General features: G+C 48.7%; 1 protein-coding gene across 1 annotated transcript; it reads left to right on the top strand.

Moving 5' to 3' along the window:
* The first annotated feature begins 27,526 nt into the window (after positions 1–27,526).
* On the top strand, positions 27,527–209,986 carry ATAT1 (alpha tubulin acetyltransferase 1). Its single transcript, XM_078641706.1, has 12 exons — positions 27,527–27,718; positions 53,071–53,131; positions 73,179–73,270; positions 83,696–83,756; positions 87,365–87,478; positions 108,570–108,671; positions 109,100–109,145; positions 116,080–116,154; positions 121,870–122,086; positions 137,303–137,418; positions 181,799–181,850; positions 209,173–209,986. The coding sequence occupies exons 1-12, from the start codon at positions 27,621–27,623 to the stop codon at positions 209,837–209,839; spliced, it is 1,701 nt and encodes a 566-aa protein (XP_078497832.1). The 5' UTR covers positions 27,527–27,620; the 3' UTR covers positions 209,840–209,986.
* The last annotated feature ends 4,905 nt before the right edge of the window (positions 209,987–214,891 follow it).

The following is a 214,891-nucleotide window of genomic DNA, read 5'->3' as shown; positions in this document are numbered from 1 at the left end:
AGAAAGATCCCAGCCACAACACTGCAAAGGACAAAAAACCCAACCTGTTTTCCGTTATTGTTTGTTTTATGTATGTGTAGCTTGTTGGGGCGTGCTATGATGGCTGAGTATGGTCGTTTTTGAGCATGGATGCTTATGAGGGGAGTTTCTTGCAACTGTACTATTTTGTTGTTTTTATAAAAATCAAAAAATATATCTCTACCTTTGATATAACAGTCCTGTCACAATACATGGAAAGAAATGTTAAAATGTATTTGTAGACTGTCTAAATATATGTGTTGTTTTGTAATCAACAAACATAAAACGTGAGATATTTTGAAAAAATATAATAAACTTCATTCCACAACATACCATGTATATGTGGTACTATTTTACATGTGGAACAGAACCAAAAACCCTTGATAGGCATTGCAGAAGCAATACAGGTCAAGTGGCTATCTTTTTCCGCTAGTATTTCTTTCCGCCATTGGCCAGACCTAAATGTATTAATTTAAGGGGGTACCTTCTTACATAAAATTAAGTAATTGGCCCAGAATTGCAGGATGTTGAGCGTCCCTGCTGAGACTCAACCCGGTTCCTCAGGATCGAGGTTGACCACTTTTGCCATTAGTCCTCGCCCTGGTTTGTAGTTGTGAATCCAATGATAGGAAACATTATGAGACTACTCCACTGCAATTCACTATTGCAGCCTAAAGTGATTTCCACATGCTCCGATGTTAACCTATGGGAAGAGCAAACCTCATAGGTAGTGAGAACAAACACGAGTATTCTTGACTACCTGGGCAGGATACACACATGTGCACCTGCCCTGCCTTTCATCTACCACTTGCTTCACCCCTTAATACGTACCTTTAAGCGTGGGAGGGGTACTAGGAGCAGTTTCCGGTATCGGAACAGGGGTTACAGCAGTAAGAGGCTGACCAGTGTACTTCTTTAAACTGGGTTTTATTTTTATGGTACGACGTGTTCTATACGTAAGTCTCTCCCTCGCAAACACTGAATTATCCGTGTTGTTGGTCTTCTTGGTCTTTCTAGTGTCCTGGGTTACTGGTCTCCCTCCTGGATCGTCTCTCACCGCCGTGAGGTCTCAGGACTCCGGTCATGGAAAGAGAAGAAGGAGAGAGGGACGCCGTTAGCTACTACTGTCCTTATCGCGTTTGCCCAAAAGGAACCCGGTGTTTGTGCAGGGACACCCGTACTAACTAACGTGCTCTGAGGAGGGAGGATACGTGTGAGGTACAGGGGTACGGGAAACAGGGTAGCAGGTACGGGTAGCGGAAAGAGGGGGGGGAAAAGTTGTGGTCAGACGCGCACAGACTTAAGAATCTTTTACGCTAGCAACAGGGGGACCCTTCCCCAACCAGCCCGCCAAACGCCGGCGTACCTGGCTAAGCCATACTCCTCCCTCGGGAGTATGGCACGGCGGAGCGTGAAAACGTTGGCCTCCTGGCTTTCCTCCACAGTCGGTCCCTTCGGTTTCTCTGTCCTCAGCTCGCGTCTCCGTTCTCCTCGCCTCGCCTGCGCCGGTCCTTCCTGTCCCGGTGTCGTCACACGCCGTGTAGAGGACTTCCCCCGTATTCATCCATCCGGGAGAGGAGACGTCATCAGGAGGCGGGGATTCCTCTTCGTTGCAATACGCCCACTTAAAGGAGCCCGAGGACGCTTCTTCGCTCTCCTCCTCCTGAAGCTCCCATGCATCCCTCGTTCTTCCAGTCTGTAGAGTAGAAGGGGAAATACCATCAGGTGTCCACCAGTCCTCCCGGCCACCCTTCCCGACCTTGTTACAGTACCCTTGGGGTGCTTGGGTGGTAGTGAATGGTCCCCTTATGATGGCTAGTGATATAGAAAGGCCAGCCTGAGTAGAAGCCCATTTACGCACACACCGTCCTGCAATGGCAGGCTGAACACATGTTTAGAAACATCATAGGTGCAAATGCGCACATTGGTCTGCAATGGCAGGCTGGACATATATGTTTTGAAGCACCATATAAGCACACCTTCCTGACAGGGGTGGAAAGGGTACGCACACTTTCCCACCCCATTTACAGTGGGAAAGTGCCAGAGCCCTGGGCCACTACGAGAGAACCAGAAAAACCCAAGAGGAAAACCCTTCAAGTTCAGAGAAGCCCTGCCTGGAGAGAACCAGTTCTAAGAGTCACCTGCTGAGTGTTCAGTTTCTTCCTCCCAAAACGCGGTATGATTTCCCTTTGACTTCAATGGGGACAACCTGCAAATATATATATTTAACTGTATTCTCGTGTGACCCTCTGCCACGGAGAGCTTTTTGTCAGTCGTGTTCTGGCAGGTTTCTCGGGATTTTTAGGTCTCGCCTGTCAATGCGCATGCAGAGCGAGACTATAGGGGCTTAAACAGAGCTTACCTAGACTGGCGATTTGATGAAGTGCATGTGCACTTTTAACTCAATGCGCAAGCGCAATTAGTTAAAATGCGCGTGCACAGCATCAAATCGTCAGCTTGGTGCCGCCAGCAGCTCTTCCCGCTCCGCCCCCTGCTGCATCAAAGGCTTTGCGCTCTGCCTCAGCCCAGCCAATCTCCTCCCCTAATTACCCCCTGCTGCATCAAAGGCTTTTTCACGGCCGGCCGGCCGTGCTTTCAGTTTCAGGGCCGGCCGGCCGGCCGTGTCTTCTTTTCTTTTTTCATTAATTGAATGCGCTCACAGCTGCAAAGGTCTGCGCCCTCCATCACTGGTAATCTCCCCATCTCTTGCCCACAACGAATGGATAACCAACATGTATAAAACCTCCTCATGAGTGCTGCAAAGCCCACGGCCCCCCTCCCCTCCGACAAACTTTAAGAAATCCAGGAATGCTGCTGATTTCATCTGTCGTTAAGAGCCCACAGCGTCTCAGAACCAGCTTGCTTTTTTTTAGTCATGCCATAAGTATGCGCTATATCCACATCCACATCCACATCCACCTCCACATCCACATCCACCACCACTTCCACCACCACATCCACCGCATCCACCACCACCGCCTCCACCACACCCACCACCACTACATCCACCACCCCATCCACCACCACCAACGCATCCACCACCACCACCGCATCCACCACCACCACATCCACCGCATCCACCACCACATCCACCACCACATCCACCATCACCACCACATCCACCACCACATCCACCACCACATCCACCATCACCTCCACATCCACCATGACAACCACCACCACATCCACCATATGCACCACCACCGCATCCACCACATGCACCACCACCGCATCCACCACCGCATCCACCACCGCATCCACCACCGCATCCACCACCGCATCCACCACCACATCCACCACCACATCCACCACCACCACATCCACCACCACCACATCCACCACCACCACATCCACCACCACATCCACCACCACATCCAACACATCCACCACCACTTCCACCACCACCTCATCCACTGTATCCACCACCACCGCATCCACCACCACATCCACAACCACCGCCACATCCACCACCACATCCACCATCACCACATCCACCACATGCACCACCACCGCATCCACCACCACATCCACCACACACCACCACATCCACCACCACATCCAACGCATCCACCACCACCACATCCAACGCATTCACCACCACCACATCCACCACATCCACCACCACATCCACATCCACATCCACCACCACATCCACCACCACATCCAACACCACCACATCCACCACATGCACCACCACTGAATCCACCACCACATCCACCACCACATCCACCACCACATCCACCACCACATCCACCACCACATCCATCACATCCACCGCCACATCCACCGCCACATCCACCGCCACATCCACCACACCCACCACCACCACATCCACCACACCCACCACCACTACATCCACCACCCCATCCACCACCACCCCATCCACCACCACCCCATCCACCACCACCACCGCATCCACCACCACCGCATCCACCACTACCACATCCACCGCATCCACCACCATCACATCCACCGCATCCACCATCATATCCACCACCATCACCACCACATCCACCATCACCTCCATATCCATCATGACATCCTCCGCATCCACCACCGCATCCACCACCGCATCCACCACCACATCCACCACCACATCCTCCACCACCACATCCACCACCACCACATCCACCACCACCACATCCACCACCACATCCACCGCCACATCCACCGCCACATCCACCACACCCACCACCACCACATCCACCACACCCACCACCACTACATCCACCACCCCATCCACCACCACCACCACCACCCCATCCACCACCACCACTGCATCCACCACCACCGCATCCACCACCACCACATCCACCGCATCCACCACCATCACATCCACCGCATCCACCAGCACATCCACCACCATCACCACCACATCCACCACCACATCCACCATCACCTCCACATCCACCGCCACCGCCACCGCATCCACCACCGCATCCACCACCGCATCCACCACCGCATCCACCACCACCACATCCACCACCACCACATCCACCACATCCACCACCACATCCACCACCACATCCAACACATCCACCACCACTTCCGCCACCACCACATCCACTGTATCCACCACCACCGCATCCACCACCGCATCCACCACATCCACCACATCCACCACATCCACCACCACATCCACCACCACATCCACCACCATATCCACCACCACATCCACCACCACATCCACCACCACATCCATCACATCCACCACCACTTCCACCGCCGCATCCACCACCACCACATCCACCGCATCCACCACATCCACCGCATCCACGACCACATCCACCATGACATCCACCATGACATCCACCGCCACATCCACCACCACATCCACCACATCCACCACCACCACCACATGCATTGTTATTTGTAATATCAATACATCTAAGTCACGTAAATACAACACACATTGCATTACAAATGCTATAGGTGTCACATTTGCGAAAGTTAAAACTATTGACATTGTAACTGACAAAGCTATTAATTTTGCTATTTTCAAAACCAACACATAAATAAAGTGTCATTTACAATACCAATCGCTCAAACTTTCCTAATGCGAGACCTATTGCATTTCCAATGCTTGTTTCTTTTTTTCCTATTTCAACCCAAAAGTCTCCTTTGCGTTCGATGTAAAACTAAGCACTTGGGTCAGACATCTCCCCTTAGCAGGAAGAGAGACTTTCTAGGCTGCAGGCCTTTCTCTGCAGGAAATTGCCTGTTTTAAGGATGTTATGATTTTATTTGACCCAAACAGAGAAACACAGTTCCATTTTAATTGAAAAAAGAAAGCTGGGCCCCACCATGGCCAAGGTTAAGGCCTTCTCGGGCTCTCGGATTTCCATAGTTTCAGTAACTGTTTGCTTTGCTGTTAACCAGGGAATGTATACAGTGTAAACCGCAAACGTTACCGGGGAGGGGCAGTGACTCGGCATTTTGCTTTCTACCTGGCATTGCGACAGGGCTTGGAACCCTTTATAGCTATCAGTGTACAGCCGGAGGCGGCCACTTAGTACCAAGGTGCATTCAATTCAAACTATTACCTGGGTTTTAGCATTTGTTTGCGAATGCTTTTAGAAGTCACGTTGTAGGAAAGGTTGTATCCTAGTACGTTGCATCCTGGCAGCTCCTTGGCATGAATAGCGTAGATTAAATGTGAATCTTCACGCATTAAATAAAGCGTTTGATAGAGTTAAGCCTGTTTTTAGGCCCTCTCAGTTCTGGGAATTGAAGCGCGCAATGTGAAGTCGCCTGTGCAGATCTGGTCATCTAGGAGGGGCACAATTTAAAATGCCACATGCAGCATCGGTGAATGGTCACTGAATTGCAAAAACAAGCATTAAAAATGCAATAGGCCTTTGATTAAGTTAAAGCCATTTGCTTTGCTAATGGTATTGTATAGCAAAGCAAATGGCTTTAACTTAATGAAAGGCGAGACCTATTGCATTTTTAATGCTTGTTTGACTCTGAGCTGGCAGTCTGTGAGAGTTCCACAGGGCTTAGCACAGATGGACGTCTGACCATGGCGGAAGGACAACCAGACCCACTTATTTATTTCTTTATAAAGTTTTATAAAGCGCAAACATGACCCACGGGGGTATCAGAGCGCTTCACAGTACATTGTTATCACATATTATGCATACATTCGGAAATCACATATAATACAAAAGAGGTAGACATTGGTGTTTGGATATAATCGGTGGCAAATAGTCATCAGAGAGTTGGAGTGTTAAAGATTTAGGATGTTAATTTGTTCATTAGAAACATTTTCGCTTCATTTTTGAAGGCGGTAAAGGAGGAGATTCTGCGTACGTCTGGGGGAAGGTTGTTCCAAATCTTCCCAACCGCTCTAGCTTTTGTGCTAAATACCTGGGAGTGTTTCTATGTTGGGCTTTATGTGTCATGCAGGCGATCTTTAGTTGTATTCTTGACTCGTAGGGTAGGTAGCCTGTTCAGAGCCTTCAGGGCCGGGGTGATGTGGTTATTTCTTTTTATTCCAGAGACCAGCCTGGCCGCAGCGTTAAGTGATGCCCTGAGCGGTGCTAGCTTGCATTTTGGAAGACCGCAGAGAGTGGTGCTTACATTGTCCAGTCTTGGTAGTACTAGAGCTTGAACCACCATTTTTAGATCCGTCTGTGGGAGGAAGGGTTTAAGTTTCCTTAGGATACTCAACTGATAATACTTGCGTAATGCAGGGCTTGGAAGCAAAGACTGCTGAATTGTGGATCGGAGTGTGACCCACCCCTTCCAATCCTTGTGTGTTTTGCTCAACAAAGGGTCAGTGGCGGCTGATTCCTGGTTAGCTCATCAAGGCCATAAAAACATAGATCTTCTTGAAAAGCCGGCCATTTGACCAGTAGTAAGTAGTCTGACACTGGTCTTGGTGTAAATTTGGTACTGGAGCTGTAAAGTAATTAAATAAGTAACTGACTGGACGGGTAGCTGATAAGGCCCAGGTAGACTCACACAGGTAGACACAAGCCAGAGGCACCCCACAGGAACGCTGTGAAGTTTTGAAGCTGTGAACTGGACCTGCCTCCATAAGGTGACTGACTTTCATCCAGCCCTTTTGGTTTGCCTGAAGGCTAGAGACAGCCTGGAGCCGGGGGTTGCGCTGTATCACTGGAGCCACCAGTGGCCACTTGTGAGTACTGCGCAGTAACTTTTATTGACTGTCCTTGCAGAATGGAGGAGCCTAGAGGAATAGTTTGATTTGTCATGCTTGTAGGTATGTGATGGTTAGTAGTTTTGGGAGAACGACCTTTACAACGCGGTCGTTACACCGATGTGTTTACATCGGGATCATTACAACGCAAGGGGGAGGGGACCCATGTGCTTGGTACCACTGAACTGCCAGGGGGAGGGGACCCAGGGGCTTGGTACCACTGAACTGCCAGGGGGAGGGGACCCAGGGGCTTGGTACCACTGAACTGCCAGGGGAGGGGACCCAGGGGCTTGGTACCACTGAACTGCCAGGGGGAGGGGACCCAGGGGCTTGCTACTGCTGAGCTGCCAGGGGGAGGGGACCCAGGGGCTTGGTACCACTGAACTGCCAGGGGGAGGGGACCCAGGGGCTTGGTATCCGCTGAGCTGCCAGGGGAAAGGACCCAAGGGCTTGCTACTGCTGAGCTGCCAGGGGGAGGCAACCCAGGGGCTTGGTATCCGCTGAGCTGCCAGGGGGAGGGGACCCAGGGGCTTGGTATCAGTAACAGTAGAAGAGGCACAAACAGCTGACATGGGGCAAAATAAGCTGCGAGGCAGGGTACCATTCTCCCCAATTATCCGTTCCGAGGAGACAGAGTAATGCTTAACCGTGAATGAACTACACCTTGAAACGGATGTAGAAAATGCAGGACCTTCTCTGAAAAAAAGCATGTTGTTCCTTCTTTAAAATAAATCACAAACTACTGCTGCAGACAAGATACAATGCAGTACTCTATGGTATGCGGAGAGGAGTGTCAGAATCATCTATGTCACTGTGTTATCCTGCTCTCTTTAGACTGCAACTGTCTCCAGCACATCACAGCCCTGTCCACAGTCTAAGTGACGGTCTGCAGTGAGAGTGTCCCCAGAGACTGCAGCTGCAGTTTACAGGCCAAGCAGCAGAAGTTATTTTCCCAGTTCTGACTGTATTGTTAAGTCAAAGAGAACCTGGGGTTTAATGTTCCTCCTGGGAGAGAGATTTGCCCAGTGCAAGTTGACTCACCAGTAGAGTAAAGGGTTAACGTGCCTGCTGCAAAGAACATGCATCATGCATATCACAGAACCTAAGTTGCTAAAAGGGATTAGTTTGGTTAGAAATGGGGGAGAGCATTTAGCCTTACGCTAGAGCGGTTGATTTGAAAGCTGGTGGGGAACCGGTTCAAGTCTCGGCAACAACGCTCAACATCCTGTGATGCTGGGCAAATCACTGAATCTCCCCGTGCCTAACAAAAATGAATGTGTCCATCTGTAACGAAACTGGTGCTCAAGTGAAGCTCTCTCATACCCGATATCTCCGGTCTAGTTTGTGCTATATAAAACACACACAAAAAAGTATTCTTATTACCAAAGTCAACACCAACTACTATGGTACGTTTTCAATCCTCAATTTGTGCTCCTCCAGATCAAACACTTAAAATATACTGCACAGTTACACAATTGTTTTACTGTACGGTCAGCTCACAAAGATTGTTGCAAGGATTCTGTTCCTACACAGAATTGTGCACAGAGAGATTAGTGAATTGTGATGTGCCAGAAACTCACCTCAGTACCTAGAGAACCCCAACCAGCTAGCCTCAGTGTCACATTAGCTCTTCGTCCTATAGCAAAGCAACCAATGATTAGACAACCCAGAACATGCGACTTAGGACCATCTCAGGAATGGTGGGAAGTGAGAACACTCTTTCGTTATACTCTCATACCAGTCCACAACAGGAGTAAAGAAGAGACACGTAAGGTTAAAATATTTATTTTAACGAAGTGGTCTTATGTGCAGTATTTTAGACAACATAAGCAGATATATGATTAAAAATAATATGGTCAGCATGGTTACAATTCCATAACACACAAAAGGAGAAAGCATATTATAATGCTGGTGTAAATAGGTCCAATAACGCCTAGTTAAAACACCCTCCCTATATAGGAACTATGGGCTAGATGTAGGTAACTCTAATTTACCGACTCATAAATACCGAATTTTACCGATTCGGTACTTATGAATCGGTAAATTAGAAGGAGGGAGATGTAGATCATTTTTAATTTTTAATTACCGAATCTGTAACATTCGGTATTTACCGAATCGGTAAATACCGATTCGGTATTGCCCATTGATTCCTATGGGCCTTGAAGCCTGCAAGGGTGCTGGGGGTGTCACTTTGACACCCTCTAGCACCCCAAGTACAGGCTTGTGTGACATGTGGCACACATACATGCCCTAAGGGCATGTCTGTGTGTCACATTGCACAGGTGTGCATGCACAGATGTGCATGCACACCTGAATTCGGTATTTTACCACACAATAGGATTGGGTGGTAAAATACCGACTCTTAAGGGGCTCTGGCACTCTTAGGAGTGTCAGCTACATATGGATTTACCGAATCGGTAAATATACCGATTCGGTATTTTACCGATTCTGTAAATTTACCGATTCGGTACATTTACAGAATCGGTAAAATATAGGCCCCCTACATCAGAAAACCCTAATACCAGTCGGTAACGGCCGAATTCGGCCGTTTCCGACCAGTATTAGGGCTCCTACATCTGGCCCTATGTATTATAAACTACAGAAGGTCTCTTGGGCTTATCTTGGGGGACCTGTCCGCTCAGTAAGTGTAAATTACATCTGGATCAGCCAAGGCTCTCTGCATCCCTGGAATCTTCCAAGTGTGTGAAATCATGGCGAGTGTGTGTATAATAAAAGCGCCAGAATCTTTGCAGGCTCACAGCTGCCAAATTGTTGTGTCTAGAAAACGGTACTCGAACATACCGAAAAACAGCAGTCATGTTTTGATAACCTTGACGTGTTCAGCACTAACTGTGAAGACTATTGACACGATGTAAGTCTAGGGAAGTTGAAAACAAAAATCTTTGCTCATGTGTAGACCTTTGTGAAGGCTAACTTACAACAAGCATTTGCAATGCAATAGGTCTTGCATTAGGAAAGTTTGAGTTATTGGTATTGTAAATGACCAATTTTTAGGTCGAGCAGAGTAGTCTGCTCGAGACCTATTGCTGCCCGTATTTGGGAATGTAGACACGAGAGGGGCACGAGCGCAGATTTCACCTCGTGGGCGCGCACGGCGCCGCGCCCCTCTCGTGCCTCATATTCCCATGCGCAAACACACTCACACAGCCACACTCACGCATTCGCACATACACAGCCACACGCATACACAGGCACACACACACTGCATACACACACGCACCCCCCCTTAAACAGACCCATGCGCACACAGACAGACACACGCACAGACACACTCAAACACACACAGACACACGCGCGTACACCCCTGCCCCCTCCCCTCCCCCTCCACTTACCGGGCTCTTTCTGCGTGTCCCTCGGCAGCCAGCATTCATCGTGCAGGGTTCCAGGACATTCTCCCGGCAGTTCCTCACTGTTTGTTTGCAGGCCCCGCCCACATCCCAACGAAGGCTGCCTGACTTCCGCTAGTTTTTATTCTGCTTTGCAATGGCGACAGCTTGTATAGTTTGTAGTTAGCTCGGAAATCTAGTACAGTCTTCATTCTCAGACACAGGAGGTGCCCCTGCAGTTCTGGCACATGATCAATCAATTAATCAGAGCATTTATATAGCGCACTACTCACCCGGAGGGTCTCAAGGCGCTTGGGGAGGGGGGGGTCTGCTACTGCTCGAACAGCCAGGTCTTGAGCTGCTTCCTGAATGCGAGGTGGTCTTGGGTCAGGCGGAGATGGGTCGGGAGGGAGTTCCAAGTCTTGGCGGCCAGGTAGGAGAAGGACCTTCCTCCTGTGGTGGCTCTTCGGATGCGGGGGACGGCGGCGAGGGCGTGGCTGGTCGATTGAAGCTGGCGTGTGGGAGTGTAGAAGTTGAGGCGGCTGTTGAGGTATCTTGGGCCTTGGTTGTGCAGGGCTTTGTGTGCGTGGGTGAGGAGCCGGAAGGTGATTCTTTTGTTGACCGGGAGCCAGTGCAGGTCTCTCAGGTGTCCGGAGATGTGGCTGTGTCGGGGGATGTCGAGGATGAGTCTTGCTGAGGCATTCTGGATCCGCTGGAGTCTCTTCTGGAGTTTCGCGGTGGTTCCGGCGTAGAGGGTGTTGCCGTAGTCCAGTCGGCTGGTGACGAGGGCCTGGGTGACCGTCTTCCTGGTCTCGGTGGGGATCCACCGGAAGATCTTACGTAGCATGCGCAGGATGTTGAAGCACGACGAGGAGACGGCGTTGACTTGTCTGGTCATGGAGAGGGAGGAGTCCAGGATGAAGCCCAGGTTGCGTGCGTGGTCCGTTGGTTTGGGTGCGCTTCCGTCTTGTCTGAGTTCAGTTTCAGGCGGCTGTTCATCATCCACTCGGCTACGGCTGTCATCCCTTCGTGCAGGTTGGTTCTGGTGGTGGCGGGGTCGTTGGTGAGGGAGAGGATCAGCTGGGTGTCGTCGGCGTAGGAGATGATGTTGAGGTTGTGTTGGCGTGCAATGGCCGCAAGGGGGCTCATGTAGACATTGAAGAGGGTGGGGCTGAGCGAGGAGCCTTGAGGAACGCCGCAGATGACTTCGGTGGCTTCTGATTTGAACGGGGGGAGGCGGACTCTCTGTGTTCTTCCGGCGAGGAAGGAGATGATCCATTCCAGTGCCTTCTCTTGGATTCCGACGTTGCTGAGGAGCTGCACTAGGGTGCGGTGGCATACAGTGTCGAATGCCGCGGAGAAGTCCAGGAGGATGAGGGCCGCAGTTTCCCCGTTGTCGAGCAGGGCTTGGATGTGATTGGTGGCTGCGATGAGGGCGGTCTCGGTGCTGTGGTTGGCCCGGAAGCCGGACTGTGAGAGGTCGAGGGATCCGTTCGTCTCGAGGAAGGCGGCCAGCTGCTTGTTGACGGTCTTCTCGATGACTTTGGCCGGGAACGGGAGGAGCGAGATGGGGCTGTAGTTTTTGAGTTTGGTGGGGTCTGCTGATGGTTTCTTCATTAGAGCGCTGAGTTCGGCGTGCTTCCAGCTCTCCGGGAAGGTAGCGGTGTCAAAGGAGGCGTTGATGATGTCCCGTAGGTGGGGTGCGATGACGGCGTCGGCCTTGTTGAAGACGTGGTGAGGGCAGGGGTCGGTTGGAGATCCGGAGTGGATGGAGTTCATCGTGCGTCGGGTTTCTTCGGTGTTGATCGGGGTCCAGGCACGGAGGGTGGCGGTGGGGGGTGGCGGTGCGGTCGTGGGGTGCGTTGGCTGAGTGATGAAGCTGTTGTGTATGTCTGCGATCTTGTTGTGGAAGTAGGAGGCGAGGGAGTTGCAGAGGTCTTGAGATGGGGTGATGTCGTTGTTTCCGGCTTTGGGGTTGGAGAGCTCTTTGACGATGTTGAAGAGTTCCTTGCTGTTGTGTGCGTTGTTGTCCAGTCGTTCCTTGAATGCGATTTTCTTGGTGGTGTGGATCAGTTGGTGGTGTTTTCGGGTGGCGAGCTTGAGGGTGGTCATGTTGTCTGGTGTTGGGTCTCTGCGCCAGGCTCTCTCGAGGGTTCAGCAGTTCTTCTTGGAGCTCTTGAGTTCGTCGGTGAACCATGGTGCTTTCTTACTGCCGGGTCTGCTAGGCGGGGTCCTCAGAGGGGCGAGGTCGTCTGCGCAGTTGCTGATCCACTTCGTGAGGTTGTTGGCGGCCTGGCTGGGGTTCGCTGAGCTGGCGGAGGGGTCCCGGCTCAGGGATGCGGCGAGCTGGTCGGCTGTGATCTTGTTCCAGCTTCTGCGTGCAACCTGTTGCTGGTGGTGGTGGATCGTGTTCTTTCTGAAGCTGAAGTGGACGCAGCTGTGGTCCGTCCAGTGGAGACCGGTGGCGTTGCTGAAGGCGATGTCCTTGCTGGATGAGAAGACGGGGTCGAGTGTGTGTCCGGCGTAGTGGGTGGGGGTGGTCACCAGCTGCTTGAGACCGAGGTTGGCGAGGTTGTCCAGCAGGGTGGTGGTGTTGCGGTCGTTGTAGTTCTCCAGGTGGAAGTTGAGGTCCCCGAGGAGGATGTAGTCAGCGGAGGGGAGGGCGTGCAGGCTGATGAAGTCGGCGATGTCTTCGCTGAATTGTGTGCGTGGTCCCGGGGGTCTGTAGATGAGGGTGCCTCTGAGGGTGGTCTTGGGGTCGGTGTGGATCTGGAAGTGCAGGTGTTCGGCGGATGTGAGGGTGCCGTCGGTGTTGGCCGTGATGCGGATGGTGTTCCTGTGGATGATGGCGATGCCTCCTCCGGTCTGATTGCCGCGGTCCGTCCGGGTGATCTTGTATCCGTCCGGGATGGCGATGGCGATGTCGGGTGCTGAGGAGGCGTTCATCCAGGTTTCCGTGAGGAAGGCGACGTCTGGGGATGTGGTGTCGAGCAGGTTCCAGAGCTCTACGGCGTGTCTGTGGACGGAACGGGTGTTGAGCAGGATGCACTTCAGGTGGTTGCTGCTGGGGGTCGACACGGTGGGTGCGGGTGCAGTGCAGGTCCGGATGCAGGTGAACTTGCAGGAGTGGCAGCTGAAGGGTCCGTGGTTGCGTCTTGGGGTGGCTCGGTAGCAACCAGGGATTCGGCCGGTGTTGAGTGCGTTGATTTCGGTGGCGTTGTAGGTCCGGCGGGTGGGCTGGTGTCTGCGGGGTCCAGGGGTCCGGGCACTGGGCGCGGGCCAGGCGCGGTCGGGCGCAGACGGGCTTGCCTTTGGCGCGCTTAGGGCACGCCCGCTGCGCGTCAACGCTGCGCGTTTGCCACTCTGCCATATGTGGAGAGTGTGGGGGCGGAGCGAGGGAGGAGCAGCTGGGAGGCGGGAGCGGGGCGGCGAATGGGAAGGGCGGGCGAGGGAAGGGGGTGGGGCCGCAGGGGGGCAGCGGCGGGGAGCGGGGAGGTGGCGGGAAATGCGGCAGGGGCTGAGCACCACGAGGGGCAACAGGGGACAAAGGCAACGAACTAAGTATAACTAAATACCACAGGGAGGGAATACAATCACAGAAATACAGAGCAGAAACAGCACACTAAAGCGGAACGAGAAAACAGGAAAAAATTACAATACAATACAGGGCAATACAATACAAGGCAGCGCAAGCAGCGGCGGTCGGGGGCCAGGAGCACAGCTGCAGGCAGCGATGGGACTCGGGGGCAGCCTGGGCTCACACACGGAGGAGTGAGCGCGGTGCGTGGGGTGACCGGCCCAGAGGGTCAGAGGTCACTGCTCACCACTGCGCTCCCTCTGTCCTATATGGTCCAGTGGGAGGCAGGAGCAGCTGGGAGGCGGGAGCAGGGCGGCGAATGGGAAGGGCAGGCGAGGGAAGGGGGCGGGGCCGCAGGGGGGCAGCGGCGGGGAGCGGGGAGGTGGCGGGAAACGCGGCAGGGGCTGAGCACCATGAGGGGCAACAGGGGACAAAGGCAACGAACTAAGTATAACTAAATACCACAGGGAGGGAATACAATCACAGAAATACAGAGCAGAAACATCACACTAAAGCGGAACGAGAAAACAGGAAAAAATTACAATACAATACAGGGCAATACAATACAAGGCAGCGCAAGCAGCGGCGGTCGGGGGCCAGGAGCACAGCTGCAGGCAGCGATGGCACTCGGGAGCAGCCTGGGCTCACACACGGAGGAGTGAGCGCGGTGCGTGGGGTGACCGCCCATGATGGAGTTACAACGTAATGCTTTAAAAACACAAGTGGACTTTTTTTTTTATATAGTACATTACAGCAGCTCGGATCTTCAACTTGGTCAGGCACGTTGTAAAACTCTTTCAGTGGAAAAAAAATCCATGTTTGTTGTCAGCACAGCATGTGCTTCCTATAGCCTGTTTACACACAATGTGTTGACTGTCCGCCTGGGAACAGGAAACTATAAGAAGTGTCCCGAAATAACTCACAAGACGGCTATTTATCAGCACTTAAGGTGCTCATTCTTTTCTGTTTAAAGCACTGCCATGACTTGTCATCCCCCGAAGGCATCAGTCGGAGGCCTTCCACCCACGCACAGAGAAACATAATGTGTGAGCATTTCACTGGCCAAGAGGCTTCAGTGGCAAAATCAAACAGGAACATCTCCAAAGAGGGTAAACCCAGATTTACTAGACAAGAGAACACACACTCGAAAGAGGATTTAAAAATCATTTATACGTTTCTTTTTTATAAATGACAAAATATAGCAAGCATTTGCAATGCAATAAGTCTCACATTTGCGAAAGTTATTGGCGTTGTAAATGACGATGCCTTTTATTCATGTATTTTTAAAATCAGCAATCGGTGCATAACATGCACTTTGAATATATAGTCCTTGCTTACGAGAAGCAAGGCTGGCAGTAAAAGAGACTGCCAGCCTTGCTTCTCATAAGCAAAGACTATAAGTACAAAGTGCTTGTTTAAGCACAGCTTTAAGGTTTTTAAACGCATAAATAAAAGGCATTGCCATTTACAATGCCAATAGCTCAAACTCTCACAATTGCGAGACCTATTGCATTGCAAATGCTTGTTTATTTATGTGTTGGTTTTGAAAATAGCGAAATTAATAGCTTTGTCATTTACAATGCCAATAGTTATAACTTTGGCAAATGTGATACCTATAGCATTTGTAATGCAATATATGTTCTATTTACGAGACTTACATGTATTGATATTACAAATAACAATGGCTTTTAATTATTTTTTAATAATTAATACTTAAATAAGTTATTGTAATTTATAATGACAATAGCTAAAACTTTTGTAAATAACTTTTGTGAAGATTATGTTCAGTGTATTTATTGTGATGAAAATTCAAGAACAGAAGTGAAATATTAACATATTTTTGTGGCATTTGTAATAAAGCTTGAAACATTGAGAGAACATATTTGAATCAGTTGTTGTTGAATGGTTGCACAGATTGATGCTGTCGTGGCACTGAGTGATGGCGAACGAGTGATGCGGTGGCGTTCAGTGATGCTGTGGTAGCGCATAGTGATGTGTGGTGCTCCTGAGTGATGCTGTGGTGGTGGTGGTGAGTGATGCTGTATGCTATGCTATATTTTGTTTTGCTATCCTATGTTTTGTTTTGTTATGCTATGCTATGTTTTGCTATCCTATGCTTTGATTTGTAATGCTATGCTGAGTTTTGTTATGCGATGCTATGTTTTGTTATGCTATGCCCTGTTTTGTTGTGTTGTTTTTTATTATGCTATGCTTTGTTCTGCTGTGCTATGTTTTGTTATGCTATGCTATGTTTTGTTGTGTTTGGTATGCTATGGTTTGTTTTGCTATGCTATGATATGTTTTGTTTTGCTATACTATTTTTTGTTGTGTTTTGTTAAGCTATGCTATGTTTTGTTGTGTTTTGCTATGTTTTGTAATGCTATGTGTTGTTGTGTTTTGTTATGCTATGCTTTGTTTTGCTATGTTATGTTTTGTTTTGCTACGCTATTTTTTGTTGTGTTTTGTTAAGCTATGCTATGTTCTGTTGTGTTTTGCTATGTTTTGTAATGCTATGTGTTGTTGTGTTTTGTTATGCTATGTTTTGTTATGTTATGCTATGCTGTGTTTTGTTATGCTATGCTATGTTTTGTTATGCTATGTTTTGCTATGCTATGCTTTGTTATGCTATGCTGTTTTGCTATCCTGCTTTGATTTGTTATGCTATGATATGCTGTGTTTTGTTATGCTATGCTATGTTTTGTTATGGTATGCTATGTTTTGCATAGCTATGCTTTGTTATGCTATGCTATGTTTTGTTACGCTATGTATTTTTATGTAATGCTATGTTTTGTTATGCTATGCTACGCTTTGTTGTGTTTTGTTATGCTATGCTACGTTTTGTTATGCTGTGCTATGCTTTGTTATGATGTTCTGTTTTGTTGTGTTTTGTTATGCTATGCTTTGTTGTATTGTTATGCTATGTTTTATTATGCTATGCTATGCTGTGTTTTTTGTGTTTTGTTATGCTATGCTATGTTTTGTTGTGTTTTGCTATGCTATGTTTTGTTATGCTATGCTATATTTTGTGATGCTATGTTTTGTTGTTTTGTTATGCTATGCTATGTTCTGTTATGCCATGTTTTATTTTGTTATGCTATGCTATGTTCTGTTGTGTTTTGTTATGCTATGTTTTGTTATGCTATGCTGTGTTTTTTGTGTTTTGTTATGCTATGCTTTGCTTTGTTGTGTTTTGCTATGTTTTGTTATGCTATGCTATGTTTTCTTATGCTATGTTTTGTTGTGTTTTGTTATGCTATGCTATGTTTTGCTATGCTGTGCTATGTTTTGTTTTGTTATGCTATGCTATGTTTTGTTATGTTTTGTGTTTTGTAATGCTATGCTATGTATTATGTTATGCTATGTTTTGTTATGCTGTGCTTTGTCATGCTAGGCTATGTTTTGTTTTGCTATGTTTCGTTGTGTTTTGTTATGCTATGTTTTGTTATGCTATGCTGTGTTTTGTTGTGTTTTGTTATGATATGCCATGCTATGCTTTGTTTTGTTATGCTAGGTTTTGTTTTGTTATATTTGGTATGTGGTTCCTCATGACTGATAAAATTGTTTACCTGTGGACTTTATAATGTTTTTTGTAATATCTGTGAATATGTGTATGCGGCGTCATTCCTGTAGGAGTTGATCCCTCCGTCTCATTCATAAGGTAAGTGGAATCCTTACTTCTGCGTCTCTTGTGGGGGTTTTTAAATCTTGCTTCAGAGGAAGGCAAAGGTATCGTCTGCTGCTTTGGTTTAGCCACCATTAACCAATGGTCCATCTCGGTTTGGCTTTGCATTGCAAGTCCAGCAAATGGGCGCTGTCTTTGGCTAGTTTGAGTGGGTAATTGACGTGCTTTATCACGTTATTGACCTGGAGCTGTAAGCATTATTCACTGTCAGAGTGACTCATTGTCACAGTGAGCCTTTGTCATAATGATTCACTGACACGCTAACAGCTGTGTGGTTGGAACTGAGACACAAAGTCCGTCCCGTCGGAAGAAGCCACCTTCTAATTACCCAAGTCATAGTAAGTGATCGACTGAGTGATAGACAATTCTGTGGCGCCACATAGCGCCAGTTAGGCTTCAGGGCACATTGGAGTCTATGAGCGGTGCACAGAAAAAATAGCTACCACACGGCCACCACACTCTCAGAAAGGCCAGTGTACAATGAAAGAACTCCCTTTGGAGTTAACTTACCATTGCTTAAAGTGTGTCTGTGATAGCAGGGCTGAGGGTGAGGCTTTTTTATCATCATCAGACGTTGGCCCCTGAGCAAGAGAGAGAAAGGTAAAAAAGAGAAGAAAGACGAGAGAGAGGGAGAAAGCAGGGATGCCAAGGGGCCTGTAAGAGTGAGATGTAGAGGTAGGAGATGCCGGGCTGTGGAAGAAAGAGGCCCGCGGTAGAATCAAGAGTAGGCCGCAATGGTACCAGGCAACCCCAACATGCAGCAGCACCAGCGGCTGGCACCTTTGAAACACTTTGGGCCTCTGCACTCATTTAGTTTGCAATTAATATTTAATTCAACAAAGTAAACAGTAATTAAGAAGGGGACCAGGTATTTCACTTTTGCTGTGGTAAACAACCTTTACAAAGCAACTTTTACCACGCAGTGCCTTTACAACGCAACTTTTACAATGCAAACCATTACAACGCATTGCGCTGGGGGGCGTTCTAGGATAGGGAATGTGTTTAATGTACTATCCAACACCTTCCCTACTATCCACGGGGACTGGAGTTGGAATAGTAAATTAAACAATTCACTATCCAGCGCCTAAAAGCACTATGCGTTGTAATGTTATGCGTTGTAAAAACCGCGTTGTAAAAGCATGCGATGTAAAAGCATGCGTTGTAATGTCATACATCCTTTTGCTGTACTTCTGATCTAGCTGTACTACGAAGAGGGACTGAAGGCGAACTAGGTGCTTCAGGGCAGTAGAAGGCCAGTAGATGCTAGCTGGATAAAACTAAGGAATGCAAAGGAATGCTACTTCAGTCACTGGTAGGTTTAAGATGCCAGGTTCAGTTCGGCACATCCATAGGTCTTAGCAGGGTTGCTGTCTTATGGTACCGAGCAAGTAGCATTGAATTGCAGGTGTGGAGCAGCACTCCAGCAGCAAAACATGGTTTTGCCTGGAGCACTGAACATCTTTTCACTTTCTTTTCTTTTGGGAGAGTTGGAGTGGGCTGTTGAGAATCAGGGGCAGGCAACAGGGATGGGAGCAAGGCGAAATTGCAGCAAGGAAGTATTTTATACTGATAACAGGCACGCCGCTGAAGTGAAGAATTTTCACATTACAAGATTAGAACCCCCAACTAAAGATTGACGTGAGAAATGCTGATTCATTCTGTAGCATCACCCTGATGAATCTGTAGGACATATATTAGTAGCTTAAAAGAAGTGTTAACATGAGAGCCTATGGAAAACATGCAGCCTTTTCTTCTCTCTCTCACATGTGCATACGTCGCACACTCTGCCCTCTTCACCCCACACCTCCTTCTTCATTAACTTTGCAGTTTTACTTGTGTACTAGATCTGCAAATCGCACTTCCTGTCCTCCTTAAACGTCACTTCTATTTCAGGGTTCGAATGCAACTCACAAAATAGAGGACGTGAGAAAATATATTCCCCAAAAAGTTAATGAAACAACTTTCAAAAATGTTGTTAACGGTGGGATGTGAATTTGATTGTAATATTGCAAGAGATTTTTTTTTGTTTTTGTTTTTTTTGTTTTTTTGTTCAAAAACCTTTATTGGAGTAAGCATAGAAAAGTACAAGAATGGGCCTACAACCTCACGGGCTGGCCGCTAATAGTAAGGCACAATGCATGAAGTAAAAATGTACACCCGTGGTCGGCAAAGCTCGAGCACAAAGCATTACTCAACAGATATCACAGAGCAATTTAAATTTTTAGTTTACAAAAAGAAAAACAAACACTAAAAGGCGAATACACGATAAGTCAGGTCAGCCCAAAGAACAGAGGGGATGGTCCACGATCAGGAGAACACACCCAGAACCCTGGGGCTCCAACCAAGTCGGGAGGGGGAGGGGAGCAGCGGGGAGAACCGGAAATATAAGAAACAGTATGGAAGGGTTCCGGGAACGCTCGCCTAGGGAGATAGGATAATCTCAGCAGTGCTTACAGGGGGAGGGGTGCAAATACCCCCACGATAATCATTCCACTGGCCCCAAATCTTTGTCCACGCCCTGGGCCTGCCCCTGGCCACATACACCGTCTTCTCACGAAACATGGACCAGTCCATGTTGTCCTCCCACTTCGAGACCTCAGGGGGCCTGGAAGCTCCCCAGAGTTGCGCAACATCCCGCTTCGCAATCATGTAACCCAGGGTAGCCCATCTGGTCTGGGCCACCGAGTAGTCAGTGGGCTCCCACACATTCAACAGACATCGTCGAGGCTCCGGCCGCAGGGCCACACCAGTCACATCAGTCATCACCTCAAGCACAGCAGTCCAGTAAGCCGCTACAGCCGGACACTCCCAAAGGATATGTAAAAAGGTCGCACTCGAACCACAACCACGCTTGCAGAGCCCATCCGAAGAAAAGCCCATCGTCACCAGCCGCGGACCCGTAACATATACTCGATGAAGGATCTTGAGTTGAACCAAACGGAGACGGGCAGGAATGGCCACCTCCTTGGGAGAAGAGAGTGCCGACTGCCAATCCTCGTCGTCCAGTTCCAACCCATCGCCGACCCAAGCCTCCCGAAGTCGGACTAATAAATCCGCCCGATTATTGATCAATTTTTTATAAATCAGAGAAATAGTGCTATCAGGAAGATGCCCATCAAGGACACGATCCTCGAGGGGGGAAGACTCAGGCGGGGCCTCATCAGGAACCAAAACTGAGGCGAGGGCGTGCCAGACCTGCAGATAGCGAAAAAATTCCCTCCCACTCAAACCATATTCCGCCTGGAGGGCCTGGAACGACTTCACACAACCGTTCGAGCACACATCACCCACCTTACAAATCCCAATCACATCCCAGCGGTCGAAACCCTTGGTAGACCAGAGACCGCCCAAACGTTCCGAAGCATAAAGCGGCGTCGCCAGCGTCAGTCGATCCTCCCATCCCAAACTCACATTCGCGGCTCGCCATACAGTTACTGCAATCTTGGACGGGCCCACGAGATGGCGCCCGGCCGATCGAGAATAAAGCGCTCTATTAAAGTCCCCGCCCGGAAGCTGGAGTCTATCCATCTCGAATGCAGGATTACGATCCGGGGAAAACATCATATGATTAATTGCAGACAACTGAGAAGCCCAGTAATATCGCTTGATATCGGGGAGCGCCATGCCCCCGTCATACCAAGGGATGGTAAGCTTTGCGAGTGCAATACGCGGACGCCCATCCCAAATCAATTGCCGTTGAAGACTCTCAATCTCTCGGAAATAGGACGCAGGGATAGCATCATAGGAGTTTTGGAGCGCGTAAAGGAAACGCGGCAAGGACATCATTTTAAACAGGGCCGCCCTGCCCAGAGGAGACAAAGGAAGCTTACGCCAACGGGCCACATCCAAGCGCAATCTAAGCAATGGTGGGAGGAGATTACGCTCAAAGCGGAGCGACGGATCCAACGTAATAAAAATCCCTAAATACTTGAAACCCGACTGGACCACCTGAATAGGAAGTCTGCTCGGCAAGGGGGGCAAAACACCCAAAAGAACATACACACAGGACTTGGTCCAATTAATAACAAGGCCCGAGTTGGCACCAAAGGAAGCAAGAACGTCAAAGAGAACAGACAGAGATTTACGGGGGGAGGTGAGATATAAAAGAATATCGTCCGCGTAAAGAGAAACGCGGTCCTCAAAGTCCGGAGACCAGCGAATCCCCTTGAGGGAAGGTTCCCACCGAAGCCAAGCAGCCAATGGTTCCAAGGCAAGAGCGAACAGTAACGGAGACAAGGGGCATCCCTGACGGGTACCCCTACCGAGGGCGAAAGGAGCCGAGACCCTACCATTTACAACTACCTGCGCCAGAGGTTCCGCGTATAGTAACTGGACCCAACCAATAAACTCAGGGCCAAAACCAAATTTTTCAAGAGCCGCCCAAAGATAGGGCCACTCCACCGTGTCGAAGGCCATGGATGCATCCAATGATGCCAAAATGGCCGGCTCCGTCAGACGCCCCGCCCTCGCAACCGCGCCGTGAAGACGACGTAGGTTCAGAGCCGTGTTGCGGTGTGGGATAAAGCCAGATTGATCCGGATGGACCAAGCCACTAATGACCGTCAAGAGACGGGATGCCAGGAGTTTCGCCAATACCTTGGGTTCAACATTTAGGAGGGATATTGGCCTATAGGAGGAACAAAGATCACGCGGTTTACCATCCTTGGGGATGACAACTATCGTGGCCAGTCGCTGATCATACGGGAGAATACCCCGTTCCCGGGACTCCAGAAACATGGCGCGAAGATACGGAGCCACCCTGTCGGGACGCAACTTGTACAATTCGATTGGCAACCCGTTCGGGCCCAATGCTTTGCCCGAACGGAGGGAGCGGATGGCAGTAGCTATCTCATCAACTGTAAAGGGGGAGTCCAACGCCACACGGTCCAAATCGGAAACACTGGGCAGGGCGATATCACGCAACAGAAGGCGGGAGTCCGCCACATCCCTCATAGACACAGGGGTATACACCACACGGAAGTACTCGGCAAATCGGTCAACTATTCCAGGCGGGTCCGTCACACTCACACCACACGCAGACTGAATCACAGGCACCACACGATTAGTATTGCAAGAGATTAAACAGCTTTTGGATTCCGAAATCCACAAAAAGAAAATAAAGAAGAAGCATGGGTGCGTTGCCCAAAGTAATGACAACATTTTGTTACACAGACTCTGAATGCCCCGTATAAATAGCAGGAAATGTAGAGGCAAATACGTTTGTGGTAAGGCAGAAGGATGGTCACTTTTGTAAATGTGTGTCAGCTTCACCAGGACAATACTAGGATAGCAGTAACGGTGAGAGTACAGCTCAATGGGCGAGAAGGGAGGGTGATTGCCAGCAGGAAGGGAAGGGGTGACAAACGGTGAGCTTTTGGCGGCTGCTTCGATGTTCTCAGTGGCCACGCGGCTCACTGAGAACCTCAAAGCGGCCGCGAAATTGCTCCCAAAGCCTGCAGGCGGACAGATAGTGAAAGAAGTAAACACTAAAACTGAGGCAAAAATGTCTGGGAAGGATAATAAGACCTAAGAAGCACTTGAATGCGGGCGGCACATGAGAGCAGGAGGAGCCCCAGGACTGAGATGAGAATCGTCTGGAATAACTTTCCCTTAAGCCTCTGGTCCCTGGAATTCACATAGGGTGGGATACCATGGAACACAACAAAGAACCTGTCCGTGAGTGCGTGTGGGGCGTGCATGGGGCATAACCATAAAACAAGTGGGGATGTGGCGTGCCCGTGTAACCCCAGTGGAGGGTAGCGCATTCCGAGTATGTCAAGAGACACAGGGTGAGAGCTAGTAAAGGTGCGTTCGATTGCAAAAAACGTTATCAGCTATTGGAGATCTGAGCTAGAAATTCCGGCCTTAGCGAGATGCTATAGAATGTGCTACATTAATTACACATAGGATCGGGTACCACTGGGCTCACGGTATGAGAGTACAAGGTGGGTGCTCATGGGTCTTGGCCATGGCAGCAGCGAGAATGCGGTGAGCCCGTGTTATCAAAAAAAGGGGGGGCACGTTCTTAGTATAGCAAGAGCCCTGGGAGGACAACGCCTAAGATAAATGTTCGATTATTAACAAAATAGCTGCCTAAAGTTAAGATAGGCGGCATTAGCGAGATAGAAAGTTAGACGGTGGTAAATACTTGGATCGGAATTCCTCTGGCGTGATCCTTTACGGGTAGAGGGTGAACGGCAAGTGGATATCTTTAGCGTTAAATACAGGTCGGTGTGCAAAAGAACCCAAAATCACGGGAGATCTGCCTGGAGTGAGTAATGGAAAGTGAGGTGGGTGAAAGTAAGTACAGACCAAGACGGACAAAAGTCTAGCGGCTTACGAGAGCGTGTAGACGAGGGCAGAGTGGTGGATCAATCTATGACACCTTATCTGGGGTTAAGGCTGCTTACCATTGTGGCATTCGCCAAACGTAAACAATGATCGAGTACAGCGGGCAGACAAAGTATACCAGTGTGTCCGTGAGGGGCTATTTAGATGTAGAAAAAGATAGGATCGAGTACGTCGATATAGCTAAAGGGAAAGCGTGATCCTGTCTGAAATGTGGATTGTTCCTGTGTGGTCCAGGTTGTGGTAAGAGCCCGACACAGCCCGTACGCAGAACAATATTACAGCACTGGTTGTGTAGTGAGTGGTAAAAATGAAAGCCTCTATAAAGGGCCCAAAATGCATACATTGTGGTGATCTGTAATGCAATGCCACAAAACAAGAACTGCATGCGACAGGCATCAAACGTAAACAATCTCGGGAGTGCATTCCTTCCAAGTCTGATGCGGGGGAGCGGCAGCCTTTGAAGTCCGATGCTGAGGCACAGACAAATGGTGGTGTGTGATGTGTGATGTGGCTGGCGATGATGCGCACGCGCCTGGCTCTGGAGGATGCAATAAAACAACTGGGGGCGAGTCAACGATGGGATCTGCAAGGGAGCCTGGCAGGTTTAAAAAAAGCTGTAAACAATACTGTTAGGAAAGAATCCCTCCTACAAGACAAAGCCTCACTAACGGAGCGAGCACATGGCTGGCTGACAGTACAAACCTACAATAAACTCACACCACAGGCATACCTTCTGACCAGCTTCACCAAAAAAACAAAAGAATCATTCCTAAAATTACGATTAGGAGTATTACCCTCAGCGGACCATATGGCCCCTTGGCTGCGGCCCCCAACACCAGCAAACTGTTGCCTGTGTGGAACTCATGAGGAAAACAGCGTACATCTCATTACCATCTGTAAAGAGCTGCAGCAAGACCACGGGAACCTACTGAGACCCCTATTAATAAAAAAAGGAACCAGGACGTGCAGACAAGCAACTCTGGCTTGCTTTAGAGGCGACGAAGTTCAAATGGCTTGCCGACTGGTAAAATACCTCGGAGCTGTAGAAAGCAGAATCAACACAAAGAAAGAACAAACGGACATGGACAGCACACCCTCAATACTGTGAGTGCCAAAACATCAAGACTGCTCGGAGACTTAAATTGAATTAAAACACTGACATACTATAACTAAAAGTTATGAACTTTCAGGGTAAAGGCCAGCCAGTCTTCCAAAAAGGAATAGGCACTGCAATACCTAACTTTGTTTAGGAATATTTTTAATACTTTCCTTTTTTACTGCTGATGGTTTTTGTAATGGTTTTTATTAACTGTACAATAAAGTATTACTTACTGCCTGGCTCACATGAACTGTACGCTATCCGCACCTAGGTAGACTTTTCGGACCGCTTATTATAATCTCGCCTAGCCATCCCTGCGGGATAGAAAAGGCGAGACCTAAAAACAGCTAACGCAGTGTCGTGCGCAAAGCAGCAAAACGTAAAATGGCGTTTAATTTCTAACAAGGCATGCTAACTTAACATGCATGCAAAGCAGGCCTCAAACCACACTACAGGATACTAGATGAGTGCCCTTCCATATAGATTTCCCTTGTCTTCATTGCTTAATTTTGCTCGCGAGAAAGTGTCACCCATAGTTGTTGAATGTCACTCATAATTACACAAAAATTACAAAAATGCCACACATAGCAATCTGGAACCTTGGCAGCTATGCGATTCAGGCTGGAGACTACCGATTTCAAGGCTGGTCTCCCGCCTCTTGATTCTTGCATGCAAAAACACAACTCCTCTGTGGCTTCAGACTGCAGGGACTGGTCTTGTGTGACTCGGATTGTGCACCGCCAGCACCCTGCTGCGCCAGGCCAGGGCACAACATTTTTGCCACACTCTTTCTGCCCGTCATAGAGATAGCTCTGTGCTCCTAACAGGTAAGGGAAACATTTATATTTTCATTTCTGATATGCAGAAATGCAAATATACCTTTGCATGTTACAAACACAAGAACCAACGGCGGACTCCACGTGCCGCACAAACCTCAGAAGTGAACCAAAAGTTTCAAAAAGTTCCAATTTAGGTGGATGGTGTGCCACATCTACTCCTGCATCTGCCGTTGAAAGATGCAATCCATGACTCGGAAAACAAACTTTGAAACTGGGTGGAGTGGTGCACTACCGTAGGTGAATAATGTTCATTTATGAAGCACAATCAATTTTCTCACGCTGAGAATATCCGAGATCTGACACGTTGTTTCGAGCCTACTGTGGCCCTTATCATGGAGGCTACAACAACCACTGTTTAACCGGATGGATTACGAGATTAGACGACTGTTCTGTCTTTAATACTGAGATACACCGTGCGTTTAATTCCTTGCCCTGACGAAGTTCACGTCTAGAACGAAACGCGTTGGCTGAGGTTTTATGTTCATATGAAATTTTGATGAGCTTCAATAAAAACTATTTCCTAAAGGAAGAAAATTGATAGTGCTTCATAATTGAACTGACATTATTCACGTACGGTAGTGCACCACTCCACCCAGTTTCATACCTTTCTGCCAGTCCCATGCATGCCAATAGACCCCGTGCAGGCCGCAACTGACGGTAAAGGGACAAATACATTCGTCCGATTCTTTTTTTTTTAAAGTCCCACGTTCCTTTTGCGCATGTTGGCAGGTGTGGTGGTATTTGTTCTGTAAATGCCTCCTGCTGTTGGCAGGTGTGGTGGTATTTGTTCTGTAAATGCCCCCTGCTGTTGGCAGGTGTGGTGGTATTTGTTCTGTAAATGCCCCCTGCTGTTGGCAGGTGTGGTGGTATTTGTTCTGTAAATGCCCCCTGCTGTTGGCAGGTGTGGTGGTATTTGTTCTGTAAATGCCCCCTGCTGTTGGCAGGTGTGGTGGTATTTGTTCTGTAAATGCCTCCTGCTGTTGGCAGGTGTGGTGGTATTTGTTCTGTAAATGCCTCCTGCTGTTGGCAGGTGTGGTGGTATTTGTTCTGTAAATGCCCCCTGCTGTTGGCAGGTGTGGTGGTATTTGTTCTGTAAATGCCCCCTGCTGTTGGCAGGTGTGGTGGTATTTGTTCTGTAAATGCCCCCTGCTGTTGGCAGGTGTGGTGGTATTTGTGCTGTAATTGCCCCCTGCTGCCTCTGCTTTGGTTGAGCCCCCCCTCATGCTCTGCCTCAGTGCAGCACAGAGGCTGGAGCTGCGGCCCTGCAGCGACACCTGCCGGCAGCCCTTCAGAAGGCGGCCTCGCTGGGCAGCACTGCGACTGGGGACAAGCGGGCCCCAACATAGAGAAAGGACACGGCGCGCGGGGTCCGCCATCTTGGAACGGGGCCAGCCGAGCGGGGCGCGTGTCCGTCTTCGGTCTCCATGCCCCGGACCGGAAGTGAGGCGCTCCTGGAGACCGGCTCTCAAACAATGGCAGAGTGACAGCAGCGGCCGCAGCACCGCAGCGCCCCCTCCCAGCCCCCGGAGCCCTGCACCCGGCATGGACTTCCCGTTCGACATCCACCGGCTGCTGCCGGAGCGCGTCACCCTCCTGGACCAGCACCTGCGGCCCAGATCCAGCAGGGGGGCCGCCGGCAGGTACATGGCCTTTTACGTCATCAGACGCCGTGACGTCACTTCCGGGCGCGTCATTTAGTCTTATGTGATTACACTCTGATGTGTCAACTCATCAATGGCATCCACACTGACGTCATAAAGTAATAGTGACATCATTACCCGCTGGTCCATCACTTAAAGTATCAGGGACATCCCCCTATGATGTCATAAACAGTGACGTCACCTCTGTGACATCATCACCCACTCTTCCATCACTGACTGTGGTTTCATCTCATGGGAGGCTTGAAGTACCAGGGACATCCCCCTATGATGTCATAAGCTAACAGTGACGTCACCTCTGTGCCATCACCTGCTGTTCCATCACTGACTGTGGTTTCATCTTATGGAAGGCTTGAAGTATCAGGGACACGCCCCTCTGTTTCATCATAAACGAATACTGATATCTCCTCAGAGACGACATCATTTTTTTTTTTTTTTTTTTTTAAGCTTTATTCGAGACAATTCTCATAAAAGCACATAGAATTTAAAACAATTGCACAATAATACATGATTACAGGTAAAAAAATTCATTAAACATAGAGTGCAGCTCATACAATGTTTACATACAAAAACCATTTGTGAAAATAATATTACATAAATCGTAATTAAAAGAAATACCTGATTACCTAATTCCCCCCAGAGACCGTCGTCTAATTGCCCAGGCCCAGCCCAGGTATTTGGCTACCCCTATGACTATCGAATCCTGAGTTGTTGTACATAAGATTCTTAAAGCCACAGCGCTGTCGCGTGTCCCCAGGTTTTTACATACCGGCGTGAGCCATTTTCTCCTCGGTTTTGAGTAAGCTTGACATACAAATAGGAAATGGCCTATGCTCTCCTCGGCATTTTCACATGCTGGACATAAGTTATTGGTCGGTCTGTACCAGCCAGCTGTCGTTTTCTTCAGGGGGATAGATCCAGATCTTAACTGAAAGACGAGTTTCCTATCCATTGGTACCGTGATGTTATCCCAGTAGTTTTCTAGGGCAGGAAAGATTTTTATCTCCAGGAAACGACCAGACATAGAGTCGGCCCTGGTGTCTTTCAGCAGCTTGCCACCCACCCAATCCCAATATTGTTCTTTGAGGGCTTCTTTGCTAGGGAAGATCTCTCCCACAGGGTTATTCCAAAGATTTGAAAACCCTAAGTTAACTAGCATGGACTTCAGATGTTTTAGCCATTTTATCTTGTGGAAGATATCTTCCTGAATTATCCATAGAAAACCCTCCGCATATTGTCTTATTTCTGGAGTCGTCCAGAGGCGTCTCCAGTAAAGGACTGGGCGCAATCGGGCTCTGTCGGCAATAGAACGCCTACCCAGCTCCAGAAACAGTGGGGTTAAGGGGGTGCTCTGTGGGAGTCCTGTGATCCCTCGCAAAAACTTATTCTCAGAAGTCTGTAGAGCCGCAAGACTATCCCAAGCCCATAACTCCGCGCCATATAATGTGGCACCCAAGACCTTCGCGTCATACACCATAAGTGCGGGTTTTATAGGCTTTGTCTTAGATTTACGGTGTTCACCCCTTAAAGCACCTGAGAGCTGCTGGTGTTTTAAGACCACTTTATCCACATGATGCGTCCAGCCAGTGCCCTCTGCGATCTGTACTCCCAGGTACGTAAATTCTGCGACAGTATCTAACCTGCTGTTATTTAAGGTTACCTTGGGGTAATTCCTACGACCTGGGGAGAAGGCCATTAATTTTGTTTTTCCCACGTTCACTTCTAGCCCATGGTCAGTGCAAAAAGCATCGAAAATGTTTAGTGCACGTTGTAGCCCCATAGGGGTCTTGGACAAGATAAGAGTGTCGTCAGCGAACATCAGGATCGGAACCCTGGTGTCCGCTAACGACGGGGCGTCTACACTAGCCTTCAACATTCTCTCAACAATCCCGTTAATAAATAACGAGAAAAGTAAAGGGGCCATGGAACAGCCTTGCCGGACGCCCCTTTCCACTGGGAAATCCGTGGTTGTCTCCCCGCTTCCACCCCACTGGACTCTTGCAAAGTTGGATTCGTGCAATCGCATGATTAGTGTAAGCAGATCTGCAGGAATCCCCATCTTTTGCAGAACCAACCATAACTTCAATCGGGGGACTAGGTCGAATGCCGCCCGCAGGTCGACAAACGCGACATACAGGCAGCCCCTTCCCAGTACAACAGTCTTCCACCGCAATATGGTGAAGCGGAAGACCTGGTCAATGGTACTGGTTGCTCGCCTGAATCCAGCTTGGTATGGAGAAAGGGCGTTGTTATCGTCAACCCAGTCCATAAGCTGGTTTGTTACCATTCTCCCAACTACCTTCTGCATGGTAGCTATTAAGCTTATAGGCCTATAATTAGCAGGCAGTGAACGGTCACCCTTCTTGTGTATGGGGATAATGGTTGCGCCTTTCCAGAGGTCTGGGACCACTTCCCCCTTCGCTAGGGCATTTGCTACAAGGAAGGTATACCTCGCCCATCTAGTCACATCGTATTTAAAAATATCAGGGGGAATCCCGTCTGGCCCTGGCGCCCTCCCACATTTCGCGGTACTAATGGCAATTTCCGCTTCTCTAAGGGAAAACAAATCATCGGTTGCATAAACTGGTATTATACTGTCCGCCACCACAGGATGGTTGACTTCAGCATACTGTGGTCTGAAATAATCAACCCAAGCATCTTCTGCTACATTGTTATCTGGCTTCGCAGGGCCAGCTCCTCTGCCCCACTTAATGATTTTCCAAAATGTCCTGGAGTCTTTGTTACCTGAAGACTCTTTTAATTCGGCCCAATGGTCTTCATCCCATTTCTTTTTAGCTCGATGAATGGCCATTTTGTACAGTTTCCTATTCTCTATTACTGCAGCACGGTCCCTATTCCTTATGGCTTGTCCCAGTTCAAGTCGTGCCAATCTACATTGACTATCAAACCACCTTCCCACATCTTTAGCTTTCTTCCCTTTCCTGTTTTTGATGAAGAAGCATGGTCTTAGGAGGGAGAATAACTTGTTGTGGATTTCGGTGATACCACTATCCCCTGGAACCACTGGAACCGCTGCTTCCATCGCGGAAATTGCACTATCAACCACATTATTGATATAGGTCATAGTAGCCTCATTTGCCAATACCTTTGGCCATTTTAACCTGCGTTCATCGTTACTCATGACCGGGATATCATCATTTGTTTCAAAAGAGTTTCCCACACCAGCGTTCCACCACCTATGAGTCACACAGAGGGGGTTGTGATCACTTTCAACCCGGGGCCTAATAGACATGTCAACAACCCCCTTCCACAGCTGGAGACTACACAATATGTAGTCAATTCTGCTCCTGCTGGTACCGTTATCAAAAGTGTAGCCGCCCGCCTTGTCCCCTGGTGTCCTCCCGTTAAGTGCTCTTAAACCGTGTTCCATACAAATTCCATTCAATAATAAAATCTCTTTTGTCCATCTCTTAACAGGTTTTAAACATAGAGAGGGTACTCCCCAGAGATTGTCCTCTTCATTCCCCAGGGGGTCATTTGTACAGTCCAAGGGTTCAAAAGTCCTGTTGAGGTCTCCTGCTATTATCATCATACTTTCTTGGGACTTGGCCTCTATGGCAGCAGATAACAGCTCTATGGTGGGTGAGTTAATTACATTGTTACCTCTCGCATAGACATTATACAAATCTATTGGTGGACCCTTGCCTGTGGAGATTCTTAATACTTGTAAATCACTACTTCCCAGGTCCAACATTTTGATGTTAATGTGCAAATCCTGTTTGACCCATACAGTGAGGCCTCCCTTTGGCCGCCCTCTTCCACCTTTTTGTGCTGGTATACAATAGTTTAAATAACCAAAACAAAAAAGGGGATCGCAAGCCCAGGTTTCTTGAAAACAGCAGATATCATACCCACTTATATAGTTCACCCAGGATTGGGAATCCAACTTACTGCCCAACCCCGCAACATTCCAGGATAAAAGCGTACCAATGCTAGCCACAGAACCATCAAGAGTGTTGGTGTTTGGAAATGCTTGAGGTGTCATTGGACTTTCAGTAGAATTAATCGGCCTTTCCCGATCATCTATGGGATCTACAATCGTGTTAACTGTCATTGACGGTGGTGCCATAACATTGATGTTTAAAATTCCCAGTCTAGAACCACCTTCTTCAGCCAAACTCCCCGTCTCAATATTATTAACCGTTAGGTTTGTAACTATAGTATCAACACAAACATCACAAACCCCTTTTGGCTCATTATTATTCCCACATTTCCTAACTGTACTGGTTTGTCAATATCCCCATCCAGGGTCCTGCCATCCTACATGAGAGTTGTAATTTATGTATGTGGTATGGTTACGACCAACTGGAGGAGGTGGTAAAGAATTGACTGGCCATAATACAGTGGGGGGGATTAGGGGTTCATTGAGCAAGCTAGTCGTTACGCTAGCTGGTCGGGGGTAAAAAAAGGTAAGGTCCACAATTCCAATACCTCCCTTGTTTGTTCCCCATCCCTGCCTAGTTATCCATCCCGCCACCCTTGGATCTTGGAAATTAACCACTATACAGTCCCCACCCAAGGTTTTCGGTGTGTATCCCATCCAGTCTATTCTCCTTACCCCTATGATTAACCCGTCGATGTCACCAGGCAGAGGACGATTTTCCTTTAACCAGTGCATGATCTTGTTTTTAAGCGTCTGGAAAGTTTCTCTCTGTCCTGAGGGTAATGGTGGTACATTTATAAGAACTGCTACGTAGGGGAAGGAATCTGGAGTGAGATTAATCGGGGGTATTCTGTGAGGTGGCTTTACCAAGGGCGGTGGGATTGATTTAGGAACTTGGGGGACGGGTTGGGAGGCAGGCTTCAACGCCTGTTGTTTGTTTTTTGATTGGGTCGGTACTAGAGTTTTATCTACCAGCGGGCATACATTAGCCCTGTTCCCTCCCACCTGAATGTTTGAGGCTATCTGTATGTTATTAGTTGCTTTTGCAATTATTAGTGCTTTGTCCACTTGGGGACAAGCTGTAGCCTCAGCACTCTTAGTGATTGGAGGATTTTGTATCTGGGGAATTGTGGACTCTATGGGCTTCATAGTGTTCGGCTGAGATAGAACAGAACCAACTTTCGCTCTGTCAGATCTATCTGCGGGTTTTACAGTTGTTTTGGCTGTAAGATTGCTTTGCTTGGGAGGTAAAGGAGAGTTATTTTGGGGCCTTCTTCCCTTATCCTGGGTAACAGGGTTACTAAGGACCTGAGACTTTGTACTTGCATCCACCCCAGTGTTCGCTTTAATCAGCGATTTTGTGGAATAGAAATTGTCTAATGTTGTCTGCTCGAAATGATTTAGCCTATCTGTAAGCTTGGCAATTCTATCCTCAATAGGGGTAAGCAATGATCTAAGTAATTTTTCCAACTCAGGGAGCACATTTACAAGTGATAACACATTTTCATTATTTGGTGCAGTGGAGTCAGTACAAGAGTTGTCTTCTGTGTCTTGGCTGTCCAAAGGGGCAAGATTGGTGTGTGAGACACTTTCTGTACTTTGAGTTTCTTCAGTGACGACCTCTCCAATGTTCACGGATTTGTGTAGCTTCCTGTGCTTTTGAGGGAGTTTGGCCACCATTTTACATTTTCTTACTGGGGCTGGTCTTTTCCTTTTAGACCCAAGCTTAGGTTGGGCCGATGTAACCTGAGCACCAGAATCAGGGAGCGATGTAGATTGGATATTACTCCCACAAGGATTATTCAATTCTGTCACAACGTCCTTGTTTGTTATTTGTGCTTGACCCTCAAAATGTTCGTTTGCAACAGGGAGGTTCACTGATGATAAAGGGGTTACCAGGGTGGGGTACGCCAGAGTTGGAAGCTTATCCATAGAATTCTTAAGTAATTCTATAGATAATCTGCGCTCTGCGCGCCTCTCTGCCAGGGATAGCTCTTTGTCAATTGACAATGAACGATTAAAAAAGAATTTGTCTAGGGGGCCAATTGCTGGTGGACCAGACTCAACCGGGGGAGTTATCAAGTGGCTAGTAGCAGAACTTGTCGATGTAGACATTGCCATAGTCATCACCAATCAAAACCAACGTGTCAATGTCACTTACTGGAGAAGATACTATGGGTCGTTGGTAAGGGGGGTGGCCCAGCCCGGCCTCCTGAGGCCCCGGACGGCCACAGACGGTCCCGCCCTTGTCCCGGGCTTCTCCCGGCGCCCTCCCGCGCGCTCCCGCGCAGCAGGTATGTCCACTCCTCTTTGTAGGTGAGCTTGAGTCACCAAGGGGGCGGGGCCGGCAGGGAGAGGAGCCCAGCTGGGAACGGGCGCGCGGGGACTCCTGGTCCGTGGAGTCCACCCGCTGTTCCCTCGCAGCCCTGCCGGTCACCAGGTGATGCCCCTTTCAATCAATCAACAGCCGCTGTAACCGCGAAGCGGGACCCGCGCAGCGGGACCGGCGAGCAGCAGCGGCTCAGCAGGCTGGATCACAGAATGTCCGAGGTAAGTGGCGTGGCTTCCAGAAAACAACAAATCCGCCGATGAAAGGGCAGGGAGCCTCTTAAGCTTGCAGTGATGGGGGCGGGGCCGGCAGGGAGAGGAGCCCAGCTGGGAACGGGCGCGCGGGGACTCCTGGTCCGTGGAGTCCACCCGCTGTTCCCTCGCAGCCCTGCTGGTCACCAGGTGATGCCCCTTTCAATCAATCAACAGCCGCTGTAACCGCGAAGCGGGACCCGCGCAGCGGGTCCGGCGAGCAGCAGCGGCTCAGCAGGCTGGATCACAGAATGTCCGAGGTAAGTGGCGTGGCTTCCAGAAAACAACAAATCCGCCGATGAAAGGGCAGGGAGCCTCTTAAGCTTGCAGTGATGGGGGCGGGGCCGGCAGGGAGAGGAGCCCAGCTGGGAACGGGCGCGCGGGGACTCCTGGTCCGTGGAGTCCACCCGCTGTTCCCTCGCAGCCCTGCCGGTCACCAGGTGATGCCCCTTTCAATCAATCAACAGCCGCTGTAACCGCGAAGCGGGACCCGCGCAGCGGGACCGGCGAGCAGCAGCGGCTCAGCAGGCTGGATCACAGAATGTCCGAGGTAAGTGGCGTGGCTTCCAGAAAACAACAAATCCGCCGATGAAAGGGCAGGGAGCCTCTTAAGCTTGCAGTGATGGGGGCGGGGCCGGCAGGGAGAGGAGCCCAGCTGGGAACGGGCGCGCGGGGACTCCTGGTCCGTGGAGTCCACCCGCTGTTCCCTCGCAGCCCTGCCGGTCACCAGGTGATGCCCCTTTCAATCAATCAACAGCCGCTGTAACCGCGAAGCGGGACCCGCGCAGCGGGACCGGCGAGCAGCAGCGGCTCAGCAGGCTGGATCACAGAATGTCCGAGGTAAGTGGCGTGGCTTCCAGAAAACAACAAATCCGCCGATGAAAGGGCAGGGAGCCTCTTAAGCTTGCAGTGATGGGGGCGGGGCCGGCAGGGAGAGGAGCCCAGCTGGGAATGGGCGCGCGGGGACTCCTGGTCCGTGGAGTCCACCCGCTGTTCCCTCGCAGCCCTGCCGGTCACCAGGTGATGCCCCTTTCAATCAATCAACAGCCGCTGTAACCGCGAAGCGGGACCCGCGCAGCGGGTCCGGCGAGCAGCAGCGGCTCAGCAGGCTGGATCACAGAATGTCCGAGGTAAGTGGCGTGGCTTCCAGAAAACAACAAATCCGCCGATGAAAGGGCAGGGAGCCTCTTAAGCTTGCAGTGATGGGGGCGGGGCCGGCAGGGAGAGGAGCCCAGCTGGGAACGGGCGCGCGGGGACTCCTGGTCCGTGGAGTCCACCCGCTGTTCCCTCGCAGCCCTGCCGGTCACCAGGTGATGCCCCTTTCAATCAATCAACAGCCGCTGTAACCGCGAAGCGGGACCCGCGCAGCGGGACCGGCGAGCAGCAGCGGCTCAGCAGGCTGGATCACAGAATGTCCGAGGTAAGTGGCGTGGCTTCCAGAAAACAACAAATCCGCCGATGAAAGGGCAGGGAGCCTCTTAAGCTTGCAGTGATGGGGGCGGGGCCGGCAGGGAGAGGAGCCCAGCTGGGAACGGGCGCGCGGGGACTCCTGGTCCGTGGAGTCCACCCGCTGTTCCCTCGCAGCCCTGCCGGTCACCAGGTGATGCCCCTTTCAATCAATCAACAGCCGCTGTAACCGCGAAGCGGGACCCGCGCAGCGGGTCCGGCGAGCAGCAGCGGCTCAGCAGGCTGGATCACAGAATGTCCGAGGTAAGTGGTGTGGCTTCCAGAAAACAACAAATCCCAACATCATTCTATTAGTGACATCCCCACTGTGGAGAAGTGTGACTCAATGGTTAGAAGAGGCAGACCCTGAAGCAGAGGTCAGACCCGGGACCAGGGTTCAATTCCCGACGCTGCAGGGTCTCGAGCTCAAATGTCCACGGACTCGATAATTCTCGCTTCGGTGCCTGACCTAATCATGGGTTCACACTCTGCAACTCTGGGCATTAAGCTTGCTTAATCTCCACAACGGCCCCCCCGCGGCGGGATGCCTGGCTTTCACCTTGGGGATGCCCTGTAGGGGCTATCTCACAGGGAAAAGCCAGGACGGGTTCCCAAGGCAAAGCGCTTAGAGACCCCTGGGTTATAAGCGCTATATAAATCCAAACATACATACATACTATGATTTCATAACCTGATAGTGGCATCACCTCTGTGACATAAACTAATAATGACATCATCAATGTGACATCATAAACTAATTGTGACATTGCCTCTCTGATAAAATAAACGAATACGGGCATCATTTCGGTGCCATCTTAAACATCATAAACTAATAATGCCATCACGTCTGTGACATAAACTAATAGTGACCTCTGTAACAGTTCCATCGTCTCGTGTGGCACAGTGACCCCTACCCATGTAGAATGTTTAGTGACGTCATAAACTATCAGTTAAATCACCTCCTGGATAGCCATAAACCAGAAGCAATATCACCTCCAGTGACATCAGAATTGATATCACCCCCCCCGACATAAAGAGACCCCCTCCACTTGTCAGATTAACATGATCTAGTAGCATCATGTGTCATCAGTGACCTGGCTGCTCGTGACGGAGTGACACGACTTGAAAGAAGTACGATGATATCCGACCAGTGATTTCATAAACTCCCACTGACACCGTTCTTTTATTACTTTTTAAAATATTGTTCACATTGGCCCCTGTGATATTAACAGGAAAACATCACCTTTTGTGACACCCGTTTGTACCTGTGACATCACTCAGGTGGCATCAGTGACAACCGTTACGTCACTAGGATGCCAGTTCATCTCGATTGATACCCTGCCTGTGACAGCTGACATGTGCCGGGACCACCAATGGCCCCTTTAAATGAGTCCTTTGATAATCTGCCTCCGTCTTTCAGATGTACCTTCGGTCATCCGAGGCAGGCCTACTGCCCACAATTCAAAACAACCTCGAAAGGCGGCAGAGCCCTCTCTGCATTGCTCCCTCAACTCTAGAATAGACTACCAGAGAGCCTACGTAAGGAATCCGCCATTCCCCCTTTCAGGAAAAGACTCAAGACTCCTCTGTTCATAGAGGATCTGGGCACAGCATAAGCCTCGACTAGGTGTATGTACATTTCACCATTGGCGGGATTTAGTTACTCTCTCGCAGCGCTAAGAGACCTGCCGGTGATTATGCGCTATATAAATCCCAGTTAACATAACATAACAGTTGCAATCATTGAAAAGTGACGGACAGCTCCCAAACATTTATGAGAAGCCAACTGAAGGGAAACTCAGTGACAGAGCGCGGAGGTGAGCGTTTACAGCTGGTCTCAGTAGATACACTGTGTCAAAGTGCGCGTTGACACTAGGCCGGTAGACTACAGTCCTTAGAATCCAAATCTACCTCAATTGGGGCAGTTTATTTAACCTCAATGCGAAGAGTCTCTGTAAGCCTCACTATGGCATAGAGACGACAGATACACTGGCAGTAGGTGCTCTCGGTTCTGTGAGTGCCCCCCTGTGAAACACCTGGGACGGGTACCACAACCCTTCAGAGATATTGTACTTTTTGGATGTCAGCATCCTCTGCTCACCACAGCTCTGGTCGGTGTTGCTAGGCAGTCGAGAGAGAGAGCACTCTGTTGGCCGAAAAGTTAGATTAAATGTTTTGGCTGGTGCTTCAGGTGATACGGGTCTGTCCCAGCAGAAGCAGAGTAAATAACTTCAGATATATACACAGACGTCTTCCTGGGGAATGAAACCCCAGTTTCAAGATCACAGTCTTTGTTAGGTCTCGCCGAGGCTGTCCTCCGAGACATGCTGTATCTGGTGTATGGGCATTCATCACCCCCATTGCTTGTGATTGGTTCCTTAATGTGCTTGTGAAAATCCTTGTTTTTCATTGGTAAAAAGCTTACATTTGTCCCTCCTTTTGCTCTTTTGGTCACGCCCTTGAGAGTGCCCCTGTTGCAAGTATTAGTTCATGGTGAGTTGTAAAGTTTACTGTTGCGCACTCTTTTTCTTTTGTCCTGGCTACAAATGTTAATTGCCTTCTCCTACCTCCAAGCCTGCCCCCTTTTCAGTCACCCCATCCGCTTTCCATTCACGGGTTTCCAGTATTGTGCTGCCTTTAGCGCCCCTCCCTATGACCACCTTCTAACTCCTGGGCAGCTTGAGAACGAAGACGACATCACAACGCACACTCCCTGCTGCTTTCCCGTGCAGCGCATCTGTGCCTCAGGCAAGCTGAACAAAAGGTAGCGACATCATGGTGCACACTCCTTGCTGCTTTATTATGTAGCGTGTCTGTTCCTCAGGCAAGTCGACATCGCTGAGTGTCTGCATTTGTTTCGGGTAAGCCTTCGCACTCCACTGCATTAGAAACTAAAACATATACGTAAAACACTTTTGTAGCAATTGTGGCACGCTGCGCTTTCACTTTAATCATTTAAAGCTAAAGAGCAACTTGCCGCCATTGCTACAAAGGTCAGTAAAAACAAACAAAAGCGGGCGGACAGCGCATTTCTTTTCCATGAATTTACTTTTATAGAACTGGCAGCACGCCGCGCTTTAGTTGTAAACATCTAAAGCTAACGGGCGACATGCCGCGATTGCTACAATAGTAAATAAACAGAAAAAGGCGGCTGCACAACTTTTTGTTTCTATTTATTGACTTTTGTAGCAATCGTGGCATGCCGCACTGCACTTTAGATTTAAACATCTAAAGCGCGGCTTGCCGCCATTACTTCAAAAGTCAATAAATAAAAAAGCAAAGGTAGGCGGACGCCACGTTTCTTTTCAACTTGCAAAGGCAATAGCTCTACATTTAACTAATGCAAGACCTATTGCATTGCAAATGCTTGTTTGTCCTTCTGTGGAAGGGAATTAAACACCTGCATCAATGCTGTCTTATCCTTTAACAAGTACTAGCTTATAAGGGCCACGATCTGCGATCAAGGCTGAAACCAGTTGTGGCAGCACTAGTCCCAACGCTGTGACCTGGCCTTAGAAGCTAAATGTCTTTTTAATGAATTGCAGCCCTGGAAGCACCTGCCCCTCCCAGGGGCAGGGGTGTTTCAGAGTCATCTGGTGATGAGAACAATATTCCTGGACTGTGGTTTATTCCTCCTTTCAGTATGAGCCTAGTACTAGTAGTAAAGTTAGACTTGTGGTCAAAGTTTAGACCTGAAGTATGAGTTTAGACCTAAAATCTTATTTTACTAGTTGAAAATTTAGACTTTTGATCTAAACCTAGGCTAAAAGTCTAACTTTACTTATAGTAAAGTTAGACTTTAGGTCTAAACATAGGCTTCAGGTCTTAACGTAGACTTTTGGTGAATCAGGCTCCATTTGTATACTCTTTCACGTACCACCCAGGATAAACAAATTCATGTAAAGATTTAGCTAACAGCGATTTTATTGTATAGATTGAGGAGCCGAGCCTGCCATAGGTTACTGCTGAATTTCTTCCTCCTTTTCTTTCCCTCCTTTGACTGTCTTCATCAAGGGGATATTCTACCCATGTGTCTCCCGACATGGCTTCCCTGACCTCTTATAGAAGAGAGACAGTTTAAGACTGCAGGGCTCACAAAGTCATCCATGGGCATGTCCAGCTTTCTTGCTCATGACACTTCATTCCCTGCACCTCTAGTTTATTTATTTTTTTATTTAAAGAGTTTTATATAGCGCTGGCTAGACCCGAAGGTATCAGAGCGCTTTACATGAGAATCAACAATGTAACAGAAAAAGATCAACAATTACATAATACATCAAAAAATAGGCAATACAATTAGGAGAGGAGAGAAAGGAGAGAGAAAAGTAGTGGACGGGGCAGGGGAGGTGAGAAAAGGAGGATGAGGGAAGAGACAACATGGAGAGACGAAAGGACGTCTGTCTAAAGACCGACTGGGTAGGTGACGACCAAGGAGGGAATCCACAGCCCATCTCCCCTATAGCTAAATCAGGTAGCTCCATTGGGCATCAGACAAAATAGTTCAGTATCAATTCATTGAGAGAGGAGAGAAGGAGAGACATAAATGGAGGGAGGATGCGGGAAGAGACGACAGGAGAGACAAAAAGAAGTCTGTCTAAAGACCGACTGGGTAGGTGACGTCCAAGGAGGGAATCCCCGGTCTGTCTCCCCTATAGCTAAACCAGGTAGCTCCATCGGGCATCAGACAAAATAGCTAGATCTCAATTGACGAGGGAAAATTCACAGATAACCAGGGTGGGGACTAAGGGCCAGGACAGGTGAGGGCAAAGGTCAGTAGCAGGAAAGTGGAGAAGAGTAGAGCGGAGAGGGGTGGGGGTAGGGGGAGGAAGGAGATAAGGTCAGGAGAGACGCAGGAGGGTTTGTTGCGGCCGCCATTTTAGGCAGGTGCAGGCAACATTTCAGGAGCGATCACTGTGTGGGGTGACTACATCGCAGCTTTGTTGTCTCTCGTGTCCCTGTAGGCTCTGAAAACTCACTGCATACCACTGTTTTTTGGGCTTGGCCTCTGTATTCGTGTTGGCCCCTTTACATGCTTTGTGCCACACTGCTGGTTCCATGTAATGCCATGCACCTTCTCTGTCGCTGGTTCACAACCCATTGGCTAAGTCTCTCAGCAGTGTGAGGGGGTGGGGGGGCCCAGCACGAATCCCTCGAACTAAGGTCCCTGTTGGACGGCTGTTGCGCTCCCTGCTCCCCTCAACAGCTCACAGTGCCCATCTTGATGTTTTCACGGTGATCGCCGGTCCTTCCCTTGTCCGCCGGCCTCCTTAAACTTCACCGATCAGGGACCCATCTCCTCGGCGGCACCTGCTCTGTATACACACCGCTTCACTGCCCACGCACCAACCCCAGTGTGGGGGATAGTTCAGTGTTGTTTGCGGTGCTGGCTGGCTCTTGAGATAGTTCTGTCCAACGTCAGTGCATCTCTTCCCCTCAGACACTCACTCCCATAAGAGATTGCCGGGATGAGTTTCGCTTGCCAGACTTGTAGCAGTGGGATAAGGCTAGGGCCAGCCGTTTTCTGATCGATTTATGGCAACCGCGATCGAGTTGCCTCTTCTTTTAATTGCTGAATTGAATGAAGGGATAAAAAGGCTGCACACAGTGTCATTGGTACAGTTCTAAAGTTCATCTTGGAATAGTCCAGTGCACACTCAAATTGTACCCCATTTTGTCTGAGCGCACCGAAATACATCTCAATCCAGGTTAAATGGTGACTGACAATGGAGGCAGTGTGTCTATAGGCAGGGCCAAGGGCTTTTTATCACTATCCTTGTGGGAAGACTGTCTAACGGTTCTCTCTTTGAACAGATTGATTCTTTTTGGGCACATGCACGAAGGATGCCTGCCATTTTACCATGTGTACATGTGAGCATGTATATGTATGTATGAATATGTATTTTACAGAACTCCATAAGTGACTGCTGTACAAGTCACTAATCATCTTTGTGCAGAACTGGAAAGGGCAATCTTTGATATTGTAGTCTGTAGGTACATCCTCTCCTGTACCCTCCCTACAACATGCGTATCTGATGTGTGGGGGAATTTACCAGCAGTGTTAACTTGTCTCAACTCGGGTTTCCCCTGCCATAGTCAAATCCCACACCCCCCTTGTTTCTAGCAGAAGAGAGAGATCTGACAGGCCTTTTCTACTTGTGGGACACCCCCGCGCCGCACGGCCACCAGCTGCTGCGTGTGCCCCCTGCCGCCCTCTGCCTCGCTGCTGCCTCGTTGCCGGCTCCCGCCGCTGCGAGTGGTTTTTCTATTGTTTTGACGGTTATTTGTGCTTGTCTGGGATAAACTTGTTTTTCCCTGCTTTTGCGTTCATTTGTGCCTGTTTTGTACTGCCTTGTATTTTCCTCCGTGTTGCCATCCTTCCTTGTTGTCCGCCTACCGCCTACCGCCTACCTCGACGCCCCCCGCCCTCCCTTCCCGCCACCGCCGCTTGGCCCCGCCCCTTTTTGCCTTCTGTAACCCTCCCCGCTCCCGCCTCCCAGCTGCTCCGCCCACCCGCGCACTTGGCCTTAAATGGCGACCGTGCGACGCAGGTGAGTGTGACCCACTTGTGGGACACCCCCGCGCCGCACGGCCACCAGCTGCTGCGTGTGCCCCCTGCCGCCCTCTGCCTCGCTGCTGCCTCGTTGCCGGCTCCCGCCGCTGCGAGTGGTTTTTCTATTGTTTTGACGGTTATTTGTGCTTGTCTGGGATAAACTTGTTTTTCCCTGCTTTTGCGTTCATTTGTGCCTGTTTTGTACTGCATTGTATTTTCCTCCGTGTTGCCATCCTTCCTTGTTGTCCGCCTACCGCCTACCGCCTACCTCGACGCCCCCCGCCCTCCCTTCCCGCCACCGCCGCTTGGCCCCGCCCCTTTTTGCCTTCTGTAACCCTCCCCGCTCCCGCCTCCCAGCTGCTCCGCCCACCCGCGCACTTCGCCTTAAATGGCGACCGTGCGAACGCGCAGCGGTCACGCGCAGCGGGCGCGCCGATTGTGCGCCGAAGGCGCGCCAAAGGTAAGCCCGTCTGCGCCCGTCCGCGACCGGATCGCGACCAGCGCCAGGACCCCTGGCCCCCGAAGACCCCGACCGCGACCGACCCGCCTGACATACTCCGCCGCTACCCTCATCGCACTCAACACCGGCCGACTTCCAGACTGCCACCAGGCCACTCCACGACGTACCCACGGACCTTTCAGCTGCCACGCCTGCAAGTTCACCTGCATCCGGACCTGCCTCGCACCGGCACCCGCCAAGTCAAACACCAGCAGCACCCACCTCAAGTGCATCCTGCTCAACACCCGCTCCGTCCACAGACACGCCATCGAACTCTGGAACCTCCTAGACGCCACAGCCCCTGACGTTGCCTTCCTCACGGAGACCTGGATGAACGCCTCGTCAGCTCCTGACATCGCCATCGCTATCCCAGAGGGCTACAAGATCGTCCGGAGGGACCGAAACGCCAACCAGATGGGAGGAGGCATCGCCATCATCCACAGGAGCACCATCCGTCTCACGACCAGCACCGACAACACTCCGACCAGCGCCGAACACCTGCATTTCCAGATCCACACCAACCCGAACACCACCCTCAGAGGCACCCTGATCTACCGACCCCCTGGACCACGCACGCAATTCAGCGAGGACATCGCCGACTTCGTCAGCCCGCATGCCCTCCCATCCGCCGACTACATCCTCCTGGGAGACCTCAACTTCCATCTGGAGAACAACAACGACCGCAACACCAGCACCCTGCTCGACAACCTCGCCAACCTGGGACTCAAGCAACTGGTGTCCACCCCCACCCACCTCGCCGGACACACACTCGACGCCGTCTTCTCATCCAGCAAAGACGTCACCTTCAGCCACACCACAGAGCTTCAATGGACGGACCACAGCTGCGTCCACTTCACCTTCAAGAGAACAACGACCCACCAACACCAGCAACAGGCCGCCCGCAGAAGCTGGAACAAGATCACGGCGGACCAGCTCGCCACCTCCCTGGGCCAGCACCCTCCTGCCAGCTCAGCGAACCCCAGCCAGGCCGCCGACAACCTCACGAAGTGGATCAGCAACTGCGCGGACGAACTCGCCCCACTGAGGACCCCGCCTAGCAGACCCGGCAGCAAGAAGGCCCCATGGTTCACCGACGAACTCAAGAGCTCCAAGAAGAACTGCCGAGCCCTCGAGAAGGTCTGGAGAAGGGAACCGACACCAGACAACAGGACCTCCTTCAAACTTGCCACCCGGAAACACCACCAGCTGATCCGCGCCGCCAAGAAAACAGCATTCAAGGACCGGTTGGACAACAACGCACACAACTGCAAGGAACTCTTCAACATCGTGAAAGAGCTTTCCAACCCCAGCGCAGGTAACAACGACATCACCCCATCGCAAGACCTCTGCAACTCCCTCGCTTCATACTTCCACAACAAGATCGCGGACATACACAACAGCTTCAACAACCAACCAACGCACACCAGGACCGAACAACCACCCCCCACCACCACCCTCCACGCCTGGACCCCGATCAGCACCGAAGACACCATCCGCACGATGAACTCCATCCACTCCGGATCACCGACCGACCCCTGCCCTCACCACGTCTTCAACAAGGCCGACGCTGTCATCGCACCCCACCTGCGAGACATCATCAACACATCCTTCGACACCACCATCTTCCCGGAGAGCTGGAAACACGCCGAACTCAGCGCTCTACTCAAGAAACCAACAGCGGACCCCACCGACCTCAAGAATTACCGACCCATCTCGCTCCTCCCGTTTCCAGCCAAGGTCATCGAGAAGACCGTCAACAAGCAGATGGCCGCCTTCCTCGAGACGAACGGATCCCTCGACCCCTCACAGTCCGGCTTCCGTGCCAATCACAGCACCGAGACCGCCCTCATCGCCGCCACCGATGACATCCGAGCCCTGATGGACAAGGGAGAAACAGCGGCCCTCATCCTCCTAGACCTCTCCGCGGCTTTCGACACGGTCTGCCACCGCACCCTAGTACAGCGTCTCAACAACGCCGGAATCCAGGGGAAGGCACTGGAATGGATCATCTCCTTCCTCGACGGAAGAACACAGAGAGTCCGCCTACCACCGTACAAGTCAGAGGCCTCCGAAGTCATCTGCGGCGTCCCCCAAGGATCATCTCTGAGCCCCACCCTCTTCAACGTCTACATGAGCCCCCTCGCGGCCATCGTACGCAAACACAACCTCAGCATAATCTCCTACGCCGACGATACCCAGCTGATCCTCTCCCTGACCAACGACCCCGCCGCCGCCAGAGCCAACCTGCACGAAGGGATGAAAGAGGTAGCCGAGTGGATGGCGACCAGCCGCCTGAAACTGAACTCGGACAAGACGGAGGTCCTCATCCTGGGCTCCTCGCCCTCCGCCTGGGACAACTCCTGGTGGCCCCCCGCCCTAGGCACCGCACCCAAACCGACAGACCACGCACGCAACCTGGGCTTCATCCTGGACGCCTCCCTCTCCATGACCAGGCAAGTCAACAACGTCTCCTCGGCGTGCTTCAACATCCTACGCATGCTACGGAAGATCTTCTGGTGGATCCCCACCGAGACCAGGAAGACCGTCACCCAGGCCCTCGTCACCAGCCGACTGGACTACGGCAACGCCCTCTACGCCGGTACCACCGCCAAGCTCCAGAAGAGACTCCAGCGGATCCAGAACGCCTCAGCCAGACTCATCCTCGACATCCCACGAACCAGCCACATCTCCGGACACCTGAGAGACCTTCACTGGCTCCCCGTCAACAAAAGAATCACCTTCCGCCTCCTCACCCACGCACACAAAGCCCTACACGACCAAGGCCCGAGCTACCTCAACAGCCGAGTCAACTTCTACGCTCCCAAACGCCACCTCCGATCAGCCAACCACGCCCTCGCCGCCGTCCCCCGCATCCGAAGAGCGACTACAGGAGGAAGGTCCTTCTCCTACCTGGCCGCCAAGACCTGGAACTCCCTCCCGACCGACCTGCGCCTGACCCAAGACCACCTCTCCTTCAGGAAGAAGCTGAAGACCTGGCTGTTCGAGCAGTAGTGGCACCCCCCCCCCCCCCCCCAGCGCCTTGAGACCCTACGGGTAGGTAGCGCGCTTTATAAGTGTCAATGATTGATTGATTGATTTCTACTGTCTGCCAAGTTAAGTAGACGCTGTAGAAAGAGACCCTTCACTGATCCGGCACTGCCCTCTCCAAGCACCAAGAGTCAATTAGCCGCTTCCATGCTCGTGACGGAACCGCTCCGTCACGAGCCTCGGTTGAGCTGTGCTCATGACAGAGCGGTTCCGTCATTACCCGCTCGGCGCGCCTGCGCGGCGCAAATTCCACGCCTGCGCTGGGCGTTCCATTGAGCGGGCGGGGCCGTGACGGAACCGCTCCGTCATGAGCACAGCTCAACCGAGGCTCGTGACGGGGCAGTTCCGTCACGAGCACGTGAGCGCCGCTCGGCCCCCCCTTCCCCCTAGCACTACGGCGGAATTGCCGCCGCAGCGAAGGGGTTAATAGCCATTGTGTTCTCACGGGTATAAAAACACAAGGCCTGTATGACATGTCAGTGAGGAGTGGACTACACCTGTACTTAGTTGAGCATTACAATTGCTGCCCTTCCGAGGACACGTCCCGCAACAGGAAGATTACACATGTCTGTGTATGAGTAAATGAAACACAGACATTAATCATTGATATGTGTGTCCTCTCTTTGTTTCTCTTTGTTTCTTTGTTTCTTTCTTTGTTTCTTTCTTTCTTTCTTTCTTTTCCTTTCTTTCTTTTCCTTTCTTTCTTTCTTTTCCTTTCTTTCTTCCTTTCATCCTTTTTCTCTCTTTCCTTTTTCTTTCTTTCTTTTTCTCTACTACTTTCTGTCCTTTGTTCTTTCTTTGTTCTTTCTTTCTTTCTTTCTTTCTTTCTTTCTTTCTTTCTTTCTTTCATTCTTTCTTTCATTCTTTCTATCTTTCTTTTTCTCTTTCTTTCTTTTTCTCTTTCTTTCTTTTTCACCGTATTTCTTTCTTGCCCTTTCTTTCTCAATTTTGATTGCATTCTCATGTATGCCTTCCCTTCACGTTGGTAAGTCCAAATGAAATTCAGTGTTACTTCTTTACTTTGTTTCTTTAACCTCACTGGTTTAACTGAAACGGAATACTTGGCCAATTTTGTATTTTCACACTAGAGCTCAAACACTAATGCATAGCCCAGAATACACATTTCTAAATACCCTTTAAAATTGCAGTCAGTAATGTCTGTCCTCTGTTCTTTGTGGTTAAATCAGTATTGCCAGCTTTTGCACTCAATAATGTCCCTTTGGTACAATTAGTAATGCCAGCCTCTACTCTCAACAATGAACCCTTCGGTACATTCACTAGTGCCGGCCCCTGCAGGGCTAGATAATTCCACTCGACCGCTTGCATAGTCGAGCTAAATTTAACAAGGTCGATCTGTTTTTAGGTCCTACTCGCCCTTTCTGGCAAGTAGGAAAACAAACCAACTTTTGTCCTCTGTCTGTGAAAACGGAGCAAATGTGACAAGATAACAAGATTTAAAGGCATTTTTATTGCTCACAAAGTCTCCGCAGTTAGGTCGAGGACATTTTTTGAAGTAATAGTCCTGCAGGACTAGTACAATTTTTGGGATTTTTCGAGCCCTGCCCTGCTCTCAGTTATACCCCTTCATTACATTCACTAGTGCCAGCACCTGCTCTCAGTAAAACCTCTTCGGTACAATCAGTAATGCCAGCCTGTGCTCTCAATAATACCCCTTGCGTACATTCAGTACTCTCAGTTATACCCCTTAGGTGCATTCACTAGTGCCAGCCCCTGCTCTCAATAATACCCCTTCATTACGTTCAGCAATGCCAGCCTCTAATCTCAATAATGCCCCTTCGGTCCATTCACTAGTGCCAGCCCCTGCTCTAAAAAATACTCCTTCATTACATTCATTAATGCCAGCCTCTGCTCTCAATAATACCCCTTCGGTACATTTACTAGTGCCAGCCCCTGCTCTCAGTTATAGCCCTTTCGTGCATTCACTATTGCCAGCCTGTGATCTCAGTAATGTCCCTTTGGTAAAATCATTAATGCCAGCCTCTGCTCTCCATAATACCCATTCGTACATTCAGTAATGCCAGCCTCTACTCAACAATTAACCCTTTGGTGCATTCACTAGTGCCAGCCTCTTCTCGCAATAATACACCTTCCTTACGTTCAGCAATGCCTGCCTCTACTCTCAATAATGCCCCTTTGGTACATTCACCAGTGCCAGTCTCTGCTCTCAATAATACCCCTTTGATACAATCACTAGTGCCCGCCTCTGCTCTCAGCAATACCCCTTCAGTACGTTTCATAGTTCCAGTCTCGGCTCTCAATAATACCCCTATTACAATCAGTAGTGTCGGCCTCTGCTCTCAATAATACCCCTTTGGTACAATCAGTAATGCCCGCCTCTGCTCTCAATAATACCCCTCAGTACAATCAGTAATTCCAGTCTTTTCTCTCAATAATACCCCTTCGGGACATTCAGTGGTACCAGTCTCTTTTCTCAATAATACCTCTTCATTACATTCAGAACGGTGCCAGCTTCTGCTCTCTATAATACCCTTTCAGTACATTGAGCAGGACCAGCGTCTTCCCTCAATAATACCCTGTTGGGACGTTCAGTAATGCCAGCATCTGCCACCAATAATACCCCTTTGGTACGTTCAGTAATACCAGACTCTGCTCTCAGTAATACCCTTTTAGTACATTCAGTAATACCAGCCTTTTCGCTCAGTAATATATCCCTTAGGCACATCAGTAATACCGGTATCTGCTTTCAATACTATACCTTCAGTACATTCTCTAGTGCCAGCCTCTGCTCTCAATAATACCCATTTATTACGTTCAGTAATAATGGCCTCTACACACACTAATATCTCTTCGGTATGTTCAGTAGTTCAGCCCCTGCTCTCAATAATTCCCCTTTGGTACATTCAGTAATACGTGTCACTGCTCAATGCCTCTTCAGTAAGTTCATTCATGCTGACCTCTGCTCTCAATGCCTCTTCAGTAAGTTCAGTAATGCTGACCTCTGCTCTCAATGCCTCTTCAGTAAGTTCATTCATGCTGACCTCTGCTCTCAATGCCTCTTCAGTAAGTTCAGTAATGCTGACCTCTGCTCTCAATGCCTCTTCAGTAAGTTCATTAATGCTGACCTCTGCTCTCAATGCCTCTTCAGTAAGTTCATTCATGCTGACCTCTGCTCTCAATGCCTCTTCAGTAATGCTGACCTCTGCTGTCAATGCCTCTTCAGTAAGTTCAGTAATGCTGACCTCTGCTCTCAATGTCTCTTCAGTAAGTTCAGTAATGCTGACCTCTGCTGTCAATGCCTCTTCAGTAAGTTCAGTAATGCTGACCCCTGCTCTCAATGCCTCTTCAGTTAGTTCATTAATGCTGACCTCTGCTCTCAATGTCTCTTCAGTAAGTTCAGTAATGCTGACCCCTGCTCTCAATGCCTCTTCAGTAAGTTCATTCATGCTGACCTCTGCTCTCAATGCCTCTTCAGTAAGTTCAGTAATGCTGAGCTCTGCTCTCAATGCCTCTTCAGTAAGTTCAGTAATGCTGAGCTCTGCTCTCAATGCCTCTTCAGTAAGTTCATTCGTGCTGACCTCTGCTCTCAATGCCTCTTCAGTAAGTTCATTCATGCTGACCTCTGCTCTCAATGCCTCTTCAGTAAGTTCAGTAATGCTGAGCTCTGCTCTCAATGCCTCTTCAGTAAGTTCATTCATGCTGACCTCTGCTCTCAATGTCTCTTCAGTAAGTTCAGTAATGCTGACCCCTGCTCTCAATGCCTCTTCAGTTAGTTCATTAATGCTGACCTCTGCTCTCAATGTCTCTTCAGTAAGTTCAGTAATGCTGACCCCTGCTCTCAATGCCTCTTCAGTAAGTTCATTCATGCTGACCTCTGCTCTCAATGCCCCTTCAGTAAGTTCAGTAATGCTGAGCTCTGCTCTCAATGCCTCTTCAGTAAGTTCAGTAATGCTGAGCTCTGCTCTCAATGCCTCTTCAGTAAGTTCATTCGTGCTGACCTCTGCTCTCAATGTCTCTTCAGTAAGTTCAGTAATGCTGAGCTCTGCTCTCAATGCCTCTTCAGTAAGTTCATTCGTGCTGACCTCTGCTCTCAATGTCTCTTCAGTAAGTTCAGTAATGCTGAGCTCTGCTCTCAGTGCCTCTTCAGTAAGTTCATTAATGCTGACCCCTGCTCTCAATGCCTCTTCAGTAAGTTCATTCATGCTGACCTCTGCTCTCAATGCCTCTTCAGTAAGTTCAGTAATGCTGAGCTCTGCTCTCAATGCCTCTTCAGTAAGTTCATTCATGCTGACTTCTGCTCTCAATGCCTCTTCAGTAAGTTCATTAATGCTGGCCTCTACTCTCAATGCCTCTTCAGTAAGTTCATTAATGCTGACCTCTGCTCTCAATGTCTCTTCAGTAAGTTCAGTAATGCTGACCTCTACTCTCAATGCCTCTTCTGTACGTTCATTCATGCTGACCTCTGCTCTCAATGCCTCTTCAGTAAGTTCATTCATGCTGACCTCTGCTCTCAATGCCTCTTCAGTAAGTTCATTCATGCTGACCTCTGCTCTCAATGCCTCTTCAGTAAGTTCAGTAATGCTGACCTCTGCTCTCAATGCCTCTTCAGTAAGTTCAGTAATGCTGACCTCTGCTCTCAATGCCTCTTCAGTAAGTTCATTCATGCTGACCTCTGCTCTCAATGCCTCTTCAGTAAGTTCATTCATGCTGACCTCTGCTCTCAATGCCTCTTCAGTAATGCTGACCTCTGCTGTCAATGCCTCTTCAGTAAGTTCAGTAATGCTGACCTCTGCTCTCAATGTCTCTTCAGTAAGTTCAGTAATGCTGACCCCTGCTCTCACTGCCTCTTCAGTTAGTTCATTAATGCTGACCTCTGCTCTCAATGTCTCTTCAGTAAGTTCATTCATGCTGACCTCTGACCTCTGCTCTCAATGCCTCTTCAGTAAGTTCAGTAATGCTGAGCTCTGCTCTCAATGCCTCTTCAGTAAGTTCAGTAATGCTGAGCTCTGCTCTCAATGTCTCTTCAGTAAGTTCATTCGTGCTGACCTCTGCTCTCAATGTCTCTTCAGTAAGTTCAGTAATGCTGAGCTCTGCTCTCAGTGCCTCTTCAGTAAGTTCATTAATGCTGACCCCTGCTCTCAATGCCTCTTCAGTAAGTTCATTCGTGCTGACCTCTGCTCTCAATGTCTCTTCAGTAAGTTCAGTAATGCTGAGCTCTGCTCTCAATGCCTCTTCAGTAAGTTCATTCGTGCTGACCTCTGCTCTCAATGTCTCTTCAGTAAGTTCAGTAATGCTGAGCTCTGCTCTCAGTGCCTCTTCAGTAAGTTCATTAATGCTGACCCCTGCTCTCAATGCCTCTTCAGTAAGGTCATTCATGCTGACCTCTGCTCTCAATGCCTCTTCAGTAAGTTCAGTAATGCTGAGCTCTGCTCTCAATGCCTCTTCAGTAAGTTCATTCATGCTGACTTCTGCTCTCAATGCCTCTTCAGTAAGTTCATTAATGCTGGCCTCTACTCTCAATGCCTCTTCAGTAAGTTCATTAATGCTGACCTCTGCTCTCAATGTCTCTTCAGTAAGTTCAGTAATGCTGAGCTCTGCTCTCAATGCCTCTTCAGTAAGTTCATTCATGCTGACTTCTGCTCTCAATGCCTCTTCAGTAAGTTCATTAATGCTGACCTCTGCTCTCAATGCCTCTTCAGTAAGTTCATTAATGCTGGCCTCTACTCTCAATGCCTCTTCAGTAAGTTCAGTAATGCTGAGCTCTGCTCTCAATGCCTCTTCAGTAAGTTCATTCATGCTGACTTCTGCTCTCAATGCCTCTTCAGTAAGTTCATTCATGCTGACCTCTGCTCTCAATGCCTCTTCAGTAAGTTCAGTAATGCTGACCTCTGCTCTCAATGCCTCTTCAGTAAGTTCATTCATGCTGACCTCTGCTCTCAATGCCTCTTCAGTAAGTTCAGTAATGCTGACCTCTGCTCTCAATGCCTCTTCAGTAAGTTCCTTCATGCTGACCTCTGCTCTCAATGCCTCTTCAGTAAGTTCAGTAATGCTGACCTCTGCTCTCAATGCCTCTTCAGTAAGTTCATTCATGCTGACTGCTGCTCTCAATGCCTCTTCAGTAAGTTCATTCATGCTGACCTCTGCTCTCAATGCCTCTTCTGTACGTTCATTCATGCTGACTTCTGCTCTCAATGCCTCTTCAGTAAGTTCATTAATGCTGACCTCTGCTCTCAATGCCTCTTCAGTAAGTTCATTCATGCTGACCTCTGCTCTCAATGCCTCTTCAGTAAGTTCATTAATGCTGACCTCTGCTCTCAATGCCTCTTCAGTAAGTTCAGTAATGCTGAGCTCTGCTCTCAATGCCTCTTCAGTAAGTTCATTAATGCTGACCTCTGCTCTCAATGCCTCTTCAGTAAGTTCATTCATGCTGACCTCTGCTCTCAATGCCTCTTCAGTAAGTTCAGTGATGCTGGCCTCTACTCTCAATGCCTCTTCAGTAAGTTCATTAATGCTGAGCTCTGCTCTCAATGCCTCTTCAGTAAGTTCATCAATGCTGAGCTCTGCTCTCAATGCTTCTTCAGTAAGTTCAGTAATGCTGACCTTCTCTCAATGCCTCTTCGGTAAGTTCATTAATGCTGAGCTCTGGTCTCAATGTCTCTTCAGTAAGTTCATTAATGCTGACCTCTGCTCTCAATGTCTCTTCAGTAAGTTCATTAATGCTGACCTCTGCTCTCAATGCCTCTTCAGTAAGTTCAGTGATGCTGGCCTCTACTCTCAATGCCTCTTCAGTAAGTTCATTAATGCTGAGCTCTGCTCTCAATGCCTCTTCAGTAAGTTCATCAATGCTGAGCTCTGCTCTCAATGCTTCTTCAGTAAGTTCATTAATGCTGAGCTCTGCTCTCAATGCCTCTTCAGTAAGTTCAGTAATGCTGACCTCTGCTCTCAATGCCTCTTCAGTAAGTTCATTCATGCTGACCTCTGCTCTCAATGCCTCTTCAGTGAGTTCAGTAATGCTGAGCTCTGGTCTCAATGTCTCTTCAGTAAGTTCATTAATGCTGACCTCTGCTCTCAATGCCTCTTCGGTAAGTTCATTAATGCTGAGCTCTGGTCTCAATGTCTCTTCAGTAAGTTCATTAATGCTGAGCTCTGGTCTCAATGCCTCTTCAGTAAGTTCATTCATGCTGACCTCTGCTCTCAGGTATGCCGGCCGGTGCTTTCAGTAATGTCCCACAACCTCACCTACTTGTACTCAAACTAACAGCTTGTCTCCTGTATGAAGAAGAGCTCGTTCCTTCGGGCACTGATGCCAAACATCTTTTGTCTTTCAGGGCAGATGCTCAGCAGCACATCATGACCATCATCGATGAGATGGGGAAGGCCTCCGCAAAGGTACGACAAACCTCAGCTTCTTTTCTTTTTGAGGAAGGGGGATGGTGTCAGCTCCCTCCTGAATCGTTGTTGGCCTCAGGTTCTTTACTTTTGTCTCCTCTTACCCTGACGCTGACTCCTAGTTTTAAATTGTTTTAAAGTGCACCAAGTGTTTTAAACGTGTGAAGGGGGCTATTCCTCTTGAATAGCTCTCGACCATTTTTCCTGCTAACTTTTTTGCCTGCTACATACTTAACCAAATCTTTTGCTAGGCATTGTAAGCACCTACCTGGGGACGAACTGAGGCCTGTTCTCGGTGACCTGTCCTACCCGCCCTGGTCCGACGCGGTGGCTAGTACCGTTGCGCAGAGGGCGTGGTAGGTAGAGTCAGGCACTTCCGCATTCCCAGGTTAGCGGTCTAGTTGCAGGGGAGATCGTGTATAAATCCCACATGCCCCAGCGACCGCGCAGCGGCGCGCCAAAGGCAAACCTGCCCGCGCCCGTCCGCGGCTGGACGGAGCACGGGGCCAGGACCCCTGGAGTAATTCAGGTAGGGCAGTCTTATACGCGGCAGGAGTTACTTGCACTCCGTACGGGAGCTATGGATGACTGTAAACATAGTTTGGACTTAGGTCGTGTGGACCTAATAAAGGGTTATAGGCGTTGCAGGTTCACTACTAATCCCCTCTCGAGGAGTGGGGATGTTGGACCGGAGCTTAGATGCGCCATGATTAATTGTAGATCTTTGAGGAAACACTGTTTGGAAATCCGTTACTATCTGGTCGATAGTCAGGTGGAAATACTTTCTCTCACCGAAACTTGGCTCGATAAGGAGTCGGTCCCGGAAATCTTAGAAGCACTGCCCCTTGGCTATGGTATCTGTAGGTTGGATAGACCCTCTGGGAGGGGAGGAGGGATCGCTTTGATCCATAAGCATAACTTACAGTGTACGTTAGAGCCGACGGGAATTACAGATAGCGAAGCAGGCGCCTTCTCTATAAAGGTCTCTAATCATTATCTAATCAAGGGTGTCTTCGTTTATAGACCTCCGGGAGGAGCCATGCAATTTGCTACTAGCCTTATTCAAAATGTAATGCAACCCGCCATGGGCTATGAGAAGTTCCTCTTGCTAGGGAATCTGAATTTGCATTTTGAGGATGCTTCCAATTTAGCTGCCCAAGAGCTTCGCCAAGAGCTGATAACCTTACAATTAGGGTTAAAATATGTGCTTCCTACACACCGGTTGGGTCATTTACCTGATCCAATTTTTTGTAACTGGGAAGCACTTGAAATTGAGTCTCCTGTACCGACCATTTCTTGATCCCTTTTCAAATTACTTGTATTGCGAAAAAAATGCCATTGAAAGCGGGAGCAAAAAGGAGTCAGAGGAAATGGGCAAAGTTCTCTTCTAAGAACGTCTGTGCTGCCCTGGCTCAGGGCGGGCCTCCGAGAGGGTTGGGCCTAGAGATAGATTTAGCCTGTGAGGCCTTGGATCAGCGCATTTTGAATGCTCTGGATAGTACGGCGCCTTGGTCTAGTACAGGGTCCGCAAGGCGTGCTAGATCTGCCCCTTGGTTCAATGCTGAGCTGAGGGAGGCAAAGACAGCCTGTAAGCGTCTTGAGAGACGCTGGAGAAGTAGATACTTGTTGATTCACGAGACAGTATATAAATCCAGTCTCAAAAACGATCAAGCCTTAATTAGGAAAAGACGCTCCTCCTACTAAGCAGACCGGATTGATAAGGCGGATTGCTCAGCTAAGGAGTTGTTTCGGGTTTATAAAGAGCTATCATCACTTTCATCTATAGAGGTACCTGAGGCTGGATCTGTTGAATCTTGCAATCAGATAGCAGAATTTTTTGCCACTAAGGTGAAGGATATTTACTCTACCTTCCCGGTGGAAGCCAGGGATCGGTCTTGCAGAGAGGAGGTGCCTAGGGGTGGGATAACAGAAGCAGAGTGCCTGAACGTGTTCAGGGTTCCAGATGGTGATATGCTAAGTAAGTTAGCCAGGAGTGTGAAATCTGGTTCACCTAAGGACCCAGCACCAGCTAAAATTTTGAGAGGAAACAGCGAGTCCTTAGAGCCTTGTATTAGATATCTGTTAGAGCTCTCTTTTAGCTCGGGGACTGTGCCGAAAATCTGGAAGGAAGCTGTGGTTCTTCCTTTGAAGAAAAAGCCCCAAATTAGCATAGAACAGTTGAATAATCTGCGCCCCATCTCACTCCTCCCATATTTTGCCAAAATCGCTGAAAAATGGGTCAATCAACAACTGACAGCCCAGATTGACACCCATAAGCTACCACACCCTTCGCAATCCGGCTTCCGTGCTTTCCACTCTACGGAGTCCGCTTTGCTTTTCTCCACAGAGACCCTTCGGGGGCATGTGGATGAGGGTCACACTGCGGCACTGATTCTTCTCGACCTCAGTGCCACGTTTGGCACTGTGGCTCATCACACTTTGCTGCAGTGTCTAAGGAGGGGTGGAGTGGCAGGGAAGGCATGGGACTGGCTGGAATCATGTCGCCACGATCGCAGCTTTCAAGTTGCACAAGGGCCTTATAGGTCTAAGGCTTTTACCTTGGACCAAGGGGTTCCGCAAGGTTCTAGCCTGAGCCCGACTCTTCTTAATCTTTATGTGGCGCCTCTGGCTACAATAACTGACCAATATGGGGTGGAAGTAGTGACCTACTCTGATAACACTCAGCTGGTTGTAGCCTTGGCACAACCAGCTGAGAACGCAGCCAGCAAGATCTTGCCACTTGGATGGCTAGTAATTGCCTCAGATTGAACGGCGACAAAACTGAGGTGCTGATTGTGGGAAAGCACCATCAGTCTGGACCTCAGCATGGTGGCCCCAGACGCTCGGGTGTTGATGCTGCCTTAAAGACCCGCCTCCAAAAAAAGCTTTGGAGACGCTACATTGGCTGCCAGTTAGGGAGCGTGTTCAGTTCAAAGCCCTGTGTGTCAGTCATCGGATTATGCAGGGGAAAGGATCTCTCTTTCTTCTTAACTTCTTAACAGCCTATGCCCCGACTCGTCAATTGAGATCTCAGGGGGCGGGCTTAGTGCAGATTCCTAAAATCCAAAGAGCTAGAATGAGAGGGAGGTCCTTCCAGTTCTTGGCTGCCCGTCTGTGGAATAACCTTCCCATCAGGCTCCGTATGGAAACCTCGGAGTTGGTCTTCCTCCAAGATCTAAAAAAGTACTTATTCCCTAGGGGAGAGGCATAATAGGGCCCGGGTTGGGGAGGTCGTAACAGTTTAGTTTGCTGAGGGCCAATTTGCTAGCAAGGGGACACACTGGCTAGTGTAACCAGACGCTGTATAAGCTCAGATATTATTATTATTATTATTAAAAGTTGTTTTTGCTGATTGCCGCTTGGTGCCCCTATGTGCCGGAAGGTGCTTGTGATTTTGGTGTTGAGTTCTTCCCGAGCTCAAAGTGGAGATAATGTGAGTTTGTGTTTAGCTGCTTTAATTCCCGCAGCTTCTCAAACGAAGGTTCTCCTGGACTGAATGTCTTCAAGGCCTGCATTGGAACTGTTTTCTCATTGTTTTGGTGTCCCTGCAGTACAAGACAAGTTCTTACTGGTTATGGCAGAAGTTACTTGTTACTGTTAGTGGTGGTGCTGTTCTCAGTAGTCACACTGCACCAGGGGCTGGAAGTCTTGGATATGCTGTGTGGTAAACCCAGCTTTGCCTTGGACTTTAGGAAGTTTCTCTTCTGTTAGTGTAGGCACTATGCTATACTGCTGTGTCTGAATGTTTACTCATCTCTCCTGCATACCTATAGATACTCTTGGCAGCCATGAACATTGCTGATAGACACGGCTGATAGTCGTCTCTGCCCGGGCCGCATTCGTGACCTCTTTGGAGTCTTCAGCGTCACAGTGCAGTAATAGGTTTCATTTGTCCCTCTCTGGCCCCTGTTAGGGCCCCCTTCCCCTGAAGAGGGCTTTGGTTCCATTAATATGAAGGCTTACTAGCCTGTTAGGGCCGCCTTAATAATTTAGCTCTCACTCATCCGAAGACCTTTATAGCCCCTCAAATACCCACCCTTTCATCTGAAGCCCTCTCTGACCCCATTAAGCCTCCCTTCATCTGAAGACCTCACTCTCATCTCATTAAAGCCTTTTACTTCCAAAGACCTTGTGGCCCTTCATTACGCCTGCCCCTGTTCCTCATTTAGCCCCCATTCATCTGAAGACCTCTTTCACCCCTCATTAAGCCCCCTTTAACTGAAGATGCTGGAGCCGAGTTTATTCTCCACAGCAGTTTGGTTCAGATTCACCTCCTGCTCTCAGCCTCGCCCAGCTCCAGCCTCTTTCTGGCTCTACCTGCTGGGAATCTCACAGTATCCCTTGCTCAAGAGCTCCTGCTTGTGACCGTGCACATCCTACCTTTGGACCACAGCTTTTTAATTCATTCCATTTAACATTATGCTTCCTTACTTATGCCTTCTACCCCACCTGGGGTGTAGGGCATCATCCAGTACTCTCCAGCCATCTTTGTCCCGGGCTTTTCGTTCAGCCTGACTCCAGGTGTAGCCCATCTCCTTGCATTCGGCCTCGAGGCCTCCGTGCCTGGTGTTTCTTTGCTTTCCTCTTTTACTTTTCCCAGGAGGGTTCCAGGTCAGGGTTGCCTGGTGGTGTTTGATGCAGGCTTGCAGAGGGTGTGACTTAACCAGTCCGGCGTCTTTTCAGGATTTCTTGAGGGGCAGAGAGTTGGGAAGTCTGCTGCCATAGCTCGTTGTTACTGATGGTGTTTGGCAGACGGATTTGGAGGATTTTCCTCAGGCAGTTGTTGATGGAGGTCTGAACTTTGTTGGTGGTGATCACTGTTGTCCTCCAAGTTTCTGCTCCATACGGAAGGACAAATTTTGCATATTTAGACTTATGCACCAACCATACCGGATGCTTGTTGGGGCCTCTGTAGGCAACCGCCTTCGGAAGATTCACTTCTCAGTTCCTTCTCTAAACTGCAGCAGAGTAGTATCACCTCGAACCGACAAAACGCATCACACACTCCTTCAATTATTGACAAGGAGGGAGTCATTGAGTTGTCTCTTCGGACCACTAAAGCCTACACTTCATAGACAATGTTTTGTTGTGTTACATAGGATTTCTAGCCACATGAGGGTCATCTCAAAAGTGTTGAGGGGGGCGTCAAAGATAAAAAATACAAACCAAAGAAAAAATAGCATGCAGAGGGGGCCGTGTGGACGCCGTCGGCTTGGCCTGAACGCTAGGCTGAGAGATGATGCTTTGTGGAGTCTCCGTAGTTGGGTACAGAGGTAGTGGGAGATCTGATGTGGGGACGCAGGAGACGGTTCGAAGAATAGGAGAGGATTGAATGCCGAAGGGAAGGGATGACAGAGGAACCGAGGCCCTGAAAGAGGGTAGAATGAGAGCTGGACACCATGGTACCCTTTCTCATGGACACTGGCAGGCCCGAGAGAACCCCTACGGTGCAGGACTATCTTCTCTCTGCCCCTGAACTCTTTATTTAGATCTCTCATGCAGCCTTACGTGTGGTCCCACAGCTGGTGAGTGAGGCAGAGGGCGGGGGGCTTGCAGTGCTTGGGTATCTGGAGAGACAGTGGCATCTGGCTTAATGCATACAAAAGTTTAAGCAAGCCAGTGAAAGAAGCATTGAATATTATACTGTAGTGTTCACTAAGTTACAGGTACCGGAGAATGGTGCACTCTTAGGGCCTGATTACGATGTGGTAGATGGTATGCTCTGCTGCAAACGTGACGGGTACTCCGTCCACCATTTTCCAAGTTCCAAATGTATAATGGAATTGTAATTTGGCGCACGGGATATCCGTCACTTTGTAACGGAGTAACCCTGCCCGCTGAGATCTAAATCAGGCCTAGGATACAATAGCATTTATATTTCAGAGGACGGGATATCCGTCACTGCTGTGATGGAGTAACCCTTCCGCCAAGATCTAAATCAGGTCCTAGGATACAATAGCATTTATACTTCAGAGGACGGGATATCCATCATCGTTGTGATGGAGTAACCTGTCCGCTGAGATCTAAATCAGGTCCTAGGGTACAATAGCATTTATATTTCAGAGGACGGGATATCTGTCACCATTGTGATGGAGTAACCCTTCCGCCAAGATCTAAATCAGGTCCTAGGGTACAATAGCATTTATATTTCAGAGGGCGGGATATCCATCATCGTTGTGATGGAGTAACCCGTCCGCTGAGATCTAAATCAGGTCCTAGGGTACAATAGCATTTATACTTCAGAGGACGGGATATCCGTCACCGTAGTGATGGAGTAACCCCGCCCGCTGAGATCTAAATCAGGCCCTAGGATACAATAGCATTTATATTTCAGAGGACGGGATATCAGTCGCCGTTGTGATGGAGTAACCCGTCCGCCAAGATCTAAATCAGGTCCTTGGATACAATAGCATTTATATTACAGTGGACGGGACATCGGTCACATTTGTGAAGTAGTAACCCTGCCTGCCAAGATCATGATCAGGCCCTTAGTGTTTTCATTGTTACACATAAGATACAGGTGAACACGTAGCTATTTAAGTTACAGAAAGTCACACTTGCTAGTAACAAATTAACAAAGCTTTGTTTCTGTCAGTATTATGGTTTACTCCTAGAAATTTGGTCCAAGTCACATGTCTTTGTGAATAATGCCCATTGTCTACATACGTACAGACTAGAAACAGGCGAACGTTCAGTTACGTTATTTACATAGATGGGAAGATTTTACTGCATTCCTGGATTGTATCTCAGTAGACACGGTTTATCTTAATAATGAGCTCATCAAGTAACATTCTAAATGTATAAATCTAATTGTTGAGTTGTTTCTCACAGTGGCCGATATTACATCCAAAACAGCAGTCTTCTTACCCACAAGTACTTGTTTCATTTTTAGGTCTCGCACTCGAGACCTATTGTTGTTGAGATGCCTCTCAAGGGAGACAGACCGGGGCACGTGCGACGATTGTGGTCTGTGGACGTGCTTACACATACAGCCCCTGCTTTCACTTGGCTCTCTCTCTCGCACACACACCCCCCTGACCCCCCCCGACCGGCCGCCCACACACACACACACACAAACGCACGCACGCGCAACAGCCACACTCACGCATGCACACACACACATGCTCCCACACACACACCCGCGCTCGCGCGGAGGGAGGGTCTAGTCTGCGTCTATGGGAGTCCGCTCCTGCACGGGCCCCCGCGGGGCCTCCCTCTCACCTGCGTCCGATAGCCGCTCCTCACTGCTGCTGTTGTGGACAATCATTTCTGGAGCGCCGGTGGCGGCTGCACGAGTTAGTAGCCCCCTCCATACGCCTCATGAGTCTCGCAGCATTCCCTTAATTACGTTGGCAGATCCAGGGACAGTGCATGCGCAAGCAGCCCTCGCGCCTCCACCCCGTCTCCTCCCCGGCCCGGATGTGGGCACGAGCCGCAGATCCAGGGACAGCGCATGCGCTAATTTATATTAGAAATGTGTGGTGATACGACGAAGATCGTATTTGTGCTTTTCAGGACTTTTATTCACTGGTGGTTGTTTGGGCGGGTTTGTCGCGATTGGATGTATGGTTATTCATGAAGCTATAGGGATTTCTGTCTTGAGATAGTACATTCTGTGGGAAATAGAGTTTGCAAGAGATTTCGCGCGTGTGGTGTTAAGTTTAAAAGACAAAACTGTGTATTTCTATTGAAGTGATGTTATTGCGTGCACGCCCTGTCTCCCTTAGGCCCCGCTCGCCCATCGCCTGTTTCTCGTCATGCGGGCGTTGTGTCCTTGCCTCATGCTCGAGACCCACTTCTCTCAGAGGCTTCCGTCGTGTCTCACCACCGCAGCTAGCGGCTTCCGTACAGCGTTTGTCCATTTGGGTGTTTTCAGTTAGCGCTAGCCTGCTGCTTTGATGGCTTTGGTATGCTTAGAGACATTGCACACCGACAAGAGCAACGCAAAGGCAGCTCACACGGTGTGTCGGCCGTGACCCCGAGCAGGCTGCAAGCCACTCTCAGCCCTGCCAAGTATCACACATTTGCGTGCGCTGGTCCGCATCGCCACACTTAGATGTCAGGTCACGCATTTGTAGCACCTCCTTGACACCACCGCGGGTCACGGTGCAGAGGAAGAGCCAAGCAGGACCGAAATTGCCGCCCTGGGCAAACACTTCTGATGAGCATGCAGTGGACCACCTGCTGCTCTGGCAGAGCTTCTTGAATAGTCTCAAGTGTGCTACGTCTATATGGTAGGTCAAGAGTGTCATGCCGAACCGGTGGCTCATTGCAGCCACCAATGAGCTTTCATTAGAGCACAGCTACTGCGGGCCGGCCTGGGGCATGGCAATCATGTGACATAGTGAGGTCACATGATTGCAACAAACAATGTACCCATAACTCTCCGAGTGTGTGACAGGGCAAGCAGCAGTTATGTTATTTTTTTGTTTGACGCTGCCCTCCACAATAATTATTTAGGTGCCTCTTCCATAATGCGCGCCGGCGTTCAACTGGACAGTGAGAATAGGTTGTTGAGTTATGGCAGAGGCAGCTGAAGTTATGTGCAAGCCACTGTGTGACCGCTCGCACCACCACAGGCTTGCCTCGGCCTCTCTGATCCTCACCCGACTCAACCAGTGTTGGCGGCAGCTGACTCAGTTGTGAGTCTGCTGCTGCCCAGTAGCAGAGATAGGTGCTGCTCGCCACTTTTGGTCCGCTGCCTGCTCTGTGCAGTGTGCGGAGTGGTGCAATCATGATCCCATGGTGGACAAGGGATCAACCAACTCAGGTCCGACCGAAGCCGTGCTGCCTGCACTGCAGCTGTGAGAGCATGTACCAGCCCGGGGGAAGGCGCCTGTTGCTGTCTTCGTTCATCACCTACCTCAAATCCAAGTAAGTGAATTTATAAACTGTGAACTCATAAAATTGTGCTCTTAAATAAAAGTGATGTCCCTATGCTCATTTTATTGGCCAGATTTATAGCGGCCGAGCAGTCAAGAAAGCGATTAGGTAAACCTTGTTATTTTACGTTTGTCAGAGCAAAACAAGAAATTAAAGAACACCTTCTGAACATTTCGGTAGTGAAATCTGCACCGTGGCTACAATCCGTTCGCCAGCGAGCGATGATATGTGCTTGCAAGTGAGGAGACCAAATCTGGAAAACAGATCCGCCTCTTTCTCTTTTTATCCCCCACTATTGCAGTCATTATTTAATCTCTGTACTCGAGATGAGCAGGTGCCAAGCACACTGCGCCGGTTTTTTCAATAGATAATCTGGCCGTATTACAATAACTGACCGCTAAAATTCATAGAAACATTCTTTTGTTTGCAGTGGCACGGCGCGCACTGTCAATGAGTGGTGCAGATCTTAGTCCTCGTTTTGTTTAACAGTATGATCAGCTTAGAAGAGAACTAAGGCGCTTCAGTTTCTGGTGCTTTCCGGCAGTTTAAACATCTTCTTAGAATGTCTTGATGCTCAAATGGGTGTAACAGCTGATATTTATATGTTTTCCTGGTTTTCATTGCTTGATTTTGGTTGCGAGAAAGTGTCACTCATAGTTGTTGAAATGTCACACACAGTTACACTGAATTTATAAAAATGTCACACATGGCAATCTGAAACCTTGGCAGCTATGCACTTTTCACTGGGGAAGGAAGGATTAGGTCCTCGCGCAACTTTTGCCCTAGTGTTGGAGTGCGACGCGGTTACCCACAGACCAACAGTTTAGCGCTTGATTTCGTTCTTTGAGGCACTTTGCTACTGTCTGCATTTGATCATTTTGAATTTCCTTTAACGTAATGTTTCAAAAAATTTCTCTTAAGTTTAATTACGCAACCCCCTGCAGATTACACACGCCAAGGGCTTAAATCACAAGTCAGTTACGTGAAATAATGGATTATGTATTTACTCTATTTTCTTTGGATTTTTTCAGTTTTTTCGCGCTGACATTTATGTTGTATTTATTCTAACCCCCCCACCTTGTAACATATTCTTGTTATTTTTATGTCTTTTCATTCCCTTTTACGATTTCTCTTCAGCCCCCTCATGCTCCATTTTTTTTTTTTTTTTTTTTTAAAACCTTTACTGGACAATGAAAGCTCACAAATACGGGCCTACAACCCCACGGGCTGGCCACCACATAATGTTAAAAGTTGCACACGAGAATAAGATCTGCACAGGATATGACATCAGGAGCACAAGTGAAGCAATAAAAGCCATCGAGCGTTCAGCAAGAACAGGATAATAAAGGTTAATTTTCTAATGCGGGGCGGGGAACAAAAGAATAACGGGCCGTATAGGAGACCACAAGGGAGGGACCGCGGCAAGCCGCCATTTTATGAACACAGCGTGATAAAATAAAGCCATACAATCAATTCTAGCAAAGGATATAAACAGAATCAGACCATAAAGAAGCGACAGTGGCATCAATCAACCGCGCACACTCATCACCGCCCCTACCCGAACGGAGAAGACGTGGTCAATAAAGCCCCATTACAAAAGACAATACAATACGCACCCCAACGGAAGGAAGGGAACCCCATAAAGGAGGAAGGGGAAGAGGGAGAAAGAGACGACAAAAGGGACTCCCGCCAGACCATGCACCCCCAGGGGACAAACAGGACAATAAAAACCGGCATGCGACGTACCAAAAATACGATACCAAAATAAGCAGCGAGCCACAATCAGACACACACTGGAAGGAAGACGCCACAGAAAACCCCCCGGCGGAGACATGAGGAGACAGAGTCCCGAAAAAGTGAAAACACAAGAGCCATAGAACAAAAAAGGGGGAAATAAGGGGGGAAAAAGACCCCCCGATACAGACAGACCCCCCCCCACCCACCCCTAAGCCCACCCTGCACCCCTGCAGAAGGCTACGGCCTACCCCCCCGCAGCGTGCCTGTCGCCCTAATTAGAACCCGAAATATAGTGGAGCAAAGAAAAGTCGGAATTAGAAGACAAAAAGGGAAAGAAAGGAAAAGGAGGAAGGGATTGGAGACACACATACACACGGGGGAGGGCCGGGAGACAGGAATAAACGCACCCATCCACCCGCCTGAGTTGAAGGTCCAAGTCCTCGGGAAGCCAAAGATTATCAGGCTACAGTCCAGGAGCACGAACCAGTCACACAGAACCATACCAGGACATAAAGATCATCCAAACAGTGCACTAACTACCGCATATAAAGGCCAGTGTTTATCAGCCCTGTCCCTTTTTATCCAAAGCGGAAACGGTCCGATCCAGCGAGGACCCTGCCACAAAGAACAGAAGGCAGACAGCAGGAGAATCCAACGGCAGTCCAAAAAAGTCACAAGAAGGGAAGCACGGAAGACCCAGGAAAGTCTCAGAATGAAGCAAACGATGCAGGCACAGTTCCAAGGATATATCCAAAGAAACCGATCCATCCGGGCCAGCACAGGAGACATCACCGGGCAGTGGCGACAGAAAGGGACCAGGGGAATCATGAAGGTCAGGCAAAGCAAAATCCAGCTCCCGGGCCAGGGGCAAAGGAGGCAGCACAGAAGGAGTAGGTGCCATCAGGTTCCGCACATCCGGAGTTGTAGCCGGGGCCGAGTCCGCCAGGAGAATTCCAGCCACACCCCGCGACATCAAAGCCTCATCTGGCCGTGGGGGCCCGGGAGGCCCGCAGTGAGGAACCATCTCCAAAGCTATGACAGGCGTGGCCACCAAGATTCGCCAGGAGATCAGGATGTCTGGGATCCCCTTAAGTGTAGGAAAACCTTCACAGTATCCGGCACCCGAGCCTTTGCGGCGGGCCCCCAGCGCTCGTCCAGGCCCGGCCAAAACAATTGGGGTCGGCCGCCATCTTGAGAGCCCGAATAGGCCGCGCGGCCAACAACCTCCGCCGGGGCGGCAGCCAGGCAAATGAAGTCCCGCCGACAGGCAGTAGAGCACCCCGGGCAGGAAGGGGGGCCACCAGAAGAAGGGGATTCGCCGGCCCCCCAATGTCGCCGGTCCCGTTCTCCGAGTCCGGGCGGCAAAAACAAAATGGCCGGACCGGGGAACAAAGGGGGAGCAAGCCGGAGATACGAGGAACCCCGACAATGAAAGGCAGCGCCACCAGCCAAGGCCGCCGCCACACGGGAGTCTCCCAAAAAAGGACCTCCGGCTCACACGAACAGCGGCCCTCCGATCACCTCCAGCGCGCCCCGAAGGGCAAGCCCGCAGGCTCCATCCGGCCCAGGAGCCGGGAAGAAGATCCAGGCCAGTCCGCCCTCGAGTCCCCGGAACGATCGGGGGCACTGCACCGGATCCACAGCAGCCAGGACAACCGGAACAAGAGGTAAGTGCCTGCAGGGCGTCGTAGTATTACCACACAGCAAGGAGGGCTTCCCGGGGCAGGATAAATGCAGGATAAATGTGAAAAACACAGGCGGGCGAACGGAGCCGAGCTAAAGCGCGGCCATCCCGGTCGCGAGCTAGGCTCCTCCCCCTCATGCTCCATTTTTATTTCTCTTTCCTTCTTTCTGCCGTGCTGTCCCCTCCCTTCTTCTCCCTCTAACACCTCATATTTCTCTATTTTCTCTCCTCCTCTCAACATTCTGCCTTCCACTCACTTCTGTTGTTCTCTGTCTCTCTTACTAACGTCCCTTTACACCCATTTACATGCTACCCTCTCTCCTTCGTTCGCCGTGTCATTGCATTTTCTTCTTTATCCCTTCGTCTCATTCTATCTATCGCCCTCACTCTATCTATCTATCGCCCTCACTCTATCTATCTATCGCACTCCCTCACTCTATCGCCCTCCCTCACTCTATCTATCGCCCTCCCTCTATCTATTTATCGCCCTCCATCTATCTATCGCCCGCCCTCTATCTATCGCCCGCCCTCTATCTATCTATCCCCCACCCTCTATCTATCGCCCGCCATCTATCTATCGCCAGCCCTCTATCTATCTATCACCCGCCCACTATCTATCTATCGTCCTCCCTCTATCAATCGCCCTCCCTCTATCGATCGCCCTACCTCTATCGATCGCCCTCCCTCTATCGATCGCCCTCCCTCTATCTATCGCCCTCCCTCTATCTATCGCCCTCCCTCTATCTATCGCCCTCCCTCTATCTATCTATCGCCCTCCCTCTATCTTTCTATCGCCCTCCCTCTATCTATCTTATCGCCCTCCCTCTATCGATCGCCCTCCCTCTAGCTATCGCCCTCCCTCTATCTATCGCCCTCCCTCTATCTATCGCCCTCCCTCCCTCTATCTATCGCCCTCCCTCTATCTATCGCCCTCCCTCCCTCTATCTATCGCCCTCCCTCTATCTATCTATCGCCCTCCCTCTATCTTTCTATCGCCCTCCCTCTATCTATCTTATCGCCCTCCCTCTATCGATCGCCCTCCCTCTATCGATCGCCCTCCTTCTATCTATCGCCCTCCCTCTATCGCCCTCCCTCTATCTATCGCCCTCCCTCTATCGATCGCCCTCACTCTATCTATCGCCCTCCCTCTATCTATCGCCCTCCCTCTATCTATCTTATCGCCCTCCCTCTATCGATCGCCCTCCCTCTATCTTATCGCCCTCCCTCTATCGATCGCCCTCCCTCTATCGATCGCCCTCCCTCTATCTATCGCCCTCACTCTATCTATCTATCGCCCTCCCTCTATCTATCTATCGCCCTCCCTCTATCTTTCTATCGCCCTCCCTCTATCTATCTTATCGCCCTCCCTCTATCGATCGCCCTCCCTCTATCGATCGCCCTCCCTCTATCTATCGCCCTCCCTCTATCGCCCTCCCTCTATCTATCGCCCTCCCTCTATCGATCGCCCTCACTCTATCTATCGCCCTCCCTCTATCTATCGCCCTCCCTCTATCTATCTTATCGCCCTCCCTCTATCGATCGCCCTCCCTCTATCGATTGCCCTCCCTCTATCTATCTATCGCCCTCCCTCTATCTATCTATCGCCCTCCCTCTATCTATCTATCTATCGCCCGCCCTCTATCTATCTATCACCTGCCATCTATCTATCTATGGCCCGCCCTCTATCTATATATCGCCCGCCCTCTATCTATGTATCGCCCGCCCTCTATCTATATATCGCCTGCCCTCTATCTATATATCGCCCTCCCTCTATCTATCTATCGCCCGCCCTCTATCTATCTATCACCTGCCATCTATCTATCTATGGCCTGCCCTCTATCTATATATCGCCCGCCCTCTATCTATGTATCGCCCGCCCTCTATCTATATATCGCCTGCCCTCTATCTATATATCGCCCGCCCTCTATCTATGTATCGCCCGCCCTCTATCTATATATCGCCTGCCCTCTATCTATATATCGCCCGCCCTCTATCTATCGCCCTCCCTCTATCTATCGCCCTCACTCTATCTATCGCCCTCACTCTATCTATCGCCCTCCCTCTATCTATCGCCCTCACTCTATATGTCGCCCTCACTCTATATATCGCCCTCACTCTATATATCGCCCTCACTCTATATATCGTCCTCACTCTATTTATCGCCCTCACTCTATCTATCGCCCTCACTCTATCTATTGCCCTCACTCTATCGCCCTCACTCTATCTATCGCCCTCACTCTATCTATCGCCATCGCCCTCCCTCCCTCTATCTATCTATCGCCCTCCCTCTGTCTATTTATCGCCCTCCCTCTATCTATTTATCACCCTCCCTCTATCCATTTATCGCCCTCCCTCTATCTATTTATCAATCAATCAATCAATCAGAACATTTGTATAGCGCACTACTCACCCGGAGGGTCTCAAGGCGCTGGGGGGGGGGGGGACCGCTACTGCTCGAACAGCCAGGTCTTGAGCTGCTTCCTGAAGGCGAGGTGGTCCTGGGTCAGGCGGAGGTGGGTCGGAAGGGAGTTCCATGTCTTGGCGGCCAGGTAGGAGAAGGCCCTTCCTCCTGTGGTGGCTCTTCGGATGCGGGGGACGGCGGCGAGGGCGTGGCTGGTCGATCGAAGCTGGCGCGTGGGAGCGTAGAAGTTGAGGCGGCTGTTGAGGTATCCTGGTCCTTGGTTGTGTAGGGCTTTGTGTGCGTGGGTGAGGAGCCGGAAGGTGATTCTCTTGTTGACCGGGAGCCAGTGCAGGTCTCTCAGGTGTCCGGAGATGTGGCTGCGGCGGGGGAAGTCCAGGATGAGTCGTGCTGAGGTGTTCTGGATCCGCTGAAGTCTCTTCTGGAGTTTGGCGGTGGTACCGGCGTAGAGGGAGTTGCCGTAGTCCAGACGGCTGGTGACGAGGGCCTGGGTGACCGTCTTCCTGGTCTCGGTGGGGATCCATCGGAAGATCTTGCGTAGCATTCGCAGGATGTTGAAGCACGAGGAGGAGACGGCGTTGACTTGTCTGGTCATGGAGAGGGAGGAGTCCAGGATGAAGCCCAGGTTGCGTGCGTGGTCAGTTGGTTTGGGTGCGCTGCCCAGGGCGGGGGGCCACCAGGAGTCGTCCCAGGCGGAGGGTGAGGATCCCAGGATGAGGACTTCCGTCTTGTCCGAGTTCAGTTTCAGGCGGCTGTTCGACATCCATTTGGCTACGTCTGTCATCCCTTCGTGCAGGTTGGCTCTGGCGGTGGCGGGGTCGTTGGTGAGGGAGAGGATCAGCTGGGTGTCGTCTGCGTAGGAGATGATGTTCAGGTTGTGCTGGCGTGCGATGGCTGCGAGGGGGCTCATGTAGACGTTGAAGAGAGTTGGGCTGAGCGAGGAGCCTTGAGGAACGCCGCAGATGACTTCGGTGGCCTCCGATCTGAACGGGGGGAGGCGGACTCTCTGAGTCCTTCCGGCGAGGAAGGAGGTGATCCACTCCAGTGCCTTCTCCTGGATTCCGACGTTGCTGAGGCGCTGTACTAGGGTGCGGTGGCAGACAGTGTCGAAGGCCGCGGAGAGGTCCAGGAGGATGAGGGCCGCTGTTTCTCCGTTGTCGAGCAGGGCTCGGATGTCATCTGTAGCTGCGATCAGGGCGGTCTCGGTGCTGTGGTTGGCCCGGAAGCCAGACTGCGAGAGGTCGAGGGAGCCGTTCGTCTCGAGGAAGGCGGCCAGTTGCTTGTTGACGGTCTTCTCGATGACTTTGGCCGGAAACGGGAGCAGCGAGATGGGGCGGTAGTTCTTGAGGTCGGTAGGGTCTGCTGATGGTTTCTTGAGTAGAGCGCTGAGTTCGGCGTGCTTCCAGCTCTCCGGGAAGGTGGCGATGTCGAAGGAGGTGTTGATGATGTCCCGCAGGTGGGGTGCGATGACAGCGTCGGCCTTGTTGAAGACGTGGTGAGGGCAGGGGTCGGTCGGAGATCCGGAGTGGATGGAGTTCATCGTGCGGATGGTGTCTTCGGTGCTGATCGGGGTCCAGGCGCGGAGGGTGGTGGTGGGGGGCGGTGGTTCGGTCGTGGCGTGCGTTGGTTGAGTGCTGAAGCTGTTGTGTATGTCCGCGATCTTGTTGTGGAAGTAGGAGGCGAGGGAGTTGCAGAGGTCTTGCGAAGGGGTGATGTCGTTGTTTCCGGCGTTGGGGTTGGAGAGCTCTTTCACGATGTTGAAGAGTTCCTTGCTGTTGTGTGCGTTGTTGTCCAGTCGTTCCTTGAATGCGGTTTTCTTGGTGGCGCGGATCAGCTGGTGGTGTTTTCGGGTGGCGAGCTTGAGGGCAGTCATGTTGTCCGGTGTTGGGTCTCTGCGCCAGGTTTTCTCGAGTGCTCTGCAGTTCTTCTTGGAGCTCTTGAGTTCGTCGTTAAACCATGGGGCTTTCTTGCTGCCGGGTCTGCTCGGCTGGGTCTTCAGAGGGGCGAGGTCGTCTGCGCAGTCGCTGATCCATTTCGTGAGGTTGGTGGCCGCTTGGCTGGGGTTCGTTGTGCTGGTGGGAGGGTTCTTGCTCAGGGAAGTAGTGAGCTGGTCTGCAGTGATCTTGTTCCAGCTTCTGCGGGGAGCCTGTTGCTGGTGATGGTGGAGCGTGGTCCTTCTGTAGCTGAAGTGGACGCAGCTGTGGTCCGTCCATTGGAGTCCCGTGGCGTGGCTGAAGGCGATGTCCTTGCTGGAAGAGAAGATCGGGTCGAGTGTGTGTCCGGCGTAGTGGGTGGGGGTGGTCACCAGTTGCTTGAGTCCGAGGTTGGCGAGGTTGTCCAGCAGGGTGGTGGTGTTGCGGTCGTTGTTGTTCTCCAGGTGGAAGTTGAGGTCTCCGAGGAGGATGTAGTCGGCTGAGGGGAGGGCGAGCGGGCTGACGAAGTCGGCGATGTCCTCGCTGAATTGTGTGCGTGGTCCCGGGGGTCTGTAGATGAGGATGCCTCTGAGGGTGGTCTTGGGGTTGACGTGGATCTGGAAGTGCAGGTGTTCGGCGGGTGCGAGGTTGTCGTCGGTGTCGGTCGTGATGCGGATGGTGTTCCTGTGGATGATGGCGATGCCTCCTCCTGTCTGGTTGACGCGGTCCCTCCGGATGATCTTGTAGCCGTCCGGGATGGCGATGGCGATGTCGGGCGCTGAGGAGGCGTTCATCCAAGTTTCCGTGAGGAAGGCGACGTCTGGGTCTGTGGTGTCGAGCAGGTTCCAAAGCTCGACGGCGTGTCTGTGGACGGAGCGGGTGTTGAGCAGGATGCACTTCAGGTGGGTGCTGCTGGAGTTCGGCTTGGTGGGTGCTGGTGTAGCGTGGGTCCGGTCGCAGGTGAACTTGCAGGAGTGGCAGCTGAAGGGTCCGTGGGTGCGTCTCGGTGTGGCTCGGTAGCATCCCGGGGTTCGGCCGGTGTTGAGAGCGTTGAGTTCAGTGGAGTCGTAGGTTCGTCTAGTCGGCTTCCGGCGGTGGGGGCCAGGGGTCCTGGCGCTGGGCGCGGTCCAGGCGCGGACGGGCGTAGACGGGCTTACCTTTGGCGCACCTTCGGCGCTCATTCGGTGCTCCCGCTGCGCGCGTCCGCTGCGCGGTCGCTCTGGGGGCGTCATAAGAAGGGGGACGTGAGGGCGGGTCAGCTGGGCGGCGGGAGCGGCTCGTCCAATGGGCCGGTGGTGGGCGGGGCCTGGGCGAGCAGCGGCGGGAACGGGCGAGCGGCCGGCTCTGCAGTGGCTGGGCCGCTCGTGGGACCAGGGGGGCGTCTGCTGCGGCGGGAAATGCGGCTAGGCAGGCTGGCAAGGCTGGCAAGGCAGGCTGGAGCAGGAGGCGGCAGGAGGAGCAAGGGGGTGACCCGGCCTGGTGAGAGGCGCAGCGGTCACCCTCCCTCTATCTCTCTATTGCCTTCCCTCTATCTATCTGTCGCCCTCCCTCTATCTATCTATCGCTCGCCCTCTATCTATCTATCGCCCGCCCTCTATCTATCTATCGCCCGCCCTCTATCTATCTATCGCCCTCACTCTATCTATCGCCCTCACTCTATCTATCGCCATCGCCCTCCCTCTATCGCCCTCCCTCTATCTATCGCCCTCCCTCTATCTATCGCCCTCACTCTATCTATCGCCCTCACTCTATCGCCCTCACTCTATCGCCCTCCTTCTATCTATCGCCCTCCCTCTATCTATCTATCCCCCTTCCTCTATCTCTCTCACTCACTCACGCACTCTATCTATCTATCCATCGCACTCACTCACTCTATCTATCTATCCATCGCATCGCACTCACTCTATTTATCTATCGCACCACCACAGATTCACTCAGGGGCACCACAACATCACTATGCGCTACCACAGGATCACTGAATGCCACAGCATCACACAGCGCCACCACAGCATCAATTTGCGTAACCATTCAACAACAACTGCTTCAAATGTGTTCTCTCAATGTTTCAAGCTTTATTACAGATGTCACAAAAAGATGTTAATATTTCACTTCTGTTCTTGGATTTTGCTCACAATAAAATACACTGAACATAATCTTCACAAAAGTAATTTACAAAAGTTTAAGCTAATGCCATTATAAATTACAATAACTTTTATTTAAGTATTCATTATTAAAAATAATAAAAGCCATTGTTATTTGTAATATCAATACATCTAAGTCACGTAAATACAAAACATGTTGCATTACAAATGCTATAGGTGTCACATTTGCAAAAGTTAAAAGTATTGGCATTGTAAATGACAAAGCTATTAATTTCGCTATTTTCAAAACCAACACATAAATAAAAAATTGGTCATTTACAAGACCAATAGTTATAACTTTCCTAATACGAGACCTATTGCATTGCAAATGCTTGTTCAAAATGAGTGCACATACAAAGTAATTGATATATATACAAACCGGCACCTTTTTCTGTGCATTCCTTTGAAGCAGAATGTGTTTTTGTTTTAAACAGAAGGGGCCTAATCAAGGTGCCTTGAGTAACAAATGCTAACGATATTGATCATGAGTCAAGTTTCCTCTTCCTTCGCATTCCAAACAGATGTCTACCCCCATCCGACTGGAGCTCATGAAAACATAACATTCTTTTGCATGGTCACCTTCAGGGCTCTAGAACTGCTAGTTCCTACACACCAGTTCTCATTCATTGTAAATATTAGCTGAACATAACTGTGAGGATCATACTTTATGGAAGCATGCCTGAATATAACTTTAACTTTCACATATTGCTTTGAAAATGTGCTAAACTTTATTCATCATTTTCAACTCTGTGCTCTAAACTCTTTGCTTCCTGCTGATCAGCTTTAAAAGGCCAGCTCCCTACCAATGGATTAGCCTGAGACTCAGTGGCCGCTTTTACTTTGCATTGAATACATTTGTAATCTGGGCCTTGATAGGTTGTTTGTCTTTTACCCTCCAACCTGAAGAGTAGGGTCTTTCAACCAAGAACAAATCTCAATACAGCCATCCACGAAATGTAGACGTTGATCTCTTGACAGACAGGGCTCCTTGTGGGACATATTCCTTAGACTCGAAAATGACTTCATCCAATTCAGGGGGGCCCTAAACAGCCACCTCTTCAACCTGATGTGGTGAGACTAGCCCCGCTACTTTAATACTAAATGAAGGAATCATCCACCTGTTACTTGATCCTTTATCCTGTTAGACACCTGCAACCAGCATTGGGGGCTGTACCCCTACGCCCCACACCCCAACCTTTAAAGAATGTGCCCTTTTCTGCGGCGTTTGGTTTTTACTCGTATTTTCTAACACTTTCCCTCTTGTTTGCAGGCTCAGCATTTGCCGGCTCCGATCACCAGCACAGCCAAGATGCAATCAAGCAAGCATCATCTCTACATCCTCAAGGACTGCACCCCTCAAAAGTAAGAACCCCACAATCAAGTGTCCTCCTTCATATTCTCGATCCTGCAATCCACTCCCTGGCCTATAAGAATTGCTTCTTCACCCTTTTCATTAATGGGGAAGTTCCTGGTTTTTCCTCTTGTAATTTTTGCATGAGTCCCCCCTTAATGTCACCTGGTTCCCCTTTGTAAAAAATGTTACCCCTTCCTTTAATGACCTGAAGGAAAGTTTTGTTCCTTCCCTCCATGCATCTTGCACGGCTAGTCGCCTTCCCTCTTGCTTTGCCTCCCTATCTCAGTGGACCTCCAGGCGACTGCAGTGCGTCCAGGATCCTTTCCTCCATCCTCTCAATGCCTGGGCTCCTTTCCTCACCGCCAGTGCCCTTGTCCTGGTTTCTTTCATTCATGCCTTGTGTACAAGTCCAGGCTGCTTCACCCCTTGCCCTAGTGCATGTACAGATTCTTTCTAGGTTCCTTCCTTTCTTGCCAGAAGGTTAGACTCAGGTTTTAGTTTACTCTAAAAATAGGTAAAACATAAACCATAAATATACCTTTGTGTATCTCCAGGTTGCCTTCCTGCATGTCTTGGCTCCTCCTTTTCCTCCACGGTCCATGTCTTGGCTCCTCCTTTTCCTCCACAGTCCATGTCTTGGCTCCTCCTTTTCCTCCACGGTCCATGTCATGGTTCCTCCTTTTCTTGCCACGGTCTATGTCTTGGCTCCTCCTTTTCCTCCATGGTCCATGGCTTGGCTCCTCCTTTTCCTCCGCGATCCATGGCTTGGCTCCTCCTTTTCCTCCACGGTCCATGTCTTGGCTCCTCCTTTTCCTCCACGGTCCATGTCTTGGCTCCTCCTTTTCCTCCACGGTCCATGTCTTGGCTCCTCCTTTTCCTCCATGGTCCATGCCTTGGCTCCACCTTTTCCTCAGCGGTCCATGTCTTGGCTCCTCCTTTTCCTCCACGGTCCATGTCTTGGCTCCTCCTTTTCCTCCACGGTCCATGTTTTGGCTCCTCCTTTTCCTCCACGGTCCATGTCTTGGCTCCTGCTTTTCCTGCCACGGTCCATGTCTTGGCTCCTCCTTTTCCTCCACGGTCCATGTCTTGGCTCCTCCTTTTCCTCAATGGTCCATGTCTTGGCTCCTGCTTTTCCTGCCACGGTCCATGTCTTGGCTCCTCCTTTTCCTCCACGGTCCATGTCTTGGCTCCTCCTTTTCCTCCACGGTCCATGTCATGGCTCCTCCTTTTCCTCCATGGTCCATGTCTTGGCTCCTCCTTTTCCTCCACGGTCCATATCTTGGCTCGTCCTTTTCCTCCACGGTCCATATTTTGGCTCCTCCTTTTCCTCCTCGGTCCATATTTTGGCTCCTCCTTTTCCTCCTCGGTCCATGTCTTGGCTCCTCCTTTTCCTCCACGGTCCATGTCTTGGCTCCTCCTTTTCCTCCACGGTCCATGTCTTGGCTCCTCTTTTTCCTGCCACCATCCATGCCTTGGCTCCACCTTTTCCTCCATGGTCCATGCCTTGGCTCCACCTTTTCCTCCATGGTCCAAGTCTTGGCTCCTCCTTTTCCTGCCACGGTCCATGACTTGGCTCCTCCTTTTCCTCCACGGTCCATGTCTTGGCTCCTCCTTTTCCTGCCACGGTCCATGTCTTGGCTCCTCCTCTTCCTCCACGGTCCATGTCTTGGCTCCTCCTTTACCTGCCATGGTCCATGTCTTGGCTCCTCCTTTTCCTGCCACAGTCCATGTCTTGGCTCCTCATTTTCCTGCAACGGTTTGTGTCTTGGCTCCTCCTTTTCCTCCACGGTCCATGTCTTGGCTCCTCCTTTTCCTGCCACAGTCCATGTCTTGGCTCCTCGTTTTCCTGCGACAGTTTGTGTCTTGGCTCCTCCTTTTCCTGCCAAGCTCCGTGTCTTGGCTCCTCGTTTTCCTGCGACGGTTTGTGTCTTGGCTCCTCCTTTTCCTGCCAAGCTCTGGGTCTTGGCCACTCCTTTTCCTGCCACAGTCTGTGTCTTGGCTCCTCCTTTTCCTGCCACAGTCTGTGTCTTGGCTCCTCCTTTTCCTGCCACGGTCCATGTCTTGGCTCCTCCTTTTCCTGCCACGGTCCATGTCTTGGCTCCTCCTTTTCCTCCACGGTCCTTGTCTTGGCTCCTCCTTTCCCTACCACAGTCCATGTCTTGGCTCCTCCTTTTCCTGCCAAGCTCTGTGTCTTGGCTCCTCCTTTTCCTGCCACAATGTGTGTCTTGGCTCCTCCTTTTCCTGCCACAGTCCATGTCTTGGCTCCTCGTTTTCCTGCGACGGTTTGTGTCTTGGCTCCTCCTTTTCCTGCCAAGCTCTGTGTCTTGGCTCCTCCTTTTCCTGCCACAGTCTGTGTCTTGCCTCCTCCTTTTCCTGCCACGGTCCATGTCTTGGCTCCTCCTTTTCCTCCACAATCCATGTCTAGGCTCCTCCTTTTCCTCCACAGTCCATGACTTGGCTCCTCCTTTTCCTGCCACAGTCCATGTCTTGGCTCCTTCTTTTCCTGCCACAGTCCATGTCATGGCTCTTCCTTTCCTGCCACAGTCCATGTCTTGGCTCCTCGTTTTCCTGCAACGGTTTGTGTCTTGGCTCCTCCTTTTCCTGCCAAGCTCCGTGTCTTGGCTCCTCGTTTTCCTGCGACGGTTTGTGTCTTGACTCCTCCTTTTCCTGCCAAGCTCTGTGTCTTGTTTCCTCCTTTTCCTGCCACAGTCTGTGTCTTGGTTCCTCGTTTTCCTACCATGGTCCATGTCTTGGATCCTCCTTTTCCTGCCAAGGTCCGTGTCTTGGCTCCTCCTTTTCCTGCCAAGCTCTGTGTCTTGGCTCCTCCTTTTCCCGCTGTCGTCCATGTCTTGGCTCCTCTTTTTCCTGCCACAGTCCATGTCTTGGCTCCTCCTTTTCCTGCCACGGTGCATGTCTTAGCTCCTCCTTTTCCTGTCACAGTCCATGTCTTGGTTCCTCGTTTTCCTGCGACTGTTTGTGTCTTGGCTCCTCCTTTTCCTGCCAAGCTCCGTGTCTTGGCTCCTCGTTTTCCTGCGACGGTTTGTGTCTTGGCTCCTCCTTTTCTTGCCAAGCTCTGTGTCTTGGCTCCTCCTTTTCCTGCCACAGTTTGTGTCTTAGCTCCTCCTTTTCCTGCCACAGTCCATGTCTTGGCTCCTCTTTTTCCTGCGACGGTTTGTGTCTTGGCTCCTCCTTTTCCTGCCAAGCTCCGTGTCTTGGCTCATCGTTTTTCAGCGACGGTTTGTTTCTTGGGTCCTCCATTTCCTGCCAAGCTCTGTGTCTTGGCTCCTCCTTTTCCTGCCACAGTTTGTGTCTTGGTTCCTCCTTTTCCTCCACGGTCCATGTCTTGGCTCCTCCTTTTCCTGCCACAGTCCATGTCTTGGCTCCTTGTTTTCCTGCGACGGTTTGTGTCTTGGCTTTTCCTGCCAAGCTCTGTGTCTTGGCTCCTCCTTTTCCTGCCACGGTTTGTGTCTTGGCTCCTCCTTTTCCTCCACGGTCCATGTCTTGGCTCCTCCTTTTCCTGCCACAGTCCATGTCTTGGCTCCTCGTTTTCCTGCGACTGTTTGTGTCTTGGCTCCTCCTTTTCCTGTCAAGCTCTGTGTCTTGGCTCCTCCTTTTCCTGCCACGGTTTGTGTCTTGGCTCCTCCTTTTCCTGCCACAGTCCATGTCTTGGCTCCTCTTTTTCCTGCGACGGTTTGTGTCTTGGCTCCTCCTTTTCCTGCCAAGCTCCGTGTCTTGGCTCCTCGTTTTTCAGCGACGGTTTGTTTCTTGGCTCCTCCATTTCCTGCCAAGCTCTGTGTCTTGGCCACTCCTTTTCCTGCCACAGTCTGTGTCTTGGCTCCTCCTTTTCCTGCCACGGTCCATGTCTTGGCTCCTCCTTTTCCTGCCACGGTCCATGTCTTGGCCACTCCTTTTCCTGCCACAGTCTGTGTCTTGGCTCCTCCTTTTCCTGCCACGGTCCATGTCTTGGCTCCTCCTTTTCCTGCCACGGTCCATGTCTTGGCTCCTCCTTTTCCTCCACGGTCCATGTCTTGGCTCCTGCTTTCCCTACCACAGTCCATGTCTTGGCTCCTCCTTTTCCTGCCAAGCTCTGTGTCTTGGCTCCTCCTTTTCCTGCCACAATGTGTGTCTTGGCTCCTCCTTTTCCTGCCACAGTCCATGTCTTGGCTCCTCGTTTTCCTGCGACGGTTTGTGTCTTGGCTCCTCCTTTTCCTGCCAAGCTCTGTGTCTTGGCTCCTCCTTTTCCTGCCACAGTCTGTGTCTTGCCTCCTCCTTTTCCTGCCACGGTCCATGTCTTGGCTCCTCCTTTTCCTCCACAATCCATGTCTAGGCTCCTCCTTTTCCTCCACAGTCCATGACTTGGCTCCTCCTTTTCCTGCCACAGTCCATGTCTTGGCTCCTTCTTTTCCTGCCACAGTCCATGTCATGGCTCTTCCTTTCCTGCCACAGTCCATGTCTTGGCTCCTCGTTTTCCTGCAACGGTTTGTGTCTTGGCTCCTCCTTTTCCTGCCAAGCTCCGTGTCTTGGCTCCTCGTTTTCCTGCGACGGTTTGTGTCTTGACTCCTCCTTTTCCTGCCAAGCTCTGTGTCTTGTTTCCTCCTTTTCCTGCCACAGTCTGTGTCTTGGTTCCTCGTTTTCCTACCATGGTCCATGTCTTGGATCCTCCTTTTCCTGCCAAGGTCCGTGTCTTGGCTCCTCCTTTTCCTGCCAAGCTCTGTGTCTTGGCTCCTCCTTTTCCCGCTGTCGTCCATGTCTTGGCTCCTCTTTTTCCTGCCACAGTCCATGTCTTGGCTCCTCCTTTTCCTGCCACGGTGCATGTCTTAGCTCCTCCTTTTCCTGTCACAGTCCATGTCTTGGTTCCTCGTTTTCCTGCGACTGTTTGTGTCTTGGCTCCTCCTTTTCCTGCCAAGCTCCGTGTCTTGGCTCCTCGTTTTCCTGCGACGGTTTGTGTCTTGGCTCCTCCTTTTCTTGCCAAGCTCTGTGTCTTGGCTCCTCCTTTTCCTGCCACAGTTTGTGTCTTAGCTCCTCCTTTTCCTGCCACAGTCCATGTCTTGGCTCCTCTTTTTCCTGCGACGGTTTGTGTCTTGGCTCCTCCTTTTCCTGCCGAGCTCCGTGTCTTGGCTCATCGTTTTTCAGCGACGGTTTGTTTCTTGGGTCCTCCATTTCCTGCCAAGCTCTGTGTCTTGGCTCCTCCTTTTCCTGCCACAGTTTGTGTCTTGGTTCCTCCTTTGACTCCACGGTCCATGTCTTGGCTCCTCCTTTTCCTGCCACAGTCCATGTCTTGGCTCCTTGTTTTCCTGCGACGGTTTGTGTCTTGGCTTTTCCTGCCAAGCTCTGTGTCTTGGCTCCTCCTTTTCCTGCCAAGCTCCATGTCTTGGCTCCTCGTTTTCCTGCGACTGTTTGTGTCTTGGCTCCTCCTTTTCCTGTCAAGCTCTGTGTCTTGGCTCCTCCTTTTCCTGCCACGGTTTGTGTCTTGGCTCCTCCTTTTCCTGCCACAGTCCATGTCTTGGCTCCTCTTTTTCCTGCGACGGTTTGTGTCTTGGCTCCTCCTTTTCCTGCCAAGCTCCGTGTCTTGGCTCCTCGTTTTTCAGCGACGGTTTGTTTCTTGGCTCCTCCATTTCCTGCCAAGCTCTGTGTCTTGGTTCCTCCTTTTCCTCCACGGTCCATGTCTTGGCTCCTCCTTTTCCTGCCACAGTCCATGTCTTGGCTCCTTGTTTTCCTGCGACGGTTTGTGTCTTGGCTTTTCCTGTCAAGCTGTGTGTCTTGGCTCCTCCTTTTCCTGCCACGGTTTGTGTCTTGGCTCCTCCTTTTCCTCCACGGTCCATGTCTTGGCTCCTCCTTTTCCTGCCACAGTCCATGTCTTGGCTCCTTGTTTTCCTGCGACAGTTTGTGTCTTGGCTCCTCCTTTTCCTCTACGGTCCATGTCTTGGCTCCTCCTTTTCCTCCACGGTCCATGTCTTGGCTCCTCCTTTTCTTTCCACGGTCCATGTCTTTGCTCCTCGTTTTCCTGCCACAGTCCAAGTCTTGGCTCCTCGTTTTCCTGCGACAGTTTGTGTCTTGGCTCCTCCTTTTCCTGCCAAGCTCCGTGTCTTGGCTCCTCGTTTTCCTGCGACGGTTTGTGTCTTGGCTCCTCCTTTTCCTGCCAAGCTCTGGGTCTTGGCTCCTCCTTTTCCTGCCACAGTCTGTGTCTTGGCTCCTCCTTTTTCCTGCCACAGTCTGTGTCTTGGCTCCTCATTTTCCTGCCACGGTCCATGTCTTGGCTCCTCCTTTTCCTCCATGGTCCATGTCTTGGCTCCTCCTTTTCCTACCACGGTCCATGTCTTGGCTCCTCCTTTTCCTGCCAAGCTCTGTGTCTTGGCTCCTCCTTTTCCTGCCACAATGTGTGTCTTGGCTCCTCCTTTTCCTGCCACAGTCCATGTCTTGGCTCCTCGTTTTCCTGCGACAGACGGTTTGTGTTTTGGCTCCTCCTTTTCCTGCCAAGCTCTGTGTCTTGGCTCCTCCTTTTCCTGCCACAGTCTGTGTCTTGCCTCCTCCTTTTCCTGCCACGGTCCATGTCTTGGCTCCTCCTTTTCCTCCACGGTCCATGTCTTGGCTCCTCCTTTTCCTACCACGGTCCATGTCTTGGCTCCTCCTTTTCCTCCACGATCCATGTCTTGGCTCCTCCTTTTCCTCCACAGTCCATGACTTGGCTCCTCCTTTTCCTGCCACAGTCCATGTCTTGGCTCCTTCTTTTCCTGCCACAGTCCATGTCATGGCTCTTCCTTTTCCTGCCACAGTCCATGTCTTGGCTCCTCGTTTTCCTGCGAGGGTTTGTGTCTTGGCTCCTCGTTTTCCTGCGACGGTTTGTGTCTTGGCTCCTCCTTTTCCTGCCAAGCTCTGTGTCTTGGCTCCTCCTTTTCCTGCCACAGTCTGTGTCTTGGTTCCTCGTTTTCCTACCATGGTCCATGTCTTGGATCCTCTTTTTCCTGCCACGGTCCGTGTCTTGGCTCCTCCTTTTCCTGCCAAGCTCTGTGTCTTGGCTCCTCCTTTTCCCGCTGTCGTCCATGTCTTGGCTCCTCTTTTTCCTGCCACAGTCCATGTCTTGGCTTCTCCTTTTCCTGCCACGGTGCATGTCTTGGCTCCTCCTTTTCCTGCCACAGTCCATGTCTTGGTTCCTCGTTTTCCTGCGACTGTTTGTGTCTTGGCTCCTCCTTTTCCTGCCAAGCTCCGTGTCTTGGCTCCTCGTTTTCCTGCGACGGTTTGTGTCTTGGCTCCTCCTTTTCTTGCCAAGCTCTGTGTCTTGGCTCCTCCTTCTCCTGCCACAGTTTGTGTCTTAGCTCCTCCTTTTCCTGCCACAGTCCATGTCTTGGCTCCTCTTTTTCCTGCGACGGTTTGTGTCTTGGCTCCTCCTTTTCCTGCCAAGCTCTGTGTCTTGGCTCCTCGTTTTTCAGTGACGGTTTGTTTCTTGGCTCCTCCATTTCCTGCCAAGCTCTGTGTCTTGGCTCCTCCTTTTCCTGCCACAGTTTGTGTCTTGGTTCCTCCTTTTCCTCCACGGTCCATGTCTTGGCGCCTCCTTTTCCTGCCACAGTCCATGTCTTGGCTCCTTGTTTTCCTGCGACGGTTTGTGTCTTGGCTTTTCCTGTCAAGCTCTGTGTCTTGGCTCCTCCTTTTCCTGCCACGGTTTGTGTCTTGGCTCCTCCTTTTCCTCCACGGTCCATGTCTTGGCTCCTCCTTTTCCTGCCACAGTCCATGTCTTGGCTCCTCGTTTTCCTGCGACTGTTTGTGTCTTGGCTCCTCCTTTTCCTGTCAAGCTCTGTGTCTTGGCTCCTCCTTTTCCTGCCACGGTTTGTGTCTTGGCTCCTCCTTTTCCTGCCACAGTCCATGTCTTGGCTCCTCTTTTTCCTGCGACGGTTTGTGTCTTGGCTCCTCCTTTTCCTGCCAAGCTCCGTGTCTTGGCTCCTCGTTTTTCAGCGACGGTTTGTTTCTTGGCTCCTCCATTTCCTGCCAAGCTCTGTGTCTTGGCTCCTCCTTTTCCTGCCACAGTTTGTGTCTTGGTTTCTCCTTTTCCTCCACGGTCCATGTCTTGGCTCCTCCTTTTCCTGCCACAGTCCATGTCTTAGCTCCTTGTTTTCCTGCGACGGTTTGTGTCTTGGCTTTTCCTGTCAAGCTCTGTGTCTTGGCTCCTCCTTTTCCTGCCACGGTTTGTGTCTTGGCTCCTCCTTTTCCTCCACCGTCCATGTCTTGGCTCCTCCTTTTCCTGCCACAGTCCATGTCTTGGCTCCTTGTTTTCCTGCGACGGTTTGTGTCTTGGCTCCTCCTTTTCCTCTACAGTCCATGTCTTGGCTCCTCCTTTTCCTCCACGGTCCATGTCTTGGCTCCTCCTTTTCTATCCACGGCTCATGTCTTTGCTCCTCGTTTTCCTGCCACAGTCCATGTCTTGGCTCCTCGTTTTCCTGCGACAGTTTGTGTCTTGGCTCCTCCTTTTCCTGCCAAGCTCCGTGTCTTGGCTCCTCGTTTTCCTGCGACGGTTTGTGTCTTGGCTCCTCCTTTTCCTGCCAAGCTCTGGGTCTTGGCTCCTCCTTTTCCTGCCACAGTCTGTGTCTTGGCTCCTCCTTTTCCTGCCACGGTCCATGTCTTGGCTCCTCCTTTTCCTGCCACGGTCCATGTCTTGGCTCCTCCTTTTCCTCCACGGTCCATGTCTTGGCTCCTCCTTTTCCTACCACGGTCATTGTCTTGGCTCCTCCTTTTCCTGCCAAGCTCTGTGTCTTGGCTCCTCCTTTTCCTGCCACAATGTGTGTCTTGGCTCCTCCTTTTCCTGCCACAGTCCATGTCTTGGCTCCTCGTTTTCCTGCGACGGCTTGTGTTTTGGCTCCTCCTTTTCCTGCCAAGCTCTGTGTCTTGGCTCCTCCTTTTCCTGCCACAGTCTGTGTCTTGCCTCCTCCTTTTCCTGCCACGGTCCATGTCTTGGCTCCTCCTTTTCCTCCAAGATCCATGTCTTGGCTCCTCCTTTTCCTCCACAGTCCATGACTTGGCTCCTCCTTTTCCTGCCACAGTCCATGTCTTGGCTCCTTCTTTTCCTGCCACAGTGTCATGGCTCTTCCTTTTCCTGCCACAGTCCATGTCTTGGCTCCTCGTTTTCCTGCGACGGTTTGTGTCTTGGCTCCTCCTTTTCCTGCCAAGCTCTGTGTCTTGGCTCCTACTTTTCCTGCCACAGTCTGTGTCTTGGTTCCTCGTTTTCCTACCATGGTCCATGTCTTGGATCCTCCTTTTCCTGCCACGGTCCGTGTCTTGGCTCCTCCTTTTCCTGCCAAGCTCTGTGTCTTGGCTCCTACTTTTCCCGCTGTCGTCCATGTCTTGGCTCCTCTTTTTCCTGCCACAGTCCATGTCTTGGCTCCTCCTTTTCCTGCCACGGTGCATGTCTTGGCTCCTCCTTTTCCTGCCACAGTCCATGTCTTGGTTCCTCATTTTCCTGCGACTGTTTGTGTCTTGGCTCCTCCTTTTCCTGTCAAGCTCTGTGTCTTGGCTCCTCCTTTTCCTGCCACGGTTTGTGTCTTGGCTCCTCCTTTTCCTGCCACAGTCCATGTCTTGGCTCCTCTTTTTCCTCCACGGTCCATGTCTTGGCTCCTCCTTTTCTTTCCACGGTCCATGTCTTTGCTCCTCGTTTTCCTGCGACGGTTTGTATCTAGGCTCCTCCTTTTCCTGACACAGTCCATGTCTTGGATCCTCCTTTTCCTGACACAGTCCATGTCTTGGCTCCTCTTTTTCCTGCGATGGTTTGTGTCTTGGATCCTCCTTTTCCTGCCAAGCTCCGTGTCTTGGCTCCTCCTTTTCCTGCCACGGTTTGTGTTTTGGCTCCTCCTTTTTTTCCACGGTCCATGTCTTGGCTCCTCCTTTTCCTGCCAAGCTCTGGGTCTTGGCTCCTCCTTTTCCTGCCACAGTCTGTGTCTTGGCTCCTCCTTTTCCTGCCACAGTCTGGGTCTTGGCTCCTCCTTTTCCTGCCACAGTCTGTGTCTTGGCTCCTCCTTTTCCTGCCACGGTCCATGTTTTGGCTCCTCCTTTTCCTGCCACGGCCCATGTCTTGGCTCCTCCTTTTCCTGCCACGCTCCATGTCTTGGCTCCTCCTTTTCCTGCCACGGTCCATGTCTTGGCTCCTTCCTTTCCTCTTTAGAAGATTTCATGTCTTGTCTATCTCCTTCTCTACATGGCTGTGCTTCTTCCTTTCTTGTCCCTCCTTTCCTTCTACAGATATCCGATGCCCTCCCTCCCTGCATGTTCACCCTCTTTCCTTTTAAATCTCAATCACATCCTTGGCTTCTTCCCTCCCTTGTCCAGTGAAAGGCTCATTCCCTGTGTATTCCCCGTGAAGCTTACGCTCTTTGCCATCTTCTATCCGTGTTAGCCCATGTTTTGCACCTCTGTTCCCTCAAACAGTAACCTCTGTTTTTCTTGTCTTCCAGTTGTGGGAAAAGTACTGTGATGGGCTTCCTTAAGGTTGGCTATAAGAAGCTCTTTGTGCTGGTAAGTTTGACGAAATTTAGATAATTCGAGTTAATCTGTCTCCTCTTGGCCTGGCAGGCAGCTGGCTATAGGAAGCGTCAGGACAGTTTCGATGGGTTGTCTGGCTGAAGCAGATGATACTAGACCTGAACAACTAAAGAAAGCTCTCGAAGATTTAAGTGTTCATGACTTTTGGACGTGTGGCTCGCCGACTGGGTTAGAACACCGCATTAGTGGGCATTTTGTGCTTGTTTATGGGTGGCTGAAAGCTTTTCAGTGTGAAAGCTGGTATCCTCAGCTCTGCGTGGGAGGATTCTAAGACAAATAGCTCAGGAGCTACTCACAGCTCTCCAGCTACCTATAAGTATCTCTCCTATTAAAGTAGAAGCTTTAGCTTGCTTTAATATATATATATTTGTACCAAAATTGAAAAGCCTGTCTATGAAATAAAAATGGATGCATTTTTAGAACTGGTATGCTGATGTTTCGAGAAGAATTTTTGAATTTCTCAAATGTATTTAAAGTTGATATTTCAGTGATAAATCATGTGATGTTTGGGAAACGTTTTTTTTTACTAATAACTAACTTATTACCTTGCTGCCTAGGACATTGCAACTACGGCTGTTACGTAGTACACGTGGACAAAGTCTTTTGTTACATTACTGCAGGCAGTTGCGCCTGGTGATTGGAGGTGGTCACCGCTGGTAATGCTGGCGAGGACAGCCAATAGTGTAATCTTGTCTGATGTGGACACTATTACAACTCAGGTGATATTAGCACCCCGGGGTGGTCTTCAGGCAACATAAGCAGCTCTTATTACAGAAAGGATAGGAGGCCCCTACCCCAGAGCTTCTGTTTCTAGTTAGGCGTTGAAGGCCAAGCGCCTGGACCCAAAGAAGAGTGTGGGGCTTCTTGGCACCTCCAGAAGGTTTATTGAACCACAGCTTGTTCAAGTTCTTCCTGAACACGAGATTACTTGGTTGTTTACTCAGAGCCTGTACTCATTAAACATTCATCGCACCTCTTAGCAGACGTCTCTAGCTACACCTAGTCAAATAAACTGGCATTATTGACTGCCCAGTGTCCGTAAAGAAACATCAGTTAAACACCAGGTGACACATGAATGAACTGATCCGTCATGATCATGAGATCAATTGCAAGCTTGAGGACAGTCAGGAAAACTATTTAAGTAATGTGAACCTGGCAATGCCAGCTCAGTGATTGAAAAGGAAAATGTCATAATGTGTCTTGGTTAGTTAACCTGGAACCTTTCTAGAGAACTTGAATTCACTTAGGAGCATAGTGAAAATTACAGCATTTAAAGAGAACACACTCGGTCCTGCGGATCTTTTGAAAAAAGAAATGTCCCTTCTTTAGCACAAAACAAAATATCCAACTCATTTCTGTTGTAGCCGGGTTAGGGCGGGTTGGATGAATACAGGGATGTCTCCCAATCATGGGCGCATCGATGGAGAAGGTTTGTTGACCTGTATTTTTCATCTTTTACATTTCTTTGTCCTGGCTGTGCATGTGCCGAGAGCCACCATAGATGGTGAGCTTCTCGGCCAATTTGGCAAGGGTGCTGGTTATCATTTCTTTGCTGCAGTGGATTTTAACATGGTGCTGGCAGACAAGGAGAGCCAGTGGAGTTCTGTCAGTGTGCAGGTGGCGTGGCCATATTTCTTCAGGCCCTGGGTGAGACGTGCTGTGTCTGTAGGATGCCCCTAGGGGGCAGTGGAGTTCTGTCAGTGTGCAGGTGGCGTGGCCATATTTCTTCATGCCCTGGGGGTGACGTGCTGTGTCTGTAGGGTGCCCCTAGGGGGCAGCAGTGTTCTGTCAGTGTGCAGGTGGCGTGGCCATATTTCTTCAGGCCCTGGGGGTGACGTGCTGTGTCTAGGGGGGCAGTGGTGTTCTGTCAGGGTGCAGGTGGCGTGGCCATATTTCTTCAGGCCCTGGGGGTGACGTGCTGTGTCTAGGGGGGCAGTGGTGTTCTGTCAGGGTGCAGGTGGCGTGGCCATATTTCTTCATGCCCTGCGGGAGACGTGCTGTGTCTAGGGGGGCAGTGGTGTTCTGTCAGGGTGCAGGTGGCGTGGCCATATTTCTTCAGGCCCTGGGGGAGACGTGCTGTGTCTAGGGGGGCAGTGGTGTTCTGTCAGGGTGCAGGTGGCGTGGCCATATTTCTTCAGGCCCTGGGGGAGACGTGCTGTGTCTAGAGGGGCAGTGGTGTTCTGTCAGGGTGCAGGTGGCGTGGCCATATTTCTTCAGGCCCTGGGTGAGACGTGCTGTGTCTGTAGGGTGCCCCTAGGATGGACCAGCGGAGTTCAGCCAGGGTGCAGGGGATGTGGCCATATTGTTTCAGTCCCTGGGTAAGACGTGCTGCGTCTGTAGGATGCTCCTAGGGGGGCCACTGGAGTTCAGGGTGCAGGGGATGTGACCATATTGTTTCATGCCCTTGGGGAGACGTGCCTTGTATTTAGGTTGCCCCTATAGCGGTCAGTTTGGCGTCCTCAAGGACATGGAGCCATGCATTGGCACCATCCAGATGGGAGACTAGGAGAGCTTGAACAGCAGTTCTGAAGTCTCTTTTTCAAAGTAGCCGGGTCACGTTCTTTAGTAGAGGGTGCCGGTACCGAGCTACCTTCGATTTCGTGGCTGTGTGTTCCTTGAGGTGCTGTTGGTCTCCAAGTCCATGTATTTGAGCCAGGTTTGAACTCGTCGTTGCTTGCTATCCTTGGCAAAGTGTTCTTCCACTCCCTTATGCCAACACGTTTTGTCGTTATGGGGTGTGAACCCACGACTTCCTCAGGGCTGAGGCTTTCTTACTTGCGGAACCCATTCACCAGACGTTGGTCCCGTGCTCACTACGCCACTGGAGTCAAGCTATCCTGGCTGATGACGGCTGATAGCCAGAAACCGGTCCCAGGATGCTTGATTCCGGTCCAGGGAAGACATGGCTTGGCAGTTCGGACTGGACTGTTCCCATGAGGCACAGGGTCAGACGGATTTGCATATGGCCATGTCTGAACTGGGGTGGTGGAGTGAGCTAAAGAATGATGATGGATTAAACCCAGATCTGTGAATGGGGGTGAGTGTTTGATTTGCTCATACGCTCCGTCCATCATCCCCTTTGGTATCACTTTGATCTTTTCATATAGTCCTTCCTGCTCAGCTGATCAAACCCTTCTGGCCCTCCCGGTCAATGGATATATCCTTACTGACCCTCCCACTCAGCTGCTCAAACCCAGCTGTCCTCTCACTCAGTTGATCGTCCTTGATGGCCCTTCAACTCTGCTGAATAATTCTTTCTCACCTTCTTGCTCATCAGATCAGTTCTTACTGGTTCTTTCACTCAGTGGATCGATTCATGCTGGTCTTTTCGTTCATTGGTTGAGTTTGTGTGCTCTGCCTCTGCTGATCAATCCGTCCTGTCTCTCTCTCTCAGTTGATTCTCCATACCAGCTTTTCGCTCATCTGATCACACCTTACTCTTCTGCTCAGGAGGTCTATGCTTCGGCCCTGTCACACTCAGCTGTGTCCCTCCCACTTTTCTTCTTTCAGTGTGGTTTCTGGATGTGTCGGATCATCCAGTTGCTTCCAGTGTGTTTTAAACGGTTGCCTTGTGGTTGCAGGACCGCCATGGAGCTCACAACGAGGAGGAGCCCCTCTGTGTGCTGGACTTCTACATCCACGAGTCGCTGCAGCGGCACGGCCACGGGAAGGAGCTCTTCGAGCATATGCTGCAGGTAAGGACCGCCGTCTTGTTTCTGAGGGGCCTCATTTAATTTCCTAACTTTGGAAAGTCAAAGCTTGAGTTTGGGATTGGAAGGTGGGGTCAGAAGAGGGTTTAGGTTCCTCACAGACCGTGTGCATTGTATAAATATAGGCTGAGAAAGGAGGTTGGCCCGATGTCACACATTGGACATCCCCAGTAGTTGTACATCTGCCTTAGTGTCCTTGGAGTTTCTTCTAATGAAATGTATGTTTATTTGGATTGATGGCACACTGACAATTGTCATAGCTGTGAGGTGATTTTTAGGTCTCGCACCTGCGACGCATCGTGAAGCGATGTCGCAGCGAGGCCTATTGTCGGCTTTTCTGCTTACAAGGAGCTAAGGGAGACAAGAGATGGGCTCGCTCAGCTTCAGGAATCGGATCAGGTCGCGCGCGTGAGCTCTGACCGTGGACAGCATGGCTGAATCCGATTACGACGAGCGCTTCCATTGTGAACAGTTCTTGTTAGTTTGTATCAGCCTTTAGGTTTCAGTTGTGTTCTTACTCGTGCGTGGCCAGCTGGCTTTGCAAGATTTACAGCGTGTGACTACAATGAAGTGGTGCCTCGCTGGCGCCAGCAACTGCCTTTGAGTTATACCGAAAACAAGCCTTGCAAAGAATGTTAGGAAATTTGCCTCCTTTGAAACAGCGCATACAGGTTACACTGTGAAAGCAACTGCCTTTCAGTTATACCGAAAACAAGCCCTGCAAAGAATGTTTGTTAATTTGCCTCCTTTAAAACAGCGTATACAGCTTACACTGTGAAATATACAGGGAACAGCATTTTAAGACTACATGTATTTTGTTAGTTTTTTTGGAAACAGCGTTGTTGAAATGTGCACAGCATTTGACGGCTAAAAAAAGCATATTTGTCAAGTCGCTGGGTGCTTTGGAGAGGAGCAAGCTGGCTCTATTGCAAAGTATCAGGGACACGTGCGCAACGTCTATTGCAATGAAAGAGCTATATGCCCCTCCTGTCGTGTGTGGCACCACACGCTAAAAGAGCTTCAGGGCATACACACATACTTACTCGATAACTTCGATAACTTCATAGGTGTTTAAAAGACGCTGTGCATGTTAAAGAGGCTTTGTTGGTAGCTAGAATGAAGTGGCGCCTCGCTGGCGCCAGCAAGTGCTTTTCTTCATAGGTGTTTAAAAGACGATGTGCATGTTAAAGAGGCTTTGTTGGTAGCTAGAATGAAGTGGCGCCTCGCTGGCGCCAGCAAGTGCTTTTCTTCATAGGTGTTTAAAAGACGATGTGCATGTTAAAGAGGCTTTGTTGGTAGCTAGAATGAAGTGGCGCCTCGCTGGCGCCAGCAAGTGCTTTTCAGTTATACTAAAAACAAGCCTTGCAAACAATGTTAGCTTATTTCACTCCTTCGAAACAGCTCACACCGTGAGATATACTGTGAACAGCATTGAACGGGTACAAAAAGCAACACCGTCCTGTTTTTAGCAGCTAGCGGCATTGCAAAGTATTAGGCACATTCGTGCAAAACACATTGAAATAATACAAAAGCTTTAGCTTGTCCTTGTCGTGTGTGCCAGCCTATGCGCCAAGAACTGTAGAGTACACTTGGAATAATTGCAAAGTATTAGGGGCATGCGCACAAAACACATTTAAATAATAAAACAGCTTTACGTTTTTCTGGTTGTGTGGGGCAGCCTAGGCTCAAGCAATTGTAGGGCACACACACAGCTTCATCCTAGCACTTTAATGCCGTTTAGAAAACAATGTGCATGTTAAAGAGGCTTGGGTACTATTTCTCCCCTAGTAACAGCCCCTGCAGCGCTACTCTATCTATTGCTTAGTGTGCAATGCATTATACATGCACAGAACATTCCTAAAAACTACTGTCACGTGAATATACACAATAAAAATAGCTAGTAATAACACGTATTGTTACACACTCCTGCATTGTACACGCCTTTTATAATTATTATGTCACATGCATTTTTTGCCTACATGCAGATAGGAAATTAAACGTACTGCGCCGTACAGCCTACAAAGTGCACTTTAAAAAATATGCATACAATGTAGCCCAAATGTACATAGAATATGCTCCGAGATAAATGCATACGCACAAATGCTTTAAACCGTGAGTGTGCGATGCATTATACATGCACAACACATTCTTAAAAACTCGTGTTACGTGAATATACACTATACCAATAGCAAGTAATAACACGTATTATTACACACCTGTACGCTTGTGCACTGTACACGCCTTTTCAAAAGGTTATGTCACATGCATTTTTGCCTACATGCACATAGAAAATTTCACGTACTGCGACGTACAGCCTACAAAGTGCACTTTAGAAAATATTCATACAATTTAAGCCAAATGTAAATAGTGCTCTGTAAATATTCTCTAATATAAATGCATACGCATAAATACCTTAAATAGTGCTTGGTTATAATACGCTACAGTAATAACATATATTGCGGCTACACCTACGCAGCGCGTTTCGGGACATTTTCTTACAGTCTGCATACGCATTCATAATACTACTCGCTGTTACTTTATATATACATATCAACTACATATTAACATTTTTTTAAAACACCTTTATAATACATTGTGACTTAAAAAATGATATAACAGCAGCTTAGCAATATTTACTTTTGTAGCCTTAAAGTACAACACTATACACACAGCTACCTTTGCATTAACACCGCCAACGTGTACAAACTCAATTTGCATTTCAATACATTGCAAATACAAAACACAAAAATAACGTTAGAAAGTTGCGTATGCTCAATAATAAGTATTAGCACGTCACATATGCAAATACCGTTTAAAAAAAGTCACCAACTCTCAGGCTAACTGTCACGATACTGTAAAACATTACTTTTTAACTTGCCTTGCTAATTTAAATGCCATTTTTTCGTTGTCGACATAAATGCAAAATATTACATTTCATACTGATAGTCACCGTTAGTACCACAATTCCTACAATAGCAATCCCCTTACACAATTAACTATCCTGTATCATCGCTTTTTGTACTACAATACATTAGATTTACAGCAAAACACATAACATATAACACATAGCATCACAACAACACACATTTACAATTACATAATACATACATATTCACGAATACATTATAAATACAATCACGTATGCAGGTTACAATAGCGAACACATTAAAAAATAAGTATAATATTGCAATAAATAGCACACAATAAATACAAACACAAACATTACATACACAATATAACATATATGCACGTAGCGAAAAAAACATTTACAAAACATTCATATTCGCTTACGAAAACAAACATTACGATATTTATATATAACAAAAACATCAACACATACATGCTACAACACTAATATTTAACAACAAAAAACTTACATCGCAAACAAAGCGAAACTCCCAGCAAACACGACACTCCTTTCACAAGCAATGCGGTTAACAATCTAAAATTTAGACGCCCGGCAATTGGTACGTTACGTTACGTAATACAACGGAGCAATATTATTGGCTGCGGCACACGTCAAGTGAAAAATACACGTAAACCAAAAAATAAACTAGACAGCAACACTCGATAACTTACCTAGCGTTACAGAACATTATAGCCGCCATTTTCTTTAACATTATAACAATCTGCATACACACAACATATACACATTAAAAGCTGCACACACATGTAAACAGAAACACACACGCACTCACTTAAAGCCACAGCTCTTTACAAACAGAAAGATACACACACATAACCTAACACACAATGCTACACGCAACACAGTCCTGCAACAGTACAGTTATTATTTAAAAATGTACAAGTAAAAAAATCTGTGTTTTCATTCCGTCACACACTCACTTAGTGGATACAAGTGTCTCTCTACCTTTTCACAGTGCCATATCTCTTTAGTGCATCACACTAGCTATGAAGATGTCTTGTGTGAAAAACGCTATAGATATGCACCACAAGCTTCTTACACCTAACTCATAATATCTATGCAGCCACTTAATGCATACACACATGCTTCTAAGTTCTCACACTGTATAACTAGCGCGCCATAACTATCATTAGTCTACATCTCTTACACTGCTCTCTCTAGCTCTTTGTCTAAAGCTTATCTTAACACCTTAACATATTAGTTTTTAGTATACTGTTTTCTATTGCTAACTATTGTACATGCTTAGCTTCATCTACTACACATTACTCATTAGCACATTGCGGCTTTTACATTGGATCCCACCTACACACACACACACACACACATGCACTTTCTCTCTTGCACTCTCTATCGCATTCTTTCTCTCTCTCTTTCATACTCTCTCTCTCTCACATAAGGCACTGTCACAAACGTTATTGTTTAACAACTTTACTTATTTTAAAAACTTTATCTACAAGCATCTATAAACATGTATAAACAACTAGCAATAGGTACCGTCAATAAATGTAACTACTTTCACATTGATTGTTTTACTATTATTCTATTATTCAGTATTATGCAGTACTATGTAATATACTTATCAAAATAACAGCTAGGGATAGTTTGTTTACATTGTTTACCCTAAGTAAATATTTGCAACACAATAAGTTCTTACGCCTCCTTTGCAAACTTGCTATGCACTGCTCAGTACTTCACTTGCTCTTTCTCACACACACTAACTCTCTTACACTCTTTCTTTGGCATTCTTTCTCTCTCTTGTACTCTCTCTCTGTCTCTTGCACTCACTCTCTCTCGCACTCACTCTCTCTCTCGCACTCACTCACTCTCTCTCTCGCACTCACTCTCTCTCTTATTCACTCTTTCTCGCGCTCTCTCTTTCTCGCACTCTCTCTTTCTCATACTCTATCTCTCTCACATAAGGCACTCTCTCTCTCACACTCTCTCTTTCACGCTTTAGCTCTCACACCCTCTCTATCACACTCTCTCTATCACACTCTCTCTCACATTCTCTCTCCATGTTATAACTCACACACTCTCTCTCTCACACTCACACTCTCTCTCACAATCTCTCTCTCACACTGTCTCTCTCATACTTTCTCTCTTGCACTGTCTCTATCTCGCACTCTTTCTCTTTCGCATTCTCACTCTTGCTAACACTCTCTCTCTTTTGCATCTACAAGAAACACTTTTAATATATATAAAGAGCACCTTCCCAACTGTAAACTAACTATTTGTAAAACTCATAATAAATAATACAAGCTACAAGATATTGTTATACATACATAATAAGTCAAATGTTTACATATATATAACTATTTCTTTAAAATACTACTTAAGTATTGCTGTTTTTTTAGAAAAAGAATTTTTTTAGCATATATAATGCCTTTAATACTGTTTGTTTTCACAAATAATTTTAAGTAACATAGTGTTTAACAATAATAATTAATGTTTGAACATCTTTACATGACATAACTGTGCAATTTATACTTAAATGTTTAGTTAAACTGTGTGCAATTTGAAATGTTATTTATTCTTTTTACTTAATAATTTATGCATATACAATAATCCAATTAACAATATGTGCAATTTGCAACTTAAATGTTTACTATGACTTAATAGTATCAGCATATAGAGGAAAAATGCACATTTTGAGAGAAATTACATCTTACACATTACACTTTGTCTAAACAAATAGACAATGTTTACATATTTATTTGCAAACTACAGAATAAGCACATTGTTGACTCTCAGAAGACATACTAACAAGAAATGTTTATAACTACAAAAGTAACTGTCAATGTTATTGCCAACATTGCTTACTATTCAGCAACAACTAACAGCTTGCAAATAATCGTCATACAGCTATATAGACTTTGCTAAAAATTTCATGCAACACATTGTTATATACAATGCCAATAACTCAAACTTTAATGCTGCGAGACCTGTTGCATTGCAAATGCTTGTTTATTGACAGCAAGCCAGTTACGTTTTCTATTTATTGGGGTAACATGCTCGTATTTTTTGGATGCATGATTAATCTAGTCACTGAACTCCAAACATTTTGAAGAAGTTGAGGCAGCCTGGCTAGTTCAGATAAAGTTAGTTTAGTTAATGACTAATACCACATGTACATGATACTCTCAATTGATACAAGGAAGGGTTTTATTGAGTAGTTTCATCTGCCAGAAGTAGGAAGTTGCAACTTTGAAGATCTGTGTTTCCAGTGACAGTTGAGATCACAATAGATGCCTTAGTTGTGATCTGCTTCGCTTGGGTGGGAGTGCGGGGGATGGGAGGCAGGCTGTATGTGGATGCGCACTTAGCTAGAGAATTCTTGGTTATCAGAAGTTCTGTATTATTGGTTTTTAAATTCATGAAATTGCAAGCATCCATTTTTTAATTGATGCAAGAACAGAGGATAGGAACTCATTGGGGTTCTGATAGGGCAGGGAATTCTTAGGCTTGACTGGTTTAAAAATCAAATGTGGTTCCTCAGCATAGATGTAGAATTCTGCCCCAATAGAATGCAGGGTGTGTGTAAATGGAAGCGTGCCTATACCCACCACTGAATACTAACGGTGAGAATACCGAACGCTGTGGAACGTCAAATTTTATAGGTTTGACCTCTTTATTTGTATGGGGAAGAAAAGTGATTTGGGTGCAGTCAGAAAGGAAAGGTTCTTTCCTTTTCGGAGCTATATTCTCTAGTCCGGTTTACCAAAAGTCTCGTGAGGACCAGTTCATGGTCGTTGGAGCCAAAGATGGCAGAAAGACCAGAGAGAATGAGTGCTCTGATAAAATTGATGACCCATCTGTGAAGATCGTCCAGCCAGAAAGAACGACTAATTCAGTGCTGTTTCCGTTTCTAAAACTGGCGTGAAGAAAAGGGAAAGGGAGAGAGCCCTGCAAAAACACCTTGTTTCGACACAATTCCTCCTAATCTCTCAAAACTAAGAGGGATTTGAGACAAAAAATATTAGGGCAGTCTTACTGTGAACTGTTGTTTCTTCAAGGGGGCTTGCTGTGGCAGTGTTGGACTCATCAGGCACCTTGACTGGCTTTCAAGAGAGGTTGCACAGAGAGGGAAGGCTGTCTGCCTGCACAAGACCAGCTGTTCCATGAGTTTAGCAGGGTAGATGTTGGAAGGTGCCCCTGTGGGTATGGTACCGTTAGAGTGTAGATTATGTAAGTGATAGATATTGTGCTAAAACATATTTCGCAAGCCATGGCAGTAGTGGGGCAGTGTGCGGAGTCATAACAACTGCCAAACTATAGTCCTTCTAGGTCTGTAGCCTGCCGCAGTTTTTGGAGCTCTCGTCACCCCATGAGAATGCTGCAAACTGCCCTGCATGTTTGCCTCCCTTGTGATCCGGATGAACAAAGAGTGACCCTTGTGTTGGTTTCAAGAACCCTTTCCAAGATGGCTTCAGTGCTTTCTTCTGTGGCTCCGACGTGCACACCAGGTGCAGCAATACCTCAATACCTACCTTTTTCTCGACATTCAGTCCTTAAAGGTCTAGTTTTGAGGAGCCTCTCTTAAGAATATTATGTCTTATATTTTAGTGGAGGGAACTGCAAGAGTTGAGGCACATATAAGACCATATTTAAACAAAATAAGGGGACCCAATGTGGTATACAAAGAGACCTTGGGTATCAATAATTTGTAAGAACAGTGGTCCCTGGTAAGGATCTAGAATAAACAAAAAATCAATATAGACTAGAGTCAGTACTATATTCCTGCTGTCCAGCCGGACAGTGAAGTTTAATGAATATCAAGTTAAGGATCTGGAGACAACAAATAAAGCGGGACACAGTCCGGGCTCCTACACATTACAGTAAACAGACAGTAATGAAAACAAACATTCAGGCAGGGCAAGAAGGGCTTGTTTGCAATGTGAACAATTAAACAAGCAAAATGAAAACACAACCATTACATTTGAATATCAAATTAAGTTGTGTACACGGTGTCAAGCAAGTGGACGTTTTGATCCCTTTCCGACGATATTTGGACCATCATCAGGACAAAATTAATGCATGCCGAAGAACATAAGGCCACAGGTGCTGTGGCGGAGTGGCCATAGACAGCCGGATATTCGGTGGGGGGTGACGACGGGGTACGGTGACCTCCGAGTGTTTAATTAATGTGTTCCGATGCTGGCAAATGGCGGAGTGTTTGGGGTGTGTTGGTGGAGTGTTTGGCGTGTGTTGGTGGAGTGTTTGGCGTGTGTTGGTGGAGTGTTTGGCGTGTGTTGGTGGAGTGTTTGGCGTGTGTTGGTGGAGTGTTTGGCGTGTGTTGGTGGAGTGTTTGGCGTGTGTTGGTGGAATGTTTGATGTGTGTTGGTGGAGTGTTTGGTGTGTGTTGGTGGAGTGTTTGGCGTGTGTTGGTGGAGTGTTTGGCGTGTGTTGGTGGAGTGTTTGGCGTGTGTTGGTGGAGTGTTTGGCGTGTGTTGGTGGAGTGTTTGGCGTGTGTTGGTGGAATGTTTGATGTGTGTTGGTGGAGTGTTTGGTGTGTGGTTGGAATAGATCGTCCGAGCTCTGCGTCCACGCGGGAGGAGGGCACCCACTCAGAGCTTTGCACCCACGGGAGTGAACACGGGATAGGGGTAGAGGCCACTCTAGAGCGCGTGATCTGTGCCTCTGGGGATGGACAAGATCTGATCCCAAATGTACAATATTCTGTTAGTGCCTGTCTGTGTAATCGTTTTGGAAACGAAAACAGGATTGGGCAAAAAACGTGGATGCAGACTGCGTCACCCGTGTGGTCTGTGTAGAATGAAGGGGGTATTTGGACCCGAGGGCTGGCACATTCCTTAGAGAACGTAAGTGTAAATAATGTATACATAACTAGGTAGAAATGCGACTTCCAGCACAAGCAGAGGGAATACAAATAAAGTGCATGTGAGTTATAATCTTAAACGAACCCTGGTAGATAGGGTGCGAACCTGTGACCCCTTTACTGTGCCAGGAGTCTGAAAGTACACAGCCCCTCCCAGCTGCGCCTTGGCACGGCCTGAACTGGCATGCAACAGGACCGTATGCCATTAAAGGCTGAGACTGGGCAAAACATAGGCCCGGGCACAGTAATAAAAGTGGCCACATTTGTAAATCGGCCAGTTTGGACTTGTAAAGACGCGCTGTATGAACTGTGGAAGACGGCATGCATCGAGCTTGCTGCAGGCAATATTTGGGGAGATATCAAGGAAATCAACAGTGCAGGCCGACCCCCCTGACCCATAAACAAGCCCACAAACTGCCACACACCTGTCAGACCAGCCCATCGGGCACTGCTTGAGTGCCATATAGGCCAGTCCAACCCTGTGCCACAATGCTTCGTATGTATGGACGTGCAGGGGGCAGATCTCAGTCTTGGTCGGTTCCAAAGGCCCCACTGACCTGCAGTGGGCTGGACTGACATAAACACACTTCAGTGCCACATTTAAGATGTGTCATGTTGTGTCCAGTTGACATGCAGTGGGCTGGCCATGGTGCCCTTACTTGCTACGGTTATTTTAATTATGTATGTTAGTCTATTTGGAAATGGCCCAAGAAAGACTACAAATCCCAGAATGCAATGCATTCTTAAATGAAAGCCAGTAGCCAAGGGAAGGGGGTGTTTCAGAGTTTCTGTTACCAAAATCTGTTTCGATAATGTCACATACGCAATGCAAGATAGCAAACTACTCCTATTTTTTAAAATAATGTTTTTTACAACACAGCCAATGATACGGATGAATGAACAGACATTCTCCCTGCGCCATCGATGCTACGATTAAAGTTTCCATTTGAGGTGCAGGGCCTTTATCATTCCGAAACCCAGCTCTGAAGTTTCCCATTCTCAGCCCCATTAACACCCATTTGAGAGCACAAACATTCCATTAAAAGAGAGGGGGCGGGGCCCCTGCCCGAAAGCTGGGGGGCTTCATTAGTTTTTGCAATTAAGGAATATTGCATAATGGCCGCGGTACTTGCCACCGGTGTGCAGGCTGGCCCCACCCTGGGGCCCTGGAGGTGTGGGATGCCCCAGCGCCCTTTGTTATTGATAATGTTCGGCGCAGCAGGTGATTGGCTAATTAATAACAATGGCCCTCGTTAGCAAGTCCATCGCTGCTGGGCCGGGTCACCCCTCAGAATTGGAGACGATTATTTGTCAGAATACCGAGACGCCGACTTGAAGATATCCGGATCGACCGAACAGGCAATTGCCACAAGGAGATATTATTATGGTTGTCTGCAAAGAATAGGAGGTGGGACCTTTCGACTACGTGGAACAAACCTTTGAATTATACAAGGTTGAAAGCCCTATTTTGAGATTAACAAGAAATTTAGATCCAAACCTGGGAACCAGTTGAAGTACCCAGACCTTTGGTCCCACTACAGTAGGATAACCTAATATAGAAAACCCTTAAATATATGGGAAGACATTGACAAAGGAATTCTTTTGAAATTCTACACACCTTGAAACATTGATTGCGCCCTGAAGAAGTTCTGGTTGACAGAACGAAACGCGTTGGCTGGTGTCTTGTCTAGAAGTGGATCATTAAAAGAACATTGAATCTTGTATATCACGACTCAGCGTCTTTATAAGAGGACATTTCAAAGACTTATTACTCTCCTATGATCGGTGGAGATTCATTCTTGTAGCGGTGCTTTTCCACTCAGGATAAAAATAGACTTTTTCCCAAGTTTGGGTAATGCTCTTGGGACAGGGAGCATGTGGAATGTGCACGCTGGTTTATTGAAAATTGAATAATTTGGTGATATTTGGATTGGTGCTTTGTTTTGTGTTTAAGTGGTCCACTGTCCAAATTGTGTTGTAACAAAAATCACCCCTCAGAGTGTCTGGCGGTGCAGGGCTCCCAGCCCGGATGTGTATTGGCTGTCTGGGTCGGATACACTGGCCCGCTGGAGGAGTTGGGGTGGGCGGACACCCCTATTCTGAACTGACCCCAAGACGTGGCTTTCTTAAGACATGGGTCTTGCAAGGACGGGAGCCGACAGGGTGCCCCCGATATCTGAACGCGTAAAACAAAATAGTGAAGTGCACAGAACCTTATATCTGGTTCCCTCGGGGTGTGCCTCGTCACCACAACACACGTGTCCTGAACCTGTTCTTACATTTTACACATCATTGTTTTCGGGTGTGCTTCCACAACCAATGAAGTGCACCTAACAGTGCCCACAATGCATTAATTTATTCAATTCAAGCTCGGAGTAGGGGCACCCCACGGGGTGGAGTTATTTGTTAACTCGAGGTGTGCAACTTGGCGGCTTAAAACCAAGGCTGGCGTGAAAGTCCATGTCTGCCCTGCAACCCGGAGCTGAGGTCAGAGTAAGTGTGGAGCAGGGTGGCAACTGCTGGGGTCTCTCCTGGACGCTGCGTCTCCAAATGGGCACACAAGCTGAGGACAGGACATCATGGGACCACACGTGGGGTATGCCCTCTACATGCATGTATTCGACTACAAGACAGTCCTGCTCCCAAGCTTCCCAGCTCATCGTCCAGTCCTCACCTTGTTCTCCGTATTCTGGAGCTTTTAGCTCCGAGTATAGAACTGGATTAACAGGAGTACATCTACCAGGGCTTTAACTGAGATTAAAAAACTGGGGGCTCTCTGAGGGACGTGGCCGATGGAATTAAGGGCGTGCCTTAAAACACGTAAACTTAAAATCCGTGCTTAGCATAGTGCCGCCCGGCTGGTATTTTACTGCTTGTCATTGCATCCAGATATATCAGATACAAGGAACTTGGTACTTGCAACAAGCCAGGACTATTGGCTTTGTCAATGGTTGTTGGTTGCATAAGATAAATAAGCAACAGCTGTGGCTTTGTTGTATATAATATTGTGAATGCTTCCGTTCTGAAAGATTGTGAAAGAACTACGAGTGTCTTTGAAGTTACCTCAAAGGCAGTGAAGGGCGGCGCTGCTGTTGGAGTTGAGATTTGTTTTTCACCCCGAGGGTGAGGGCAACAATGGAGAGCCCGACAGGGACCCGTCTCAGCACCTGCTATTTAGAACTACCGGTGCTGAGAACCGGCAGGCCCCGGCCCACTTGAAGCTCTGACATGTACCAGAATGCAAAGAAAAACCCTGGGTTAGCTGAGCTATTCTCGGGTGACAGCTGTCCGTGCCTTTCCCGCCCCCCTCCCACTTTGTGCATTTTGCATAAGGTACTGCAGTGCATTTTGTATCTTGTGATGCCGGAAGTTGAGTGTATGTTATGCCTTGTGAAGTGGGTGACTGCTGTGTATCTGTGTGCCATGTGAGACAGGAATTGTGAGACTTCGACCTTCATTGAGGTTGGCAATGTAAATAACAATGCCATTTATTTATAAATAAAAAATAAAAAGAAATGTCATGAGCAATGCCAATAGCTCTAACTTTTCCAAAGGTGAAACCATTGCATTGTAAATGCTTGTCTAGAGTCTTGTTTCGACGGGAGGTGGATAACGAGACACACATGGGGCTTCCAGGTAAGTGTCATTCCAGAATATAGGGCTACCAGGAGATTCGACATTTCCCTTGACGCCGCTGGGTATATTTGAGTTCGTATGATGTGTTTCTAGCGCTTTGGGGCCAAGTCTGCTCAAGTTTTACCTTTTATCCATCCAAGTCCGTGCAGAAAAGAGCGGGCGAACGGGACCGGCCGGGCCGGCGGGAAGTTTTAGACCGAGCCCGCGTCGCCCTGATTCAACCCAAAAAGTAATGAAATCTTTTTTTTTTTTTTTTTATTGCAGTGTTTTGTGCTGAAATGTGGGGCATGGGAATGTTGGGTTGTTTTCTGCGCGAGTAGCCGCTAGTAGACAGATTTCATGTATGAATTTGACGCTGCTGAGCGCTGTCTTCTGGTCTCGGTGTATTCTTCATGTGGGCGCTTGTAGGGGAATTATGCAAGTTTCGCGGTCACTCCGCTCGGTGTGCGTGACTGCTAAATATAAATATACCCCGCTGTTTGGATGTTGATACTCCTATGCATTTAGGTTGTACCCCCAACACTCTCTCCTCAGCCTCTCCGGTCTGTGGTTGGTGCCGGTGCTTGTTTGTGTGCCCCAGCGTCGGGCAGGTCTTCGGAGCGCTGGTCGGGCCGGGCCTGCGGGTATGGGGGGTGGCTAGGGATGCCCTGGCTGCTGTGCTGCATGCTGATGGATATTTTCTTGAGCAGCTGCAGCAGGGCGGAGGGGCGACGCATTAATAACTCGGGCGTGCTCCTGCCTCCTGTTGTGTGCTTCTGGTGCAAGCAGCTGTCAGATTGAGGGACCGTTAGCAGAATTGCCCCCACCTCCCACTCCCCGCCCCTAGGAGTTCATTGCCACCCTGCCTGCACCACATACAGTATGCTGATCGATCATGCTGGCTATTCATAGTCTGGGGCAGCTGTCTGATCTGTCACAAACGGGCTTGTGACAGGACGAACATCCGGTGTGACAAATCACGGTTAGGAAGCAGGTTGTTGCTTTTGTTTTTATTTCAGTTTGCAAGGGAATAGAGGTACTCCCCTCCTCTCAGCAGCCTCATGCTGCTTTGTTTACATCGCCCTGCAGGTCATGTGTGTAAAATGGATCTCTAAACAACAGCCCTTCTTCGGGTCACGCTTGCCTATGGGTGATGGCTGAATTGCGGCGTCTGTGTGTGGGATCGAATTTGAACGGGATCCTACACGCCGCGGCGGTGTGTGCAGTGTTGTTGTTTACGATGTCCGGACACGCGCACCGTGGACGCTGTCCCCGGGGGCACGCATCCTTTCCCGGACTGCCTTCAGCTGTGTCATTGGAGGAGGGAGTGCTGGATCACGGAATGAGGCTGCAGTCCGCACTGCTCTGACACCGCGCCGTCACTGCACCAGTCGCGCGCTGCTGACTGCACGGACACTGAAAGGTCAGCGTGGACCGCGCCACAGCCGGCGCGTGCGCAGCATTGCATCCACAGCCCACTCCGCACACGCTCTTAATAGATATAATGTGTACACACGCCCAACTCAATGTGTTATTTTAAAAGAGCTAATTTCTTGCACTGCATTAAAATGTAATTTTGAGAATAGCTATAATTATACACTATTTTCTAGCGGATCTAAAAACACGTGCACGCGTTTTCTTATTTTCCCATACAAGGATAGTGTGCTAAATGTACTTCTACGGGGGATTATTCCCTGACCCTGCTTACCCCTGCTTATAGCTGCGCGGTAAATATACAAACATCACGTTTGTCCAGTGAGCCGTACTGGGGTCCGCGCCGCTGGGTGCACCTGAAGCCAGGGCCGGCGCTAGGCATGGGCAGTATGGGCAGCCGCCCAGGGCCTCGCGCTCAGCTCAAAAACATGGGGCCTCGCTTCCACGTGAAAGGCTTCATTAAAGTCAGGCCCCCCTCCCCTCCGATCACTGCAATGTTACATTTTGCTAATGAGGTGCCTAAACCTGAGCAGTTCTAAAGGCGTGGTGTCAGTCCTGGGATTACGGGCATGGAGGGATGGAAAGAACCGCCAGGGGTCTTGGAACAGCAGGGAAGACTATTGTGTGTGAGCAGGTCAAGGGCCAGGCTGGGCTCTGTTGAAAAGGTGCCATTTGCGTTTCCAAGCAACAAATGGCCCTTTTGTTTTCAGGATCGGCTGAACTGTAATAGGTGCGGAGAGGCGGCAAAGTAGAAGAGGGAGAAGCCATGGCTGGGCAAAGTTTATAGTAAAAGCACCACACCTCTTTTAAGCCCGGGGGAGGTGGCCCCCACTTCCCTGGGCTTCCATGCACTGGATCAGGGCCCAAGTGTGGGGCCCCTTTCTCTCGGCCTCATCCCTTATCCAGCGCAAAGAGGCCCAGGGTTGGAGAGGCCCCTTGTGCCCTGCAGCAATGGATCAGACCTCTAAGCCCAAGTTTGGGGGCCCCTGCCCTGGGACATACAGTCATTATTCAGAACTCTGACACCCAGGGTAGGCCCCCCCTCCCCACCCCATCTCCTAAACTTTGTAGCACTAAAGTATGGCTCTGAAGCCATGGGACAAACGCTTTCTTCTGGGCTTTGTGCGCATTGAGCAGCCTAATAGAACTGAAGAACTAGGTTAGAGTCCCAGCGTCTGCTGAACATCCTGTGATTCTGGGCAAATCACTATTTCCACACGCCCCTAAAAAATGAAAATATCCTTTTGTAACGTAACTGGCGATCATGTAAAGCTCTCTAATGCCTTAGAGCTGAGTTCACATAATATAAAACTGCAAATATCCTCACGTTCTGGAACTGAGTCATGCCTGGCTTTACTGCCACAGTCCATGTAACACAGCAGAGTTTTACATTTGTGGGTGCATTTGCTGTGTGGGCAGTACAGAGAATTTTCACATGCGCTGGAAATAGGGGTGAGTGGGGTGCTACAGCACCCCCTAAATAACCCTGCTGTTTTCCAAAGGTAAATAAGCAATAAAGATGCTTTTGAATTATTGCTTTTATATTGTCACATTTGTTGTGTGTGTTAACATCTGGGTCTGTGGTGTACCCTGCCCTTTAGGAGATAAGTGGTTGGGAGCGTGTGGAGCGAAAGTGTGAAGATAAAATATAGCAATAGAGGGGAAATGGGAAGACTTCAAACATGAGACAGTTTGTGTTAGGACGAGAAAGGTGATCAAGAGACAAGATGCTGGAGGGAGGCTGAGAGAGGAAAGCAAAGGGGATACTTGAGAGAAGTAAATAGCAGCAACAGGAAACAGTGTGCTCAGACCAGGAGGAGGTAAGGAAAAGTGTAAAGAAATAAGATACATGCCGTATAGGAGACAAAGAAGGCTATAGGTGCTGGAAGTAGGAGTGCGGGGGGGGGAGGGGGCAGCTGCAGGACCCCTAACTTTAAAATGCTGGAGTTTGGAAGGTGAATGAGCAATAAAGATGCCTGTAAATTTCAAAGACAGACATCAAATATCAGGGGATGTGTTCTGACAAATTGCTGCCTATTCTTTTAACATAGAGATTGTTTTCTTTTCTTTGAGCGCAAAGTGAGAGGACTTTACAAATTGATCTATGTGACAATCTTGCTGATGTAAAAGGAAAGGCTATAGGATGTAATTTTTTTCTAATACACATATAATGGTGTCGGGCGAGAACAGGCTGGCTTGGAGGTTGGTTGTATGTCACTAAGGTGCCACCTGCTAAATTTCCCTGGTCCATGCAAGATGTGCTACTACAGCCCAAGTTTTTATTTTGATTTCTTGTGCTTGTAGTTTTGTTCATGCCATTATAAAGCAAGACAACAAGCCCCAGAAATCAAAGAAAAAACCTGGACTGGAACAGCACATCATGCAGTGGCACCATTTCAGTTGCCAGGTCTGAAGTATATAGACCTCTGGGCCAGAACAGAGGGGTGGCATGTGCCAAAAATAACTGGGCTGCCACATATCACTACCGGGCAGAGCTTTTTAAATTACCTTTAATATCAGGTTAGCAAACGCAGTTGTCGTCATTAGAGGGGATTGTAACACCCGCTTCTAAGTATTGATCGCAGGGCAGTTTCCTGACATGAAGTCATCGATTTTTAATATCTGACTGTGGAATATATGCTCATGCGCTAGGCTGTGAAGAAAAATCTCTAAATAATGAAAATGATTGTAATCTTTTGACGCCAAGCTGTTCCTTGAGCCTTCGAACTAAACAGTGGAATGTAATGCTGGGCTTTGTTGAATGAGTAGTGTGGGGTTCCGTGGGGCTTTGCATTGAGGCCTACACCTTTCAACATTTATTTAAGTCCATTGGCAGACATCGTCAAGGAATTTTAGGAGTTGATGGTCTCCTTTGCCGACAACACCCAACCGGCAGTCTCCCTTTACCTGGGAAAAGGTTTGCAACAACTAGTCCCTTTTTTAGAGAAAGTTGCATAATGGATGGCTAACTGCTCACTTAAATTGAAGGGAAACAAAGCCAAGCTGATGATTTTAAGAAACAAGCCAACACCGCAAACAACCCTCGGATGGCCAGAGTGTCTGGGGGCACTACCAATCTCTCCCCCTCCCCATTACGATCTTAGGTATGTGGTTTGATAGCTCCCTATCTATGGAGGCCTAAGTAAAAACGTTTACAGCATCTTGCTTTGGCTTTATCAGAACCCTTCGGAAAATCCTAGACCTCCTACCTACACAATCTAGAAGAATAGTGGCCCAAGTGCTGATTCTTTTCCTGCTTGGACTATGGAAATTCCCTGTATATGGGCTCACCCAAATATATCACCAAGAGACTCCAGTTAGCCCAAAGTGTGGCAGCAAGGACTATCCTCAAGCTTCCCAAACATACCTCAGCAAAAATTGCACTGGCTTCAAGTGAAGGAAAGGGTAGAATTTAAGACACTTTACTTGGTGCATAGGGGAATCAACTACAATGGACCCTCCTGGTACCTTACAATCCTAGCAGTACCTTAACATCCTCCAATGCTTGATTGCTAGAGGTCCAAAGATCAGATTGGGGTGTGTGTATCCTTCTCGCATTTGACCCCTAAGCTCTGGAATGCTATGCCCACTGATCTCAGAAACTAAATGAACAAGACCAGATTAAGAAAATGCTTAAAACATGGCTTTGCCCCACTTGCTCTAGACATGTACCGCCTCAGAATCACGCTAGTATACACGGCGATCGACTCACGCAGCACTGGGAAGCCCTCACGCAGCTAACTACTTTATAAATCTGCATAGAATAAATCTACATAGCATAACTTGAGGAGCACTGTTACAGGGTGGTAGTGAGGGAATTCATAGCGAAGGAGCTCATTGGCGAGGCGACCAACTAACATTGTCGCACCGACGGCCACCAGCACTAACGCCGGCACTGAATGTCCCAAATTAGAGGGGCCTCACATCTTCCCTTTCGCCCAGGGCCCCAAAAGTCCTAGGACCGGCCCTGCCTGAAGCCCCTGGGCTGTGCCCGTGCTGTAATGCACGGTAGTGGAAGTGTGTGTGTGGTGTGTGTGTGCCCGCGCTCTGCGGCGGCTGACTGCGCAACATCTCCTCTTCTCTTCCTTTTCAGGATCAGGCTATTTTTGGTGCCTCTATCGCAGGCTCCGATGAGCGTGAGATCATCGCCGTCCAATCCCGAGGCCGGCAGCTCGCCCCAGCCCGGGAAGCATGCCTTCTTTAGTGTGCAGCTGCCTGCAAATGTGTACTCATTACAGAGCGTTGGTGCACAGTCCTCAACTTATTTTCTGTACTGTGTGTGATGGGGCTCTGTGTGTGATGGGGCTCTGTGTGTGATGGGGCTCTGTGTGTGATGGGGCTCTGTGTGTGTTGGGGCTCTGTGTGTGTTGGGGCTCTGTGTGTGTTGGGGCTCTGTGTGGCTAGCTTTTTTTGTAGGTGGCTCTCTGTGTGTGTGGGTGGCTCTCTGTGTGTGTGGGTGGCTCTCTGTGTGTGTGCGTGTGGGTGCAAATGCAATAGGTCCCGCATTTGCGAGAGATTAAGCTATTGGCATTGTAAATGAGAAAGCCATTTATTTATCTGTTTTCAAAACCAACACATAAATAAAAAAAAATTCATTTACAATGACAATAGCTCTAACTTTTACAAGGGCGAAACCGTTGCATTGTAAATGCTTGTTATTCTAGGGGCCACAGCTAGGAAGGTCTGACTGGAGCGGAGGCTTCTACTGGGAATGTAGTGGGTGATTAAGTCACGGGTAATCCTGGGGCCTGTGTCCCAGAAGGCCTGATGGGCAATACACATTGCCTTGAAAAGAACTCTCTGGCGCACCGGTAGCCAGTGAAGGTTGACCAGCCCGGCCCTCACTGATTGTCTGCGAGGGAGCTCGAGCAGTATGCGGGCTGCGCAGTTCTGCACTATCTGGAGTCTGCGCAGGGTGTACTCTTGGGCGCCGAGGTAGAGCACATTGTTAAAATCAAGGCGTGACTGTATTAACCCCTGTATAGCCACCTGTTTGGCTTCCATGGGAAGGAGGGGGAAGATTTTCTTTAGCATCCTCATGATGCCGAAACAGGTGGCTGAGAGTTTTGTGGCCTGAACGTTGAAAGACAGGGATCTATCCAACCAAACTCCGAGGCTCTTGATGTTGTTTTTTGGGGTTGGAGGTGAACCCAGACAAGGGGGCCACAGAGAGGTGGAGAAGCAGAGATCCGGGGGGCCTAGGAGCATCAGCTCCGTTTTGTCCCCGTTCAGTTTGAGGGATGATAAGGACATCCAGATCTTCACCTCTTCTAGGCATTCTCTAAGCCCACCTGGCGCAGGCAAGTTGGCCTCCTGCGACAGTGAGACCACCAGCTGCGTGTCGTCCGCATAAGAGATAATCTTGACCCCAAATGGACGGACGACCTCAGCCAGTGGCCTCATATACAGGTTGAAAAGTGCGGGGCTTAAAGAGGAGCCCTGGGGGACTCCGCACTTCAGAAGTCTGCTGGTGGACACAGACTCACCCTCGAAGACTCGAAAGGATCTGTCCTCTAGAAAGGACTTAAACCACAACCAGGCTTTGTCCTTGATCCCGGCGCAAGACATACGGTACAGCAAGGTGTCGTGGCTGACCGTATCAAATGCCGCGCTGAGGTCAAGGAGGATCACTGCCACTGATCCTCCTTGATCCAAGATTTTTCTGGCTTCCTCGGTGACCATGAGGAGGGCGGTCTCGGTCCCGTGTTTAGGTCTGAAGCCCGTCTGGGTGGGGTCTAGTAAATGGTGGTCTTCTAAAAAGTTTACCAGCTGTCGATTTATATATTTTTCCAGGATCTTGCTCACCCATGGGAGCAGGGAGATGGGTCGGTAGTTACCCAGGTCAGTTGGGTCTAGATTGTTTGATGTGTGTTGGTGGAGTGTTTGATGGGTGTTGGTGGAGTGTTTGATGGGTGTTGGTGGAGTGTTTGATAAGTGTTGGTGGAATGTTTGATGTGTGTTGGTGGAGTGTTTGATAAGTGTTGGTGGAATGTTTGATGTGTGTTGGTGGAGTGTTTGATGGGTGTTGGTGGAGTGTTTGATGGGTGTTGGTGGAGTGTTTGATAAGTGTTGGTGGAATGTTTGATGTGTGTTGGTGGAGTGTTTGATGGGTGTTGGTGGAGTGTTTGATGGGTGTTGGTGGAGTGTTTGATAAGTGTTGGTGGAATGTTTGATGTGTGTTGGTGGAGTGTTTGATGGGTGTTGGTGGAGTGTTTGATGGGTGTTGGTGGAGTGTTTGATAAGTGTTGGTGGAATGTTTGATGTGTGTTGGTGGAGTGTTTGATGGGTGTTGGTGGAGTGTTTGATGGGTGTTGGTGGAGTGTTTGATGTGTGTTGGTGGAGTGTTTGATGTGTGTTGGTGGAGTGTTTGATGTGTGTTGGTGGAGTGTTTGATGGGTGTTGGTGGAGTGTTTGATAAGTGTTGGTGGAATGTTTGATGTGTGTTGGTGGAGTGTTTGATGGGTGTTGGTGGAGTGTTTGGTGTGTGTTGGTGGAGTGTTTGATGTGTGTGTATCTGGATTGTTTGATGTGTGTTGGTGGAGCGGTTGGTGTGTATTGGTGGAGTGTTTTGAATGTATTGGCAGAGTGGCTGGGTGTGTTGGTGGAGTGGTGGGTGTGTGTTGTTGGAGTTGTTTGGCGTGTATTGATGGAGTGTTTGGTGTGTGTTGGTGGAGTGTTTGGTATGTATTGGCAGAGTGGTTGGATGTGTATCGGTGGAGTGCTTGGGTGTGTTTCAGAGGGGTGATACGCCCTCTTCACTGTATTTCTGATCAGACAGAGCACATCAGGAATGCTTTTAATGGTGAGAGCCTAGAGAGTGTGGATAATCACACACTCCAGGGTTTTAGTCATAATCGATTGTGATAATAGCCACATCCGGAGGTTACTAATGCAGTGCTCTATCAGACTCACATGTATTGTAAGTACACAAGGGTTTATTTGACGCATGGGAGGGTCTGATGACGGGAGCGTTAGTAGTAGATTTGTGCCTGTTCTCAGCCTGCCACGGGTTGCTCAGCGCGTGACTCTGCACCCCCGCATGTGCATCTTGTTTCTCCTGTTTCATGTTCCATTAACACCTTAGGAGCTCGTAAACAAACCTCCCCAGTGCTGCGCTGTCCATTATCCAGTGCTGAACTGGACGTCCAGCGGTCGCACGCAGCACTGGGGAGGTAGTGCCCGTGACGACCGTTGGCCGACGGCAGCACCTAAAGGGTTAAAACTATATGTTATTTTCTCCTGTTTTCCTCTCTCGTCTGTCCCAGCAAGAGCAGGTGGACCCGCAGCACTTGGCGGTGGACCGTCCATCAGAGAAGTTCCTGTGCTTTCTGCGGAAGCATTACAACCTCCAGTCCACCATCCCGCAGGTGAGGGGTGCTCGTTCATGTGTGTGTCTGAGCGGATGCCATGATGTCAGAGAGCCTGGCGTGAGCGCATGATGCTTTACGTGGCACTCACAAAGTGTTGCAGCAGAAGGGCTTGCTCGTCTACCCCCAGGTAAGAGGGCAAGGGGCATAGTATGACTGCCGTGATGTGGGGGTGCAATGCTGCCATTGCTGTAACAAAGGCTTGGGGGTCACCAGAGGCATTGTTACCTCTGAAGGGTTGCACATGCCAGTGATCTGTGCAGCAAGCAAAGGACGTTTGGCAGTGCCAGGTTACCTTCACAGATTGCCATTGCTTGTGCTTTTCATTTGGTGTTGGGCCAACGTTTTACTGGAAAATAGCATAGATTTAGGTTACCCATTCCATTCCATGTATTTATAGCATCATTTCTGTTCTTCGTGTTCTGCAGGTGAACAACTTTGTGGTGTTCGAGGGCTTCTTCCGAGATAGAAATGGTAAGTTCTGTTGCATAAACCTTTCCTCCCCTTTCCGTCCCCCCACTGAATCGCTGCTCCCCAGCCATGTGTGCAGGGGCTTTGGACAGGCTCACCTCATTATTAACGCACGGAGACAGGTTCGAGTTAGTCTGGCTTCAATCTTAGTGCAAACACAGGGGCCTGGTCCTTGTCATCTTGCTCTTGTTATGTGCACTGGGGGTGTGGTCATTCCTGCTTGCTCGTTGCATGCACAGGGTCCTTGCCACCATCAGTTGAACCTGATGTAGATTCATGTCCTGTGCACTTGTTTGGATTGGAAAGGCGCGCTTGGTTTTCCTAAACATTGTTGCTTGTGGGACTTGACAGTGTGAGTCAGTGTAAAGAGCTTCCTCCATGAAGGCGATCAGTTCTTCGCAGAGTCCAAGAATCAATTTTTTTCTGCTAACAGGTTCGGTCACAGCAGAGAGAGCAGCTCTGTCACGCCCTGGTTAGCTTTGTCGTATACTAGTACCCTGTACATACGTGCTTACATTATAATATTCTCATGTAAATGCACACACATACAGCAGAAGTATTCCATTCCACGGGGAGGCTGGCCTCATGTTTGAAAAGCGCTGTACACAGAATACGCACCACTATTCTCCTTTTGAGGGTTTTTCTATTTTCTTGATTTCTGACTTTTGTGGGCTATTAATAAAAAACATGTAGGTATTATCCATCTTGGAATCTTCTGTTCCCCTGGAGTGATAAACACTGAGTATATTCCTGCTTTTTGCAAAAGAGCACAAGGCAGCCAGATGCCCAGCAAGTAGAAATTCAAACCTAGGTTTTCGGAAGTATGAAGGCACAAACACTGGGCTGTCTTTGTGTCACTGGGTAAGATGCTAGGCTCAGATAACACGTAAGTCAGTCAGAGACTGATCGATGAGGAACTGAGTGCAACATGGAATGGGTGAGGGACGGATTAGTAGAAAGCACAGAGAGCATCTAGTTTATATATGTAGCGAAGGGCACTGGCTTGTTTGTCACAGGGGCGTTACCATACACAGAGGTCACCGGGACACAAACTCACAGCTAATCACAGGAGACCTAATATTACAGTTTCAAAATACACAAAGGAGGCTAGGGGACCCGTTTGTCACGCAAATCATATGTTGCTTTGAGTGTCTGATCATACAACAAAACCACAGTTGCCCACCTCAAGAAATGTTTTTCACCAATTTGAAACACAAATAATTCAACATTAATCTCAAAGATCTGAGAGGCAACCAAAGCAACATACACTGGATTAGCGGCAAAATTGGCAGGTACAAACAGATGAATCGAGAGATGTGATATCTTTGATTACTTGATCCTTTATTTCATATTCATGACAAATAGGGAAACTTGAAAACTTGAAACTTGAAAACAGCCAACGCGTTTCGCTCGTATCTGGGCTTCTTCAGGACATCTAAGAAGACAATCGTGGATAGTGTATGTCTTCCGCGCAAGGTTGTGCGACCTAGAGTTTCTGCGCACATATAGAGTTTAAAAAAAGAGGTGTTTTCAGCATCACCAGTACAAGCTGTGTTCGGATCGGAGGTGCACCATCTTTCTCTAAACTGTGTGTAGAATCAGAAGCGGAAATAACCTTTAGGAAGCATTTATCAGAGGAGAACCATCCTGAAAGGGAGGAACATCTGGATCCCTTTTTGATATCCGCAGTGAAAAAATTTGGTTTCTTCACATCCTGCAGTTAAACATATAGGTAGAAGGAACTGGCTTCTCAGATTAACTGTTACATCACTCACCGGGCACAGCAACCATTTACCTGAGTAAACTCTACGGTGGAGCAAGCAAAGGAGGTATTCCACAAGCCACTTATAAATCACCCCCTCACAGAATAATCTGTTTATGAGGCTGTGCCCTGAAAGCTGCTTCGTCTTTGTAGCTGCTCACTCAAGAGATCCACATGTGCCACCGACAGACTGGAGAGCTAAAGAGAAGAGTCCATCACTAGGCACAGGGCCACAACAGCATCTCGCAAGGCACGTAGTAAAAACTCTGCTGCAGCCTTCCTGGGTGGCACAAGATGGAAGCATATATTGACAGGGCTCGAAAATTCCACTCGACCGCTCGCATAGTCGAGCTAAATTTAACAAGGTCGAGCTGTTTTTAGGTCCTACTCGCCCTTTCTGGCGAGTAGGAAAACAAACCAACTTTTGTCCTCTGTCTGTGAAAACGGAGCAAATGTGACAAGATAACAAGATTTAAAGGCATTTTTATTGCTCACAAAGTTAATGAGCAATAAAGATTCTTTTAAATCTTGTTATCTTGTCACATTTGCTCCGCTTTCAGAAACGGAGGTCAAGTAGGTTGCAGTTAGGTCGAGGACATTTTTTAAGGTACTAGTCCTGCAGGACTAGTACCAATTTTTGGATTTTTCGAGCCCTGATTGAGCATAGCAAACACAAGGAGATGATGAATGGAGACACATACCCCCAGTCACAGATCTGGACTGAATCCATCATCGTTCTTTAGCTCACTTTGCCACCTCAATTCAGACACAGCCATATGCAAATCAGTCTTGCCCCTGTGCTTCCTGGGAACAATCCAGCCTGAACTGCCAAGCCAGGTCCTCCCTGGATCGGAAACAAGCATCATGAGACCAGTTTCGGGGTTTCACCCCTCTTCAGCCAGGCAAGTTTGAGCCCAGTGGCTGGCGCTCCATGCCACTGGAGTCAAGCTATCCTAGTAGTGCTCCGTTGGGTGTCAATATTTGTTGGATCTCTTGGTTAGATGGTTGGATGTGAGTGTCCCTTTCAGGTGGTTTGTTGATTCTGAGTGTTCTGTTTAACTCTACTTTGGGTGTAAATGCTGTTTGTAGTTTTGATTTGGTCTGCATATTCCTTGAACTCTTGGTTCAGCATGAATTTGTTTTGTACTTTTCAGTAGGGTGTTATACTCTTTGCAGTGCTTTATTGTGTATGAATGCCGTATAGTTTTTGGTTGACTCTGAGTGTTCTCTTGAACTCTTCTTTGGATGTGAATCTTCTTTGTGTTTATTTTTTACTAAGTGTGAATATTTTTTACTCCTGATTCGTTATGAATGTTCCTCATAGTTGTCTGTTGAGTCTGAATGCTCTTTGTATGTTTGGTTGACTCTTCTCTTGAACTCTTCCTTGGGTGTGAATCCTCTGTGCTTCTTTTTTTATTAAGTCTAAATGTTCTATGAACTTCTGGTTTGTCATGAAGGCTCGTCATAGTTCTCTGTTGATTGTGTATATTCCTTGGATGAGTGCTCGTTGCAGTCTGTGATTGGCTGTGAATGTTCTGTTGAACTCTTTGTAGCCTGTGAATGGTATTTGGGTCTTTGCTGGGATGAGTGCTTGTTGCAGTCTGTGATTGGCTGTGAATGTCCGGTTGAACTCTTTGTTGCTTGGGAATGCTCTTTGTATCTGATGAGTGCTCGTTGCAGTCTGTGATTGGCTGTGAATGTCCGGTTGAACTCTTTGTTGCTTGGGAATGCTCTTTGTATCTGATGAGCGCTTGTTGCAGTCTGTGATTGGCTGTGAATGCTCAGTCACAATACGCACAGATCACTAAGAACCGAAGAGCGCAGCCTCAAACAGACTGATCGTGAGTAACTCACGAGCTCCGGCACTATACACACAGATTACTGACAGCCCAAGTTCACAGCCATAAAATACACAGATTGTTATCAACCTACGGGCTAAGTTATAATGCACATGGATCGCTAACGACCATATTGCTAACATATTGAAATCAGCGTGTGTGCTCAGCTATATACACTCAGATCGCAACCTGTGGACTCGTCCATAAAACGCACAGATCACTAATGAGAATGTATTTTACGCCTTCCCCCTGGCATTCTGCATCCTGTAGTTAAACGTCTCATTCTGATAGTTGTTTTGTCGCACACCATGTGGGTTCTATTGCGTGTATAAAATACAGAACTTGCCAGTAGGGTGCAGACTTCACAGTATGACATGGACAGTGGCGACTGATGCAGGAAGCACGACTCTAACAGAAGCAACTCGTGGTCTGACCCTCTTGGTGATTGTAGGAGAGTAGGGTCTGCTATCCTATGGTCACCCCAAATTTTTGCTTTTTGCTTCACTTGTTTATGACTTAATGTGGCTGTGGGCCTGCTAATCAGACCCACAGCCTGCTGTTCTCTCTCTAAATTGTTACCCATGTACTTTAGGTGCATAACGACATTGGAACTGGTTCACCTTATTGGCCCCTGTAACAGTGTACCCAGGTACCCAGGGCATAGGTGCTTCCAAGGCCTACCAGGGGCTGCAGCATGTATTGTGCCACCCCTGGCCTGGCCTCCATATTTGACACAACTGGCTGATCACTCAGCTGGGGTAAGTCGGTGTAATCACCCCTTACTTAGGCATAGTATGCCTGTACCTAACCTAAAATGGACACATATGAGCCACTCCTATGGAAGGCCTCATCAATCCTGGAGGCAGAGTGCTTGGAAATATGTGAGATGGTGCTCTGGCATGAGCTGAGCCTGTCAGCAGCTTTCGGAACCACGTCCTTTAGCTGTTCCATGATACTGCCATACCATATACTCTTAAGTGCATTATGAACCTCGCGGTTAAATGCTATCTTTGGTTTGGCTTTATCAAAACATGTCGAGTAAGGTGTCATACGAATTGGAATACTACCCCCTCGCCAGTTCTTGCGACGGGGGTAGCATTCCACCCTTTTAGAGGGACATGACATGTACCTAACCTGAACCCCGGTTAAAGTTAAACGTGAGCCTTAGCATCACAAAATAGATGCTGCCACCACAGACACAAGTCTGACCTCCTGTTGCTGGGAGTCCTTCCAGCGAGGGAGGCTTGGACAAAGAGTTTCCTGCCTTGGGAGGTGCTAGCACCACCCCAGACAGGATTTTGTGTTTTCGGGTAGGACAGGGCTGAATAGAATGAGACATGCCTGGGGCACACAAGGTGTCCCTGTGCATATGCCAGTTCAAACCGGTGCTGGGGCTCTCCAGCCCCAGTCTTGGCGCGAAGCTGGACAAAGGAAAGGGGGTGTAACCACCCCCCTTCCTGGTCCCACCCAGAGGAGGGACCTAGCAGGTAATCCGGCCCCTAGATTTGGAATAAGAGTAGGAGCTGTGTCCCAAGACTTCAGATCATCCTGAACTCGACTTGAAACTAAGAAGAAAACTGGACTTCGACATTCTGCTGCACAGAAGACTGAAGAGAATCTCCCTTGTGGCCAAGGAGTGACCACCCTGTGAATACAGGCACCAACCAGCAACTCGACGTCTGCTTTGCCCCCGCCTCCCGCCGGAGCCCGAGCCCAGAGCCTGACAAGACCCAGACTCCCAGACATCTCAGAGCCTGATCCACAGTCCCTGAAAAGAAGAGACCCGTGGAGGCACCGAGAGACGTGGGACCGGACCCCTTAGAAGACCCCCGAGAAGCTGACTGCGCAGCACCCGAGGCACCCTTGACGCTGTGCTTTGGGGTTTGAGAAGCCCCACCACCGAGCAGCATTTGCACCGAAGATCAGCCCCCCAGCATCTCCACGATCTGCGTGGGGCCCTTTTGCACTTTGCCACTCGACGCGCCATCCCGGCCACTTGCCACGTGGCTAGCGGCCATCTTGGCGCCGAAAACTACAAACAAGACCGCTTGTCTGGTTGCTCCAGACTGGCCCTCGCTCCCCTGAAAAGGAGCACCCGCTCTGACCTTGCTGGTCCGAGTGAGAAGCTTGCATCGATTTCTGCGGGGCTTGCATTAGCCAAGGCCTGTTTGCTCCGATCAAGAAGCTGACACCGCCATCAGCTAGAGCCTTCGTGGGACAGCTCGTGACCAACGCCTGGACGTCCTTGACCTCTTCGTGTCCACGTGGCTGCCAAGACAATCTTCACTTCTTCACCTGTTTGCACCCGACATCGCCTGGTTCCGTCCTGGTTCCACGGTAGTCACTGGCTAGTGACTTTGAACATTGTCCCCTCTGCTTTCAGGTCTTCAACTCTTCAGATCCATCCTTGGATCCACCGGAACTCTCCTCGACGACCTGCCTGCAGCATCTTCATCTCCAGGACCCATCGACCTGCGCGACGAAACCCGACACTACTTGGCACCTGTGCACCCGCTTCCTGTGGGTGAGGTAACTCAGCAACGCCGGTGTTCCTACACTGGTACACACCTCTAGTGCCTAGATCTAAAGTTTTGTCCTTCTAGGTCAGTCGGAAGGTTCCTAAAACAGTAACTTACTAACTTTTACGCACCATTGACATTGCATTGGTGCATGCGTGTGCTTTAAGCGCTGCACCCGAGTCCCGCGGGCCTTTCCCGACTTCTTCACTGTTAGTCCCGAACGGCTCCAGCGATTCCCCAGGCCCTAGGCCTATTTCCTTTTAGATTGGTGGTTCTTATACCACTATTTTAGTATATGGTTTAGGTGGCCCCTAGGGCCCATCCATATTGTGCAACTTTTGTATATTTAAACTGTGTTTTGTTTTAACGCATTTGCTTCTGTGCTCATAAAGAGTATAGGGGATATTTGTAGTAAATAAATATATATATATTTTCAATATATATCTGTGTGGTGTCCTTTCATTTGGTATTCAAGGGGATTGTGTATAGTAAAACAGCTGGCTTCACATGCCTTTACAGAGTTTAGCCTAAGACTGCTTTGCCCATGCTACCACTAGGATAGCTGGTCTATCAGGTTGACTTACAACCAATCATCATAAGGGTTGCTTGGCATGGTACAAGGTGAGCACTAGAACTAGTGAGCATCATATACCAGGCCAACTTCTCACAGTGATGTCAGACTATGACAGCCTGTTATTTCTATCATTTGATATTGTTAAAAGCCAGTTCCTGGTCAGTGCCTCCTCTGTTGTCTGCTTTCCAGTGAGGAGAAGTTCCCCTCAAACACTCAGTAACCAAATCCTTGTGTCTCGTTACAGCTCCAGTGAGGAAGGTTCCTCCGAAGCGGCGACCAGAGGGGGAGATCAAACCCTACTCATTGAGTGAGCGTGAATGTAAGTGGGCGTTGTATACAGCGGTGCTGACCTTTCTTGGATATGTTATGTTATGTTATGTTAATAACTTTTATTTAGCGCACAGCTGCCCCAGCGAAGTGGCGTCCTGGCGCCTGATCAAATACAGAACATAACAGGTTGGAGCTGAAAAGGGAAGGAATCAGTTAGCCGCAATGAACAGATAGGTTTTAATGGCGCGCCTGAAGAGAGTTAAGCTCTCTAGGGCACGGATATGTACAGGAAGGGAGTTCCACAGATCAGCCGCCAAAACACGGAAAGATCGTCCTCCCATCCTACTCAGTCTGAACCTAGGCTTAATCGCCAGATGGTGAGATTCAGACCTGAGAGACCGCGTGGGAACATACGGACAGATGAGGCTCGCAAGGGCAGGAGGGGAGGAGAGCTTCAGGATTTTAAATGTCAGACAGAGAGCCTTAAATTTGACTCTCTGCCTGACCGGAAGCCAGTGGAGGGAAGTCAAGACAGCAGAGACAGAACATCGCCTCGGGAGGCCCACAATGGCCCGCGCCGCAGCATTCTGCACCCTCTGAAGTCTGGTAGCCTCAGCCTGATTAACTCCCAGTAGCAGAGCACTCCCTTAATCCAGCCGAGAGAGGATAGAGGCCTGAACCACCAGTTGCCGCGTGGGAGGGTCAAAGAACTTGAGGATAGGTCTCAGTCCTCGCAGGATACCGAAACAGGTAGCTGCTGTCCTCTTTGTATGACTGGTGAAGGAAAGGTTAGAGTCCAGCCAGACCCCCAGATTTTTAACTTCGGCCGCTGGAATGGGAGACACTCCCAATTCGGGAGGCCACCACTGGTCTCCCCATAGTTCCGCCTGCTTCCCTAAGACCAGGACCTCGGTTTTCTTGGTATTAAGCTGTAGGCAGTTGCTACGCATCCAGTTGGCCACAGCTATAAGTCCTGCACGGAATCTGGGAGCAGTCACCTCAGGGTCCCCACTAAGTGTCACCGCCAGCTGCGTGTCGTCGGCGTACGATGTCATGGTAAGGCCACATTGCCTGACGACAGCAGCCAGCGGTTTCACATACAGATTGAAAAGTGTGGGGCTTAAAGCAGATCCCTGAGGGACTCCCAGACCCAGAGAGTGGAAGGAGGACTGGCCAGGTGGAATGGCTACTTTGAAAAACCGGTCCGAGAGGAAAGAGTGGAACCACTGAAGAGCCTTCCCCACAATACCTACTTCCTCCAGGCGCCGCACCAAAATGTCATGAGACACCGTATCAAACGCGGCGCTCAGGTCTAACAATAGGAGCGCCGCAGTCTGCCCCGCATCCAGCACTGACCGCAAATGCTCGGTCATAAAGAGCAACGCCGTTTCAGTGCTGTGTTGTGAGCGAAACCCATTTTGACTCTCGTCAAGAATATTATTACGAGAGAGATGGGCAGACAGAATGGAATTTACGTGTGCCTCCGTGACCTTGGCCGCCCAAGGCAGGAGGGAGATAGGCCGATAGTTCTCCGGAAGCAAGGGGTCAAGACTGGGTTTCTTCAGAATAGGGCTGACCACCGCTTGCTTCCAGGAGGAAGGAACCACGCCCTCACTGAGGGAGAGATTGATCAGATCAAAAATAGGCTCACGACAGTGGGGCGGGAGAAGAGTGAAGACCTCCGGCTTCAGCGGGTCTAAGGGAGAACCAGATTTAATTTTAAGGCTCAGGGTGTCAAATACCTCTTTAGACATGGCCGGTAAGGAGGACAGAGTTTCAAAAACCGGGACCTTCACAGCACTAGGAGCATCTCCGGGAACAGATGGTATAAATCCACGGTAGATTGCGTGTACCTTCTCTACGAAAAAAGATGCCAAACTTTCGCAGTGGGAGTCCGTACAGATTTCTAGCGAGGTGGCCCGCTTCCCCATCAGGTCTTTAAGTACCTTAAAGATTAATTTGGAGGGGCTGGGGCTATTGGAAAACTCAGATGCATAATAGGCGGCTCTAGTTTGACAGATAGCCCTGTGGTATATCTTCAGCTGGGCAAAGTACAGCGATTTTAGCGTGGAATCAAAGGATTTCCTCCAGGCCCTCTCAGCTCGCCGGCAAGTTCTCTTGAGCTCGGCAAGAGTCTCATTATACCAAGGACTGCGGGTTTTAGCGTGACATTTAGACCAACGCAGAGGTATAAGAGAATCGAGGGCGGTAAGGATCCAGTTGCAAAACTGTTCGTATCCCTGTTCCACATTCTGCAATTTGCTTAGAGGCTGTGCCTCCAGTATCCTGACAAACTCCTCCAGTTTAAGTTTGCGCCAATTGCGCTTTAGGATCTGTTTGTCCACAGATTTAAATTGTGGATTATCTAGGGGACATGACACTTTAACCAGCATATGGTCCGACCAACCCACCGCCATCGGGTCAGATGTTCTAGCCCGGCCTAAGGTGGTGAAGAAGGGATCAAGTATATGTCCTCCTGTGTGGGTGGGGGAGGTGACAAGCTGGTTAAGTTGCATCGCTTCAAGGTCCGCTAACAAAGAGCTGATGGGTGGAGATGACGTCTGATCGAAATGTATGTTGAGGTCACCTACTATGTTGAAGTTGGCACATCTAGGAGCCAGCGAGCTAACCACATCGGCGAGAGCGGCCTTGAAGGCAGTGTCATTCCCCGGTGGACGATAGATGAGTACGCCGCTCAAGGTAAATTGATGACTGACCGTTACCTTAAAAGAGGCGCTTTCACACATCGGAAGATCCAGAGCTTTCCACTCTGCCGGAAAGCAGGATTTAGTAGCCATGGCTATACCACCTCCTTTAGACACGCGGTTCAAGGTGAACACCGTATAAGTCGAAGGGAAAGCCAGATTTATTATGGCAGTGTCGGCATCCTGCAGCCAAGTTTCGGAAAGAAAGATGATATCCGGGAGGTCCGTATCTATCATGTCCCGAAGTGACTGATAGTGCTTAACCAAAGATCTAACATTCAAGCTCCATATGTTAAGTCCTCGCTCGGTACCATCTATATGAGAGCTGCGGGCAGCCACCCCAACAGGTCGCACCCCAGTAGGGGGCCCAAAGTAAAGCAACCACATGCACACGCATATGGTCCCGAAAGAGGAGGAACAGAAGCCTGACTGCAAACCCGTAAATTGTTTCTTAATGAACAGAGGTCAGCGCGGTCATACCTGAATGTCGCAGTGTTGCACATGATGGTATAAATGCAAAAGGCCAGAGTCCATAACCCGCACCCGCTACCTCGACGCGGACGAGCGCAGACGGGCAGGACTCTGGCACGACTCCGGCATGCGACGGTGTCCCACTGCGCGTACCCGCTGCGCGGGGAAGGGCGACTTTAAATAGGCGCCTCCCTGACCAAGTCGAGCGTCGGGACGCTCCAAAATGGCGCCCGCGCTCCAACACACTCACCCCAAACTAAGATGGCGCCCAGGAATCCAGCCCCAGGGACCCGGACCCGCCGAATGGCGGTGCGTCTTCCAAAATTAAATGTGAGTATGGGGACAGCCCAGTCACAGTGATGGATTTAAAATCAGGGGAAAAAGTCAAATCAGAAAAACCAAAATACACCGAAGGTAAGTTTAAAATTTCGCAGCTCGCTAGCAGCGCGACCTGCGCTAGTGCAGCAATGATCAGGGCAAAGGAAAACACAAGTCCGCCTTAAATAGGCGCCTCCCTGAACAAGTCGAGCGTCGGGACGCTCCAAAATGGCGCCCGCGCTCCAACACACTCACCCCAAACTAAGATGGCGCCCAGGAATCCAGCCCCAGGGACCCGGACCCGCCGAATGGCGGTGCGTCTTCCAAAATTAAATGTGAGTATGGGGACAGCCCAGTCACAGTGATGGATTTAAAATCAGGGGGAAAAGTCAAATCAGAAAAACCAAAATACTCCGAAGCGCGCTAATACACACTCCTTGAAGACGGTGGAGTGCAAAGCCTCTAAAGGGCCACACCAAGGAGCTAATTGATTGGTCACAACATAATTACTACCTCTAGTGAGGAGAAATATGTCAGAAAAGAGGGCACTGCACGCCCACTAGATGAAGTGAAGGGCTGTTGTGATGTCCAGTTAAATCATCTGATGGTCTGACCAATGATACCGATAGATATGTCTATTGATTTCTCCATCAATCCTCGATAAGATTCTTTTATAGACATATATATGGGGAGATTTCCCTCAGTTCTCGGGTTGGATCTTTCGTTAGCCATATATCGAGTGAGATCTCCTTCTGTCCTCCTTTGATAGAAGTATATATGAATAGCTCTCCCCTCTAATCCTCATGGTATGGTCTTTGATTGACATATATTGGGTGTGAATGTCCTTCTTCCTGATTATCCTTTCCATACACTTGTAAGATGCGTTCTCCTTTAGTCCTCTTTAGGATTCAATCGATGTGTACATTGTGAGCTCCATCAGTTGTGTAGGAAGACGTGCGCAGGGGGATAGCTCCATGTGATCACCTCCGACTCGGAGACATACAGTATACTCTAATTTCCTTCAGTATTCTTGGCAAACCCCTTTGCTTGTGTGTTCAGTGTCAGATATCCCTCAGTCGTCACTCAGGGTTTTGATTACTATTTCCAGATTGTGACAATAGAAGTGTGCAAGGTTGAGTTTATCACTTTCTTAGGGTGCACAGATATTAATTAGTCTCCCTGGTAAAACCCCATTGTAGATGTGTTAAATGTGAGATCTTTGAAGAGTTCTGATCGCTGTGTTCTGATTGTCAGCACTAGGCCTGGGTGGAGTTCCACTACGCAGAACTCTTCGAAGTGACCCAAAAGCTCCACTGCGCTACGCTCAGTTACGCAAGCAGCGGAAGGCGTTATGTAGTGCTGATTTTTATCATCAGGTATTTGTCCTGCGCTGGATAATCAGTGCGAACGGCACCATGCACAGCGCAAGAGGGCCCTGCTTCTTTTTGCCGCCTGGGCAGTAGTTCTACTCAAGCAGCAGCTTCCTCGTTCTGCATGTCAGTCAGCGATATGTCTACATATGCCGATTTGATGTCGATTTGCTAGTTTGATATTTGTATTGTAATGTGTAAACTGAAAAATAAAGGCTATTAAAAATAAAAAAAAAGCAGCAGCTCCTCAACGCGAACGGAAGGTTTCTCAATGCGAGCGGTAGCGACCATCCTCGACCGCCCGCGTTGAGAAATCTCGCTGGGAGGTGGTCTAGAATTAGATTTCTCGCTCGCCAGCTTAACGTTGGTGAGCGCGGGCAAGGAAAAAACTCTACTCTACTGTGCGGAGCGAAGTTTTTCAGAACTCCGCATGCTATGCGGAGAACGGAGTGGTAAAAACTCCGAAAGCCGAGCAGAATTTCACTCACGCCCAGGTCTAGTCAGGAGATATGTACAAGGGGAGAGCTCCCTCTTCTTGTTACCCTACTTAGCTAGTCACGTTCAGATCTCTCTCAGTACTGAAAATGATATGTTGAGATCAGCTTTCAGTAACATTCTAAGTAGGACTTCAGTAAATGCGCACATGCCGAGATCTCCCTCAGTCCTCCAGATAGGGCTCTTTGCTAGATGTGTAGAGTGTGAGATCTACCCAAGTCCTGGTTGGTCGCTCTGATAGTTGTCTTTCTAGTGCTCAGATCTCACCTGTCTCCCCTCCTCAGGACCTCAGATCACCCCATCTCTGCCCACACCTTTTTGTGACTCGTTAACCGCAGGTATTGTGAGATGTACAGTCCTCGGGTGTAACAGGAGTTGACTTTTGGCTTGTTTCTCTGCATCCAGTTTTGAAGGAAGAAGCAGAGTTACCCTGGCCGTTCAACCAGTCGCGTGCCATGAACCGCTCCAGCAGTGTGGGGGCGTCGCCCAGCAGGGTGGGCTCCAAGATTCTCCAGAAGGAGCAGGAGCTCCTCAAGAACCTTCAGATCTGCTGCCCCCGCTCAGTCAACGGCCAGACGAATGGCGAGCTGGACCCCGCCGCAGGGCCACGGAGGAGAACCAGGTGAGAATGGGAAGCAAGGCCTCATCCGGACAGGAGGCACGCTAGCAGGAAGCTGCAGACAGCAGCCACTTCACTCAGGCCTGATTCCAATAGCGATATGTCTCTGCCCACTCTGGGGACCCACCCGGTTTCTGCTTTCAGAGATAATGCATATCGTCCAATTAAAATAGGGTGTATGTTTGAAATTGTGGCACCTTTAGAAATCAGTCTGACCAATGATCTGAAAGACAATGTGCCTGGAGAGGCAAACCCAGTAGCCCTCCGCAACCCTGGGCATAGTTGCCTCCTAGTTTCCACCTCATTTCCTAGTCTAGAGTGTGGTGCAGCACAGCTAACTCTTTCACAGACCCTAACCAAGCCGGGCTGTCTTCTGCAGTAGGAGTCCGTATTTACGCATGTCCCCCTCACCCCCTCTTGTTTCTCAGGGAGATAGAGCACATACCATTGCAGATGCACTTCATGTCAAAATGCACCAGACTCATGCAGGTCCCCAAGAAGAGGAATTCCCAGCTATGCATCACACTCCTTCCTGCAGGCCCCAGCTAGAGAAGCCCCCCCCTTAGATAGCACAGACCCCCATGCACTCCTTGTACAAAGGACCAGACACGTGTAGGCCCTCAGGTAGAGGAAGTCCTAGCTACGCAGCACTGTGGTCATTGCAGCCCCATGTAGAGTCGGTCTCTGTCGGACAGCATGTATGCAGTTCTGTCAGCCATGAATCACCGGCTTGTTCTAAGAAATGTCTCCTGCTATCTGCTGTATCTAGATCACAAGTCCCTGTCTGTGGGTGGGTTTTGTGCCCAGAGGTCTTTGCTGCTCAGGGGTTTGCATGTTTTGTCCCTGTCTGTGGGTGGGTTTTGTGCCCAGAGGTCGTTGCTGCTCAGGGGTTTGCATGTTTTGTCCCTGTCTGTGGGTGGGTTTTGTGCCCAGAGGTCTTTGCTGCTCAGGGGTTTGCATGTTTTGTCCCTGTCTGTGGGTGGGTTTTGTGCCCAGAGGTCGTTGCTGCTCAGGGGTTTGCATGTTTTGTCCCTGTCTGTGGGTGGGTTTTGTGCCCAGAGGTCTTTGCTGCTCAGGGGCTTGCATGTTTTGTCCCTGTCTGTGGGTGGGTTTTGTGCCCAGAGGTCGTTGCTGCTCAGGGGTTTGCATGTTTTGTCCCTGTCTGTGGGTGGGTTTTGTGCCCAGAGGTCTTTGCTGCTCAGGGGTTTGCATGTTTTGTCCCTGTCTGTGGGTGGGTTTTGTGCCCAGAGGTCGTTGCTGCTCAGGGGTTTGCATGTTTTGTCCCTGTCTGTGGGTGGGTTTTGTGCCCAGAGGTCTTTGCTGCTCAGGGGTTTGCATGTTTTGTCCCTGTCTGTGGGTGGGTTTTGTGCCCAGAGATCGTTGCTGCTCAGGGGTTTGCATGTTTTGTCCCTGTCTGTGGGTGGGTTTTGTGCCCAGAGGTCTTTGCTGCTCAGGGGTTTGCATGTTTTGTCCCTGTCTGTGGGTGGGTTTTGTGCCCAGAGGTCGTTGCTGCTCAGGGGTTTGCATTTTTTGTCCCTGTCTGTGGGTGGGTTTTGTGCCCAGAGGTCTTTGCTGCTCATGGTTTGCATGTTTTGCCCCTGTCTGTGGGTGGGTTTTGTGCCCAGAGGTCTTTGCTGCTCAGGGGCTTGCATGTTTTGTCTCTCTCTTGAGTGGTGAGGTTGCTTCTGCTGAATCACATCTAACCTTTTCTCTCACTTTGGGTTTCTTTCCCTTTACCCTCCTCTGGTCTCTTGCTTTTCCTTTCTCTGCCTCATCCCAGCTCTCTCAGCCGCCCTGAGAACAGCCAGCATTGACATCACCAGCCCTCCTGAACTCGTCTTGTTTGACGCCGGGTACAAGTGGCGGTTAAGAAGGGCTCACTCATGGCTCGGATCCAGCCAATCATTCACAGACTTGTCATAGCGGAGTGGCAAGGCACTTATAGAACCACTCCTGCAACCGACTGTAAATGGGGACCTCAAACCTGCTGGGACTGCAGAACTGCTGGTACCCCAGCACTGCCAATTCTGCAAGACCCACCAATACATTGACTCGAAGCATCTTCACACATTAACTTTTGCTTCCTCTACTTCAGTCGCAGCCGCAGTACTGAACTGTAATCAAACCCCAAAGTATACACACACACCTCCGTCCTCCCCGGTAACGTCTCCCCCCCCCGTTAGCCATGCTGGGGGGTGAGGGAGTCCTGTCACTTTCAAACGTGCCAAGGTTGCTTCATGGAAGTCCTACAGTTCTGCCCTTTCAACCCAGTTTGTAGTATTTCCAGAATTAAAGAAATGTGTATTTTTGCAACTTCCGCCACATGTACCCGGCTGTCGTTCATTTAAGACCCCCAATCCCTTTTGTTTCAACGTCAGGATAATGTTATTACTTCTCCATTGTTTGCAATTTAGGTAGAAACCTTTCTATAAAACTAACCTTTATTTATACACCTTTGTATCTCTTGCCTTCTTTCATTTGTTTGAAAAGCGTTGTCCTTTAAAGCCCTATGTGGCACCATGGAATAAATGCCCTTTTCTGGAGCTTGAATTTGTTGAATAAAACGCATTCTAGACACGTAAATCATTCCTGGATACCTCTTTCCGCAGCAGTCCTGTTAGATCCTGGATGGTTATGAACCAGCTCATGTTCTGCGCTCTCTTTCTCCTGCTGTGGGTTCGATACTCTTGAGCTCCTTCGAGTGGAATGTGGCCCTTTTCTGACTTAAGGGGTCCTCATTCAAACACATTGTATGAGCGCTGTTTGTGAGGCCAGAAGGGTTTATCGAGTCTGAAAGGTTGATTTAGATACAGAGGTATGAGGCCTGCCCTTTGCCTTCCCCTTGCGCTATGTCACTGGGACCCTACGACCTCCTTCATAGGAGCATGCACTGGGGTTACTAGCATTTGTTTGGAACTTTTGCTTGGGTGTTAGAGCTCCTCCTGCCTCTTGATTCATTGTGAGTAATCCGGGGGTCTTCTGGTTCCGTATGAAGGCTCTTTGCAGTGCTCAGTTGGGTGTGAATATTTTTGTATCTCTTGGTTGGATGCGAGTGTTCCTTGCAGTTTTTTGTTGACTCTGAGTGTTCTTTTTAACTCTACTTTGGGTGTAAATGCTCTTTGTAGTTTATGATTGGGTCTGAATATTATTTGAATTCTTGGTTCAGCATGAAGTTGTTTTGTTCTTTTCAGTTGATGTGATGCTCTTTGGAGTGCTTTATTGCGTATGAATGCTGTGTCATTTTTGGTTGACTCTGAGTCTTTTCTTGAACTTTTCTGTGGATGTAAATCCTCTTTGGTTTTTTTCTAAGTGTGAATATTCTTTGAACTTCTGATTCGTTATGAATGTTCCTCATAGTTGTCTGTTGAGTCTGAATGCTCTTTGTATGTTCGGTTGACTGTTCTCTTTAACTCTTCCTTTGGTGTGAATCCTCTGTACTTTTTAGGTCGAGCCTAGCGTAGCACGCATGCGCTGCTCTAGGAAAACGACCTCTTGGAATCACTCTGGACTTTTCACACTCTCGTGCGTGTGTTTTTTTCTTGTGCAATTTTTTCTATTGGGCTTTGTGTGCGTCTTTCTAAAAAGACTGCACGCAATTGGGCAAAGGCGGGTGCATGTCCCACCTTTCCCAGGAAATGTATCAGTCCACGGCCTACGGCTTGCGGTTACTAGCAACGGCACCATCTGTTCGGGGTCATGTCACCATCTATTTTTAATTAGCGCGTTCGTGTTTACCCCGCTGCCGTGCTCACTCGTTTTATAACGGCCTGTGATAAATAGATAGTTGTAGTTTTTGGATTACAGCAAGCTGTTTTCCACCACACTGCCAATTTTCAGTTATTGTTCTCTTGCATGTATGAGGCAAGGAACGTAGGGTGACGGTAGAGAACAAGGAAGGAATGAAAACCACGAGCTAGAAGCGAAGTGTTGTGTATTTTAAAAATGACCACTTAACCCAACCCCACACACGTGCGAGCGCGCGCTCTTTAGCATGGCGGCTTTCCGACAGCTCTATTTGGAAACCTATGCTATGTGTATCGAAAGTATATCGTAATAATACCTGCTAAGGGTGGATTGTAATACGAACAAACTGTAACACCAGTCTATAAACAAATAATGATAAAATGTGGTTATTATTTTTAACAAAAGGTTGTTGAGATATGTGCTTAATATAAACGTCAGTGGCTGTGGGTGTTCTGCCACACATTTCACAACGCATGATTTCCTGCGGTGCTTGCCTTGCTGCGGGGGTGCGAGGCACACACTGGGACAGCGTGGAGGGCTCATTTCCTTGTTTTTGTCTGCACACTCCTGTGTCTGCCCCCAGGCCGTGCGCATCATCATGTGAAGTGTAGGAGGGGCCCTCTAATGCAGCGGACACCTGTGTTGTAATCTGCAGGTTCATATGATAGCATTAACGGTCAACGTGCCTGGTGCGCAACACCGCCACTTGTCGCTAGGTCACGTGTGAATGACAGCAAGAAAGCTCCACACGCTCGCTTGTTTCTACAGGCAATCCATGAGTAACCTGCGGCTCATTAGTTTCAAGCTGGGTACGTTTGCTCTGTGGGGAAGAGCCCGTGCTGGTGGAGGGTTACCATAGGAAAAAAAAGTATGGATTGACTCTTGCCTTTACACAAGACATCCTTTTGTGCTCACCGAGGGATCCCTCAATGGTCAGCAGATTCGGGCTAAGGGAGTGAACTATCTCTGTATACAGATTACCCTGTCACATCCAGCGCAGAAGTTAGAATCCAAGGCTAACTTCAACGTCCATTATTCTTCTCGGCTGCCTGATCCAAATAGGCATCACAGACAGGGGCCATTGAGTCAGCTCTTAATTTGTGCCGGTGGCAGTGCTCGAAAAGGTTCTATAAAAGTGTAGGAAATTACTCTGACACCAACACACTCTTCCTAGCAGGAACATAGACAGTGCCGTTAAGACTGCAGTTAGTTCAGTAGTCTAGGGCTCTGTTCACACTATGGTTACAATATCCTGAAAACTCTACTCCTCAGGTACACAGAAATGCTCAACATTCTACGGATACTCAGGGCAAACTTTGATGTCTTTAATGAATAATGTGATGGATAATGTGCTGCATGGCTAAACACTTATAAGATCCCAGAGGCAAGACCTATTGGCTATGCCAATGCTTGTTTTATTAAGTCTCAATGTTCTTTGAACTCCTGTTTGTCCTGAAGGCTCTTCATAGTTCTCTGTTGATTGTGAATGTTCCTTGGATGAGTGCTCGTTGCAGTCTGTGTTTGACAGTGAATATTCTGTTGAACTTTTTGTTGAGTGGGAATGCAATTTGGACGAGTGCCTGTTCCAGTCTCTGATTGGCTGTGAATGTTCTGTTGAACTCTTTGTAGCCTGTGAATGTTATTTTGGGTCTTTGCTTGGATGAGTGCCCTTTGCAGTCTGTGATTGGCTGTGAATGTTCTGTAGAACTTTGTGTTGCTTGGGAAGGCTCTTTGTATCTGATGAATGCTCGTTGCAGTCTTTGTTTGGCTGTGTATGTTCTGTTGAACTCATTGTGGCATTTCCCTTTGTTGTACTCAGTTGAGTGTGAATGCCTTTTGAAGGACTCAGTTGAGTGTGAATGTTTTTTGTAGTACCCAGAAGAGTGTGAATGCTCTCTGTAGTACCCAGGAGAGTGTGAATGCTCTCTGGAGAACCCAGTAGAATGTGAATACTCCATGTAGTACCCAGAAGAGTGTGAATGCTCTCTGTAGTACCCAGGAGAGTGTGAATGCTCTCTGGAGAACCCAGGAGAGTGTGAATGCTCTTTGTAGTACTCAGTTGAATGGAAATGCTCTTTGTAGTACATAGGGGAGTGTGAATGGTCTTCGTAGTACTTAGTTGAGTGTGAAAGCTCTTTGTTGTACCCAGGACAGTGTGAATGGTATTTGTAGTACTCCGTGAAGTTAGAATGCTCTTTGTAGTACTCTGTTGAGTGTGAATACTCTTTGTACTGATCAGTGAAGTTAGAATGCTCTTCGTAGTACTCCATTGAGTGTGAAAGCTCTCTGTAATACCCAGTTGAGTGTGAATGTTCTTTGTAGTACTCAGAAGAGTGTGAATGATCTCTGGAGAACCCAGGAGAGTGTGAATTACCTATGTAGTACTCAGTTGAGTGTGAAAGCTTGTTGTAATACCCAGGAGAGTGTGAATGCTCTTTGTAGTACCCTATTGAGTGTGAATGCTCTTTGTAGTACTCAGGTTAGTGTGAAAGCTCTTTGTTGTACCCAGGACAGCGTGAATGCTCTTTGTAGTACTCAGTTGAGTGTGAAAGCTCTTTGTTGTACCCAGGACAGCGTGAATGCTCTTCGTAGTACTTAGTTGAGTGTGAAAGCTCCTTGTTGTACCCAGGACAGTGTGAATAGTATTTGTAGTACTCCGTGAAGTTAGAATGCTCTTTGTAGTACTCTGTTGAGTGTGAATGCTCTTTGTAGTGATCAGTGAAGTTAGAATACTCTTTGTGGTACTCAGTTGAGTGTAAGAGCTCTTTCTAGTACTCAGTTGAGTGTGAATGCTCTTCGTAGTACTCCATTGAGTGTGAAAGCTCTCTGTAATACCCAGTTGAGTGTGAATGTTCTTTGTAGTACCCAGAAGAGTGTGAATGCTCTATGGAGAACCCAGGAAAGTTTGAATTACCTATGTAGTACTCAGTTGAGTGTGAAAGCTTGTTGTAGTACCCAGGAGAGTGTGAATGCTCTATGTAGTACTCAGTTGAGTGTGAATGCTCTTAGTAGGATTTAGTTATGTTATGTTACATGGGTATTTGTATAGCGCACATGCACTGACAGGTCTCTTGGTGCTGGGGAGTCTGAGAGAGGAAAAGTTAAGAAGAGAAACATCTAATTGTAGGCCAGAGTGAACAACCAGGTCTTGAGTTGTTTCCTGAACCGTAGGTAATCGACCTGAAGCCTGAGGGCTTAGTTGAGTGTGTGAAAGCTCTTTGTTGTACCCAGGACAGTGTGAATGCTCTTTGTAGTACTCAGTTGAGTGTGAAAGCTCTTTGTTGTACCCAGGACAGTGTGAAAGCTCTTTGTTGTACCCAGGACAGTGTGAATGCTCTTTGTAGTACTCAGTTGAGTGTGAAAGCTCTTTGTTGTACCCAGGACAGTGTGAAAGCTCTTTGTTGTACCCAGGACAGTGTGAATGCTCTTTGTAGTACTCAGTTGAGTGTGAAAGCTCTTTGTTGTACCCAGGACAGTGTGAATGCTCTTTGTAGTACTCAGTTGAGTGTGAAAGCTCTTTGTTGTACCCAGGACAGTGTGAATGCTCTTTGTTGTACCCAGGACAGTGTGACTGCTCTTTGTAGTACTCAGTTGAGTGTGAATGCTCTTTGTTGTACCCAGGACAGTGTGAATGCTCTTTGTAGTACCCAGGACAGTGTGAATGCTCTTTGTAGTACTCAGTTGAGTGTGAATGCTCTTTGTTGTACCCAGGACAGTGTGAAAGCTCTTTGTTGTACCCAGGACAGTGTGAATGCTCTTTGTAGTACTCAGTTGAGTGTGAAAGCTCTTTGTTGTACCCAGGACAGTGTGACTGCTCTTTGTAGTACTCAGTTGAGTGTGAAAGCTCTTTGTTGTACCCAGGACAGTGTGAATGCTCTTTGTAGTACTCAGTTGAGTGTGAAAGCTCTTTGTTGTACCCAGGACAGTGTGAATGCTCTTTGTAGTACTCAGTTGAGTGTGAAAGCTCTTTGTTGTACCCAGGACAGTGTGAATGCTCTTTGTTGTACCCAGGGCAGTGTGACTGCTCTTTGTAGTACTCAGTTGAGTGTGAATGCTCTTTGTTGTACCCAGGACAGTGTGAATGCTCTTTGTAGTACTCAGTTGAGTGTGAAAGCTCTTTGTTGTACCCAGGACAGTGTGAATGCTCTTTGTTGTACCCAGGACAGTGTGACTGCTCTTTGTAGTACTCAGTTGAGTGTGAATGCTCTTTGTAGTACCCAGGACAGTGTGAATGGTATTTGTAGTACTCAGTTGAGTGTGAAAGCTCTTTGTTGTACCCAGGACAGTGTGAATGCTCTTTGTAGTACCCAGGACAGTGTGAATGCTCTTTGTAGTACTCAGTTGAGTGTGAATGCTCTTTGTTGTACCCAGGACAGTGTGAAAGCTCTTTGTTGTACCCAGGACAGTGTGAATGCTCTTTGTAGTACTCAGTTGAGTGTGAAAGCTCTTTGTTGTACCCAGGACAGTGTGAAAGCTCTTTGTAGTACCCAGGACAGTGTGAATGCTCTTTGTAGTACTCAGTTGAGTGTGAATGCTCTTTGTAGTACTCAGTTGAGTGTGAATGCTCTTTGTAGTACTCAGTTGAGTGTGAAAGCTCTTTGTTGTACCCAGGACAGTGTGAAAGCTCTTTGTTGTACCCAGGACAGTGCGAATGCTCTTTGTAGTACTCAGTTGAGTGTGAAAGCTCTTTGTTGTGCTTAGGACAGTGTGAATGTTCTTTGTAGTACTCAGTGAAGTTAGAATGTTCTTTTTAGTATTCAGTTATGTGTAAGGGCTCAGTTGAAAGTGTGTTCTTTGTTGCTCTTGGGTGAGTATGTTGCTTGGAGTATTTGGCTGGGTGTGGCAGTTTTTTATTCAGTTTCCTATTATTGCTCTCAGCGTCACTCAGGGCATACAAACTACGTTGAACTCTAGGTTCAGAGTGGCTGCTCGGAGGAGGTGTTTCTTTTGAAGTCTTCATTGAGTGGGAATGCTCCAGTGGATGTAAATGTTCACTGGAGCTCTCAGTCGACTATACTTGCCTTTCATATCTCTAGAATGTACTCTTAGTTCACTGTGAATGCCCCTTGTAACTCTTGGCGGGATGTGAATGCTCTTTGTGGTTCTTTAGAAAACTCGATTTCATGTTTCTGGTCTTTGTATCTGTTGTTTGTTTGTGAATGCTCAGTGGAATCTTTAGTTCGGGTGGATGTCCTTTTCAGTTTTTGGTTGTTTGTTATTACTCTTTCTAGCTCCTTCTTGGGCATGAATGCTCTTTTTCACTCTGGATTAAGTGTTACTCTTTCTTTTAAACTCTTCGTTCTGAAGGTATTGTCATCTATTTGACTTTATCTTAGGCGTGGGTTTCTTAGCACCTGGATTAGTGTGAATGTTCTTTGGGAGTTTAGTGTGAGTTTTCTCTGTCGTTCCTGGCTCGGTTTGAACGATGTCTTTTTTAATTAGTTTTTATTTCGGGACATGTATAATCATGTATAATCATACAAGCAGTACAAACCCTAAAAGGAATTCTGAGGCTGAGATTGCCGTCAGCACCTCGCTGTTGGTCGCGCTGGTCGCGTTTTCTTGAGCTCCGCTCTTTAACTTTTAACGACCCGTTTTTTGGATTTATTTTATTTTTAATTTTTATTATCCCCTGTTCTTAGCCTCCCGCTTGCCCCCTACCTTGCACCATAATTCTGGTTAAACCCACCGCTGTTTGGCGGGCCCGGTTCTGGGGAGGTTGTGGTGACGGCGGACATCTTGCCTTGGGCAGAGGAGGGTGAGCGCCATTTTGGAGCGTCCCAGGTCAGCAGGGACGCGGTGAGCACGCTATTTAGGGCGAGCACCACGAGGAGAATACCTGCAAAGGAATTCTGAGGCTGAGATTGCCGTCAGCACCTCGCTGTTGGTCGCGCTGGTCGCGTTTTCTTGAGCTCCGCTCTTTAACTTTTAACGACCCGTTTTTTGGATTTATTTTATTTTTAATTTTTATTTCCCCTGTTCTTAGCCTCCCGCTTGCCCCCTACCTTGCACCATAATTCTGGTTAAACCCACCGCTGTTTGGCGGGCCCGGTTCTGGGGAGGTTGTGGTGACGGCGGACATCTTGCCTTGGGCAGAGGAGGGTGAGCGCCATTTTGGAGCGTCCCAGGTCAGCAGGGACGCGGTGAGCACGCTATTTAATGCTCGCTAGGTGCGCGCAGCGGAGACGCGCAGCGGTGGCGCCTTCCCTGCGCCTGAGTCGTGCCAGAGTCCTGCCCGTCTGCGCCCGTCCGCGTCTCGGTCGCGGCGAGGTAGGACTCTGTCACACTCTTTTATTCTTGTTGTGCACATTACTATTCTTTATTGTTTCAGGGATGATTGTTTACGGCTTAGCTGAGCTGTTCGCGTTGCGTCCCCCCTCTCCGCTGTGCCCTTGTTTACCTCCGGGCCGGCGGGCTTTGAGGAAAGGGTGTCTGATCTGTGGCTGGCGGCCAGTTGTTCCATCGGAATTATCAACACCACCCCCCTCCCAATACTGCCAATGCGCTCTTTTGAACACCAGGTCGCTTGGTAGGCATTCCACGGAGATCTGGGATTTGCTCGCTAACTCTCAACTGTCTTGTCTGTTTCTAACAGAGACATGGCTCGGGGAAGGCTCAGGGCCGGATGTGGCTAAAGCACTACCCCCGAACTATACCATCTTCAGAAATGATAGAGTTGAGGGGAGAGGAGGAGGTGTAGCGCTTATTGTGAAAAAGGACCTAATCTGTTCCTCTTTTGTGATAGACAATATATCTGGGTGTGAAGCCATTGGCTTCAAGCTGTCACTTTCACCTTCTCAGACATGTACCGGACTGCTTGTCTACAGACCACCAGGTCCGATTGGTACCTTTTTTGAAGATCTACAAGCCGCGCTCTCCATTCCTTGTATGCGCTCGGCGCACTGTCTTCTGCTAGGGGACTTTAATTTTCATATGGATCTAGCAATGGATCCAAATGCTGTTAGAATCCATGATGTTGCGGCATTGCTTGGTCTTGTCCCTTATATTAAGAGCCCCACCCACAATAAAGGGCATATTCTGGATCAAATCTTCTCTACCAAACCGATTGAAGTATCATCTCCACTCCCAGTGTTGTGGTCTGATCATTTTTTGTTAAATTTTAAAATTCCTTTTTATACGGCCACAGGGCAGAGAGGACAGAGTAACGGGTTTCGACAATCCAGAGCCTTCCACCGTATTTCGGTGGAAGCAATGACTGAAGCTCTCCGTCTTCATCCTTGCAAGCTCACTGATGATCTGGAGGCAGACCTGGAGATGGTGCAAAAGTGGCTAACGGATAGACTTGATGATTTGGCCCCTATGAAGACTGTTAATTCAGCCCGTCACTTGGCCTCTGCTCCATGGTTTACCTCCTCATTAAGATTAATACGCCAAGAGTGTAAAAAAACTGAAAGGCTCTGGCGAAGAAAATATGACCCTGAGGATAAACAAAGATATAAAGATATGATTAAAACGTATCATAAACAGATTGCCGAGAGCAAGCAAAGCTACCTGGAGCATAGAATAGATGAAGCCACTAATACTAGTAAGGAGCTTTTTAAAATAGTTAGGGAGTTCACCTCACCGGCTGCCTGCTCTTCTGCCCACTCACATTCCGAAGAGTGGATAAAACAGCTTGCAGTCTTTTTTGCTAAAAAAATTAAGACTATTCAGGAGTCTTTTCCAGCTGTAGACCCCACATTGCCAGTATATAGCTCTACTTTTACCTCCTTGAGTGAGGATACTATGCCCTTCCTTTCGACATTCCCTCAAATGTCCTGTTTGACCTCGTTTGATCTCTTATCTCGACTGCAGTCAGGTTCGCCTATGGACCCCTGCCCGGCTAAATTCTTGGGCAGAGTAGCTGCAGCTGTAAATAGTTTGCTGAACCCTCTGATGAACATGTCTTTGTCTACAGGAGTGGTTCCCTTAGCATGGAAGCATGCACTGATTTTGCCCCTCATCAAAAAGCCAAATTTAGATCCCTTGACGCATGCTAATTACAGACCGATATCCCTTCTCCCTGCTCTAGCCAAGGTTGTTGAAAAACACGTGCAGCTCTCGATTACCAACTACATCGAGAGCAACAACCTTCTTCATGACACACAGTCGGGGTTTCGTGCTAATTACAGTACAGAGACAGCCCTTCTGGAGGTCACTGAAGCTATCAGGGAGACGCTCGATCTTGGAGGTAAGGCTGTACTAGTCATGCTGGATCTGTCGGCGGCTTTCGACACCGTCCCGCATGACGGTCTCCTTTTAAGACTCCAGGAGATCGGGTTTCGCGGGACGGTGTTGGACTGGTTTAGATCTTTTTTATCTGACCGCCGACAGGTGATCTGGGCACCACCGTTCTCCGCTGAAATGCCGTCGCTAGGGGTGGGGGTTCCTCAAGGATCCATTCTGAGCCCCATCCTTTTTAATATCTACATGGCCCCTCTGGCGGCGGTGGCGGAGGCTTATGGTGCCCAGGTCATATCCTACGCTGATGACACCCAGCTCCTGTTTACTTGCAGGAAGGGAGAGGCATTTGATGGGGCTAAAATCAGGGACTGCCTTGACACCGTTTTTTCATGGTTTCAACAACACAGCCTTAAATGCAACTCAGCCAAGTCTGAGTTGCTCTTTTTTGGCTGTGCTCCGGATCCATGTTGGAAATCTTGGTGGCCTCGAGACATGTTTCCTCCAGACGCGGTGTCAACGCAGGCCAAAAATCTGGGTGTGATCTGTGACGTTGATCTGTCATTTAGATCCCAGATCAATGTATTATCAGGGAAATGTTTTAGCATTCTGCGGATGCTCAGGAAATTTTTGCCGCTGCTGTCACTGCAATATAAGAAAATTGTGGTGCAGGCATTAGTTGGATCACGTTTCGACTATGCTAATGCACTCTATGCGGGCCTGCCGAAGTATTTGGTGGCAAGATTGCAGATAGTCCAAAATTCTGCTGCAAGGGCAATTTTTGGCCTTCCACGCAGAGCTAGAGCCTCTGGTTTACTTAAAGAGTTACATTGGCTACCGATTTCCAAAAGAGTCATTTTTAAAACTTTGACTCTGGCATTTAAAGCCCTGCATTCTGTAGGCCCTTTGTACATTAGGAAGAGACTGGCCTTTTATGTCCCAAAGAGGGTGTTGCGTTCAGCTTCATCTGCCACGATTGTGGTCCCTTCTTTTAAACGCGCTCGGATGGGTGGTCGGTCCTTCCGCTATCTAGCGGCCCTCCATTGGAATGGGCTTCCGATCTCTTTGCGGAAAGCCAACAGTCTCCTGACGTTTAGAAAAGAACTAAAGACGTGGCTCTTTTCTGCATGATCATCACGACTTTCTGAGCTGCGGGCTGGATTGACTGGTCTCTGATCTCTTTGCTAAAGCGCCGGGACACCCGCTTGGGTAGCCGTGCGCTATAAAAGAGTGGGCACATAACATAACATAACATAACATGGCGCATGGTGAGTGACATATCAAAGCGAGGGGGGCAAAAAAGGAAGCCTACCATAGAATGCAGCCAATAAAAGCAATATATCTACACATCCACAGTCAGGCTATATTTATGATACAAAATCAAGTAAATACATAACTGTTAGGAACTAGACAGCAGTTGACTGGACAGTGTAGTAGATATATTCACAGATGACATATGTCCATTCCCGTCCTCCCCCCGGATGGAGCCTAAATGTGTAGGATACCAGGTGGACAGGGCCGTATGCGAAGGATCCTTGGCCGGACGGGCTGGACGATGACCGGAATGGGAGAGGAGTCTTTGTGGCCAGTGGCTTTTTTCAGTAACCCCTGCCCTACCGCCGGGTTGAACGGTCATTGGGAGTTTTCCTTCAATGTAAATCATGTGTTTGGGTCGTTGAGTAGGTGCAAGTCTTTTGAACTCTGCATCGGGTGTGAATGCCCCACCTCGATTCTGCAGGATCTTTTCAACTTCTGGTTTTGTGAGAATACTCTGTTTGGCCCTTATCAGTGTGTGGACGATGTGTTGAACTCTTCATCACTCTGGCAAACTCTTAGTTTAAAAAGTTCTTTGCAGCGTTTGGATGCATGTGAGGTCTGTTTGTAGCTCTTTCGTAGAAACTAGCGCTTATTTTTGTTTTTGCTTCCGTAATGTGCTTTGTCAAGTTGTTTTTACAACTGTCAGTTGTGAGTACTCTTTAGAAACGATGGTTGGTGTGTGCGTTTCTTTGGACTTGTAGTTGACCTCAGTGGTTTATGATGTTTGACTTTATTAAGAGTAGTGCAGAGGTGGTGAGGCATGTGCTCAGGTGGGTCTTGATTCATTGCACTGCCATCAACTGGTGAAGTATTCCTGAGCTCTTCAGGCACTATTAGGTGCATGATGGGTACAGATGACGTCCCTCAGGTGCATGACAGGTGCAGATGACGTATCTCAGGTGCATGATGGGTGCAGATGACGTCCCTCAGGTGCATGATGGGTGCCGATGATGTCCCTCAGGTGCATGATGGGTACAGATGACGTCCGTCAGGTGCATGATGGCTGCAGATGATGTCCCTCAGGTGCATGATGGGTGCAGATGTTTTGCCTCAGGTGCATGATGGGTACAGATGACGTTCCTCAGGTGCATGATGGGTACAGATGACGTCCCTCAGGTGCACGATGGGTGCAGATGACGTCCTTCAGGTGCATGATGGGTGCAGATGACGCTCTATCAGTGTCAATGATTTAAGTAGTGCTGCACTGCAGAGCGCTGCTTGTGTGGGTCTTCGGGTTGAGCTCAGATAACGTGGGCCCGCCCCTCAGATGTCGCACTTCACTGCACTGTTCCAACATCTAAAGACAAGGGTGCATCTTTAAAGTGACTTGCCAAGTTCTTTTCATATCTTCTGTAGTTGTAACTGGCTGTTGGACTCAAACTTATTGTGGAGCTCCAATGCCAGCTGTTCTAGTGTTGTGTAGAAATAAGATACTTGAGGAGGAACAAGGCAAACTCCGGGCAGAGTGCCCGCGAGCTCACCTGCTCTGCCAGTCTCGTGGGAACGGTCATGCCTTGAGAGACACTGCAGACTTTAATTGCGGTGTCCAGTGCTGAAGAAGGTTGTGCCACACCGCTGAGGGGCAGAGAGCCTGGTGAAGGTCTATTTTGCTACCTTTCTACTCCCATCGGTGTGAGAGGGCTGCAATAGGTTCCTCCGGCTGTCGACCAGGTGGTGAAGATGAACCAGCTGTCATCGAGGGCACCTCACCTTTAGGGTTACTCACATGTGAGGTTTCCATAATGTCCACCCATAATATGTCATCCGTGTTTCTCATTCTTTCTCCCACTTTACTCGTTTCAATCCTTGTCTCGCCCTTCATCCGCTTTGGTTGCCATCTCCCTAATTTGTTTTTTGTTGTTGTTTTTTCCATCCCCTTTCTTCAAACCTGCTCCATATTTCCTGCTCCCTCGTCTGCTTCTCCACACCTTCTTCTTTCCCCGCCCGCCCGTCCCTGTTTCTTTCTTTTTCTTATAGTGGAAGTAACTTCGAGCAGGGACTTATGGCGTACAGGAACAGCTACAGCCGCTACGGGAACCTGGGCTCCCGGGCAGGATCCCCGGGAGCGGCAGCTGGCCGCACTGCGGGTGCAGGTGAGTGGACAGCAGGCACGCGAGCTGTTTAACCCACAGAGAAGTGGAGGTCACTCATGGTCAAACAGAGATCATGTGTGATCAGAGCGAGATCATGCGTGGTGAAAAAGGGATCATACATGTGAGAAAGAGATGCATGGTGAAAAAGAGATCATGTGTGAGCACAAAGATCATGAGTGATCAGAAAGAGATCATGTGTGGTGAGAAAGAGATCATGCATGGTGAAAAAAGGATCATGTGTGGTGAAGAGGAGATCATGCTTGGTGAAGAAAGGATAATGTGTGGCGAAAAAGTGATCATGCATGGCGAAAAAGAGATCATGTATGGCGAAAAAGAGATCATGTGTGAGCACAAAGATCATGAGTGATCAGAAAGAGATCATGCGTGGTGAAAAAGAGATCATGTGTGGTGAAAGATCATGCATGGTGAAGAAGGGATCATGTGTGCGAAAAAGAGATTATGTGTGGTCAAAAAGAGATCATTAATGATCAAGATGAGATCGTGTGTGCTCAAAAAGAGATAATGCATGGTGAAGAGGAGATCATGCGTGGTGAAGAAGGGATCATGTGTGGTGAAAGATCATGCATTGTAGGAGAGTAGGGGCTGCTTACTATGGTTACCCCCACTTTTTGCTGGTGTTTCACTGTTTTTCGACTTTAGTCTGGCTGGGGCCTTTCTATCCAGGACCCCAGCCTAGCTGCTTCCTCTTATGATTGCATGTACATTAGGTACACTCCAGATTGGTTACTGGGTTACCCTTGTGAGTCCCAGTATATGGTACCTTAGGTACTAAGGGCAAAGGTACCCCAGAGGCCTACCCGGGGCTGCAGCATGTATTATGCCACCCCCGGGAAGCCTTCAAAGCACCCCTTACTAAGATATATGTTACCTACATCTACCTTTAATTACTGACACATATAAACCTATCAGTCACTCCTATGGCAGGCCGTAACAATCCTGAAGGAAGGGTGCTTGGTTTTATGTGAGAAGAATGGACCAGGTGCCTTCCAAGAAAAGGAGCAGTAGGGTTAAGGTAGAGCCTCCCCCCTGACTGAGAATGCAGATCAGTCTCTTGAGGGAGATGATCTCAGTCCTGAAGAAGGAACTGTCCCAGAGGAGCTTGAGCCTGATCACGGTGAGTTCTTGGGGACAGGGGGCCCTTCCAGGGCACATCTGAGCCAGGAGCAGCTGAGCTGCCCTTCTCTTGAACCCTTCAGGCAGCAAGCTGCTGCTGAGGCTGCTGGGAATGCTAGTGGTACACATAAGATATATTGGGATGATGGACTCCTGTACTCAGAGAGTAGAGACCCCAAGCCGGGTTCATCCAGGACGTTGGTTATATCTCTGAAGTTCAGGGGCTTCTTATTAACACTAGCCCATGATATTCCCTTAGCTGGTCATCTGGGCCAAAACAAGACCTGGGACAGGATTGTCCCTCACTTTCATTGGCCCCACATGTCTGAAGACACAAAGGAGTTGTGTCGCTCCTGTGTCACCTGTCAAGCCAGTGGTAAGGCAGGTAGTACTACAAAGGGCCCCCTGATACCACTACCTGTGGTGGGGGTTCCCTTTGAGAGGGTTGGGATTGATATAGTTGGTCCCATGGATCCTCAGACAGCCTCTGGGCACAGATTTATCCTGATGGTGGTGGACCATGCCACTAGATACCCAGAAGCCATTCCCCTTAGGACCACCACAGCCCCTGTGGTGGCAAGGGCCCTCTTGGGAGTATTTTCCAGGGAGGGCTTCCCTAAGGAGGCAGTTTCCAACAGAGGTACACACGTCATGTCTAGTTACTTGATTGCAATGTGGAAGGAGTGTGGAGTGAACTACAAAGTCACCACACCCTATCACCCACAATGCAATGGTTTAGTTGAAGGATTCAACAAAACCTTAAAGGGCATGATCAAGAATCTCCCTGAAAAGCTTAGGCGTAGATGGGACATCCTACTGCCCTGCCTTTTGTTTGCATACAGAGAGGTTCCTCAGAAGGGGGTTGGTTACAGCCCTTTTGAACTTCTGTTTGGGTAACCTGTAAATGGTCCTTTGTGTCTGGTGAATGAGGGATGGGAGTTACCTCTCAAACCCCCTAAAAAGGACATAGTGGACTATGTACTTGGTCTCCGCTCCAGGATGGCTGAGTACATGAAAAAGGCAACCAAAAACCTTGAGGCTAGCCAGGAATTACAGAAAGCCTGGCATGACCAAAAGGCTGTGCTGACTGAGTACCAGCCAGGACAGAAAGTGTGGGTGTTGGAGCCTGTGACCCCAGCAGCGCTCCAGGACAAGTGGAGTGGCCCCCATACAATTGTTGAACAGAAGGGAGAGGTTACCTTGCAGCAGGTACAATAACTGGGCGAGCAGCTCCCACAGTTACAAAGAGTTAGCAGACAGTGGACTTGAATTTTCTGCCTATATTTGCAGAACCGGTTTGAGTAAGCTCCCTCTTCATGAGTTATTTCCAAGCTGTCCTCCAGCCTCAGTCTTCGTCTTGAGTGACGCTGTGCTCAGCAGGGTCATCGCCAGGTTGGAGCACCCACATCAGTCACAAAAAGTTGTGTGCTGTCTGCACCTGACTATCAACAGCTTCAAATGATGGTGATGAGGAAGATAGACAGAGGGCAGCTCCCCTTGTAAAGGACCCATCACACCCTGAGACCGAACCTGCGACCCCTCACCTCTACCATACACTGGCAGTGCCAGTAAGACCGATCAGCAGCCATCTGTATTAGAAAAGACCTAATCACATTTATTAGGAGAAATTTGTCTCTTCTTTCCCCACCTCATTGTCTGGTTTCCTACCTCCAGTCTGAGGAACATCAGCAGTACACTTTCACTTCTGGGAAAGCCTCTTCACCTCCATCATGTGTGACACAATAGAACCAGCAATGCATATCAAACTTCACCAGCATACATGCACACATACAGGCGTACGGGATCGTGACGCTAGGACACAGGTTTACCATCAGTAGCGGAACCTCAGATGCATGCACCACTAGTCTCCCATTCACATGACACAAGTAACAAGGTGTTGTCAGACTATAATCACTATAAAACATGGTACGCTGCCACCACAGCACTGCATACAAGAACGCTGCCAGGGACAGAAGTCCTCCTGCCAGTACACACGGTTTGCATGGTGCATCCCTCTAAGTGCAGGACACGTCCAGGACATTCATGTAACACAGGTAACAAGGTACGTTCAGACTATGATCACTATATAACATGGTATGCTGCCACCACAGCACTGCATACAAGAACGCTGCCAGGGACAGAAGTCCTTCTGCCACTACACACGGTTTGCATGGTGCATCCCCCTAGGTGCAGGACACGCCAGGACATTCATGTGACATGGGAAACCAGATCTCTGCCTGAAGCTGGGCTGGAGGTTCCGCATCTGTCAGTCCCATCCCACACATCTGGATGAAGCAGGGTCTAAGGTCCATATCTCTCTGAAGTTGAGCCTGAGGTCCAACATTTCTCTCTTAAGATGGATTTAGGGTCCCACATCTCTCCCTCTAGTGCGCCTGGCACCACATGTATCACTGAAGCTGGACCTAGGTCCCACATCTCACTGAATCTGAGGTCCCTCATCTCTCAGTGAAACCGGGCTTGGGGTCCCAGATTTATCATTAACGCTGGGCCTGTTCCTCACTGAAGACGGCCTGAGCTCCCACATGTCTCACTTAGTCTGGGCTTCTACATCTCTAACCAAAACTGCACTGAGGACCCTCATCTCTCACTGATGGGGTTTAACTCGAGATTTCAGGGGCACTCTGTCGGAATCCCCGGGGCGCGGTGGGAACCCGCTGACAGCAACCGCCGAAGCAGACGATCCGCACGTCAGGGAATCAAGAACTACAAAGACCGGCATGCCTAGCGCGCTTCTCGCGCACCCGGAAATGCGTACTTAATGCGCATCGGTCGGAAGGGCCACTGTCGAATATTTTGGAAGCTGACCGGCCGTCCGTTGTGATCCTCTGGCCCTTGGATTCCTGGGACGACAGAGCCGGGTGCATTTTCGGCATCGGATTAAGTCCCGCTTTACGGACCTCTGGTGCTCTGCTGTATGAAGCGAGCGGCTGCTCGTTTCCGTATCCCGACTTGGAGTCAGGGTAGAGCGTTGGTTGATACGCTCCCATGACGAACAGGCACAGAAACGCCCACCAAGGGAGGTGGTTGCCGCGTTTCGGCTTTGGGGGGACTTGAGTGCCGCTTCTGACCCCTCGGTGGAGCGCCCGGCCGGGTGTTCCCGAGGCGAGTGTCTGACCCCGAAGACACCTAGACGAGTTAGCCCCATCAGTCGTCCTCGAACGGCATTGTCGGCCGTTACTCTGCACAGTGTCCTCTGTTGGCTGGACACCGGGACCGGTGCCCATGCAGAGGACGGTTGGAACCCAGCCCTACAGAGCCCAGGGCTAACGACTGATGGGTATCGTATGACTTACTTTATTTTGGCGAGACTAAGCATCGCCTGTACTCTTGTTTTCCCTAACCTACGTGTACTTGTGTTTATTAAACAAGTATCTAACAGTATCTTTGTTTATCGTGGGGGTTTTCTTACCGCTAGAATCGATCCCGAGAAAACCGGGAGATTACACACTCCAGGGATCCTAAACTATTGTTTCTAGATGGAATAGTAGAGCATTGAACAGGACCTAAGCTGACAGGCTCTTAAAAGGAGAGCTGAGTAGATGGCCACCTGTAGCGCTGTCAACTGATATTGAGATAAGTTGGCCATCAGGTAGGGCTATTGAAACCAGATGGCCATCTATAATGCGTTCAAGACTAGGTGGCCATCTTTAGCGATGGTGATACTAAATAGCGATCTCTAATGACATCCAAGATGGCGGCTGGAAGAGAGCTCGGGAGATGAGCTCCGAAGGCTTGGGATCTGAATGCGGATTTTATCCCAGTTAAGTCTAAATACGCCAAATTGGTTAACCGAGAAACTGGTGATACATGAGAGTAACTGGATTTCGAGTCAAGCGTACTCACGTTCGTCGAGGGAAGGCAGAGAAGACTTCAAGGGCAGGATCGGGCTCAGCTCATCAAACTAATCAATTATCGGCTTGTGCCCTGCCTCTTCACCGCCGGGAGTTGGAAGCGGACGGTACGAGGCAGGGGCATTGGCGGTGTGAAGCGGAGGCGATAATCGTCCAGCAAGACTCCCGTAACTGTATCACGCAGCACCTGAGTAAAGCGGGACAGTTAGAGGCGGAGGGCAATCCCAAGAGCCCTGGCCATTCTAATGCCTGCGGAGGAACAGCGGTGCGAGGAGGAGCCCCCAGCATTTCTGAAAACCGGGAGAGATTGTCTGGCGAAGGGGAAGTGCCTGGGAGGGAGCGGCCGCTGCCGCCACCGGGAAGAGAGGTGTGCTAGGAATCAGCCCGGCAAGCTGTTCCTACACGGCTTGCGCGAAGGGAGCTAGTCCCGCCCCTCCTTTCAAAGCGTCCCTCGACAGGGCAACGCTGTAACAGTGGATTGAGCGAGTATGAGGCAACAAGAAAGAAAACAATAAAACGAGGAGTCTGATTGCACACGGGACAATCGGTGAGCCGAGCTGCAAAGCTTTCCTGGGAGTGGTGAGACACTTTTGGTTTCTATTACTCAAACATTGACCTGGAACAGGATGTGAACTAAGGGGCTCAAAGGAACCTTAACACCATCTCTTTCATATTAGGCTCTTTATCATAATTATGTAGGTAGAAATTAACAGAGGACTTCTTCTAGAGGAACTCAGTAGAAACTAACAAAGGACTGTGGTTTTTTGTTTTTGTTTTTAAGTAAAGTGGAAATTAACAAAGGACCACCACCGAGGCTGATCCACTAACATAGACATAGGACTTCACTCAACTCCAGCCGGACTCGATCTTGGCAGCCATTTTGGTTGGGGCAATGCTCTGTTTTTAACTAAATATTGACTTCTTCTCTCTCACTGGCTCGGTTTACCATTGATGAATCTAGTGAGAGTATATTTCTAACTCCAGAAGAGTATTTAGTCAATTAAGACACAATCTCTCTAGTCTACAACATGGCAGGTCACCACCTAAAGCCAGAAGGATCAAACTCGTACTCAATAATTTACCCTACCAGTATGTCTAAAAATTCGTCCAAATCCTTTAAACAAAACATTATTAGAACTAACCCCGAAACTTTAATTCTGGACACATCTGCCAATTCTAAAAAAGGCGTGTTCATTAATGACTTTATTTTCTTTACAAACAGAATGGCCAAATGGAAAAATACAATAAGCAACTCACTAAAAATTCAGGAATCAAAGAATATTCCCTATGGAACTAAGTTACTGATCACGCCATCTAGAAAACTGCGAGCAACATTAAATATTACATGCTATAAAAATGGCACAGTGCTCATTCAAGCTGCCAACAGTGATCTGGAACGCTTTGAAAGATTCTTCTCTATATTAAAAAATCAGGTCATCAGCAGTTCCACGTCCAGAAAACCTAATCCACATACGAACCCTCAAGCAATGGTCCCTCTTGGGAACCCACCTGATACGATGGAAATAGGCAGGGAAAGTGCATTACAACAGTCTAGTCAAGTTAGTTCGTCTGGTAGTACTAACACCAATGAAGAACCTCAACCTTTATACCAGGTAACTATTAATTCGCAGCCTAATACAATTGGTAGCGAAGGTAGACTAGCTATCTTAAACCCTAGGATCGAGCCCCAAATATCTTCCCAGGAAGATGATGTCTCTAATGATAGTGAAACTAGATCCACCATGACTCTAGAAACTCAACAGTCAGTTACTACCTTAGCATTAAATGACACGTTACCTAACGAGGAGCCCCAACAATCGTATCCCCTTGAGTCTTGCTCTCATCCTAGCCTGAACAATGATCTTGACCTTCAAATGGGAATGGTCAGACGGGTGGATAGATCGCTAGTAGATCTTGGTAGAGGAAGTGACACGCAGGGTGACTTTACAGGGAGTGGCGGACCCGTTTCCAGGCTTAAAAATACACAGACACTTACTGCAGAGACAATCAAAACTTGCCATCCGATAAGAACACCCACACAACAACTTTCTAGTATACCCCACAGTTCGATAAGAACACCCACACAACAACTTTCTAGTATACCCCACAGTTCGGACGTCGGAATAACAAGACCACATCTCATAAATGGGGATGTTATAAATTTCAGCACGCAAACCTGCAAGACTTACAAAGCTATGCTATCTGCTATTAAAGATATGAAAAATCTGCTGTGCCTATCAGAAAAATGGATTGCCAGAATGGAGGTCCTTCAAGTTACCTCGAGGGAAACACAAGTTAAACACAGATCCACCCCCATGGCGGTATCAAACAGAATTCACCGTCCACGATCCCAACTCAACTATTTGTCAAATAGTGAACTTGTATCCATTTTATCGTCCTATGAACCTTCTCCCACTGTTCATAATGGGACAGGAGAAAACCATATCCAATCAATCAAAACAATCACAACAAATGGGGACAGAACCTATCAGTCCAAAGTAAGAGGGCTTAATGCCAACAACCTTAAAAATGTGCCGTTAGTACCGGAAGTGTCTGTCTCGGCTAGGACCAATGATCAGAAACACATGCGGTGTATACTACTAAATTGTCGCTCAGCAAATAAACATGCGGCTGACATAGCCGACATCATTCTTAGCCATGAAGCAGACGTTACCATCTTGACTGAAACTTGGTTATCAGACACATCTTCGCCCTGTTTAGACATGTTAGTCCCACCGAACTACCAAATCATGAGACAGGACAGAAAGGAAGGTAGGGGTGGAGGTATCGCTTGTATTTACAGATCAGACATCTCCATCATAAAAATTCATGCTGACCCATTAGAATCTTGTGAATATATGGGCATGTCCCTTAGAACAGCTGATAACCAAAACTATAAACTTCATGCACTCTACCACCCTCCAGGTACAAAGACCAAATTCTTAGACCAGCTAATAGAAATCATGACCACCAACTCTAATCTGCAGTCTAACGATATCTTCTTAGGAGACTTTAATATGCATTGGGAAGATCAGACAGATAGTCATATCTCAATCCTTAAGACCTTCCTGGTAGAGCAATCGTTAGTCCAAGGATGCCTTCTTCCCACCCATTCTAAAGGATCCATTTTAGACTGGATTATAGCTAAAGAGAAAGCGATAGAGAACATTGTAATCACACCATGTGATTGGTCAGATCACCATATAATCACTTTCGAAATTCCCTTCAAAAAAATCAAATCATCTGCACAAATGGTTAAACCAAAAAAATGGATCAGGGACACTCGAGGAATTAATATGGAAAATATAACCGCACGCTGTACATTAGATTTGCAAGCTCCCAAATGCATGGTTGACGTCAATGATCTCACTCTGCACTATAACAAATCTATGTCAACTATTCTCGAGGACATAGCCCCATTAAAACTGAAAAGGATCACTGACAAGGTCAGAAACCCGTGGTTCAATGATGCCCTTAATGAAGAAAGAAGATCAATGAGACTATCAGAACGCAAATGGAGACAGCACCCGTCCTCGCCCCACTTATCCCTTCTGAGACAATCAAGAAAAGCTTACAATAAAAGCATTATTAAATCCAAAAAGAATTTTTCAGGAAAGAACTGGATAATGCTGTAAACAGACCCAGGAAACTTTTTGATCTACTCAAAGAACAATCTAACAAATCAGCTAAAGTAGCACCATCTATTACTACAAAAAGTCTAAATAGTGAAGATTTCTCAGTCTTCTTTACAGATAAAGCTAACGCTTTGGAGAGGGAACTAAAAAAAGCAGCAGAAGACATGGAAAGTAGGAATGATATGGATGACGAAGAACTGGTTCAACAAGAATTAACGAAACCTAAAAACAATGCAAGATGGTCAGGTTTTAAAGCGGTCAGTGAATTAGACATTGCAAAGATCATGTCGACCACTAAACCTAACAACCATTATAACGATCCCCTACCAGCAAAATGTTGGTCCACCTTTAACCACCTGTTAATCCCAGTTTGGACGAAGATCATAAATGCCTCACTATCACAAGGACAAATCCCGGCCTGCCTTAAAACAGGACAAGTCACTCCTCTGTTAAAAAAACCAACAGAGAACCCCTCTGTGCCAAACAATTTCAGACCTGTAACTAACATTCCCATGTTAGCTAAAGTATTGGAAAAATGTGTCCAACAACAATTGAGTCTACACATTTCCGAATTCAACCTGCTAAATGTTTGCCAATCGGGCTTCCGTCCAAACCACAGCACAGAAACCGCAATTTTGCACATAGTAGATGACGCATTGCTGGCTCTTGACCATAATGAAACCTGCCTCTTAATCTTACTGGACCTGTCGTCGGCGTTCGACACGGTGAACCATGCCAAAATCCTAGATAGATTGGAAAACCGAATGGGCCTAGAGGGTACAGTACTCAACTGGTTCAGCTCCTTTCTTGAGAGCAGATCCCAAAAATTCATTGTCAACCAAACCCTTTCTGGCCCGACCAATAATACAATCGGAGTTCCACAGGGATCAACACTTTCGCCAGCGCTCTTTAATCTATACGTTGAACCACTCACGGAAATATTACAAAAAGCAAATATTGCTTTCCACATGTATGCAGATGATACTCAGTTGTACATCAAGGTTGTATCAACAGAAGAGATAAACACAATGAACCATGCACTATCAAGAACCCTCCAATGGTTAACCAAGAATCATCTGAAACTAAACCCTCAGAAAACTGAATTCCTACTTATTTCACCGCAGAAAAGCAAATTAAAAACAACAGAATGGATCAACCTTATCACTGCTCTAAATTGTACTCCAAAGATTGTCGACTCTACCAAATCACTGGGAATTACTCTAGATAAAAACCTGAACATGTCAACACATATCAATACAATGGCAAAAAACGCCAGATTCCATTTAAGTTACTTGCGAAAACTTAAACCCTTCCTGAACAAAACAGACCTTAAAACTGCAGTTCAAGCACTGGTCATTTCAAGGATTGAATATGGATGCACTACCCTGGCAGGGCTCCCCAAAATCACAACGGCCCCATTGAAAGCCTGTCTTAATGCAGCCACAAGGCTGATTGTGGGTTCCAAAAAATTCGACCATATCTCCCCTCACTTGAAAATGCTAAACTGGTTGCCTTTCGAAGCAAGAATTCATTTCAAGTTGGCATGCATCACCCATAATGCAATCCATCACAATACTCCAGGTTACCTGGCTCAAAAACTTACTCTTTCCGGAGTTAACCGACCCTCTAGGAGCAAAACAGACTTACTTCTGAAACCGGCTCGCTTCCGCAAGAAAAAGACTTATGACCGAGCATTCTCAGGAGCAGCACCAAGAATTTGGAATGCACTCCCACCAAACATTAGAAGAATCACATCCATCGCAACCTTCAAAAAGGAAGCAAAATCATTCTATATGAGCAAATTTCTCCCATAGGACTGATTGGACGACAGCTTGTCTATAATTTGATCACTTATATATTAATTGCTCACTTGCATTCAGTGCTCCGCTATCCAATGTTGGTACAAAGATGATCCTGTTAGTTAGATGTGCCTTGGTCACTCAAATATTGACTGTATATATGTTGATATGCTATACTGAAGTGTGATTCTGTAATTGACTGGTTTTGTCCTCGTATGTTCTGGTTTTTCCACTAATGTACTCTTTTGATGATACGCTACTGTAAAGCGCTCTGATACCCTACACTGGGTCATGTTCGCGCTATAGAAAACATTAAATAAATAAAAATAAATAAATAATGCTGTCTGGACTAGATGGCCATCTGTAGTGCTCTCTTGACCAGATGGCCATCTTAGCTCTCAGCTGAAGAGGCCCTCTGTAGTGCTGCCAAGACCATCTGGCCACCTGTAGCTTCGCTAGACCAGATGGCCACCTGTAGCTTCTCTAGACTGGATGTCCACCTGTAGCTTCTCTAGACCGATGGCCACCTGTAGCTTCTCTAGACCGGATGGCCACCTGTAGCTTCTCTAGACCAGATGGCCACCTGTAGCTTCTCTAGACCGGATGGCCACCTGTAGCTTCTCTAGACCAGATGGCCACCTGTTGCTTCTCTAGACCGGATGGCCACCTGTAGCTTCTCTAGACCAGATGGCCACCTGTAGCTTCTCTAGACCGGATGGCCACCTGTAGCTTCTCTAGACCGGATGTCCACCTGTAGCTTCTCGAGACCAGATGGCTCTCTGTAGCTTCTCTAGACCCGATGGCTCTCTGTAGCTTCTCTAGACCAGATCACCATCTGTAGCTTCTCTAAACCGGATGTCCACCTGTAGCTTCTCTAGACCAGATGACCACCTGTATCTTCTCTAGACCAGATGGCCACCTGTAGCTTCTCTAGACCGGATGTCCACCTGTAGCTTCTCTAGACCAGATAGCTCTCTGTAGCTTCTCTAGACCAGATCACCATCTGTAGCTTCTCTAAACCGGATGTCCACCTGTAGCTTCTCTAGACCAGATGACCACCTGTAGCTTCTCTAGACCAGATGGCCACCTGTAGCTTCTCTAGACCGGATGTCCACCTGTAGCTTCTCTAGACCAGATGACCACCTGTAGCTTCTCTAGACCTGATGGCCACCTGTAGCTTCTCTAGACCAGATGACCACCTGTAGCTTTTCTAGACCAGATGCCCACCTGTAGCTTCTCTAGCTCTAGGCCAGATGACCACCTGTAGCTTTTATGGACCAGATGGCCCTCTGTAGCTTCTCTAGACCAGATGGCCCTCTGTAGCTTCTCTAGACCAGATGGCCCTCTGTAGCTTCTCTAGACCAGATGGCCACCTGTAGCTACGCTAGACCAGATGGCCCTCTGTAGCTTCTCTAGACCAGATGGCCACCTGTAGCTACGCTAGACCAGAGGGTCCTCTGTAGCTTCTCTAGACCAGATGGCCCTCTGTAGCATCTCTAGACCAGATGGCCACCTGTAGCTTCTCTAGACCAGATGGCCATCTGTAGCTTCTCTAGACCAGATGGCCACCTGTAGCTTCTCTAGACCAGATGGTCACCTGTAGCTTCTCTAGACCAGATGGCCACCTGTAGCTACGCTAGACCAGAGGGTCCTCTGTAGCTTCTCTAGACCAGATGGCCATCTGTAGCTTCTCTAGACCAGATGGTCACCTGTAGCTTCTCTAGACCAGATGGCCATCTGTAGCTTCTCTAGACCAGATGGTCACCTGTAGCTTCTCTAGACCAGATGGTCACCTGTAGCTTCTCTAGATCATCTGTAGCTTGTCTAAACCAGATGGCCATCTTTAGCTTCTCTAGACCAAATGGCCATCTATAGCTTCTCTACACCATACGGCCACCTGTAGCTTCTCTAGACCAGATGGCCACCTGTAGCTTCTCTAGACCAGATGGCCTTTTTTTTTTTTGCAGAGTGTTTATATAGCACGAACTAGACCCGAATCAGGTATCAGAGCGCTTTACATATTTTTCCAGTTATGTTACATTTTTACGTTTCCAGTTACTTTCATTTTTAGGCACGGGGAGATTAAGTGATTTGCCCAGAATCACAGGAGGTTTTGGCGTCGTTACCGAGACTCGATCCCCAGGTCCGAGGTCGAGCGCCCTAGCCGTTAGGCCAACTCCTCTCGCCTTCTGTAGCCTCTCTTGACAGGATGGTCACCTGTAGCTTCTCTAGATCATCTGTAGCTTCTCTAGACCAGATGGCCTTTTGTAGCTTCTCTGGACCATTGGTAGCTTCTCTAGACCAGATGGTCACCTGTAGCTTCTCTAGATCATCTGTAGCTTCTCTAGACCATCTGGTCATCTGTAGCTTCTCTAGACCAGATGGCCCTCTGTAGCTTCTCTAGACCATCTGTAGCTTCTCTAGACCATATGGTCCTCTGTAGCTTCTCTAGAACATCTGTACTTCTCTAGACCATATGGTCCTCTGTAGCTTCTCTAGACCATCTGTAGCTTCTCTAGACCAGATGGTCCTCTGTAGCTTCTCTAGACCAGATGGCCCTCTGTAGCTTGTCTAGACCATCTGTAGCTTCTCTAGACCAGATGGCCACCTGTAGCACTCTAGACCATCTGGCCAATCTGTAGCTTCTCTAGACCATCTGTAGCTTCTGTAGACCATCTGTAGCTTCTCTAGACCAGATGGCCATCTGTAGCTTCTCTGGACCATCTGCTTCTCTAGACCATCTGTAGCTTCTGTAGACCATCTGTAGCTTCTGTAGACCATCTGTAGCTTCTCTAGACCAGATGGCCATCTGTAGCATCTCTAGACCATCTGGCCATCTGTAGCTTGTCTAGACCATCTGTAGCTTCTCTAGACCAGATGGCCACCTGTAGCACTCTAGACCATCTGGCCAATCTGTAGCTTCTCTAGACCATCTGTAGCTTCTGTAGACCATCTGTAACTTCTCTAGACCAGATGGCCATCTGTAGCTTCTCTGGACCATCTGCTTCTCTAGACCATCTGTAGCTTCTCTAGACCATCTGTAGCTTCTCTAGACGGCCATCTATAGCACTGCTGGCTGAAAGGACTTTTTAAAATCTTTTTGTGCTGTTTTTTTCCTCTATTGTCTTCTTTCTTCAGCTTGGGTAGGTCAGGCCGCAGTTCCTCGATGTTCACTCTCATGTTCACTAAGTCATTGACCATTTATGCCAAGTGACCACGTATCTTCTGCTCCTCTGCGTATCGTATTTGGAGAAAAGTCTTCTGCTGCTCACTTGTGCTCTTTGCGCCACCATCGGTACGAGGTTCCCTCTGGTGCTCACATGTGCTCTTTGCACCACCATCGGTACGAGGTTCTCTCTGGTGCTCACATGTGCTCTTTGCGCCACCATCGGTACGAGGTTCTCTCTGGTGCTCACATGTGCTCTCTGTGCTACCATCTGTAGGAGAGTAGGGTCTGCTTCCTATGGTCACCCCCACTTTTTGCTGTGATTTACTGTTCTCTTTACTTTAGTGTGGCTGTGGCCCTGCTAATCAGACCCACAGCCCAGCTGTTCTCTCTCTAAGTTGATACCATGTACTTTAGGTACATACCAGGTTGGGAATCCTTTGTGAGCCCCTGTATAGTGTACCATAGGTACCCAGGGCATAGGTGCATCCAAGGCCTATCAGGGGCTGCAGCATTTATTATGCCACCCCTGGCTGGCAATCCAAACTGACACCACAGGCTGATCACTCAGCGTGGGTAAGGTGGTGTAATCACCCCTTACTTAGATCTAGTATACCTATACCTACCCTTATATATAGACACATATATACCTATAAGTCACACCTATGGCAAGCCTTGACAATCCTGAAGGCAGAGTGCTTGGTTTTATGTGAGAGGGTGCTCTAGCATGAGCTGAGCCCTCTGCAGCTTTCGGAGCCATCTCCTTATAGCTGTTCTATAATATAGCCATACCATATACTCTTAAGTGCATTATAATCCTCGCGGTTAATGCTAACTTTGGTTTGGCTTTATCAAAACATGTCGTGTTGAGGTAACAGGTTTTTAGGAACCCGTTGGTGCCAGGGGATAACACCCGAAGACCTCTGAGTTCTCCCTTGTTCCGGACCACAGAAACACGGAGTCTTCTAGTCGCAGTCAAAGATCAAGTTTTATTGGTAGCTACCAAGTAACACGTGTCCCAGAAGTACACCACACGGATAGTAGGTTCTCGGGAGACTGTTCGTTTTTACAGAACCAGCCTTCTCCTTATATACAAAAACAATAGCTTCGAGCAAGAATTCTTAAGTTTATGATATGGCTATACACATATTTCTACAATAATACAAAGAGCGAAGTCATGTAAGCAAGCCCACATTTTAGATGTCCAGTTCGTTGATAGATTACCCAGTTAGGCCCGGAACTCCCATCAGATATCGATGAAACCTCAATAAAGAAGGGCACCTCCTAGTCATAAAACTGGCCATAAACAAGGAACGTGGACAGGTGCATGTTTGCAGAAAGCATGGTCTGTATGTAGTGAATGGTTTGTGGAATGTTATGCATTGATGTTATCGTATTCGGCCACTGGGCGAGGAGCTGCCCAAACAGGTCTGGCTGAAGGCAGTGGAGTCAGTTGGGACAGGTCAGGGGGAAGTCAGGGAAGGTGGACGTGTCCTTTTGGATCAAGCTCGACCTTTAATTGACTTATCATGAGGGCAAGGCACAAGATGGATGCCGCTTACAAAATGGAGTTTAAAGGGTCGGAACGGCAACTATGATTTAGGGGTGTTGGCAACCTCCGATCATGACGCAAATGCATAGGGATGATGTCCTAGTCATTATCGGTTCGCTGATACTAAATTCGTCATGGTATGTTGATGTTTTGTGACACGGGTGTTGGACCTCGATATCGGGATAACAACAGGGTCCAGATTTTCAGAACCACAGTGTAAGGTGTCAAACACTTTGGAATACTACCCCCCGCCAGTCCTGGTGGCGGGGGTAGTATTCCACCCTTCTAGAGGGAAAAGACATGTAGTTACTGTTTTACCCGGTTAAAGTTAAACAGATCCTCAGCATCACAAAATGGATGCTGCTGCCACAGACAAAAGTCTGACCTCCTGCAGCTGGGGGAAACTCCAGCAAGGGAGGCTTGGACAATAGGTTTCCTGTCGAGGGAGGTGCTAGCAGCTCCCCAGACAGCCTGTAGTGTATTGGGGGAGGGTGGGTTGAATGGAAAGATGCTTTTCCAGACACTGCCTGGGGCACACAAGGTGCTCCATGCATAGCCCGGTTCAAACCAGTTGCTGGGGCACTCCAGCCCCGCTCTGGCGCGAAACTGGACAAAGGGAAAGGGGTATAACCACCCCCTTCTCAGGGTCAACCCATAGGAGGGACCTAGCAGGTAATCCAGCCCCTAGAATCAGTATAAAGATAGGAGCTGTGTCTAGAGACTTTAGATTAATCCTGGAAGAAACTTTGATACAAACTCTTGGACCTTCGACGTTCTATATCGACTAGAAGACTGAAGACATCTCCCTTGTGGTCAAGGAGTGACCACCCTGTGCAAACAGGCACCACCAGTAACTTGCCGGTCTGCTTTGTCGACGCTCCCGACGAATCCCGAAGACTCAGCGACACAGGAACTGGACTCTAAGACTTCTCTGACTCCGACCCACATCCACAGCAAAGCTGAGACCCGTGGCGGACACGAGAGACGTGGGACCGGACACCCTGACATCCTGCATTTTGATAACAGTGCAACTACCGAGGCACCCTCGCAGTTGTGCTTTGGGGTTTGAGAAGCCCCAGACCTGAGCGCCATTTGCACCAAAGCTCAGCCCTCCACACTGCACGAGTGCCGCGTGGGGCCTGCTCCTGCATTTCAGCTTGACGCGCCTTCCCGGGGGCTACCCCGCTGGCTAGTTAGCCCCCTGGAGACTTATGTTTGAATTTACACTGCTGGCCTGGTTGCTCCAGGCTTGCTCCAGCTTCCCTCCAAAGGAGAAGCTCCCCAGACCTTGCTGGTCTGACTCGAAGCCAATCTTCACTTCCGGCGTGGCTTGCGGTTACCAAGACTTGTTGGGTCCAGCCCGGATACCGACACCGCAGTCAACTATATCCATCGTGGCACAGCTTGAATCCAGCTCCTGGTCGTCGTTACGCCTCCTGGTCCTCGTGGCTGCAGAGACAAGCTTCACCTCTTCACCCTAATCAACTCGACATCGCCTGGTTCCTTCCTGGTTACTGGCTAGTGACCCAGACTCTGTCCCCTCTGTTTTCAGGTTCTTCTCATCTCCGATCTACCCTTGGATCCACCCGGACACTATTCCTTTGGTCGCCTGCAGCACTTCTTTGCAGATCTCCATAGAAAACATAGACGAAACCCGACACGAAAAGACTCCTATGCACCCGGCTTTTCCTGGGTGAGGTAACTCGAGTACTCCGGTGCTCCCGTGGGTGTTGAATCTCGAAGTGTCCTAGTTTAAAGGGGTTTCACCGTAGTACATCCGGAAGTGTCCTTAATCAGTAACTTTCTAACTTCTTCGTTCTCCATCATAAGTTAATGGTAACTCGCGACTGTGTTTAGACACTGCACGCGTCTCCCGTGGGTCTCCTACTTCCTAACCTTTGGTTGTCTAGTGTAGCCCCAGCGATTCCCTAGGCCCTAGGCCTATTCACTATTCCTGAAGTAGTTCTTATACCACTTACTTAGTATATGGTTTGTGAGGCCCCTAGGGCAGAACTGTATTTGTGCAACTTATAGTATGCTTAATGAGGAACTTGTGATGTATTTCGATCTCTGACCTCATAAAGAGTTCAGAGGGGTTGTGTTAGAAATAAATACATATATATTTGATATATACCTTGTGTGGTGACCTTTCATTTGGTACTCAAGGGATTATAATTGGTAAAACAGCTGGCTTTACATGCTCTCTGAAGTTTTAGCCTAAGACTGCTGGTCCATGCTACCACTAGGATAGCTTTCTATAAGGTTTACTTTACAACCACCATCAATAAGGGTCGATTAGACTGGTGCAAGGTGCCCACTAGAATAGTGGACATCATATGCCAGGCTAACTTCTCACACCAGCGGGACGAAGTTCTCTCTGCTGCTCGCTTGTGTTCTTTTTGCTACCATCGGTGTGAGATTCTCTCTTCTGCTCACTTGTGGTCTTTGTGCTACCGTTGTTACAAGGTACTCTCTGGTGCTCACTTGTGCCCTTAGTGCTACCATCGGTATGAGGTTCTCTCTGCTTCTCACTTACACACTTGATGCTATCTTCGGTACGAGGCTTGATCTGGTTCTCCTTTGCTCTCTTGCTGCCTTTGTACAAGGATTAATCTGGAGCTCACTCACTCTCTTTGTGTTACCATCAGTACAAGGTTTGATCTCGTGCTCACTCGCTCTTGGGCTAAAATTGGTACAAGGTTTCATTCATCTGGTGCTCACACAATCAATCAAGATTCGTAAAGTACAACTATAGGAGAGTAGGGTCTGCATTCTATGGTTACCCCCACTTTTTGCTGCGATTCTCTGGTTTTTCAACTTTAGTATGGCTGTGGCCCTGCTAATCAGGCCCACAGCCTAGCTGTTCTCTCTCTAAATTGATACCATGTACTTTAGGTTCATATCAGATTGGTTACTGGGTTACCCTTGTGAGCCCCTAGTATATGGTACCTTAGGTACCCAGGGCATAGGTGCACCAGAGGCATACCAGGGGCTGCAGCATGCATTGTGCCACCCCTGGGTAGCCTTCCAAACTGACACCACAGGTCTGCAAATTGCAGCCTGGGTAAGGTGGTGTAATCACCCCTTACTTAGATATATATATATATATGTTCGAGGCATGTGGGCTGCTGAATTTATATCTATGCATAGATCGCCACCTAGTGTTGGGTCCGGATGATTGCACATTGTTGTCCTGGAAGAGTCTTCGAAGTATCACGAGATGGGTGGCTCCTCCCCTGGACTACAGTGCGCATAGGCATCCTCTCCATGCTCAAACTGTTTTTTTCCGCCATTGGGTTCGGATGTACTTCTTAACTCACGTTCGGAATATATATATTAGTTACTCTTTTTCGAGGCCAAAATGCCTTCGGGGCGTCGTTATTGTCTTTCGTTCAGTGCCTTGTACCTCTTTGAACAGGACGTCGAAGGACTATTGCCTTTCGACACCAAAGGCCCATCGACGATCGACGATGGAACGGAGTCCGTTCAAGCGCTGCCCTGTTTGCAACTCGAAATATCCCCACATCGACGTGCACCCGGTGTGCAATAAATGTCTGTCACCGGACCACGACGAGGCCAGCTGCATGGCCTGTTCCAAATTCAGATCGAAGAAAACTCTCCGTTTTCGGCGCGCTGCACGACAGTCGGCGCGGGAGTCGGCACCCGACCCAGAAAACATCTTCGGAGGTGACGACAAGGGGGGTGTACAAGAGGAGGATCCAGATCAACACTCGGATCCCACGTCGGAGCAAGACTCCAACTACAATGAGGACGAGGAAGAACTCTACGTCCATGATGAAGACATCGTCGAGGTAGGAGACGACGTACAACCTATTGGAGCCGTCGACGACGACTCAAGCGAGGAGCTAGGCCCAACCGGAGTAGCGGGGCCCCATAAAGACTCTTCCACGGCTCAGGTCGAGGCATCGCCGGAAGGCCTTAGCCAAGATCTTCGTCCACGTTCTATAGTCCCGCTTCAAGGCCCGACTACGAACATTTCCAAAGAGCCATCGGTCGATCGACCACAAACACTGGAAAAATCGAAACCGAAACAGAAGGATGCAAAATCGAAACCAAAAGTGGTCAAAGCAACCATCGGCTCGACGACTTCGGAACCTACCAAGTCGAAACGTGCGCTTGACCCCTCGGGGTCGAAAGGGGGCGTCGAAACGAAGCTCGGATCGACTACGCCAGTGTCGACGGTTAAGCACATCACGCTCAAACCGACGTCGACGTCCGGCGCCAAAGATGGCGACTCTTCTAAAGGACTCGAGGCCCAAAAAACCATCGATCAGAAAATTAAGAAGCCGCTGCTCGTCAAAGCCTTCCAGCCGAAACCCAAACTCGGACCGACGGAACAGACCGCGTCGAAGCACAAGACCTCCTACACAGTCTAGGATTTTCACTGAATTACCAAAAGTCTCATCTTCTACCCGCACCTGTACAACAGTACCTAGGTGCAGTGATAAACACTCTCACTGCCACAGCGCAGCCGAACTCAGCGAGAGTAAACAGGATGCAGGTGCTGATTCAAAAATTCAGGCCACAACACTCACTCCCAGCGCAAGTGTTCATGCAACTAATAGGCATGATGGCCTCCTGCATCTTTATAGTCCCTCACGCGAGGCTACACATGCGTCCGCTTCAGGAATGCTTCGCACGCCAGTGGAACCAGGCTCATGGCCAGCTACAAGACCTAGTGTTGGTGACCGGTCGTGCGTACAACTCTCTGCATTGGTGGAACACACAAAACCTTTGCAGGGGACGACCGTTCCAAGAGCCTGTACCACAGGTAGTGCTAACAGCGGACGCATCTCTCCAGGGCTGGGGAGCTCATGTCCTCCATTATACTGTGCAGGGACTGTGGACCACGCAGCAGAAAAGGTTGCACATCAACCTACTGGAGCTGATGGCAATCTTCATGGCGATGAAGGCATTCAAGTTGCATCTCTGCAACAAAGTTGTGCTGATCCGGACGGACAACATGACTGCTATGTATTACATTCAGAAGCAGGGGGGACACACTCTCCACAATTGTCACACCTGGCACAGTGCTTGTGGAAGTGGGCCATTCAAAGGAACATGTTCCTCATGGCGGAACACCTCCCAGGCAAAGACAACCAGATGGCGGACCTGCTCAACAGACACAGCCATCAAATGCACGAGTGGGAGATACATCCCTCAGTGCTCCAGCCATATTTCCAGCAGTGGGGTCATCCAGAGATAGACCTATTCGCCACACAAGAAAACGCAAAATGCCACACCTTCGCCGCCAGGTTCCCAAACCCGCAGTCTCAGGGCAATGCGATATGGATGAACTGGTCGAACAGATTTGCGTACGCTTTTCCTCCAGCACCGCTCATACCGCTGGTAGCGCGCAAACTGAGGCAGCACTCCATGACCCTCATCCTGGTTGCTCCAACGTGGGCACGGCCGGCGTGGTACACCACGTTCCTAGAACTTTCAGTGGTGCCCCACCAGCGCCTACGGCTCACACCCAGTCTCCTCACGCAGAGCCATGGAGACATTCAGCACCCAGATCCGCAACAGCTGAGCCTTGCAATATGGCTCCTGAAGTCATAGAGTTTGGCTACCTCAACCTGCCCCCCTGACAGTATGGACATCATCAAGTAGGCTAGACGACCTACCACCAGAGCATGCTATGCGGCAAAATGGAAGCGTTTTGTCATCTATTGTTCCAATAATAACATAAATCCACTGGATGCTTCCACGCAAAACATCATATGTTACTTGCTGCACCTATACAGATGCAATCCTGTGTATAGTTCCATCAGGATACATTTAGCTGCAATGGCAGCTTATCTCCAAAATAGACAGCACCTATCCCTTTTCAGAGTGCCAGCCATTAAAGCTTTTATGGAGGGACTCAAAAGAGTCATTCCTCCAAGACATCCGCCTTCGCCTGTCTGGAACCTCAATATAGTCCTCACCAGGCTCATGTGTCCACCATTTGAACCTCTTCACTCTTGTGAGATACAATTTCTCACCTGGAAAGTGGCTTTTCTGGTGGTGATCACGTCGCTAAGACGGGTTAGTGAGCTGCACGCCTTACTATTCAGGAGCCTTTCATTCAAATTCATGCTAATAGGGTAGTGCTGCGTACCAACCCTAAATTTATGCCCAAGGTAGTCTCACAGTTCCACATTAACCAAACTATTGAACTACCAGTATTCTTCCCAAATCCTGATTCAGTAGCGGACAGAGCACTACACACACTGGATGTTAAAAGGGCTCTCCTGTATTACATAGACAGGACTAAAGATTTCAGAAAAACTAAACAACTGTTTGTTGCCTTCTCTCCACAGCACAAGGGCAACCCAATTTCCAAATCAGGTATAGCCAGATGAATTGTTAAGTGCATCCAGATCTGTTATCAAAAGGCTAAACGCACGTTAACAGTTCCCCCAAGAGCGCATTCCACACGCAAGTTAGGGGCATCAATGGCTTTCCTAGGTAACATTCCTCTAGGGGATATATGTAGAGCAGCCACATGGACCACCATACATACATTTACCAAACACTACTGCATAGATGTACACTCAAAACAGCAAGCTGCTGTAGGTCAAGCTGTTCTCAGAACTCTTTTTCAGACTGCTGCAGCTGGCACGGGCAACCGCCGTTAAGGAGGGTACTACTATTTATTCTATGCATAGATATAAATTCAGCAGCCCACATGCCTCGAACGGAATATGCTACTTACCAGTATGCATCTGTTCTTGGCATGTAGGGCTGCTGACATTTATATCGCCTGCCCTCCTCCCCGGTGCCTGTCGCAGCTGTAGCACTCAGAATTATTCTCAAGCATGGTCATCACTTACTGTATCATACTCCCTCTTTGCCACAATGGCGAAAAACAATCTAAGCATGGAGAGGATGCCCATGCGCACTGTAGTCCAGGGGAGGAGCCACCCATCTCGTGATACTTCGAAGACTCTTCCAGGACAACAATGTGCAATCATCCGGACCCAACACTAGGCGGCGATCTACGCATAGATATAAATGTCAGCAGCCCTACATGCCAAGAACAGATGCATACTGGTAAGTAGCATATTTCATATATATATATTCACTGAAAAAACCATAGGTTTCAGGCCTTATATAGTTAGGAATTAGCATATAAAAAACCATTGAAATTCGCATATATAGCTAGTTGTACTAACTATATTTGGCGCACCTGCAATCCACTGCTGATGATGTCACATATTACATCATTCATGACATGATCAGTGACATCACTGATGACATCACTGATGACATCTCAAATGACATCACTGATGACATCACTGATGACATTTCATTTGACATCACTGATCACATCACTGATGATATCATTCATGTGATAATACGATGCACCTCCCCACACTCTAATATAACCTTTGATACACCCAGTGTTAAACACAGACTACCATTCTTGAAACCATTGACACACCAATACCAGTTACTACATAGGCACTCACTGATTCCTAGGTCTACACACACATCCACTCATTCACCCATACAATCACTCATACAAACAGTCACTCATCAATACAACACTATCATATGCACTCATACACCTATGCAGACACTCACACACTGCCACTCATCCATGGAGTTACTCACACACCTAGTCAGTCATGAAAGAATCAATCACACTTCCATTTCCTCATCTATACAGTTATACACACAACACTTTACTTATTCAAACATATACTAACACATACTTACTCTCTTACACAATCACTGATACAAGTACACATTGATCTGCACAGTCACACACCTCCCAGCCACCCACACACACACGCAGCCTTACATACAAATACTTGGGCAACCAATTGTAGTGTAGTTCCTATCATCCCAATAGGCTCTGCGCATTGGAATAATACCTTCAATAGTATAGGCCTAGACCAGACGTTAACTAGGTCTACTACTGTCGATATTAGACTTAAAGTTTTGGGTTTGCCAGCTTAGCTCAGAGTTCACTAGAAACTTTCTCGAATGTTCAGGAAAGAATTAACTCCCCTGATTAGACAAGAAGGGATTTAGTTTCTGACAACCATAGAACATGACAACTTTGCTCTCCCCTAATCAAGAGTGTATCTCGAGAGTCGTGTGAACAAAAGGCAATTTATTTTACTCAGCCAGTACGTGCATTCTTAGTCTCATCAGATTGTAGAGAAAAGGAAGAGACGGGCGTGTTCAATAAAAGATGTTATTTATTGATCAGTCTCTTTTCTCATACAAGAGAAATGGATCGATATTATTGCAATACTTATAGTTAAGTAAAGTGCATACATTAAAAGCAGAAGTATAAAATAATACTGTAAAAACATTGATATGGTTTCTAAGCCATATGAAGGTTTAAAATGATTAAAATATATTACATACATATATACATTTGACTAAACGTACTCAACTGGTGTTTCTAAATACGCCTACCCCGTGTACCTGACCTAAGTCTAATGCGTGGGCGGGAATAGAATAGTTACAGTTTAAGTTAAGTTTGTTTTGCCAAGTGAATAACTAAAGAATTCTCTGCGAGGGGTTATTCAGTTCTGTACCTGGAAGTTAGGATGAATGAGGGATGGTATCTCTCTCTCTGCTCTCGATATTCCAGGCTGCCTGCGAGGGCTACCCGGAAGCGCCGGTGCTGGATTTCTCGGCAGGAGAAAGCAGCGCGTCTCGTTCTCAGCGCGTCAGGAAGGCGGGGCTGCGCCAGCGGGGTCTGCTCTGCTCTGGGCTTCGGCAAGTATGGCTGCTCCGTCTCGTCACCACCGCGTGTGTTTGCATAGGGCAATATCGGTAATATTTATACCTTTAAGGTGCCGAGATTGACGTAAGGATGGACATAGATACGTCAATAAGGATGTCATACGACTTGCTCGTTAGCACATTCTTTTGCTGAAGTTCTCGGTGAAATCAAAACAATGGCCGCAGGGTTTTGCCCAGGTTGTCATAGGTTTGATTTGTTATGAGAACTCCGTATGCCTTATCAGGGGCTGGAGGAATATCGCTTGTCTAATTAGATCGCAAGCGTTATGACCTAATCAGATAACACGTTCCTGTGCCGTAGTGTGGCTGCGTCAGATAACGGTATCTGCATCATGGGGGTTTGCTGCCTCATGGGCTGACTGCTAGTTAACTTGTCGGTTTGTTAACCAGAATAGGGTCAGGAATAGGGGGATCGATTCAGAACCTATAGGAATACATCACACCCACTCCACGCTAACTATGGACATATTTACTAATCTAGGCATAGTAAACATAGTACAACATACTATAGGGTATTGTGTATACCTTACCACCCCAAAATACATAAATGCATTTTGAAATTATCAAATATACGGAAAAAAGCAGTCACGTGTATTGTATGCACTCAAGCTGTAGAATAATGCTAAAGTAATTACGCATTTGTATACATTATTGCTATTTGGTATATGAGAATTTACACATGAAATGGCTCTTAATACAGAAAAAAGGTTCGAGACCATTCCATCACAGAATAAAATATTTATGAACATACCAGCGGGCAGCTAATATCTATAAGCTATCTAAAAATAGAAATCTTAGTTCTTTAAGAATAGTTTCTTACTTTAAGCAGAAGATAAGTGTCCCGAAAAATATGCAAAAATATTTTGGGGCTGCTGAAAAAATAGCTGTCCGTGAACTGGAGGGAAAACTGTTCATGGTATTCTGTTATTAAAGTTGAAGGCCAAATTCAGGGTGTCGGGAACGCCGTGTGCGAGCTTGCTCAAAAGTCTCTATTTCTGCTCTGGTGAGAACATCATATCATTTAGGCTTTCGAAAAAGCTGTCAACAGCTTCCTGGGAAAGTTCCACTAACTCGGAAAAAGGTGTAACCATGCATTCGTGCGCATGATTGTCTCCATTGACATTCTGAATAGGATTGCTGACAGAAGGTCGTACCTGATCGATGCTGCTTTCATCTTGAACTTCACTACCCCTTAATCGTAGTGGTGAAGCTTCCACGAATGCCGTCATCAGGATTGGTAGCCGTTGAGGGCAGCACAAAGCATGAGCCTTGATAGGACCCAACAATGTTTCTGCATCCATTGGCGCATCCGATTGTAGCGTCAGACAGGTGTCTAACACGCATTCTTCTCCGCATAGCAGACACCTTAATACAGGTAAAACACATTGTTGCCACATTGGTCGAAATAATAGAAACCAAGTCATGTTCAGGTCTCTAAGCCGGGATTGTCCCAGGATTTTTGATATCCGGTCCCGGTATCCAATGGCTAGGATTGTTTCTTCCCTTGTCGCAGGTGTTTTGTCTGTGACATGGTTTGCCATAACGAAAAATAAGGACTAGGAACAGGATTCCTGCAATCAGTCCTAAAATGAGGGGAAGTCCGCCAAAAATCGAATGGACGAAGTCTGGAAAAATACCCAGTATGGCTTTGAATGGTGTTAATGCCATCGAAAATACTGTCTTAAATACCTTTGAGACCCCAGTGGTTTCAGAAATATTTAAGATTTCGTTCAGGATTTCTGCGAAATGTATGGGGGAATTAGTTGATAACAATGAATGTATCTCTGCAGTCGTCCTTGCGACTTGTAGATCATACGTTTCTTTTGATGACGTGAGCCTTGTAGGCGTCTGAAGAAGCACTGTTTTCATTCTGCTTAAAGTATCTATTCGAATAGAAGTAATTTTCAATTTGGGCCATGCCCTTGCCTCCCTGTCTGGAAAGGAGCTGGGGAACAATGAGCGTCCACAGCACTTGACCTTCGCAGTCGTAGTTACGAGATAAGGAGTCCCGGGCATAAGACTACAACATCTGCGGTCTACAATTAGAATGTAACTCCCATTATAGAGTCTTTGAAAGAATGGTTCTATCTCTGTTGCAGGTGCGCCTTGCTGGTGACATGAAAGGTTGTATGAATTCCCTTCACAGGCTCCATGCAAACTAATTCCGTTACACAGAAGCGTGCCGCTTAGTGACATCGCACAATTATTGCCACTAAGAAACACTTTCTGTCCCTTATTACTGACACATGCATGTGAATAGGGCAGGTTCCATGTTGTTTTAATGTACCCCTTTCCCAATTTCTCGTACATGCCAGCCTGTATATATTTTTGGCAGTATTGAAACCTGAAGGTTGATATTGGAATATTAATTATCCCATGTATTATCCATTCACTGACAGGTCGTTCTGACATTGTCACTGGTAATCTTTCGAGTTTTTCAATGCTCAAGATTGTATAATCAGCACCCTTTTGTGCCATACTGATTTGTCTATCAGTAAGGTTAAAGATTTGGAATAATGACGTTGTGTTGATTAAACGCCAAGGCACATAGCCTGAACGCAGATTTTGTAACGTCCAGCCAAGCTGTACAATAGAACGCAATTGTGACTGACCGTGTTGTAATAACAGTAAGTCTTGCGATAATATGTCGATTGCTGAAGACACAATGCTGTCCAAAGAAAAAATTCTGGAGGACAGAGTCATTAACCCATTGTCCACTACAGAAAGTGATTTTTCCAAATTAATACGGTCAATTTCCCGTATTCTCTCTGCTGTTTCAATTTGAGTAACCTTCCAGGCTTCATTGTATGCTGCATATACAGAGGCTGCTATGAAACGTTTTTGACGCTGTTTGCGTGGTCCCATAATGAAATCACGCAAGTCAGCACCATCAGTAAGTAAAGTTAGGTGTTGCTTAATTTCTGCCAGTGTGGAAGTTTGTAGCCATTGAAGGCATAATTTGCCCACACTGTAGGTTGTTATTATCCCTGGGTGATGTCTTTGGGGATATCTAGGGTCTGGCCTGGTCATTTTGAACCCCTGTGTTTTGTTCAGGAATCTGTCTTGACAGTTATTAGTATCTGTGGGCCAGATCAACCACTTTTTCCAATCTGGATGTGTTCTGTTTTGGTTTAATACATAATTTACGTCTATTTCTTCATCTGTAGAGCTATTGCTGTTTATTGTTGGCTTTGGAATAGACGGTTTATTTAAGTCTTTGATTTTGGCTAAGCCAAGACAGGTAGTTTGTTGAACAGTGTCATTTAAAAATATAATTTGTTCTGGGATCATGCAGGCTCTAAACAAAGATTCTATACCCTGTACTTGCCAATCTATTGTACCCCAAACACTTTTCAATTCAACATTTTTGTCCCAATAATCAAAACCAAAGGTATTCATTTTTTCAAAGAATGAGTCTGAATATATCAATTTTGTGTTTGTTATCATGGTCTTGGTCCCTGTCTTGTTTGACAATTTGAAATAAAATGTTTCAGCATTACTTGTGTTAAAACCTGAAAAATATGAATATTTGTCATAAACGGTTCTTGAGCTTCCTTTTGGAGGGGTTGCACAATGTTCCCATTGATTATAATTTAAAACATTTCTAGGTTGTGCAGATTTATGTAAAAAATGGTTACCATAGTGGTTGTAGCAATACATACTATCATAATTTGTAGAACCCTGCAAATAATCATGTTTGGTAAATTTAGCAGACATCACTAAGTCAGACATCATGTTATTAATGCTTTCAAAGTCCCAATCATCAGCAAATGAGTTTGGTTTTACAAAGTCACTCAATGAGATCTTAATTTGGTGTGGATATTTCAGGATTTCAACCGGACCATATAGTTCGTAGTCAGTGTTGTCCCATGCTACCCCACCCGGTATAGGATTGGCTGTGAAGTTGACTGAAGATAGTTCTCTTTTCTCGACGTGTGAAGAAGTGTGTGGTTTGAGGATCAAGTTGATTTTCTGACTTGCTGTGTCCATTTTAGCATATTTTCCCTCAATGAAGCGTCCCAAAGTTAGTACCATGATGAGCCAAAGTATGAGGATAAATGCACCAAAACCCACCCAAAATTCAATCCATGGAGAAATCAGATATGTTTCTTTCAGTTGTTTCAAAAGTTCTTTAGCTTTATCTTTAAAGGTTTTTGATGATGGCTGTGTCTTTGATTCACTGAAGCCTTCAGAGGAATCATCGAAGTTTATGAAGTAGCCGGATGCAGTTCTGTCAATTGTTCCAATTGGTTCAGGATTACTGTTTCTTGCATTATCACTTGGTACTTCATTATAGATTGGTGTGTCTCTGCTAAATGTTTTTATTTGGGTTTTCAGAGGTCTAAGTTCCATTGCATTGTTGCATAGTCCTTGTTGTTCTTCTGTAGGCGTTTCGAATGTGATGAGCCTCTTAGTTAGAACCTCTGTACTGGTAGCAAACCTTGGTGTTCTGCTACTTATTGGGAGTCCACTTGGCCTACTGTTTGTTATCGGCCACATGATTGTGGTTTTACCAGGTCGATGGATACAACTTGGTTCTCCTTTTTACCAGCAAGCGGCGGTAGTACAACTGATCTTGTCCCGTTGACAGACAAGACAGGAACTGTTTTTCTGTAAGAAGGCCCAAATTCCTTCTTTACCGCGATCTTTTCTCTGACTAGATCCCCGACTTTTGGAATCCAGACAGGTCTTGCTGGGACAGGTGGTGGTTCTTCAGTGGTTGTTGGCTGCTGTTTCAACTTTATGTTGCTCAGGTCTTTTCTTGTTTTGTTTAAGTCCTGCAAAATAGCCAAACGGTCTTTGATATCAAAGCTTTTTTCTTTCACCACTGAAGTCTGACTATCAAGGTCAGAGATCAACATCCTAGTTACAAATAATAATTCGTACGGACTGAGTCCCTTCAGAGAATTTCTTGGCAAGTTATTTAGACTACGTTGGACACTTATTAGATGTTTGACCCACCCAGCTCCCGAACCTAATACCTTTGCCGTTATAGATTGCTTTATGTCACGGTTTTTTCTTTCAACAATTCCGTTCCCCTCAGGGTGAAATGGACAAGAGTACTGCAATGTCACGCCCATGCTGACCATGGCCTCCTTATAAGCCCGAGAGCTAAAAGCAGGACCGTGGTCTGAATGCAGCATGCCAATCGCGTATGTGCCGATAAAGACTCGCAAATCTTTTATAACAGTTCTGGCGTCAGCCGTTCGCTGGGGCCACATCCATATGAATCTCGTACATGAGTCCACTGCAACCAAGATATATTTATAGTTACCATCCCTTTGTAAGGGACCACAGTGGTCTAGGTAAACACAGGCTAATGGTTTATCCGAGATTAGAAGGGTGCGTCTGAGCTGGACGTCTCACCGTTGATACTTTCATTTTTTGACATATCTCACATTCTAGAACATAGTTCCTTGTTTGTCTTCTCATTTGTGGCCACCAGTATCTCTGTTTTAATAATGATACTGTGGCTGAGACGCCAGCATGTATAGAAGCAAGCCCTTCGTGTGCCGCTATAATGAGTCCTAACCTATGTTCCATGTTTGGAATTGCCCTATCCCCCACTCCAGGGATTCGAGCAAAAGGAACATTGTTTGCATCAGTTATGTATGAGTATTTTACTGGAAAGCCTTTCGGGAGTGTGTCTATCGAATCCTTTTCTGTAGCACTGACAGCCTGTAATATTTCGCTGTCTATTTTTGTTTTTGACCGTGTGATGGCAGCTACGGAAGCCGTTTGCACAGCTGCCTTCGCGGCCTCATCAGCCAATGAATTCCCTGCAACGTGAACGCCATCACGTTTATGACTCAGTGTATGTATCACGTGAGTCTTTGGTAGTTCTTTTTGTAAAAGAACTACTTGTTCCCAGAGCATTTTATGCTTGATTGTGCCTCCTTTTGCGTCTTTAAAACCATTCTGAAGCCAGATCTGCAAGTATTCATTGTAAGACTGAACGCAATAATACGAATCGCACACTATGAGTGTGGGGAATTCTCGATCGGTATTTTCAAGCGCCATCTTGAATGCAAGTAGTTCAGCTCGCTGAGCTGTACAATCTCCTAGAGATTGTGTTTTAGTGAGGGTTGGTTTAAATTTCCCTTCGTGCCAGCGACCTTTAACAATCGCGCACGCAGCACTGTAAGCTTGTTTACCCCCCACCGCGGGTTGTGCTGATCCGTCTGTATATATTATACAGCCGTAATGTTCTAGAGGCAGAATTTCGGTCGGCGGAGGACATTCAAATTCATATTGGAGAAATTCTTCTGTTTTTAAGTTAGGATCAAATTCGTATGCCACGTCTGTTGCAGCAAGAGAATTAGCCCATTGTATCCATCTTGGATGGAGCGCTTTAGCATTTGGAATGCTCGCTTTTGTTACAGCCTCTAGGGCTGGTATCGGTGTCACGATTATTATTCGTTTACCTTGTGCCAGGGCTCGTTCTTTTGCTATAGCTGTCTGTGTTGCAGTTAGAATTTTTTCCGTTGGGCTGAATTTCATTTCAGCTTTTGTGTGCAAGTGTGATTTGAATGCAATTGGTACCTTTTCTCCCTCATTAGAGGTTAGGTATGTGAATCCGCATCTCCCTGGGATGACTCGAATCACAAGATTGCGTGTATTGTCACGTGTTTCTAATTTTGTTTTGATTAGCATGTCTGTTTGTAAGGATCTCAGAATTTCTGTGTGTATTTGAGTCCAATTGGTTCTTTTAAAATCTGGTTTAATTAGATCATAAAGGGGTTTGACCCTTTCTGCGTAATTTGCAATATATGTTCTTCCGAAATTTAGGAAGCCTAGAATTGACTGTAGGTTTTTTAGTGTTCTAGGTGCTTGGAGTACGGCACATTTCTCTAGGAAATTGTCAGCCAGGCTTTTGCCTTCACTTGATAATTCATATCCTAAGAACAGGACTTTCAGATGGGCAATTCTGGATTTTTTAAAGTTGAATTTGTAACCCTCTGCTGCGAACCCAAGTATTATGGTGTTCACTCTCTTCAAGTGAGTATCCAAGTCATCATCTGTTAAGTATATGTCGTCGACATACGATAATGCTTCATCATCATATATTTGTAGTAATTCTGTTACTCTCGCTGAGAATACTCCCGGGCTGTTCTTGTACCCCTGGGCTAACCGACAGAATTGTTTTTGAGTGCCATTTATTGAGAACGCAGACAAATATCTGCTCTCTGGTGCTATATTTTGACAAAAGAACCCATTAGATATGTCTAATGTTGTTTTGTATTTTTTGCGCACTATGTTATTCATTAGTGCAGCACTATGCGAATTTTGCACTGCAAAGGTTTTGCAACATGAGTTAAGGTGTCGGTAATCCAAAACTAGACGATATGAATTGTCTGGTTTGGAGACCGGAAACAAAGGGTTGTTCATTTGTGAGGTGCAAGTTTCAATCACCCCCTGGTATTCTAGCTGATCTAGGATTTCTTTTACCTGTTTTTTAGCTTCTTGCTTAATTGGGTACTGCCTTTGTGCAGTAGGTTGTGATTTTAACTGGATTTTGTGAGGAGGAGAGTCCTCATCCCATCCCACGTGATTTTTATATAAAGCAGGAGCTTGAGCCACTGCCCACTTTCTAGCAAGTGTGTATTTTTTATGAATTGGGTTATGATTTGAGAAGGCAGGCATAATTATTTCTTCGCCATGAGGGCACTCCCTGACAAACTCTGGTGGCCAGTCTTTTTCAGCTAGAAGGATATCATAGCCCTTGGAGAGATTATCCCCAAATAGTCCCCTTATTTTTCTAGTCTTATCCCCCTCTATACGTAATGTTATTTCGTATATTTTGTGAGGTTTGCTAACTCTGGTGTCTGCAGTTTCCACTTGAAGATATTCATTTGTGTCCACTGTCTCCAGATGATTCATAAGGACTTTGCGAGCTATGCTCACTTCGGCTGCGCTGTCTAGCATTGTCTGAGCCCATTCTCCGTTTTTCAGTTGTGTCCTCAGTATTCTCGGCATTGTTAACTACCTTGATACTGGCTACCTTCTTTTTTGGAAATTGTAATTTCTTTTTTAGATGAGCAGGTTCCTTGTCTTTGGACTTGGCGTGCTCTTCTCTTTGTTCTGATCGTCCTCTTCTTTCCGATTTCTGCGAGGAAGTCTGAAAAGATTGAGAGGGACGGGTATCAATGTCTTGATATCTATCAGGCTTCTTTATATTATCCTTATTTCTAAGGTTATATCTTTTCCCAGAGGGGTCACTCTGAGGTGACCTGTGTCTTTGGTTCGGAGATTTCTCCCTTCGCCTAGGAGACCTTCCTCTGGTCTGGAATTTCTTTTCTTTAGGATTGGATTGTTTGTTTCCATCCCAGTTCTTTTTTGGTGATGTTGAATTATTATTAAAAAATATTTTTTCAGGACTTTCAATCAGTTGTGGTTTTACTGGTATTCCACCTAAACTATCTCTACCTAGTTCTTCATAGGATTTTTCTATGATTCTGGCAATTTCAGCTGGTTGGTCTGCTATATCTGTCTCCTTTAACCTCTGGCGGATCGCCACGTTTGCTGCTTCACCCTTTATGTTGGCTAATAGTATAGCCGAAACCTGCTTGAAGTCTTTCAGTAATTTCATACCAAGAGTTAAAGCGGGTTCTGGACCATATTCGTCTTGAATTTGTTTTAGCACATCTGGTATTACCGAGATGGATGGAACACCGTGCGTTTTTGTGTAGATGGAAGCAAAGACTGTACCCCAAGTGTCACAGTCCTCAATGTGTGGTGCGATTCCCATTGGAAGACAGATAGTCAGAATCCTGTGTTTTTCTAGCGGGGTGGTGTCTGGAAACACCGCCTCTATTTGGGTGATTTTTTGCGCTAGCCAGAATGGTATTTGTTCCCGTTTAGCCGGTACTTTACCTAGGCAGGACTGTATGTTCTGTGGTGTAATTTTATTTGTGTTCCCTTGGTGAGGGGTCAGCTGTGGAATTTTAATCGCTGGCTGAATTGTTGAAGTCCGCATCACATACTGGACTAATTGTCTATGTATTTTTATTAATTGTTTTAGCTGTGTTAACAGGTTAGCTGCAGACATCCCGTCGATGTCTGGATGTGGTGTGTATCCGGCTAGGACCGGCCACGTCGCTCCTGGTCTACCTAAAGGACCGAGCCTGGTGATGTGATTATTATGTTTTAGGGCGCCATTAAATAAGAGCAAATGCTCTTGAAATTTAAGTGGTACTTCCACCTCCTCGAAAGGAGTGTACATTTCAGGAGGTTCCTCTATTTTGTAATAGTGGAAGTACTTTGTTACAGGATTTGCTGCTGGAAAATTTATCCATGAATAGTATACCTCTGTCTGCCGATATTCGTGTGCCTCAATTACGAATATGACTGTGCCACCTCTAGGTGTCAGTCCATTTTCTATAAGTTTTAATGTTATAGATCTCCTTTTGATGACCGGAATGAGTATTATATCCGGGTCTGCGTCTTGCATAGTAGCATCAGCTGCTGCGAGTTCAGTTGCTATTCTAACTGTCTCTCTTTCTTCATCACTGTCCATTTTACCGACAGGATGGTTATTTAGTTTGTTTGCAGATCAGGTTTCTTATGGAAACAAAGATTAGATGCACAATATTTTGGAACTGTGTATCCTTCAACGTTGACTTAACCAAGAACCATACATAGGAGTTCCCTCCTGCGAGGTTTTGGAGGATATTACCTTTCACCCACTCCAGACGTCTTTGGAGTATTATGGGAAAAGGGGTCTGAGTGAGAAAGCACGACTGAGTTACTCTAAATGTCTTACGTTAGTTTTATCGCCCTTTCCAAACGCGTTGGGCGCCATGTAGTGTAGTTCCTATCATCCCAATAGGCTCTACGCATTGGAATAATACCTTCAATAGTATAGGCCTAGACCAGACGTTAACTAGGTCTACTACTGTCGATATTAGACTTAAAGTTTTGGGTTTGCCAGCTTAGCTCAGAGTTCACTAGAAACTTTCTCGAATGTTCAGGAAAGAATTAACTCCCCTGATTAGACAAGAAGGGATTTAGTTTCTGACAACCATAGAACATGACAACTTTGCTCTCCCCTAATCAAGAGTGTATCTCGAGAGTCGTGTGAACAAAAGGCAATTGATTTTACTCAGCCAGTACGTGCATTCTTAGTCTCATCAGATTGTAGAGAAAAGGAAGAGACGGGCGTGTTCAATAAAAGATGTTATTTATTGATCAGTCTCTTTTCTCATACAAGAGAAATGGATCGATATTATTGCAATACTTATAGTTAAGTAAAGTGCATACATTAAAAGCAGAAGTATAAAATAATACTGTAAAAACATTGATATGGTTTCTAAGCCATATGAAGGTTTAAAATGATTAAAATATATTACATACATATATACATTTGACTAAACGTACTCAACTGGTGTTTCTAAATACGCCTACCCCGTGTACCTGACCTAAGTCTAATGCGTGGGCGGGAATAGAATAGTTACAGTTTAAGTTAAGTTTGTTTTGCCAAGTGAATAACTAAAGAATTCTCTGCGAGGGGTTATTCAGTTCTGTACCTGGAAGTTAGGATGAATGAGGGATGGTATCTCTCTCTCTGCTCTCGATATTCCAGGCTGCCTGCGAGGGCTACCCGGAAGCGCCGGTGCTGGATTTCTCGGCAGGAGAAAGCAGCGCGTCTCGTTCTCAGCGCGTCAGGAAGGCGGGGCTGCGCCAGCGGGGTCTGCTCTGCTCTGGGCTTCGGCAAGTATGGCTGCTCCGTCTCGTCACCACCGCGTGTGTTTGCATAGGGCAATATCAGTAATATTTATACCTTTAAGGTGCCGAGATTGACGTAAGGATGGACATAGATACGTCAATAAGGATGTCATACGACTTGCTCGTTAGCACATTCTTTTGCTGAAGTTCTCGGTGAAATCAAAACAATGGCCGCAGGGTTTTGCCCAGGTTGTCATAGGTTTGATTTGTTATGAGAACTCCGTATGCCTTATCAGGGGCTGGAGGAATATCGCTTGTCTAATTAGATCGCAAGCGTTATGACCTAATCAGATAACACGTTCCTGTGCCGTAGTGTGGCTGCGTCAGATAACGGTATCTGCATCATGGGGGTTTGCTGCCTCATGGGCTGACTGCTAGTTAACTTGTCGGTTTGTTAACCAGAATAGGGTCAGGAATAGGGGGATCGATTCAGAACCTATAGGAATACATCACACAATCTATAACTCATATAGCCACTCATATAGCTACTGATCACCACATGCAGCAGCTTACACAACAACAGACATACCGATGCACACATTCAGACAGTTTAGTCACTAACCTATGCATTCAGTAAGACACGTTTAATCACTCACTCATACAGTCAGTCACGCACCTACTAAATCCTTCATCCAGACACTTATACATCCACTCATTCTTCAATATGTAAAACATATTTAAACTTTACAGAAAAACACAGTCACTGGATGATGTCATCAGTGATGTCATTTGAGATGTCATCAGTGATGTCACTGACCATGTCATGAATGATGTAATATGTGACATCATCAGCAGTGGATTGCGGGTGCGCCAAATATAGTTAGTACAACTAACTATATAGGAGCAATTTCAATGTTTTTTATATGCTAATTCCTAACTATAGAAGGCCTGAAACCCATGGTTTTTTCCGTGAATTTGCAAGGTTTTTTAAATGCTAATTCCTAACTATATAAGGCCTGAAACCTATGTTTTTTTCAGTGAATTTGCAAGGTTTTTTAAATGCTAATTCCTAACTATATAAAGACTGAAACCTATGTTTTTTTCAGTGAATTTCAAAGGTTTTTTAAATGCTAATTCCTAACTATATAAGGCCTGAAACCTATGGTTTTTTCAGTGAATTTGCAAGGTTTTTTAAATGCTAATACCTAACTATATAAGGCCTGAAACCTATGTTTTTTTCAGTGAATTTGCAAGGTTTTTTAAATGCTAATTCCTAACTATATAAAGACTGAAACCTATGTTTTTTTCAGTCAATTTCAAAGGTTTTTTAAATGCTAATTCCTAACTATATAAGGCCTGAAACCTATGGTTTTTTCAGTGAATTTGCAAGGTTTTTTAAATGCTAATACCTAACTATATAAGGCCTGAAACCTATGTTTTTTTCAGTGAATTTGCAAGGTTTTTTAAATGCTAATTCCTAACTAAATAAGGCCTGAAACCTATGTTTTTTTCAGTAAATTTGCAAGGTTTTTAAAATGCTAATTCTATTAGCCGATACGTTTAAATATGTTAATATCCCTGTGGGACCACCTGAGCAGCCCTAGGGATCCGATTTTTGGACTGGAGCAAGATGCTCTCTGATTGTGCCGTATTTATTGCCTTCTGCCCCCCTGATTGTGCCGTATTTCTTACTTCTGCCCCCTGATGGTGCCATATTTCTTGCCTTCTGCACCCTGATTGTACCATATTTCTTGCCTTCTGCACCCTGATTGTGCCGTATTTCTTGCCTTTTGCTCCCTGATTGTGCCGTATTTTCTTGCCTTCTGCCCCCTGATTGTGCCGTTTGTCGGGCCTTCTGTCCCCTGATTGTGCCGTTTTTCGTGCCCCTGCCCCCCTGATTGTATTATCTTTGCCAGTGTTTGTTCGCTGCTGGTATTGCCTTTGCCTATGTTTCTTTGCTGCCGTTATTGTCTTTGCCAGTGTTTCTTTACTGCCGTTATTGTCTTTGCCAGTGTTTGTTTGCTGCCGTTATTGTCTTTGCCAGTGAATGTCCGCTGCTGGTATTATCTTTGCCAGAGCTGTGTGGGCAGTGTGGGCTCTGAGAGCTGTGTGAACTGTGAGAGCTGTGAGAGCTGTGAGAGCTGTGTGGGCTGTGAGAGCTGTGTGGGCTGTGAGAGCTGTGTGGGCTGTGAGAGCTGTGTGGGCTCTGTGGGCTGTGAGAGCTGTGTGGGCTGTGAGAGCTGTGTGGGCTGTGAGGACTGTGAGAGCTGTGTGGGCTGTGTGGGCTGTGAGAGCTGTGTGGGCTTTGAGAGTTTGTGGCCTGTGAGAGCTCTATGGGCTGTGAGAGCTGTCAGAGCTGTGTGGGATGTGAGCTGTGTGGGCCGTGAGGGCTGTGTGGGCTGTGAGAGCTGTGTGGGCTGTGAGAGCTGTGTGGGCTGTGAGAGCTGTATGGGCTGTGAGAGCTGTGAGAGCTGTGTGGGCTGTGAGGGCTGTGTGGGCTGTGAGAGCTGTGTGGGCTGTGAGAGCTGTGTGGGCTGTGAGGGCTGTGTGAGCTGTGAGGGCTGTGTGGGCTGTGAGGTCTGTGAGAGCTGTGAGAGCTGTGTGGGCTGTGAGAGCTGTGAGAGCTGTGTGGGCTGTGAGAGCTGTGTGGGCTGTGAGAGTGTGAGCTGTGTGGGCTGTGTGGGCTGTGAGAGCTGTGTTGGCTGTGAGAACTCTGTGGGCTGTGTGGGCTGTGAGAGCTGTGTGGGCTGTGAGGTGTGTGAGGGCTGTTTGGGCTGTGAGGGCTGTGAGGCCTGTGAGAGCTGTGTGGGCTGTGAGAGCTGTAAGGGCTGTGAGAGCTGTGAGACCTGTGTGGGCTGTGTGAGCTGTGAAAGCTGTGTGGGCTGTGAGAGCTGTGTTGTCGGTGAGAGCTGTAAGGGCTGTGAGAGCTGTGAGACCTGTGTGGGCTGTGAGAGCTGTGTGGGCTGTGAGAGCTGTGTTGGCTGTGAGAGCTGTAAGGGCTGTGAGAGCTGTGAACCCTGTGTGGGCTGTGTGAGCTGTGTTGGCTGTGAGAGCTGTAAGGGCTGTGAGAGCTGTGAGACCTGTGTGGGCTGTGTGAGCTGTGAAAGCTGTGTGGGCTGTGAGAGCTGTGTGGGCTGTGAGAGCTGTGTGGGATGTGAGCTGTGGGCTGTAAGGGCTGTGTGAGCTGTGAGAGCTGTGTGGGCTGTGTGGGCTGTGTGGGCTGTGAGTGTGGGTTGTGAGGGCTGTGAGGCCTGTGAGGCCTTTGAGAGCTGTGTGGGCTGTGAAAGCTGTGTGGGCTGTGAGAGCTGTGTGGGATGTGAGCTGTGGGCTGTAAGGGCTGTGTGAGCTGTGAGAGCTGTGTGGGCTGTGTGGGCTGTGAGAGCTGTGTGGGCTGTAAGAGCTGTGTGGGCTGTTAGGGCTGTGAGGGCTGTGTGGGATGTTAGGGCTGTGAGGGCTGTGTTGGCTGTGAGGGCTGTGAGAGCTGTGAGAGCTGTGTGAGCTGTGTGAGCTGTGAGAGCTGTGTGGGCTGTGAGAGCTGTGTGGGCTGTGAGAGCTGTGTGGGCTGTGAGAGCTGTGTGGGCTGTGAGAGCTGTGTGGGCTGTGTGGGCTGTGAGAGCTGTGTGGGCTGTGAGAGCTGTCTGGGCTGTGAGAGCTTAATGGGCTGTGAGGGCTGTTTTGGCTGTGAGGGCTGTGAGGCCTGTGAGAGCTGTGTGGGCTGTGAGAGCTGTGTGGGCTGTGAGAGCTGTATGGGCTGTGAGAGCTGTGTGGGTTGTGAGGGCTGTGTGGGCTGTGAGGGCTGTGTGAGCTGTGAGAGCTGTGTGGGCTGTGAGAGCTGTGTGGAGTGTGGGCTGTGAGAGCTATGAGAGCTGTGTGGGCTGTGAGTGTGTGGGCTGTGAGGGCTGTGAGGCCCGTGAGAGCTGTGTGGGCTGTGAGAGCTGCGTGGGCTGTGAGAGCTGTATGGGCTGTGAGACCTGTATGGGCTATGAGAGCTGTGAGAGCTGTGTGGGCTGTGAGGGCTGTGAGGGCTGTGAGGGCTGTGTGAGCTGTGTGAGCTGTGTGGGCTGTGCGAGCTGTGAGGGCTGTGTGGGCTGTGAGTGTGGGCTGTGTGGGCTGTGAGAGCTGTGAGAGCTGTGTGGGCTGTGAGAGCTGTGTGGGCTGTGAGAGCTGTGTGGGCTGTGAGAGCTGTGTGGGCTGTGAGGGCTGTGAGAGCTGTGTGGGCTGTGTGGGCTGTGAGAGCTGTGTTGGCTGTGAGAGCTGTGTGGGCTGTGAGAGCTGTGTGGGCTGTGAGCTCTGCTTCTTTTGTGTCTCGGTCTACCTAGCACAAGATGAATGCCAACACTTCCTGGTTAGAAGTGTTGACAGCCAATGAGCATGCTGCTTTCCTGTGAAATGCATCCTGATTGGCTGCCACTGTCTGTCAACAATCCAAACCAGGAAGTGTTGGCAGCCATCTTGTGCCTCGGTAGAACCAAGGCACAAGAAAGCAGTGAAACAAAGGTGCAAAACACGCAAAGGGGGCAGGGTAGAAGCACCCTGACCACCTAGGCCTGCTCATGGGGCCCCACAAGGTCCCCCCCAGGCCAAAAAAAATAAAAAATAAATCGAAAAATCGCGAGTGTAAGCTTACTGTACTCTGTACGATGCGCGTAACCCCGCGATTTTCCGAAGAAAAAAAATTGGGGGGGTTCTGGGGGGTCCTTGTGGGACCCCCTGAGCAGGCCTAGGGGGTCAGGGTGCTTCTACCCTGCCCCCTTTTTGAGTTCTACAAGCTTGTTTTTCTGCTTTCCTGTGCCTCAGTCTACCGAGGCACAAGATGGCTGCCAACAATTTCTGTTTTGGAATGTTCACAGACAGTAGCAGCCAATCAGCATGCGGCTCGTACTCTGGAAGGTGCAGAGTACAGTAAGCTTACAGTGCACTCACGTGTGCCACCTATAGATATATAATTTGAACAAATTCGATTTTCTCAACAACTACTGGAGGGATTTTCACCAAATATACAAAAGGCACTTCTGACTACCAGGCTCTACCATTTTGCCAAGTTTGGTGTAATTCCATTCAGCCGTTCGGGCTGTAGCCGTGTCTAAAGGTCCTATGGAAAATTGCATTGGACTCAATTTCACATTCGATTTTCTCAACAACTACTGGAGGGATTTTCACCAAAGATACAAAAGGCACTGCGGCATACCAGTCCCTACCATTTTGCCAAATCTGGTGTAATTCCGTTCAGCCTTTCGAGCTGTAGCCTTGTCAGAATGTCCCTATGGAAATTAACATGTGGAAAACACGTTTTGGGACCCCCCTTTTTTCTCGGCCCCCGCTTGACGAATCCCCCCGAAACTTTCAGGGAAGGAGCGGAGCGCAGCGAGGCAAATTTAAGGAAAATTACAGGCAGACCCCTCAATCGGCGCCAAAGTTAATCCCAATAGAATGTTCGGAATTTCCTATGGTAACTAGGTCCTAACTATATATAGGTAATATATATATATATATACACATATTAACCTATAAGTCACTCCTATGGCAGGCCTTGACAATCCTGGAGACAGAGTGCTTGGTTTTGTGTGAGAGGGTGCCCTAGCATGAGCTGAACAGCTTTCGTAACCATCTCCTTATAGCTGTTCTATGATATAGCTATACCATATACTCTTAAGTGCATTATAATCCTTGCGGTTAATGCTAACTTTGGTTTGGCTTTATCAAAACATGTCGTGTAAGGTGTCAAACACTTTGGAATACTACCCCCCTGCCAGTTCTGGTGGCGGGGGTAGCATTCCACCCTTCTAGAGGGAGAAGACATGTAGTTACTGGTAAACCCGGTTAAAGTTAAACAGAGCTCCAGCATCACAAAATGGATGCTGCTGCCACAGACACAAGTCTGCCCTCCTGCTGCTGGACGAAACCCCGGCAGGGGAGGCCTGGGCAATAGGTTTCCTGTCCAGGGAGGTGCTGGCACCTCCCCAGACAGGCTTTAGTGTATTGGGGCAGGGTGGGTTGCATTCAGTGAATGCTTTTTAGACACTGCCTGGGGCACACTAGGTGCTCCATACATTTCCCAGTTCAAACCGGTTGCTGGGGCACTCAGCCCCAGCTCTGGCGCGAAACTGGACAAAGGGGAAGGGGTGTAACAACCCCCTCCCCAGGTCCTCCCATAGGTGGGACCCTAGAGTTAGTCCAACCCCTAAACTTTTTTTATTTTTTTTATTTTTTTAAAAACTTTTTATTGATGCAAGTGCAGAACAGCAATACAATCAAATAAGGAAGCATTATGTAATGGTTCTGTGCAGGATGGCGAAGTACTGATCGATGCAAGTACATATAGGTCAGTCCTCAGCAATACAGTGTCTGTGGCATAGAACGATAAACTTATATACAGGAGACGGCATATTAAATACAGGTTCTACCAAAGGTGCATATGGAGAAGAAAGGGCTGGTAGGCTTGGTAAAGCAGGGGGTGGGAGCCAGGGGGAACGCCAAGCAGTGGACGCATAACAGGCAACACCGGCGGCCGCCGCAGACCCTAGGGCCGACGGGAGAGGCAGCGGCAGGGTCAGAGGAGGGACAGGGAAGCAACTTGAGGACACTCGGCTCTCAATAGGGCGGGACGAGAGCGGGCCAAATTACAGCGCCTGGGCCGATGGCACCTACACATCAAACAAGGCGGCGGCAACCTTGGGCGTAGGGGCAGCGGGAGGGGACGCAGGCTCGCTAAGGGAGGAGCGGGATTGGAGGTAAGCGACCAGGGGTCCCCAGATATCGAGCGGGCGCGACCTAGCCGGCAGCAGTTCCCAAAAGTCCGACAGCAGTGTTTGGCAACGGAACGTGTCCTCCAGCCAGGCCGACACCAAGGGAGCAGGCCGACGGCCCCAACACATAGCCACCCGGCGGGTAGCCAACACCAGGAGCATCGAAATTAGCCGCCGCGACACATCGGGACAGGGCTTGACAAAATCCAGAAGACAGAGAAGAGGGTCCGGAGAAACGATAGCGCCAGTAATCCTGGAGATCGCGGAACAGACCTCCAACCAGAACACCTGCACCCGGGGGCAAAGCCATGCCAAGTGGGCAAAATCCGCGGAGGAGGCAGAACACCGAACGCAGGAATCATCAGGAAGAAGCCCCAGGCGGTGACGATGTCGTGGAGTGCGGTAGAACCTGTGTAAAAAGTTAAAATGGATTAATCGGAGCCGGTAATTTGGGGAAAGTTTAGTAGTTTGATTACAACAATAAAGCCAATCGGCATCCGAAATATCGAGACCCAGGTCGGCACTCCATGCAGCACGCCCCCGCGAAGTGGAGGCAGGGGAAGACGACAGGGCATAGACATACAGTCTGGTAACGAGCTTACGCGGGGAAGTGGAGGTATACATCAAATCCAAAGCGGGAAGAGTAGGCGGAGGCTGCGGAAAGGACGGGTGCAATTTCCGGCAGGTGGCACGAAGCTGATAATACAGAAGCGTGTCCATCAAGGATGGCGATTCCGGGAGTGAATAGAAAGAACCATCAGGGTATAGATCAGCCACGGTCTCGAAGCCCCCCGACGCTGCGTGCCGAGACATACAGGAAGACTGGAGCGGAGGAAAGTCCGGGTGGTTAGTGATGGGCATAGTGCCCGCTGATAGAAGGGTGAGTCCAGCCAGTCTGCGCAGATAGGACCACGCCCAGCGCAGCGTCTCCACTGTGTTAACCTCCGAGAGTCCAACCCCTAAACTTACTATAAGAATAGGATACCAGTCCCTAGGACTTCAGATTACCCTGAACGAAACTCTGCAACATATATCTTGGACTTCCGACATTCCATATCGACTGGAAGACGGAAGAAATCTCCCTTGTGGTCAAGGAGTGACCACCCTGTACTAACAGGCAGCAACTGTATCTTTGCTGGTCTGCATTTTCAAGGCTCCTGCCGGATCCTGAAGAATCTGCGACACAGGACACGGACTTCCAGACATCTCTGACGCTGACCCGAGCGCCCAGCAAAGCGGAGACCCGTAGCAGACACGAGAGACGTGGGACTGGAACATCCTGCATTTTTGCAACTGCACCTACTTCTCGAGGTATCACAAAGTTGTGCATTGGGGTATTTGAAGCCCCTGCCCGAGCACCTTTTACATCGAAGCTCAGAGGCCTATACTCTACGGGTGTTCCGTGGGCCCGCTTTGTGCATTTCAGCTCGAGGCCCCTTCGCGGTTCCTAGTCCGTTGACTAGCGAGCCCCCACGAAGGACCATCTTTGATTTCTTGAGCTCTCCTGGTTGCTCCAGACGTGCTCTCACTTCTCTCCAAAGGAGGAGTCCCTCAGACCTTGCTGGTCTGAACCGAAGCAAATCTTGTCATTTTGCATGGGTTGCTGTTGCCAAGGCTTGTTGGATCCAATCCGGATTCTGACGCTGCAGCACCCAACATCCTTCGTGGGACAGCTCGACTCCAGCTCCTGGTCTTCGTCGACGCCTCCTGGTCCTCGTGGCTGAAGAGTCAAGCTTCACCTCTTTCACCTGAAATCACCCGACATTGGCTGGCATCTTCCCATCGCCATCCTGGTCACTGGCTAGTGACCCAGACTCTGTCCCTTCTGCTTTCAGGTTCTTTAGATCTTTGATCCACCCTTGGATCCACCTGGACACTTATCCTCTCGTCGCCTGTAGCATTTCTTCGCAGCTCTCCATTGGAATTGACGACGAAACCCGACACCAAAAGACACCTATGCACCCGGCTTCCGTAGGGGAGGTAACTCGAGTACTCCGGTGCTCCCTTGGGTCTTGACTTTCGAAGTGTCTAAGTCTAAAAGGGTTCCATCGTAGTTCACCTAGAAGTGCCCTTAATCTTTATAATTGTAACTTGTTTGTTTCCCATAGAAAGTCTATGGTGATCCGTGGCTGTGTTTAGACACTGCACGCGTCCCCCGTGGGCGTCCTGCATCCTAACCTTTGGTGGCCCCAGCGGTTCTACAGGCCCTAACTCTCGTGGTTCTTAGACCACTATTTTTGTATATGGTTTGTGAGGCCCCTAGGGCATAACGTATACTGTGCAACTTATCGTATGCTAATTAAGTTCCTTGTATTGTACTTTTACCTCTGACCTCATAAAGAGACAAAAGGGGTTGTGTTTAGATTAAATACATATATATATATTTGTGTGGTGTGCTTTCATTTGATCATTCAAGAGATTATAATTGGTAAAACAACTTGCTTATCTCGCCTCTAAGTCTTAGCCTGAAGGCTGCTGTCCACAGCTACTACTAGGATAGCTTTCTATAAGGTTGACTTTACAACCTACCATCAATAAGGGTCGTTTGAACTGGTGCAAGGTGCCCACTAGAATAGTGGACATCATTTACCAGGCAAACTTCTCACAATGACTACTCACCCGTGAGTGTCTCAAGGCGCTGAAGGTTGGGGGGAGGGAGTAGGGGGTGATCCGTTTGGGTGATGGGGTTCAGTTCACGATGTTTGTGCTACCGTTGCTATGCCACCTGGAGTGGCGGGTGAAGGGCGCCAGCTGGGAGCGGGATGGAGAAGCGACTCCACAATCATGGGTGGGTCAGAGGCTCACACCGGAAGTGGAGTAGGAAGAGCCCATGCTTGAAGTTATGGGAAAGTGGCCATGATTAGAGGAAAGGGGTTATACTTGGACGGTGGCGGGCAAAGGGACGTTCCCTAGGAGCGGCAGGGAAAGGGACACCACCTGGACAAGGGGAAGGAGGGAAGGGAGGAAGGGGGTACACCTGATGGTGGGAATGGGAGAGTATGGAGGATCTGATTATTAACAGTTGGCTTCTTTCTTTAGGTGCCGGTGACACCCTTACGGAGAATCCTGGAAAGAGCAAAACCCCGGCACGGTGAGTGTTGGCAACTGCAGCTTTGAAATGTGTAGTCAAGTTTCATTCCTGCAGCAAAGACAAATCCAATTATCAGCTACAGCACGTGCAGCAGATAGCAGCCTTGCAGGCTACCCCCATACTTTAAATACATGCAAGAGCGATTGTAGCTGGGCAAGCTACCCTCATACTTGTACTAGGCCTGGGCGGTAGGTTCCGTTCCGCTCGCGGAATTTGGGTAATTTTGTGTTCCACGGAGAACGAAGACTTGCCAAAAATTCCGCTATCTGCGGCTTCGCAGAATTTTTTGCTTGTTCGCACTTTCAAAATGCGTGTTTACAAGATATTTCTCCCGCATCACGAACGGGCGGAACAAGTAATTCCGCATGTTCGCTGAACTTTTACATGCTTGCGGAGATTTTTTACCGTTTCGGAGCTTTGCGTAGCGAGACTACGCAAATTCCCTACTTAAAACACTTGCAGCAGTGATAGCATCCATGCAAGTTACTCTCATACTGAGAACACATGCTGCAGTGATAGCATCTGTTAGAAATGGGATTTCTGGTTTGCTAAGGCTTGCGTCAAAGCCAGGCAGAGACCACCACTCTAGTCAGGGCAAGGGAGTTACACACCAAAGATAACCCCTGCTCACCCCCTTGATAGCGTGGCACGAGCAGTCAGGCTTATCCTGGAGGCGATGTGTAAAGCATTTGCACACGCACACAGCAACAACATCCCAGGCCCCCCACAAAAGGAACTCCACACAAGGTTATATCAAAAATAGCCTTTGTATTCTCAAAGCACATTAGAATAGTAAACACATAATATACATGGTGCCACCTGGCACTAGGTCATATCTACAAGGGAATTATTTACACATGACAGGGCTACTTGGACCACTGTCAGTACCATCACAAAGCAAACTTAGTAAAAGTAAAACCGATCATAACCGTACAACTAGTAAACACTGGCAATCACTGTACTTAGCATCAGCCTGTAACATAAACGACATTATGCACAGTATCACATCAGGCGCGAATTACATTCTGCACCAACCTCACTAGCATAAACACATTATGCAATCATCTCTCAAGTCTAAACACATTAGACCCTAACCTCCTAAGTATAACTCACATTAGGGGCGTAGATCACACAGTGAAACAATTTCACTAGCATAAACAATGATATGCAAAACAACCTCATAATCATAAAATAAAACATTTATAGGTATAACATAGGGTGCATAAAACATACTACATGCATTACATTTCCTAGCACCACATTACATTGGGGCCTGGCGCCCTACAGTTCTAACCGTCCCCCTGGCCAACTGGCCATCTCAAAAAGGGGCTCAAATGCCCTGTGTCCAGAATGACAGGGCTTGCTGTAAATGCAGCAAAAGTCAAGGGTGCGCCACTGCGAAAACCTAAACGTGGCAGCTGGGAAAGTGCGGGGCCAAGGAGTGCATTTCACTCCTAACTTCTCAAGACATGCCCCCAAAGAATTGTGTACCTAAACGGTGCAGCTGGCACTAATTGCTGTGCAGCTGTAAGTGAGGGAAAGGCCTGGCACCTCAGGGCCACTGCTGTCCCTCTCAGGGACTCTCTCAAGGATTGCACACAAGCATTGCAGCTGCCCTCGCTGGTGCGGCGCAGCTGTGGATCAGGGAAAGGGCCTTGGGGCAACTGTGCCCTCAGGGGCCTCACGGGGCTTCTCAATGAACTTTGCCCCCAGGTTGGAGCTACCTAGGCTCTAGGAATAATGACGCCCCCTAGTTGCAGCTGTGGCAGTACGGGGCCAAGGGACCTCAGGACCCCCACAGGCCCTTGAAACAAATACGGCCATCGGTCGAGGGGCCCGCAACGGCGGGTCCGCTCATACAACAAAAAGATACTGGCCATGTTGGAGCGGCCCGCTCTCCTGGCGGGACCGCTCTGACCGGGTGCCTCTGCCAGGCACCAATCCCTCGAGACCCATTCACCTGGGCTCTTCACCGGCGAGGGTCTCCTTTCTGCGGCGGGGCTCTCAAACTCATGAGAGCCTCACTGGGGGATCCAGCGGCGTCTCCCTTGCGGCACCGGGCTTCCCCTTGCTCCTGGGAGCCCCGCGCTGCAGACTCTCATTCTTCACCCGGGCCCCCACCTGGTAGCCTCGGGACTTGCTACGGGCACTCAAGGAGGCGGGCTAGGCTCCCGTCCTCCTCTCACGCATACCGCCCGGTTTCTCCTTTGCATCTGGCCGCACTTCCGCTTCCGTCTGCAGGCCCCACCCACAACCAGGCGGGCCGCGGACGCGGCAGCAACCTCAGCTCGGTAATGAGGGGTAGGCTCCCTCCAGAATTAAAACATAGAGCGGGGTGGGAATCCACGAGCTCTAATAACGGCAAAGTCACGGAGTGGGCACCCGCGCAATTAAAATATAAGTAGCGGTCATGAGCGGGGTGGGCACCCGCTCTAATTACCAAAATAAGCGGGGTGGGCACCCGCAAGGCTCGCATCACGGGGGGAATCCCTAAGCTGGAGATTCCCTCTCTCTCCCCTCCAGCAGCACTGCACTGCAAATCCTGCTCGCTCCTCCTCTGGGGGAAGCCGTCCCCAGGCGCCGGAAGGCTCCATCAAGTCTTGGCAACACCAAAACAAAGAGCAAAATGTCCACGAAGTCCTGGAGGCATCAGGGGGGCAATGTAGGGCCCAGGGGCCAGCACACAGGGCCCTCCAGCAGGGAGGTAGCCCCTATGGCAGTCCCTCCTGGCCCCACCAGCAGCAAGCCTCCCTCTGTCAGGATCCAAAAGAGAATATTTTCATAGGGTCACAGCCCCTTCTTTTATACCACGTTTTCCTTTGTCTACAAGGTGCAGGCAATGGGAGAACCAGATACAACTGGTTCAGGGGAGCTCCTGAGCACTTTGTTTTGCTCAGCTCCTCTCTCCTATTCACAGGACAGGCCAGGGACATCAGACGCACCACAGGGGGTGGAGCCAGCATTGTGGAGGGAAGGCATAGCCCTATTCAGGTCCCAGGTGCAACTCCTCCCTCCCATCTACATGCAGATCTCCCTATTCACCACCGGGCAGACCCATCCTGGCTCCTGGAGCCAGCCACATTAGCCAGCCCCTGTCAATCACAAGCCAGACATGTAATTCACATCAGGCAGGCAGACACACTGGACACAGAAATGGCAACTTCTAAAAGTGGCACTTCTCCACTAGTCACAATAAATTTGCACACACCATTGCGCAGCATTTATTCTCACGAGTTCGCACATACTACTCTCTCCCCTGCACTCTTCTCATATCGGGAACTACCAGGGACACACATATCCCTCATGCATTCCTATGGGAGGGCAGGCCAGTCTCACCACACATACACAGAGGGCACACGCATTTTACACTGGACCACAGTGCTAAAGTGCACAGAAGCCTAAAATCATCAACACTAGGTTACAGAAAAAGGCTAAGAGAACGCAAAAAGTTTCGGGGTGAACCTGCCAAAGGGGCCAAGTCAGACAGCATCCATGCAAGCTACCCTCATACTTTGAACACATGCAGCATCGGCAGTGATAGCAGCCATGCAAGATACCCTTTTACTTAGAACACATGCAGTAGAGATAGTAGCTGGGCAAGCTACCCTCATACTTAGAACACATGCAGCAGCGATACTAGCCAAGCAAGCTACCCTCATACTTAGAGAGTTCCTGCATCAGCGATTGTAGAGAGGCAAGCTACTCTCATACTTAGAGAATACCTGCAGCAGCGATAGTAGCCGGGCAAGCTACCCTGATACTTAGAACACATGCAGCAGCGATAGTAGCCAAGCAAGCTACCCTCATACTTAGAACACATGCAGCAGCGATAGTAGCCAAGCAAGCTACCCTCAAACTTAGAGAATACCTGCAGCAGCGATAGTAGAGAGGCAAGCTACTCTCATACTTAGAACACATGCAGCAGTGATAGTATCCAGACAAGCTACCCTCATACTTAGAGAACACATGCAGCAGAGATAGTAGCCTGGCAAGCTACCCTCATACTTAGAACACATGTAGCAGCGATAGTAGCAGAGCAAGCTACCCTCATACTTAGAACACATGCAGCAGCGATAGTAGTCAGGCAAGCTACCCTCATACTTGAAATACATGCAGCAGCGATAGTAGCCAAGCAAGCTACCCTCATACTTAGAACACATGCAGCAGCGATAATAGCTGGGCAAGCTACCTTCATTCTTAGAACACATGCAGCAGCGATCGTAGCCGGGCAAGCCTTCCTCATACTTAGAACGCAAGCAGCAGCGATAGTAGCTGGGCAAGCTACCTTCATTCTTAGAACACATGCAGCTGCAGTAGAAGCCGGGTAAGCTACCCTCATACGTAGAGGACACATGCAGCAGTGATACCAGCTGGGCAAGCTACCCTCATACTTAGAACACATGCAGCAGCGATAGTAGCCAAGCAAGCTACCCTCATACTTAGAACACCTGCAACAGTGATGATAGCCAGGCAAGCTACCCTTATACTTAGAACACATCCAGCAGAAGCTGGGCAAGCTACCCTCATACTTATGACACATGCAGCAGGGATAGTAGCAGGACAAGCTACCCTCATACTTAGAAAACATGCAGCATCAGCAGCAATGCAAACTACCCTCATACTTAGAACACATTCAGCACTACCAGAACTAGTACAAGCTATCCTCATACACAGCCAAAGCACAGCGCAGATAGCAGCGGTTCAAGCCGTCCCCAGACACAGAACACATTCAGGATAGCTATCAGCTGTGCAAGCTTCCCTCATTCACAGCACAACTGCAGCACAGACAGCAGCCGTACAAGTCCAGGACAGATCCAGTACATGCAGCAGCAGCGCAAGCTTCCCTCAATCACTGCAGAAATACAGCACAGACAGCGGCCCTACAAGTCTCCCTCATATCCAGGACAGATCCTGTACATGCAGCAGCAGCGCGTGCTTCCCACGCACACAGCACAAGGGTAAAGAAAGTAACTACAGATCAGCTGCAGACTAGCAGTGCCTGTAGAATAGCACCCCCAGGCACACAGACACAGAATAAGAGCAGGCATGGAACTGTCCAGGAAGAAGTAACGTGGAAGAGTATTGCGGCCAAACGAGAGGACCAGCAACAATCCTGTGGACCTCAAGGGTGAAAAGTGGCTGAGAGTTCACAGGACTTTCATCAACAAGATAAACATTAGGACGTGATACGGCTGTGTTCTGCGCTGAGTCTTAAGAGGAGCCTGACCATAGTGATGGCGGCGTGACGAATCAGCCTGGAGGTCCATGAATCCAAGAGCTCGTCGCATAAGAGGTAGATACAGAGGAAGATAGTCCTGCAGGAGCCAGTATGAACCGCTCAGTGAGGACCGGACACCAAGAGACGGAAGGGTATTCACACTAAGGGGCTGACTATGATCGTTTGGACACTTTTCCGACCGACTCAGTTTCGGAATCAGTTTCAACCAACTCAGGCTAGGTAAGTCCAACCGACCGATTACGATGTTTCCGCAAACACCTTTCTGTCGGACTCCCATTGACTCCAAAGGAAGTCTGTGTTCTGAACGAGAACACAGGCATTAACAAGCATTGGCATAGCCAATAGGTCTCGCTTTGGGACCTTCTAAGTATTTAATTATGCAGCACAATATCCTTGGTGCAACAACATCAACTGTTGCATGGCTAAACACTTATAAGGTCCCAAAGGAGAGACCTATTGGCTATGACAATGCTTGTTATTTTTTGTTCTTGGGAGAAACCGGGCTAGTGCCAGGATGATCAAGGGTGAGTGGCAGGGAGGTGAGGAGTGAATGCCAGGAGGGACAAGGGTGACTGTCAGGCCATGGGGATGAAGGGTGAGTGCCAGAGAGGTGAGGAGTGAGTGCCAGGGAGATGAGATGTAAGAGTCAGGAGGGTCAAGGGTGAGTGCCAGGGAGGGAAGGGTGAGTGCCGACAAGGGGAAGTATGAGTGCCAGGGGTGAGGGGTAGCTCCCAGGCCAGGGGGGGTGAAGGGATAGTGCCACATAGTTGAAGGTTGAGTGCCAGGTCAGGGGGCTGAAGGGTGAGTGCCATGGAGATGAAGGTTGAGTGCTATGGAGGTGAGATGTAAGAGTCAGGAGGGTCAACGGTGAGTGCCAGGGAGGGGAAGGGTGAGTGCAAGGGGTGAAGGGTAGCTGCCAGACCTGGGGGATAAAGGGCTAGTGCCATGGAGGTGAAGGGTGAGTGCCAAGGGGGCGAGTAGTGAATGCCAGGACGGACATGGGTGAGTGTCAGGGAGGTGAAGGATATGTGCCAGGGGGAGGAGGAAGTAGGAGTACCAGGAGGGTCGAGGGTGGGTGTCAGGGAGGTGACAGTGAGTGTCACTGAGAGTCAATGCTGAGTGTCACTGAGAGTCAATGCTGCGTGCCAGAGAGGGAGAAGGGTGAGTGCCAGGTGTGAAGAGTGACTGCCAGGCCTGAGGGGTGAAGGGTGAGTGCCAGGGAGGTGAGGGGTGAATGACAGACTGTAAACAGTAGTGAGCTGAGGTCTAGAAGGAGGTGCGTAGATCATCAACCGGTGTGTCCCAGGCTGAGACACAGCAGTGCCAGGCCAGACTTGGGTTGATGCAAGAACCTCTGAAAGGCGGGTGGCAAGTCACTCGTAACCTTAGTACAGGAGTGGGGTGCGCCGGAGAGAGTAACATCTTCAAACAAGAAACTATTCAAAATCCTGAAAACTCAACTTTATAGGCTTGAAACCTTCTGTGGAAAATAATTAGCAAACGAATGGGCTTCCGTAGCGGACTTACAGCTTGTTACAGCAACTTCTTGAGATAAAGTTTGCATTGCAAATAAGCCAAAGCTAACACAATTTGAATTAGTAACAGTAAGATTCGCAATGAACTAGCAACAAGTTGAAAAAGCACCCCAGAATTGAACAGAGGATACTGAATAATAAAAATGGGGGCAATATTGGTTTCCTTTTCACAGCTGACAGCCCCCAAAAAAAACAGGGTCTTGTGGAGGACTCGGATTTTGGTGGAATCAGAATTTTTAAAAGAGTCAATTGTTCGAGGCATGTGGGCTGCTGAATTCATATCTGTGCATAGATCGCCGCCTAGTGTTGGGTCCGGATGATTGCACATTGTTGTCCTGGAAGAGTCTTCGAAGTATCACGAGATAGGTGGCTCCTCCCTCGGACTACAGTGCGCATGGGCATCCTCTCCATCCTCAGATTGTTTTTTTCCGCCATTGGGTTCGGATGTACTTTCGAGCACTCCAAGTTCGGAATCGAAAGAAACTTTTCAAAAAGGCCAAAAGGCCTTAGGATTCGTCGGTATTGTTTTCGATCGGTACCGATAAGCTTTCTTCACCATTTGCTTGCACTCCGGTCGTCGAATCGGGCCGTTGGGCCTTCTCGACGCCACGTGGACAGACGGTCGATGGAACGAAGTCCATTCAAATACTGCCCGCAGTGCAACTCAAAGTTCCCGCACACAGATAAGCATCCCGTGTGCAACAAATGTTTATCTCCAGATCATAATGAAGATAATTGCCTAGTTTGTGCCCAGTTCCGGTCCAAAAAGACGATCCGGAATCGGCGGGCGGCAAGGCAAGACATGCAGAGGTCGGCACCGGAGCACGAGAATATCTTCGACGATGAGGAAGAACTAGTTGACGCCGAAGACTCGGATCAAGAGGAAGATCAATACTCCGAGCACGACTCTGAATATTATATCGACGAGGAAGAACAAATCGTCGATGTCGAAGAATATGATCAAGACATCGTAGCTGTCGAAGACGACTCCGATGACAACGAGGGGCGAACCGTAAGTACACCGCCCCATACAGACACTACACCAATATCAGAGACTCAGGTCGAGGCATCGCCAACAGGCCTTAGCCAAGATCTAAATACCGGTTCTATAGCCCCGCCATACCGCCCGGCTAAGAACATACAAAAAGAGCCTTCTGAGACACGTAATCCAAGGCCGGTTCAATCGAAACCGAAACTCATCGATACGACCGAACGTCGTCGAACCGAAGGTGATAAAGCCAAAGGGCGCCGAGCGCCGAGCCGAAGGCCACCGTTCCATATAAACCTTCGAAGCCAAAGGCCGTCGAATCGACCAAATCGAGTTCGACTGTCGAAAAAGGAAGGAAGCCTGTCTACGAAGGCAAAAGGGCTACGCCCAAGTCGGTCGTCGAACCGAAAGCGAAACCTAAGGGAGACCAAACCAAAGCGGTCGAACCGAAGCCCATCGATCCGAAGAAGGGCATCGAGCCAAAGCCGCAGGCTCCGAAGAAACCTCTACAGCTTAAAGAAGTTACCGAACCGACAAAACCGCTCTGTCCGAAAAAAGTGGTGAAACCTGTAAAAGACGTCGAACCGACAAAACCTGTCGGAAAGCCGCAAAAACCGATCCAGGCACCAAAAGCGGTCGAACCGATTAAAGGCATCGAACCGAAGAAGGTCAAACCTAAAACTATGACGCCAAGGCAAAAGACTGTGGAAGAGGAGATCATCCATCCAGACCCCTCCACAGAAGATCAGTCCAAGCTATATATTGACCCAAATACTGGGAAAGTGACTGTTTATAGAAAAAAGAAAAGACCAGACTTTTCTAGAATTCCACTCAAAAAGAAGAGAGACTGTGCAACCTCTCCTATTCTTTTCTAACCTATCTCTCCAGCTATGCTTACTACTCCACATGCCCCATACTCACCTGCATGCTCTGACTAAAACCCAGATGAAGATTAGGACGCAGATGTGGGTTTTGGATATCCACAAAACCCATATGTAGACCCCAATTCACAGCCATGGGGAGGGGGGTGAGCCAGACACTGAGGGGGCTCAACCCATTACAGACCCTACGGTATACCCAGCTAAGCCATCACCCACAGTGGACACAGTGGCTTTTAACTCTCTGATAGATAGAGCAGTAAGCTACCGTAATGTAGACATGCATTCAGATGCTATTGAAGAAGATTTTCTATTTGATACGCTAGCAACATCACAAAGAAGTGTCAAAACACTCCCCATGTTAAAGGGCGTCCTAAAGCACGCAAATGACATATTCAAAGACACTGCTAGGGCACGTGTAATCAACCCTAGAATAGAGAAGAAGTATAGGGCTGCACCAGTAGACAACTGCCTTTAGACTCATTGGTGGTATCCAACGCACGAAAGCGTGCTAATTCACAAACTACTGGAGAGGCTGCTCCTCCTGACAAGGAGTCAAAGATTTTAGAAGCATCAGGCAAGAGAGTGGCAGCTCAAGCAGCAAACTCATGGAGAATAGCCAATACTCAGGCCTTGCTGGACAGATATGACAGGACGCACTATGACAGTTTAGAAGGACTTCTCCAACACTTACCTGAGCCTTTCAAAGAGCAGGCGGATGAACTTATACTGGAGGGAAAGCTCATCACCAATGCCTCCATTAAGTGTGCTCTAGACACGGCAGATACAGCTGCCAGATCTATCAACACAAGCGTACTGCTTAGGAGGCACGCATGGCTGCGAATATCTGGATTTAAAAGTGAAGTACAGGCCACAACTCTTAACCAGCCTATAAATCCAGATTTTTTGTTTGGTCCAGCAGTTGACTCAATTCTGGATAAAATGAAAAAGGACACTGAGACTGCAAAGTCCATGGGAGCTCTTCAGTCCCAGCAACACAGAAGCTCCTTTCGCCGCTCCACTTATAGGGGAGGAGCGCGAGGTAACACATCGCAGCAATCTTCCACATACAAAAGTAATACGCAATCCACATACAATAAAAACACAAACGGGTGGATACAGAGGAAATAATAACAAGGGCAGAGGTCGTGGAGGCAATGCCAATAGATCCTCCACTATCACCAAACAGTGACTTCTTGGCACTACCCCCACACCATATAACACCGGTCGGGGGAAGATTACAACAATTCCTGCCAGTCTGGTTAAACATCACTACAGACAAGTGGGTCAGGCAAGTTATCCAACATGGCTATTGCCTAGAACTCACATCAACACCACCCAACATACCACCCGTACACCGTCCAATGTCACAGGAACATATAACATTACTGCAGCAAGAGGTCATCAGTATGCTGCAAAAGGGGGTCATAGAACCAGTCCCACTCCAACATCAAGGAACAGGAGTATACTCACTATACTTCCTCATTCCGAAAAAGGACGGTTCTCTCAGACCAATATTGGACCTCAGGCCCCTCAACCTGTACATTTTATCAGAGCATTTTCATATGCTCACTCTCCAACAAGTCTTACCACTGCTGCGCCAGGGAGACTTCCTGGCAACTCTAGACTTCAAAGACGCATACTTTCATATACCAATACACCCTGCTCACAGAAAGTATCTGAGGTTTACTATCCAAGGACAGCACTACCAGTTCAAAGTCCTGCCATTCGGTGTAACAACAGCTCCACGGGTGTTCACCAAATGCCTAGCAACAGTGGCGGCACATCGCAGGAGACAACACATTCATGTGTACCCATATCTGGACGATTGGCTAATACATGCGACATCGGCCCAGCAATGTGCCAGCCACATGTCAAAGACCATTCATCTCCTGCACAGTCTAGGCTTCTCGCTAAACTACCCAAAGTCACACCTGCAACCCTCCCACGTCCAACAGTACCTGGGAGCAACAATAGATACACTAGCAGCAAAGGCATATCCCAACGCAGCACGGATCAACGGAATGCAAATGTTAATCCAAAGGTTCAAACCACAACACTCATTGCCAGCTCGAGTGTTTATGCAACTAATAGGCATGATGGCCTTGTGCATATTCATAGTCCCTCATGCCAGACTACACAAGCGTCCGCTACAGGAGTGCCTAGCAAGGCAGTGGAACCAGTGGAACCAGGCAGTGGAACCAGGCTCAGGGACAATTGAAGGCCCTAGTGTTGGTGACCAGTCGGGCATACAACTCTCTGCATTGGTGGAATCCACAAAACCTTTGCAAAGGACGACTGTTCCAGGAGCCTGTCCCACAAATAGTGATAACAGCGGACGCATCCCTGCTAGGCTGGGGAGCCCATGTCCTGCATTACACATGTATGACTATGACTATGGACTATACAACAGAAAAATCTGATGAGGCTACCCCACAGCACTCCTACAATCCCTCTCTTGTTGGATGCAGGTACCCGCCCAATTTGTGAGCAAGCAAAATTACGCCCCCTGTTACTTTGGTCCCGGGTATGGAATGTCCCAGAATTGTGTAGTTACGCTGACGCCCTGAAAGATCTGTTGTCTCTTCCAGGTTGTAATAAGATACCCTGGTTCAGGGAGGTAAAACGATTGCTCTATGAGCTGGGATTGGGAGATGCTTGGGCCAATAAAACAGCACCGCCCAAGCTGTTTCTAAAGAACGCCTACTGGTTATGGGTAAAAAATAACAGAATGCGTAATCCCAACCTTTGCAAATCTGTTGCCCAGTTTTTACTAGTCAAAGATCTCCCCTTCAGGGAACCTTATTTGGACCTAATCCACAGCTCTGGAGATAGATCACTTTACTTCAAATTTAGGGTGGGTGTTCTCCCCTTAGGATTGTTTACTTCCTCCTGGAATCCTCCTTTTCAAACGGTCCCGTTTTGTCCGTTTTGCGACTCAAGGGTTGAGTCTGTCGCCCACCTTCTGTTTGAGTGTAGTGTCTATGCAGCTCCTAGATTGAAATGGCTAAAGCCCTTGTGCAGAAGTCTGGGAACAAGATCACACCTAGAAGCCCTATGTATACTACGCTCTGATGCCCGCCCATTCTTTGCATGCTGCATGGCAAAATTTCTTGGCTGGGCATGGCGCATAAGATCTGTAAGAAAGCTATTGATCCAGTAATGCCCTTTTTTTATGACCTGTTTTAGATACTAGTGCAAATATTTGTAAGGATAGCTTAAATGTGTATTTTATGTATTATTGTTCTTATCATGATTCCCTACGGTATCTTATATTATGCATCTTTGTAATGATTTTACTTTTTGTACTGCTTTTATGATATGTACCGTATCGAAATAAAGCTATACTACTACAACAGAAAAAGACGCACATCAACCTACTAGAGTTGATGGCGGTCTTTCTAGCCCTAAAAGTGTTCAAAAAACACTTATGCAACAAGACTGTGTTGATCCGGACGGACAACATGACAGCTATGTATTATATTCAAAAACAGGGAGGAACACACCCCCCACAGCTGTCCCACCTAGCTCAGAGTGTGTGAAAATGGGCCATTCAGAGGAACATGTTTCTCATGGCAGAACACCTCCCAGGCAAGGACAATCAAATAGCCGACCTGCTCAGCAGGCACAGTCAACAGATGCACGAATGGGAGATTCACCCCAATGTGCTCCAACCATTCTTCCGGCAGTGGGGACAACCGGAGATAGATCTGTTTGCCACAAGTGAAAACGCAAAATGCCAGTACTTTGCCGCCAGGTTCCCACATTCGCAGTCGCAGGGCAATGCGATATGGATGAACTGGTAAGGCAAATTTGCGTACGCTTTTCCCCCAGCTCCATTAATACCGCTAGTGACATGCAAAATGCGCCAACATTCGCTGACGCTAATCCTAGTTGCTCCCACATGGGCGAGGCAACCATGGTACACAACGTTCCTAGAACTGTCAGTGGTGCCTCATCAAAGACTGCGACTCACACCCAGTCTTCTAACTCAGAACCATGGCGAAATCCAACACCCAGACCCGCAACAGCTGAACCTGGCTATCTGGCTCCTGAAATCCTAGAGTTTGGATACCTGAACTTGCCTCCAGACTGCATGAATATTATCAAAGAGGCAAGAAGACCCACTACCAGGGCATGTTATGCAGCTAAGTGGAAACGTTTTGTCATTTACTGCAGTAACAACGATATAAACCCATTAGATGCTTCTACACAAAACATCATTTGCTATCTCTTGCACCTACAACGTTGCAATTTAGCCTACTCATCCATTAGGATACATTTAGCTGCGTTAGCAGCATATCTCCAAAACAGGCAACACCTTTCACTGTTTAGAGTGCCAGCAATTAAAACATTTATGGAGGGACTCAAACGAGTAATTCTACCAAAACACCCACCTTCACCAGTCTGGAATCTAAACGTCGTTTTAACCAGACTTATGGGACCACCTTTTGAACCACTACACTCATGCGAACTACAATTTCTTACTTGGAAGGTGGCTTTCCTTATTGCCATTACTTCACTTAGAAGAGTTAGTGAGCTGCAAGCCCTAACTATTCAAGAGCCATTCATTCAAGTACATGCAAATAGAGTAGTTCTCAGAACAAACCCTAAATTCATGCCAAAGGTGGTATCCTGTTGGACTTTGGCCCTTAGGGCAGGTTCACCCCTAGACTTTTTGCGTGAAATGGTGACCTGGCAATGGTGATTTTTGGGATTCTGCGCACTTTCACTGTGTCCCAGTGGAAAGTGCGTGCGCACTCTGAGTGCATGTGCTGAGCTAGGCCTGCCCGCCCATAGGAATGCATGGGGAATGTATGTGTCCCTGGTAGTTCCTGATGCGTGGGGTGTACAGGCTTGAGTCTGGTATGTGTGAACTCGTGTGAGTGAATGCTGCGCAACGGTGTATGCAGCATGTATGTGTCTAGTAGAGAAGCGCCATTTCTAGACATGGCTGTACGTGTGCTGTGAGGGTGCTGGCGTGTGATTGGCTGGAGCTGGCTGGCATGCCAGGCTCCAGGAAGTCTGGATGGGTCTGCCCGGTGGTGAGTGGGAAATCTGCATGAGTAATGTGTGGGAGGAGTGTACCTGTGTCCTGGATGGGCTGGGTTTTCCCCACACAATGCTGGCTCCGCCCCCCTGTGGAGAGTCTAATGACCCAAGCCCTGCCAGTGAATAGAATGGGTGGTTGGGCCATCAGAGTACTCAAGAACCAGCTGCGACTGGTTCCGCCCCCACTCTGCACCCTCAGACAAAGGGAAATGGTGTATAAAAATGGGGCTGTGTCCCCACAGAAGTTGTTCTCTTCTAGGATCCTTGCCAGAGGGGGCTGCTGCTGCTGCTGGGGCCAGGAGAACCGCCACTTGGACTGTCTCCCTGCCTGGAGACCCAGTGTGCTGGCTCTGGCCCTGCCTTGCCCCTCTGCCTGCCTCCAGACCTTGCTGGAGCTTTTGCTGTGCCTGGAAGCGCTTTTATTGGATTTATAGCGCTAGGAGCGCTTTCCTGGTGCCCCAGCGCTCAATAGCGCTTTGCTTGTCTTTCTAGCGCTGAGCGCGCTGATCCTGTGCTCCCAGAGCGCTTGGGAGCGCTCTGTCGATATTGCCGGTGCCTACCCGGCATTGGCGCCGATTTGCCGATTTTTGGAGCGAGCGAGTGCCCACCTCGCTTTATTTTTAATTTGAAGGCCGGTGCCACCCGGCATTGCCCCATTGTGCGGATTTTATTTCAAGCCGGTGCCCACCCGGCATTGCCCCGTGTTCACCGCCGCAGCCCGGGAGCCCTGAAAGCTGTTGCCGGGCCGCTGCCTAGAGCGACCCGGAAGTCCCGCCTCCTGACCCCCAGGGCCGCGCTGCCATTGGCGGCCCCGGCGGAAGTCAGGCAGAAGGACGGTGCGACGAGGCCAGGCAGGAGACCGAGGAAGCCTGCTCCCGTGTCCACGAGGCTCCCGAGGAAGAGGAGCCGTCCCGCCAGCAGACAGCCGGTGAGTGAAGGAAGGGAGGAGGGCGTCGGGGCACGCTGTCGGTGCCGCCCCTCCCCTTCCGTTTGCGGACCAAGCGAGGTCCTCGGTGTGATCGAGCCCAGAGGCTCGTGGGGCATTGTCCATTCCTCCTTGTTTCCCGAGCGGCCCCGATTGGCAGAGGGCCGCTCCAACGTGTGTGGCATTTCTTTGTTGGAGCCAAGAGGCTCCGGGGGCATTATTGATTCCTGAGTCCCCCGTGAGGGACTCCCACGTGGCCGCATTTTTGGTGCTTGGAGCCCCGAGGCTCCTGGGGGCAATTTGTTTATTTAGAGCCCGAGAGGCTCCCGCCCTACTTCTATGTCACGAGCCCCGAGGCTCGAGGGGGCATTTCCCTTATTTCAGAGCGCTGAGCTCTTAAGGGCATATTTGTTCATTTAGAGTCCTGAGAGACTCGCTGGGGGCATGTTCCTTGTTTAGAGCGCTGAAGCTCTAAATTGCAGATTTGCTTGGCGAGCCCCTGAGAGGCTCAGAGGGGTGCATTTTGATTTACTTCTGAGCCCAGAGAGGCTCCGCAGTGCCACAGTGGTGGTTCTTGAGCCAGAGAGGCTCCACAGTGCCCTAACTTTCCCTGCACCAGTTGCCCAGCACTTTGTGGGCAACTGCCACGTTTAGGCCCTGACATTGGGACACAGGGACTGCCACAGGTGGTGGCTAATGTGAGTTTTGCGCTATTGTGTCCTGCACCTCTGAATGTATTGTTGATGCATCATGTGTTTTCCTCTTTACACCTCTGAATGAATGTTATGCATTGCATCATGTGTTCTGCTCTTACACCCCTACAGGTATTGTGATACATAGGTGGTTGTTTTCTCCCTAGTGCAGGTGGTGCTAGTGAGGTCCTGTTACCAGTAGTTACTGGTTGTGTGCTATTTTGTGCTAAAGTAAATTTATATTCTATGTACTAAGTGCTATTTCTGAAAGTGCTACTTCTGATTCCTGACAGTGGTCCAGGTGGCCCTGTCTTGTAAATAATCCCTTGTAAATTCTGCCCGTGCCTCTGGCACATTGTAAAGTGTGTGTTTTATCTAATGTGTTTTGGTGTAATACAAAGGCTATTTTTATATAACCTTGTGTGGAGTTTCCTTTGTGGTGGGCCTTTGGTTGTTGTTGCTGGGGTGCGTGTGCAAATACTTAGCCTACATCGCCTCCAAGTTTAGCCTTGCTGCTCGCGCCACGTTACCTAGAGGGTGAGTAGGGGTTATCTTGGCGTGTAACTCCCTTGCCCTGACTTGGGAGTGGTGGTCTCTGACTGACTTTGGAGAAAGCCCTGGCCAGCCGGGGATCTCATTTCCAACATTGGCGGCAAGCGGCGGGATAAGGATTTGTGTTTGCCTTGTACCTTGGTAGTAGCTGGCTGCACCACAAAACTCTGCATTTTAGATGACCACATTTTAGGGGATTGTTTTTTTTGTGGAAGTTTCATATTTTCTTCTCCTCAAGGTATCATTGTGCAATTGTGTCAGTACATTTGTCCCCTACCCTGCGCCCAGAGTCGGTACCTGTGTCACTTGTGGTCAGGTTGAGGAATCAGGGGTGGTAGAAACTGCCTTACCAGTCCGAGGGGAGGGTTGTGTGTGGATGAATGGTGTGTGGCACTAGGCAAGTGAGTGTGAGTTCTCTGGGGTAGAGAGCTTGCTGATACCTTTGTGAATTGTGTACTCCTGTGTTAGCTCAGACCCCTAGGTTCCCTGTGTGATCTCTTCTCAAGAACGTCCGCCAGAATGGAGCTGGTTTTTGATTTCAATGATCTAGCCACATACGGTATGTGGGAGCTGAGAAAGTTCTGTGAAGAGAGAGGCATAGGGGCGGATCAGTCAGGCTGGTATGCACTTAGGAGATGCATGGTCAAATGGCAAGAGGATCAATGGGATCTTGAGCGCAGTGAGGAAAGGGCCCGGGCTCCACACCAGGAGGGTGGTGGGTCTGTGGGGAGCCCTGAAGATTCAGAAGAGGAGGAAGAAGATGACAGCACCTGGATGCCAGTAGAGAGTGAGGACCCCATAGATAGGGAGTCCCTTGCTGGGTCCAGTATAGGAGGCAGCGCCTCGTCCCTTTCCCTGTCCCCAGAGGAGCTGGAAGATAGAAGGAGAGAAAGGGAGCACCAGCTGGCTTTAGAGAGGCTCAGGCTGGAGCATGCCCAGGCTATGGCGCAGCTGGAGCTTAGGAAGCAACAGCTAGAGACCGAGAGGGTCTTAGCTCAGGAAAGGATAGAGGAGGCTGAGAGGGCCTCCACCAGAGGCAAAGTAGCTCTGGAGGATAGACTATCCCCTGCGCGCAGTTTTAATTTTCTGGATTCCCCAGGGAGGGCTGAGTCCAGTGGTGGCAGCTATGTAGACTTCAGTACAGACAGTCCCCTACCCCGTGCCCAACGTATGGTCCCTTGTTCCCAAGAGGAGGAGTTAAGGTTAAAGTTCAGGGGCAGTAGGAAACTGCCTCAACAGAAGTGGGTTTTTTTTATGGATGACTGTTCTGATGCAATGTGGGATTGGCTGGCGGCTAGCTCGGATGATGAGAAAGACGGAGTACTGAATATGTTTCTCAAGGAGCAGTTGCTCAGTGTTGTTTGTCCAGAGTTGCGCCAGCACCTGTTGAAGTCTGAATCCCTTAATCCTTGGGCGCTTGCTGAGGAAGCAGAGCGCTGGGAGAGTGATAAAGGTTCTCTAGGGTCATTAGGGAGTGACTCCAAAAGTAGTGGTTCAGGTATCTTCCAGCCCAGCGTGGTGGAAGAGGCTCAGTGTAGCCCAGCTAGGTCCCAGGATAGCGAGGAGGGTATAGGGGCTCACTGCCTGGCTCAGTGGAGCAGGAGTGAGGGGGAGACCGAGGTTCCCCGGACGCCCGAAGCCCTGCCTCAGGACTTGGATGGTTTCTGTAGGGAACACCAGGTTGGGGACCTAGGCTGTCCTGTTAGTCCACTTGAGGAAGATCTCCTAGTGAGTAGAGGACCTGGAGCGTCTGTAACCAGAGCTCCTATGGTTCTAGAGTCTGGCAGTACCGCTCCGGTAGGGAGGGTACAGGAGTCCAGAGTGAGGAGTGATTGGGGGAGTTCCCCAGTGGAAGGACCAGTGGGTCAGGGACTACCCAGTTGGGCTAGGTTCCCGTGTAGTGACCATGGTAACACCACTTCTGGTCTGGGGGATCGTCACGCACTGTCAGGTGGACAGAGGGCGGGAGATCTGCGCCAGACAGACAGTCACACAACATATGTCTCATTTGTTAGCCTCAGGGGGATGGAGTGTAAGTCCCCAGAAGTCCTGGAGTGCCAGGCAATTGTTCCACCGAAGGTTTTAGACCAGAGGTTGGAAGGCCAGGTTCAGGATCAGCCTGACCTGAAGGGTAGGATGACTGTAACCAGTGTCCTGACCGGTTCTTCTTCCAGAGGAACTTCTCCAGGTGGGAGAGGGCAGACCTCTGGAAGGGGGTGCAGAGGGTGGGAGAGCCCCCCTCTGACCCCGGTGCAACCTGAGTGGATAAGCCCTGGGTTGGAATGGCGTTCTAGGTGTACCCCTCGCCGGAGGAGGAGGAACCCTAGGGGAAGAGGTAAGGGGAGGAGAGCCTTCCCTGAGACTCCTGGTCCGCCTGAGGTTGTAGGCCCTAGGCTGGAGAACCAGTGGCAGTCTAGTCCTGTCTTGCAGACAGGAAGAGTGGAAAATGGCCGTTATGTGCCAGGGGTTACTGCCCCCCGCTCTGCGAATTGGCAAGGACCAGTGGCACCTGGGTGGCCCAGGGCCTGGTCCTGGCCGCGGACAACTTGGGAGTACCAGTGGGGTAGCCCAGTTGGTCCAGACAGTGTGTTGAGAAGGAATCCCATGGGTTCACCGTGGCGTAGAACAGGAGGGTGTCCCTGCAGTTGCGGGCCTGCGTCCGTGTTCTATCGCCCCAAGCAGGGAAGTCCATCACGGTGGTGATTGGTCTCCCCTGCGTTTTGGCTGGAAGGGGGTTATGTTGGACTTTGGCCCTTAGGGCAGGTTCACCCCTAGACTTTTTGCGTGAAATGGTGACCTGGCAATGGTGATTTTTGGGATTCTGCGCACTTTCACTGTGTCCCAGTGGAAAGTGCGTGCGCACTCTGAGTGCATGTGCTGAGCTAGGCCTGCCCGCCCATAGGAATGCATGGGGAATGTATGTGTCCCTGGTAGTTCCTGATGCGTGGGGTGTACAGGCTTGAGTCTGGTATGTGTGAACTCGTGTGAGTGAATGCTGCGCAACGGTGTATGCAGCATGTATGTGTCTAGTAGAGAAGCGCCATTTCTAGACATGGCTGTACGTGTGCTGTGAGGGTGCTGGCGTGTGATTGGCTGGAGCTGGCTGGCATGCCAGGCTCCAGGAAGTCTGGATGGGTCTGCCCGGTGGTGAGTGGGAGATCTGCATGAGTAATGTGTGGGAGGAGTGTACCTGTGTCCTGGATGGGCTGGGTTTTCCCCACACAATGCTGGCTCCGCCCCCCTGTGGAGAGTCTAATGACCCAAGCCCTGCCAGTGAATAGAATGGGTGGTTGGGCCATCAGAGTACTCAAGAACCAGCTGCGACTGGTTCCGCCCCCACTCTGCACCCTCAGACAAAGGGAAATGGTGTATAAAAATGGGGCTGTGTCCCCACAGAAGTTGTTCTCTTCTAGGATCCTTGCCAGAGGGGGCTGCTGCTGCTGCTGGGGCCAGGAGAACCGCCACTTGGACTGTCTCCCTGCCTGGAGACCCAGTGTGCTGGCTCTGGCCCTGCCTTGCCCCTCTGCCTGCCTCCAGACCTTGCTGGAGCTTTTGCTGTGCCTGGAAGCGCTTTTATTGGATTTATAGCGCTAGGAGCGCTTTCCTGGTGCCCCAGCGCTCAATAGCGCTTTGCTTGTCTTTCTAGCGCTGAGCGCGCTGATCCTGTGCTCCCAGAGCGCTTGGGAGCGCTCTGTCGATATTGCCGGTGCCTACCCGGCATTGGCGCCGATTTGCCGATTTTTGGAGCGAGCGAGTGCCCACCTCGCTTTATTTTTAATTTGAAGGCCGGTGCCACCCGGCATTGCCCCATTGTGCGGATTTTATTTCAAGCCGGTGCCCACCCGGCATTGCCCCGTGTTCACCGCCGCAGCCCGGGAGCCCTGAAAGCTGTTGCCGGGCCGCTGCCTAGAGCGACCCGGAAGTCCCGCCTCCTGACCCCCAGGGCCGCGCTGCCATTGGCGGCCCCGGTGGAAGTCAGGCAGAAGGACGGTGCGACGAGGCCAGGCAGGAGACCGAGGAAGCCTGCTCCCGTGTCCACGAGGCTCCCGAGGAAGAGGAGCCGTCCCGCCAGCAGACAGCCGGTGAGTGAAGGAAGGGAGGAGGGCGTCGGGGCACGCTGTCGGTGCCGCCCCTCCCCTTCCGTTTGCGGACCAAGCGAGGTCCTCGGTGTGATCGAGCCCAGAGGCTCGTGGGGCATTGTCCATTCCTCCTTGTTTCCCGAGCGGCCCCGATTGGCAGAGGGCCGCTCCAACGTGTGTGGCATTTCTTTGTTGGAGCCAAGAGGCTCCGGGGGCATTATTGATTCCTGAGTCCCCCGTGAGGGACTCCCACGTGGCCGCATTTTTGGTGCTTGGAGCCCCGAGGCTCCTGGGGGCAATTTGTTTATTTAGAGCCCGAGAGGCTCCCGCCCTACTTCTATGTCACGAGCCCCGAGGCTCGAGGGGGCATTTCCCTTATTTCAGAGCGCTGAGCTCTTAAGGGCATATTTGTTCATTTAGAGTCCTGAGAGACTCGCTGGGGGCATGTTCCTTGTTTAGAGCGCTGAAGCTCTAAATTGCAGATTTGCTTGGCGAGCCCCTGAGAGGCTCAGAGGGGTGCATTTTGATTTACTTCTGAGCCCAGAGAGGCTCCGCAGTGCCACAGTGGTGGTTCTTGAGCCAGAGAGGCTCCACAGTGCCCTAACCTTCCCTGCACCAGTTGCCCAGCACTTTGTGGGCAACTGCCACGTTTAGGCCCTGACATTGGGACACAGGGACTGCCACAGGTGGTGGCTAATGTGAGTTTTGCGCTATTGTGTCCTGCACCTCTGAATGTATTGTTGATGCATCATGTGTTTTCCTCTTTACACCTCTGAATGAATGTTATGCATTGCATCATGTGTTCTGCTCTTACACCCCTACAGGTATTGTGATACATAGGTGGTTGTTTTCTCCCTAGTGCAGGTGGTGCTAGTGAGGTCCTGTTACCAGTAGTTACTGGTTGTGTGCTATTTTGTGCTAAAGTAAATTTATATTCTATGTACTAAGTGCTATTTCTGAAAGTGCTACTTCTGATTCCTGACAGTGGTCCAGGTGGCCCTGTCTTGTAAATAATCCCTTGTAAATTCTGCCCGTGCCTCTGGCACATTGTAAAGTGTGTGTTTTATCTAATGTGTTTTGGTGTAATACAAAGGCTATTTTTATATAACCTTGTGTGGAGTTTCCTTTGTGGTGGGCCTTTGGTTGTTGTTGCTGGGGTGCGTGTGCAAATACTTAGCCTACATCGCCTCCAAGTTTAGCCTTGCTGCTCGCGCCACGTTACCTAGAGGGTGAGTAGGGGTTATCTTGGCGTGTAACTCCCTTGCCCTGACTTGGGAGTGGTGGTCTCTGACTGACTTTGGCGAAAGCCCTGGCCAGCCGGGGATCCCATTTCCAACATATCCCATTTTCATATAAATCAAACAATAGAACCAGTGTTCTTTCAAAATCCACAGACAGTAGCTGAAAGGGCCTTGCATACTCTAGATGTCAAGAGAGCTCTGCTATACTATATAGATAGAACTAAGGCATTTCGAAAGACAAAACAATTTGTTTGTTGCTTTCTCACCGCAACACAAAGGCAACCCTATTTCAAAATCAGGTATAGCCAGATGGATCGTTAAGTGCATTCAGATATGTTATTTAAAGGCAAAACGCACCTTAACAGTTCCCCCTAGGGCGCATTCCATACGTAAGCTAGGGTCATCCATGGCTTTCCTAGGGAATATCCCTTTACACGAAATTTGCAGAGCAGCCGCATGGTCAACCATACATACATTTACCAAACACTATTGCGTAGATGTACATTCCAAACAGCAAGCTGCTGTAGGACAGGCTGTTCTCAAAACTCTTTTTCAGACTGCTGCAGCTGACACAGGCAGCCACCGCTAGGGGAGATACTGATATACATTCTATGCACAGATATGAATTCAGCAGCCCACATGCCTCGAACGGAATATGCTACTTACCAGTATGCATCTGTTCTTGGCATGTATGGCTGCTGACATTCATATCGCCCGCCCTCCTCCCCGGTGCCTGTCGCAGCTGTAGCATTCACTCTTTGCATGGGCATCTCTTACTGTACTATACTCCATCTATGCCACAATGGCGAAAAACAATCTGAGGATGGAGAGGATGCCCATGCGCACTGTAGTCCGAGGGAGGAGCCACCTATCTCGTGATACTTCGAAGACTCTTCCAGGACAACAATGTGCAATCATCCGGACCCAACACTAGGCGGCGATCTATGCACAGATATGAATGTCAGCAGCCCTACATGCGAAGAACAGATTCATACTGGTAAGTAGCATATTCCTTTCATAAATGGACCTGGTTACCTTTGTCTGTACCACTGATATCTCTGTAGATTGGAGTAAATGCATGGAGTGGTATGGTTGACAGGAGACGTGCAGGCTTCTTAAATATTGTAGAGATTGGATTGTCAAGCACTAGGAAACAAGAGTGAACGCTGAATAAAACTAGAAACGCCAACACGGCCGTGAAAGTGAAACTGATCGCGATCTCGTGAAAGTGAAACTGATCGCGATCGCACTACCTGGCTGAGAGGAGGCTGATAGGCAGTGAGTGGCCGGGGGGCGGGGTGTGTGGTTGTGTTTGTGTGTGTGGTTGTGGATGTGTGGTTGTGTGTCTCTGTGGTTGTGTGTGTGGTTGTGTGTGTTGTTGTGGTTGTGTGTGGTTGTGGTTGTGTGTGTGTGTGTGTGTGGTTGTGTGTGTGGTTGTGTGTTTGGTTGTGGTTGTGTGTGTGTGTATGGTTGTGTGTGTGGTTGTGTTTGGTTGTGGTTGTGTGTGTGTGGTTGTGTGTTTGTATGGTTGTGTGTGGTCGTGTGTTTGGTTGTGTGTGTGTTGTGTGTGTGGTTGTGTGTATGTGGTTGTATCTCTCTGCGGTTGTGTGTGGTGTGTGTGTATAGTTGTGTGTGGTTGTGTGGGGCTGTGTGTGTGGTTGTGTGGGGCTGTGTGTGTGGTTGTGTGTGTGTGGTTGTGGGTGTGGTTGAGTGTGTGTGGTTGAGTGTGGTGTATGCGTGGTTGTGTGTGGTTGTGGTTGTGTGTGGTTGTGTGTGTAGTCATGCTTGTGTGTGTGGTTGTGGTTGTGTGTGTGGTTGTGTTTGTGTGTGTGTGGTAGTGGCTGTGATTGTGTGTGAGTGTGTGTGTGTGGTTGTGTGGCTGTGAGTGTGGTTGGGTGTGGTTGTGTGTGTGTGGTTGTGTGTGTGGTTGTGTGCTTGTGGCTGTGTGTGTGTGTGGTTGTGCGTGCATGTGTGGTTGTGTGTGGTTGGGTGGGTGTGTGTTGTGTGTGTGTTGTGGTTGTGTGTGTGTGGTTGGGTGTGTGGTTGGGTGTGTGGTTGTGGTGTGTGTGTGGTTGTGGTTGGGTGTTTTTGTGTGTGTGGTTGTGTGGTTGGGTTTGTGGTTGTGTGTGTGGTTGTGTTTGTGTGGTTGTGTGTGTGTGTGTCATGTGTGTGTGGTTGTGTGTGTATGTGGTTGTGTGTGTGTGGTTGTTTGTGGTTGTGTGTGTGGTTGTGTTTGTGGTTGTGTTTGTGGTTGTGTGTGTAGTTGTGTGTGTGTTTGTGGTTGTGGTTGTGGGTGTGTGTGGTTGTGGGTGTGGTTCTGTGTGTGGTTGTGGGTGTGGTTGTGTGTCTGTGTGGGGGGGTTGTGTGTGTGTAGTGTTGTGTGTGTGTTTGGTTGTGTGTGGGTGGTTGTGTGTGTGGTTGTGGTTGTGTGTGTGACAGTAAAACTAAAAGCATCTCAAAATAAAGGAACACAAACATCGAGTTTGGTGAAAGAGAAAGCAGGTTGTAAGTCAAACGGGCGCAGCAAAGCATTGACACAACAACAAAACAAGATCACTTAGCGAAGTCTGAGTGCTGATAATGAATACACACAGCCCATCATCTTAAGAGTTTGATTGCAGCCAATGTGCACTCAAACCTGCCTCCTCCTTGTGAGTTGCACCCCATATTTAATGAGTTATAACTGCTGCACCCACCATAGCGCTTTGAGATCTAAAGCGCTACATAGGTGTAATCGACTAACCAGTCGCCAACATGCTGTGCTTTTAAAGAGAATGTACCAAAAGTTTCCAGCTTCCTCATCATGTCCTCATGAAAGCGGCAACAAAAGGACTCCTTGAATGGTGCAACGGACATGAAGCAGCCGCTGCGATCAGAAATAAACACTGTGAACGTTGTCCAGTTTCACTGTAACATTTCCTTAATGTTCCTTAAGTCACAAAACAGTAATACTAAAAGCATCTCAAAATAAAGGAACACAGGGAGGCACGGGTGGAGAGTAAAGGGAGAATTTGGCAGACAATTCGATAAGAAAGGCAGATGGCGGCTGCGCGCGTTCACGCGCACTGGCACTCAAGCTTTAGGCCACGGTAGCACTTTGAAATCCTCCTTACTATATAGTCAAGCAAGCAGCGCATGCGCTGCTATAGGCTCGACCTAGAAAGGGGTGGGTGCGGTAAACCTTGCACCCTGCCACAGGCACCCCATGGTGCCTGCCACACCATGCATGGTTTTAAAGGGGGGTCCCTTGGGTTCCTCACGGACCCTAACTGCAGGCCTCAGGATGAAGAGGGGACTGCAACGGGCACCCAAACTCTATTTCAGAGAGCCGGTTTGTGTCGGGCAGGCAGACTTGGAACGGCTGGCAGACTCTGACATCATAATCGCTCAGTTGGAAACAGTGTCCATAGAGCTGTACAAATCGGCTCCGACCGACTACGGGTACTCCGACTGCTGATAGTAACCGATTCGGACAGCCTGAATGCTTAACTTCTATTGTAATCGGTCGTCCGGAAAGGTTTCCGGAGCGGTCGTAAACATAGGTTCCGAAACGGTTTAGGAGAATCCGAATGCCGTTCAGAGCCTTTCCGACCGACATCATAATTGGCCCCTAAGTGTCTTTCTGTCTGAGGTCGAGATCCAGGACAGGGGAAGAACAGCATAGACAAGTTAACATCTGTTACAGCTCCAGCTGACAAGAGGCAGGTCCATTGACTGTGCCATTTCAACTTTCGCATAGTGTATTCTGTCTGTTGAACTCTTAGTCCAATGACCTCAGGTCACAATGTCATCCGATGCCAGACATGTCACATAGAATCAACTCCTTGCTTCTGAATTCCTTGTGCAGTTTTAGGAGTACATTAAAAGAGTGAGTCTTCAGTTTTGCAGGGGGTCAGTTTACGACAGGGGGGTTAATCTATGACTTTTGTGGACATCTCCACTTGAGCTGGCTGTGTTGTGTTTTTTAATAGTGCTCTGCACTTCAGCACACAGGCAGGCAGGCCTCTCCGCTCTACGATGTTTCATAACCAGTTTTGCAGTGGGAAGACCCGGCCCCCCATCAGCCCAGCAGTTGCTGGGAAAGTTTGACTTTCAGCGACAGGGTTGCAGCCTTGCTTGTTTTAGTTAGGAGTCCGTCTACCATCACTTTTGCTTCCCCTGTTTATGAAATATGCATGTACCAGTTTCAGCACTCGGACTAACTGGCAGAGGCGAGCATCTGCACAGACCCTCCTTGTGCATACACCTAAACATATCACTGAGCAATCTGTCAACATATCAGCAAGACATGTTTTGTAAAAAGATTCCAGTGGGAGTAATTACACAGGGCAGTGCAGGGACCTTGAGCCACACCAGGAAGGGGAAAAAATCTCTGTGGGGAGATTTTCATCCCCTTCATTCAAGAGTGAAAGAGAAGTATATGCCAAAGGACAGAATTGAGTGTGTTTCATTCATTCTTCCTCTGAGAACACTGCAGTGAAAATTCTGTTACAGGGAGAATACAACTTCTCTATTTTTAAGTGGCACTTTGATATTGTCTGGGCTGGAGCACACACCTTCAAACGCGACTGCGTATTAGTGTTTGCATCCTCGTATAATTTAAAAAAAACATTTTCTTCCTAAATGCTTTTATTCGTTAAATAACGTACAGACTTTCCTGCATGCTCAGCTTTCTTAATTTTAAGAAGCGTTAACCCTTTCTCGCACCCCTCAGCCCTTTGCCTGTATTTTGTTAAGTACCCTCACCCCACATTCAAGTCTGCAGTTCAGCAGCCCCTGCTGGTTTTCTGTTCATCATCCCCAGTCTGTCAGGCTCTACGAAAGAACTCATGTGTCTCTGAAGATACTGAACGTCTGACCATGTGCTTGGTTTTGTTCTCAATGAGCAGATGGTGCATTGGTCTTGCATCCTTCTCGGGTTTAGATCATTGTGACCATTGAAGTGGGTCATAACACAGTTATTTTTTGAGCTGCAAGACAACATAACTGAGCCATCAAGCACCACATAAACCAGGTGTCAAATTGCTTTTATAATGTGTAAAATGTCCAGAAAGTGAAACTTAGTGCACAGCCTCAATTTTAAAAAGCTTTCCTTGCATTCAGTAACCAAATATAACTCATGGCTGCATTTTTCAAATCCTTGGTGCACCGATTTGCTCTTAGAATTGATAAAGTGGTGTTATAAATGTACTGCTTTGCATAAAAAGGTTTTTTGTAAATATTCAGCAATTCTTTTGCATGATTTATTTTAAAATAATTTGAAGGGGCCTCCTGTCTTTGTAGCATCTATTTGTCCGGAATATATTTTGACATTTAGTGGGAAGATCCACTGGAATTGGACGTGCCACTCCAGTACTGCTGCGTGGCTCCAAGTCACACTTTCACATCCAGATAGGCACACACAGACCCACATATATCTCTTATGTCTTTCACACATACATGTCAAGCCGTCACATGTGCACACAGCCAAACGCCATCCCACGATATATGCTGTGACAGCGTCACTCATCATAAGGCACTCTTGTGCACCATTATGTTAACACACCCGCCATTACACACACATCAAACAGCCACACAAACATGGGAGCACATGTACTGTCCCACCAACACATGCCATAACTTAGCAAAGCACAAATAACAATGTCACATACAAGCCATCACCAGACCCTAAAGCTATCTCTCTCACACACACATGTGCAATCCCACAGATATTAAACAAAGCTTGCACTGCTTCTGTTTCTGTACCTTTATATGTACACGCGGGATCTTACGTCACTAATTTTTACTGCTTTTCTCGCATCTGATTTCTGCTTGAAAGAACGTTGGTCTTCAGCAAAACTGTTTTGAAATACCTTGGTGCCACGACATAGACATAACACTTTTATGGAGTTTCAGTAACTTATATTGCACAACTGCTCACCAAGCTAAAACTTACAACAGCAAAAACGATTATCAAACACATAGGCGCAACCTATTGCATTTAACAATGCTTGTTAGTAGCCTCATAAATTGTGGTTCATTACACAACAACAAGTGTTTAGGGAGATATGTCATCAGGCAACCAGACTGCTTGCAGCCCAGTTTATTTGTGCTAAGTTGACCCTGCTGCGTTCAGTACATTTTCTGTTCTTTGTTTTGTAGGTTGAAGACTCCAGGGAAACGGATAGACAGGGAGCAGACAGCGGCTGCTTTGCCACCTCTTTGCTTGAATGGTTCAAGCACAAAGGAAGATTATTTTCCTTCCAGCAAGGTGCATGTGGAGCCCCCAGATCCCTTGAGAATGGACAAGCCCCAGATTGGTGAACACGTGGAGAGAGCCCTTGGGGTGTTCAGTCGGGCAGCGACACCACATAACAACAGTAGGCCCATGTCGTCTGAGCTGGCACAACTGGATGGTGGGAAACTGTCTCTTTCTCCCAGGGTGGAAACCCATTTCCCATCTGTGGGGCATATCTCAACTCCTGTGCGTGAAGCTGAGCCTAAACATCTCTCCTTTCACCACAAAGATGTGACAAAGCTTCGGAGCAGGGAGCTGCAGGAGCAACGCGTACCACAGTCATCCGATGACTTAAGGACGGAGCAGTCAACTCCCATGAAACGCGTACCACAGTCATCCGATGACTTAAGGACGGAGCAGTCAACTCCCATGAAACGCGTACCACAGTCATCCAATGATTTAAGGACGGAGCAGTCAACTCCTATGAAACGCTTGTGGAGTGACCAGTCCTCCTGGACCGTACTCGGGACCCCCTTCAATGCCCAATGGGTGCGCCAAAAACAGGAATACCGGGGAACGCGGCCATGGTGAGCCGTAACCAACAGCACCGTTTCTGGCTACAAATAGAATGCTTGTTTACATGTTTTTTTAGAAGAAAAACTGAAATGTACAATCACAAATGCACTTTACTTTTTATAACCGTATTCATCTTTGACATTAAAAAGAGATATTTTAATAGGACTAATGTTTGTCTCTTGTTTGGGGTCCTACATTTTAGGCCGTAGCTACCTGGGACACAGCCGCAAGACTATCAGCTGATCCAGATGTTAGTTTGTGTTGTCTTTGCCTCTGAAGCTTAATCCCATCACTTTTGTTCCAGAAAATGCAAGGTGGTTTAGGAACTTTGAGGTAAAGCAGGGGCAGTTGTGAGGCCACTGATAGTAGTTTTCTTTTTTTTACCTCATTTTATTTGGGCAGATGAATGTGTGAGCTACAAAAATCTCACTGCCATAGAATATAATTTTTTTAGCTTTCATACTGGAAAGTTTCAGTTCTGTTAAGGACACAGAGGCGAGGATTATGCTTTGTTTCTTCGCATTTATTACAAATATTTTCAAAAAGCAGCAATTTAGAAACATAGTCAGAGAAACTAACTTTCCCAGAAACGCCTGGAAGCACACACAAAGCATCATCCAATCAAGTAACAGATGTCTATATTAAGTCTCATGCCGCTTTCTATGCACCCGCCCATTTCTCCGCATGATTCACTCTCTGTTAAGCTTCTTGTTTCAGGCTCTGAACCATACGTCCCTTTGGAGGAAGAGAGTTAAAGATATAGCTGGTGATATGCACTAATCTATGCATCTAAACAGCATACAATAGCAAGACAGATGCAGTTCATTAACATCATAGGGGGCAGGATATTGCATGAAGCATCAGCACCTTTGTCAGAAGCTCCGGAAAACACATACAACAAGCAGTTCCCAGACCTTAATATCAAGAACAAAGTACTTACTGTTAAAGGGAGGGATGAAGACTATCTTCCCCTGTGGGAATCCTCGCATCCGAATCCTTAATAGAATTGAAAATTTCCGTTACCAAAACTAGGAGATTTGATATTTTATGACAGTACGGAAGGTGAAAATTATACTCAGCACCAACTGAGCTATATCCAGGGCCGGCTTGAAGTAAAATCTCTTGAACTTAGAGTCGGAGGAGCAATCCACCACGTTCATGATATCCTCCAAGCGATCACCCAGGCAGAAGGCCTTTGATGCCATTGCTAGTTGAATGTGCCCCAAAAGTCTTTGTGTTGATGCCAGCTTCCTGCATTACCCATCTCACCCAACGGGCTATAGTGGAGGACACCGCTGTGTACGGCTTTGTATTTCAATGAGGACTTGCTGTTTCCCGGGGGGCGTATCTCCTCCGTTATGGCTTCATATGCCTTCAAAATATTTCACTAAAACAGCTTTGAGATTTTGCAAACTTTTTGCTTTCTAAATGTGAATTGGTGGTAGTGATTTTTGGTTTCTGCGCACTTTCACTGTGTCCCAGGGGAAAGTGCGTGCGCACTCTGAGTGCGTGTGTGAGAATGGCCTGCCCTCCCATAGGAATGCATCGGGAATGTATGTGACCATGTTAGTTCCTGATGTGTGGGGAGTGCAGGCTCGAGTTTGGTATGTGCGGACTCGAGTGATTGAATGCTGCGTGTTGATGTATGTGGCATGATTGTGTCTAGTGTGGAAGTGCAACTTCTAGACATGGATGTGCGTGTGCAGTAAGTGTGCTGGCACGTGATTGGCTGGAGCTGGCTGGTGAGCCTGGCTCCAGGAGTCTGGATGGGTCTGCCCCGGTGGTGAGTGTTGAGATTAGCATGTGTGATGTAAGGGAGTGATGCACCTGGGTCCTGAATAGGGCTGGGCTTTCCCCACACAATGCTGGCTCCGCCCCCTGTGGTGCGACTGATGACCCTAGCCCAGCCAGTGAATAGAGTGAGGGGCTGAGCATATCAAGAGTGCTCACCAACCAGCTGCGACTGGTTTCTCCCCTCACCCTGTGCCAGAACAAAGGAATGCTGTGTATAAAGGAGGGGCTGTGTCCCCACACAAACTGTTCTGTTCCAGGATCCTATCTGAGGGGGGCTGCTGCTGTTGCTGGGCGCCAGGAGGACCGTCACTTGGAGTGCCTCCCTGCCTGGAGGCTCTGGGCCCAGCCTTGCCCCCCTGCCTGCCTAAGGAGCTTTGCTGGAGCTGGACCTTGCCCTCAAGCACCTGGAAGTGCTGTAATTTGTGCTCATAGCACTAAGGAGCGCTGTATTGACTTATAGCGCCTGGGAGCGCTCTATCTGTTCTCTAAGTGCCTGGAAGCGCTTTATTGATACGTCTAGTGATGGGGGGAGCGCTTGATCGCCCATAGCGCTTGGAAGCGCTTTCTTTGCTGTTCCTGGGCCCCTAGCGCTTGAGAGCGCTGTAATTAGCTGCTAAGCGCAGGGAGCGCTTTATTTTTCACTAGCGCTTTGGGAGCGCTTTATTGATCTTTAAAGCCGGTGCCCACCCGGCATTGCCCCGCGAAATTGTCCCCGTTGCCGCCCGGCCGAACCGGAAGTCAGGCAGGCCGGGGGCGGAATCTTGGGACACCCGGAAGCAGGAAGCAGCGGGAGCCAACCCCGTGTTCCTGCTTGCGACCGCCAGCAAGGCTCCCCGTGTGGTGCGGGAGGAGAGCTCCCCACACAGAGACGAGTCCCGCAGCCGGAGGGAGAGCCCCGCATCACCAGGGCAACCAAAGGAGAGAGAAAGCTGCGCCGTGAGGATAGCCGCCTCGCCAGCAGAGAAGCCGGTGAGTGACGGGGCGGGAGGGACTACGCTGAGAGGCAGAGCCCTCGAGGGCTCCGAGGCACTTTGCCTTCTTGAGTTCCCCAGAGGGAGGGGGCTCCAACCACGCCGCAGTTACTTCCAGAGCCTGTCGAGGCTCTTCCGACGTCGGGGGCATTTTTGTTTATGCAGAGTCCGGGAGGGACTCCAACTACCCGGGGGCATTGAGGCATTGCCACTCGTCCACGAGGGACTCCAACAAGCCGCCCCTTTGTTGTCAGAGCCCCGAAAGGCTCAAGCCGCATCTTTGTTTGTTCAGAGCCACGGAGGATCAGGGGCATTTCTTTGATTTACGAGCCTGAGATGCTCTTGGGGGCATTTTATTACAGAGTCCAAGAGGCTCCTGGCCCGCAGTTGTTTCTTCGATGTCCACAGGCGAGGGACTCTAATGTGAGCGTGGTGGAAGAGGCTCAGGGGCAACCATTGGTTCAGAGCCTGGAAGGCTCCCAACGTTGGCCCCAGCATTTTCACAAAGCTGCCCAGCACTTAGTGGGCAGCTGCTACGTGTAGGCCCCTGACTTTGGGACACAGGGCGTCCTAGCCCCAACGAGGCCAGAGGGCCTAGGGACAGTCACAGGTGGTGACTAGTGTAATTTCTGTGCAATTGTGTTCTTTTCCTGCACCTCTGAATGTTTTTAGGCATCATGTGTTTTCCTTCCTTAACACCGCTGAATGTATGGTTATGCATCATGTGTTTTCCTTCCCTACACCTCTGAATGTGTTGTGATGCATCATGTGTAATATGTTCATGCTTCTACCCCTAAATGAAGGGTGATACTTAGGTGCTTGTTCTTACTAGTACATGTGTTGCTAGTGTGGTCCTGGTTCCCTGCGTAATATTTTCCTAAGGTGGTTAGGGTTGCGTAGGTGGTACTTACCTGTTACCAGTGGTTACTGGTTGTGTGCTCTATTTTCTAATTTGTGCTACAGTGATTTTATATTCTAAGTGCTAATTTTAACAAGTATCCTAGTTCTAAAAGTGCATATTCCTGACAGTGGTCCATGTGGCCCTGTCCTGTACATAATCCCCTGTAAATTCTGTCCGTGCCTGTTTGCACATTGTAAAGTGTGTGTTTTATCTAATGTGTTTTGGTTTAATACAAAGGCTATTTTTATATATAACCTTGTGTGGAGTTTCCTTTGTGGTGGGCCTTGGGTGTTGTTGCTGGGTGCGCGCGCAAACACTTAACCTACATAGCCTCCAAGTTTAGCCTTGCTGCTCGCCTCACGTTACCTAGAGGGCGAGCAGGGGTTATCTTGGCGTGTAATTCCCTTGCCCTGACTTAGAGTGATGGTCTCTGACTGACCTTGGCGCAAGCCTTGGCCAGCCAGAGATCCCATTTCTAACAGTAACATAGCCAACTTGGCCGTTAACCTCTTCCTAGAAAGGAGAGCATTAGAAGGCCAACGATTAAACAGGGATATAACTAAAGACACACCCCACAAACCCGTATACTTGGGTTTAGGAGGATTAGCGACCCTAATTCCCTTAAGGAGCTTGCAGACAACCGGGTGCATGCCCACTGGTTTGCCATCCACTAGCTCGTGACCCGCGGAAATTGCAGAACGGAAATTGTTGACCGAGCGGTAAGCCAGGCCCTCCGAAGCTTTGTCCGAAAGGAAATTTAACACTTGGGGTAATTCCGCCCCCACAGGATCCAGATGTCGTTCCAAGCACCAATCCACCCAGTTTTTCCAGGCTGAGGAATAACACTTCCTTGTGGAAGGTGCCCAGGCTTGCTTGATAAACTCAGAAGCCTTGTCTGAAACTCCTGGCATATGTCACTGTTTCCGGAAAGCCTCCATGCCATCAGCGTGAGGCGTCCCTCTAGAATCATGTGATGACGCTCCTGATGAGGGCCCAGGAGCAAAGATGTCGACTCGGGGAGCAATCTGGGAAGGTCGCAGCTCCACTGAAGAAACTTCGGATGTACACCATGGCGTCTCCGCTGTCTGCCGGATCACCTGTGTCATCACCCTGGGTATCAATAAGAATCGGGGAAACGCATACTGAGTTGCGTCCGACCAGTCCTGCAGAAACGCATCGGTCACTTGCTCCATGGGGTCTGGCCTCCAACTGAAAAACCGGGGAATTTGGTACGTGAGCCTGGAGGCAAAGAGGTCCATCTGAAAAGGAACCCAAATGCTCTGAAGCCACTGAAAGACCCTGGGAAGCAACTTCCAGTTGCTGTAGTCCCTAAGGTGTCTGGAATTCCAGTCCGCCACTTGATTGGACTGGCCCGGTAAGTACCCGCAATCACCAAAATCT

The sequence above is a fragment of the Lissotriton helveticus genome, chromosome 5_1 (genome assembly GCF_964261635.1).
Source record: "Lissotriton helveticus chromosome 5_1, aLisHel1.1, whole genome shotgun sequence".
NCBI classification, from domain to species: Eukaryota; Metazoa; Chordata; class Amphibia; order Caudata; family Salamandridae; genus Lissotriton; species Lissotriton helveticus.
This window is presented reverse-complemented; position numbering and strand designations above follow the sequence as displayed.

Bases quoted from the DNA above. Each gene is read 5' to 3' on its own strand.
- ATAT1 (XM_078641706.1), top strand. From the start codon at position 27,621: ATGGACTTCCCGTTCGACATCCACCGGCTGCTGCCGGAGCGCGTCACC. The intron at 27,719-53,070 runs GTACATGGCCTT...TTTGTCTTTCAG, and splicing joins AGCAGGGGGGCCGCCGGCAG to GGCAGATGCTCAGCAGCACA. The intron at 83,757-87,364 runs GTAAGTTTGACG...TTGTGGTTGCAG, and splicing joins ATAAGAAGCTCTTTGTGCTG to GACCGCCATGGAGCTCACAA.